The 264,453-nt window shown below is 40.4% G+C and overlaps 3 protein-coding genes across 8 annotated transcripts; all 3 read left to right on the forward strand.

Moving 5' to 3' along the window:
• The first annotated feature begins 6,696 nt into the window (after window positions 1-6,696).
• On the forward strand, window positions 6,697-175,662 carry TSPAN9 (tetraspanin 9). 5 transcript variants are annotated; one of them, XM_066341060.1, is made up of 9 exons: window positions 6,697-6,791; window positions 16,559-16,602; window positions 83,730-83,809; window positions 166,333-166,524; window positions 168,122-168,196; window positions 169,636-169,737; window positions 170,308-170,439; window positions 170,560-170,643; window positions 171,610-175,662. In XM_066341060.1, the coding sequence occupies exons 3-9, from the start codon at window positions 83,747-83,749 to the stop codon at window positions 171,679-171,681; spliced, it is 720 nt and encodes a 239-aa protein (XP_066197157.1). In that variant the 5' UTR covers window positions 6,697-6,791; window positions 16,559-16,602; window positions 83,730-83,746; the 3' UTR covers window positions 171,682-175,662. The 5 variants fall into 5 exon arrangements, with proteins under 5 accessions (XP_066197157.1, XP_066197155.1, XP_066197156.1 ...); XM_066341058.1 differs by lacking the exons at window positions 6,697-6,791; window positions 16,559-16,602 and adding exons at window positions 59,502-59,550; window positions 60,232-60,309; XM_066341059.1 differs by lacking the exons at window positions 6,697-6,791; window positions 16,559-16,602 and adding an exon at window positions 60,094-60,379.
• Window positions 175,663-184,192: 8,530 nt separating this feature from the next.
• PARP11 (poly(ADP-ribose) polymerase family member 11) lies at window positions 184,193-195,659 on the forward strand. The gene is made up of 8 exons (XM_066341048.1): window positions 184,193-184,288; window positions 186,315-186,443; window positions 186,542-186,662; window positions 187,912-187,987; window positions 188,949-189,021; window positions 189,109-189,239; window positions 192,880-193,031; window positions 193,464-195,659. The coding sequence occupies exons 1-8, from the start codon at window positions 184,220-184,222 to the stop codon at window positions 193,775-193,777; spliced, it is 1,065 nt and encodes a 354-aa protein (XP_066197145.1). The 5' UTR covers window positions 184,193-184,219; the 3' UTR covers window positions 193,778-195,659.
• Window positions 195,660-207,051: 11,392 nt separating this feature from the next.
• On the forward strand, window positions 207,052-262,617 carry CRACR2A (calcium release activated channel regulator 2A). Of its 2 annotated transcripts, XR_010746083.1 has the most exons (19): window positions 207,052-207,156; window positions 216,543-216,781; window positions 221,055-221,166; window positions 223,391-223,559; window positions 225,112-225,258; window positions 230,783-230,873; window positions 233,418-233,513; window positions 238,357-238,544; window positions 240,458-240,529; window positions 243,022-243,067; window positions 243,869-243,960; window positions 244,705-245,029; window positions 248,843-248,975; window positions 250,934-251,015; window positions 251,966-252,080; window positions 253,707-253,808; window positions 258,460-258,536; window positions 259,469-260,509; window positions 261,997-262,617. XR_010746083.1 is itself a non-coding variant. In XM_066341049.1 (18 exons), exons 2-18 carry the CDS (start codon window positions 216,614-216,616, stop codon window positions 259,557-259,559), a joined length of 2,106 nt encoding a protein of 701 aa, XP_066197146.1. In that variant the 5' UTR covers window positions 207,052-207,156; window positions 216,543-216,613; the 3' UTR covers window positions 259,560-260,714. The 2 variants fall into 2 exon arrangements, 1 of the variants encoding a protein (XP_066197146.1); XM_066341049.1 differs by lacking the exon at window positions 261,997-262,617 and having other exon boundaries at window positions 259,469-260,714.
• Window positions 262,618-264,453: the final 1,836 nt, after the last annotated feature.

The raw sequence follows: 264,453 nt of genomic DNA on the forward strand, positions 1-264,453 counted from the left end.
GTTGCACATATATCCTGCACAGCTGCCTCTCTGCATCAGCAGTTGTGCAAGTCACAGACTCATTCAGCTTTGCTCTGTTAGAGGCTTGTTTGTTTTTCCCTCTCTTCCACACATGATAGTGAGAGACCAATCTTTCTTTTGCTTTTTAAATGAAGTTATGCTTAGAAAACTGGGTACATTTAATCGTGTTGTCTTGCCCAGCAGATTTCCTCTATGTATCAAATCTGATGACTTGACAGACTAAAATAATTCTTGCTGCTTTTGGTTCTGTTCTCCCTGCAAAAGCTCAGCAAGCCAGTCTGTGCTCTTGTGCACCAGCAAAATAATTGTTTACAGAGGTCAAATTATTCCACCTGTTAGCTGCTGACAGTGTGGAGCACAAGTATTGCACAGGATGTCATTTGGCAAGCAAACTGGAGGAAAAGGAATAGAGAGAAGAGTGAAAACAGCTTTGCTCTCTGTGTTTCCAAGGCAATCAAACACAGCCTCTCTGCCTTACTTGTAAACTGAGGTTGTCTATTCAGGAGTCACCAAGAGGCAATAATCTTGGTTCCCACAATGCTGTTGATGTGGGGGAAAGATGCAGCCATTCATGTTGCTCTGAGGGAAGAAGTAGTTTGCATGATGCTCTGGCAGCTGTTGAACAGGAAATTTATTGGGTGGCCAGGCAGAGCTGTGGGCCTGGACAATCAATTTAATGTGAAAGCAGGACTAATTGACTTCCTCATTAAGCAACTGCATGGCAGTTATCTGTTGTAACTGTAAAAGTGTGCATTTCCATTTGCACTTGGGAGGTCCCTGACAGGGATGAGTCTTCACCAGGCATACCCTGTGCTTTGAAGCATCGGAAGGAAAGGACAGGGGTAAGGAGGATAGCAAAGATGATGCCATGAAGCCAGAGTTGGAGAAGGATGGTTTGTTTCTTGTCATGGGAAAAGTGCTCCATATATATTCCCTCTGGTCTTGCAGAAACTCATTCTCAGAGGCTACTTTTAACAACCTTGCAGAGCTAGTGCTGTTCATGTTCTCTGTGCAGGAGCCAAAAGTGGATGGTCAAGAACAGAAAATTAGCTTGCACCTATCAAGCAAAATCTACACCAAGTTCCTGCTCTGCCTGCACTCTCCAAGACAAAGAAATACCTTCAAGAACGGACTTCCAAACAGTAATACAGACACACAAGATGCCAACAGCTTTCCTTAAGATCTCTGTGGCTGGTAACCAGAATCAGTCAAGCTTGGACAAAGATGAGTCAAGTACTTTAAACACCTAGATAACAAAGCATCTTGAAATACCTGCTGTTGTGTGCTACACATGAAAAGTCCATGCAAGCACAGGCTGCCCTTGCTCATCCATTGGGTGTTGTTGCTAGTCCCAGCCAGGTGACCAAGCCACTCAGGACTGCATTAACTACATCTCTGCAAACCAGGCAGCCCATCCAGCTGGCCACATAGGTGTGAATGGCACCAACTGTTTACAGTCCATTGCTCATGCATGAACCTGCCTGTTTCAGCCCTGTGGAATTTCCATCCTGATCTCTGAACCATGCATGGAGCAGGCAACAAATCAAATAAAACCTTGCTAGTAAAAAAAAAAAGACTGACCCTTGGGAAAAGTATGTTTGGCTAACGCAGACAACAATTTTTGAAATGAAGCTTTAACATAGAAGGGGCATAAAAAGTCTCCAGCAATGGGAAATTCCTTATGATGTGTATTAATACTCTCCTGCAAATATGAGCTTGGTGCCTTGCATATGTTTACTGCAGGGTTACACCACAACAACAGTCCCTATGGAAGTCAGTCCTGAAGAAGATGAGCCCTAGAAGTCCACTTAGTCCATTAGCTGATCGTGAATAAAACCACATAAAGCAAAGATTTAAGATGTTATCAAGGCAGTAAACACAAACCAACAGACTGAGGAACAGATGAAATCTTTGCACAGTTTGTTTTTGGATACTAACGCAGGAGGTTTTTTTTCCAGCTTAACAGCAGTGGAAGATTCTTCTCTGGCACTACTCCTTTCTGTGCCTGGAGTTCACAGCTCCCTGGTCTCAATAACCGGGGTCAGCAAGAGACATCTACCTGCCTTTGAAACTCAGTGGAGAAAGGAAAAGAAAATTCATGTGTCTGGGAGAGCTCACTTTCACATAGGCCAAGAGATGAAGAAGATTTAGTAAAGCAAAGAGGCAAAAGAAGTACTGTAAATTTTGAGCTGGACTAAAAGGCTTCTGTCTCCTTGCAGAATGGGTGAGATCCATGCAAAAATACTTCAAAGACTGGAAGGACTGTAGCTCTCTGTTCCCAAGGCTTCCTTTCTTGGAATTACACCAGAAGAAACCAGACAGTGCATCAAACTAAGAGCCAGCTGCAATTTTGCTAAAAATAAAGCAAAGCAAACACAAAATAGCAGCATATGTAAAAAAAGAGATAGCCTAGTTTCAAGAGGAAAGGCTAAATTGAACTCTAAAGAATCAACGACAAATGAGGATATCAGAGTGTCTTACAAGTTTAATTTCTGTTGGGGCAGAAATACCAGAAGTATTAACCTAACCTGTAAGAACTTGCTGTAAAATCAAAGGACAAAACATTAAAAGCTGATTCCTCTGGTCACTTTACAGCTACAACACTGAGAGCTTAGAAGGTAAAATGACAAAGCAGAGATCTAGATATCCATGTTTTCTTTATAACAAAGTACTTAAAAAGTTTCCATTTAACTGAATCACTTTTTTTCTAATGTATATGCTTCAGTTCATCAACGCTAATTTGTGCAGCTATGCCTGCTTGTGGAATCATGTCAAACTGAATTACTAAAATGATTCCACTTACTGATAGTCTTCTGAGATAAGACAGACCATGGGTCTGAGCAACACTGAACTAGGCAAGACAGGAGCCCTCCCTTCATCTTCTCTTCAAAGCACAAAGGAACATTTCAGGTAAGACAAGTTCATTTGAATTCATTCATGTTTCTGTGGTGAGGGGGTGGGATCTTCTTAAGCTGACATTGCCAACAAAGAAAACATGTAGGTAGGTCTAGAGGCAAAGGTAGGGATTGAATTTAAATCTCTTTCTACTTCAGTATCTAGACCCAAGGATCATTATTTCCTTGAGTATTACACACATGCTTTGGCCTTTGGTGCAATGGTTTCCCAGTGACCTTTTCTTCACCATTACCCAGCTCATTTTTGTCTTGCTTCTTTAACATCTTGGAGCAGATGAAGGAGTTGAAGATATTTGTGTGGTTACAGCAAAGAATAAGAACTAATTCAGACAGGTAAGAACACCCTCAAACTCGCTCTAGAGCTTAGAAGGGGCAGAAAGAACATATCCTGAGTCTTCAAGAAGTTGCCAGGGGCTCATGCTGTTTCACCAATCCTGCAAGCAGAGTCTACATCAAAACCAAGCAGGAAGGCAACAGACAACTTGCGTGTTTGTTATGAAACAGCAAGATCAGGGCTACTCTCTATGAGGGAAGGCTAGCCAGGAGCTTAGGTTGACCACAGCTCTGTCCATAACCTCACAGATCGTCGTGCAGTCCCAATCCTCTGAGACACCAAATCCAGATCTACTACACTGGAAGCCATGTGTGCCTGCATTTAACATGCTGGTTCAGCAATTAGTCAAGACTCTAAATCTGTGATTCATACAATCTTGGCCTTTTAAATGAGACACAAAAGTACTGGTGCTCATTCTGAGGAAAAATAAAAGTGCATCTTTAGAGAAAAGCATCCCCCTCCTTCAGGTGCAAAATACAGCAATAATGATGGAAAGAACCTGAGTATAAGGAAAGTTAGAAAGTCTAGATGGATGACCTCTTTCTGTGAAAAAGAGAAGCAAAGACTTTAAAGTTCAACTTCCTTAATTTTCCCACAGCACTCAGCTCTGTTGCCATGTTATGATTTTATCTGAAATTGGCATCTGGGACCAAAGCCACAGACTTGCTATTACAGCAGAGGGGTACATCCTGTGAATTGCACTGTAAAGAGTGCTTTTCTAGATGCCTCAAATGCAGCTACTCAAAGCTGTTCTCAGAAGCTGCATGTAGCCTTCAGGTTTACTGGTCAGATGCCATGGATTCAGGTGCACAGAATCACAGAACTAACGAGGTTGGAAAAGACCTTCAAGATTATCAACCTATGACCTAACACCACCTTATCAACAAAACCATGGCAATAAGTGCCACATAAAAAAAAAAAAAAAAAAAAAAAAAAAAAAAAAAAAAAAAAAAAAAAAAAAAGTCACCCCCAGGGATGGTGACTCCACCACCTCCGTGGGCAGGACCATTCCAATGATGAACCACTCTTTCTGTGAAAAAACATTTTTCTAATGCCTAGCCTAAACTTTCCCTGGTGCAGCTTAAGACTGTGGCCTCTCATCCTGTCGCTGGTTGCCTGGGAGAAGATGCTGATGAGGTGCAACTCCTTCTGCTCCTCAATGTATGGAGAACTTCAGAGTGCCCCCACGTTAGATTCAGTTGCATGTGGAAGATAGCTAGCTGAAGCTGAAAGACAGGTCTAACAGATTACTTTCCTAAACTTACTGGCATGATTAAGAAGAGACCTACAGATAAATGCAGTTTCCTTGATACAAAGTGTGTCTATAGTATCAGCCACTCTAGTCCTCAGTTTCACAGTGATCCTCAAGCCCTTTCCTAAACGATCAGGTTCACAAGCTCCCACATATGTTTTATTTTGTTCCTGTGCACATTTTACCTTTTTTCCAAGGTAGACACCAAATGATGACTTGATTTCACATATTGATTTTTCACTTTTCCTTGAACTATAGAAATCCCATATACCTGGGTATAAAGCTGCTTTGCTTATTCAACAGGTAAAGAACACAACGTCATGCTGTTTCTTTTAGCGTCAACAACTGACCAACAATAATACCACCAGCAAGTGTGTCAAATGTGTTCTGCCTGCTGACTTCCCGTGATGCTTCTCTTTCAGGAAGTGGTTATTTATTTCCAAAGTTTAAGTTATTTAAAGATTGGCATCAATTCTGGAATGAAGATCTAGATTGAATCTGAAGATCTGAAGTCCTCATATATAACGGGATTTGCTGCATTAGAGCTACAGCATCCAGGAGGTGGATCTTTCTCGGAATCTGGAACCAAAGAACCAAGAGAAGTTCTCTCCGCAGGTCTCTATCTCTTGCTGAGAGATTATGTCTTGTGATACAAGACATATTTCCTTCATTGCTTGCTTTAAGGTAATCACACAGCAATATTTGTATACTTCTGCATGTAAATAAATGACTAACAGAGCTGCTGCACATGCTTCTCTTCTGGGAGGGAGAGGAACAAACATGCAGCAAATGACAGTTGTGTTGCTGGCAGCACTGCCACCAGGATGCTTCAAGTCTGTTGAACCAAGCAGTTTGTAAAAATCCACTTAGGACATGATGGAATGTACAAGAGAATATATTTGATGTAGACATGGCCTTGAATTGAGAAGTGTGACAGCAGAAGCTGTACCAGATAAGGAAATGAGAATACACAGGGAACCTAAGAATGTGGAACAGATATTCCTCCTGCAAAAACGTTTATGGTAAATCCTTTAGTTGATCTTCATACACTGTAAAATACAGTTCCTCTCAGGAGGCCCATGTCCATAACTGCACTGCTCTAGTTCCTGTAGGCATCTCTGCTCCAGTTCTAAGTTGTTTCCCCAGCACATAACACTTCACTTAGTGGTCCATGCCAGAACCATCCCCAGCTCTATTAAGACAACTCGAGAGAGTGTTCTGCTGGAGACAGTGTTTTAAGTTGACTTCATTAAGTTTTTGTTGCACTTCCACTGACACCCAGAGGAAGGCAGGTGGGGACTTTCTATATGATGTCAGAAGATCTTCGTTATGGCCCTGCCTTTCATAGCTCCACAGGTAAGAATCGTCAGGACTGGAAAAGACGTCCAACAGTCCTGCCAAAAACTCAGGATTGCTGTGTCCAGTGCTAAAAGAAGCCTCTAAGCACCATATTTACTAATTTTTCGAATACTTCGATGAATGATTACTCCACCACTTCCCTGAGCAATCTGTTCCAATGTTTGAACACCCTTTCAGTGAAGAAATATTTCCTATTATCCTATATAAACCTTACCCGGCACAGTGTGATGCTGTGCTGTGTCCTCTTGTCCTATCACTTGTTACCTGGGAGAAGAGACCGACCCTCACCTGTCTACAACTCCTGCTCAGAGGAGCACTCAGACACGCTTTCCCCCTGTGTAGAAGCCAAAGCAACACGCTGGCGGTCGTGGTGGGCTTCGGACCGCCGAGCATCTCAGGCGGGGTGTGCGGTAGGCAGCCGCGGTCAGGGCTGCACGCCGGGCCGCCCGCGGGCACGGGCACCACCCCGCCTACCTGAGCCCCGAGGGGACGGCCGGCCGCGGGCCTCGGGCCGGGGGCAGCCGAGGGGTGCTGCAGTTCCGCCTGCTTTATCTCAGCCTGCAGGGCTCCGACACAGGGAGCGCGCCGGGCGTTCATCCCGGGGCATTCCCGGAGGGTCCCACGGGCGGCAGAGGGAGCGGGGCGGGCTTCAGGCAGCGCTCTGCCAGAGGGGCTCCGGATGGAGCGGGTGAGGTGAGGAACGGGCGAGCAGCCCTCCCTCCCTCCATCCCTCCCTTCCCTCCTCCGCGGGGCTGGAGCCTCCCCTGGGCAGCGCCCCCAGCTCCTCCCCGCTCGGTAACGCCGAGCCCCTCCTCCCGTTTCCGCTGGCAGGAGCTGGGGCCGTGTCCTGCCCTAGCTCCGCCGCTGCCCCGGCTCTCGGCCCCATCCGGCCCGGCCCAGGGACGCGCGGGTGAGCCGCGGGGGGCGAGGGGCGGCGGGGCCCGGGGCCGTTCCCGGCGCTGGCTCAGGGAGGCGGCAGGAGCGGCCCGGGGCGGGGTGCCGGGGGCTGCGCGGGGCGGGGGGCGCGGGATGCCGGCCGGCCGCTGGAGATGCTGGGGAGCGGCGGGCTCCCGGCGGGCTCCCGGCGGAACGGGGGTGCGGGTGGCTCGCAGGGGTGAGGAGTGTCGCTGGAAACAATAATCCCCCGCCCCCCCCCGGTGCCTGTGTGATTTTTGCGGAAACAGGAAAGTTAGTTCAGAGGGATGATGCGAGCCCAGCGGCGTCTGCGTGCGCGGTCTTGCTCGCGGCCGGGGAGCCCGCGGTGCCCGTGCCGGGATGGGCATCCAACGGGAGCGGATGGCTTCGGCTGGGGATGGGTTTGTCCCCGCCGCCGGGGGACAAACGTCGCTGGGACAGCGCTGCTGGCAGGGGGCTGTCCGTGCTGTGGCACCCCCGAGGGCGGCGGGTGTGAGGGGCAGGCAGCGCCCGGCGTGTGGGAGCGAGCCCGTCCCGCCCCGGGCTGACCGCAGCGCTCGGTGCCGCCCGCGGACGGGGTGCCAGCGGCTCCTGCCTTCCCCCTTCTTATGTAAAACTTGATTCCAGCGGGGCCTTTTCCTGTTCGAGCTTTTGGAAACTTTTCTTGCCGAGTCTTGGATATCCGCCTGCCACCGTGCTCCTGGTGGGAGCTCTGTGAGGTCTGCCCCTCGGGCGTGCTTCAGCTCCAGGGATTTGTCATGGGCACATCGGAGGACCTGTGCTATGGGGATGATGTGTTAAGGAAAAGATTAGTCTGCAAGGGTGAACTGCATTTCTCTGCTTAAACCTTTTATCAACTCTTTTGTTCTGTGCTTTTACTCTGTATAGTTCTGTGGTTTGAACCACAGGAGTGGGGCACCTGATTTTCCGACCTGATTGCATTGAACCTACTTTCAGATACAGGCATAAGTCACCTGGGATATGTCTGGGTGAAAGTTAAATATTCTCTAGAACAGCCATGGGAATCAAATCACACAGTTTGTTTGGGCTCTTGGCCCATTCCTAGATGGGCCTAAACGTTGCCTGTGGAAGCCAAACCATAACGTGTTCCTGTAGCAAAGTTGTTAGTAACAGGTGCCACAAATTGTTTTAATGGTTTGTTTGTTAAGCTGGTAGTGGAGTCCTTTGTAGCCAGGGTGTATAACTGCAAAGGAGAGCAGCCACTGAAGTGTGCATTCATATGAGTTGTGTTGGCATGGAATGTGGGGCCAAAGTTGGCACTGAATAACGTTTAGAATGTCGAAAGATAAATTATCAATGTGATGTTGAGAACAGCAAGGGAAGAAAATCAGTCCTTGCAGTTTTATGTCCTTTGCTTCCATTTTGCATTTTTCCCGAGCTCCAAGTATGAAAACTGATGGAGCTAATATAGCTTCTTCCTCCAGATCTTTCCGTTTTATATTTTTGGACCTGTCATGATCAAATTGCAAATCCTACAGAAAAAGCCTTTTCTATAATGGGGCTGTAAGACTTGTGGCAAATTTGGTTTTGGGTACCCACACTTTCTTTAAACCTAATTCTCATTAATAAATCTGCATAAGAAGACCTTGGGGTCACGACATAACAAATGCAATGTCATTTGCATTATTCAGGCAAAGCTCTGAGGTTAGAATGGCCCTCTTCATCTCTGTTGAGCAGGATACAGGGTTTATGGTGAATATCAGGGTTATCTTAGCTATTTTGGTAATTTTAGCAGAAAGTAGCTATCAGAGATGCATATCCCACAGTCTTTGCTTTCTGTGCTATTTTAAGTTATTTTCTTCCAAAGCATGCCAAACCTCAGCCTGTCCATGAGGGTATTTCTGTCACAACTGTGTATTTTTATAGTGTTTAACCCCTGTCTTCCCAAGCACACAAACTAAAAGACTGCAATAGAAAAGTGAAACACAGGAAGAGCACACGTTAAAATAGCAAACCAACACTGAGGCAGCAGCACTGAATGGAGGAGTTACTTTCACATTTGTGTCTCAAGTGAAACTAGCAAGTTTGCATTAGAGAGTCCAAGACTTTGTTTTGGTATTACTCTGAGAGAGCTGGAAGGAGTGACTGCTACTTTAGAAGTAGTATGTTAATATTCCCGAGGTATTTGGGTTTTACAATTGAAAACCCATCTCAGTTTTTCCCTTTTGTCATATTTCAGAGTTGTGCTGTTTGCAAATGGCTGGTGCCCTGTTAGTTTTCTACTTTGAATGTCACTGCATTTATTGAGGCATGACAAAAAGAGGTGAGAATGCCTTAAAGAAGCTGAGCATTGAGCCAGTGTTGTGCCCTGGAAGGGAAGGCAGCTGACAACACTCAGGAGTATTTTAATAAGACTGCAGCCAGAAGACAAGGAAGCGATTATCTCAGGTCAGGGTCTGCATCAGTGAGGTCCAGGATTCACACATGTGGCTGGAGGCAGGGCAGAGCCATGACACAGGTTGGGCAGGCTCTGAAGGTCACAGAGAGAGCTAAAATGGGGTCCCTGGTGCCATGAGCAGAGGGCGGGGGGGATGTGAGGCTAAGAGAGCATTTAAAGGCCTTTCAGTGCCCTCAGAGCCCTGGTACAGCATGAGGATCGTATGCTGAGGCAACTAGGCTTGTTCAGCCTGTTGGAGAGAAAACTTTGATGGGACCTGTAGAGACCTGGTATTTTAGAGGAGGTTCTCAAGAAGACAGAGCTTCGCTTTGGTACATGGTGACTGCGTGAGGAACAACAAAGGAAAGTTGAAATGAGGTTCAAGATAGATGTCATTTCCAGCAATGAGGACAGTCAGATGCTGGAACAAGTTGCCCAGAGGGGTTGTGCAATGTCTGTCCTCACAGGTTTTCAAGGCCAAAGTGGATAAAGTCCTATTGGGCCCTCATAGGTGGCCCTGTGTACGGTAGAGTGTGGTGGAGCCCCCACAGACCTGCTCCAACATGAATTCTCTGACCCTGAGATCAAGCAACCATTTGGTCTCAGAAGGAAGGAGGTTTGTAAAACAATGGCAATACTTGTAAACACCCCAGATGAAGAAATGAAGGAAGGTTTTAGGATGCTGATGTGTTGCTAAGATGCTAAAAGAAATTAAATTAAAATTTCCACACTATGCTTGCAGCTTATGCTGGGAAGGTGCGTGGGTGGGGGAACGGTTTGTGTTTGTAAACTTTCTTTCCTTCAGTGATTCTCAAAGTACAAAAGTGCCTTTTTGGTGTGACATCATTTCAAGATGTGTTCTGGAATAGATCAAACCACAGTCTTTCAAATTTCATGTGAGAAGTGTGATGACAATAAAGCATGGTGCTGAACTTGGGGAAAGACAGTGTATGACCAGGGAACAGCTCTTATCTAAGGGTTGTCTTCTTTGACTCTCTAGAAAATAGAATAAACATGCTGGGACCAGCAGATCATTTCCCTATTTGTGCTGTGGTTGTTAGCAGACCTTAGGATTGAGTCAATCCTGGTGAGACCATCTTAGCAATACCCAGAAAACGTGAGCGGATCAGAAACAGGTATTTCTTTTCCTCTCTACATGGCAGTGAAATTGTGGAAAAGTAGGGATGTTCTCAGGAAGGTCCATCTCTTTGCTCAGTGGAATGCATGTTGGAATTTAATTTTGAGGAGAAGTACTTATTGGGAAGATACAAACTTCAATATATTTTACTCAGGGGTTAACAATTTAATACTTTATTGGAGACTACAGGTATCACTAGTGCACTCTGCACTTCCTCTTCCTCTCTCCTGATCGCCTAAAACTGACTTCCAGAGGCTGTTTCTGCTGCTCCTTGTAGCCTCCCTCAATGAAACATGCATTGCTGAATGTCAGTGCTGTGTTTCCTGGGAAAAAAACCGCACCAAATCTGTCCTGTGGGTCACTTTCTGTGGACCAGTGACATGTTTTCTGTGGTGTGTTTGTTATGAGGCTGGACTCTGTTCTCCAGTGAGAGATGCTGGATCCTTTGCTCATTGCCCAGGTGTTTCTGGGAGGGTGATGCCTCTCTGAGTTAAGTGTTAATACAGCTGGACAGCACTGTTGCTTAAATGTCTTTCAAGCCCTATCTCACCTTTCCCTCTGTTTTCCGATGGTATTCCAAACACTTGCATTTATTGCTGTCAAAAAATAAACCTTGAAGGCTAGAGTTTGTAGAATGAGGCATGATCTTTGGGCAAAGCCCAGCTGCTGCAAGGTGTTACTGTCTGCAAGCCCAGTAAAAAAGGAGGTATCTGACTGTGCTCCACATGGAAGAAAGAACAGATAGGAAATGTGGGATCCTGAGTAGGTAATGAGCTGTATTTTGATGCCAGTGAGATGTATTTGCCTGCTGAGGAGGGGTGAAAAAATTATGTTGTTGAAAAGCTTTGAAAATCAAAAATATAAAACAGACAGGCATGTTGTTGGGATACCTCCAGGCGGATGGGGCAGACTATATCATAAACATATGCTCCAGTAAGTCTTTAAGTGGACAAAGGTATTAATTAAGCTTAGCATTTCTTTACAGTGATGTGAATATGATGTTGTAATATTATGATAACACTGGAGTAGTACCATACATTTAAAAGATTTGAAGTTTGCATTAATCTTTGTTTCAAAAGATATAACAGGAAAACTTATTAAAGTTTTTTTGAAAGCGCTTTTCCCTTTTGTTGTCGGAGTTCTCCTTTCTAATGCAGACGCTGTCATGCTGTTCTAATGCCTGATATTTCTGAAGGTGGAAGTGACTAATAGCTGGGTGCTTATTCCCATGATCCCTGTTGCAAGTGCAAAAGGGGAAACAAACTGCATTAACTCGTGAAAAGCTGATGATATTTTGAGGCCGAGTCACTGTATGTCTCTAGAATCAGCTGAAGTGTGTTAACTGGGCTTCAGTTTCTACCCTGATACTGCCCAAGTAGAGCTGCCTTCACCCTGGGCCATCCTCACTGATTTACAAGTGCTTGGATTGGTCTGTGTAAGCTCACAGGGAGGGTGTGATGGAATATATCAACCTCATGCAGGCACAGGACCACAGGAGCTGCATTATCCACGTGTGGTGTGTCTGGGCAGGAGGCAGGGCTAGACTGGAGAAGGAGATCAGGGGGGACTGTGTGGGAAGGCAGAAGCCTTGAGAAGGCACTAGGCTAAGGGAGAGGAAATCTGCAGTCCTCCCCTGGGAGGAAGGGCTGAAAAGGAAGGATGAGGTGGTACGCTGAACAAAGAGCTCAAATGTCACACCCTGTCAGCAGGTTTGAAGGAGACTTAGCTCAAAATTTTGAGACTGTGCTAGGGAACAGGGATTAGTGCAAGAGAGCAGAGGGCTCTGTGAACTCTCCTATATTTGGTGTCCCTTAATTTCACTCTTAATTAGATTCATTTGACCTGAAGGATTGAGTGAGGCAAAGCTTGAAGTTGAAGGAATCCTGGGTTTAGGACGTTGGTGAGAAGAACCCAGTGACTTGTCCTGTGCAATTGGGTAGTCAGTGCTGTCTCCTCAAGTGCCTTCTGGCGTATGCTGACAATCACATTTATGGTGATGGCAGCTGTACTCCAAACTCAACGTTGAGCACAGGCAAGGAGACTTTCTGTTTTCATTTGCACATTTCTAAAGGTTAAATAATTCAAGAATGCTTTTGAAAGCATACTTCCCTTTCTGTTTCTCTACTGCTGTGTTTTAGCCACAACTCTGCATACAGTTCAGTGTAGGGTGGCTCTGCCCAGTGTGTTCATCCAGCTTTATTTTAAACATTTCCTTGATTTTGTAAATATATACTTATCCACAAATCAGCTTTGCATTCCATTTTATTTTAAGACTGTAACCATATGTGAATGAAGGTTGTTACCTGACTTTGTTTGAAGAAAGTGCAGCTGAAGTTGTGAAGGATTGAAAGCAGTGTTCTGGGAATGCCTAGTATGTTGTTTCTGCTGGAGGACAGTCTGCACAGTATTGTTTATATGTATTTATATACATGTGGACAAAATGCCATTAGGGAAATGGGATAATGGTTCTGGCTGTAGAGGAGACCCATACTGACATGCAGATGGGAGCATGTCTCCTTGTAAAATGAAAGCCTAAATGGCTTGCCTAAAAGCCTGTAAAGGAAATCTTCCAAGTATAAATTAAGTGATTTTTCTTTCATACTTGAGAGCTTTTGGATCTCTCCAGTGCTGCTGTGCTGTCTTACAAAGTTTTGCCAAGTAACAGTGGCTCTGAGTATCAGAAAAGCTCTTGCTGATCTGTTTCCCAGCAGTGGAGAAAGCAGCAGGACTGGCAAGACTTTGCATTCATAGAACCTGGCTCACTGTGGACAGTAGCAGAGGGATCTATAGGGAAGATATAAATAGCACAGACACCTAGTGCTGAGCTCTTGGGTGTCATCAAAGATGAAGAGCAAGGGGGAAGAACTGCAACTCTGGGAAAATTCCCAATATATTCCCCTCACACCTACTCAGGTTGGAAGATCAGCTAAATACACACTGAAATTTCTTCTGTCTCATGTGGGAAGACTTGGGGCAGTATTTCAGGTGAATATGGTCAGAGATTAGGATGTGAAGGCTGTGGTAAAAGTAATTGCCGGGACCAGTGATCCATAGAGTGATTTGATTATCTGTAGAGGAAGAGACTTCATTGAGAACAGGAGCTTTTTGGATCTGTGCTCTATTCTAGTTATATGGAAGGCAAAGTAGAAAGGACCATGAAGTAGAGAAGGAATTTTCTAGGGAGAACCAGGAGGAGGAAATGAGAACAGTCATAAGTTCCCACACCAGTGTAAATTCATCTGGACAGCTTTCAATTTTCTAAGTTCCATGTTGATGGACCATTTCCTGGTGAGTGGTCACCACAAAGTACCTTCCAAGACTTAAGCAAGAAACTCTCTCCTTTTCATTCTGTTTTTCTTAAAATAATTTCTTAAGTTATCTTTCTTAAAGCAGTCAGTTGCCCTGAAGAATCCATCTTCAGTTGCCTCCTCTCCAGGGACACCCAAGCAACCTCTATTGCCTCTTGTTTTCTTTTATGAAGACAAAAAGTCCTGCTTGTGTTTCATCATAGCTTGGTTTACACAGCTCTGTCTTCAGTTTTTCCTTCTTACTCTGTTCTCTGTCAGTTCCTCTTTGAAGAGCTGAGGAAGTTCATTCTATGGTAAGAGCAGAACAATTTTGCTGTCTTTAGTCCATTTCTTCCTTGGTGTTTCTACATTAAACCACAAAAAGGAAACAAAATTGGTCCAAGTCATTTAGATATGCTGGTGTTTTTTTCTGAAGATTTTAAAGGGCTTTTTAAAGAGAAATGTTGCTTCATTTAGGAATCTTCATCTTTCTCCCTGCTTTAGCAAGTATTCTTTAGTTTCTCTGCTTTAAAAATTTGAAAGTAATTTATCAAAATCTTTTTGAGGCCCTTACTTGTTTTGAAGGTGCCGAGTCATCCACCTCCTTTACTTTTAAGAGGTACTGAGAAGTGATGTTTATTGCTCCATGTTCTTCTTAAGTCTTTAGTAGAAGATCATTACCAGACTATTTCTGCTTGTATCACTGGACAGTCCAGTTTCTGTTTCAAAGATCTGTAAGTGGGTAGAGCTGAAGGTTTTAATTTTATTCATAAAATGCACTCATACTTCAGGTACAAAATATCTCCATGGCAAGCTTGAAACTGCCAAGGGCAACCAAAGTAGGTGCTTAGCTGTGAAGATGACATTGGTCCAGAGCACCTATTTACAAAAGCAGACTTTGCTTGCCCTTGGGCCATGGTTTGAGAAACTGAGTGACAAGAACGCTTTAGTTTAAGGGAGAGGTGTGGTGATGTACCTAGCAAGATATAAGTGCTTACCCATCACTGAGCTTTCTAGAAGAGAAAAGATCAGCAGTGTCTTCTTCGAGGTTTTGTTAGGCCTCATGTTATAAGACTTCTGCTTTGGAAGGCAGACTTGTCTCCTTACTTTCTTCTGCTGTGAACTGTGGGTTGAACAGGTTGTCTGGCTGCTGAGTACAGTTCCCTGCCCTTGTAGAAAACACATTGAAAGATTCAAGTTTTTGAAGGATTTGCAGAGTGGCTGTTCCTTGCATCCCAGTTTTTGCAACAATCTTGTACCTACCCAAGCCACGTAGTGAATCTGTGGGGAGCATGAAGTGAGCTCTTCAGTTCTGGTTCATGAATTTTCATCTTATCAGTTCTGGTCTGTCAGAAGAGTCTTGTTTCTTTGATTTTATTATTAATGTTTGCCTCGGCCAACAACAAGACCTCTTTTAAGAGTTTTCTTGCAGACATTTAATTTTCCTTTCTTAATTTTACTATGTAAAACTGGCTTTTGTCAAGCCAGTCAGTGCACCTCTGACATGGTTAGGACTGCTACCTGTTTTACAGGATAATATGACTTGAAGTCCTCCTCTCAGACCATTTCTGCCTTTGCTACAGATTGTGCTGTGTTCATAAATGGCTTAGATCAGTGGTGAAGAAAGTTCATCTATAAGTGTAGCTGACAGCATATTGTGTGTTACAGCAGTTTGACTAACTAGCCCACGTGCACACAATGGAACTGTGGGAATCTTGGCTAATTTAACTTTTGATTTTTTTTAAAAAAGATAATTTTAAATTTTATTATTTGTTTGTTATTGTTTAGCTACCCTTGACTTCAGCGTGAGGACTTCAGTGGCTGAAGTTGTCACGTGTGTCACTGAGGAGCTGGGTTAGGTTGGGTGGATGCCTGCAAGTGCTTGCTGTGGAGACTGATATTGGAAATGAATTCTTACAGCATTAGTTCACTTTAACAAAGATGTATAGGAGTGATGTGTATGATCTCTTGAAGTGTCCCTGTGCTGAAGCACCTAAGTAAACAGACTGTGAAATCAACAGCAATGTTTCATTTTCTTAGTGAAGAGGACAAAGACTTGATACAGTGAAGAAGGCAAAGGGAAAACATTAATTTCACAATCAACAGCAGTGGAATGATGGAAACATTTCCATTGACCAAGTTTGGTGAATAATCACAATTTAAAAAATAGTTAGTCTGTACTTCTCTTTTTCTTTGCAGCTGCAAAATTGATGGGCTTTTAAACAGTGGAGATGGCACTATTCCATGTCTTTCCTCCATGTGGTTGAAGGAAATACTAATCTCACTTTGCTCACTGTAGCACCCTTCTGACGTTGGGGTGGTGCTGTTACAGGCTTGAAAGCTCCAGTATGATTTGGAGAAGGTGGGGTGCTTTCTGGTTGTGTGGTTTTCTATGGTTTTGATTTCAGCAGTTGTCCTAGAAGTAAAGGACTCTTTGTTGTACTGGAAGCAAAGGGGACACTGTTCAGAAAGCAAGGCCACTGGAGGAGAGTTTGTGAGGAAGGGTCCTGCTTAATTTCTTAACAGTTTGGCTGCTGTAAGCAGGTCATCAGGAGTCATGGTGATAATGGGGGACCTAAATGCCAAGGGATAGAAGCACTGGATTTTTCTGACTAGTATTCTGATTTAATAGACACACAGCTTTTGCTTTTCTCCATGATCTCTGTTTTCCCTTTAGTTTCCTTAAGTCTGTTTTAATATTTTGCCTATTGCTGTAATTTTAACTTGAGTCCAGATCAAATCAGTGTATTATGCCCTGGAGACCAGTGTTGAGACTTACTCCTTTTGTTCAGAAGCAGGTGGAATTTGATATACCTTTTCCTGTTTGTTTTTTTTAATCTCCCTAAATCTCTTCTTTCTGTCCTCCTAGGCTGATTATGTTTGTGCTGGGAAGTGGGTCCAAGGAACAAAACAATTCATTTTGTTCTTCTTCTTTCCAGGTTTGGTCTGCAACTTTTTCCTTGGTGTACATCCAGTTACCTCAGTAAGTAAGATCTCTGTGAAGGATTCTTGGAGTCGTTAAGTCTTATCTTTAATACTGCTCACATTGACATTAAGGGAAGATGAGTTGGTCCAACTTTTGAACTGAGTCCTTATAAAACCTTTTTGTAATCTGTTATTTTCTTGCCACAAATGCTGAGAGTCCAGAGTAACATGGTGGTTGTTGGGATTGTCTCCAAGTGCTGTCATAAGTATTAAAGGAAATGTAACGGAGGAGGACAATAATCCCCTTCATTATATGCAAATATTCCTCTTCGTCTGTTTTCTTACCTGTCTGTGACTTTTGTGGGGAAAGGAGGCAGGGAAAAATGAAGCAAGGTTCCTACTGAGGGCACTTTTGTTAGTCCATGTAAGTTTTACCCTTTTGTGCAAGGGCAGTTCTATAAACAGGCTTACAAAAATAGACTCATCTTGGAGGAAACCAGGGCTACCCTGGGGTTAGGTGTGTTAGTACAGGCCCATTGCTTTGTATTTTTACATTCTCTGTGTTTAGGGTTTTAACCTTGCCTCGGAGCCAGTGGAAGATGTGGCACTGCTTACTTTTCATTCAGTTTCTGACACAGTAGAAGAAGCAACTTTTGCTCCTTTAGGGAGAGCAAGGTGATCCACCTTTCTGCTGAATGCATGTGTTTTATCACACATGATAAATAAATCCAGGCAGTGAGAGCAACAGAGAGCTAATAGTCCACTCTTGTACTTGGCTTGCCAAGAACTGTTTCATACTTCTGTGCTGCTGTGTAAAACTTGTCATGACAGCTGCAGGCAAAGAACATCTACTGTTGTATGTTTTGGGATGAGTGATGAGAGATTATGGTCTGTGAAGGGAAAGAATCTCCCTGCCACTGGGAAAAGCTAAGAACGTTAGGTGAGACTACGAGAAAGGAATGCTGAAGCTTTCCTTTACCGTTGTGTAAATCATCATTAGAGTGATGCTACTCAATAGCTCAGTCTTGGGGATACTGCAGAGATGCATTGACTTAGAGAAGCTGTTTATTTAAGAGAGAACTGGGAAATATCCTTAGAGGGTTTTCAATGTCAAGGCAATAGTTCTGTTGTCTTGACTGCTGTGGAAAATTTCAGTTGTAGGACTTGTGTGTTTCCAAGAGAAAAATCAGTAATTGGAGGTGTAGAACTATCTGTACATTAAAATCTGTGCATTTGATATTGGACATGGTTGTGGTTTAACTCCAGCCAACATCCAAGCCCCACATAGGTGCTCACTCACTCCCCCACCAACGGGATTGGGGAGAGAACTGAAAGGGTAAAAGCTGGTAAACTCATGGGTTAAGCCACAAGCAAAGCAAGGAATTAAATCACTGCTTCCAGTGAGCAGGCAGCTGTTCAGCCATCTCCAGGAGCACAGGGCCCATCACACATAATGGTGACTTGGGAAGACAAAAGCCGTCTCTCCAATCTTCCTCCCTTTCTCCTTCTTCCTTCACATGCTATGCTGAGCATGATGTTACATGGTATGAAATATCCCTTTGGTCACTTGGGGTCAGCTGTCCCTGCTGTGTCTCTTCCCAGTTTCCCACACCAAATTTCCTCACTATGGCAATACAAGGAGCAGAAAAGGCCTTGGCTCTGTGTAAGCCCTGCTCACCACCACCAAAACCATCTCTATATTATCAACCCTCTGTTCAGCACAAATCCAAAACACAGTGCCATACCAGCCACCGTGAAGAAAACTGACCCCAAAACCAGTACAGATATGAATAGCTTCCTGATATTTCTGTTGTAAGAATGAAAAGATAGGTGGGGGGTGTTAGGGATTGACACAGGTAACATCTGTATTTGTAGTAGATGAAACACAATGTAACAGTAATGTAAGATAAAGAACCTATGAAATTTCATGCTGTAGAATTTAAGATTGTTATAAAGAGTGTTGGCTTGGTCATAAAATGTCTCTCCATAAGGCTGCTGGGTGTTTATCTCTTGCAATGATTTTTCTGATTACCTTTTGCATGTGTGCCATGCTCTGAATCACACAGAGTGGTGGTTTGTTGATTACTGTGTCCTAGGAGAGCTGGGTGATGGAGTACACTAGGGAAAAGATAGTTGGGGAAGATGGAAATAGTTGTTATTTGTTCCAGGACTTTTCTTTCTATTCATTCTTGTGGCACTTGAAATGATTGCTGCATTGTGAGCTCTTTCATCTTGTTTCCACACCTTTAAAATTTGATACTGCAGAAATTAATGTAACATCATCTATAATGTTTAAGCTGCCTCATGCTATGAAAGTGAGAATTCCCACAGCAGCCTTAACTCTGCTCCCAGAAGAGACAGCAAATCAAGTGAGTGTCTTAAGTTACACCATTGTGTAGCACTGGGCACTAGGATGTGCAGTTTGGCAAATATTTACATTTCAGATATGGTCCAAGTCCGTGGCAGTAACGAAATATCATGTGTTAATTATGCTAAATGATCATATTACACTGGTAAATGGGAATAGGCTTGATTCCCAGAATGCTGATCTGTGATTCGCATCATCAAGGAGTACAAAAGAATTCACATCCCTTAGAGAGGGAAGATAAATAGGATATTTCAAACATTTTTCTTGCATGCCTGGTAATATGAAATTTCCCCCCTTTCCATTAGGTTTCTGAAATCAGTTTCACAGCAAATTGAAAAATTAGTATCCTATCTCTAATGGAGGTTTAGAAATTACCCCCGTTTCTTTACCTTGCTTATCAGTGCTAGCTACTGGATTTCAGATACCCTTTTGTATTTATTCAAGGATTTTCCTTTCCAAGTGGTCCATTTCTGCAAAGAAGATGGGACTTGAACATGCTGAGCAGAATGGGAAACGTGCTTTTTGCTTTCTATGAAACCTACTCATGCATATTAAAAAGCTTGCCAGACTTGAATTTCTAGAATCTGAACAACAAATTGTTGTTAAAATAAAGTGATTGAATGCCTTGCTGATGCGTGGTATTGAAGTTGAGTGAAATGCTGCTACTCATCCCTCAAAATTAAATACAGTTTATTACAAAAGCTATTGTAGGGAACTGCTCAGTAGAGAGCTCAGACCCAGACTGAATAGTGAAGACAATCTTCAGCTATATCCTAAAACCAGCACATACTGTGGGGATTTTTAAATGTCTGGAAAATACTGATGTGTAATGAAATCAAAGAGGGCGTGTGAGATGCTTTGTGATGGTTTGTTTTTGGCTGGCAGCCATTCTAGATAAGATGGACATTTTAACATGTATATATTGAATAATGGTTTTTAGATGTTTAAGGTGCTGTTGTATGGGAACAAGTTGTCACTGTGCCTTACCAGTGTGGTGGACTGAGAGGTCTTCTGGGGTGATCCTGGGTACCTCATTGGGGCAGGGCTGTTCTCCATTTGTGTGGTTTGTTTTGGACTGTGAGCAGGGTCATTGCTCTCAAGGTCTTCATACTGTGCCCAGCAGAGTGAGGCACAGAGGGGAGGACCTGGGACCTACTGAACAAACACAGGCTGTAAAATTTAATCCACAATGAGATCAGGCATGCAAGGTGAGAAAGAGAAGTATGAGAAGAGGTCTTGTTAACTTACATTGACTGACTTACAGTCATGGAAATAACTTGATGACCCTGTTTGCCAAAGGCATGTATTTGTAAAATGTTTGAAACATGCTCAGGTGTTCCGTAGTTGGGCCAATAGGTTGATGTCTGATTTGAATGACTACTTGGCATCAGTCTCTGCTCTTTGTTGTAAGAAGAGCTTATCCAATTAATTGGATAATGTTAGGCCGCATCTTCAGGAACATTATTAGAAGTTCTGCTAAGGTAGCCTGAGGAAAAGAAAGTTGCTGTGGGCAGTGGCCTTGAGCTTGGCGTTTGGCCAGGTCAGGGTAATTTCATTTTCAGAGTCTGTTTTAAGCTGGATTCTGAAGCCTTGAGGCAAAATTGTAAATGATCCTCTCCTGTAAGTTGCTAAGTAATATGATACAGCTAAACTGTAATGTGCCATAAAGTTAAATCTCCATGTATGAGAGCACCCCACTGGCAAAAGATAAATTAGTTATGGGGAAAGGAAAATTATTTGTCCCAGAGATACTGTTGAGTTAATCACTGGTTCTTCTCAGGTTACTTGAACCTGGAATATTTGTCCCTATCATTAATTAACATGTTTTATTGTTACTTCTGCTCCCTTGGAATATCAGATTTGTGGTAGTTTCCCATGGATAGATTTTTATATAAGTTTTTTAATATGGAGAAAGATTTTCACTTGAGTATTCAGTCACACATATAACCAATTCACCTTATGAATGATAGGGTGAGGCTGTCTCTGACTTGTTTGTCATGAGAGAGAAGGCATGGAGAGATGTGTTGGAGCACAATTTTTTGCTCTTACTTAGCTTGTGGTCCCTATTGCCTGTCACCAGGCTTCTGCCGAGCTGCCATCCATCCACAGCTGCCTACCACAGAGCAGTTCTTGGGCATGGCAGCCCCTGAAAGGAACTGCAGAGTCCATCTCTCTGGGCTGAGTGGGTTCATGGTACCTGTTTTGTTGTGTGCAGTGTATTGTCTCTTCTCTGGGACAGAATAAAAAAGCCTCATTTTAAATCGTGCCATGTACGTGTTCCTGTGGTAGCCCATTGGACAACTGTGAACTAAACTAAATTTCTTAAAGCAGTAGTTTTCATTTTTACTGTTATCAGACCTTAAACATTTTTTGGAGAGTCTCTATATGCTCAGTTCAAACCCACTTTGATTTCTGATTTATTGGCTGCTGTGTTTAAATTGTTGACCCAAGTGTTCATGTCTACTTGGTGGATATCACACTTGTGCAGCTGAGCTCCGGAGAGACTGTGAATGGTTAGGTGTATTTGTCTTAAGGAGCCAAGGAACTGATCTTACCAGAGTACCAAACCTTGGATTATCTGTAGATTTTTTTTTGCTTTTTCTTTTTTTTTTGCATGAAATTGTTCAGGGATTACGAGAGGAATAGTTTCTTCCAGTGTAGGAGAAAAATCTGTGGCTTCATGTGGGGAGGCATAGGTGGGAATTTCAGGAGCTGCATTATTTTCCTTGCTAGTAGCCCTGGAATCTGCCCCATCATTTACAAAGGGATACTGCTGTCACTCAGCAGAAGCATCTGTAGTATCACAGAGGTTAGAGATGCCACTGAGGAAAAAAAACATTGCACTTTTCAGCCAGCCCTCTCCAGAGCCAATATCAAATTTCTCTCTACTAATGTGTTTCTTGGCACTTTGGTTCAGTTGCTGCGGATTTTCCAGCAGCTGAGTGCCTCTCAGGCAGGTAGGTTTCCCCCAGCAGAGGAATAGAAGTGTATTCCTAATACACTTGCTACTTTTTTTGCAGTGTATCATTATTGATTGTAGAAGTCATCGCCAAGGTTTTTTCCAAGCCCATTTTCCAAGCCAAGTTCAGTGTTTTTGGAAAAAAAAAAAAAAAAAAAAAGTTGGGGATCCATGTAGGTATCAACAATAGCGGTTAATCCTGTCTTTTTCCCTTTTTGTCAAGCCGATTAATCACTCTCCTGCTTTGTGCTCCTGCCATGGCAGTACTGGGAGGCTGTCAGCCCGTGCTCAGCCCTGTGCTGTTCCTGACTGAACTGTGCTACTCAGCTGCTTTATCTTTGCCATCCTGCCAGTTGCTCCTCTGCCTGCCTCTGTACCGCCCTCAGGCTGACACGGAGATTAATTGACCTAGTATTGTAGGATGTTTCCTCTTTTGAAGTCCTTTCTCCAGCAATGTTTGAGAAGGAAAAAGCGGGACTTTGGGAACAAATAGTCGGCTAGCTAGAATTTGGTGTGCAGCATGTGAGGACAGCTAACACAAAGCAGCATTATTAATGGGAAAACTATGGCATAAATGCTCTGCTGCTATACAGAGCACAAGATGTGAGAGATGGAAAGCCTATTGTATTTCCTCAGTTTGCCCTCAGTAGTGGATTTCAGAGGCTCATGCACAGATCTCCTGAAGTAACTCATTCAGGAAACTTCTTTTTCTAAATGGTCTGCATCAAGCAAATTCCAGAACCTTACCTGATTTAATTACTTGATTGGATTGAGACTTGATAAAACCTATTTGGGGCTTGATAAAGTATTCAGTAGCAAAGCCAGGCAGTAAGGTCAGATGGAAGTTGAAACACACACGAACTGACAAGAGCCTGTCACATGGACCCTGCAGGAGGCGGTGAAGCTGCAAACATTTCTATTTGATGCTATGCAGGATGAGTAAAATTTGAACCCAGGGTTGCTAGCATTTGGTCCATCTTTGTGTGTTTATTTTTGCCTTCTCTTCCAGGGGAGCACATTAGGTCAGGCTTGACTGTACATTGCTAGCAGTGCTGAGAGTGACGGGAGATGCTGTGGGCATGGAGAGTGAGCCAAGCATGACTAAGAACAGAAATGGAATTCAGTGCCTGTGACTCTAAGCAGGACAGATAATACAGATTTGTGTGGAGCAGTTGCAAAAGCACAGACTCTTCCTTACTGAGAAATTATTAGAAAAATTAGTTTGAAATTGGGAAGAAAGTAAGCTTAAAGCACAATCAGGCTTTGCAAAGGACTCTGTCTCTGAAATGAATGTTCACACACAGAGCGTTGACACTGTAGTTATTTTGGATTGTTCTCAGCCTAAACAAGCTGAAGGATGATGGATTTGTCACATAAAACTGCTGAAAATAGGTATGTTAATACAAATTGCTCAGCGGAACTTGCATCATGATGAGTATCTTTTTGTCAAAATAATTTTTTAAATCTTTCGAAAGTGTTCATGCAGTTTAATGTGGAAACAGAAAACTAGGTAATTTTAGATGTCATGGTTTGATTTTAAAATGTTTTCTTTTTTAAAAGCATATTTTAAAAAAATGTAACGTCTACAATTAGTTTATCTTTTCTCCAGGGATTTATTTTTAACCTAAATAGTGTTTATGGGTCCAATTTATGTTTAAGTGTTGTATGCTTTGACAGCAGACTGCTTGTTTCTTACATGCTTTGTGTGTATCAAAAAGAATATAGAAACAATCAGGAAGAAGTTAGTGAAGGCTTCGTGTTGTGATGTGTATGTTTTGCTCACTGTATCAGGAAAATCCATAAATACCAGAGATTTATGTCCAGAAAGGAGAGAGGAGAGTCCTTCAGCTTTATTCAAATAAGGGAAGAAAGTCCTCTGGGGCACACACCCGCGGGGTTTTCTCTCTTGAGGTTCCAGAGGGCTCAGCCTCCTTTTATCCTCTAATCCCGGCCACATGTTTCCCTCTTCCTTTCCCCATTGCTGAGGTACAGGGAAGGTACAGCCTTCCTGAACTGCCCAGCACATCCTCCTCCCGTTAAACCTACTGTTTTACCCCAAAGCTCAGAAGCTGAGGCTTGTGCAGACCCCTCTCTCTGTTTCAGGAGCCAAGCTCTCTGGGCTGCCCACAGTCAGTAGAGACATGAAGACCCATTCCAAAGGCTTAACACCCATACCTTCACTCATCAAACTGTGTCTAAAGACATTAGCTTTCCTCTCAACTGTTCTGATCTTAAAATTTTTAATGGTCACTATGCAATTTCAACTTACAGCCTTATAAACAGTGTTGCTTGAAACATGCATCTTCAAGCCTGTTTGTTTTGCTCTTAAATTGATTTTAAGTTCTGTTCACCTACTGGAAATTAAAGATTTGCCAAGAGCTGATTTTTGTCTGGGAGCCTCACACAGAAGAAATGTCAGGTGTGCTCTTTGTCTGACCACACCTTGGTGCTCTTTGGGCCATTCCAGAGACATGCAAGATGGGAGGAGGACTCTAGAAGTGAACTGAAAATTAATGTTTGCAGTTTTGTATAAGTAAATCAGCATGCTATTAAAAATGGTATTCTTCCTTGTGATTTGCTATTATAACCTTGGTATATAATTAAAAAAAAATAGAATTTCTGGAAATTCTATATATTACAAAATTCTACAAATTACAAAATACAGTGAGTATATCTGTGTAAGAGTACTAATTTTTTACCTTTTGCATTTACTGGCATTTGTATATATCTGGCTTTCAAAGCTGACAGCTGAAATAAAAATGTTGTCTCGGGGACAGCATTGACCTTTGTTAAGATTTTTTTTCTTGTCACAATTGTTTAGTGCTTTAGTCTTCAGTCTGCTTGGGTTTGGTTTTTGTGTGGTGGTGTTTTTTTTTGGAGCAGAGGGGTGGCTGTTTGTTTGGTTTGGGTTTTGGTTTGGTTTTTTGTCATTTGTTTTTGCTTTAAAGCTGCTCACAGTGCACCTTTTATTTATTGGTGTGATACAGTACGCAATGAAGACTGAAGCTGGCAAAGAGCTGGTACCACAAAGTGTACTTCTTTACTGTTTCCTGCTTTTGTATTTTCATGCGAGTGCTTCCTTTGATAGTAGCCCAGAACAATACATAGCCTAAACTCTAATTTTTTTATTTTAACAATTGTTACTTGTTCAGGAACAGTGCTGTACAGTTGGCTAGTACCAGTCATCCACAACTGGTGGATGAGGGTGCAGCTGAGGGAATCCAGCCAAGCTTAGACAAATTCCTGTTTGTTAAAGCATCCTAAGCTACCCAACTTGAAATATATTAAATGAGGCTGATGAACCTTTGATGAATGAGACGATGTAGCAGGATGTGGAAAGACATAAAGTAGTTTGGGCATGGAAATTTTCTCTTCTAAGGGAGGGTGTGTAAAGAGAGAGAGAAAAAGACTAATCTTCAGCATTCATATACGTTAAAATACTGTAGTGCCTTTGTCCACTTTTTGTTCTCTGCGCTCAGTTTAAGTGAGGCTGCAGATCTGTTTGTGTACTCTTGTTTCAAAATAACATCTGCTAATTCACCTCAGGCTCTTCTATTTCCTTTATAATAATTCTGTGGATACCTAACTGGAACAAATATGTGAAATACTTAAGATTGAAAATATACAGTATTATTATGCATGCTATCCTATCTTTTAATTTAGTAGTCTCCCAAGATTCTTAAAAGAAAGAAGGAGAGGTTCACCTAAACACAAAGATGGGAATCCCAAGAAAATTGCATGGTTCTTTTCATATATCATGTCCTTATTATAGATTGTAGAAGTCATCATCAGGGTTGATGGTGAGGCTGTGAGTTTAGTGCATTTAAAACAGTTTGGGGTTACAGTTAGGTAGTGAATACCAAATATAATACACAAGAATTCTTAATTGGCATGGGATATTAAAACTTGGTTTCAGCTCTTAAGGCTATTATCCACCTATTAAGTTCAATCAGGGCTTTTCAAGTATGAATGATTTTTCTTTTTACCGACTGCTCTGAGGTTCTTGTCCTGTTTGAGGACAGCACTCCTGTTCAAGGCTGCACATGATGTAACCTTTTCTTCAGTGCAGCACCCGCAGACTGTGTGTTGTGGTGCCTCTGCTCTGGTCTGACCATGGCGCCCACAAACAGGAAATCTGTGGGCACCAGTGAACTTCTGGTACTGCAGGAGCACAGCTCATGCCTCCGTCACCGTGTCATGGGAAGGTCATCACATCTGATCAGAGGCATTCTTATTAGTCAGCAAAAATGGAGGCATTTTCCTCCAGTTTCAGTACCTTTGTCGTGAAACCAGAGTGTATTTTATGGGAGTGTCAGGAAAGAGAGAGAAAAGAAACAGACTGCAATCCCCTGGGGAATTTTTCTGCCCACAGCTGTGGGACAGTTAACAAAGATGATGGGAAATTGGGTTAGATGAGTTGTTTTGTGAAAGTGGATGGATGCCAGACTAGATGCTGTATTAACTCAGAGATTCCCAAAGGATGGCACATGTGGTAGTTGTGGTATCTGAGCATGCCCATGCTGCAGAATTGCATTACCGTGCTGAGAATGTGTGTAGAGCAGCAGCACTGCCAAAAGTATGTAGCTGACCATAGTGATTTTGAAACTTCTGTCCTTGATGAGCTCTGGTGAACTTTAGAGACTTTGACATGCCTATCAAATACTTAAAACATCATTCTGTGTTTTAAAACTGTATTTGTCTTCCCGAAGATAAAACTGGGCTTCAGAGATCCAATGTGCTTACTATGATGTAATGCCTTCTGCTGATACTGGTGTGAACAGCATTGAATTTTTTGACAGATTTCACAAAACTGCTCAACAAAAGTAGCTGTGTAATGTGGGTGACTGTATCTGTATGTGTAACTGAGAGTCATGGGAGCAATGTGAAGCCAAGTATTACATCAGACTGCATTCCAGGCAGTGATTTGGTTTGGCCCTGCTGGATTATTGCTGCTCTCAGAGTTTGTGTCAGCAAGTTTACTCATGATTGACGTGAATTTTTAGTCCAGATTATATAATGGTATTAAGTCTAGGCCCCATCATTGACTGCTGTGATCAGATACTTGACACTACTCTACAACTGGCAGCCTTCGTGCCAGTGGTGGCTCTTATGGAGCAGACATGGTAAGGACAATGGCACTACAGATGTGATATACAGGCCAGGGGTCACCATCTGTGCCGTGGAAACTTTCCAAGGGCTTGCTTCCAGCCTGATTAAAAGCCTGTGTCTATATGACCGTGTGCATCTTGGTACCCATATCAATATGTTTGTTCTGAGGGAGGCATATGGAGGGAGTGGGGACACTGTTTTAAATTTTCTTGAAACAAATGCTGCTAATTAGGCAGATAAACTGTGGGTGAAGCAGCTCAAACATTCCTCAGTGCTGCCAACATAGGCCAGCACTCCTTGTGCATTGTATGGTGCAGGAAGCCCTGGGATAGGCATATGTCAAATGTTAAAGCCATTTCAAATACCATTTTATAACACTGCATTTATAGATTTAGTAGCTTCAGAGTAGTGAGCACCCAACAATAAACAAAAAAATACATACTGGAGTTTGTGATGTTACTGTCAGAAAGGGCATTGAATCCATGATACCTCAGACTCCTGTGTACTTAGGTTTATAAGGTGATGTCGCTTGCAGACCCGTTCAACTTGGAAGGGACCTCCAGGGCCATCTAGCCCAGCTCCTACTTAAAATAAGATCAGTGCTGACTTCAGAGTAGGTTGCTCAGATATTGTCCAGATAGTTCTTGAATATCAATGTGGATGTAGATACCACAGTCTCTCAGATACCTGTTCCAGTACTTCAGACCAGTGATTCTTTAATGTTCTGTGGCAACTTCAGTTGTCTCTTGTCCTACCTCATACTTTCATTAAAAGCTTGGCTTGTGTTCTTGGTAATCCTCTCTTGGGAATTGAAAGTCTGCCATTGTGTTCCTCCAAAGCCTTCATAAATGAAGACAGCCCATTTTAATCACCCTTTCCTCACAGACTCAGAGCTCTAATTCACTGAGAAACTTGGTGACGTTTGGCAGGACTTGCTCAGGTTTCTCATGGAATAGTTTGGGTTGGAAGGCCATCTAATCCAGCCCCCTGCAATGAGCAGGGACATCTTCAACCAGACCAGATTGCTCAGAACCCTGTCCAATCTGGCTTGAATGTTTCCACAGATGGGACATCTATTCCTTTCCTGGGCAACCTGTCCCAGTGTTTTATCACTGTCATTGTAAAAAACTTCTTCTATCTAATCTTAGTTGATTGTTCATCAGTTTGAAAGCTTCCCTCTTTGTCCTGTTGGTGCACCCCCTTGTAAAATGTCTCTCTCCGACTTTCACGCCCCCTTTTGGTATTGGAACATCTTATAAAGTCTCCCTGGAACCTTCTCCAGGCAGAAGAACCCAAACATTTAGCATGTCCTCATCAGAGAGGTGCTCCAGCCCTCTGATCATCTTCATGTGCCTCCTCTGGCCTCACTCCAACAGTTCCACAGCCTTGATCAACACTTTCTTTTACTGGAGGCTCAGAACTGGGTTTAGTACAGTGTTGAGTAAAAGAAAACAATCACTTCTATTATCTACTGTGTATTGTTTTGTGGATACAGTACAGTAAGGTTTTAACCTTCATTGCAGTTCTGAGTCCCTTTTAGCCCCGTCTCCACTGGTACCCACAAATCCTTTTCAGCAGAGGTCCTTTCCTGGCAGCTTGTTTCTCTGGCCTGTCTAGGTTCCTCAAAATGGTAGCTCTGCCCTGGAGCTTGTTGTCTGCATCCACTAGTTTGCTGTCATCTGCAGCCCTGATGAAAAGGACTGTGTCACCTTCTCCAGGTCACTGACAAAGGTGTTGCACAGGACCAGCCTCCAGACAGACCCATCCAATACTCTCCTCATTGCTGGCCCCCAGCATAGATTATGACACTTCAACCACTGTTCTTCAAGCCCAACCTTCCAAGCAGTTTTTCACCTAACTGCCCACCAATCCAGGCTGTTAAAAAGGCTTGCTGAGGTAAATCACATCCGCTGCTTTGCCATTGTCCACACAACCAGTTGGTCAGGCATTATTTGTCACTGGCTAACTTGTATTGACTGGTTCCATTCATCCACGGCATGTGCATACGCACAGGAATGTGTTCCAAGAATACCTGGTTCGTGCTCCAGTTCATGCTGATCCTCTGGAAAACAGCTCTGTCTGATTGATGACAAGCTGACCATGAGCCAGCAGTAAATACAATTTGAAACTTAGCTTATCTGTTAGAACATTCCTCCCTTCTTCTATCAGGACCTAACATTTTTAGGACTTCACTTTTTTTGTCATATGAACTTTATTTTGTTATTGGTGCTCGAGATTGCATTGAATTTGCTGGTAAAGAACCCTCCAGAGATTTCCCTCTGAGCTTTCCTTTTTCTGCATGCTAATTAAACTCAAGTTAAAATTTATGTGTGGAGCCTGAGGAAGAAAAGGAGATTTTTTTCAGCCATGCTTATATATAAACAGTTTGTTTTAAATAGAATGAATTATAAAAGGCAGTATTTCTTTTATTTTAATATTTGCTTATCTTACAACTTGGGTTATGGAAATAGATGATCGATTGTTTTCTCTTTTAAAATTCTAATAATTTCATTTTTTTAGCATCAAGCAGAACTTTTCCTTAGGCTGAAATATAGGACTGAAGTGAAGATCTCCCATAATTTCATGCAGCTGGTTGCTGTGGGGCAGAATTGCACGTTGCAGGAAAGGTTTGAATATCTTAGTTTTAAAGACAAAATTGGCCCAGTGATATTTTAAAATTTACTTTCAATTTTTAGTTTTACAGTGGTTAAAAATAAATCATAATAACTAATTTCTTAATTCAAGCATCTTTTCAGCCTCACTCTTGGCTTACCTCTGCATTAATTTTGACACTAGAGGGCAGCTGAAACACTTCAGTTCTTTCAGAAAACCAGCTTTAGGAGAAAAGCTCTCATTCTTCCATATCTGAAGAAAGGAGTTTTGTTAGCTGCCTATTATGTGGTGTTTATTTTAGAAATTCATTTGCTTTAATTCTTTCAGTTTTTTAAAAACTTTAAAATCTACCTTTTAACTTCCTAGCTTTCTTTGTGCCTCTATAGCTGTATCACACTACTAAACTGACCAGCAGTTGAAGAGGGAGAATAGTTTCACATTTTATTAGCTGTGAAGATGTACTGCTTGTGCTTCCTGTGTAATGGGTGTTTTGAACCATCTTGTTTCAGAAACAAGGAGAGAGATGCCAGAGATGGGAGAGTGTTAAAGATCTCTTATCTCTTAAATTTGCTCAAGAAAGTAGAAGTTTGTTTTATAGCACTTCCAATTTGTTTCATAGTTTTTGTTGTTATGTATTTTTAAATTAGTTTCCAAATCACTTGAGTTAATATTTTCGTATTCTCAATTTACTTTAAAGCCCTCTTTTTTTTTTTTTTTTTTTTTTTGGTGGCAGAGCTTCAAAATGGCAACTTTTGTCCCTCCAGATGTTATTCTATCCTCTCAGCAATCAGGAAACAATCCATTATGAAGACTTTAGAAAGGAAAGGTCAAACCAGCTAAAAATTATATTTTCACAGCTCATGTGAAAATTGCCAAAGAAGTTCTTGAATTAAACCTGATACTGGAAACATAACTTATTTTTATTAAAAAAGTGTGGTGAAATACATGGTGAAACATGTAAGTTGTTTTAAGGGTGTATTTTCAGAGATATTAATCTCTTTTGCCTCTAAAGTAAGAATATATTCTGTCTTGTGAGTTGGTTGCTTTTGTATCTTTTTGGGTTTAATTTCCTCTCTTCCTGTTTTGAGCCATTACACTTACTGCAAGTGTTGAACAATATTTTTCAGCAGCTGAGCTATCGAATGTTCATTTGCACTAAAACTTTGAATTGTGTCTGGAACAGTAATAAAATAGTGTCATTAAGCTTTTAAGAAAGGAACTCTGTCTCTTGAAAGTTCAACCTCTTACACTTAAGAGTATTAGAGATTAAAGCTAGTTTTTGGACTTGGGATCAGATTTTTTTCCCCCATATTTACAGATTATGTGATCTGAAAATTGACCTGTACCTCTCTTAAGGAAATTTTGCACCTTTGCAACTTTGCAGTGACTATAAGGACACAGTGTTTTCTCTTTCAAGCTAAGCTTCTGGGACTATGTAGTTACAAGGGAAATCTTGTCTGTTTATGTCAAAAGCTTTTCTTTAGCTTCAGAGGTGGAGAGAAGAATTAAAAAACTAAAGCAGTAGGCTCAAGCAATAAGATTTAAAAAAGGGTATAACTTATTTTGGAAAAAAAAAAAAAAAAAGAGATTGATTTCTAACAGTGGACTGTGTGGTTTGGCTTGTGATGCTGACTCTGATGCCAGACTATGGATTGCATCTTCTCCAAGGCTTGAGGAGAAAAAGGCCTGAGCTGGGATCAGAATGGCTTTATCTGTTTTTGTTGTGATATCCTGGAAGTGCTGCAGGTTTTGGAACTTTGCTTGGTTTCTGCCATGATTTCTTTCTTATGTTGCAGAGTATATTTGTTATCTCTGACGCTTCTTTGGCAATTTTGGACCTAACACAAACGTTGTCACCAGCCTGTACTGACTGATAGGGCAGATTTTGAAAGTGATTGATGCTTGCTTAGTTTTTTCATACAGAGTTCTGCAAAGTGCAGAACTGCTTGGCTTTTGGACAGTGTCAGACAACTGCTGTAGTAAACTGCTGGATTTCCATAGAAGGGGTTAAAACAAATGCAATAGTAAACCATTCTTCTTTCTGTTATTGGTTCTGGATCACAAGAAGGAGCAAAACCATAGCATTTTTATTCTGTTCCCAGCTGCCAGTTCTGCAAATTGAGATTATAAGTAGGCTGCACTTATAAAAAAAAAACCAAACCGAAGAGAAGTTGCTGAGGGCCAAATTTTCTCTGTGTGAGGCTTAGTTATGGGGTTGTGTGTGGTTATGCCCCAATCTGTCACTGTGCAATCTCATTGTTTGGAGGTGTGCAGAAATTAAGCCAGATGTGAATTGCTTTGGTGATTTACAGTCAAGGGGAAATGTCTGCTCCCTCTCTCTGCCTTCACAGGACAAAAAGGACCAATAAACCTTCATTGGCTATTTTTATCATTATGTTTAATAGATGACGCTGTGGCTGCATGTTAGGGAATATGTCTTTCCTGATGGAAAGACACTGCTCTTCTGATGACATTTGAGAACAGATTCTGTTTGAGCTTGGCTGCTTAATAGGCCATCCTTCTTTGGATGTGGCTCTTGTAAAAGAAATTGCTTTGTAGTAGGCACTCTCTATATTTTAATATTAAGGTTTCATATTTAAAGGTCTTAGTAGATAACTAAGCTTTGCTTTGGTATTTTCCCCTTTCTGCTTTCCTATTTTAGATATGAATGATTGGAAGACTAGCCTTTTTCAGTAGCTTGCTTCATTTTATGCCTGGTTATGCAATGTCCTGGCAGCAGTTACTTTAGGCTCTCAGGAGAAAATTTCTTACACAAGTTTAGATTTTGCTAGTCCATTACAGCCTCCTCTAGTGTGTGAGAATTTAAAGGAAACACTCCTTTTGATATTTTTGACATAAAATTATTCACTACCATTTACCTTTCCTGCACCATCAGCCTTCATTTTGATCCTGTTTGAGCTGTGCTGACCAGCATAGTGCAGACAGAGTGAAATAAATCAAGGTGGTGAAAAAATCATGTGGTAGGACATAAGTCTTGTTCTCTTCCACCTGAAATCTCTTATCCGTGCAGTGTGAGGAAGATGTTGGGTATCTTTCTGTTCTCCACTGCAGTATGTCTGGGTGGAATGAGGACAGTGGAGTGAGTTTTCCACTTTTATGCAGTGTGGTGTTGCTGTGTATGAGGAAGTCACAGGAGGAAAATAGAAGAGCTTTCCTGCATAATCCCACTGCCTCTGGAAGATCAGTTGAGAAATACTCTCTAGTGGAAGGGCTGCAGCAGCCAGTAGGTACTGTTTATTTTCCTGTGCTTTCAGGACGAAATTAATTAGACTGCTCTCTGCAGCAGCATCACTGCATTGGTTTGGCTGGTGGTCCAAACAGCTTAAATTCTCCTCGTGAGTTAGTTAAGTCTGTGAGGCACTAATGTAATGGTCTCTTCCTCCCTGAGGGTGGAAAACTCCTGAGAACAAGCGTGGAAGCATTAGCAATAACAAAAGCCTCTTCTGTCTTGCTCCAGTTTCTCTTTAGTTTTCTGATGAAGAAGCATCTGGTACGGCCTTTAGCTCTCCCTTTATAGGCCAGAAGTCCTGATACATTGCCAAGTGGCATAACATGTTTTATTTTTATAGAGGATTTTGCAGGGCAGAGGGAACAGTGCACAAAAAGTTTATTTGTTACATGATAAGGTCATTCTTTAAGAATGAGGCAAAACTGCAAGTGTTTTATTTTTGATCAGCTTTGACTTGTGATTAGTTACAGCTTCCCACAGCCAATGCTGTCATAGCAGTTTTTATTCTGGGTCATAAACTGTGATTGTAAACTGTATTAAAATAAAAACAACAACAAAAAAGAAGGAATGTGTTTGCAAGAAGATCTATTTCTCACATGAGTCATACAGTTCATGAACTTCTCACAGATGAGTTCATCATAATCATAGGGGAAATCTTTAGTAGGAATGCTAGTATCTAAGTCACTGAGATATTATGTACTTCTCAGTGACATAGGGTGCTGTGGATCAGCACATCTGCACTATGCAACTGTGTTCCTAAAGTAATCCTGTAGCTTCTTCCTTCAGTTTGAAGCTAAACCTGCTTGAAATATATTTATTCAGTTGCTTTTAAGTCTGATTTGCATGTCTTCTGAGTTTTAGGAGGTACCTCAGACTTCAAAAATATCTGGGATAGTTTTTAATTCAGTTTTTTTAATAATAGAAGTTTTTTTCAGTGGTTCCTAAAAAAATGGCACTAGAAGCTTTGAGTGTAGAAACATTTGAAGATTTATCAGGAGGTAGGTTATTGCATTTTGGCAGTACACATAAATTGCATGTTTTTAGAGGAGCAGAACAGGATTGGTAGTGGCACCTCTGTTTTTTTTTGGATATGTAAATTATATTTTGTGTTGAAAGAAGCCACTATATTCTTATATATAAACCAAGAGATGCTTATGTGACAGAGATGGGCAGCGTGTGATTTATGTCCTTATGATTCCTTTAGTGATTTCTTGAATTTCTGGCGAGCACATTGGTTCAAAATGGATTTGAACATTCTTATCTGGAAGTAACTAAAGCAAAATTGGCAAGGCTTTGCAAAACACATTTCCAAGAAAGCGGAACTACAAATGATGATTGTCAGAGAGAAACTCCTAAGAGAAACTACTAAGTGCTCTCAGTTACTTCAGTGGTCAAGTGAGATGTCCAGAATTTCTGCACAGTAAAGGGATTTGTTAAAAAAGTTTTGCTTCATAGGCATTTTTTATTTATTGGGTTTTGGGTTTTTGAGGGTTTTTTTGCTCGGTTGGCTGATTTTGTTATTAACAGCAATGTGTTTATTGAAAGCCTTTAAGAGCTTATTTTATGGTATAGTTTCTTTATCTGCAAATGAAATGCAGATAAAAGGACTGTTTATAAGTCAGTCACCCCTTATCTCCAACTCCTTTTTTTGCTCGAGTTTGGTAAAGGTTGGGCTGAATAAGAAAACATGCCAAAATGAATTTAAACTGTGCTGAACTCCCAGTGGACATGAACAAACCAAATCTAGAACCTGTCTTTAAGACTCCTCTCTTTGGTAGCTTAGTTTATCTACCATACCAAGTTGTCACAGAAGCCGTTGTCAGCAGGGCTCAGTTTCCTGGATAATTCTCTCTCATGTAGTTTGGCTGTAATTATTAAAGTCAGAACCTTGAATTTTTAAACTTACAAGTACAGACCATTGAAACATGATCCCAATCTGCTGAAGTGGCACCGTGTTTTCTCATAAATGAGCCTCAGCATTTGGTGCCAGCTGCACAGCCTGCACGGCATCTCTCCATGTAGGTCGCAGCAGTCCAATTTTGAGGTGACAAGTTCATGCATCACTGTGGCAAGATGTGAGTGAGGCCAGCAATGACAGGCAGTGGAGTACAATGAGATGAAAATGAAAAATAGCTCTGTTTGCTATAGCCTCTAGTTGACACATGTTCCTGACAAATCCTTACTTTGGTTTTGCTTAAGTACCCAATATATTGTTCTAATAGCATTCTTACAGAACTGGTTGATCTGAAAATTACTCTGGAGCTAACAGCTTATAAGGAGTTCTAGCTAATGGTGTGGCAAGGATCTAAAATGAGGATAGTTCAGCTTTATGCTGTATTAATTGTAACTGGGCAGGGATGTAGGATTTCAGGCGTTTTGGGAGAAACTTAGACGATGAAAGTTGAAAAAGAAACAGAATAGAATAGAATATTTCAGTTGGAAGGGACATAAACCTAGCCCAACTGTCTAACAGCTTCAGGGCTGACCAAAAGTTAAAGCATGTTAATAAGGGCATTTCCCAAATGCTTCTTAAACAGACAGGAATGGGGTGTCTATCACTTACATAGGAAGTCTGGGGGGTTCCAGTGTCTGACCACCCTCTCAGAATAGATGCCCTTCCCATGGTCAAGTCTGAGCCTTCTCTTGTGCAGTTTTGAACCATTCCCAGTTTCGTTGCCCTCCTCTGGAAGCATTCCTCCTCCTTCCCATCCCACTTACATTGTGGTGCCCAGCGCTGTCCCGGCACTCCGGGTGAGCCGCATCAGCGCCGGGCACAGTGGATGATCCCTGCTCTGCTCTGCCCGGCTGTGCTGCCGTGCTGGATCCCCCAGGACACGGTCTGTGCCCTCTGGGCTGCCCGGGCACACCCTGCTGACTGTCACTGAGCTGCTGCCACCAGCACCCCCAGGGCCCTCCCTGCAGGGCGCTCCCCAGACACTCCTGTCACGGTTTGTACTTGTGCCTGCAGTTACTCCATCCCAGGGCAGCATCTGGCACTTGTTCCTGAGAAATTTCATGCCAGGGAGGATTGCCTAATGCTCTATGCAGATTCGTCTTCAAGGCTTCTGGTCCCTCCAGAGAATCAACAGCACCTCCTGGTTTAGCATCAGCAGCAAACTTGTTGATGGTGCATTCAGCTCCTGCACCCAGATCAGTGATAAACACATTGCACAGAACTGTTCCTAGAGTTGAGTCCTGTAAAACACCACTGGTGACCAGTCACCAGATGTGGCCCCCAATTCACTACACCCCTTTGAGCCCTGCCCTTCATGCAGTTCTTCACCCAGCACAGTGTGAACTGCTCAGATCCCAGCTGGGACAACTTGTCCAGGAGGATGCTGTGAGGGACAATATCCAAAGCCTTACTAAAATCCTTCACACACCAAAGATTGGATTAACACCCTACAGCGTTCATGTAGAAGCTATTAAAACTAAAGTGTGCTGGGATCTAGACAGAGTCTCACAAGCTGTACATACTTTTCTTTCTTTCTGTTTTTGCATACAGATCATAGATTCTTTGAGCCTCTCAGCACTGTGGTCATTGCATAGGATGGGGAAAAATTAGAGTGGAAAAAAAAGGAAGGACACAAAAGAAAGAAATAGCTTTTTGTAAGTATAGTTAGCTTTTATAAATACAATAGATGCTGTTTTGTGTGGGTTTTCCCCCTCCCTTTCTGTAAAATTGACCACCTACTTTAAAATTAAGATGTGGGACATGCCAGATTAATGGGCATTTAATCAAATCTATGTAATCTCTTATTAGTCTGTATCTCTTAGGCTGTCAAAAAGAAAACAACTTAATTTCCACATATTTAAAAATTCTGTTTTTAAAAATTTATTTTAACCAGAAATTAGGCTGAATGAATGACTCAACAATCAGTAAATACATATATCAAACTGTCCTCAGGTTCAAGGATAACTCAGCCATAGCTAGGAAAACTCAGAGTATTTGTAAAATTTTAAGTCTGGTCCTTTTTTTTTTTTTCTTCTCTTGTTTAATTTTTCAGTCCCATTCATTTATCCCTGCAGTGCTCTATGCCTGCTGCCTTTCTGTAAACATCCATAGGTCAGAGGTACTCAATTTGGCTTAAGCAGCATTCTCATGGGCAGTTTGCCAGGAACTCATAGACTTCACCTAAATTGCACATTGCTGGGAATAATCTCACTCTCAGCTGTTCTTATCTTTTGTTTGTTTCTTGCTTAGACCTCCATATGGCTTTTTACTGGGTTAAGACAAGTAGCAGTAATTGGTGGTATCTATAATTCCAATAGTTTGCAACTTCACAGCATATTTGGAGGCAGGTACAGAGCACAGATACTGGAGCTAATAGAAGAAATTTCCACCCAGTTCTAACATTTTTTTATAGTCTCTACTGAGAGAGACTGTGTACTGGCTGTCAGAGCATAACAGAGCATCCACAGCTTCTGCCATAATTTGTAAACAGTCTGATTTCAGCTCATTAAGAAATTCAGTGCAGCTTCCAGCCACAGTAATTCTAATGCCCTGGGACATACAGTCTCATCAGTGTGTTTCCTGACCATCCTGTGAGGCTGCATGCATTTGAAATACAGGTTGGAAGGGTTGGTCAGGAAATAGGTTTTGTCTGGGCAACAGTTCAGACCCACTTTATATTACTCTTCAACTTCTCATCTAGAGAATAGATTTTCTCACTTAAAACATGTCTTTGCTTGGAAGATGGAAATGGTTTTTTAATACTCTTTGCTACCTATTTTTTAAAGCATTGTCATCACTCCCTGATGTGATGGAACAACTTAAAATTAGTGTTTCTTTTTGTTTCTGTGGTGAGATCACTGGGGGTTATTTTCTGTTGAAGTTTGAGCTCACAGAGAGGGCTTTGAAACAATGTCTTGATTCTGAAACACTTGGAAAAACATGTCTGAACCTATGCCACTGCAGGACTGCATGAGCTGAGCCTTGAGGAGAAATAATGTTATTTCAGTGCAGTCATGAAGACTGACAGTATAGAAATACCTCAAATTCAAATAGTTACTCTCTATTCATAGATAAATTCATAGAAAACTAAACTTGTGTCTTAACAAAAAGGCATGTTCTTGGCAGCAGGATGATTTTGACTTTTGATGAGATTATCTACGTGGGATTTTACAAAAATTTTTTTGTGCCTGATTATCAAGAGTAAAAAAGCATGCAGAGGAATAGTGGATTCAGTGTAGACACTTTTCCCTCTGCTTTCCAGTGATCTCTGCATTATTCACCTTGAGCAGATGTAAACTGAACTCAAAGCATACCTTGCTTTGTCCCTCTTCCTTCCTCTCCCCTGACTGCTGGGAATATTTCTCTTAAACTGTGTACATATGCAGAACTGTGGCACCCTGATTTGTACAGCTTTAAACCCTTCAACAGTCCAAAATCAGGAGAGAATCCAGAGTTCTTGTGCTTCAAATCAGATAGGTAGCTCATTGACAATTCTTGTACCCACCTAGGCAAGCCCTAAGAGCTTGAGAACAATTATAGGGAGAAGGTAAACATTAGGGTAAAGTGCAACAGCTTTGTGGAAGTCTTGACTTTCTGGATGAAAAGCTGGGGAAAGCAGATTAGGGAAAATTCTGGCATTTGTTTTCCTTTATTAGAGATTTAAGGTGGATGTATCCTTATTTTAAAGCCTTGCATTTAGTGACTGTGGCTAAGTAACACACACATCCGCATGACAAATATTGAACCTGCGGCCATTGTGTTTGTTGAGCTTCCCAAAAGATAAGAAGATGCCTACCTTTACTACTGATATTTGATCAATGTCTTGACATCTTCTGGAGCAAGCCCATAAATTAATTTTTGTCCTTTTATTTCCTGCCTGTTGGTGTATCAGGACCCTTTCTAATTGCATCGTAACACGGTGTGCAAGAAAAGGGTTTATTTGTCGGTAGTTAGGGCTGTAGTAGCTTGTCTAAATAGGAAGGCTGTGAAAGCTTGCAGTCTTTTAGGTGTAACAGAAGAGTGAAGGAAGTGCTCAGCAGATAAAAGTACCTCTGAGTCACAGAGTACAAGCTCAGCTGGATTTGAGAACCAACACAAGAACCAGGACCAGTTTGTGGGAAGAAGAGACCTCAGGAAAAATTAATTTGAGCAGCCAGCAGGTAGTGTAGGAGTTGCTGCTTTACTTCTGCCTATACTGTCTTAATGACAATTACTGTTATTAATATAAAACAAATAAAGTTGCCCAGTGAACAACCAGCTGGATTTGAAGGTGGGGCCAGTGAGCTGCAGCTGATACTTCTGCACTCCATCAGATACATGGGAAAAGCAGAATGCCTGGGGACATGTTTAACCCTTTTAACAGGGAGGTTGAAAAGTCCTCACTTCTACTGGAAGGGTTCGATTTTTGCCCACTGGCCCTGCTGATGGCCAGCTGTCGTACCCAGTGCTGGTTTATTTTGCCAGTGGTTTTATTTAGAGTGGCTCTGCACTGACTGAACATTAGCTCTTTTAGTATCAAATTGAAAACCATTAACTAAGCTTCTTAATGCTGCCATGTGTGGGTTGGGGAAAAGGAGAGGCTGAGTGTTAGCAAGATTTTCTGTGGATGGCCCAGATCTTATCACAGATGTTACATGTCAGTAATAGCAGTGTCCTTGTATTTTCTTCAAAATTAGATTGCAGTCTTGCCATTTTTCACCGTTTGCTTTCTTGAATGTTCAAAGTTCACGTTTTTAAAGTTCATGGGGTAGATAAAGTAACTTTAAAGCAGATAAGTAACGCTGAAGGTTGTGTAGATGATAAAAGAAGATGGGAGATGCTAATGGTTCAACTGTATAAGGCAGCCTGGGAGAAAATTCAAAGTTGGAACTTCTAAGGAGAGATGAGGTTGTAAGAAAAAGAATTTCTTTGTGGTAGAACAACTTGATATCTCCACAGGTAAACATGAAATACAGGAGGCTTGCGCAGACTGTCAAATTAGTAATTTGTTGGAATGTCAGTAAGCTGCTTCAGTGTAACTGTGTCAACCAAGTGAATTACATTTCAGGAGCCGCTTTGCAAAAACCAAACTCGGGAATAGGAGCCATTCAGTATCATGGAAAACAAATTGGAAACTGTAAGAGTTGGGGGAAAAAAAAGCATAATGCTGTAAGTGCACTGTGGATATGCAGTAACAGCCATACAAGAGCTCAGTATTGCAGCTTATTTATTATACTGTAAGCCTTTTTATTTGCAGAGATATATCAGCAAGTTTCCTGTTGGAGCTGTAGTTTAAATCAGTTCTTTAAGTGGAAAGATATACAGTGGCAAGCTGAATTTTGCTGATGTGATGATACAGTATAAATTTCCAATCTGTGCCAATTTAAGTGTGGGATTGAGGCAGACAGCGTGTCTGCACTGGTAAAACCGAGGTGTAGACAAATGACCACGTGCCTTCATTGGCCTATTGATGGCAGTACTTGCCTGAGTAGTGCTTTGTGGTCGGTGTGCTCTGCCCGTGCAGTCACTAGTGCTCGTTAGAGCTCCAACCTTGCTTTCAGCTTCTTGGATTTCTTTCTGTAAGCATTGTTGAAGGGCATTGCAGGCAAAGGCTGTGGCTTGGAAACTGTTGGTATGTGTGAGGCTGGATCTGTGCTGCAGAATATAGCTCTAAGTGGAGATCCTTGAGGAAGTAATAGAAACTGCAGTTTGAGACTGTGTGACATGGTGTGGCTTGGTGCAGTCAGTTGCTTTGATGTGTGTCAGCTACAGTCCAGCATTCCAATCCTGTGTCAAAATGCAAATATTCAGGAGATACCCTTACATCCTTGAGAGACTTTCATCATATGAAAAAGGCAAAACAAAAAAGAATTAAATTGTTGATGTTAAGGTCTTCAAGATACACATCATAAATGAATTTTATTTTGAACTGTAACCAGAACTGAACTCAGGCTCAGTTGAGATGAAATAACTTAAGGGTTAGCTGCAGAAATGGAAAAGGTCTTTACTTAGAATAGTCTCCAGCATTCAACTGGAGAAACAGTTGAGCTTTTGATTAAAACTGTAGTGTTTCTCTTCCTTATGTAAATCCTTCCTCTGGCCAAAGGGATCATTTCCACAGTCACTGTGTGGTTTGTTCTCCAACATGTAGTGTACATGTACATTGCTGTTTTCATTGGCTCAAAACTTCCCGATGTTTGTCTGCAACAAAGATGCTGCGTCAGCTTCTTGCTCACTACACCTGAGCAGGGAACTGCCAAAACATTATTGAAAATAAAAACCAAAAGGCCAGTGCAAATGTGGTGGTCAAACAGCTAAGAATGAAAAAAACCATCTAAACCTTTCTTTCCTTTTCACATCCCATTTTCTTCTTTTCTCGCTTTTTCCTGTAGACTGCCTGAGCTTTAATTCATAGGTGCAGCAAGGACAGAAGCTTTGCTGGTGTGTAGAACTGAAGTGTGTCATAAAGAAGGGTGTTTATTACCATTCCCTGTCTAGATGTGGGATCACAAAGTATTGGTAGCACTGAGTGACCTGATGTAGGTGTCTGTGAAGTCCCTGTTGCAATGGAGATGCCAAAAATTTCCTACAGCCAATATGCCGTGGTTTTTTGACTTGACCTGTGAAACCACAAACCTTCATTTGAAGGTATAACTTCTAGTTAGAAAACTTAGTTGCTATTCACCCTGCTACTCTTGTCTTCCTGGAGTGTTTTGTAGTCTTGTTTTTGAAAACCTGGATTATTGCAGCTTCTCCCAAGACTTTTACTAAAGCGTAAGTGCTAAACATCTCCTTGATTTGAAAGATGAGGCAGCAAGGAATTATAGTTTAGGGGTGTTTCTTTATAGTGAACGTGCTGCACTGCATTTATATGCCTGCTGTGGAATGTCATCACATATTCCATAACTCAGTATCGCTTGCATCAGAGAGCTACAGTGCTGGCTGGGCTGTGTTTTATCTGTTGGCTACATCTCTGTAAGACTACAGACTAATGTTCCATCTCCATTTGAGGTAGGAGGGCAGTGGGAGCAAGATGAAGTGTCGCAGCAGTCCTCTTGCTTAATCCAGTTCCCAGAAATGACAAAAGGCAATGTGCCATCTGATACATTTCATGCACAGTGGTCCCAACCACCAAGGCCTGGCTGCTTGCCAGTGAGGACCTGAGCAGGGCAGAGTTTCAGAATGTGCTTGGGGTGGTCATGAATGTCAATTTTCTGATGCCTCTCTGAAATGAGATGTAGTAACAGCTGTGCATTCCTGTCCTGCTGCAGAACAGGGGTGGGATTCATGTTCTGATTCATATTCATTTGCTAGAGGGAGCTTCTGATTGCCTTCCAGATGGTGGTCAACTGAATCTTGCTTGGGTGTCTTGAGAAGTGTCTGTTACATAAGGAAGCTTCAGGAACTGGGAGTGAAGAAGAGGGAGATAAATAGTCAGCAGTCTTGGAAGAGCATTTTACCAGGAGGAGTGTGTTGGCTGTGTAAGGCAGCAGTTAATACAAAAGGTTATATTCAGGGGTGGGGAAGTCTGTTCCTAGTTGTTGGAACTGCTTGGTGATGGTGGTACCGTAGTTATGTCAGCCTCTGCTTCAGTATTTCCATCTGCTCGATGGGATGCTGCTTGTGAGACATATTCAACTTGACAAAATTAAGTTCCTCTCATGCAGACAGTTACCAGGGATTGTATTTTTCTACTATAACTTTGTGTAGCCTGTATGCAGAAAAAGGGTGTTGGCATGAAAAAAGGAGTGAAAGACGGTAAAGTCTACATTTTGTGCTTTTGTTTCACGTAATACATTATCACCACTACTTGTTTAAAAGCTTTTGAACAAGTTTTTTTCTCTACAATAAGATGCTTTCTTTCTTGTGGAAATTACTCTATTTCCCCCACCTTTAAAACTTGTAACAACCTACTGATTCAGAAATGAGTGTGTCCCTTGGCATCATGTTCCTTCATGGCTCTATCCTTTCCCTTCCTCAGGTCCTCAATCTAATTACTGTCAGTGCAACAGCTGCTGCCTCTGCACTGCTGAAATCTGTGTCTGTTCATTTCAGTGAGCTTTCCTCTCATTTCCAGGCTCAGCTGAGAGGAACCCTCTGCCTGTGCCTCCTGCTTTTGTCTCCTCCTAACTAATGACAATAAAGCATTTTTGGTGTACAATTTGCATGAATAAGATGAAAACAAAAATTGCCCCACAAAAACGCAAACAAGCACTGAAAAAAACCTGTTATATGAGACAGTGGCTCCTTTGGAGCCTTGTTTTGATAACCTTAGATTGGGGAAAAAATCCTACTGTGCATCTTCATGTCTCACTGAGCTCTTTCTTCAGTGAGTTAAGATCAGCTCTCTTTCCCGCCAGCTCATTGTTTGATCAGGAGCGTGCAAGTGCCCAAGATGTAGGGCAACACAAAGAGGTGTTGTGTCTGTTCATGTAGCATAAGTATATATATAGGACAGGGCATCATTGTCTGAAAATGTAATTAAATGTAATAAAAAAAAAGGAGTGGCTGTGAAAAACGTGCATGGATTATTCTAATCCTGCTCCCTTCAGAACAAAGAACAAATGTGGCTGCTGCTGCTCTAGTTGCAGCCTGTTCTTCTTAACCTATAAGCATGTATGAGGAGAATCAACTCAATAGAAAGTAAATGTAAAATCACAAAATAATTACCAGTAATGCATTTAAGGATGGCCTCCTCTAAGGTTGCTTTTTTTGCTCTTTCTTTGTCTGCTCCAAAGCTAACATAAAAAGTATAATGTGAAAATAAGAGACAGAAGAAAAAATCCAGGCTAGTCTCTTTTTTGCTTTTGAGCCATGTGAAGAATGCCTTCAAAGCTTTTCTTAAAAAAATATAGATAGTGTTTACTTATATTATTTGTTTCTCTGCACTAGGAATTTAGATGCACCAGCAGCGTCGTGGAAGAAAGATTGGTGTTTGTATGAAATAAGGGAAACAGAGATAGGAAATAAGGGGATAGGGGCACAGTAAAGCTTTGTCCTTTTTCTCTGCCACTCATACTTTTGATTTTAAAGCTCTTTTGCCTTTGTTTTATTTCCCATTAAAGCTCAGTCTTTCAAGCCTATTTTTCACAGCCCTGGAGACCAGAGTCAGAATCTCCACTCCCTTCCTACCTCTCTGACTTTACTAGTACAAACTGGAATTAAAATAAAAACCAACCAACTTCAGAATGTACAGCCAAACTGAAGTTGCCAACACGGGGTTCGTGTACTGGTGCATCTAAGGAACTGAGGTCATTTCACTGATGCTACTCAGTATTGAACACTTGATTGTATGGAAGTAGCCATGGAGTTAACTCCTCCATCTTCTACCTGTTCCTACCCTTCCATCAGTAGATGATGGTTTCCTCCATTCATACATAAATAAGTTGTCAAACTGACATAATAGGAACGTGCTGGAATTTGCAGGTGACATGAGCGTTTAAATTGTCTCCTTGTCAAGGTAAGAGCTGCTTTTGTTTTCATTTTCCTGAGGCAGAAAAAGAGAAAATTGCCATTCGCCTGGGGTTTCTCAATGACATACAAGTCCCCAGGGCTGCAGTCCCACTCCTGTTTCTGGTAGAGACCCTGTCATTCGTGGACAAGCATGGACAGCCCCCCACTCCTGCATCCCCTGCATTGTGGATTCTCCGTTTCTTAGCCTTGCATGTAGAGTCAATCCACTAGCGGGTCTTCCAGGTGACTTCCAGATTTGAGTCTCTCCAAGAGGTGACCAGGACCACCCTGGTCTGTCCAGAATCCAGTTCTATTGGTTGCCTGACTCCCAGGGACCATGCATACCTGTCTACCAAGCCACCTAGCTTAGCTACCTGTTTAGCCAGCAAGTAGCTGCTGGCTTTATAGTTCCTAGCAATTACACATCCACTGCAGTTGCTAACACCACGCAAACATGGACTTCAAGACCTGTAGTCCCACTTCAAAATCATCACCATCTACAGAAAAGTGAATAAGTAGGCTGACTGACCTTTGGATACCAATCATTCCCACACAGAGTGGAAAAATTTATTTTTTTATAATTTATATATTTTTAATGACTCTTATTCAAGAGTTTTAAACTATTAGGTAGCTGCAAAACCTCTTGGTGAGGTTATGACAGTGATGGATGCCTGACTTTCTGGTCATCTTTGCATTTATTTTTCTGTTAAGGTGTTTTCTGTAGCGCTTATCATCAGCGTATTTGTGTGCTTATATAAAGAAGATTCATGATATGATGAATGATGACCTGACAGGGTTGATGATAACAATTCTGGTTAGTTTATTTATGAGCTACTACTTTTTTTGCTGTAACTGGCAAAATATAAGAGGGATGAAAAGGATGTGGGAACTCCAAAAATACCTCTCTTTTTACCCAGCTGTTAGTTTGGCTCCAGTCCTTCAGTTTCCCCCATCTCTATCCACTTTTCTCCCCCCACCTCCTTTTTTTTTTTCCCCTCCACCCTTCAGTCTGCTGCAGCTGTTAGAATTTCATCATTGTCTCCAAATACCACGTTTCCCATTAGCAGCACAGCCCCCTCTGTGCTAAGGAGAATGTCATTTGTGTGCTTTGCATGTGTATTATTGTTAGATGGGCTGCAGCCAAAGCAGTACTTACACCTCTGATTGCAGCAAGGGTCAATTCCTCGGTAAGAGGCACACATAAGATGCATAAATATTGAAGGATGAGGTTTGCAGACTTGCTGGTGAAAGTGGTTAAGCCTTTTTGTTCTCATGCTCTGCTTTTCAGATGTTTGCACTGTAGTTAGCCTTATCAGCATTTGATTTAACACTGGATGCCAGGGTATTCATTTCTTGTGGCAGTTTTAGTGCCCTGTCACTCACTGACTGTCACAGTTGCATCATATATTAGATGGCTTATCCTAAAAAACCATTTCAGGTATGAAACCACTGCTCATTCTAATATACTTTATCTATGTATCTGGCATGTGTTGGGCGGGGAGGGGGAGGTGTTTCAGCTCATGTTTAGGTTTGTGTGTCTTTTGAATCAAAGGCTTTTGTGAATTTCTTCCTGCTCACTATCTTAATTTCTGCCTGATACCCATTTTGCATTTATTTTGGTTTTGCACAAAAACTCTGGTAGTGCCCTTTCTCTTTCCTTACAGTCCTCCATGATTAGAGTCTCTGATGGATTCCTGCACGGCATCGCAGGGCACCTTAATTTGGACATAGGGGTCAGCTTGGAGTTTTAAGTTACTCATAGAATGGTTCTATCTTGCTCACACAAAATGGCCTAAAATAGATGTTAATTACAGTGTTTCTTTGCTACCCTCTGGTTTTCTTCAAGAGAGGTCTTAAGTCTCCTCAGGCTACAATGCCTGTACATTTAGCTTACTGGACCACTGGGAGGAGAAACTTATTCCAGGGAATAGAATAGGCCTTCAGGTCCAAGTTGATTTGTACCTGCACATGTAGTCCACATGTATGTGTCTATGTGCCAAAATAAACCATGTGACCTGGGATGTACAGGATGAAGTCATGGGTCATCTGTGCTCACTGGTGCAAAGCTTCTATTTGCACACCTGAGCACTGAAAGCATCATGCCACTGTATATTGCCTAGTTTCTACACTGGATGCATATTGTGAATTCTGTTGTGCAAGTACAACCTTATTTTGTGCAGTCTAAGACAGTTTAAAGTAAAGAATACTTCTGACTGGGCTTGTCATCTTCTATTCTTCCCTCTCAAAAAATGTCAAAGGCATTTGCACAACACTTTGACAATTCTAGATATTCTTTTTTTCTGTCATGTTTGTTTCATTAAATCCTATGTAAAGAGATAGTAGATGCAACTCCTTTTGCAGTATTCTCTGTATAATGTGGGGGCATAGGACACTTTCTAGTCCGTCTGCCCCCAGCATATCCAGGGTTATTCCTCTTCAGGTGCGAGACTTTGCATTTCCTGTTGTCACGTCTCATGGGGTTCCCATGAGCCCATATTTCCAGCCTGTCAAGGTTCCTGTGAATGGTGACATAACCATCTGGTGTATCAGCCAATCTTTTTGATTCTGTATCATCTGCAAATTTGTCAAAGGGAAACAGTTGCAGTGGCAAATACAGCATAAAAAAAATCCAATTTTGTGCTCAGAGTGAAAGCAGGATCTAGACAGGTGGCCTAGGAAGAAAGAACTGGATGCAGTTTAACTCCATTGTGTAAAGCTTAAAAAAGTTTTCCTCCACCTCAGGGCTCTTGGATTTCTCTGCTGATGAGGACTGTATGTGACCTTTCTATGTTTTAATTATTCAGGAAGGATGTCCTACGCTAGGGAGTGCCTGCTAATAAAATGTCTGAAATAAATGCTTCAAATGACTACTTTTGATGCATTCTTTAGATCCTGTAAGTCAAGGAGATCCTAGTTGGAAATCCTTATGAGACTCTAGGAAGCCCTGAGGGGCTGCAGGTGTTACCTCCCAGTACATAAGTAATGCTCAGCACACTTTGAATTAAAGGAAATGTGGGGGTTTTTTGTAAATAAATACAGATTCATGACTATCTTGGATGGACCTTTCTGTTTCTTACTTTTACTAGTCAGGAGGGACCTGCTCTCCTCAGCAGTCTGCGACTTGTTGGCCCCGTGGCTTTGATATGCTCCATGCAGGACAGAATGCCCAGCTCTCCTCTACCTGGTGTTGAATGCTGCTGCTTGAAAATCACATCTGCTATGGCTAATGTGCACAGTAAGCAGTCCTGAAAGTGCATTTTTACTTTGTGTTTATTGACCTGGAGGTTCTGGGGAGATCACTTGAAACAACACGTTTAAAGTCTGCAAACCCTGGTCTGAAAACAGGTGTTGAAAACTGATTGCCAACTTGCTTTGAGGATGTGGACTTAATTGGTTCATTCTGCTAACAATGTTTTTAATAGACTTATCTCTTACAAATCTCATCAAGTCTGCTTTGCTTTCTCCTGCCAAATAAATATTCCCTAATAATCCCCAAATCTCTTCCTTCATCTTCATTATTTATTTGCTTGTTTAATAATTTTTTTTTTCCTCCCAGAAGCCCAAACTGACTTACATGTGAGCTGCTCCTTGGCTGAACCACACAGCAGTTGCTGTATTTGTACTGTATTTGTCAGTGTCCTCTGAAAAACTCCTGGTACTCCAGAAAATCAGGGCTACATAGTGATGTTCCTGAGGCATGTGGAGGTGCCTTGGGGGAATAATAATGAAACAGGTCTTGCATGTCTCTGCTATGCTAAAGCAACAGGGAAGCAGTTAGTTCTGGGCTTCCAGTGTCGTACTGAGCTCCTCTTCTTCCATCCTTAACAATTCTCAGTGAATTCAGAAAATTCTTGAATTACATTAAAAAAACCTCCCAAAGACAGGGATCTTCTTGGGCATTTGCAGGATTATGGGCTGGATCTCCTGTAGGACCAACCCCACAGAGCAAGTGCCTTCCTGCTGGAGAGTAGGACATAAGCAACTAGTAACTGATTCATTTAAACTGTTACCTAAGCATTCTGCATAATTGCAGCATAAACAATCTGAATAAACATTTTAAATGATGTTATTTTAAAATTCAGTTGATCTAATTTATTTTCCACGAGTGTATCTTTAGAATAGAATAGACTATTTCAGTTGGAAATTTATTTCAGATAAACTTCTGCTCTGTCAGCATGCTAATGGAGAAATTGCACACATGATCTGCAGCATCTTTCCCAAGGAAAGAAAAGGAAGGAAATGCAGATTTACAGATTTTGTCCATGTCACTCACTTACAAATAGGTCCCTGCAGAATAATAAAGAGCTTCAGTGTCATTGACTTTTTTTTTTTTTTTTTTTTTTTTTTTTTTTTTTTTTTTTTTTTTGTTAGCTAAATAGTCACAGACTTCACATAGTATAAGGTCCCTCTAACTGGGTACCGTTTTAGGAGAGCTCTATATTATATTACATGTTTCTAGCTTCTGGTTCAAATTTCTAAAGTAGGATTTTTCTGATTACAAGCTAAAGTTTGAATTTCCAGCCCCACTGAATCCCCCTCCAAATCTGCTGACTCCGCCAGGCAGACTGATGTTTTAGTGGATTTGTTAATGTTCAGGCTACATTCTTACCATTCTTTTCTCACAGGAAAATATCTGTAAATAACTCTGTCTAAAATTTCTTACTCTGCTGGGTTTCCTGTCACTCTCAGGAACTTTAGTGGCTTCTTTATTTTGAGTGTTAGTATATCTCCAGGAATAACCAACTGAGGGTATGATGATGGATCAGTGCCATTTGGGTAAAGAGGCATAAGTTGAAATATGCTTTCCTACCTAGTTTTAAAGGTACGTAGTATCACTTTATCCTTGCATGTATTAAAGGAGATTTTTTTTTCTAGGTTTTAATCTTAAAGTAGGATTATTGTAACACTAGTTTCTTACTTTGTTTCCTGCATGACTCATTGGTTGTATTAAGGTTTAGTGATTGAATCTCACCCAAAAGCCTTTCTCTCCCCCACTCCCCAATTCTAAAGTTTTCAACCGCAAATGACAGTATAAAAAATTACATTTATTGTATCAAGAACAAGGAGTCCAGTTTAACTAGGAAAAGAAATTGCAGAGCTGTTACTGAGTATGAAAGCTAGTTTTAGCCTTGAAATTGAATTTAAAGTTTTCTTCCCCTTCAAGACAATTGCACAAATTTATTTAGTCTCATTTCAAGTCTTTTGTCTCATCCCCAAAACCACTCTGTAGTTTTTTTTGATTCAAAATAGATGCACTAATGAACTCTTTCAACAGAGCTCTGTTGAGGCCAAGATTTTTGAACTTTTGCACTTACACAATAAAGACTTGAGTATATTTCCCCTTTTTTATATTAAAAGGTTTTGTAAGAAGATTGTGGATAATTGGCATTTTTACAAATTAACCTGAAGTGTGAATTTCAGAACTTTAAAGCAGTAAAATTTCAGAAGTTAGTCAGAATTCTCTGTTCGGACCACAGCCCATCCTTGTTGCACTTGGGAGATGAGGTTTCTGTGTTTCTCTGAATAGTTCTTTCGACACTTTCTTTTAAAAAGCCCCAAATCATTTATTTGCTGTCCAGTTTCAAAAACTTGACAGAACATCTGAGAACTGCTAAGGTAGTTCACATTCATCAGGGTCCTTATCCTGAATACCTGCTGTCTTTTTGTGACATTTCAGTCCTTCCAAGGATTGCTGTGGGAGTCAGTCAGCAGCCTTGTGAGGACCCTCTACAGCACTGTGCTGGGGCAAAGACAGAATGGGTTAAACAGGGTTAAACAGTGCCCTGGTTTGAGAGAGTTCTGTTGCTCCAGGTTTTTGCTGCAGTGTGGCAGTGTTCTGGCTTGTGTCAGGAGTGTGGTTGGAGCACGAGTGTAGGAAGCTGTGCATTATCTGTGCTCTGAGCATGTGAGGAGTCTCCTCTTTCCCCACAGCTGAGTGCCCAAGCTGGATGAAAGCGTTACCACATTCCTCAGCTCTTGAGAGTGGAACTTTCTGCATTGAAAGGGTGGGACACCTGTAGCTGATGGAAGCCCCAAACATGGAAAGCCGTGGTCTTCTTACAAACACCACCTTGGGAATTTCAGGATCTTTAGGTTTTCTGCTCTCACTAGACAAGCCTGAAGGTTAGTCAGCTCTGTGTAGAGGGAATGTGTTGTAATTGTACCCTCTCCTGTAGCAGGTAGGCAATTATATGCAAGAATGACACAGTAGTAAGAGCTACAAGCACGAGCTGTTTTAAGGTAAGATCTTGTTGCTGTGGTTGGCTGGCAGTTTGGACTTTATTGGAACTTATTTTATTATTCTGATAATTTATGTTGAATTTAAATGCATCGTGCTGGCTGATAGGAGTATATTAAATGTAGCAAATCTTCTGCTGGGTAGTCTATAACACAAGGCATTTTCAAGAGCTGGCAGGCTTTGTACAGGCCAAATTATTATGCAAAACGTCTGAGAGCATATGATTTATGCCAAAGGTGCTGTAAGATTGCATAAATTTAAGACTTTTATTCTCAACTATTGCATTCATACACTAAAATAATTATAGGGTGCTGACGATCCAGCACCATTTAAGAAAATGAATGACTTAATTTTACTTAAGTCTATTGTTAAAGATAAAACTATGCTACTGTATTAAAAAAAAAAAGAAAAGAAAAACCCTGCACAAGATGATGAAGTGCTGTCAAGTCACAGATCATAACACTGCAACTGGGAGTTGCTCTCTCTGGAAGAATTGTATTGGTTTTACATCCTTTATTTTAAAGAGTCCTTACATGATCAAACAGTTCATACAAATGTTAAAATTTGGTGAGACCTCCATTGCTGTTAACCTTTCATATTGACTGTCTAAGAGCATGGCCAGCAGTTGGATCTGAACTGACTCACTGCTAAACCTGCTGTAATTATTTATAATCGTTGTCTGTGAGTGGGGGTGGGGATATCATTGTTTCTGGCACAAAGATACTCAGAAGTAGAAAATTACTAGGTTTTGTGTGTACACATGGTAGCACAGTGGTACCACCTGATGGTTGACACTTGGGTGTGAGCACTTACAGCATCAAGCTGAACCCAAGACTGTCTGCTTGCCCACGTCCTGTTTGGAAACCAGCTTCCTCTGTATGTGTGGGCATTATTTGTGCTGTAGGAATCCAGACTATCTTCTGGTTGACTGTAAGAGAGCTTGTTTGTCCACTGAGGCATGGGGTTTGTGAGGCCTGCAGGGAAGGGAGGAACTTGACAGGCTGTTGGCACAGAAACAGTCACTTCTCTTGTCCTCACTCTTACAAACAGGTTGGCTTTTCCAGCAAAGTACTTGGCTTTCCTTATGTGACAGACTAGATGAAAAATATAAGTAAACTATGAAAAAGACTTAAGGAAAAAAAAAGATAAAAAATTCCCCACCAAGTTACATCTGCTGTTAAGAACAGGCTGATGAGGTAACTGAACCACAGACGGTGACAGGACAAAGAAATGATGCTGAGAGATGGCCCATGTCAAGCCCAAATGTGACAAACTGAGAAGCAGCAGCCGTCACTCAGCAGTTCTTCTTTGTGCAGTGCTGTGGCTCGTCAGGTCCTAATCCTCATTAATTACCTATTAGTAACCTACAGCTGTGTGGCAGTTTGATATAAGGCTGGGTTTGGTGTCCCAAGTGGAAACAGTGGAGCTGGAGAGGAGGAAGGGATGGATGGATGGATGGATGCCTTGCTGTACCATTTCTTGACCCCCTGTGTAATCCCCTTACACAAGGACCCTGAGAGCAAATTCAGTGTTAACAAGACAAGTCTGCAGTGCATCACAAGCAGTTGCCGCTTCTCACTCACCATCAACATTGAAATGGGAAAAAGTGCAGTGGGAGAGGAATAATAGATAAATAGCGGATGCTATTTGTGAGCAGCTCTTTCCAGGTCAGTGTGACACTGAAAATCCAAGTCCTAGTTGTGCTTGAAATTTTTGATGAGAGCTCAGACATTGAATATTTGAGGTGACCTTCCTAGTTGAAGTCGCGATAGGTGTATCTTAACAATTTTTTTTTTACTTCACATTAATTTTCTCACTTTTTCTTTGAGTGAACCTAGAGTATTTATCTGTAGCAGTATTCATCTGCCAGAACAGGATGGTGTTGATATAAACTGATACACTGGTGCTCTGTTTTCCCAGCCTTCCAAAAAATTGCTGGTCGGCAAGTCCTACTGTGAAATACATACTCTTCAGGTGATATAAGTGAGGTGTGTGGACTTAAAGGCTTTTGTGGAATTGTGCTAGATTTTTCTAAGATAAATTTAATTCCAACTCTGATAAAACAAGTGAAAGAACTGCAAAAAGCTTGACAGTTAAAAGAGAGTGACCTATAGTAGAGTGACCTCTAAAGAAGGAGGAATGAGCCCTTTTTCTCTCTGTGCTGCTTAAAGAAAGTTTGGAAGATTATTTCCATGTTTTGCCACTTTTAACAATAGAAACTCAGATCTGGCTAAACATCAAAAGATGTTTCAGTAATTGGAGAATAGTGGCATTACAGTTCTTTCAAATGAATTTTGAAATAAATTATTACTTGAAAGTCACTATATATATTTTTAAATGTTATTCAAACACTTTCTGAATTCGTCAAGAATTCAGAAGAACCACAAGTCTACAGCAGAATTGCTTATTTTCAGAATACAGTGAAAAGCAAACTTTATCGTTCTGCTATGTTAAACACGTCCAAAAGTCCAAAACACGTTGAGAAAAATGCCTTTTTTTTTATAGTGTGGTTTTAAATTCCCAATTTTATGATAAGTTAAATAAAATGGGACTTATGTGGATTAATTTTTTTTCCCCCATCATTAATTTAGTTGTTATTCTCTGGAGGAGAATAGATTTGGTGTTAGCTTAGATGTTAGTTTTGGCTGGAAGAGTGGGAAATAGGAAAGTGGTTTTACTGCTTCTCATCATATAATGAATGGTCCACTGATCAAGAATTTCAATTTCCATGCATTTTGCATTATGTTAAAATCTCAAAACTACTTATTAGCTGGTGTAATATTTAATTTAGGATTATGTAAAATCGGCTGTGGTTTGAAATCTGGAAATGAGTTAAAACTGTAAAAAATTTGTTATATGGTTATATAAGGCCACATTAATTGTGCTGGAGGCTTAAAGAATAATGTTTCTAAAAACATGCTTTGCATTTAAAATTAGCATTCGGGCAAATAATCTGTTATATGTCGAAGTTTATTTGTTAGTCACTGTATTGAAGTAAAAAAATGGAACTTTTCACTGTGTTTCAAGGTTTGGGGTGTTTCTAGTTAGGAAGAAACCTTTTTTTCCCCGTTTGTTGGACTACAGCTTCATGTGAGGTCGTGTTGGCGTTTAGCTCCAACCATCAACTAAGTCCCATGCAGCAGCTTCCTCCCCATGGGATGATGAAGAGGATGGGAAGTGTAAAAGACAGAAAACTCATGGGTCGAGATAAAGACAGCTTAATAGGGAAAGCAAAATCTAAGCACTCAAACAAAGCAAAACAAGGAGTCACTTCCCATGGGCAGGTAGGTCTTCAGCCATTCCCAGGACAGTGAGGCTTTATCACAAGTAACGGTGACCTGGGAAGTCAAATGCCATCACTCTGAATATTCCCCTCTTCATTCTTCTTCCCTGAGCTCTACATACTAAGCCGGACACCATATGGCCTGGGAGATTCCTTAGGTCAGTTGGGGTCAGCTGTCCTGGCTGTGTCCCCTTCCAACTTCTTGTGCACCCACAGCCTCCTCAGATTTGGGGTCAGTGAGGAGCAGAAAGAGCCTTAATTCTGTGCCAGCACTACTTAGCAGTTAAACAAAAACAACAGAAAACTCTGTTATCAGCAGTACTTCCAGCAGAAATCCCATACCAGCCCCACACCAGCTACTGTGAAGAAAATTAACTGTACCCCAGCCAAAACCAGCACAGGTGGTGATGAAACAGAACTAGTTGTTTAAGCTGCAGTGAGAACAGTAGCTTCTCAGAAAATACTGCTGCTGTCAAAGGTGATATCACCCACTAGTTCTATTCTACACTTTATTTAACAGCAAACTTGGAATACTTGAACATGTCTGTCTAATAAAAAATATTCTAATAGCGTGGCAATTTTTTGATCTTAGAAATTGTCATAACTTGGAATTTTTAGTAATTTCATTTGAGGTGAAAATATACCTTAAACTTGCAGATATATCTGGTTATCTGATTTACTTAAAACATTGAGAAACAAGGCAATCATTGTTCATAACCAGCATGGCTTCACATGGGGAAAGTCCTGGTTTACCAACTTAACTTCCTTTTATGACAAGGTCACTCACCTAGTTGACCAAAGGAAGCCCCTTTTTTGTAATTTTATCAAAGCTTTAGGTACTTTAGGTACTGTTTCTCACAGTGTCTTTCTGGATAAACTGTTCATCACACATCTAGACAAGTTCATAGGACATATAGTGAGCAAAGAGCTGTTGGCTGGGGCTCAAGGGGTTATGGTAAATGGGGTTTCATCAGCCTGGCAGTCAGTCACCAGTAGAGTTCCCTATGACTTGGTTTTAGGGCCAGTGCTCTTTCATGTCTTCATAAATTATCTGGACACTGAAATCAAATGTAGCTTAAGAAAGTTTGCTGACAAGGAGGAGCTGTGGGCACCCTCAAGAGCAGAGAAACCTTACGGAGAGATCTGGATAGCCTGGAGAGCTGGACAGTCATCAGCAAACATATGAAATTTAGCAAGGGAAGGTGCCACATTCTCCAGCTGGGATGGGGCAATCCTGATTGTCTTTCTGGTCTCCAGTGACAGGACACAAATGAAATGAAATGAAACAAAATGAAATGAAATAAAACCACATCCGGGGAGTTCAGCTTGGATGTTAGGAACAGGTCCTTCACTAAGAAAGGTGGTAAGTCACAGGAACAGGCTCCCCAGGGAAGTGTCACAGCAGCAGACTTGTCAGAGTTAAGGAGCATCTGGACAAAGCTCTTAGTCATAGGGTCTAGTTTTAGGCAGTCCTGTGAGGAGCAGGGTGTTGAACTTGCTGATCCTTATACATCCCTTCCAACTTGAGATATGCTGTGATTCTGTGGCTCATTCTTTTACCTACTATGTGGAAAATTACAAGGCTCTTGTTTAAAATGCAGCAACCACCTGCCAAATTGTTCAAAGAATTTTATTCATTTGCCTTTTGTTACTGTGCACACCTTTGCTTTTGGGTTTTGATTTTAAAATGTGACTGTCTGCATTCAGCCTTCTGCAGTTGAAAGATGAACAAAAATTCGGGATAATGCTAACTCCTGCAAGGTCTGGTGTAAAAGTGCTGAAATGTGCTTTTTAGCTGCTCTGTGAGGCTTTTGGAGAGGCTGGTTTCCCATTAGGGTTTCAGTTTCAGAATGGAAAAGACACGTGAAGCAAGCAGTCTCTGCATTACCGTGCTGCAGCAGAATCCCATAACGTGAGGTATCTGCCTGTAATTCAAAACTTCAGGAGGGATCCAGCTGAAGCAACAAAGGTCCCACTTTTGGCATTTGTGCAGCAGCTGCCTGGGCATTGTGCCATTCATCAGAGGCAATACACATTCCCTCTCAATCCTGCTGTGATTCCCTTCCTCCCTCCTGTTTCAAATGCTTTCATAGAGCTGAGCAGTGTGAAGTTTCATCAGAGGAGGTGAAAGTGGTGTTGCTCATTCTGAACATGCTGGGATTGTTTTCCCAAGTTCAAGTCCCACTGAAGGTTTATTCCTGTGTTTCTTCTCACATTTGCTCCCTCTGAGCCCTAGAGTTTACTTGTTCTTCGGTGTAATTGCATGAAAAATGCTAAGAGCCTTTTCCAGGCAAAGAAAATTAATGTCCTTCTACACTGAGCTGTACTGCGTTCCCAGTAATCTGGTTATGTTCAGTCCTTTGCAAATGGAGACCGTAAAGGACAAGCAGCTTTGATCCATCTCAGTTACAATTGCTGTGATATCCCATCCTTGGAGTCAATGTGGGGTTTTTTCAGCAACAGTCAGTATAGTTTCTGAATGTGGAACTTAATTTTCATTGTTACATGATCTAAATGATGGTTGGGGAGATTTTTGTTACATCATTTTGTAAGAAGCTGTAGCTAAAAGCATAAATATCATCTATATGTCTTCTGGGAAAAAAAAGTGAAGTAAACCCAAAACTTTGTCATCATGAAATAAACCTAAGGAACCTCTGCACAAGAGCAGCTGTGAAAGGGAATACTGGATGGGTGGTCTCTCCATCAGGGAATGTCTCTCTCAGTCTCTCCCACCTCTCCCCACCCCTTGCTCATGCAAGCAGTCTGGTGAGCATTTAGATGAGGCCCTATGGGATAAACCAACTTTCTATTTTAATGTATTTTGTGGTAAGATTGTTGTGTTTAAACCTTGCTTCAGCTGTATCCCATGTGATCTTGTTGGCCGTGTACTGAAGTAAGAGACTGCTGTGATAAAATAGATGTGGAAGTAATGCTGATTATGAGCAATGCTGAATCATGGTGGTTGAAAGAGCCTCTTTGAGTCATCCCTGCCCAAGAGAAGATTCCACACACAGAACCTTAAAGATGCTCTGAGTTGCTCTTAAACCCTTCAAGTTGTAGAGCAGATCAGCTTGCCTTTTGACCTTCCCCTTAAACCCATCCTTCCACAGTGTTCAAGGGAAAAAATTCCAGGAGGACAGATGACATGTATGTAATAATAATCTGTAACAGTTTGCCCCCAAACATCACTATTTGCACTCAGCCCAGGTGATAAGGTCTGAAAGCTGTTGCCAGCTGATAACTTTCTGGTGGGCTGTGAGAAATGAGCTCCCTCCCAACCAGGACTTAGAGAGTAGAGACTCACTGTAGAGGAGAAATGCAGTTTTGCTGCCTGGTACCTATTTGCAGTGTCAGCAGAGGTGCTGATGCAGAAAGAGACCCAGGAGACTAAATTCCTTTGGACTTACTTGGCCCAAAAATAACTGTGTGTGTTTCAGAGAGGACTGTAATGGATTACAAATAGACTTTGTATAAACACTACAATTTTGTTTTCATATAACAAGGTGTTAAAAGCAAATATAGTAATAACAATAAACTATACTGGGTTTACTTACTAAGTAGAAAAGAAAAAGTAATGCTGAGTCTGCCAAATTTTAGCGCTGATAAGAAGCTAAAAGCAAAGGGAGCTTGCAGTAGCTGCTGTGACACCAGGGAAAAGACAGCCTCGGCACAGGCTGCCTGAGATAGGTGCACAGCCTCCAGCCATGGAGGCCTTTGGGAACATGTATTGTGCAAACTGCTTAGATGGAGAGCACAGCCCTGGACAGTGAATAGGTGTTGCTGCAGTTATTGTGAGGTCTGACAGACATGAAATGTTTCCCACAGAACTGTGAGAGGTTTTTTTTTTTTTTCCTCTGCTGGTCTCTTGGGTAGCAGTTACAGGCCATCTCTTCTGTTTCCCAGCTGTGGCTGTGGCATGAAGCATCTGGCAGAGCTGGAACTGGGGTACAGCTTCCTGCTGAGCAGATGTCTGTATGTGTTGATACTGCTTTTGGAGGGATGGGTGTACTAAGTGAGTGATTGAGCTTTGCTTGGCTGTGAGTCTGATGCCCTGAAAGTTAAGGGAACAGTGGGATTAAGGTGCATGACTGGTCGATTGCCTTATGTGGATTCAGTGTGAAGCCACTTTTCCAGTTCCTTAACTTGCCATTCCATTGTCTTCAAGGGGAGTGTGCTGCACTGTACAGCCAAGGAGCACCTATTTTGCTTTCTCCTCATTGTTCAGCTGCAATTAATGCATGCTGCTCAAACACTGCTCTGAAGACAGCCTGCAGTGACATTACTCTGATGATATTGGAGTGCTTCATAAAATTTTAGGACTTAATTTTTCAGAGCACCTGGTTGAGGGAAAGTGAAGGGTTGCCATTTCTCCATTATAATGCATGGGAGTTGGACACAGTGAAGTGCAGAAAGCTTTTCGTTTCTGGCTGCCCAGTTTTAGACCCTGTATTTTTTCAGGACACTTTGTGTTAAATAACAGCCTGTGCTCATGGTGCAGGTCTCACTGTAATTTTAAGTGCATGGCCATTCTGCTGGCAGAGCAACCTTGGTCTGAAGAAAAACAACTAAGATCCAAGGAATGTGATTAGTAGGAACATGGCTATGTGAGGAATTTTGCTATTCATTGCAAAAAAACCCCTCTGTGGTAAATGCAAGGATCATGCTGGATTTCAAGGACAGGAATTGACTGGCTTGACATTCAGAGCACTGTTCCTGGCCTCCTGTCTTGCAGCACCTGTATTGTCAAGTGTTAAATGATTAGGGCCTTCCATAAAGGAAGCAACCTCTAACTGTGACTTATTTCCTTAAATACTTTCCATTTTTCATGGTAGTGTTCACCTGGACTTGTGTTCTTGCACGCACATGAGCAAGAGTATATGGAGAAAGTGAAAGTTATTAATTAACGTTATAACGTCCTGTTCTGGTCACAACTGAGTTCTCTAGGCTTCAAATGTGAAAGATCATATCAAATGATGAGAACAACAGGTCCTTACATGGGCAGCATGATTCACATTTTCTGCAAGTGGAAATGGAAAGCTGCAATTCTGTTGTCAATAGAGTGGGAGAACTGGGATGAGGATATATCAGTCAGTGTTCCTATGATGCATGTACAGCCTGAATGTTCATAACTCATTCAAGGATGTGACCTTCAAAACTTGACTACTCAAGGTTTGTTCTGCTTCAGTTTAGTTTTTGTCCTGGTTTAGGGCAAGTTTGAGAGGAAGCCTCTGAATGGGCTCCCTCCAAAAAGCAAACCCAAACAGCCCCTCCCCAAACTCATCCGAGAAAAAAGTTTCCTTAGACAAAAGTGGGAAAAACTCTTTATTCAACAAGCGAAGTGTCCACAAGCACAAAAAAAATGAAAAATATTAAGCAACAAAACCTCTCCCCATTCTGAAGAGATATAGCAACATTGAGAAAGTCCTTGCTGTGGGTGTAGCTCATCTCTCCCAGTCTCTTATCAGTCCCTCTGGTGCTGGAAAATGCTGTCCTGGGACCCAGTGGGCTGCAGGTGTGAGCTCTGGGTGTTTTTCTGGGTTTTCAGTCCAAACCAGGTTTAAACAGCTCCAAGGAAAAGGAAGAAGCCACTCCAGGGAACTTCTCTGCCTCAGCTAGTTAAAAACCATCTAACTAAAAACTAAAAACTCATCTAGCTAAAAGCAAAGGGGCTCTCTGTCCTGCTGTCTGTCCTTACTGCGGGCAGCACCGTCCAGGAGCAGAATGCGGAGGAGTGCAGTTTCTGAAAACAAACTCGGCACTTCTCTTTGTCCCTGCTTCGCTCTTGGAACCAGTCTTAAAGGTACAGAACATAATATTCCACATAAACAGAACAGATAATTGGGGATACTAGTATCATAAAGTCACCCTAGGACAGTTTTGCAGGAGGGCTACATGTAGGAATAGGTTTTTTAAAATGTGATCACCTCAGAATCTGTAACTCCTGTCAATGTATATTGAGATAAGTTCTCTTTGTGAAAGAGCTGTAGAGTGCTGACTGCCTTTGCATACTGGAAGTAAGGCTGTTCAGCTCTGAGATCTCTTTAGAATCTGAGGCTAAACCAGGAGCCTTACTGGTATTTGCTCTTCTATCTTGAAAAATTAATGGGCATTCTCCACTGTAGCTATTTTTTAAAAATTAGGTTTCTCTATGACCTTTTTTTCTGATATTTTATATGCTGTGCCTTTCAGTCTAAGGCTGTGAGGTGCCTACCAGACTCCCTTATAAAATTTCAGGACCTGCCTTAGTGTTTCCTTTCCTCTTTTAGACGAAAGTGCTTGTTCATTCTGTCCCCTTCCTCCCCACCCCCACTGCCCCGGTTTCCCACTGCTATCTCAGGATGCAGTGCTCCTGGTGCTTTGATATTGCTTGGGCTTACACTTTCTATTTGAGCTGAGCTCCCTGTCATGGGATAGTTACAGGCCGCATTCCTGTGCTGGAAATAGATACTTTTTGCATAACCTGCTTCCTTATACCCTTTAGCATCTAAGGCCTCTGGTGAAGCGCTGTCTCCACTACCATAGATGGGAGCAGCACGGGAATCATCAGAAGCTGAGAAAGGTGACGGGGAGAATGGAAAAGCTGCTAGGGTTCTAAGGGGTGGAAGTTCAGAGAGTCTGTTGGTTGTGAGGTAACTTCACTGTATTATTATTTTTATTTAAACTAAATAACATAAACCATCTTTTTCTTATTAGATACAGATATAGAAAAACCCCAAGTACCTTATGCGAGTGACTTAATGCACAAGCACTTATAATCACTTTATTCTCTATGCCCTTAAGAGGAAATTACTCAGCAAGTTCTGCTTATGATTTTGCCAAAAGATGTCTTCTCAAGGCCTGAGCAGCAAAACTGAAATATTGTTCAGAATGTGTTCTAATAATCATCACTTGTCTGTTGAGCTGCTGCTTTCTTCCTCATCAGAAAAATAAAGAAACTTAAAGTGTTAATATTTTTGATAAAAGGTTGCTCTCTATTTCAGGATTCTATATATTAGGCAAGGACTGCCTTGTAAACACAAATTTCTGTAGTTTTGAGTTCATTTTTGCCTGTGGTTCTGTCAACAGCTACAAATGACTTCGGGAAAGTCACTTTTCTCATATGGGTATCTGCTTCCAGTCTTTAAAATAGCACTTCCTTTGTCTCTTAGCATTCCATCTCTTTGCTGCAGGGACAGCTTCAAGTGACAGGGTCCAGTTGTTGGATGAGGCTCTACATGAATCTTTACAAACCTAAATTCAGCTTCCTGCTCCTGCCAGTTTCCTGTGAGAGCTCCGGCAATTTACTTGATATCTCTTTGCTACCCGTGAAATGGGAGGGGTAATAGGCAGTGTCATGCTGCACAAAAATATCCAGGAGGTGCATCTCCCAGAATGGACACATTTAGGTTGTGGTTGCACAGCTTTTGAAACTGACCTCAAATTGGGATTGCTGTGATCCAGCCCTTTTTCCCCCGAGTGTGCTTTCCTTTGTGGGAAAGTACCGTCTGGAGCTGCCCTGGTGTGTTTTTTCACAGGGAATAATTTGTGGTCAACTCAGTTTCTTGAAGGGTCTCATTGAAAAGATACAAATACCAACACCTGGGAAGGGTAGGATGCTGCAGGGAGTGAGGAGACCAGAGGAGATCAGGACTTTAGATTTACAATAGCTTTAAGTTGCCAAAACACTGCAACCTAGAAAGAGACTGCGGGTATAAGATGTGGAATAAATAGCTATGTACAGGACAGGACAGAGACACCTTGTTCTCCACAGGCTTGGTATGTGGGTCCTCTTTGCTTGAAAGCTGGTACAGAGTGGTATCTTCATTTTAAGATTCTAGAATTTTCTCCAGTCTACCCTGATTATGTTGAGAAATGGTCAATCCTCCACCCACAATCTCTAATTCACTCAGTCTTAGTGTTTCTTGTTCTTGAAGGTGCCACCCTGAGCTAAGTCTCCTCCAGTTGCTCTGCTCTTCAGTTCACTGTGTTTGTCACTGATCTCCAAAGTGGTTCTTCCTTTGCCTTAGGCCTTTTCTCTTGCAGGGCAAACCCAATTCTCTTTCATGTTGCTCTTAATGTGTAGGAGGTCACTTCCCCCTCTCTCTTTCTTTTCCAAGGTAATACAGGAAGGTAGGTTTAGATTAGATATAAAGAAGATATTCTTTACTGTGAGGATGATTAGGCACTGGCATAAGTTGCCCAGAGAAGCTGTGGAAGCCCCATCCCTAGAATTGTTCAAGGCCAGGTTGGATGGGGCTTTGAGCAGCCTGGTCTAGTGCAAGGTGTCCCTGCCCGTGACAGGGGGTGAAACTAGATGATCTTTAATGTCTCTTCCAACCCAAACCATTTTGTCATTGTGTGAAGTGCAATCCCCACCGCCAAAGAAAAAATCTCACCAGGAAGGGAGGAATTGAAAATACTCGATTTGACTTGGTTTTTGAAACTTTGTAGCAAGTCTTTCTAAAAGCATGGGAAAGTGTGTTGATAAAGCAGTGCCTCACTGAAGAATACATAGCTCCAAAATATATCTCATAAGGAACAAATCACTGGAAAAAATAACTCTGGGGTTGTACATTTATTTCTTTAGTGTCCCTGCTGGCAGCAGACAGCAAAATACTTTCATTCATATCTAACAGTATTAATTTATATGTAATGTATATGTGTATATATATACACACACCGTAACTTCTGTGTAGGACACAATATGAATTTTTATGAGCAAGTTCTAAATTTTAAAGTCTGTGTTTAACAAAAGACTTAGATTGGTTTTATGAAGTTGCAGGATGTACATAGTAACATGTAAGCCCTGCCCCTGTTTCCCTTGATTGATTCTGTGGGAGAAGTGCACTGGTTAACCATAGTGCAGCCTTGGATTCATGCCCAATTTCAGAGGGTACTGTTAGGTTATGTGATAAAAGGGTCATAAACATAAAGGTGCAGAAGGTGAGAGAACCCAACCAACCCAAAGCAGTGCAAAGACCCAAAGACCTGACTTCTCCCAGACTGTGACAGGAGAAGGGTCAGCCTATGGTGTGGGTGTAAAAAAAACTGTCAAGATGAGTCAACATGAGAGGCCGTTCAGTTCATTTGCAATCCTCCCCGGCATGAAATTTCTCAGGAACAAGTGCCAGATGCTGCCCTGGGATGGAGTAACTGCAGGCACAAGTACAAACCGTGACAGGAGTGTCTGGGGAGCGCCCTGCAGGGAGGGCCCTGGGGGTGCTGGTGGCAGCAGCTCAGTGACAGTCAGCAGGGTGTGCCCGGGCAGCCCAGAGGGCACAGACCGTGTCCCGGGGGATCCAGCACGGCAGCACAGCCGGGCAGAGCAGAGCAGGGATCATCCGCTGTGCCCGGCGCTGCTGCGGCTCACCCGGAGTGCCGGGACAGCGCTGGGCACCACCACTTCAGAGGGGTGGGAAGGTCTTTGGATGTGTGCAGAGGAGGGAAACAAAGCTGGTGGAAGGGCTGGAAGGTGTGTCCTGGGAGGAGTGGCTGGGGGCTCTGGGTTTGTCCAGTTTGGAGAAAGGAGAGGCAGAGAGGTTGCTCAGCCTTGCTCTTCGCAGCTCCCTGAGGAAGGGAAATGGAGAGGGAGGTGCTGATCCCAGACTCCCTGGCATCCTGTGATAGTACTAGGGGGAATGTTTCAAAGCTGCATTAGAGGAGGTTTAGACTTGACATCAGGAAGCATTTCTTCCCCAAGAGGGTGGTCAGACACTGGAACAGGCTTCCTCAAGAGGGGGTTGATATCCTAAGCCTCTCAGTGTTTAAGGGGCATTTGGACCATGACCTTAATAGCATGCTTTAACTTTTGGTCTGCCCTGAAGAGGTCAGGCAGTTGGATTAGGTGATTGCCAAAGGTTCCTTCTGACTGAAATCCACTCCATTCCCTGGCCATGCTCTGTGTCTAATCACTGGAGTTCATCTTATATTCTTATTCTGTTTCTGACTGTTTCTGTGGGTGAGGTCCTCCCTTTTCCCTGTGGGTGCATTGAGTCTAAGTGCCAGCAAGTCGAGCCATGGCTAGGGATCATGGCACAAACCACAGGAAGGGTTTTGCAGGCCTCATGGGTTATCACCCATGTCAGCAACAGTGGAAACCAGGGCGCTGATACTGGACAGACCAAGCATTCTGAGGGATCCATGTTGTGTATGTGTGCAAATAGCACAAATTTCACTCTGATGAGCTTTCTTCCTGATCAGCCAGCGAGCAGCACAGGATCAAGCCTAGTGTCTATATCTATGTGAAGTTGCACCTGGTGGGGTTTTAGATTGGATTTTAGGAAAAATTTCTTCATTGGAAAGGTTGTCAAGCATGGGAACAGACTGCCCAGGAAAGTGGTTGAGTCACCATCCCTGAAGGTAACTAAAAGATATGTAGATGTGGCACTTAGGGACATAGTTTAGTGGTGAACTTGGCAGTGGCAGGTTAATGGTTAGACTCGATGATCTTCAGGGTCTTTTTCAACCTCAACAATTCTGCGATTCTGTGATATTCTGTTTAAGTATTTGTATGCCTTTGGAATATGTGCATGGCCTTGCTACTGCCTGGGTGTGGGAGACATGAACCTGTATTCCTTTGCCTTCATGGGGCTATCAGATTTGGCAGCTCTTAGCAAGTTCTAGTTATTCTTTCTAGCTGAATAGCTGGAAATCTGAGATTTAAATATTGTTGATGGGAGGAGGGGTGAAAATGGGGTTGATTTGGCATCTGTGGGTTTGTTTTTTTTTTGGTGTTAGACATTTGCCAACAAAGAACTTCCAAAATAATTTGGTATCTTTTACAGGGATGAGTATTAGTAAAATATTCTTAGAGGTCTGCCACTGCTAGCAACTGGGACTAGGCTGCTAGCTGCATCTTGGTCTTCTTTTGGCACTTCTCATTTGCCTTTCTCCATCTCTGACATCCTGCTGTTGAATAAGAGCTTTGGTGTGTCCCCACTAAACTTTTCCAGGACACAGGATGCCTGAACTCTAGGATGGAAGCCTGAACTCCATCCTAATGGAATGGCTTGGCTAATCTAATTATGAATGCAGGCTGCAGGGAAGTACACAGCTGGTTCTGGTGAGCATGCAGAATGCTGTTACAAATGCTGAGAAGTAATAAAAGTGTATTCATCTGAAAATAGGATTTTGTGTCATCCACTTACATTGTGACTCACCTGGTGATCCTGAACTGTGAAGCTGGAATATAAAACAATGGATCACACACCATGTGAAGTTTGGCACAGAAACGTTCTTTGCACAGTTCTTCCAAAATAAAAACTCAGTGTGTTGCTGGCCACAGAAATGCACTTCTTGTATTGTGTAACCGTGCTGGAAATGTTTTTGAAGTATTTGCAGATGTTCCTTAGTGCCTGAGCCCTTTTCCAAGAAAGTATCCCAAGGGAAGAAAATCAAAACTACATTAGGGTATACTTTTTTTTTATGAGATAGTCACAGGACTAGATACCACTTTCTTTGCTCCTTGGTCTCAAAGAACTCCCCTCTCAGCTATCAGACTCTGTATTTCTGTTTCTCCTGGAGCCAGAACCGGCATTCTGCCCAGCTTCCCAAGACACTGTGCTCCAACCACCTGGCCTATGGCAAGAGAAAAACTTCTTTAACTTCTAATATGTGTAGCAAATAGACCTTTGTTTTGTAATAGCCCTCAGATGTTTGCAAAGAGACATTGTTTTAAGCTATCCTATTTTCTTACTGTTTGTTTTTTCAGCTTCTCTATTCAGCCACTAGATGAATGCAATAAATATCCTGGGAGTAAAATTAGTCCATGTTACTCCTAAACTATAACAGAACTATTCTGTGTTCACCAGGACATCACTATTAAAGCAGAATGGAAAGCAGAGACTAATAGATACATCTTAAGACAAATCCCTGAACTAAAATTGAAAAGCAAAAAATCTGTACAATGCACATCCCTTTATGGTCTCCTGGCCAGCACTGGCCCTTTATTTATTATTTTTTGTTGCCACTGGAGCCGTTGGTCTGTGCTGTGTATCAGGAGAGCATTAACCTTGTTTTTTCTTGGTTTGTGAAAGAGCGTAAAGAAACCAGAAAAAACCAGACCATCTTCACTCATTTGTCTTCTGCCTTCCACAGTTCTTGTGATATGGCCAGTATGGAGAAATCTCTTTCCCAATCTAATATGAACAGCAGCACAGAAAATGTTTAAGAGGTCAACCAAGGTAAAGCTTTATCTTGCTGGGCTTTAAGGACACGTATGAGAAGATGTTCCAGTTCTTTGTATTTTTACTACTTCCTGGCTTAGTAAAATATGAACCTTCTGAACTGACTGGACTGCTACAGCTGCATGCTGCTGTCTGCCCTGTTCTTTTCACCTTCTTGTGCTGCTTTTCCTCAGGCATAACAACGCTGTTTGCACCTTATACTATTGGTTTTTGTCCCATTGCTGGTACTTGCATTTCTAGGAAATTCCAGGTCTGAACTCCTATCTGTCTTCTCTTACCTGGCCTGTTTGGTTGATGGCAGAGAACTGGTTAAAAGCATACACAGGCTTGTAGAGATCAAGTGCAAATTCTGTAATTTGGTTTATTAAACACCAGCTTCAGTGAATGCATCAATGGAAAGGCTGGATTTTCAGTGCAATTAGAAATCCTCTGCATGGAGTACAAGGACAGTCAAAAGTTACCATTGTGAGAAAACCTGGAAAACTGAAATTGTGCAAATGCAGTCAGATGCCTTACAATAGCAATGAGGAAGGGATTATCTCTGTTTCCTGATGCTCAGTGCTCATGAGGCCACACCAGGTTGTACCCAGGGCTGGTCTTCTCAGTACCAGGTTGATGCTGGCAAGCAAATGCAGTGAAGGGCTACAAGATTCCGAAGGATCTGGAGCACATACTGTTTACAAGATGTAGGTAGCTGGACTGATGTAGCCTGAAGAACAGGCTGATTTTCATAGCCTTACTTTACTTAGGGAGTGTGGTGGAGAAGACAGTCAGGTTCTTCTCAGAAATCCTTAGGGAGGACAGGAGGACTGCAGTGGTCATGACTGGTGCCTCTGTAAGTCCCAAATGGAGGTGAGGAAAAAAGTTTTTCCTGGGGGTGCTGCTGTGAGAAGAGGTTGCTCTAGGAAGCTGTGGAATCACCAACCTTGGAAGTTCTCCAAATTCTGCTGGACAAGGTCTTAAGTAATATGATACAGCTTTGAAGCTTGCTCTGCTTTGACCATGGGGTTGGACTGGGTGATCTCAAGGGGTCCCCTTTACCCTGCATCATTCTGCAAGTCCAAACAGAATCCCTGAATGTTTTATTGTAGCAGAAGGCTGTCTGTTAAAATTTCGTTTAATGTTAATGAATGATGAAGGGAGTATGTAAAAAAAAAAAAAAAAAAGGTTGATTTTTTTTCCCCTCTTTCTTACCCCTCAGTTTAAGTAGTTTGTGTTTGGTGAGCCTTCTTGCTGCTGCCACTATTGTGTGATTATTGTTTTTGTGAGATGGTAGCTAAAATGAAATGTTAGTAGGAGTGAGGACTGGAAACTATAATGTTGACCTTCAAAAGAAAGCCAAGGTTTTTCATAGCAATTACTGTCCTGAAAGTATAACCACTGGTAAAATAATGGGCCTGATATTAAAAGAGGATGCAAACTCAGAGTCTGCAGGGTGACAGAATTGTAAGCAATAACAACATGAGTTCATAAAGGATAAATCTTGCCAGACAATGTAATTGCTTTTTTTGATAGAACTGTGAAATTAATGATTTTAGGGAATCAAGAGGGAAGTAGGTATATGTTTACTTTCTAACATGAAGATTAATTGAAATTCACTTGGGTAGGAAGAAAAAGTTGGGTGAAAGATAAACAGGAGCTGATTATCAGCAGTAGTGCAATGGTTATGTAGGTTGGGAGTTGGACTGGAGTTGTGTAACATTTCTGTTAATGATATGACAGAGGGAGAGAGAAAATTCTCTTAATGAGCTTTGAAAACAAACTGGGAATTGTTAGCCTCAGAGCAGAAAAATAAGGGGGCGATGAGTTTAGACACATAAAGAGAAAATAAAATGAGATTAAAGTTGGAAAACTGTTAAATCAGGAGGGTGTCTGCTGTGTGGAGCCTAAATCCTAAACCAAAGTGGGGAGAGAAGTATTGAGAAGAGAGGCCAGTCTGTGGTGCTGAAACTGGCAGCTGTGGTCCTAGAACCCCTTTCAGACAGGGCACTCAGCCTTGCTCCTGCCTCTGTGCAGGGCCACTTTAAAGCCCCCGCCCAGGTCATGGGGCTTGAAGGGCAGAGTCCACAGCAGAATTCACTTTGTGCTGCTGTTGCGATGAGTGCTTGAGGCTACTCCACACACTGTCGGAGCTGAAGGTGTGACTGCCCAGCTCCAGTTCTGTCTGTCGCTGTTTAAAATTCTGCCCAGAGCGGAATGAATGAGTTCTGATTTTCTTTCGGATGGTTGAGCTCATTGCAGACCTCTCCTTTCCTCACCTTCCACCCTGCCCAGGCTGCAAGATGTCCCCTCTGCCCTGGTGGCAGGGCTGTGCAGGGTGAGGGCACAGTGCACAGAATGTGAACCCTGCCGTGTGTGTGCCCACTCTTCGTGCAGGCTCCGGGTCAGCCTCGCACACTGCTCTGCCTTGCTGCTATTGATACTCCAAACACATGCTGCTGAGCCTTGGCTTGGGTTTCCAGGGCTCGTACAGCACCCTGCCTGCTCGCTTCCCTCGGGTTTCACTGAAGACAGTCTGGATGCATAAATCTTACTTCCTTAGAAATCCAGAGTGAGAGTAAGTTACATGATTTGGATAATGGAGAGTTGCCAGGATCTGTTACTGTTGCCATGTTGCAACTTCATTTATAGGGAAGAGGGGGAATTTTTTTTTAAGGTGTGGTGACAGAGAGGCCACCTGGATAAACTAGAATTGACCCCTAAATGACTCAAGTTTGTCAGTGTCCCTATTTCTTTTGGAGCTTAAAAAGAAGATTCATCAAATGTTCTGTCTGTTCATCCACTTACTCTTGTAGCAGCCTTATGTGTCTGCTTAGCTGTAGAGACACGCTGAAATAACACTTCTAAAAATCTCAAGGACATCTGATCCTGTTAGGAGCAGTAGAATTGCTTATTACTTTTTAAATCCATGGGAATGATATCCTGGGTATTTCGGACTGTAGCAAGATTTTTTCCTTGGAGTTAAAGCAGACAGTGCTACTTTAACATAGAATATGGTCACTTGCTGGGGGAAGAAACCCTGTTGTCAACCTGCGTGGCTACCCAGATGAGTCTCAAAAAGATAAATCATTTCAGGGTATATAAATCCTTCAGATTCTGTAAGAATGAAAGGAATGTACAACACTTTGGAAGCATGTGCCTAGGACTCTTCATCATCAAAATTAATTGTGTTTTATAGTCACATGAGTACTGGAAGTAGGGAAGTTAAAAATATTTTAGCTCTTTCAGCAGTTCCATCAAAATTACTCTTTAGCATTATTAGCACCCAAGAATCCAAACCATATTTGTTTGGCTTTTTCATATATTATGCTCCTTGTGATATAGCACAGCAAAGGAAGCAAAACACTGCAAGGAAATGTTTCCATATGCTAATGTTTGCCATTACAGCAGTTCATTTCAAAAAGGTTACAAACAATATGACTAATACTCCTTCAAAAAATCCTGAGGAAAATAATGCACCATGTATGTCTGATGCAGAATGAAACATCTAGGGGGGCACAGCCCCATGGCGAGACTGTCCACAACTGTTAAAAGCTCTAACAATAAAGCAATTATTGGGTTATATGGCCAGATGTAGCACCATTTTGCCTTTTTTTTTTTTTTTTTTTTTTTTCTTTTTGAGTTTAGATAGATGTATCCAAAACTGCACCAGCTTGTCAGGTCACTGTCTTTAAATAGCTTTCTGCTGTCAGTGACATAGTGGCAACAGCAAAAGAAACTCCACCATCTCTGTGCTCAAGGATCAAGCTTGCTTCTCCCATGTAAATAATTTAATTTGGGATCTTTCAGAAATTTACTCTTGAAGAGATTAAACTAGCCCTTCGTCTGTGCAGCCTGTACATCTCTAAAGGCAGATGGATTGCTTTTAAATGATTACTAATCCCTGCTTTTTGCAAATGAATTGCATTCCTTTCATTGGGGAAGTTCCTTCATTCTGACAAATGCACTCTTGTATGGAATTCACACTCCAGTAGGGGAAAAAAAAAAAAAAAAAAAAAAAAAAGGCAGGGCATGATGAAAGGAAAGACTGGAAGTTGTTGTGTTGTTTCTTTTGTTAAAGAAGATAGTAGTTAACAGATTAGAAGGGCTAACTATCAAATTAAGTCAAACAGATCAGACAGGCTTTATAATCTGCAGATACTCAATTGATAGGATGAGGATGTTCCTGATTTGTCAAATCTAGCTACTGAGAAGAGGCATCTCTTTTTTCCCCTCCTCATCAGTCGGATAGAAATTTCAGTTTGCCAGTTTTTCAGGGCATGCAACTGTAGTTCAAGTCAATGCTACTCCAAAAAGTTCAGTGTCAGTCTTTCACAGCCTGAGTTTCAGATCTTAGAACAAACTGTTAGAATCTCAGCAAAGTTAGGATGAAAGGAGATGCTGGAGAGCACATGGTCCAACTTTCTAATGAAAGCAGGACCCCAGTTCAAGCTAAGTTAGGCAGGCCCCTGTCAAGTTAAGTCTTGAATATTTCCAGTAAGGGAAATCTCTAAGCAGTCTGTTTCAGTGTTTAATTGTTCTCCCACTGATTTTTTTTCCACTTATATCCAGGTCAAATTCTCCCCTGAGCAACTTCTTTCTATTGCTTGACTTGCCAACATTCACACTTGTGAACAAACTACCACCATCTTCTGTAACTGCTTTTTAGTTACTGAAAGGCATTTATTGGCCTTCTGGAAAGTGAGAGTCTTTTACGTGTTAGGCAGCACATCTGTCCTGACCTTAAATGTCTGCCTAAAGCCCTAATATTAACATTTTATGAGGTGGAAGTTTTATTTCAAAACAGCGTATAGCATCACTTGAGGGTATCTTAATTTGGAATTCTGTCCCTAAGCACGTATCTTTTCCCTTCTATAAAAGAAGTCAGTGCCTTACGTTTTCCCAGTATTGAGAGATGTGTGTCAAAAATGTGTATCTGTTTTTTCATTTCGAAGGGTCCCTGGTTGCTTTAAAAATGTGTTTTACAGATTACGCATAAGAGCTACTGGTGACCGGCCTGTGAAATCTGAGAGGGAATCTGGTTGACAGAACTTTGTAGCATTCTACCGTGTCAGGCCTTCAGTAGTCTGAGGGTTTTCTTTTCAGTGCTTGAGAATTCAGGACAATGTAGAAATCCGTTTCGGATTATTTGGATTCTGAGCATTTGTTCTTTATATTAAAATGAAAATAACTGGATCCTTAGTATGAAGGATGCTTAAAATGCATGAAGATAGTTCTGTGATAGACATTTTGAAGGCTCTAGTGACTGGGAACAATTTGTTAGGGAACAATTTTTATGGAAGAATTAATTATTCCCCACTCCTCGCTTCCAGCCTACGGCTTGGTATTGATGTAGTCTTTTAGACTCAGATACCATCGATATTTGATAGAGACAAACACAGCAGATGGAGTAGGTAAGGACAAAAGTGAGATACCTGTGTAAAAGGTGCTAAAAGTGCTGTAGAATAGCTCTTTGGGAGGCACTGAACTTTGAAATGATCAAGACACTTTCTTAGTCTTTTTTTTTATTTTATTTTCAGCATAATACATAAGCCTGGCATTTAATTGCAGGACAGGTGCAAACTGTCATTCTGTTTGGAAAAATATAACCTGTAAAGAGAAACTGCACCTTGCAACTAATCAGCTTTGTTCCCTTTGTATGTTCAGAGATCCCTAAGTCCTAATTCTGTTGATTAAGGTTTTGTTGCTTTTTGTTTCCTTTCAACCTCATTTCCAGTGGTACACTTCTCAGGGAGTGAGAAGAGTTTTTTTATTCTCTTTTTTTTTTTTTTAATTTACTGTATTACAGTTTCAAAACTTAGTTTTCAGTGTATGAGACAGAAAGCATTCAAGTTGACTTAAAAGAAGCACAGGGAACTTAATTTAGCAATCCTTGGAATACAAGAAACATAAGATTTCCGAGTGCAGTTCGTGCAGTCAGGTTTGGTTGGAATCTTGTGTATTTTAGGTACTATGTTTCTTCTGGAAGTGATAAACCTTCAGAATCTTCTCATGATTGTATCTGCCAAATTACTTCGCTTCAGCTTGTAGGAGGGAGTAACCCCATTACTGATAAACGTTTAATATAACAGCTTCCATGCTGTTGGAATAGAAACACTAAGTATTAGACAAGACAGGCCTGTAATAAAACCATTGGCACAGAAGTGGGGGAGGAGAGGAGTGAGGTATGGTCAGTTTAGAGAAGTTGTATTTCAGATATGGGATAGGATGATGAGTTTATAAAACTCTTCTGAAAAGTGTTTGGCTTGAGAGAATTTCTGTTACATCTGAGGAAATGTTTGGCTCGAAAGGGACAAGTGAAAGATAAGAAATGAAATATGAGAAAAATAACACAGAAGGAGAACCCATCAGCTGGATAAAATCCAGGAATTTTTCATTTTGGGGACGTTGATGTCCACACCTGCATGTGTCTGTTTTACAGACATGGGCACTGTAGAGTTAAAACAAAACGAAACAAAACATTATCAATGGATTTTATTATTGTAGATTTACTATTAAGTTGCTCTCCTGAAGAGAAGTCTGGAAAGCCTTTTTTAGCACATTAGTTTAGATTTAAAATTACTCTGGACTTGGACATTTAGGAGAGAAGAGAGAAAGATCGTATACATATTCTTGCTATGGGCATCAAATGTGACTCCTACAAGGCATATTTGGACCCAAACTATCACGCTTACATGATACTGCATTTTGCAAGTCTTTAGTTTCATTCATGTTGTTTAAAACTCCATCTGGATGCACACCATTTGCTAAACGTTTATGGCCATGTATTTTTGATAGGTTCCCCTGAACCAGTTTGCAGAGCAGAGAGTGAAACATCACGTTGGTTCCTTCTGAAATAAAATGCCAGCATCCCAATTAATTTGTAAATGGAAAATATCTGCCTGTGATGAATTTATGAAGTGCAGCTTCTAAAGGCCAATTGATATTTCATACAATAGCTACTGCATACTTGTGACACACCTAAGTAGATCAGAGCAGATTGAATGACACAAATAGTTTTCCCCTACAAAAGATGCCTTTTTTTCCCCCTGCCTTTCAGATGCCTCTATTAGGAATTTTTGGAACGCTCTTCGTTTCTGACTGCTGATCAAGGGTATCTATCTTGGTTTTCTCATCTCTGAGAGACACTGATGGTACAATTAAACTTTTTCAAAATGATGTGAATGTGGGCTTGGCTTTTGGGAAAGAGTCAAACATGCTTGCACCATTCTTTATACCCCATATTAGGCTCTGAATGCCTGGTATTGCAGCTAGCACACAGCATTCCCTCCAAGTGTAAATGAGTCCTCCGTAATACAGATAAGGTCATTAAAAAGTATATTTTCCCATTTTACTTCTGCCTTTACAAAAGCTTGTTAATGAATATACTGTAAAAAGTTTAGTCGCTCCTACTGTAAGTCAGGGAATTGAACTGCTGGATAGCTTTTTATGACTTGACAGGCAGGGTCATGTCAAACTGCTTTTTCCCCCCCTTTTCTTTGCTCCTTTGTCATTTAAAATCTCTCACTGCCTCGTAACAAGAGCTGACAGCGATCACAAAGCTCATGAACAGCAGCACCGTTACATAAACCTGCCGGATTATAGTAAGAGGGTTACCTTGTTTTCATTATTACACCCTTTCTTGTATCTCATGCAGAATAGATGAGAACCATTTAGCCTCGTTCTTGTGAGATGAGTAGGGTGGCTAAAATATCTGCCTCCTCTTGGGATTTAAATCTGACTCTGTTGTTGGCAAAGCAAAAAGCATGAATTGCATGACTGCTACGTTACAGGCACATCCTATTTTAAATGTTGAAGTTGACCACATCCTACAGTGTTACCACACAACATGCTGGAAACTTTATTGTAAAGATAAATAAGCTTTATTGGCAGGGCAGATGCAGATGGTCAAATATGATTATTTTTGTAAATTTAAAGAGCTTCGAGACAAGGAAGGAGTCTGTGGACTTTGCTCAGGCTAGATGTTGTGGAAGCTGGTTGAAAGCCATAGAAATGAATCCAGCCCAAATCAGCAGGCTGGAATGTGGCTGTTCTGCAGTGCTTTGATCAGAACGTGAGAAGTGCTGTTAATGGCAGTGAAAGCACATTCCAGTTACCTTGAATTACTAGAAAACTGTTTCTTATGAATTCAGAAACATCTGCCTTCAAAGATAAAAGGATGTATGCACTGAGAATTGTTAGGCAATGTGGCTTGGTGTCACAGTTAAGAGACTGTGGTCAGGGAGGGCCAGGAGTAGACTGAGGTCTGAATGGCTGTAGGGACTAGACCTCACCCTTGTTTCCAGACATTTCTGCCCAGGGTCACACTGGGGGCCCAGCAGAGGGGAACCTGGTACTGTGACTTGAGGCCAGCCCTCTCTGATGCCAGCTTCATCTGTGGAGGCCATTGGCTCTGGGCAAGTACTTCATTCATTTGGTGGTGTGACTCCTCTCTGAGAGCTGTGCCTCTTTGACCTGAAGGTGGGACCTGGGGTTACGTTTTGCTTAGAAATGCTGCTGGAAAACAGCCTTTTGATAACTCACAGATGTCTGAGGTGATGACGCTCCAGTAAGGCATTCAGTCTGCCACTTCCAGTGAGTCTTAGGTAGGAGGCTGGGGCTGGTGATGAGTAGCTGCCCATTGAAGACATCTGGGTCTCTGCCAGCCCTGACACAGTGGTTTTAAATGTCTCCATTCATGGAATGACACCTGTTCGTGTTTAAGTGCCAAAAAATGAATATTTTAGCAATGAAAGAATTCATTCAATTGTGAAAGGAATGTGCTAAGAAATGTTCCTTCGTAGCATAACTGAGCAGGTTTCAGAGATGTGTGCTGCCTTTCAAAAATGAATGCTTACATCATTCTCTTGGTTCTTTCTTCACATGGAGCCATTTGTATGAGGGGTTTTTCAATTTGTTGGTTTTTAAGTTTAATAGTTCTGCTAATACATAGACACCAGCTGTCAGTTAATTCAAAACAGCAGACTGCTGGTGAAAGACAGCCTCTTTGGAACAGATGTTAGAGAAAATCCACCTGATTTTGTTCAAGAGACTTGTACACGTTGGACGCAGTTAGAAGAGTTATTGTATTAATGAAATCCTGCTGCACCATCCAAGAAGAAGAAAGGATATCATCATTTATGATAGGCAAAAACCTTTGGCTGTTTGCTGGCTTTCTTTAATCTGTAGTCAATATAGGAGATGTAAAAACCTAAACTGTCATCTAAAGTGGGAGTGGAAGAGAAGTGCTCGGATCATGTACTTTACCTCCGCAAAAAATAGGTGTGAAATAAGAAGAACCCTTCTCACTTCCTCGCCCCTGCTTTCTTTTTTTGGTCTTCAATTTTTAAAGCGTGGTTTTGGATATCTGATTTGTGATGTTTCCTCACACAGCGGTGTTAGGGATGTGATGCTGCTGCCTTCCTGCCTCTGGCTGGCAGCTTTCTGGTCCCTTGATCTTATTGTCTCTGTATGTGAAGTAAAAACATTTTCCTGCATACACCTTCTTTTTTTTGTGTGTACTGGATGGAGACAGCAGTTTGTGCCACACATTAATGGATGACCAAGAGTTGATTTTGTTTATGTCTGGTGACTTTACAAGGAATCAGTGTTAGACTCATGTCACGGTAGTAAGAAAACTCCCTTCCCTCCTAAGATACAAATTTAAACTACAAGGGTCTTCCTGTTAAGCTTTAAAAAGTTAAACCTTTTCAGAGCCAACTTTTGAATCTGAAATAGAAAAGCAGAATGTGGATGATGGAAAAATGTCTGTTGAATCTGAGTAACTTCACTTTTACAAAGATAAGGTGTTGGTAGAAACAGAATTGATTAAATTTATTTTGAATCTGAACATTAACTCTTGTTCTTTCAAAAGAAGATCTTCTCATCAGCAGATTGGGAAAGATTGTGGTAGAAACATAGCTCAAAGAAAGAGGCCCTAAGATGGTTAACTGAAATTGTTAGGGAGTCAGAGAGTTTTCAATAACAGGACATGCTGAGAAGTGCTTAGTTTAATGAAGGACAATAGCATAGGATGTAATAGAGGATTACAAACGAATGAATTATGGGATGAGGATGAATATCCAGACAGAGGATAGAGCTGGAAAGCTTAATAATGATAATGAATAAGAGGAAGATGCTAGGGTTTTTTTTTTTAACATAATGCATATCTGTGGAACTCACTGCCCTAAAATATTGAGGCTAAGTTCTCAGCAGAATTTAAGGATTAGCTGTTGATGAAGATGAAAAAATGTATTCACTGTTATGGAAGATGAGATAAACACCCTATAATTAAAAGGCATACACATTCTTAAGCTAAAAGTCATAAACAGACTGTTCCAAAGCATCTGTTAAGCTCTGCTGCCTGGTAGGATAGGCCTATCTGCTTGGGCACATGCTGTTCTCTTTGCCCTCATCTATCTTGTTTTCTTTCACCTGCTCGAGGGAGAATTGGAAAGGTAGTTCTGGGACTTCAGAAAAAAACACCTTTTTTTTTTTTTTTTTTTTTTTTTTTTTTTTTTTTTTTTAGCCAGTCTCTGTTAGTCTCTGTTTTTCTGTTTGGATATTAGACTGACTGTGGTATGGGTTAACTTGCTCTACATATGTACACTGCTGAGCCCAAGAAGACACTGATTTCGAGCATTCTTAGAAACAAACAATAAACAGACTCTCTGAATTTTAGTTCTTAAAGGTAAAACTAACAGTGGTGAATTGTCTTCTTACATAGTATTTACAGTGCTTCTTTCAGATCTAGTATATTTCATGATGTTTGTGAAGTGAAAACCAAACCCCAAAAGATCCCTGTATATAGTGTGAATGTTTTGATTTAAAAGCTTAAATGTTGGTAGCAGGATTTCCATTTTGTGTTGTGTTTTTCTGTCACTTAGGAAACTTAGACGATTTTTGTGCTCAGTCTGAGGGCCCCTGAGGGACAACTGGTGTGAAGGTGTGACATAATCAAAATTTCTTAGCTTTTGGACCTCACGCTGCACTTTAATCTGCATGCCCCAAATCTCCTGTGCATTAGCATATCACCTCATCATCTGCAATTGACCACAGTGGGTTAAGGTTCCTGACATGATTTACAACTAATTCCTCTATACAATTTGGAGACAGAATCTCATTCTCTCTCTGGTGTTAAATAAGAAGTCTTAGCTACATGCACATTGTTAGCAGGAAATGATTTTTAGTGGAAATCCCAGGGGCCAAATGACACAGAATGTTTGGCGCAGTGGAAAGTCTTACAACAGGATCTTGTTTTCTTGGTCATCCACCCAGTGAGGACCCCGTATTGGACAGATAAACTCGTCTCACTGGTATATGTTAGTATAAACTAGTAAGTATTAATTTAGGCCATTCGAAGAGATTTTACCTTTTTTTTTTTATCTCTTTACCCTGTGGAGGCAAGGAGTGTTAATCATCAGAGGCAACCATGAGCTGCTATTCTCTTTTTTTTGTCATAGAAACAGATTAATTAGTTTCCTTTCCAGTAACAATGTCAAGAAGTACAATTTCTCTTGGTGAATTCAGAACTAATGGAGGTGGGTGTTGGATTGACAAGTGAGTGTCTAGGCACTCAGTTCCTGTATCTGTAAGAATAGATTCTTTACACACAGATCTCAAACTCAGTGCCTCCTCAGGGGTGCTCCTTCACACCGTCCTGCATCCTGGAGTGCTGTCCCACTCCTGTCTCTCCACAGGGCCTCCTTTTATTTCAGCCATACCAATGTTAGGTGGAGTCCCAGAATATGGAATTCAGCCTCCAAAAATCCATCTGAGCATCCTGATTTTCCTTCCAGCTTATGCTGTATGCATATTTACCTATCCCAGATCCTTTTACCTGTCATCTGGAGCTGGCTTTCTTCTGCAGGAGGAATTGAGGATCAGGTGATGTGTTTTGGATGCTTTTGGTTGTGCTAGCAGGTGAAGAGAGAAGGGCGTGAGGTTGTTGTCTCTCAGAAAGCGTTGGGATTGTTTGCTGGTCAGTCACAGGCACCAGCTGTGAGTAAGCCTGTTTTTAATGAATCCAATCTCTCTTCCATCAGCTGTCTGTCCCCTGTGTGCCAAAGGAAATAGTGGTTTTCTGACTGTAAGAGAAATGGCTGCTCCTCATGCTCATAGGGAAACTAAGTGTGCATTCCATTCTTCTCTGAACACTTGGCAGTGATTCTTTTTTTAAACATTTATATCAAACTAGCTGTTCATGTAGGCTCTAAATAATGTGTGAAGCTATGATCAGTGATTGGAGACTCCAAAACTGAAGTTACAGTAGTTCTGTCTGGTTCTAATGGAATACTGAGTGGAAAATGAAAGTGTGTCAAAGGTTAAATATGGCTTGGGCTATTTGGTTCTGAAAAACACAGGCAGATTTCAAAACTTGTCTACAACACAAAGTTGTCCTTGAAATCTACTTCGTTTTTGTCCAATCCCATGATCAGCAGAATACTTTGGATTTACAGCATCCAAGCTGGAGCTTGGGAGGCCCCAGGATGTGCATTACAACTGGCAGAGCATCCAGGTTTTTGGTTATAAATTCTGCAGCCTTGGAAGACTTGAGAACTTCAGGTGTTTTACCTTGCTGGAGCCTGTAAATTTTTTGGCACGGAACCAAGAGCACGGAAGACCTGAGAACCCCATGGTTTTGTCTCTCATGTGATCCTAATTTCAGTTCTATTCTTCAGACATACTTTTCCCTTTAAGCTTATTCCAAAATCAGTGTTGGTTTGGTTTCTTTTTTAATCTGAGCTTTCATCTGTGTGCAGCTGTATGCAGTTGTAAGCTATTATTTTCAACTCTTGTTCCTTACCTCCTTCTCATGGACTTCCAGGATTCACAGCAGTGGCTGGAAAGATGTAGTCACTGTGTTTATACTCAGCAATCTCTGTTCTTTGCCTGTCTAATGTACCCTGAAGAAGGCTTGTAAAATTGAGTTCCTGGTCAATATAATTCGAAAGAAAAGACTGAATTTAAGAACCATATCCTTTGAACACTTGATAGCATATGCATTTGTACATCTCTCTGCGGGGCTCAGTATTGTTCTGAAGTCATGCGGCAGGGTTACTAAAACTCGTGATTCCAAAAATAATTAATTTGAGAATGGTGCAGTGATTAGTGGACTAGCTGAGGATGTGTGAGGCAGATTTGGTTTGCTCCTCTGCCAGCAGTTTCCTATTCATCCTCAGCAAACATCTTGGTCCTTGAGTTCTCCATATTTAAAATAGTGGCAGTAGCATTATCCTACCTAATAGAAATTGCAAGAAAAAATATAAGGTGTAAAATGGCTTGTGTACCATGGTGACTGGAGTTTTTATTTTTCCTTTTTAAAAGAACCCTGGAGTTTCATATTTCATCTTCAGGAATCATGGGAGACATAAAAAAAGCTTAAGATATTTTTGCTCAGCCTTCAGTATTTTTTTACTGCTCTTGCCTGTTGTAGTCCCTCTCCCTCTCGCTGGATCAGCAAGCTAACTGAAGGAGAATGTCAAGTAAAATTGATTTGAAATTTCCAAAAGGGGGAAAAGATGTTTATTTTTTTTCTATATTGCTGATATATCTTACATATTTTAAAATCTGTGTTTATAAATATGTTTATAAACTTGGTCAGCTTTTGCTGTTTTGCAGCATGATTCCGTGAGCCAGTTGTGCAAAAAACAGCTGAGGAGGACAGAAACAAACAGGGGTTCAGGAGCACTGTAGCTGGGTGTAACTGGCACTGAAGTTCTGGTGAGATTTAACTACAGGATGGGAAAAAAGATTAAATAATTTGTGAAATTTACTAAGAAATGAAGATGCTGGGATGTGTGCTTTGGGACTACAGTGGACTGTTCCCAGGAGGGAACCGAATAAGTCAGATTTAGTAGCAGAGCCAGCCTGTGCTTTTTGACCATATTACTAATACCCTTCCTTTCTCTTTTTTGGCTACACCCGTTGTGACATTGATTTTCATACCTGCTATCTGAAAGTGGCCTAAATTTTTACCCTTAATATTTGGAAGAGCCATTTAAATGAATTGGATTGATGTTTATTGCCTTGTCCCAGGCATATACACGTGGGACTGAAATTATTTTCTTGATGTGAAGGCATCACTCAGCAACAAAATTCTGTGATTCAGTAATCAAACATTGATGAAGTACAGAGTGAGCTTTTGAATGTTTTTCATGCCCTGATTACTAAACAGAGGTAAGATCTGTAGTGCAGCAAAATGTGTTTGTCCTCAGGCTGAGGTTACACTGCTGAGTGGGACCCTGAAAGGTGCTGTTGCCACGCAGCAACACCTTCTGCTGAAGTCTCAGTCAGAGGCAGAGTTGAGTGCAGTGGCTGGTCAAAACACAGCTGGACAGACTGCTTACAGATTTTTCACCATTTATTTATTTAGCAAGTAAGCAGCCCTGTGTGGTTTATTAACTGAGCTACCTGAGCACTGAGTTAGAGTTTCAGCAGCAGGAAGTGGCTTCTAATCTGTAAAGATGCTCCATGGCTGCAAATTGAAGTGGCTGAAGGTTACTGAGGCTTGTAAAGTCTCCCTGGTGGCTACAGCATAACCATGAGAGAGTCATATGTTTTCTTGCTACACAGCAGGAGGAGAGGCTGATCTGGAACCTTGTTTTCTCCACTGCTCATGGCTCAGGTCTGGATTTTTAAACTGTTGAGTTTACGTGTGTCTTTGGTTGGGACTCTTCTGAAATACAAACTGTGTTGTAGACTAGTCATGGAGATCTCTTCATGGAGGGTACAGTAGAGGTAATGGTGCAGAAAACCAGTACTTGTAGTATTTGGAGGTAAAAATAGAAAACTGGAAAACTTCAATAAGGTCTAATAATGAAAACTTGAAATAAAAGAGGTATAGTTGTTTTACCTTTTTTTTTTTTTTTTAAGCACCAGTAGAAAGTTTCCACTATTTACAAACGCTTAGCGTATCTGTGAAAATTTTTTGCTTTTTACAGAATATTCTTATAGTTTTTTGACCTTGAGGAGGGCAGATTAATTATTTTTGTCATGTACTTTCAATGGGAAGGCAAATATTTATATTACATTAATTTTAACAAGTGCAGAGCAATTTTTTTTCTGTAGCTAGTCTAAATCGGTGTAAATTTTATGGCAAACCAAAGGATGCAAAACCTAAAAACTAAAAATGCCTTAAAGTACTTGTGTGTTCTCACAATTTTTTGGCTGAGAGCTCAGTTTTGTATGACAAGTGAAAACCACTGAAAATGTCTAGCTGCAGCATTGCTTTGGAGTGGTACAACTTCACACTTCCAGTAAGTGAATTTCAAACAGAAGAGTTTTTTCAGTCTTCTAAATCCATACTCAGACGTTTGCCTTGTGTTTCAATGTGAGTTATCCTACAGGCTCCTACAGTATATGAGGCAGGTACCTGGCTGTGACCTGCAAGTTGCTTCCATGTTTTTTTCTGAAAACGTTCCTTCTTGGTAACTGCTTATGGTGAAGTTTGTATGTGCGCCGTAGACACATATAGAAATGACCATTCTACTTTGGTCAATGCTAATTTATCTTCTTTTACTTGGGTGTTTAGTGTGTAACTTTTTCTGCTGTCACACACAGTGCTGAGCAGTCATCCTGCAGTCATTTTTCTGATGGACACATTTGATGCAGGGAGCTGTGAAATTACTTTTGAAAAGCAAAGTGAACAAACATTGTTGATATGGGTTTGGACCTGCCTGTTGTTCAAATCTTATTTTAGAGCAGAAAAAGTGAGAGAGTGATATTACACATTCAGATACTGGGTGTTTCATGTACTTTATTGGTGGAGAGAACTTATAGCAGAAAAAGCCTGTCAAGAAAGGTACAACACTGCTTTCAGGTGTTGATTCTGATGTTGTTACATAAAAACTACAGAATCTTTAGGTGATTTTGGCCATAGATATATAAGATTGAATAAATGTTATATTTTCTTTTTTCAAAGTTACTTGATATAACCATTAATAGTGCATTCAGTGAGCATGTGGAGGGGGTCAGTTGAAAATTGCATAGAATTTTGCTTTTCCCGGTAGCTGTATTTCCTTCACAGTGGCCTCCTAGTGTGGTTTCTTTCTTTACAGAAAGAAAAGAATAACCTGCATTTTAAATCTGCTGTAGCACTTCACACCGCTGGTGCTCTGCTTTTGCGCTTATGACAAATTTGACGGATTTGGAAATAGGGGCAGTAGTGACCTGAAGTGTTTCTCTCCCCCAGCTCCAGGCACTAGCATGCATATGTGCAGGCACACATGCACGGTGCCCACCCTGTTTCGGAGTCCTAGCAGGCATGTTGCACTCCTCTGTGGAAAAGCAATGTGGCATTTGGGTCAGTGTTTCTAGTTCACAGACGACCTGTGATGTAAGATGGCTTATTGCTGTACACAACAAGAATCTCTGATGTGCTTGTTAAATAGCATGTAAATAGCTGCAGGCTCAGATCCCCTTACATTTCAGGAGTTTTGAGAATTGAATGGTGACCTCGTAAGAGGCAGCAGCTCTGCTTTTCCGGTTCTGGGTAATTATGTCACAGGTGACGGTGTCGCATTTTGTGCATGTACAACTGAGCCGTGTGCCTAAGCAGCGGATGCTGGGTGCTAGTCTATTCCCGTTGCTTGTCCCGTGAGACTTGTTCAAGCCAGAAGAAAATGTAAGTCAGTCTTAATGAGCAGAGAGAGGTTAGCACCTGTCTGTCTAATCCATACTTTTTCCGTATTTCATTGCATTGAAGGAATATCACTGCCTAACAGTTCCAGCGCATCAACAGCTAAACAGTACTTGACATTTAAAGAGATTTTCTGTTGTGCACTTGTATAGTCAAGAGTAATTCTAATCCTATTAAAGATATTATGTCATGGGGGTGTGTCCTGGAGGAGAAGGCTTCTGCTAACTGGCCCGATGGAAAGCAGAGGGGAGGGGCGAGCAGGAGGGCGGATTTATTACTCGATAGTTAGGTCAGGGATTTCTGTGGGAAATGCCCAGTGGTTGCAGTTGCTGATGATTTCACGGCAACAGCAGTGAAACACAGAGTGCGCTCCGGTAGCTGGTTACTGAATGAGACACTGCAAATGGGTGGAAAGAAAAAAGACAGCGTGTGAGAGAGAGAGTCAGAGAGACACAGAGAGGGAAGCTGAGAGCAAGGAAAGTGCTCCGGCTCGGAGAGTCTCCCAGGTGTACTGCAGAAGCTTTTTGGAAATGGATGCAAGGACCATCTGCTGCCTATAGATTAGAGGACTGTAGACTAGGAGTGCAGAGAAAGAGCTTATGGCTCTTTTTAATAAAAATCAAAGTTCTGCATAACTGATTCATCAAGATAAATCATGAGTGTGCTCTTGCATGGGATATTGATGTATAAATCCATGCTTCAGACAGGCAGAATACAGCCTACATTGCTATAAAAAATAAACCCAGCAACAATGCAGTGAATAAATTCTGCAGTGATTATCTGATTTATGTACGAAGAAAAAGAGAAGCAAAACACAGACAGCTCTTAGCGCACTGTGGCATTTGCAAGGCACTGCATTTAATGCTGAGAGATGCTATACATTAAATCTGACAACTGTGAAAAGAGAGATCATGGAGAAGTCAAGTAGTGAGGATTCTTCAATTCACCGGAGTCCATCTTTGGATAGCAAAGACTCAGATTTTGCTAAACCTTCTACCTCAGGGAGGCAATTTGGTCGAGGTTTTACTGCAGGAGCTTTCTATGGTACAACTGGATCACGCACACAGAGCCACACTGGGGTCGGAACCGGGACCGGCGCTGGGACTGGAACTGGCGTAAAAAGTGAAAAATACAGTGCACCCAAAGGCAGCAAATACGTGGTCTTTTACCTGGATCTATCCTTTGTTTTCCTTTTAGAATTTAAGAAGTGCAACATGGCAAGAGGCTGCCTGTGTTGTTTGAAATACATGATGTTCCTTTTCAATTTAATATTTTGGGTGAGTACTGCCTTTTCAGTTGCCTTCATCTGTTAGTGTATCCTGTACTGCTGCATTATGTGTGTAGTGCATCTTTGAAGCAGTACAGTAAGTTCTCTCCTCCCCTCCCTCTCTCTCTCATACCTGCTTGGAATATTTTCAGTGTTAAACTTGTGTCTCTCGGGAAATGCACATGCTTTCTATATCTTTATTGCTACGTGGTTACTGTAGTTTGGCTTCTAATTGCTCAGAATTGCTATTCTATTGTGCTTTGAACTGGGTTATCTAAGAAAGGGCAGAATTGATGCCCTTTAAGGAAGACCAGAATTATTGTAGCATTAAAATCCTGCAGTAGCTGGATTGTTGAATTCTGTCGTAATACTTGTTTTGCAAAAAGCTGAAGGTTAATTTTTAAAGTATATTTTCATTGTCAGCATAAATCTCATTTGCTTTGTGTAAGCTGCATTTCACAAACTGCTTTTTCATCTGAAGGAAGTTCTTTCCCGTTTCTCCAATTAAAAACAGTAAATCATGTATGTTCTAACCTCTTAAAGTCTCAGCATAAATGTGAAATGCCTGGAATGGTGAATTAATCTGAATTCAGTCTCAGCTGCAATTGTACACATTGGTGTGTGAAGTTGGAGACTTGCACTTGGTTCTCAGGGATCAAAATTGATTTTCCTCCATCAGCCAAGAGGCGTGAGGAGTTGTAACAATGAATGTTTCAGCCAGCAACTTAAAAGCATAATGGCTACTTTGAGCAAAGTATGGTCACGTACAAGGGAGGGAGGAAAAGTTAAGTCATCTGCCAGCTAGGCATCCTTCAGTACAGTATTTTTAAGGAAATCACAGGCTACTTGAAATACTGAATATTCATGAATATAACCCGAGATGAAACAGTTTGCTTTGTTTGAAATCAAAGGTCACTGCTTTCCTGGTGGTTACAAAGCTTGGGCACGTGAACAAAACCATTCATGGTTGTGATCCAGGAACATACAGTAAGCTTCGTAAATAAAAGAAAACACCACCCCAGGATTTATTTTGGAAAAAGGGGCATTAGCAGTCTAGTTCATAGCTACCTCTGGTGTACAGATATCATTGTTCAAATTAGGAGCCTTACTAGCAGGTTCTCTGTTTATCTTGACCCACTTACTGAAATAACCTCTAAGAGCAAGAGTTAATGGGAGATTTGGTACAGTGTTGAACCGCTCACGCAACAATGAGCTTTTATCAGTAATAGACTGAAATCCTACAGTTACTGAACTCGTGGGCACCTTACTGAAATAGAAAGATAGAACTGATCACTGAAGAACATCTTATCAAAGTTCACTTAGGATTTTAATTTTATTTTTTTCTGTACACATACCCTACTAGAAAGTTGCCATAAGTATTTTTGGAATAAATCATGTTAAACACACCATATTTATATTAAACTGGCTATTTGACACAATGCTGCATTACTTTGACACCTTGAACTATTTTTTTTTTCATATCTGTATGTGGTGACTAGTTTTAGAAAAGCTTTTATCTAGTCTCAATACTTATGTCCTCTGTGATCTGTTATGTAGGTGTTTTTACTCCTCACCTCCTTAGATGCAACATCTTTCTTTGATTGTTTTTCTTCTTCCCAAGCAGCAGTTTTCTTGACTCTGCATCAGACCTTCAGAGTCCATTTTTTCCATCCCTTGAACTTGCAAGAACCTTTCATACTTCATCTGTGTGCTCATCTCTGTCTGCTCAGCTCCCACTGGACTTCTGTACAAACACATTGCTGCTTAGGTTAAAACTAGCCTACCATCTGGAACAGTTCTCTAGTGTCCTGTGCTTCTTCAGTTCTTACTCTTAACTCTTAATCCCCTTCACATTCTCCTCACCATGTCTTTTGTTGTGATGCTTATATCACTTTTCTTTATGTTACTAAATTTTATCACCACATCTCTATCTGATATTCTAAAAAAATTATTTTTAAAATAAAAATATTCTAAAAATGCCCTGTTTTGGGTGTGTGAACTGTACTATTTGGAAGGAAAATTATGCTCTGGCCGGGTGAATCTGAGAGATTATTGAAAATTGTTAAATGCAAGATGTCAGGTACTTTTCAGAGTAGTTTACAACAGACATGTGATCTTTCAGCCTGGCTTAAATTGCTCAGAAGTTCTCCCTTCTTTACTGTAGCTATCTTATACTCAATTTTGCAGGCTAGAATGATGTTCTTGTGCATTCTTCCAGTTTTCCTGGTGTGGGGTGTGTTTTTGGTTTTTGGTTTTTTTTTACTGGGCTATTTTATTGTTTGAGACATTCAGATGAATAACATTATTCTTGGACTCATGGAAATGCAACTGAATGAAGCATACTGCGCTACGCGTGTTCTGTAGTTTGCCGCATCTGGCTTCATAGCTGGAACCTGCACTAGTTCCACCATGACTGTCTGAGAGGTTGTGAATGTTTGGCTCTCTATGTGCTCCTTGCTGCTGCTGTGCACCTGTAGCATCTCTCACTCCTGCCCTGAACTCTCCTGCTAGCCCAGCACTGGATTCCCCCCACAGCTCTGCCAGTGTCCTCTGCTCCTGCCCTGCCCTGAAGCACTCCCTGCTATTTCAGTCCTATCTTTCTTCTTAACCTGCTTTTTCCATTCCCAGGTTTGCCTGTTCTCATTGCTCCCTTCTGAATTTCTGTTAAGAAACCCAAGTCCAAAAACATGAAGCTGTGGCCTGCTCTTGAGCAGTGACTGTCATCTTTCATAACGCAAGGTGATTCATTTTTAAAAAAGGAAGCTTCATTTTTAAACATGAAATTTCCTCAACTGTAATTTTAAGCAGAATGAGGCTCCTGGTCTTCAGAGATGAGGAGACCACTGCCACACTGTTATCACATAAAATGGTGCTTGTGAGATGCTTCCTCTGAAAATGAGCACAGGAGGTGCCCTTTGGCATCCCAGCATGCTGGGCATGATGGTCTGGAATATTTCTTAGTGTTGGCTCAGAGGAGAACGTTCTTCTGTAGGAAAAGAGGAATCTTTTCCCATTATTTCTTCTTGAGGTAGAGAAATGGGGCCTTATCTGTGCCTCATGGGCCAATGGGCTCTACTACTCTATCAGTCTTGCAGCTAACTCACACAGTAACTCACAGATTTGACAACTAATTATATGTGAATATTTTATATTACACACATTATTTTTACATACATCGTATTTTACTTATTTTAATGTGTATCCACAGATACTTAGACACAATTGTATGTTTTAAACTGATGGAGAAGTGCAGTAGTCAGTGGATCCTCTTTACACTTTGTGGCCAACATGCTGTTGCTGTGATAACTACAACCAAGAATTGTAGCAAAAATTCAGTGTCTGTGAATTCATTTCATGACAAAATATGGCTTTTGAAAACTACCAGCATGTGTATCAGTTAACCTGAAGGGATCACCTATCAGTTGTACAAAGCAAATTTGTCTAAGTGGGGCCTAGCAGTAAGTTGGAACAGAAGGTGTTTCTCCACTGAATTACTGAGAGCTTCAGGTATTTCTCTGTGTCCCTCTGATTCTTAACAGTTGTTCATGGCCATCTGGCATTGCTTTCTTTCAGAGATTAGGAAAGTCTGAGCTGAGGGTTAAGGAAGCTTATAGTATTTAATTGTGTGACTAGGATGATGATTTACACTGAATTCATCCTAAGTGCATAATAAGTTTTGCAAAGGGACTGGATGGACAACTACAAATGTTAATTGATTTAGTTTGCCTTCAAGAATATTTATGTGCAGACATGCAGAGATTGCAAAGTAGGTGATATTGCTCTGCGGAAGAAATAAAGTATTGATTTTTGCTTCTACAGATAGCAGCTAAATTGTCAAGGAAGGTAATCGCTAAATATAAAAACATTAGATTATATGTCTTTCTGTGGGAGATTTCACTTTATTGTTATTAAAGAAAGGGATTACAATAATTATTTTCAAAAAATACATCAGAAAATATTACAGGTTATAAAAAGAAGTTTTATGAAACATGATTTTTTAAAAAAAGTTCACTCATGAAATAAGCATTTCATATGGTCTTAAAAGGGAAATTTTGAAATGACTGGCATAAGTTACCAAGAATTCACTAGGGAACTTTGCTAGCAGTCAATGGTCATAGTTACATTTTGTCTTGTTCTATTAATTTAACTTAGGTTAATGAGTCTGCATACAGTGAAGCATTCATAATAGACATCTTGATAGTTTTTACTATTGCTTGATTTTAATATAAAGTGCATTTTACTAGGAGCTATATGGCAAGATTATTAAGTCTGATCTTCTGTGTTTCCAGAAGCGCTAAGGAAAAGCTAAGCATAGTCAAGAAAATCCTTAATGGGGTTTATTTGTTAAATGTGTTTAATTTTAAATGACTAAAAAAACCTGATAAGCATAATACCTGTGCATTAATGTTATAGTTAAAAGCAAAAGTTATAAACTTAAGTTATAATTTATCTAATTTAGGTGGAACCAACTATACAAATTCAATTATTTAATATTTACTTTCAAAGGAAATTTTGTACTAGCATTTTCCTTTTACTGAAATATAAGTTTAGAAGAGAAAAACATGGTCTGGAAACTTGCTGGTCCAGCTGGAGCAGCAGAAGGTCAAATACAGCAAATTTTTCCCTGATGGTCTGTAATTATAATAATGGATAAAGACCATTGCTCCTGGAAAATATTTTTCCTGCACTAATTATTTGTACAATTTAATCTTATAGCAGGAGTAATTAATATTTTTTCCTGTAAATTAAAACCAATTTTGTGCATTTATCAATGAGCATAAAGACAGTAGTACTGCAGCAATGCAGGTAATTTTTACTAAAGTCTCAGATCATACTAAAAGAGAGAGAGCATGCCTATTCTCTGGGTCTGGCTGCTGTCAAAGCTCTTGGTACTGTAAATCAGCTAACAACTTTAGAATTATTTGCATAAGGTAATCCATACTTATTTATGCCAAACTGGAATAAGTAATATAGTGCACTGTTTAGTTTGAAGTACAAAGTTTTAATGCCTAACTGAACCTGTTGGTCAGACAGCTAAATCATGTAAAGAGACTTTGTCCCTACAAATAACTGAAAATTAATCTCTGAGGTTTAAAAGGGGTGGACAGTTTGTCCCTTAAATCAGAACAAAATTGCTAATGACAAACAGCTTTGGAAAGGACACACATTAAATTTCTCTCTCTTTTGTTGCCCTCCCGCTGGCTGCATTATCTGATGTTCCCCCTTTTCTTACACAGAGGATAATGACAAGGAGAGACAGTGAGTGACCCTGGGATGCTTGTCTCTTGACATAATAGTGATATTTACTTCTGTTGTATTTTCACTCTAATGACGTAAGCGTGGTGACAGTTGCGGCACAATCCTGTGAAAATACGGCTATCCAAAACCAACTAACCAACCAAAAGCAAACAGAAAAATCCCAAACAAACAACCCTTCCCCCAACAACAAAAAAACCCAACACATCAAAAACCCAAGAGAAGCCAGCAAGACAGTGAAATCTGGAAAAGCTAATGTTTTCAGTGACATTAGCAGGAGAATTCTTCTTTTTTTTCTGATAGGGATTTGAGAAGCTGTGAAAAGATCCCTGCTATTAGTCTTAGTTTCCTCTCCAAATGGTATAGCACTCTTGGTGTCCCGATGGAAACATGCACCTTAGTGGGGGAGAACTATTAGATAAATGTTTTAGCATGACAATGTTTTGGCAGGGAGGAAAAGGAAGGGTAATACTGAGTTCAAACAGTGTGGTGTCCTGATGAATGTGTGGTAAATGAAGTCCATTTGTAACCAGCATGATGACATTACAGAATAATAATAAAACATTATTGGAGACCTGAGACTAGTTTTAATTTAAAATATTGAGATTTGCTTGAGAGCTGAGTTACACTGGTTAATCTGCGTGGTGAGGGCCTCATACCTCATTTTAGAGTCTAAGCTGTTTGAACTTGATAGGCAAGACATGAGATACAGCATTTTTTGCAGTGTTCCTCTCACTAACTACTCTTTGCTAACACTATATTTGATTTAGGTTGTTTTGGGGGGTTTTTTTAGGTGTGGGGGATTTTTAAATTATTTTGGTCGTCTTCAGTGTAGAAGCATTTTTATTCTAGCTGTAGGTAGGTGTGAGAGCCATTTGTATCTGTTATTTTGGATAAACAATGGGTTGATTCATCACTCAAGCAGACTTGTTGTACACAACTGTTGTAATGTGGCCTGTTGGACAGTTTGTTCATTTGTACATGAGGAGGCTTATGGTCATTGAAGGTGAGAAGTACAGTAAGAATTTCCAGTTGGAAAACAAATTCCTCCCCTTCAGTTCTCCCTGCATCCTGGTACTCCCAAAGTTAAATCTTTCTTTAAAATATATGACTCAGGTTCTATTCCTTACATCCTTTGAGGACATGAGGATGACATTAAATGAATCTATGTGTGACATTAAGCTAATTTCTTCAGCCTTCTTCTCAACTCCCCTAACTTTAAAAACAAGAACGTATCAAATTTCCATAAAGTGATGACTTATTGTCAGTTTTGAATAAGGGTAATAACTGTAATATTTCCTACTTATTCTGCATTCCTAGACTTATTTCAGTATGCACTTGGTAGGGCCTTGGTTAGCAGGGTCCCTTTTTGTCTGCTCCTGCCATCCCCCAGGTAAGTAGGTCTGCAAGGGGCCCATCCAAAGGGGTATAATCTTTCTCATGTGAGTGGAGGATGAGCTTGTAACTCCATTATCTGGCTGTCCAAGGAGGCATCTAATTTGTTTATTTAAACTCTGCTGACACAGAATGAGACCTGGATAGAAAAGATGGGAGGATGCATTCTGGTTTCTGGAAAGTAAGTGTGGTTTATTAGGGTTTTGCTGTACACATATTTGAGATGTTCCTAATGGGTAGCCAAGTCACCACAGATATTACAGAATACTCTTGGTCCTCTCTGTTTATAGTATGTAAAGTTACCCAGCCTTTCAGCAGCTTATGAACACTGTGAACAAAAGGAAGAATCCTGCTGTTTGTGTTGGACTTTGCTTTAAATGTCTTGCAGAAATAAATAAACCACATTTCCTAAACAAATGGAGGGGACCTCATATGGTTGAAGGTGTGTTATTAGACAGTGAATGGTTGCTGAACCTGTTGGGGACTTTGCACATAAAACTTAGTAGTTTTAATACCTCTTTGTAGAAATGGCTGCAGACACTGAACTGAAAGCCATTTCAGAACTTTCTGACACAAATTAGCTTTAAATCAACTCAGATCTCCATTTAGCTCGGTCCCTTGCTGGTTAGGAGCAACTGAAATTGCTGAATTTATTCAGCAGAGATAATTGAACTTCCTTCCAGTTGTTTGGAAATTTGACTGGAATAGTTGTTCTTTCCTGCTGCCTTTATTGAGCTGGGCCAAAGTTCACATAGCTATCCAAACCTTCTTCATTTAACTACTGCATCCAGTATAGCAAGGACTGTGGATATTTGTGGGATTTGCTGCCGGTTTGAATTTTAGAAGTCATTTACATCTCATCTTCAATACTGTTTCTTGAAACTTGGCACCCTGACCAGTATCTTTATCACTGCTTAGGTAATGCAGCTAGGGCTGGGGCTCCACAGGGTTACAAAACATCCAGTCACTGTTTGTTGTTTTCCTTAATCAAGTCACAGACATGGCCCTACAGTCTTAATAAGCAACCCAAAGCCATCTTTAAGTGTTTGGTTATACAGAACCTCTGTGCGGTCTGGGAACAGAGCTGATGGCCACTCCTTGGAAAGGTGCGGAAGCTGAAGCACAGGAAGACTAGTTTGCCATTTCTTTTATTTCTTTCTTTTCTTCCTTATGTTTGCTACGTTTTTGTTGTTAAATGTAGGAGATGAGAATTGACTTTTCAGAAGCAAAATAATTAGTAATGTTTAAAAATGTTGCTTGTTTTAGTAGGGAAAGAACTCTCTACTCATGGATTCTGTTGAATCTGCTTGGTCCTCATTTCAAGCTCCTTTTGCTAGTCCCATTTTCTGACTCATGAATGAAAACCCCATGTTACTGTTTCTAATCAATGCAGCAGGGGTAGTTTTGAAAATACATTAAACTAGTCTCTACATGTCTTTCTTCCCATATAACACTGGCAAGTCATAAAGCATCAGCGACTGAATTTGTATCTTTTTTATCTCTTTTGTGGATTTCCCCATACTTCTGTTTTATGTGCATTCTGGTACAGTTTGTACTGCTGTAGGTACAAATTATAGATCTGAAGTAGAAAATTATTACATTATTGTTCATTCGTCAAAGTGTGACGTATTGAGAGTTGCTGCAAGGAATAAAACCCAGCAGAAATGGGTATGCTAATCATGTGTTACAGAATTATTAATTTCTAATGCTGTATTGAGTTGTGACTGGTAGGTACTTTCTTTTTACTAAAATAAGCAAGATTTAATGTTTTTAAACTTTTTTTTATGATAAAGAAGACTGAGGCAAGACAATAATGGGCTATGGATGAAGATAAGATTGCGAACAGATGACTATAGGCTGTAGGGTTCATCAGCTTAACAAATTACCAGTCATTAAGAGAGATGCATTAGTTGCTTGTGTGCACATTTTTACCATGTTGTGGATGTGCTGCAAAGCACGTTAACTTAAACCATGCAGTTTACTCTGCAAACAGTGTATGGAATGGTTAACAGTGGAAGCAGTTAACTGGGAGTAATTCCATCATATGTAGTCATGTCTCTGTAACACAACGTACAGTCACTGAGGCTAAAATGATGCAAAAATGAAACAGAGGGAAAAGAATTTGCATCATACTATTCAATTAAATTTCCTCATTTTGCTATCCTAAAGAATTGGAATTTACTAGAAGGGCTGCTTCTGAATCAGAGGTTGTTCTTTTAGTCTTCTTTAATTGATGTATTATGCACACTTTGTTTTAAATGGTGCTGCTGAATACTTACATTTTGCTAGTAGCTGTGTCACTGCTGAGAAGCGTGGATTTTTCACAAGACTCCTTTCTTCTTCTGTATTGTCTTGGAGAGTTTCCAATTAGTTATGCTCTTAAGCAGGTAAAAGAGGTGTCTATGAATAGGTTGTAATTCAGAAATGTAAACATCTCTTTTTGTCTCATTTCATAGTAGTTTTAAACTGAAATGATGGTTAAGAATCTTATTATCCTTTACTTCTGTGCCCATCCCCCACTTTTTACCTTTCATCAAGCTATTGCTGCGTTCCAAAGTTTCCCTTTTTCTTTTGCAGTGTCCTCTGGATGCAGAGACACAGTTAAATTAGAAAAAAAAAATAAACTTCATGTTCTCAATTGCTCTTTCCTTAGAGTTTCATTTGCCCTGTCTTCTCCATTTTCACTGCTTTAAGGAATTGATATTACATCTGTTGCCATAATCCCAAAGTGCCTTAGGACCACTTAATGTATTTATCCTCTTGACACCCTGTAAGTATGGGCCGTGCTTTTATCCTCCTGGTACAGATGGAAAGCTAAGACACCAAAACAAAGAGAATGTCTGCAGTAGAGCACAGGATAGAGGGCTGAGAGCCATTAGAGACCAGAACTAGAATGTTGTCATGGTTTAACCCCAGCCAGCAACTCAGCACCACACAGCCGCTTGCTCATTTCCCCACCCCTTCTACCCCAGTGGGATGGGGAGGAGAATCACAAGAAAGGTAAGTGGGTTGAGGTAAAAGCAGTTTAATAATAGAAATAAAATAATAATAATTGTAATAAAAAGGGAAATAACAAAGAGAGGGATATAAATTATATCCCCAACCCCTCATGTACAATACATGCACTGAATAATGTCCAGCCCTAATGTCCCCCTTGAGCAGCGATTGATGGGTCTCCCTGCAGTTTATGTACTGGGCATGACATTCTATGGTATGGAATATACCTTTGGCCAGTCTTTCCCACGCTCCCTCCCAGCTTCTTCTGCACCTCCTCGCTGGCAGAGCATGAGACCCTGAAGAGTCCTTGACTCAAGTAAGCACTGCTCAGCAGCAGGTGAGAGGCACTGGCACAGATTGCCCAGGGAAGCTGTGGATTCCCCATCCCTCGAGATTTTCAAAGCCAGGTTGGATGGGGCTTTGAGCAGCCTGGTCTAGTGGAAGGTTCCCTGCCCATGGCAGTGTGATTGGAATGAGATGATCTTTACAGTCCCTTCCAACCCAAGGCATTCTGTGATTCTGTGTTGTCAATGTTATTCTTACACCAAATCCAAAACACAACACTGTACCAGCTACTAGGAAGAAAACTAACTCTATCCCAGCCAAAACCAGGACAGAAGTCCACATGCACTAGACTTCAGCATGGAGAGGCTTGTGTTGAGATCTGCATGGCAGTGCCCATGAGCTCAGAAATCCTGCTGATCACTTCCCTCAAGCTTGGGTGTCTGCAGCAGTCCTCCTGCACTTTCATTGCCAGATTAGCTTAAATCTGTCTGTATCCATGGTGTAGATGTGTCCTTCTGAGAGACTTGTACAAAGTTAAACTGAAATTGAATCTGGATCCCTGAAGTCCCTGGTAAGTGTCTTAAGCAACCGACCATCTGTTATGGGCCATGTGCCTTGGGAGAGACTTCGGAGCCAAGGACCTCAGAACTCCACGTGCTTGTGCAGCAAAAACTCCTTACAGTTTTGTCTGCAGGCACAAAACTCCTAACAGGTTTAAGACTGGTACAGCGTCCTTTTATGTGCCTGTGTACTCCAGAGGTCTGGCATCATGCCACTGACATCCAGAAGTACCTAGAGGAGTGGAAGTTTTCTCATGACACGGCATAAACCCTAAACCTCCCCACCACCTGCAAAGTGTGCAGAAGTAAACTGGAGGATTCTTCTTGAGATTGTCGTCCAAGGGATAACAGTCAAGGTGAAGACTTGGCTGTGTGATATCTCTAGTGATTTCATAGTAATACTTTTTTATGACTCCAAACCAGCAAATAAAGTATATTCCATAACAAATAAATAACACAACCTTGGATTTAACACTTACAGAAGGTAGACTTGTTGCATGGCTGGCCGTAGGATTTCTTCCTACTTTCCATAGCCCCTCAAGCCACGTGTTAGTCTTTCACTGCCTAAGCGATGTTTGTACTAGCAGCTTTTTCAGCACGTGGAATGTAGAGAGGACTCTCAGGTGGGATCTTTCTTTGCACTCTCAGCATCTGGGAGGATGTTGGGATGCCTTTCAGTGCAACACTGGTTTTGTGTCTTACAGGATGCAGTCGAAAATGCAGATTGCTGGAGTTAGAGTTGCTCCTGGTTTGTTCTTTTTGTGTTTGTTGAGGCATTTTTTAGGTGTTATCTTTTCTCTTAGTAGAATATGCCTGTGGAGGTGGCTGTGATGTACGATCTTGATGTGATAGAGCTATCTGTTACTTTGGCAGGTTGAAATCCCCTTTACTCTGGAAATTTGTGTTTGTCTTTCTTCTTTTAGGTAGAAATGGAACCTGATTGCTGGATTTTGTTCCTGTTTTATCTCTTAGTCTGTTCATCCATTTACAGCTTAATTAAAATAAATAATTGTTGTGCTTCATGATTTAGTAGGTATTAGTGGTAAGGTTCACCTTATTTGTGGCAGCATTTCCATGGTTCTGTTTTGAGTATTTAAATTCATGATCCAAATAAACTGTAGTGGAGTTACAATTTAATACTACCGTGTTTGACTTCTGGTGTGTTGATTTATATCCCATTCATTAGGCTCAAATGCAAAATTGGATATATTGGATCTGACCAAAAGTTTGTGGATCTTACCTTTTAAAGTATATGGTAAAAAATGCTTAATAGAGACTAAAGGAATTGAATGGAACTCCTTTCAGCCATTTATCCAAAATTCTCTGTCAGAAAGTCTACTTGTTTAATTAAATATTCTGTGAAGGGGCATTTCCTTTAATGTCTTGTGCTTGCTGATTTCAACAGATGCTGGCAGTTATTCTGAAAAACAGTGAACCACTCTCCATTTGTCTTATCATTACTATTTTTTTTATTTTTACTTTATTACTGGAAGGGAAAGAAAAATCAGAAAAAATCTAATTTAAAATGAGTTTACAGCAAAAGTAGTATTTAGCAGGGCATATAGCATAACATATGTTCGGATCATGGAATCACAGAAAAAACTCTAGGTTGGTAGGAACCTCTAGAGAACATCTGGTCCAGCCTTCTGTTGAAGGGAAATCCTTAGTTTGTGTTACCCAGGGCCCTGTCAAGCTCAGCACTGAATATTTATAGCAACAGAAATGTCACCATTTCTCTTGGTAATCTATTCCAATGTTTGTTTTCAATTAGTTCAGTTTGTTTTCAGTTTTTCTTATAGCCATGCCAAAATTTTCTGTGAAGCAACCTGCATTCAATATTTGTCTTGGTGGAACAGTGCAGGATGGTGTTCGATTTCTTGAGCTGGGATGACCAAGCCTGGATACAGTAGTCCAAGTGTGGTCTGACAAGTGCTGGATAGAGTGGAATAATCAGATCTCATTATCTGCAGGATACAGCCTTGCCAATGCTGCCTGAGGCTGTATTTAAATGCTTACACTAATATTTCTGTAGTTCTGTGGCGTAGCTTTTAACATCAAGTTTAGAGTGGCAGCATGCACAGCGCTCTGGATAGAGTTCCATGAGATGGAGAAGCTCTGTTGTGAGGACAGAAAGATTTTCTTCCTCACTTCTGAGCATTTGCACTCATATTACATCTCTGCAATTAGATACTCATCCTTTTATTGTTTTTCCCTCCAGACTGCCTTCCCTGGCAGCCTCCCCTGAAGTACACTTCAGCTAAACCACTTCTCCTTCCCTGAGCTATTCAGCAGTTTTTGTAGCCCATCATACAGCTCTGTCCCTGTGGGTCATGCTCGTTATAAACTCCATCCAGCTTGAAGGTGCAGTTGGCACAAGTGCTGACAAGAGGAGAAACATTGATCTTATCACTCCTCCATCCGAGTGGCCACAGTGTGTGATTGTGTTCTCTGGTGCAGAGTATTGATTTTATGCGTTGCTGTATGTGTTACATGGCTTCACTGTATTATCAGAACTGCTGACTGCTTTTTTCTTGTTCCACGTTTCTAGTCTGTTTAGGGCTCCTGCAGCCCAGCTAGTGCTTGTGTTCTCTGTTATGTTCATTCTCATTAACAGAGCGTGTATCTCAGAATAATGAGATTTTAGGAGTTCATGATCTTTACCAGTAGGGTAGGGAATGGGGCAGGTTAATGATTGTGGGGTTTTGTTTTGTTTGGGTTTTTTAAAAAAACCAAACAGCTATTTTTTTTTTTTGTGCATTCTCATGAGTGACATTTTTTAAAATGATACTTTATATTTTAGGCTTATATTGAGGGAGTCTGAGCAACAGCTCAACCTTGAAAGCAATATGCTTGTATGAAAAATAGTCTGTAAAAATAGTGTTGTTTTTTTAAAAACGTTTTATTGAAGTGCAGACTGCATGACAGCTCTGAGTGTTTCCCAACAGTGTATCTGTTCTGACATGTGTCCTAGTTTTAGACCTTTTCCAAGTTCATGAATGCCTTTTCTTCAGAGGGCTGTATTAAAACCCAGCAGTATTTCTTTCAGGATACTTCATCTTGCTTGTCCTCCCAGAACTAGCTGGGATCAAGCATGTTTCCACACAGTTCTGGAACGTCCGAGAATGCAGGTTTCTCACTTAAAAGCTTCTGCAGCTGTGTGTGAGCAGTAATAAATGGTTGACACAAGCCTCTGGGGACAGCTTTAAATGGGTGAACTGTTCCCTGTTCCAGCCGTCTCAGGGATTTTTTTCCCCACTGGTTGGATGCTGTGCTATGAGCCTGACCCAATCCTTAGTGACAGCTTGTCGGGCTGATTAATGCAGACTCCAGAGAATAGCTCTTTGCTCTCTGATTGATTCATTTTACCAATAGAACTCACATTCCTGTAGTGTGAATAATAAACAAGTGATTTAATGAGTACTCCCCAACCTATTCCAATGACATATCCTGATTGAAGCAGCACAGGCTTTTGGAAAGCTGAAATACTCCCTGTATGTTACATGCTGAAGATCCACTGAATTATATACTTGTCCCATAAATCCAAATTAGAAAGTTAAGGATTAATTTTCTTCTGTGCTGTGCCATTAGACACATTATCAGAAATGTCACTGATGTTTAAATTGTTACTTCCTTCTAATTTTTCTGGTTCTTAACCAGTGATTTTTTTTTTGCTCTGTGCTTCCCACCATGAAATGTGTTTCTCATGAAACTATTATTTCTTTGCAGCATTCCATCCCTCCTTTTTTTTTTTTTTTTTTTTTTAATCTAAGAAGGTGACATGCAAAAAAGTAGGATAAAATTTGTTCTTCCTCAAGGCTGTCCTTATTCCCTGCTTCCCTGATGGTGGTGTCCCACCTCATTCTATGGTTCTGTATATAAATCTTTGTAGGAATTGGCTCTCCCAGTTCCTGTATCTTGGGAAACTCTCAGGAACATAGAAACAGATAGCATTACAGCACTCCAGGAGGATAGGGGAGTGGAGCCAGAGCACTGGAAAGAAGGAAGAATTTCTTGTTCGTGTCTGGATGGTTTCTGTTTCCTTATTATTCGAGAACCTTTACTACTGTAATTAGGAGATCCTGACTCTGGATCCACAGAGTTCTCCAACAAACATATTCAAGAGAGATGTGCACAAAATGAATGTGAAAGAAGGAAAACATCACTACTGCTTACTTGTGGGAATATAGACATGGAAGTATTTTTGCCTTCTTAAAGCTTTGCTGTGTGCTTCATGAGGAAGTATGAGGGGAAAATGAGAGGATAAAAGCATCCTTAATCTCTTCCTCTGTATTCCCATAGTCTCTTTCCTCTTTTCTTTCTTTTGCTAGGATCCACAGCGCACAATTTGTTTCTGCCCAGTGTTCAGCTGTACACCTACTGATCTGTTCTCCATGCCCGGCCTTGCTGGTACTGATATCATACCTGCTCTTTTGTGGTTCAGAACTTGAGTAACTGAGTGGGGAAGCAAAGATCCTGATGAGGTTGTGATCAGGTTTCTGAGGAATAACAGCTGCTGGCTTACTTGCTTTCTTTCCCAGCCTCCACTGAAGAAAGCTGAGAGGGTTCATTTGCACTTGCGTGAGGCACCGCTTTTATAAATCTGATAGCACTGTGCCTGCATGCACACAGTTCTCTGACATGACTTCACATTTGTGAGTGGATGATTGAGAGATGTTTTTCTGTTTTCTGTTGAAAGAGGCTCAGCACCTTCTAAAGAAACTTCTTTCTGTCCGCAACTTACTGCTATAAAAGGTTCTAGGAGCTGTAATTACAATACTGCTTTAATGACAGTCTCTGGCCTGATTTTTTGCTTCATGGCAGCTTGGGGAAGAGAGGGAGGCTTCTTTCTTTATTGTTTCTGCCCTGTAGTGTCTCCTGCTTCTGTCTGTTCTTCCGAGACTGCAACCTGATGTGACATTCGTTTCAGCAGTGGTTCTTTTTGCTGCAGCATCAGTGCAGATTTATGTCTGGCCATTGACGCAGTATATTTTATGGGTAGTCAGCTCAAGGTTTTTTGTGTTATAGGATGTGTTGTGGGCAGGTTTAGCAAAGAAAATGTTCAAACCCAATAGCATGAAAAGGAAAAACAGGCTTATTGAATTATGTCTGCCTAAGATTATATAGACTGTATAGATTTAAGATCTGTCTTAGGGCTGAAATGAGCACTGCCATGCTGAAACAAAAGGCAGTGTAAAGATTCAGGAGCATATGCTTGTAAGGAAAAACCTTGGGAGTGCAAGAATTTGCCACAGAGACATGAAAGTGTCTTCACTGTGCTGGATAGACCCCAAATTATTTTTTCTCTAAAGGATTATTAATCTAGAAGTGGTTAAGAAACCCTGATAGAGAACATGACATTACATGTGGTTGAGCTTGAAATTGTTCTAATAATAAGTCACAGCTCAGCTCCTTGAGATGGAGCAGAGGCAGCCTTTTGCCTGGACTCCAGGAAGGAGGAGGAAGAAGAGGTTACAAATACTTTTGGTTTTCCAGGGTGAAACAGTGGGCACTGGAGAAAGGCTGAGTAGTCTTGGTCATGATTTGGAATTGGTTTTGAGTTCTTGACAATAGTTGAGCCCATTAAAAATACCTTTTTAATAGACTATTGTTTTCAGTAAAGTTTTCATTTCGTAACACTTCTGCAAGCCCTTGGAAAAATCAAGCCTTGATCTACAGTCCTATCTGAAATCAATTTTTAGAAAATTACACCTGAGCCATCAGTTGTAAAAAAATGCAACAAAATGGGCGACCAAAAAACCCAACAATTTCAAGTGAAGTCCTGAACTTGAACATCATAATCAAAAGTAGGATTTTTGAAAGGTTTCATCACCAACTGGGCTTTGCTACTGATGAAGTAAGCTTTCTGAAAGAAGAATGTTGATGGCCAGTTTTCAAACTCAAGTGCCTGGTACTTTGTTGAGTGACTGGCCAGATGCTATTGTTTGAGGGTTTGTTGAGCTTGCTCTCAACAGCTTGTGACAGAATCTTTTGTGTCAGGAAAACTCCATTGTCTTTCCAGTCCCATGGACAGGAGTTATCTTGCTTAATTATCTATCTATCCATGCTTAGACGAATTCTGTGGAGGTGTGTGCTATGGATGCTGTACCTGAGAGATTCCCTGAAAGCTCCCTTTGGAGGTAATAGATTATGGCTAAACTCATGAGGGAGATGCTGCAGATCAGACAGGTAAATGTGATTATAAGAGCTTCTACATTGCTACTTTGTAGATGGCTTAAGCAAACTGTGATGGATCTCAGCTGGAATATTCACTTTAGCATTGCTGTGCCTGATTTAGGACAATGATCTTTCCATTTGCAGACTCATAGGGCACATGGAATTGTTTTAGCATTTTTTTACTGTTTTAGGTTTTTTTCTTTCTGTTGTTTCTTGTTTCCATGAATAGAGTTGTCTGTCATGCAGTGGGAGACTTAATTTAAAATGTCCTTGGCATTGAGCAAAAGCCGTTACCTTGATGTAGTTGCTGTTAAGTCACCTGACTCCATGTTATCTCTGTTTAAGGTATTAATTAGGAAGAGAGTTTTAAAAGCTGTTTTCAAGTTGCTCAAGTATGGCAATGGAGATAGAAAATACATTTCAGCTGACAAATGACACGAGCTTTTATTTAACAGTTTTTATTCAAAGGTACTGAATTGGGAAGACCTGCTTAAATGGGCCCATTCTTCTACCTTCAGAATAGCGGGGTTCTGTAAAAGAGATTCCTGCTCATTTTGGACTGATATGCCCATGTGATCCCATGGCAAAAGCATAAAGAGCTCCGTTTATTCATGACTTCATGGGGACTTTCCACAGTGAGTGCAAGCCAACAGCACAGGAACACTGCCATAGCTACCACTGAACTGGAGCCTTGAGGCAATTTCTTTACAGAGCTTTCTTTTAATAGATTTGCTCACAAAAAGATGCCTGGTGATGCTGCCTTCCAAATAGGTTTGGCATACACTGGCAGAGCACGAAAGCGTCCTATCTCTGCTGCAGATGAAAAACCTTGTAATTTTTTGTTTTCCTAAGAAAAAGCTGGGGGGCAAAAGTGAGAGGAACCCAAGGGTCTGGCAGATACCGTGTTTACTTTTTGGCTATGTGCAATTCACTTTTTACTGCTTCCTTTTGTGATCATAACTCAATAAATACATCAAATCGAGACTCATGAGTGTTGCAGGCAGAATGGGAGCTTCAGACAAAATGTATTAAAGAAGCCCTCCTGTTGAGTCACGAGGTGCAGAAAGGATCCTCCTGTTTTCTAAACTCCTTCTCAAAGACGAGTTTCAGTGCAGCTGGAATCAATCCTGGCCCCAGACTTTGCCAACAGTTTATCTCTGAAGGATTATATAGGTATACCTGAAGGTTTATAGAACTTTGTCGTGTGGGATTAAGAATGGCAACCCAAATCTCTCTCTCTCTCTCTCTAGATATAAAATAAATTATTTATTTAAAGTTACTATGATAATTATAATGATAAGACTAAAAGACCTTAATTAGGATAGGTAGCTATAAGTACTAGTATAATGTACTATTTTTGGAGCAGTATTCAAGCAGCTGTATTAAAGCTAGCAAAATCAATTATGAAGTAGAGATTGATGTTACTCACCTGTGCTGATGACTGTGGGGAAATCTCTTGTTCAGCCTTGAGGAGTAACCTTGAGGAGCGTCCCCAGTCAAGGGAGGAATTTCCACACACACTTGGAGAAGGAGCATGTTAAAACACTCCACAGTTAAAAAGTGGGAATGGATTTTTATAGTAGATTTTTTATAGACAGACTGATTGACTGTCAGTCCTATGTCTCCAGGCCAGCTGTGCTAGCTCAGTATCTTTATTTAATAAAGTTTTAATAAGTAGTATCACTTCTTGGATTCTTTACCAGGTACTTCATCAGGTATTTTTTTTTCTTCCTCAGAATGTTTAACTTTGGGGGCTGACGGGTCCAGCTGATTTCAGCATCCTTCAGCACCAAAACCAGCATGGCATCCCTTTCTCCATTCACCATTGATAGCTTTGCAACAATAAAAATGTTCAAGCTGGGTTTCCCCCACTCTAAGCAAAGAATCTTGCTACAATGAGAAGCTTAATACTTCCCTATGCTCCTAACATGGAAACTAACAAAAATCCAAGACAAAGATAGGGACAAGGGGTGTTAAGACACCTTCTTCAAATTTCAAAGCCCTTTATTAAGGATTACAAAGCACCTGAGGCACCTGAGGGTTTGACTGTCTTAACAGGGCCATGCAAGAGGACGTGTCAGATCTGAGATCAGCACTTCTCTGCCAGTCAGGCCCCCTGTCTGCTCTAGATCATCTCTCTGCATTTTTGCCCTTGTTTGTTTTTTTCATGTAGCTGTAATGACCTCTGAAGTGGCAAGCCGATGAGATGACATTTTACTAGCTATGCTGTATGTGGTCCAGGAGCTGTATAAAAGTGATACTTAATGAAGCCATTTGTATCTTGTAGGTGTCCAGCCCTCCTAACCCTGTGAGACATGCATTAAATTTCTCAGCAGTGGAATGCCACAGGCTACATACCTCATATTTAGGAGAGCTCTGGGGAAGGGGATTTCTATGAATAATTTGGGAGAGTGAGGTGACACAGCTCCTTACAGCTTCCTGTACTTAGTGCCTGCATGAGGCTGACCTGGGAGTGTGGTCAGATAGGGCTGACCCGTGAGTGTTACCTGCAGTCCCTGTGTGGCTCAAATGTTCTAAGTTGGCCACCTGTGATGCACATAGTCACATCTATTGATTTTATTGACTGAGGTAACTTGGAGAGCTTTTGACTTTTTGTTGTTTTAGTGCTTCTCCAGCCCAGAAACAGATCTGCAGGTTTCACAGAAAGAGTTGCTTTGTTAAGTCAATGAGACCCTGCACAGTAGAGCAGAACTTGCCTGCGAAAATACTGCTGTTAGTGAAAGTGTGACAGAAGAAAATAGCTCAGTTTGTCTCTAAAACCCAGGACTGATACCTCAGGATTCAGAGTCAGCAGAAAAAACACCACATAAAACTGTGTTTGAAAACTGCAAACCAAACATGACTGATGCAGAAAAAATTGAGATGTAATGTAACACTGGACCTCCCTACTGCTTTTTGACATTGACTTTTGGAAACGAGCCATGCTCAATGCAAAACACTGGGGAGTATGAGTGGTTTAAATTTTTGATGCTCAGGACAGAAAATCTATTTGCTTGAAATGGAAAATAGAGCTCCCTGTAAGAGGGATTGTGTGTCATCATTGGCATGAGAAATAATTTTGTCTTGATAATTATAATTTTCTATCTCGTAGTCAGATCTGGCACTAGAAAATACCTGCTTTTTACTGACTTGTAGTTGGGTTTTTGTTAGGCTCGTGGGAAGTTTGAAGTAAGTGAAAAATTGATAGAGGAGCTGCAGAGACTAAAAAAAACCTATCTTAAACCCTGGTACATAGTATGTACCTGCCAGCCAAGAAATTTGTCCTGGGAGGATGCTTTAACTTGTATTATTCTATCTGTCTCTGTGACTCTGCTGTTCCTCCTGGGACCCTGCAGGTAACCCAGCGTGGAGCCTGGTGGGGCTCTGCCTGTGCTGTTATGTGCAGAAGTACCATCTCAGGGACACCACTCAGTTACTGAGGTTCTGCTTCATGAGATTCTGAATTAAAAAACAGTAAATGGTGTTCCCAGCAGCTGAGCGTTTGTGATCTGAAGTGGGAAATGCTTCTTCATATATATTTACAGATGGTGTTAGAGAGTGATTTATGGAAGAACTAAGAATTGAACCCGTATCTGCAGAGGTTTGATTAAAGGTCCTGTCTGCAAGGCTGTTCTTTCTCCCCTTAGGACCTCTGGATGATGATGGTCTTTCTCATGTATTACAGATTTTTTGTGTCAGTAATTCTACAGACACAGTCAGTAGTCCACAAGGTCTCCTTTCTGGGTGACACTGAATTCAAAATGATCTGTAGCATCGGTGGGAAGGTAATGACTCTTGAAAAACATATGTCTGTGTTGGCCCTCCGGCTTTTCCAACTGGAGAGGAGGAGAGGAATTGCTGAAAGGGGAAGCAGTAAATCTATGTCTTTACAGAAAACAGAGTTTGTGATTATTGTGTTCTGTAATTATGGTAGAACACTTGATTGTAAATGTTGATTTCACTTGAAATGAGAAAAACATTTGAAAGGTGAAGGGAATACAAATTACACTTAGTGAATCCTTCCAGAAGAGAGCTGAACTTCATGTGCTGATTACTAGGGTCTGTCCTGACCCTCAAACTTGGTGTTCTCAACCTTGGTGAATGGTGTCTTTGACTGTCTTTTAGGAATCTGTAATCCAACCCCTCCATTCAGCCCCAGTGTAGTAATTTACTGTATATTTTATTCTCCTGGCTGCTGTTTATCATTAAACAAAACACATACTCATCAGAAAAAGTGAGCCAGAGCTGTCGTATTCTTGGAGGATTGCTAATGAGAATAGAGTTTTTAATTACAGTGGATCATTACCACATGTAAACTGACCATCTGTTAGAGGAGAGTACTTGTGAAGGAGAGAAAAAGGACATAGCGTGTACCTTTCAGTGAGGATGCTGCTCACTGATCAAATATTGATAGATGTTAGCCAGGAGGGCTTCGGAAGTTTCATCCTGTTGCTCTTAATAACTGAATTGTCCTTATGAAAGGAAGTTACCTTCTGCATTCTTCCCAATAGTGGGTGCTGTCCAAGCTGACCCAAGTCCTCATGCTGAGGCCTGGTTTAGTTCATGCAGGTTTTTTCACTTCAATGATCATTTCGTTAGAGGATCTTAGGCCGGGGTGGAGGACTTACCTTTCTGCTTTTATGCTCCATGGGCGTTTATGCAATTGGTGTCATTGGAAGGAAGTCTTGGGAAACCACAAATTCTCAAAGCAAATGCACTGAGTTTTGTGCAGCGAATTTCACAGATGATATAACATGAGGCTGTCATGCACACATGTGGCCTTCAAAAGAGATGAAGACTGCAGAAGTGAAGAGTGAATGCTCAGCAAGCATTTCATCTGGAAAGCAATCCAAAAAGGCAGATTGCTATAATTTTAATGCAATATTTGTTAGCATTATCATTAGTGTTTTTCAGAAATAAAATTAAATTATTGGGTTAATTTAGTGATGTGTGCAAATAGCAACAAGGTTGTGTGTCTATGGGAAGATTCTGTCTGCAGTGGTGCTCTCATTATAAGATGTTGCTCTAAGAGAAGTTAGACCTTTCTTTCTTGTACTGATAGTAATGCAGGAGTGATGGAAGGTAAACCTTTGCTTCATCATTTGAGCATTTCCTCACTGAAGTAAAGGCATTCCTCTGAGAACACTGATTCTCCATGCCTGGCATGATGCTTCAGTGAATAGCTTCTCTGCTTCACTAACTTTTGTTAACGGCCCCATTCAGTTAACCTGTACCCTGAAAAGTCCATAATCATTCCCTGTCTTATTCTCCTCCACTTTTTTGTGCCATGCATTAGGGGTAAGTCGTGCTGAGTGATCTGTATCCTGGTTGATTTGTCTGTTTTTTGCTTTTCAGTGCAGTTTTCTGTTGAATTGGGAGCTAAGGTATTTTAAATTGATTATGTAAACTATTTTTGATGAGATTAATAATACGGTAGGAATCTGTCATATTGCTGTTTCCTGAATTTCTTTGGCCAGAGTCTTTCACTTTGGAAAGTGAAACTGTTGTACCAATAGTTGTAACTGGAACTGTTGTACCACCACCTTTCTTGATCTGCTTAGTGCCCATACCTGTTAATGCTTGAGAAAATGGAAGGGAACTTTTATGCACCAAAGCAATAGTGTTGTACTGTGGGGGAAAACAACTTTCTTCCATGACCCCTGATCTCAGTACTCACTGAAACAAGAGATTTGATTGCCCATATGTTAGGATGCAGAGCACCACATCAATAAAATTCACACTCTTTCTTTGTGTTTGTGCACGTCATCCTATCTGATCTAAAGGAAGGGCAAGGCTTTTTAGTTTCCAGTTTGCATATTCTGTTCAGTCCTCTAATTGCCAAAAGCAATATTAAATACTCTTGGGAGAAGGTCATTTATCAGGAAGAGGAGTTTTGGGACTACTGAAGAATTAGGTTATCTTTACATTATGAAACCACAGTGTCAGAATTAGGTCACTATTTTCTTTAATGTCTCGGTGTAACTGGCTGAAAAATCTACAGAAAATCTAAGATAGCTAAGGGTGTGTTATTTATGAGACAAGGAAGAGCACTTGGTTTTCTGGTTGATACCTGGTCCAATGCACTGCTAAGGGATGCACTGATGCTGCAAATCACTCAGTTATATCAGTAAAGACACTTTTCTCAGATCTGTGTAAAAATGATGCCTCAAACAGTGTTTGGGGGCCATCTAGCAGATGATGGTTTTATTTCCTGTGGATGAGAGGTGAAACAGCCTTCCTGGCCACTTTTCAGAAGTGTTGGAGTGCTAATCCTGGCCTCCTAGCCAAGACCAGCTCGGGTAATTATGTTGTGCCTTCTTAAATTCCACATCGTGTCCGAGTGGGCAGACTCTTCTTCAACCCATGTCTCAAACATGGTGTCACAGTTAGGTATTTTCCCTGCTGTAACTCGTGCTGGTAACATGGATCTCAAATGGTGTGTGCCTCTTGCTTTTGCCACCATTATTACTGCCCTCTTTTTATTGTGTGAGGTTTGTAGGAAGAGATGATACCTTTATCTGACCAAGTAATACAGCTAGAGAAAAAAAGCCTTAATGTAAGTATCAGTAGAATGTCTAGAGACTCTTAGAGATCTGGGCCTGGTTGTTCATGGTTTCGAGTAGATGCAGAGTTAAAGGCAGGGTCTGTTACGGGAGTTTACACACATGGAAGATGAGGCAGGTAAAGGGATAAAAATATGCAAGCAGAGTGATTGATGGGGTGACATTTGCTGGTGAAACAGAAATGGAATTCATTCTGGAGGTGGTGAATTAATTCGCAAGGTGTAGGAAGGGAAACGAAATCTACAAGAGGTGGGACCTTCTAAGCCAAAGAAGAAGGGGAAGCTGGTAGAGCAAAGCTGAGATTCGCAGGTTGGCCAAGCTGGTGTTTGAGTGAGTGACTGACTGAAACAGCAGAAACAGACAAAACTCTCTGTGATCATCACTACCATTTTGCCTTCTGTGGAACAGGCTGGGATTGAGTATGACTCTTTCCTTGGTCTCTGGGTCAGAGCTCCTGGTGCCCGGTTCTGCATGGCTTGGGGTGAGTGTGGGACAGTTTCTGTGATTACAGAACGGGGAATAGAACTTTGTTCGAGAGTTTTAAGATGCTTTGAGGAATACAGGTAGTCCCTGATCTTGACCTCTTCGTTCATTTCCCTCTGGACACTGTGTGACCCATGGGGCAGAATGGTGTTTATGTCACTGGTGATTACGGTGGTCAGTTCAGCCACCCTGCTTTACTGAGAGTGGTACAGAGCTTTTTAGGCAGCTTAGGTGGGACAGCTTTTCCTCTGTATCTGAAAGAAAAGAGGGTTGCCAGCTTCGGATTAGTGTTTGGAAGAATATAATCTGATTGAAAAAGTCCCAAGAAGAGAACTCTGGACTGTTCTTTAAACCTTCTGGCTCTCAAATGGCTCTCTTCCAGCTACTGTGGAGATCTCTCTATTTGTGATATTGGGGAACACTTGCCATAAACACATCTGCTGTTTATGTTAGTGTCCTAGGGTATAGTTACTTTTTTCTAGGCTAGTTTATGTAAACTATCCCCGCAAAAGTGGACTTTTCAGTCATTCCCTACATAACTTGATGGTTGCTTTTCTTTGAGCAACAAAGTATAAAAAGCAAAATGTTTTGTCATTTTGTGCAAACTGCAGAAACTGGCCTGCACAGGGCCCAGCAGTGCGGGAGGTGTAAGATCTCTTCCCCACTGGCTTCTCATGGCCCCCATTTCTAATGTGAGTACAAGTGGCATTTCAAATAGCCTAGCCTCAGGAACAGAATAATTCTTTACTCATTGCAGTACTTGTTCTGAATTAGGAGAGCTCAGCAGAATTTTCTTTGTGTTCTTTTTTTCTTGTCAAAACCCAGTCCGCTGACAAAATGCACAGGTCTACATTTGCTTTTTGACTGCTGAGTGGAAGTAAGTTTTATGTTTTATTTAACTATGTTCTTGCAGAGAGGAAGCATCCTAGCAGATGATGGGTTTATTTCCTTTGGATAAGAGGCAAACCAGCATATTTTCACTGCTTCAGCTACCCTGGCTCTGATTTTGTTTTTGTAGTGTTTTTAATTTTCTTTTATGATTCTTGTCCTCAGTTCTGAATCCTTAGTTACCCCATTACTGAGCAGCTGAACATGACCACCCAAGAGAACATCTCTCCACTTTTTTGTGTTCTGGAAACACTAAGTTTTAAACTTTTAGAAGAATGTCTTGTGTTGTAATGCTTACAATGTTCAGTGAGCAGAGATGTGGAGGAAGGAAAAAGAGGAGAGATGAGTCCTTATAAGCAAAGGAGTTTGGTTGGTTGGTGTTTGAGCCTGCTCATAGTCTTCTGAATAAATTAAACAATGGAGAGTCATTCAAAGTTATGAAAGAAATCAATTTCTATTGAACCCTTAAAACAATGAATTGTCTTTTTGTGCTGTTTGTTTCAACAGCATTAGTGGTTTGGTGTTCTGCTTTCTCAGTCTGAAATAAATTCCTTCTCTTTGTGCCGTATCTCTTTTTTTAAAGTGTGTGCTAGCAGTGTATGGGTAGATAAGAGGCATCTTTTGATGTTACCTGCCTTGACTAGAATTTAAGCTGCATTTGAAACCACTAGCGAGGTGATTTTACTAGCAAACAATAAGACATCATTGTAGGAGTTAGAAAGGGAAAGATTTCTATAGTGCCAAATATCATGACCTTAATTCTCCAGTTACCTAAAGGTCTTGATCCCAGAGTAATGTGATTATTAAAATACTACCTGAAAAGAAAGCAAACAAAAAAGTTAGGCAGAGCATTAGCCCTGGCAGAAAAGCTTGAAAACAGGAGTAAAAAATGTAAGGGTGGAACTGAAGACAGGAAAATGATCCAGAATATATTAATTAATAAAAAATATCATTGTGAGTTTTTTGCTTGTGGGATTGTTTGTTTGGGGGTGGTGTTTTAGTGTGTTTGGCTGGTTTTTTACGTTCTTAAATACGAGTTTCAGAGGCACCTGACTGTTAATCTTTCCTGTAAACAAAGGTGTGAAGAGTAAAAGGCTAAGTGTCCATTTGGAAAGCAAATAGTTGGGCCATTTTAATAACAGGTTGGAAGTGAAAGAAACTTCTCTTGTAGTAACAACTGGAAGACTTCTAAGAAAAAGTCCCTCCATTGACTGATGATGCTCAGCGCCTTGTATTCCCAGTGGGAGATGACTGATGACTCAGCACTTTGCTGTCTTCTGTTCCAATCGATCCATTTATCGAGAGAGCTGAAAGGGGCGTTCAGAGTGAGAGAGTTAACACAAAAAAGAGAATTAAGAACCCTAGGGGTCAATAGCATTGTTCCTGCTTCTAATGGCAAAGAGCAAGTTTTGGCTGTGGAGGAGAGAGCGAGGCAATGTACTTCAAAGCAGATTTTTATCGAGTAACTGCAGCACTCTCTTGAAATGCTTCCTAAATCTTATCAGTTTTTCTGTGAAATGAGATCCTGTTTCATGTGGAGGTTTTGGGAGCAAGAGTTCTGCTTCCTCGTGAGTTAGAGGAGTGCCATCATGGGTGCCATTGCACGCAAACAAACAGTAATGCCAGTAAAGTCGAATTTGTTTTTTCCTTTTCCCCACACAGCAAAATTTCTTACACAAGCCTACAAGAGCCTGGGTTTGATTTTTAAACAGACCATCACCTGTGCTGTGTTACTTTTGAAAGCTGTTTCACAAAAGGAGCAAATGCTTAGTCAGCACCTTTCATGCTGACTAGAAGGATGCCAGGGAATGGAGATGTACAGAGAATACCAGAGATGTATGGAGTAGATAATGTGTAAAGATGGGTGTATAGAGATTAGAGATGTATAAAATGGAGAATGCCAGGTGTAGTGCTTGTCTGTTGTACATGTTAGCAGCATCTCGAAGTGAAAACACAGAGATTTAATCTAAACAGAGATTAAATTTTAAATGCATTCCTGAATATGTTCAGCTGTATCATAAGCTCCTTTGACTGCTGTCTCCAATTGTGTGCACGTTTGACTATATCTGAATTAACAGGGAGATAAAATTTATTGCCAGCCAGAGCTGTTCACTGTATACTTTGCTAAATAAGATGTGCCTGTTACTGCTCTCTCTGGAAGACTTTCTATTATTAGGAAAGCACTCAGTTGCCCAGTATCTAAAGCATATGCTTTAGGACAGCTACTCTGTAGCTCTGAAATACTTTGAGATCAGCCACTGCCTGGATTTAATAATGCAGCTAGAAGCTGGCTGATCTAGTCCTTGCCTGCAGAAGGGAGTAAGGAAGCATTTTTGGGGTGCTGCTGAATTTGACATATGGAAGTTAGGAGGTCCATAAACGGGCAAAGCCAAGCTGGCTGTGTGCTAGAGGAGTGGGCTCTGGAATGCTGGTTTTGTTATCTTGTTTTCTGCTCAGTCTGTAATGCTCTGATAAAATCAGAAACCACAATTTTGCTGCTTGTAGGGATGTGACACGTGACTGGCAATTCTGTAGCAAGGGGTGTTTCAAAGCTGGTGGTGAAGCAGGTAAGGAATGAACTTTTCCCCTAGGTGTTGTAGAAATGGATTCTTATGGAATTTGCTCTCATTCATACTCATTTAGGCTGCTGTGATGCATGCCCAGAGAAGGGGTTTCTAATCAAAGGTTTGTAATAACCGTTGTGTAACTCCTCCTGTACATGATGTGCAAAGAGGAATCAAAGCCATGGAAGTTGGAAGCATGGTGGTCCCTCAGCCAGCATTTCACAGAGCTAAAGTAATGTTTCCTGGTATTTAAACAACTTGAGAGGAGGATGAGCTTTTATACAGCTTCAGAAAGAGCTGAAGTAAGAACTGACTTGAATCAGCCTTTCATCTGTCTCGAGTGCTGTGTGTTAAGAGTTCGGAAAACATTTGACTAAGACAGTATTGCCAGGGGAATGGGCTGAGCTAATTTTTTTGCCTTGTTGAAATGGAAATTCCTTTCTGTTCCTCTGTGCTGAAGCTTTCATAATCGGTGAAAAGTTAACTGCTATCCTTAGTGTAAGCACATATCCTTTAGCTGCAGAACAGAGGAGTTTGGATTCTATTAAGGAAGCTTTCTACACCTGTGCATCTTATCCTGGTGGTATTCCAGAGGGAACTGATTGAGGTAATCTCTGTCCTTGTTCATCCTCTAATATTGCTGATTAGATGTTAGAAAAGCTGCCAGTTGCTATGAGCAACATGAGGACTGGGATGGGCCAACAGGTCCTTCCCTGTCAACGGGGAATTTTTTCAGTGTGTTTCAAACTCTTGACCTAGATAAGGTGAAAGATGGGATATCCCTTGACCAGCCTGCCATCCCTGGAGCCATCTGGCTCTTTCCCATTCCTGCACTCTAGCATTTAGAGTTCAGATGCTGAAAGGCTGGATGATGCCTTGCTTTATTGCAATTATTATTGCAATTTATTGCCTTATTTCAGCACACACTAAATGGAAAAAGCAAAAAAGCATTTATTAATTGACTTTCATAAACCCCTCATTTAAACTTAGAGGAAACTTGCCTCCCCAAGTTATTACTGAATTTCTGGTATCCTGTTAATACATTTTTCTTTCAAAGGGAGATTAGTAGTGATATATGAGCAAGGTAGTGGAATGGTAGGAACTCAGGTATTCTGAACCGAAGCATTGTACAGCATATTGACAGTGACCTGTAACAGCTGCATGGCTTAGTGAAGGGTTTGGGAGTATTTTTGTTTTTAATGCCTCGGTTGCCAGTGAGTTTGCAACTTTCCATCAAGCATTTTAGAAGCTAGTCAAAAGCTTCCTACCTGGAGCCATTAATTTAGTTAGATTAAAACAAAAAACACCAAAACAAACAAACAAAAAAAAAAGAGACTAGCATTACAAAAAGGCTTACAACAATTCTTGATACTGCTTGCTAACTCTGTGTTTGTGTGTGCACACATGTGGGTGTGTGTTTACAGAACAAAAAAATAAAAAGATGGGGAGGAATTGCTCTGATGTTATGTAAGCTTCCCAGCTAACTCCTGCGTTGGCTTTCCTGTGCCTATTTCTGCTGGCTTTATTACTTAAGTAAGGTTGTGTAGAACCCAATAAAACCCCCCCGTTTTAGTGGTCATTATAGATGAAGGCAAAGAAAACATCCCTTATCCCAAAAAGACTGTAGTTAAGAAATTTGATTAAAGAGCCGTGGATGATGCCCTGGCAAAAGGGAAATTAAGAGAAAGTAGCAGGTTCAGTGGTGTGTGTTCTTAGTGCTTTACATTTTGGTTGGTGACAGTCAGGCTAACTGGGGGCAATTGGCTGCTATTTTTCAGAGAACTTTTAAAAGAAGATTTCTTTGCAAAAATTCCTTTGGAATTTTATGTGTTGAATTGATGTCACACAACCTGTTTGACAAAAGAAAGCAAATAGTGTTTGGAAGATAATGGTGTCAGTGAATGCTTAGGTGAACCATATGTTGAAAACATGATAAAGGAATTTTTACAGTTGCAGAAAAGATGTGGTAAGTTTTGTAGGGATGTGTTGCCTGCTAAAAGCATGGACTGATGTGAAGGCACCTTATGTAATAAATATGCCACTACATGGCTGCTGAGCTGCAGTGGCATTGCCTCTCACTGACACAATTCTTTACAAAAATCATAGAATCCATCATCCAGTACTGAGGAGTAGAGCAACGTCCTTGCTTTTATGTTGAGAGTTGTTTCATTTGTCTGTGTTGACACATCAATTACTTCTACATTTAGAGTTAGGATCTAATTAATTGGAAAATTAAGTGCCTTGCAGTCATTGCCTGGTTAGAGTGCAGCAACAACAGCTTCTTTCTCGGGTACTGACACTCAGAAGAAATGCGTTTTCCCCCCCTCCCTTCTTTCCTTTTTTTCTTTTTTTTCTTTCTTCCCTGTGAGCAGGGGTTTGTCTAAGTGGCTGCATTTGCCCCCACTCATGGCTGTGTGTTGGCCACACATTTGAGAGCACCAGAGACACCTTTGAGATGTTCCCAATGTCTATGGAGCGTCCAGGCAGATCCAGTGCAGTGCTGGGGTTCTCTTTAGCTGTGTACATCACAGATGAGAATTTTCGACACCTCTGTTATGGATAAGACAAAAATCAGCAAGCTAGCACATCTCTTGGAACCATAGTGTCATTTTGGAAGCTGGCAGATTTAAAAATAAGCCTTTCATTTTGTGCTGGACACATTTGCTTAGGTGTGGATGACAAGGTGTCAGAACCTAATTTTAATTGGAATCTTTTTCTGACTTCATTGCCTGTTTCTAAGGTGTTGCTATTGTATGCATCACAAGTTTAACCTTAAAATATCTCTAGTCTTCTGAGCAAGAAAATTCTATATATAATGAATTTCTCTAGTTTCATTGCCCTGACAGTACACTGGAGGCTTCGTCTGTGCTGTTATGAAGTGTTTTGTTACATTACACAGAGATATTGATCTAATCAAATCTTATATCGAGTAATTAGCACTTGCTCATTCAACATTCTGCTCTTCTGGCATTCTTTCATGGCACAGTGTTTAGAGATTCTGACACTATTTCCACTGTAAGGCTGTATGTGCAAGGCTTGTAATGTCAAGCAAATGGCTTTCCTGTGACTGCACTTCTTAACCTTGCAGAAGGAAGAATCTGCAAGTCATCTTCAGCTCTGTGTGTATGGACCAACAGTGAGGGACACAGTGAGAAAGCTACTGTCATTCAGCAGTTCTCTTTCTCTGCCATGTGGATGGCATAAACCACAAAGCAGTGGGTGCCAGAGTCCACAGATTTAACGTATAGAAACCCAAAGACAGATCTCTGTACTTGTTCTCTATTAATTTCCTCATGTTTGGCTCAAAGAGTGACTTTAACAGTTTGATTTATAGTGCTGATGTTTTGCTTACAAATTGGAGATGTTACTGTGCTAAGTCTGTGTTTAAAATCAATGCAGAGTAATTGCAGCATTCTCATAGTTTAAAGACGTTAACAAGAGAAATGTGCTATAGCAGCAATACTTGGCACAAACACAAGCTATTACAGCTAAATTCCATGTCCATTTCCAAGCTAATTTCAACAAAATTTTACAGTATAGTTCTTGGTTCCTGTGGAAAAAGGGATGAAAACATCAGGCTGAGCTATCTTGATTAACAGTATTGCAACAGCATTCTGCTTATGACCCATATGCTGTTTATCTGTCCTCCAGATGCAGTTCTTCAGATGTCTGTCTCCAAGGATCTGCTGCCTCTTTTGTTTTAAAGAATAAAATATTTGGTCGTGTTCAGAATCCTTAGGATGCAATGTTTTGTATTCTGTGATAACTTTAACATTTGGTCCCATTTTCCTTGAATTTGCTGTCATAGCAAATGTGTACTGTGGAGAAATATGATCAGTTGTATTTGGTCTATATACCTCAAGATATTCCCAAGCTCTCCCTACAACTGGCACATTGCCTGCTAGCAAAGCAAGTTACTCAGTCTGATGGAGAGTTTTTGACTAAAGGGTTTTTTATTTGCCTAGTTTGCAAATTGGAGAAGGTTAACAAAAAAAGGATAATTGCAAATCCACAGAAGCAGTGGAAGGCCTCTGGAGAGTGGCTACTGAGGGTCTGGGGATTGCTTCTGAGTTGTACTGTTGCATTTTACCTGGCAAGGCTTAAAGTTGGCTGAGTCCCTATGAGTATTTATACTCCTCATAGGAAAGAAGCAAGTGGAATTTCATGTGTAATGTCCTCCTGGATATTAATTAAAAATATAAGAAATGTGCACAAGAGTTGTCATGAGAGCACTGAAGTAGTCAGTAGTTTAGACAAAAGGATGTATGTTCTTCAGCTGAAGTCATAGTATGGCCTGATGTTCTCTGATGCATGGCAGACAAATACTGGCAGCTGTCACAAAGCATTTAATTTCAGGTTTGCCCTGATTACAAAATCGATTTGCCCAGCTATGTTTCTACACACCTCCACTTTGCAAAAATGTAAAAGATGGAAGTTACTTTATAGCTGCAAGAGGTGATTGCTCAGTTTGGCTGTACAGATGTGCAGGCATGTATGTGTGTTATGACTTCAATGTTAGATTCAAGTTCTGCTGCTGCACAGAACTTAAATTATTTTGTTATAAAGGAATTTTCTTTCTACATGAATAGAAAGTTAATAATATGAATGTCAAACATAAACTTAGAGCTAAGTGAGTATGTCAGTATTTTGCTATCTTTTTTCAATGCGAGAATTTATTTCTCTCTTTGGTCTCATTCAGTTGGAGGGAAAACACTTTGATTACTACTCCTAGTACTGATGAATGCTAAGAACTGTAAAAATGCCAGTAATGTTTTGCATTACCACTTGAGGAAAAAAATACAAGGTTTCAGTCTTGATCTTAGAAAAAAAATTATTATTATTATTATTGTACCCTTCATTTTACCAAATGTCTACTTCATTTTACCCAAACTACCCTTGCTAGTTTTCTTGCAGCACTGTTTCTTGGTTCTGATGTCCTCTCCAGGGCTGAAAATGTGATTGGAAGTTCAGGTGATGATATCTTCATGCACACATTAATAACATTTTACTATCACTTTACACTTCCATAGTACCTTTCATCATGGTACTGTGACATGTTTACTGTAAGAATATTTGGAATGAATGGCTTCCCCTACCAGAGAATTACAAGCACTGTACAAGTAAGAAAGATGGGAAACATAATTGAAATGGTGTGGCCAGGGTCAAGTTGCTAGCCATTGACTATCAGCCCCAGAGTGGGGTACAAGTGTTGACATTTAGTGGTAGACTTGAAATTAAAGCCAGAAGCTGAGGACAGAAGTATTGACTTGAAGCTAACTTAGTTTAGATCTTATTATCCTGCTGAAGTTTTACATTTAATGTATTTTACACTTGGGAAAACTGAAGGGCTTTAATAAAGAAATGCAATGAGCCTGTCGTTGTGGAAGAGAAAGATAAAGGATATAAACAAGTTCATGGGAGTATGTAGTGTGTGCAGGCAGCCACCTTTGTGCAGGAAGGGACTGTAACATTCAATTTCTACATCAAAAGTATGGCATCATTCTGTTTTGCAGCCTTTTAAGGCTTGCTGGGGAGTACTAATAAAATGGTAGTAGTGATCCACTAGTGCATCAAAAGGATGTGTGGGGTACTATAAGAAATTAAAGGAACATTCCTTAATTAAAGGGTGCACTTAGGGGAAAGAAAGCACTTTTATCTTTTATGTGAGTTCATGTATGTGAGAAAGGAGGCAAAAAAAGGAATTCAAAGACAGGGTCTCTTCCTGCTGCCATCTCTTGTAGTAAATTCTGGAACATTAAAAAAAACCTGAAGTGTTTACTGCTCGTGAATGTTTCTCCACAGCTGATGATGGAAAGAAAGGAATGGGTCCAGGGTGCTCAGTTCTCCAGATGGATGCAGTAAATGGTTCTTCTGTTGGAGGGATGAGGCTGAAGGTCACATTGAATTAAGTAAGGGTGAAAACGCTCATCCTAACCATGTAGAAAAGTGTCAGAGGATGAGAAAAGAAGATCCTTCATGTCTGGCATCTGTTCTAGATGCTTACCAGAGTGAAGAGTTGCTAGAGGAAGTGGGAAAATACATACTGAAGCAAAAGTATAGAATTTTAATGAAAACCAGCTTCTTGTCACACCAGATTGGGGAATCTCATATCACACCACGGTGGGCTGAGCTAGTCTGGCCATCTATGTGTGGTGGAGGCTCAGCTGGGTGATCCTAAAGGAAGGCTGTTTGCTGCAGGATTTGATGCTGGGAATCAGCACATTCTGCTCTGTATTCCCATTCAGAAATAGTTAAATGTGCTGCACTTCAGTAAGGCACAATATCCTGATGGGAGGATTGCTGGGATGATGTGTTGGTTTTCCTTACAGCTGCCATATTTTCAAGCTGTATTATTTTTGTCATCTCTGTAAGATAAAGTCCTTTTTTGACATGTCTAGTTTTCATTCAGGAGGTTTATATATGTCCTTTTAAGCCTTCTCTGGCACAGGAAAGACCCAGAGAAGTAGCAGGTTCTAATCTCAGTGCTCCCATTAGTTTCATGTGCTGTCTCAACGACAGATGTTGGAATTGTGGTGCTGATTTATGAGCTATTAGGAAGAGTTGGCTGGGTGGCTTAATGGCTGGTTACAGTACTGTCAAGGGTGTGAAAGGATCAGACACTGACTGTGCTATGGTGAAGCTTCTGCATTAGCTGATTTCTCTTTGGTGTGAAATGGAGGTGTCCTGATGATTTCTTGCCATTATGAATTAGAATTTTTTTCAAGATGTTCTGTCTGATGGGGAAAGAGGGAGACTAAATGCTACTGCTTGAACCTGTGTCTTAGCCAGGACAACAGTGTCATCCTCAACTTGTGCTGCTTCAAACTCATTAAGTCTGCCTCTGATCATTAATGAGCTCCTTCAAGGGAAGCAGTACACCTGAGAAGTGCTGCTTGCAGCTGTCATGTGTGTTGCTGGGAGCTCACAGATCACTGACATTCTTATTTCTTCATCCTCCAAGTTGTATGGATATCTGCACTGTTTCTACAGTCCTTCTGATGACAGATTTGGTAAGGACAGGGTGAGCCCACTCTTTTCTCAGGCTTGATGAGGGGTAAGAACTCAGGACAGAAAAAGTCCATTAGATTTGTTCAGGCAGGCTACATATGATGTGTTATGGTGCAGGAAGGCTTGTTCAGCACATGTTCATAGACTTGCCCTCCATGTGTGCAAGCCATAAAACACTCTGGTAGATTGGAGCAAACTAAATGCCTTTTGTACCAAGTGTGAAAAATATAAAAAACCACTCCTTCTCTCCAGGAAAATGCCAGGCATCTAGGTCTGTACAGAAGTATGGACGTTGTTATTGAGAAATGACCATGTGCTCCTTGTGAGTGGACAGTATTACAGAGAAAGCAAATTACTCCCATAGGTCCTAGAATTCCTGCTTTGAGGAAGCTCTTTTCTGAGCCTAAATCTGTGCCTCTGCCTGCTTTGCTTTTATAGTCAATTCACACCTCTAAGCTTCCTGGTAATTTTGCAGTGCTGTGAGCACTACAAACACATGAAGTCTGTGTTTTATGCTCCCAAAGAGACACCCATCAAAACCAAGCTATAAATACCCTTGTTTACCAATGTCATTCCTAGAGTTACCAGGCTGTTCAATGGTGGGGGAATTTCTAATAAGAGAATTGGGTTTTTTCCTAGTGGTCTAGGATGAAAATCAGGAAGGATTAGCATTATGCTACTGTGAAGGTCAGAGGCTAAAAGCAAGTAATGCTTTGTAGGAAAATATACCCCTTTTATTATAATTGATTCTCCACCCTCTCAAAAAAAAAAAAAAAAAAAAAAAAGAGAGAGAAAGAAAGGAATTATTTTAGGTGTACAACTGTTTTGTTAGCTTTGAATTCCTCTCATCCCTATGTTTCTTCAAACCATCTGCATAGATTTTGCTAGGAAGCAGCTAGGTTTGACATACACCCAGCCTGGATTTAAAACTGATGAAAATTGATCATTTGGGGCAAGGACTCTTAACAAACTCCTGAATTGTAGACTGATGTCGTCTTTGCTCCTAAATGCTATAAACCCAGTATGAGCTGCTGCAGAATTATTTCTGCATGATGAAAATAGCCTCTGTTACTCATCTCTCACGGCTACCACTAGCAGCAGTGGGGATTGGTAGGATAATTATCATATAAGCATTTTGTTGTGAATATTGGGGATAAATGCACACTAAGGTATTTGCAGTTGCATGCCACAGAAAATCTCAGGGTCCGTAACTTTTTGTGTTTGTTTCATTCAGGGGAGAATAATTTTATCCCAAGCTTGAGACACAAAAGGCCATATTACTGTTTCTTTTTGACTTTTTCTTAGCCAAAACACCATGAGAGGAAGGACAAGCATGAGAGGAGTCACAGCCAATCTGTGATTTTGGGAGACTTCTGGCCTGATTTTTGTTTTATAGACTTTCAATGGTTGTTTCAGACTTTGAGAGTGACCTTCAGCAGTGCACTCTGTTCCTTGGTATATCTGTTCTTCATCTTCCACCTGGAGATAATTGTGCTTTTTTGCAAGGCTGTTTCATGGGGAAATTCATTGCTACCTGTGAAATGTCTTAGTAACACAGTGAGGGAGCCATATAAGTATCTAGATGGATAAATAAATGCAAATCACACTACCTACAGATAAGGTTCCCTGGGTACTCAGCACAGATGTCTCATTGTAACATCTTTTTCAAGTCTCAGCATGCACTCATGTCAATAGTAAGTCAGCTGTAAGGTACAGTGTGTTGTGTGCTCTTCTAATATTTTTCTAAGTATTGAGTATTTTAATTTCTGTGATGGTAGGAATTTATGCCATAGGAAGTGAAAGCAAAGTGATTGGACAACAGTCAAAAATTTCTTACAGGGGTTATTACTGTCCACTCAAACTGTCTCACTGACTCTTGGACAATAAACAGAGTTGCAGAATGGAGAATTCAATTCACTTGAATTCCAGCTGCTTTGAATATGTACAGCATCAAAATGGCCCACACTTGTCTGAGGTTCATAGACTACTCCTGACATTATTTAAAAATGAGCAAAGTAGAACCTGTCCAAAATTTGTCCTGAAAGCCTCTGGAAGTGACGCCCTTGCATAACTCTAATGCTCCATCAGGCAGAACCAGTGAGCTCAATTGTGTTCCAGTAGCTGCCGAAGTTTGCAAGACGACCCAGTGCTCATTTTAAGGGTATTTTTTGTGCTTATTGCCAACTTTTTAGAAACAACAGAAGAATAAATATTGCTAAACAGAAAAGAAAGAGAATCTTGGGTAATGGTAAAGCTGTGGCATGCCTCAGATCCTTCAACTCTTACTTCAAATTAAACAGATACCTTTATCGAATCACTTAATCACCTGATAAGTGGCCTGTTTCTCCTGCAAAGGTACTGTGATTGGAAACTGATTGTACAACACTGATTGTAAAAGATGTGCTGAGTGTTTAATACCTAACTTGTTTTCATTGTCTTGTGCAAAGGAGAAAATTGGACTGTTCTAAAGTTGAGGTTATAAGTTAATTGAGTCTGTTTAGCTTTCATGGTTCGAAACAGCTTTGTGTCATTTTCTGGATTACTACCCAAGTGCACAACTGAAGCAGACAAACTAGAGGTCCTTCGATGGAGAAAGCCCTCTGAATTATAGGCAAAAGATGCAGCTGTGCCTCCTGCATTTGTCATCTCAAAATTTGTTCCTATAAGTATTTCCTTACTGCCTGGGAAGAGAAAGTTTCTGTCACATTTAGATGCACTCCGTTTCCTCTGGGAATAAAAGTAGCACAACTGTACACAAAATCTACTATTTTACTGGTAGCTTTCCTGGTATTCCTCCTTTTCACAGCTTCTTTTTGTGCTTGTAGGAAGTGAGATGGACTCCTTGATGAGTCTCAGGCAAAGGAGTCTCCAGTTGCTTCACAGTCCAGGATGTAATAACAATACTACCCAGGCTTTTCCTTGTTCAACACTCATATAGAAATCTGTTTCTCTTCTTTATGAAGAAGACATTTGCAGTTTAATATTAAAAGTTCAAAGAAATTAGACCAGATTTTAAATCTAAGAGCCCTTGTTAACATTGAATATCATTGCAAATACAACAACAAAATATTCTTGGAGAAGAAAAACTACTGTTGTGAGGGAGGCTTGAGTTTCATGTATAATGAAAATGTACTGCAAAGAGCTGTTAGTTACATAGCTGAGACTTCTAAATGCAACCTTAATTATGCAAGCTCTTATCAGTTATATATAGAAGACAGTCCATGGATAGAGCAATCTTGTAAGTCTTGTGACAGCAATGACTGTATTAAATTGCATACTCTGGTGGCATTCTGCCAGGCAAATGGGACTGTAAAATTGAAAGAATAAGATTATTTTAAAGTGCTAAATCTGTCCTCCACCCATTGCTATTTTATCTCTCTAAGGATGGAGCTGGATACAATGGTACTGAAGGTTATAGGAAGCAGGCTTTGCATTCCAGATAAGCAGTAGCAATATTGCTCTTATGCTATAAATTACGACATTCTCTTTTTATGTTTTACATGCTTGTTAATGATATTATTGCAGTGACAGCCTGCTCAGTGACTCTCAGTGAGGATACCTGTTTCCTGGGAAAATTTTGGAAAACATCCTGCTTAGAGAAAATGCTACCCATTAACTGGTTATATATTCTCAATATCGATGCAGTTTTGCCCCTTCTGACTCTGTAAACAATATCCATGAAAATACATTTATTACTTTGCTGTTCCATCTGCTTTTGCTTCTAGAACATCATCTGATACATCTGTCCTTTCCCCAGGACATCAGGTTTTATAGAAGCTGTGAAGTTTGGAAGGTTTTGAATAGTGTCCCAAATGTAGAGATAAAAAATAATATTAAATTACTTGCTAAGTGTGCAACTTCTGCTGTGAAATGAGCTGTCTCTCATTCCCCAAATAAACTGGAAATTCAAACATGATCTTCACAGTTGGTGTGCAATCTCTTTATCTAGTGTCCAGTTTTATTTCAGCTTTCAGGGTTGGATCTCGCCTAGAGAACCATTCCACTTGGCCTGCCAGCTTCCCATCTCTAATGATGTCCAGGGAAAACACAGAGCAGAATGCAAAGCGTGGCAGTCAATAATGATTGCTTTTCCTTTCAAAGATGCAATCCCCATTTTGTGCCCCTGTGTTAGTTCAAAGGAGGGAGAGGAAGGTAAGGAGGGATTTTATTGGTTAATAGAATTAACATGTTTAGAGACAAGTCAGTACACTTTTGATGGGTATGAGAGGAAGGGGAGGTTGATTTGCCATGGAAAATTACAATCTTTTTGAGGGGAATGTGCATCTTTCTGTGTAAATAGTGGCATGCTGTTGGCCCAGGGATTTTGTTTCAGTGCATAATTATCAACTGAAACATTGCCCCAGCAAAAATTTTGAACTGAAAATAAAAAGTGACGAACAGTAAACGCACTTAAAATTGGCAGGTTGTGCAGGGACATTAAAAAAAACCCTGAAAGCAAGATAAGAATTGTGTGAAAACATTCTCTGTGAATGCAAGTGTTCTGAATGGAATGTGGCTTCATTCCTTGCTGCTATAACTTCAGACAGCTGTGAAGGAAGATTGAAAGAACAGTAAATCAATAAAAGGATTCCTGGTTTTTAATTATAGTTTTTATTATTAAAAAAGTAAAAAAATAAAAAATCGAGAGAAGTCCAAGTCTGAAACCAATCAGATACTTTTAAATTTACTCTGAAAGATGCCATCAGGCCTCTCTGATGTTCTTGGTTACTTTCATCTGTCACTAGTGGCTTGAAAGACCCATCTGTTCCTCAGGTGTGTCTTTTGCCAGTGCTCACACCATCTACATGCTTTACAAGTCCATCATTTGCTCTTCATTTCTTCTATCTTGCTTCTATCCTGCTCTGCACTGCAGAGGATGACAAAGTAGTTTGGTTTTAGAAAATGCAACCTTATTGAAAAGAAAATATTTTTTTGGCGATGGAGAGGAGGAAAGGATCTTGGTCAAAAGCAAGTGAATTTACTCACCCTGTTTAAGATGTACTTATTTGTGGAGTTCAGAAATATTGTCTGTATTCCAATTTATGATTAAACTAGGTACCATCTGAAATTGATTATTGATGTCGATCTGTTACGTTCTGCTCAGTCTGTTTCATCTCCAACATTTTGCTGCTTTTTGTTTTGTCAGACCTATAAATGCCACATCTGAATAATCAACTTCCTCAACACAGATTCACAAAATGAAGTGAACCTCAACTGCTTGCTTCTGCAGCAATATTCTTCCTAAGATACAGTGATTGTAATGACACGCAAATATTCTTTGAGTAGTTTATTAACTACCCTTTTATTAACTAGTCTTTCAGTGAGCCATAGCAAGCATCTGTGCAATTCAAGACCTGCTTGTTACTTCTGCACATACAATCAGTTTCAGTATTTCTGTTCATCAAACCTGCGCATGATTAGTATTTTTGTGTGTAATGTACACTGAGGTATAGGTACATCTTCAGCTAAGTGTAATCCTTTTATCTGGGCATTGATCTCCTCTGAGTTTCTGTTTTTTCTTTCGTGTATAGACTGTAGATTATGGGGGTTTTTATTCCTCTGAATCACGAGAAAACTTTCATTGATTGCATAATCAATGTAAAATAGTCACTTGTAAAATGATGAACATGCCCATATCAGTTAAATTCAAGTTAATGGGCTGACAATAAATGGTTTAAATTGTAATGCTTCCGATTTGGATAAGAACAGCATGGCATTAATTGTGCTCAGTCAGACTTGTTACTCAGTATGCAGGTTATCTTACATGTTGTACTTGAAATGATCTATTTGGAATGGCAAATTCATTTCTCAGCTTTCATACCATACATTACCTCTAAATTACGTATTTGGTATGTAGCCTGGCTTTACTGTTCAGAAGGATCATCTGGAGAAAGGAAGTTTTAATCCCATTCTGGAGAAATCTGTAAAGTGTGCAGTTAAAGTCTGTGTTACGAAACACAAAGTGACATTGTAAAGGTGTGGGTCTTAGGTCTGAACTGAATCGTTTTGGAGTTATTAGTCCTCTAAGTGCTGTTCTGTGTTTGGAGACTTGTCATGTTTCAGGTTATTGCAGACTTCAAGCGTGCCCCGCAAACAGGGAGCTGCGTGGATCTGAGGCAGTGTGCACAGTGGCCTGGAGCAGGGATAACAGCCCTGTTGGCACCCATTTGGAGGTGCACTACGTCTTCTACTACACCTCTTTCAAGTTTATTGCTGCTTCTGCTTGTCAGGGGTAACTCCAGAATGAGAAATGGGGCACAGCTGGTTGGTGTAAGTGGGAAGAAAGCAGGCATAGAGCTCCAGCCCATGTTTGAGTTGGAAAGGAGCTACAGCAACCTTGTCCAAGTGCCTGATTACTTCAGGACTGACCTGAAGTTAGAGCAGGTTGTTGAGGGCATTTCCCAAATTGCCTCTTTAACTCTGAGGCATTGGCCGCCTTCTGCAGAAAGGCTCTTCAGTGTCTGACCACCCTCTCACTAAAGAAATGCTTCCTAATGTCAATTCTGAGCCTCCCTTGAGGCAGCTTTGAACTATTCCCACACATCCTATCACTGTAAATATCCCTTGTCACTGTTGAGTAGGAAGCACCAAGCATTTTTTTAGTTACAATGCAGGCTATTCTACAGTGATTCAGTGTATGGGGATTAGGCTTGTACCCTAGAAATCCTTTTTGGATAAAGAATTCTGGGGTTCTGACTGGGGTTGTGAAAGCAGTCTGCACTGGAAGGGAGACAAAGTAAAATACTGTCTCTTTTTTACAGGAAGCAGGCATTCACTTAACAGTTGGCATTGCAGTAATCCTGTCCTGAGTTAATAGCTGGTCTGGCCCCTGGCATTCTGGAAGTTCAGCTATCTGTAGAGTTACTGAGGATTTTTTTATGACCTTCTTGTGAAGTTCACCAGTATGAGTTATGTAAGAAAACACTTGACTTCGGAGAGTGGGACTTACTCCTGCATTTTGCCTGAGGAGTCTTTATTTCCAGAGGTGGTCCCATAGAACCCAAAGGCTTCATTATCCTAATTAAGGATGTACAGGATAAGATTCCTTCTTTTGTGCTGAAATGTCATATACTATCTTTCTTTGATAAGAGAAATCTTCTGGAATTTATTAACGATCATCCTTCAAAGATAAAGAATCGTGGCGTTTTCTTGTCAAATGCATGTTTTCTAACTACTCGACTTTTCAGCTGGGGATAATTTTTGCACAGTAAGGGATATGCTCGTATTCAACTAGATATGATTGGCCATTGCCATGGGCAGTCAAATTTGCTGGCTGAATAATTATATGATAACTTAGACAAATCCTGCTTATAATGGAAGCAGAGGAGTGTAAGAAATGCACCCTTACTACAGTGTATGAAAGTCCAGTGTGCATTCCATTTTCAGTGGTTATTTATTTATTTTTTAATTTAAATGCAATGTTTAGGAAATAATGAAGAATGGATGAGTGTCAGAGATGGTACTTAGAACCACAGAGTTCTAAGTGAGTTGGAAGGAACCCACAAGGATCATCAAGTCCAGCTCCTGGCCCTGCACAGGACCACCCCAAGAGTCACACCCTGTGCCCAAGAGTGTGGTTCAAATGCTTTTTCAACTCTGTCAGGCTTGGTGCTGTGAGCACTGCCCTGGGGAGCCTGTTCCAGTGCCCAAACACCCTCTGGCTGAAGAACCTTTTCTAATATCCAACCCAAACCTCCCTTGACACAGCTTCAGGCCATTCCCTCAAGTCCTGTCACTGGTCACCACAGAGAAGAGCTCAGTGCCTGTCTCTCCTCTTCCTCTCTGGAGGAAGTTGCAGACTGCAGTGAGCTCTCCCCTCAGTCTCCTTTTCTCCAGGCAGAACAGACCAAGTGACCTCAACCATTCCTCATACGGCTTCACCTCCAGACCCTTCTCCATCTGAGGAGGGCTTTCTTTTGGACATTTTGTATCTTTCATATATTGAGGCACCCAAAACTGCACCAGCATAAAGTAGAGCACTTCATGAATTTCATTTCATCTCATCTCTCTTCTTACCTTGTGATTATAGTACTTAACTTACATAGGATGTGGTCATATGAGATTTATGACAAATTGATTTTTTAATAACCTGATGAGCATATTTCTGTTGTCTGGTATAATGAGTTATTATCTCTAATGACTAAAGAAATATTAGTACTCAATTTATCTTGAAATCTAATTTGCTGATGTTAGGACAGAAGTGAAATACATTAAAATAACATTATTAATTATAGCAAATATACCTTCTTATAATAAGATTAAATCTTGTAGAGGTCTATAACTCTTGCTTGGTGTGATGGACCTAGATGCAGTTTACTCTGAGTGATCTTCATCCTGGATACATAACTGAATGCACTAGTGCTGTATGTCCTGCACAAGTGTGTTTCTATCTACTGTAGAAATACTATTTTATGGCAGCTTTTTGAGATGATGAAGCTCTTCAGAAGGTAGATTTTGAAATAGTTCAGTTATGCTTTGTTCTGATTTATGTTTTCCTCCACATTCTTTTTGATTGTCAGAAACCAGTAGAATGGTCGCCCATAGTTTTTACTGCTTGCCTTGAAAGTGTATTCCATCCAGCTGTTTGTAGTTCACACAGCCAGCTGTTGCAGTCCAGCTGAAAGGTACAACTGTTGCCATCTGTGACATCTATGAATTTTGAGAAAATCTCTTTAATCATGTTTATGAACTGTAAATGTGTTCTATGCATGTTGGAATTTGAAAACTGAGAAAATAATTAGCTATTAAAATTACATGTTCCATATGAACCTCTTACGTCTTTTTTAATAGCTCTCTCTAGGTTGTTGTATTGGGCTTTTTTTCCAGTTTCTTTTTTTTTTTTTTTCAGCTTTTGGTGCTATAGAGTGCTGATAGAAAAGACTGAGGATAGGGATACATATAAAATGTATTAGCATTATAAAATAAGTATTTTTTTTTTTATATTTCTGGTAGATATTTTTTAAGTGATTCATGACAGTATGCAGCAGTTTTCCAGGTGTTTTGCCCCTTTCCTGTTACCAGTATGAGAAGTTCTCATTTAACATCATCTGCATGTAAAAGACTGTTCTTAGAGATAAGGTTTCAGACTATTTCTTTGTGGGTGAAGAGAAAATAATCCCTCTGTGGTATGTCACACTTCAGAATTAAATAGTTCTCATGATTCAGTGTGCGTGTAGAACACTGCTTCAGCTCTGTTAGTCCGAGGTGGTTTCATTTCAGCCTTGCTAAACACTGACAGTATTTATGTTCTGGTTATTCTACCAGTGCAGCTGTTGTGACACATTTTCCTAACTCCAGTGAATAAAAGCAGCTAAAGAACACTCACTGTTAACTATGGGAAAGGCACAGATGCGTTCAGTAGCTCTCAGAAGGAACTCCAGCTCTGTGATGAGGGACACAAGGGAACCTTTCTGGCCAGGGTAGAGTTGTCAACTCTCTAGTGGCAATTCCCTCCCTTTTCTTGACCTGGCACTTGGGATCTCCTCTGCCCTGTCTGAGAATCGTTATCCACTCATGTACCTGTGTACTTGCTAGTTATCTCAGTAATAAGACAGGCAATTTCATTCCCTCTTGTGCAAAGCAGTCACACAATGTGTGTGGAGGGGACACAGCAGTGAGGAAACATGCTTCAAGTGAAGTACTCAGAAAGGGAAATGGAAAAAGTTGAGTGCCACAGAGTGGTAAAAAAATATCATAAAATACTAGGAGGACTGCAGTAGCAGGTTTGGGTGGTTTAAAAGAAAAGAGGAGGGAAAATAAGAGGAAGAAGAAGAGGCTGAGAATATGGAAGGAGAAGTGAAGCAGTCAAGTCAGTCCTTTTCCCATGGTTTTCTTGAGGTTGCTGGCATTCCTTTAGGTTACGTTTTCTTACTGGAAACATCAAACACATCTCTTTTTTTCTGTCCTCATTAAGCTTAATAAGAAGGAAACTCCTGCCATGGACTGTAGGTGCATGCAGCATCCTCAGTACTTGATCATTGCTTTGATGTTTTGAATATGACTTTTCATTTCAGCCCGTCATTGGCTTTTGAACTGCAGAGCTGGGAAGGAGTGGATGAGCGATTGCTGGGTTGTGACTCATGTTAGCTTCACAGTTTGGGTGTCTCACAGCTCTGCTTCAAGCCCCCAGACTCCTTCACAATTTTGTCAGTTGGCTCAGGTGCTTTTACAGGCTGTGTGTTTTTAGTGATCTGTTGCTCTGTACCCGTATCTGTGTGCTGTCATCTGTAGCTGACTGATCTGTTCACAGCTCAGGGTGCTTACTGGCATGAATGGGGCCAGACTTGGTTGCTCTTTCCCTGTGTCAAGCCCACTGCAGCCTGAGGGAGCTTAGCCTATTTCCAGCGTTTCCTTTAGCTCTTCCCTCTTTCCTTCTTCAGTTTGTAACCATCTGCACATGTTTCCTTTCACAGTCCTATCAGCAGTGTTCAGTGGTAGGATTTGATATAAAAGATGTGGTATTTTGGTATAATTGCTGAACTCTATACCTGCTGTGCCAGTGCTGTTGATGTATATCTAGAGAAGGCAGCACTTCGGCCTTAGTCCAAGTGAGAATGCACAGAGAGAAATATAGTATAAGACAGTATACCTAGAATTACTTCTCTTTCAAAGGGCACATAAATTTATTGCTTAGCATCTCATTAGTACCTCCTTATTCAAGGTGAATGGAAAAATGACCAGGTAGAAAATCAAATGTAGGACTCCTTATGTTTTTATAGGAAAGCAAGGTCATTTATGTGAAAGAGAGGGCTTTGTGCCCAGAGAGCCTGTGCTCATATGTCTAGTATGACTTTAGGTGTAGAATTATGATGACAATTGTGTGAATAAATTCAGGTTTATGGACAAGCTGTATTTTGTATTGCAGGCAAATTCCAAATATGAACACTCCATGGGGAGAGAACAGTAGTTGTCTGGCTCTACATTTTCTTCATGACTAGACTCTGCTATAATTCCATTTCCCTACAGGAATGATTCTCCATTTCTTGCTGATAATGCACATGTTGTAATCTAAGGGCAGGGTGTCTACCTAAACATCTGAGACGAGCATAAATAATTCACAGGAATTTAACTGGGAAAGCTCTCTTTATTAAAGCATGTTTCTTTGACTCTCTTAATGGCAGAAAAAGAGTCTGCAAGGGACTTGTAATCGCTGCTCATTGGGAATAATTCATATGTAATTTAAACCCTATAGTAAAGAAATTCTGAAGCTTCTATCTGAAAGGCAACTGTTTGCTGGTCTGCAAAGAGAGGAATTGGACTGAGGTTTTACAAAGTGCATGATAAGGTTGTGTCCCCTACAGCTGCTGAAAAGGTTTAACTGCAGTCATTGTTGTATGTACCTACACTGCTTGGGGGTGAACAGAGGCCCAGCAAAACATGGAGTATGGTGTCTGTCTGATTATAACTCTGGAAAGACAGAAAACTTAGGTGGAGTGCTTCAGTAGAGTCTTTTCCACTGTCACTGTAAAGTGGGGCAACTGTGCGGGTGACCTTGTTCCAGTAGTGAAGAGAGAGGAGAAGCTGAAATGTTAGAGTCAGCTGGTGGCTTTTCACATGTGACAGTGCAGCCACAAGTTGAGTGAACCATCAGCAGTAACCTGAAGACCATCAGAAATGGGCTTTGGGAAGTGAAAGACAATCCTGGGCAAAACCTGAAATGAATGGCCTTGTACAGGCAGCTGACAGAAAGGCTGAAAGATGCTTTTTTCTTTTGCCCTGCTCCTCTCCTTTAGTGAACAGTCTGTACTGTGCTGAGATAAGGGTGAGACATCCATGGGGTGAGGAGATAGGAGACAGTCTGGTACAGAGTCCTCTGCCATTGTGTCTTCCTTCCTCATTCTCCTCCCTGGTGACCAGAGCAGGCAGTGGAATTAGTTAAAAGCTTGGCCGCTTGCTTGGGAAAATGTTTTGGATGAACACTTGAATTTTGGCTATAAGTTATCTGTGAACTGTAAAGAACAGGATATCTAAGGATATGAGCAAAAAACCACACACTCCCAGTTCTTTCAACACTTTGGAGTTTTTTGCATCCTGGATTCCTAGCTTAGGGTTTGGTTGGTTGGGATTTTTTTGTCTGTCAAAAAATACCGCTAAGGAAAAACAAATGTCTCAGAATGTGCCCAACATTTGAACTCAATTATTAACTACTGATACTCAATTCCCCCCTACATTTTGCAGAATGACAGAATTCTTTCACTCTCAGATCACCAAGGTCATCATGGCTCAGAAATTTTCTGCCACTCATTGTCTACCACTTACTTGGCTAGAAATTGCTATTATTTCCTTTTTCTTCACCTCCACAGGACAAAATAAAGCTTAAATTTAACTTCTCTGCTGCAGCCTGATCAAACTGGATTCCTAATTCTGTTTCCATTGACTAATGGATAAATGAGATTTTCCTTTCTCTTTTTTAGTAAGCCTTCCATGTTCTGAATAGACCTCTCAGCTGTGCATATATCATCTCTCCTTTCTAATTTTGTTGTGTTATTGTAGCCCCACATTCACTGGCATTACTCAGCGTAGACTTAATTTAAAGAAAGACTTGCTTAAGGAAAAAGAAATGAAAATATGATTTTCTAAATGCAGGTCTTTTGCCACATTTCATTAAGAAAGGCAAAACATGAAGACTAAAAAGCGAAGAATGCATAAATTAGTTATGAAAGGTCAGGGCAAAAGCAATATACAGAGACTCGTACAATAAATAAGTGTAAGCTTAGTTGCACTGCTGAATTGATTTTCACGTCTATGGATTTTTAAATAAAATATTTACTGAGATTTCCAGGCACAAATGCCTAGGGAGGCACTTCGGCTCCAGGATTTGGGAAGCTGAGATATCTGCCTGCAGCCACAGCTTATGTTGGCTAGTGCACAGGCTGTCAGAACAAGAAGCCCTCTACCCTTGGTTGCTAAAGAGGAAATGAAAAACAATTGGTCACACATTTCCCTTAAACTTTAAAAAATAGTCTGATACATTGATTTATGTTTGAATAAATGTATAAACTCTGTACATGTGTCATCAGCTGAGATTGCTGTGCCACACTGCCATTTTCCATTTTGGGAAGATTATCATCTCAGCATTCAAATTCAGTATTCAATATTTAGTCCTAGTCTGGCCAATGAGATCTGTCTGTGTGGAACATCTGCCAAGCCAGTTAACCCTCCTTCTGTTTTTGTGCATTAAAAAGGCAAAATCACAGTGAATTACTTCCCATTTGTCTTTATTGTAGTTCACTTTAATTCATTTCTGTCTCCTCCTTCAATCTGTCAGTTTTATTACTAGATTGAATGTTAATCCTAAGCTCCTAGGCAATATCCCATTTTTAAAGGTACATATTTATGAGATAGGTGTAATTTTTAAAATAAATTATGAGAAAAGCCAAACCCTCTTAAAAAAGAAAAATCTGATTTTTTTCTTTATGACTCGTGACAGTTCAGAATTCAGAAATAAATTTGTTTTAATCCTTTTAAAAGTTTGTAGCTCAGATAGAATCATTAAAGAGTAACATACGGTGTGTTAGCACAGAGTAGTATTTTTGAGTGTGGCATTTTGAAACATATATTGCTAGAGGATTATTTCTCAATTTGTTCAGCTTAACCTCTCCATAATTTCTATGAAGATAATTTATGGATATCTAGTTTGAATTATTAATGAAGCTGAGCCCAGCCTTTCCTTATTGGAGTAAAGGACCAAGAAGGACTGAGAGAATGCTTGTTCAGCATACAGTTCCCTGGCACAGGGCAGGTTTCGTTTTGCTGGTATTTCACCTCTGAGCGCAGTGCAGAGGAGAGAGAGAGAGAGATTCAGCTTCCAGGGTTCATTGCTGTGGGTTTATGTCACCCCCTGAATATAGAACAGAATTCTGCCAAGCGACACAGTAATTCCTATGTGAAAATAGATGCTGTGCTGGGCTTTCAGGCTAGCAGCTGCCTGCTTTGATATATGGGCTTCAGCAGGGAGGCAGTCACATGACCTTGATATAAAACTGTCCAATTCCTTGAAAAAGTTCTCAGTATTTCAGTGGCTGTCAGCAAAGGAAGCCAAGCAGCTTTACTTCATGAAAAGAGCAGAATACAGTCTGTGATACCATTTTGGTGTGGATTAGCCTCATAATTGTTAGGGGTTTTTTTTTAAGCTGCTGGACTTTTGAAACTGCTAGAGATCACTTGACTGTGCTCAAAGCAAATGTGTTGTCTCTCTCTGAGTCTTTTGGAGTGGTGAATTGCAGAGGTTATTTGCAATTGCAGTTGTAACTGCTCATGGTTGACTGAGGATGTGTCATAGTGGAGTGATGTGCTGGGCTTTGTGCTGTGCTGTCTCATGCTCAAGCTTCATCTGTTCTGGGGACAGGATGGGCAAAAGACTCTCACTTCCTGTACTTCTGGCATTGAAGGGAAAAACTTGTTTTGCTGTTTTTTGCTTCAAAGAGGTACAAGAAGTATGAGGAGCCAGAGAAGACCGCTTAGAAGACTAAGTTTATCATAAAAATAAGTTGAATAACAAAATTATATGTGTTGAATAAGTAACACTGTAACAGAAAGCAAAATAATGAAACTTGGTAAAGGGAATCTGTAGTTTCTCTTCATCTTGTTCTGTGAAATGCAGAGAATCAATATGCAAGCCATTTGAAACCCAAAAAATTCCCAAATGCTGAAAATTCCCATGATACTTTGTGGAGTTAACTGCTATAGGATGATATCAACAACAAAGGATGCAAAGATATTTTGGGTTTCTCTGTGAAAAGACTACCCACTAGTCAAGTATCAAAGCCATAAAAAAATCTCACTTGCTGTGATTTAATCTGACCTTTGTCTCTAGGGTATCAGCTGACATTCTTAAATTGACTTTCATGGGTGTGTTTCGCTTATTTGGCTTCCTTTGAATGTGTCTGGTATTCACAGGTTGTCAAAGGCGAGCTACTGACGTGGTGGGCACTTAACATTCGATCTGGATTGGCAGTTCTCTTGTAAGAGAGAGAATCCTAGAAATTATGGTGCTGAACTTGGAATAAGAAATATGGTTGGCAGTTTACCCCATGCTTTCACACTGCCATATGGCCTCACTTCCATGGCCTGGTAGCTTCTGATGCTGTTTGGATTTGCCCATCCTCTGCAGGGTAATGTCAGACTACCTCAGTCACTGATCTTGGCTAAGTCCTGTGCTGCTGAGAGTAATAAGAGAAAGCCTCTTGCTTTCTTAGGCACCAGTAACTGCAAACTAGACCAAGTTTGAACCTTGTTACGAGCAGTGGTGGTGCAGCTTCTGTGACACAGAGTTACCTAACACAGGAAGATGCCGTGGCTGACCGAGGTACTGTCAGCCTATAGCACCACTGTTCTTTAACCAGGGATAAATGAAGGTGACATTCCTAGCAGAATTCTCATGCTGGCTACGAAACAATGCTTTCACTGTATCATGCACTTGCCTCGTGATGTCCTCTTGAATTTATAAAAATGGTCCTGGGTGTGTATTTTAAAATAACACTAATTAAGAGAGATCTTAATGGAACAAGGGAGAATACATATCCTTTGAATACCTCTGTGAGAAAGCATAGCCCAGAGGTTTTACTAGTGAAGTTTAGTGGAAAAGAATACTGAACAAAGTGTAGTCATTTTGAGGGTCTCTCTTGCTCTTCTCTCTATTGAAATGCTAACAGTACAGGCTTAATGAATCTTTGTTGTTCTTGCTCTTCATTGCTTTTGGGTTTTCTCTATATAATACAGTAACAATGGGTTGCTCCACAAGTGGAGGTGAGCAAGGAGCTTTAATTTTAGAGGCAGGATTAGTGTAAACTAGATGTTTGAGAGACAGAACTAAGGATGTACTAGCAAGGTGTCAAGTGAGCTGTACATGCAAATACTGAAACCATGGTGAACTCATATGGGATTGCAAGAATTTTATCTTCACAGAAGAGCCAGCAATTCATCATTTCAGAAAAGAAAGAATGACATAAAAGTGACTAGGAAAAAATATCCTAGTATTCTTGTACTGGAGCCTTCAGTTTTGTAGGTTCTTCAAAAGCTGGGGTGCATCACTTCCATCACATAACTTACTGTTCTATCAGTTAGTGTAAAAAGGGACTACTGTAAAAGCAGCTTTAGCTGCAAGAATTCAGGGAGACTGGCAAAGTTAATAAAAATATTTTTTGCTCTTGTCTCCCATTCTTTATTATATAGGCAGAGTGTGAAAATTTGAGATTACTTTTCCTTCTTAAAACCAAATGCCATGACATAACTTTTGACAAGACATGAACTTTTTACAAACTAAGACTCTAATGACTCTGATGTTTCTTGCTATTGTTGATTGCTTTTGAAGACGCTGGAATCTTCTGACTTTCTCCTTGGCTGAGGAGAAAATATGGAGCTGTTAGAAAAGGGCACATCCGCAGTACATTTGCAATGAATTAGTTAAGCAGATGTTAACAAAGGGAGTTAATGGTTAGACATTGAAATGTTCTTAGCCCTATGGTTAAGAATTTCGTTGACCTTTGAAATGGCAATCTCCTGTCATCCGTGTGAATCTACTGAAATGGAAAGTGTAATCTCAGTTTTTAATTATGTGCACACACATTGCTTGTGCGTGTATGAAACAGATGCAGGGATAGATTAATTTTTGTTGTTTTTCTTTCTTGACAGAGCATATGGCTTACTCATTACATATATATAAGCCAGTGTGGACAGAGGGTGAAAGAGGAGGCAAAGAAAGGGCACCAGCTGGTTGGGTTTCCTTAACCTGTGTTTGGGCTATCCTATTGTAATAATGTTTCAGTTTTAATCTGGAGGCATTTTTGCAGTGTCTTAAATTTTATGGAAAAGATTGCAGGTGTACACTTCAACCATCATAAGGGCTTTTCATCCAGTAATGCAAAATGATGACCAGTTATAAGACAACTGAGTGGTTTGTTGGTCCTCTACTAGGCCTTGGAGACTTAAAAATATCCACATACTACTTAGAGGTGGGCAGGCTTTTTTTTCCTTTAACACAATCTGATTATGCACACACAAATTGTTCATTATCAATATATATCTTGGCTAGATGCTGCTTCCAGAGCATTTTTATAGGGACGGCCATCTGGCTGAGAGTACGGTAGTAAAGGGCAATACATGTCTAGGTAATGACATACAATTGAAGAAAATAATATTATGGTGAAGAAATACTACTATTGTACTTTCTTTTACACTTGAGACACAGGAAAAAGGGAACTGCTCATCTGAGATGCAAAGCATCTCAGCAGGTCATAGTGCAGCAGGTCATAGTTTTAAATCTAACTCAGGTTGTTAGCAACAAATCTGTTGCCATCTAATTTATTTCTTCCTCTGTGTATAAAGACCTGGTGAGGGTCAGCCCAATTCCCAATGAAAAACAGGATATAGAAAATTTCACTTTCACTGTAAGGAGCTACTAAGCAAGTATGGACCTAGTGCCTGTGTGGATGACAGATCATCTTGAAGAACTTTGCTGCTGATTAGAAGTGAATGGATTGATTCTGTTTCATTTTTAATACTGCAACGTAAGGTAAACCTATGCAGGGACTCCTAGATTTCAGGTGGCTGGGGTTTGGTTTTTGACAATCAAGTAGCAATGACTGTCCTGAGTAAATCTTTTGCTAGTGATTACTATCATCACACTTACTTTTATTTTCATTGGTGTAGAACCATTGAGTTCCAGGTAGGTCCTTACTGTACAAAAATAGAATCAGGAAATTAGAAAGGCTGATTTTTGTAGTGGTTTTCATCAGCAGATCAAAAAAGTGTTTTCAAAAAAAGCGAAATGCTCTTACATCAATTTTATTAATGGAGAAACCAAGTTGCAGGCAATGAAATCACTTCTTGCAGCCCCTCCAGGAGACCAGCATCACACTGAGGAGAGCATCTAGGTCTTGAAGGTCACACTGTTCTATTGTTTCTGCATCCACTCACACATCAGGACTGATTTGCCAAGGACTTGATTGCCTTCAGTTTGTTTTGATTTCATACAAAGTTCTGAATGCTCAAAGCTACCAGTACTTTGAGATGGAAGGCTGTGTTCCCTTTAAAAGCTGTTGTGTTTTTTTTTTTTTTTCTGTAAATGATTGAATATGGAAAGTGTTCATACCCAGAGATGGATGGGATTTATATGCATGTGCTGTAATTCCTATTGTAAGGGGTAGAAAGGCATTGTGTGAAGCGGTGAAGATTCCTGATCCCTTGTCCAGAAGCGAGGTGATGGTTCTCATCAAATCTATACTGTGAAATTGAATATTTTAATAGATATGGTACTAGCATTTGTGCATAACTTGAGATTTATAGGTGCTAATAACATGAAAAGCTCAGCTGGTATACTCTCTCTGTCTTTTTGTTGTACATTTAAGTCATTCACTAAGTGAGAAAAAAGTTAATGTAATTTGTCTCAAAGCGATCTCTAATGCTCGTAAGGGAACAAGAGACTTGCTCTTTCTGGTTTTTCTTCATTGATTGATTCTTCATCAGATGTCAGGTTGTTACTAGAAATGCATTTGGGACTAGAAAAAATTTGGGAGGATTTTGTGAATAGCTATGTAGAACATCTTCATTCTTCTATCTTGATGGCAGAAAAAAATATGCCAGAGAATGTGTTTTTAAGATTTTTCTGGGGCTGTTTTGCACATCTTTGCCTATAGAATGAGCCATAGGTTTGGGCATGGTCACCTAGGGCATGGTCAAAGACCTTCTGCTTCTGTCTTGGCTGCTTGTATAGTCCACAGGGAAGATCTAAAATTAGGAAACTGCAAATAAGGTCCTCTCAAATCTTGTACCAATCTTAGCGCCTCTAGGCAGGGGCTAGCATTTAGGGCCAGAAAATCCAGACTATTGATGTGAGTATCTATTTTAATTTGATTCCCTGAATATTCTAAACAGCTACATTGAGAATGGAAGGGTATCAGCTGCCCTAAGAGGGAGAAGTTACACAAGTGAAAATAACGAGCTGGGGTGAAGATATAAACTAAGATAGGCTAAGCAGTTTAGAGAATTGTCCTTGTGTGTAGCAGAATATGTTTCTACATTACTTACAGTAGCTTTCAATGCTATTACAGGGCCTAAAGGGATCAGGTATTAGGTTCTGTTCTTCCAGTTACACTTTCTAAGTGGAACAGTTGGTGTCCTTCTCTGTCAGTTGCATAGTGTAAAGTTCATTCATTCTGCATTCTTGCTGCAAAGCTCCAAACTGTAGGAAACGTGTGGTCACTTTCTATTATATTTAACCAGAGTATAGCCACCTGACAATGTATTTAACACGTCTGAGCTAATACTTGGCAGTGCTTCATACTTCAAAAGTGCTTGAAATTCTCCAAGTACAGCTAAGCACCCATATCACAGCAAACCCAGGCTATGCAGATCAACAGTTCCGTACTTGTTTTGCTGTCTCTGTGTTTGAGAAGTCTGGGTTTAGCTGCTTTTGCTTTTGTCTTGCTGTTAATTATTGCACTAAAAAGGTAATGGTGTGACTTTTCCCTTTTGATAGGTGTCAGAAATGTGCTAAGTAGAGATTAGGTCAAGATCTTGGAGCACATTATTGCATTTCTATCTTGGGCTTTCTTGCCAGAAATCTGCCAATGGGCAAGGTCATTCCATTCTCTACGACCTGAAGAAAATAGATAACTATATTTGATGAAGCTGTGTGCATAAAAGTGATTTTCTTTTCTTTTTTTTTGGCTCCTCAAAAATGTTTTCCTAAAAGTGGTGAGCAGGAGTTAATCTATTTCTTGAAAAACAGCTGTTCAGCTAATGGTGGGAACCAACTGCGTGTTTCAGAAGTGGGGCAGTGGCATGGTTGGATCCTGCTGCCAGTGGTAGGGTGGGGTCCTTGTGTCTCTTAACATCTCTTCCATCTACTCTAAATTTTGTGTTATCTATCTTTATTATAAAACATTTATAATGAAGAGAATAGGGACGCCTGACTTTCATCCCTCCTTTTTATGATTCTATTAAGTCAGCAGAAGCTATAACTTTGATGTCCCTGTAGCCAGAGTTGTATCTTTCCTATTTAAGAAAACCATATATGCTTAGACTCTTTTTACCACTTAATTTTCCCATTATAGTCACGTCTAATTGTTCTACCTGTCGTTTGTTGCTGTTCAGGAAACAATATGCCAGTTTATTTTTCTTTTTGAGGAAATTGAGATAAATATGAATGAAATGTTTTGAAGTCTTTGTCATGTGTGTAGATCATTATCTAGGCCTAGACATTTCAGATACATATGACAGACTTTCACGCACATGCATGTATATGTATGACAATGAGATCAAAAAGACTAGTTCAGAAATAAGTCTAGTAAAAGTGGATTAGAATGTACTTCCTTCCTAAAATTAACTTCTGCCATCTTTCCGCTGCACAAAGCACATCTGATTTCTGGTGTCAGACAAGCTTTAATTTAATCTGAAAGTTGAACCTAACACTGTTTGCAAAGTGATTTAAAAACTATTTAGTAAGGACACTAGTCTTTTTCTAACAAAATTGTTCCTTAAGACTTTCTGCCAACAGAATCAGTGAAATGACTGCAATAATGTTAAATGGGAGACATTGCTACTTTTATTAAAGAAATATTTTAGCTGCTTGAAAGATTTTTAGTGTGGGTGTTGGACTAGATAATCTTAAAAGGTCCCTTCCAACACAACCCATTCTGTGATTTTATGATATCACTGTCTGACAAAGACTGTTAAAAAATTAACTGAAAGACCATCCTCTCCTAGAAACTTTTCCAGAATCCATGAAGGAAGTATTTGAAAAATTTTGCTGTGGCATAGAAATCACAACATACCTTGTCACCAAGAAAGGATTCATTTAGCCAGAAATTATTCTTGAGCTGCCTCCTTATAAATGTACTTGGACAGATCTAATTCTTGTGAAGCAGAAAGCAAGTGATGCATAAACAAAGAATCTCAGCACATTTAATTTATGATTGCTAACCTTGTTTCATTTCTGACCTCTGTGTTCCTTCAGTGTTTTATATGGTGTCAGCTGTTCAATTTGAAGTCTTAGTGGCCATTTTCAGTTTCTACCATTTTGCAGAAGTTACAGAAAAGTGGGAGAGCTGCTTTTGGTGGTTCAGTTTAGCCTTGGCTCTACACCCACTGGCATGTGCATGGTTTAGCACATACACAAAAAAAAAATCTGCATGGGCAATGAATGAATGGAGGAATCTTTACAATGACTTTGGAATACAGCATAGAAAATGTTTCATTCAGAGGGGAGAGGCAGAAGAAATGTTATTACTGCACAAAAATGTGACTTTTTGTTCAGCAGGTTGTCTTTCTTAAGGATTTTCCAACTGCAGGCAAGCCATGCTGGTCAATAAAGTTGAATGAACGACCTTTCAGGTTAGTGTTGGTTGGTGCCACTAAGTCCACTTACAAAGCCCTCGTAGCCCATGCCTAGAGCCAGTTTAGCTTTACAACTACCTCCTTTGAGCCTCATGTACCCAGTTCCAGAGGCAACTTGCCTAGACTGTACTATCATTGTACTAACAGTGCACTGAAAAGTGTCTTGGGTTTTCTTCTTTCTTCTGCATTGAGTGAGTGGAGGGGAACGAGGAATAAACAGAAGGTGCCAGTACCTGACAGAATGGTCAGCCACATATGTGCCTATCCAAATCTGTAATTTAGTTTTGTACAGCTTTGAGGGAGTAGATTAAATGTTTGAAACAGTCAACATGCTTACAGAGTGATCAGGAAGATGCTTTGCTAGTTCAAAGATCATCTAGTTTTACAGGTCAGAGAAGGCAATACATCTATCTCAGGTTGAGAACTGACTATCCGAGGTCATATGACATGTCAGGAGACAAATGACAAGTTGAGGGTAAGAGTGCCGCGTGCCTGACGTAATTGCTATATAGCCTCTGCCATGACATTTGGGTTGCATTTCTTCACAGCAGTTACGCTGCTCTTTTTGTGTTGCTTAGAACTGGGCAGAGCGAGAATGGCAACATGACTAAGAAGGACCTCGGGCCTGAGTGGATGGCAAGTGGAACATGAGTCAGCAGTGTCCTTGGCAGCCAGGAGAGCCAGGCATGTCCTGGGGCGCATCAGGCACAGTGTGGCTAGCCTGGCAAGAGAGAGGATTGTCCTGCTGTGCACTGGGGTGGCCTCATCTCAAGTACTGGGGCCTTTTAGATGCCTTTATATAAGGAGGACTTCAGATTATTTAGAGTGTGTCCAGAGGAGGACAGCCAAGACGGTGAAATGTCTCAAGGGCAAGACTTAGGAGAAGCAGCTGATGTCAGTTGGTTTGTTCACTTTGGAGCAGAGAAGGATATGGGGTGACCTCATCACAATCTACAGCTTCTTCAGGAGGCAACAGAAGGAAAAATATTTCAGAAAAAAAAAGTAAAGTTTTTTTTATCCGTGGTTTTGAAAACCAGCAGGCTGTGCTAACAGATCTTTTTTTGGTTTTCCACAAGAGACCACACAGTCTTGTCATTTTCAGTTCTTGTATCAGCAAGGAAAGGAGCTGTGGCATGGGGAATGCTGTTCTTATTTGTGACTCTTAAATTTTCATTTGAGTGATGAAGTAAGTCTGCCAAAATGGTCATTGAGATGTGTTCAAGGCCTTGCTTAGTAACCATTTTTTTCCTTGAAATTTGAAAGCAGGGACTTCTATATTATACTCGAATCATTAATACCAATTAAGTATTAATGCTTCCTCCCCTGCCACCTCCCCACCTCATAAGAGTTGTGTGAGTCTAGTTCAGCTTTCCTATTTTAGGACTATTTTGTGTTGTATAAAAATGCTACAACATTTTTTTTTCTCAGGATTAAATATTGTCTGCCTCTGTTTCTTTGTTTCTTCCTTATCCAGCTGGAATCAGAGTTCTTTTTTAGTTTTTAGGTTTGGTTTCTAAAATAATCCCAGACTAAGACAAAGCAGGGAACTGCTTTAGCTGAGACTAAATAGCTGCTTCTTTGCAACTGGGGAGGAGGTTTTAACAGCAACATAGTGCATTCATTCATTCCATCAGATTACTCTGTTCCACCTTTCTAAACTTAAACTGTGGCTTAGTAGTTCAAGAACTGAAGTCACACATTTGCAAGAACCCAAGCAATAAGAACTCTTGTTTAGAGCTGTACTGCTGGTTTGTTTTTTTTTTTTCCCTAGCTTTTTTTCCAAAGGACAACAGCAGGTGAATGTAATTTTAAAATAGCAAATTAAACATGTAATTATAACACAGCAGAGCCATTATCTGAGACTGGTCTAATTCTTGTCAGCCCCATTCCCAAAGAGGAGTCTTGATTATAAAGTTTAATCATGATAATAAAGTATACAATTCCTATGGCTAGGGCCATGTAACTAACTTTCCCAGGCAAATGCTTTGAACATAGAAGTTCAAGATCCCTCTTAACTTGGAGTGGTGTGACGGGACATAATTAGCCATTATTGTATTGTCTTAATTCATGTTCTATCAGTTCAGCTCCTTAAAGAGTGTTGTCCATTCAACAGAGATGCTTTCCTAGACATGAACAGTTTAACAGCTTCCATATGGTCTGTTATTCATGCCTTTGATGTATCCGAAGGAAAATTTCAGACCTGAGGGTCTGTTGGAGAAACTGTCTAAGGCAAGTGCTCCTTTATCACTCCTGCCCATTCCCTTGGTCAGGATTGTCACTTTGTGGTATTGCGGAATTTCCAGTTGTCCGCCTCTGACATAAAAAAACCCAACAGGTAAGAAGTCACTGATGTCATGGTGCATTCTTTCCACCTTTTTTTCTGGTGCTTTCTGCTCTGTGGAAGGTCTAGAGCCAGTTTAGCTTTTTGTTCAGGGGGTGCATGTAAACCTCATCTGTGTGGGGTGGCTCTGGAACCCCGTTCACAACATGCAATGGATGTCGTCTCTTGCAGTTTTGGTCAATGCCAATGTTTGGACAAACAACTGGCATTGTCTGCTTCCTGCCATGGTATTTCTGCTTCTCCATGTTTCATCTTCTCCTTATATTCTGGAAATATTAGGTAAGCTCTTCTTTATGGTTCTGTTTGTGAAGATACAAGAGCAGTAACAACTGGCTTATGAGTGGCAGAAGTTGCTGTATCCTCTGCCCTCCTGTTATGCAAGATGCTGCTCTAATTTTCTATTTTATGTTGGTACCTATTACAACTTGAATTCTTTATATTATGATCACAGAGCTAAAGCTACCATGCAGTGCTGGAAATGACCCATGAAATACATGGAACAGAGAGCTTCTGAACTCACACACGCTGTCATATACTTGAATATAATTGTAAACAAATAAAGAAACCCACTGATAAAGCAGAATAAATTTTCAGAGCAAGAGGAAAATGAGTACCCCACGGTGGCAGTCAACACTTTGCTGCATATTCAGAAGAGGCTCCATCTGTAGCTTTGGAAAGTGAGAACAATACTGCACATTTTCCATGTTTAAGTATAGAAATGATAGTGACAATGATGATGACAATGGTGGTTTGGGGCATTTTTTGCCTGTACATTTATCATTCATCCAAATATGCATGCTTATGGTCTGCTCAAAAGCAACTGAACTTACCAGTGACTTTTTGATTACTTCAGGATTCTGTAAAGATTGCATTATTCCAATTTAGTAATTTGCCTGTTTCAGTAAGCTGCTGTCAGAATTAATCAAGTTTATGAAGTTGTGGAGCTGTTCACAAAGTTTGAAATATAATTGAATGTGCGGGGTCTTGTCATTGTGGGACAACAGACACCACACCATGGTTATGTATGATCCACAGGATCTCAAGGCAAATGTCTGGCCAGGAACTTATTCTGCCTGAGAAGGAATCAAATATGTGCTGCTTCTCACCTGTTTTTTTGACTGCTTATGAGGGAACTAGTGTAGAAGTGAAGGGAGATCATATGATTCAAGATGAAATTCCCCCAGGAATTTCTGTGTGAAGCAGTGTCAAACACCAGGAACCAGTTTCTAGGAGTCAGCAGAACTGCTGAGAGCTTGGATGTGTGAAACAGGGAAGTCAAAGGGATAGATTTATGTGGTTGCTGTGTGTGAGTGGCTGTTGGGATTTGGGACAGAGAATATGTGAGTATTTTGTTTGAATTATAAGTGTTTCAGACACTTATGCATCTATCTAATACATCTATCCAATGTTTCTTATGTTGACTTGAAGTGAGAAGGATCATCGTTTTTGCACAAAATTGAGGCTTAAGGCAGTTAGGATTAGAGACATGATGGCTTCTGTCAGCTCTTCTGTTTCCTGAAACAAGAGCTGGCTTTTCATTGAGTTAGTTTTGCACTCTGCAAATCTGTGCTCAGTTAATATATGCCTGCAGGCATACACAGGCTTTTGAGATGCTTCTGCAGATTCCATTTAAAAACAAAAAACCAAAAAAACAACAACAACAAAAAAAAAAAAAAAAACCAACAACAAAAAACAACCCTTGAATGGAAAATGTCCAAAATGAAGATATTTCAGCCTGCAAGCAAATTTTATGCAAATTAGTCAGTAGGCATGAATGACTGTCTTGCACTGCTGGTGGTCTTGGCAAGCCAGGAATAATGTTGGGAATGGCTGTTGTCCCATGTCTGACGACACAGGCGGAACATACCCCCTTCTGCTTGCTGCGCTGTCTTTGGCCCATATATAGTAGCTCTTGCAATCAGATGGGAGCTTGGCTGATGTTTTTAGTAGGTCTGGGACAGGGCAGCTCCCTCTCTTACCGTATGAGCAGCTCAGCAGACATGCATGAGCTGCCTAATGACACACTGCTGCAAAGGCTCAGTTACGGTGCTTGTTTGGCAAGGAAGATATAATTAATAATGTCATTGCATAAAAGTCAGCTGTTCAGTACTCATGCTAGCTGCCAAATGTTACACGATGCAGATTCAGAAATATTTTATCCATCTGCCAGTGCTTTCAAATCATGCTGGCAAGGTTTGTATTTCTATTTTAAACTGTGTAAAGGGAAATTGCTCTCATTCTCCCAGTGCTAAGGATGGTGCAAGCTTTACCCTACCTACTTTTAGAGAAATAGACCAGGGGAAGAAAAGTGTTAGAGGTCATCACAGAGGTATCATTTAGTGTCCAAAATGTACTGGACATACGCCAGAGTGATTCTGATAGCATTTTTTTGGGAGGGGGAAAGAAGTGGTGCATCTCAGGTTCGAATAATGTCTGCCTTCAGGAAACATTTCACAAAAAAATGTGACGTAAATTTATCTCTTCATATTGATAATCTGTAGGATTTTTTGTTTTACACCTTCCATTAATACTGTGAAACAAGTAAAACAAGTAATGGTGTCATTTCCTTTTAAGTACAAGTCATTTCCTTTTAAGTACTGCTACTTCACTATGCTAGGTATGGAAATTTTATTTATGCAACTTTGATTATTTTTCTTCATTTGGAAAAACCCACAGAGTCTTTCATCTATGTGTTCTCTTTTTCTTCTCACACATGCTGAGTGATTACAGCCTACAGCATTCTCTTGGTTAATAATGGCATAATGGAGCAATCAGTTGGAGTTTTCCCTCTTCTCCTGTTCCTGACCATACCTGTAATCCCAGTTTTTAAACTGTTCCTTATGGCACAGCCAGTCCTTTAATGTCAGACATGTAAGTTAAGCAAGTGAGATCCCTCAACTAGTAAAACTATATATAAAACAATGATTAAAGAGCTCATTTTTTAGGCAAAAAGTTATTTACTTCATTACTTTTGTTCTCACTAGGTGGTACAAGCTTTGCTGTCCCACACGTAACCTCCCCTCAGCAGTCCCTATTACTAAGGGCAGACAGGAACTTGTGAGGTAGGACTGCAAAATCATCACAGTTACGCCTGGGACAAAAATATCTGAGCAAACTGAAACTGTGCTGTTCTGGCAGTGAGAGAGGAGCCTAACAGACCACAGTGTCTGAAGAACCAGCCTAGACTAATGTCTTTACTATTACTCCCAGGTTTTTGTGCTGCTTTTTATGGAAATACTTTTCCTTGTTTGTTGTAGCAGGGTGAATTTGCATGCGATACTCATTTCATGCTGCTATTTTGACCACGGCATGAAGAGATATTGTTCCATTGCTGCTACAGTGTGAATCCTTATAGCATCTGCTCTGTTACCTTTGTGCCCTTCCAGCACAACTCCTACTGTAGATGGGCTTTTCTTAAAATAAAGAGGAAAGTGAAAATAGTTTTTATTTTTGAAAAGGCAAAGGACTTGAATAAGTGCAACATCAAGAATTACTAGAATTCCTTCATGCTCTGCCAAGAGAGTCCTCTCTGATTCTTGCTACTTGTTAATTAGCATTCTAAGCTAGAGGAGGAAAAAAAAGATACCCTTTAATTCAACTCTGTTTAACTTCTTTGGAAAAACTAACCCCATTCCAAATATCTGTGACACATTTCATGACTATAGTCTCTGAAAATGCAAGTTAAATAAAAACATACAAGGAGTGGATACCGTCAATTTCTGCAAAGAAGGCGCGGGAAAAACTTGTGGAAGCCTTAGCAGCTGGAAGCAAAGCTTGATGGAAAGACTAAACCAGTTTTTGAAAGCCTAAACCAGCGGTAGCTTTCATTTCAGATGATTCCTTTGGTTCTTCTCAACACCTATTTTATTTAGTATTGAAAAACTGGCAGCTGAAAAAGCAGGCAAACTTGCCTTCTATTTTTGAGCATATAGAAAATGAGGTATTAGCATATAAGAGCTACAGTTTCTACATTTTTAAAGAGTTTGGTCATGAGAAATATTCAGTTCTTTAACTACAGGTAACACTGCCCCTGTTAAATGAATCAATTTAAATGATGATTCTATGATGATTTCTTAATAAAAAACCATCCCCTTTTCTTTATTCATACAGCACACTAAACATAGTGCCGTGTAACTAATCGTGTATAGTTTTGAAATGTTTTGTGGCTTTTGATTGAATGCCAATTTCTACCAAAATTCAGTTAGCAACAAAAGAGGACTTAGTGTATAGAAACAGATTATCTTCCAGCCTGACAAGAAGATGCATTAAATATCTATAGAAAGAAGCTGAATTAAAGGTACAAAAGCAATGCAGGTTAAAATACATGATTTATTCAAAGTTTCTTTCAGTTTAAATGATGCTGAATGTTTTAAATACCTGTAACTTAAATCAATCTGCATTTACCCTGACCCGTTAGAAAAGCATTTTTGAGAACAGAGGTCATTTCCAAAGGTTCCTGATAGGAGTAGCAAAATGTTTGTTTTTCCACATCTGGGGAGAATGGTGAGATCCTTCTCCAGCTGTCATTGCTGCATTGCATGCCAGTTCATAGTCTTATGGTCAGAATAGACAAAGCTGGATTTCGTGTCTGGAGTGCAGATCTGTGAGTATTTTTGACATATATAGTCCTGTGCTCTTCTTTTCATCGGTACTCAGTTTACAGGCTCTTTCAAACTGTTGAGCAGTTGCTCATTCACCTCTCCCCTAAAGCAGATGGACAGACAAGAGTTGTGCCTCTTGCAGGTGGCTGAACTGCATTGGAAATGCAAGGTAGATGTGAAGCCAAGGTGCTAATAAGCCATACAAGAGCATGCTAATCCATGGGAGATGATGTTAGTTGCTGCTACTAACAGGAACTTTCTAATCGCTTCTTTTTCTTGAACCCTGCAAATGCAAACAGTAAACTTAAATAACGCGTGGTTTGAGAAAAAATGCTCTGACTCTACATAGGAGTAGAGGGCTATTCACAATCTAGCACCATTTTCCTTCCTTTCCATTTTGTAGCTAAGAGGTGTGTTCAAGTGTAGTCTGATTTCTATCGAAAAGCATGAGCTAGGAGCACATGGGGGCAAGGCACAGGGCTCAATCCTCACTCAGGCGTGCACTGGGAACAGCAAAGCAATTGCTGCACAGAGTTCTGTATTCCTATAGTGTGTCTGATGTCAGAGGATAATTGGAGAAACATACCAGCACATACAAAGACAGATTGGGAGTTACATTTGGTCTTTCCTGACTTGAAGGTCTTTCTGGATGGATTTCACAATGGCAACAGTAGCAAAGGCCACTTTAGCTTCTCTTTGATGTATGTGGTAAAAGAGATGGAAGCATATAGGAAGGTAGGTGAGCAAGGACTGTGGTTTTGAGTATTCCCGCTGAAGCAAAAGTTATTTCATCTTGTGGAATGGGAAGTATTTTTTGAAAGCTGTTTTGATAGAGACTGGAAAGGTCAAAATCCCATGGCTGTCTCTCTGCTGGGAGATTATTTTAGTCAATGTGTTCATGTAAGCCATGTTTGTATTGAAATCTATAGTACAGCCTGCAGTTTAGGATTAGTTGTATTTGCCAGTCAGATACCTTGTGTGAGGCAAGTCAGCACTGAGATATCATATAAGAAAATTACCCCAGAATGATTTTATCACGACAAGCATCACAATGCAGGCAGATTACACTGCACAGATTTGCAGTCAGCAACTGGAGCTTAATTATGGATTCTATAGACCTGGTAAAGGAAACTCAAGATTCACATGTGATAATAGGATATCTTGACTCTGTAAGAAGGTAGCCAGTTACAGCAAATGTGTTTAATGACACATCCCTCTGATATAAGTAGAACTGCTTTTGTCTGTTTGTTTAAATGCTGCCACTCTTACAGATTTGGAGATTTTGTTTATTTGTTGCTTAAGCCTTCAAATGTGGCTCCTGGCAACTCTGTTTTTCATCATCTACCTTCCTATGCTTTTCAGATTGAACTCTTCATGGGCTGCATAATCTATTAAAGTAGTAGCATGTGAGTGACAGACTTATCTCAGTGTGCCCTTGCAGGAAGAACAAGTTGCTTAGGGTCTTTTTGGTAGTTCTTACAGTTTAGCTCAAAATACAGCATCTCATGGTTTTTGGCTACAGAGGGGCTCAGTTTAGTTTCAGGTGAGTTCCTTCTGCTTTAACCAAAATATAAACATGATGTGGAGATGGTTTTCATGGGCTGACAGGAAACTCAGGAGAGTTCAACAAGGGAGGATGCAAAGTGGTGAGGAACAACGTCATGCACCACTATGTGCTCAGGCTATCTGGCTGGAAAGCAGCTTGGCAAAAGAGGATCTGGGAATTCTGGTGTATAGCAGGTTGAACTGGAGCCAGCAATGTGTCCTTGATGCAAAGAAGGCCAGCAGTATCCTGGGCTGCATTAGGAGTCTTCCAAGCAGGTCAAGAAAAGGTGACCCTTCTCCTTTATTCAGTGCTGGTGAGGCCACGCCTGGAGTTCTGGGCTTCCCAGTAGCAGACAGATGTGGACATAATGAAATGAGTCTAAGGGCCACTAAGATGATGAAGTATCTCCCCTGTGAGGGAAGGTTGACTGAGCCAAGACTGTCTAGCCTGGAGAAAACAGGGAAATAACTAATGTATGCAAATACTTGAGAGGAGGGTGTAAAGAAAACCAAGCCAAGGTTTTTTCAGTGGTGACCTGTGACAGTACAAGAGGCAATGGACAAAAACTGAGCATCAGGAAACACTGATTTTACTGTGAAGGCAAACAAGTTGCCCAAAGGAGTGGATTCTCTGTCACTGAAGGTATTCAATAACCACCCAGACATGGTCCTGGGCAACTGATTCTAGGTGGCCCTGTTTGAGCAGTAGGGTTGGTCCAGATGACCTTCAGAGGTCCCTTCCAACCTCAACTGATCTGTGATTCTGTGATTCATCTTTGTGCCATTTTGAGTATGTTGTGTGCGCATAATCGCAGCTAATTCTCAGGTCTAAATATAGTAAATGAGCAGTCTCAGCACAACTCAAGGTCCCTCCAGATGGGCTTTAATGCATAAAGACTGATGACTTGGCAAACCCATGTGGGAAAGGACATTCCAGGTATACCAGGCTTGAAAGGAAGACCAGAGACAAAATTGTGAGAAGCTGAAGATAACAGACCTCTGACTTTAGAAGTTGCCATTTCTGGACAGCTGAATTGGTGCTATGCAAGTCAATCACTAAAAGCATAGAAAGTTATCTACCATAAGACATCAAGTATTCAAACTGATGTTGACAGCTCCATCATCTGTTGTCATGCAGAGCTGTATAAACAAACACATTTCCACATAGTGGGTGTTATGAATTGTCACCTTCCAGAGAATCCACTAGTCCTCTTACATGCACACTGAGGTATCTCGTGGCAGCCAGTAAAGACAAGTAAGCGTACTTCCTTCACAGCAGTAAACTCAGCTGGTTTTGGTAAAAGCCTGGCTGGTTTTGGAGACTGTACAGCTATGCATTCCCACTGGCTTCGTAAAGAGGAAACATCATTCTGAGAAAAAATATACATCAGAGGGAAAATGGTGGTGGTGGGTTCAGGCTTAGAATGAGTTTAGCCTGAAATGGTTTGGGGTTTTCTCAAGAAGTTTGAAAAACATCATTTTGATGAAGAGTCTTCTGTTCTTTGTGCTTTGAACTCAAAAAGATTTTGGAGCTTGTGGTTATATTTTAGTCTATTTTAGACTTTTTAGATGGGCCTCAGCTATCCATATGGCTTGCATGTGTCTGTCCTTATAAAGCCAGAAAAACTATCGTTAGTATGCTGAAGAATAAACTTGCTAGAATGGCTTCCAATAGCTACGGTTAAACATTAGTTTAGCCATGGTAACCGTGGGCCAAAATACAGAAACCCAAAATGTCACTGAGAAGAGCAGCATCAAGCAAATCCAGGGAGTGAAAGACTGCGAGGAGTGGTCCTTTGATTCTCAAGCTTATGAAAGCAACTGGCATAACTAAAACTATGTATGGCTTACCTCTTGAGGGATTCTGTGCTCAAAGTTTGTAGACACTACAAAAGTACCATACAAATATGGAAAAAAAGCACAAAAACGTGCAATATGTGGGGTAATAAGATGGAAATGTTGTTTTCCCCGTTATATTCTGGTGCTTCAATTGTTTGCTATTCCTCATAAGGATGTTTTAATTAGAGAAAGAAGATACCTCTGTAGGGTCTAGAAGTGTTATTTTCTAATCTTCCAGATGGGGAATGTTGTATTTCAGAAGCAACAGAAGGCTTTTGACTCACATCACGTTACTTACATGCAATAATGTCTTTGTTCTCATTAATGGCTAATTTATATATAGTATCCAGAATGATGGAAAAAATGAAAATATGGGTATGAGACTCCAAATGAAATTTATATTTTTTTATGTAAAGTCTCATCCCATTAGAACAGTACTATGTTTTATCTCTATCTGCATGGGTTGTGTTACTTGTAAAGGTGGAATACAGATACTTTCAGTGCTCCAAATCACCCTGCATTCTGAAGTGGGGTATATTCCAATTCTAGTTCTACCTGATCCATGTTTGGCAATACAGCCACACAGTTTTGTGCCATAAGTTTAAAGACAACAAAACTTGCGTGTGTGAATGACCTGTCTCTGCTTGTGGGCTGAATAGGATGCTGTTACCCACGTGGTGCATATCCAAAATGAACACCGCTTCTAGCTGGCATCAGTCTTTTTCTGAAAGTGTGCATATTTACACAGGCAGCCCAGGATGATGAGACTTTAAAATGACTTAGGAAATACATAAAATTATAGGATGGAGAAATTTTAACTGTTCTGCCAACAGTAGAGACTTGAATTGAGGTCTCCGGTGTAAGATGCTGAAGCTTTCTATGCAGCGGAGTGAGACTTCTTACAGAAGTTTGTTTATACCTTTGAGTTTGGTCCTTGACACAGCTCACACTTGAAGGCAATACTACTCTAAATGTAGAAATTAATCTTCAGGGAAATTAGGCTTTTGCTGAGGAATAACCTGAAAACATGTGTATTCCTTCATCATGGATAAAATTTTTGTAACCAGATAGTTTCATTTGAGTTTCATTATTAGAGTTTGAAAACATTAAAACACATTTGTCAATAGCAGGTGTGAATCTAGACAATCCCATAGCTACAGAATATATCCACAGATTGCCAACTAAGGCAGTTGACTTGGGTGAAAACTGAAGTAATGTAACATGGCAGTTGTGCTTGTAGATGTAAAGAGTAGCAATATGTAGTCTTGTGTTAGGTTCTTACCAGTTAATATTTTTTTTTCATTAGAAAGTTGGATGGCAAAAAGGGCAATGAATCCTTTGTTTGGAATAAATATATTTAAAATAAGGGAGTTCATAAGTCATCGTCTGTGACTGTATTTTCTTGGTTTTCTTCTCAGTGGTTAACCATTAAGTATTTCTGATACCAGAATAAGTGTGTCCGGTAGTTTGGCCTTAGAAGTCAGAGATTACTGGAGAGTATGACCTGGGCTTACTAAAAGAACAGCCTATTCTAACTGATTTTTTTTTTTCTTGATAAATTACTTACAGGTGATCTGCAGAGGGGAAAGGAAAAAGTGCTTAGGGGCTGTTAACTTGTGAGTAAAGAATAAGAGGTAGGGAAACGGGAGGTATTTTTAGGCCATATTTGAAGGATGTCATTCCTTCCATCTGTTAAGTTTTTTAGTCAAGCATGTGTACAAACCACAAACAAATACCACCTTGAATAAGAAAAAATCAAACCTAGTGCATTTACATCTAGAGATAACCTTTGGGGATAACTTTCACTGTATATCATGACTAGCTCAAAGTGGTTGTCTATTTTGGATATCTGCATAATGCAATGGATGAAATTCCATTAACGGTCTTATGTTTTTTTCAGTAGAACGTAATTTACATTATAATGAATTCTGCAGGGACAGAAATAAAACTGAAGATGTGATTGGGTAGGGGATACAGATCCTTAGAGGAAGTCTGCAGAGTAAACTCCAGCTTTACTAGATGCCAGAGAATCCACACATGAACAAATTGTTCCACATGCCCTCTAAGAGGGCAAGCATTAATGGAGGTTAGTTCACAATGGATCAGAAAGCTGAGATTCCAATCACAAGCCACAAATCTGAGGGAATCCACATTTCATTATGTCTTCTTTGGCAAAGTCATTTGCTTTTTATAGGCCACCGTCAAGTGAGTATGAGTTGTTGAGGACATATTTCTCTCCTGTAAACTAAAACGGATAAATCAGTCTGAGGAACTGCTGGAGTTTTCTTCTGCGTGTGGAAAGAATCACACATAGGAAATATTACATTGATTTGGTGTTGGCATGAAATACTTGAGCCCATAAGAGTAATCTTACTTCATCATACCCAGATGAAGCTCGTGGGCACAGATTTTTGTTCCTTGCAGAATTTGAATACTGCTTTTCTTTTTCTGTGTGCATATGATGCAGTTAGATAATGATTTTCTCAAATAGTGATGCTGCTGCTAGTATCTGTGTGTTGTTAGTGGTACTTGAGTAAAATGTGATCATGAAATTGTGCTGCTACCTTTTGTGTCTGCTGTTTGGTATATTTATTTTGGCTTTCCCATATTTGAAAGTGGCAGAGCAGAGATAAGAGCCTGGGAGATGTCCTACGCGATGTTGTGGATTAAAAGCTTTTTTAATCTTATCCTGAAACATTTTGTAATGAAATGTGCCTTTTGTTATCTTATTGATTGCTAAAAGGGTGTTTTAAACTGCAGTCAGCTATGTTTTTAGGTAAAAGCACAAAGTAAAACAAAAAAATTTTGAGTGCAAAGCTATAGTCAACTGAGCCTGAGTTATTGAGGATCTATTTCCCTCAACATAGTTAACACTCGTTAATGTACTTGCTGCTGTTTCTGGTAGCAAGAAAGTATTCGGTACACTTTGTAACTCTTGCCAACACAAAAGTTAGGGTCAAGGGTTATATGCTACTGCCACTGATCTGGCAATCACCTGCTCTGTTGATTGCTGAATTTTTATTTGACTTGCAAAATAAAATGCATTTAGTCCTCTCTGGTTGGTGTAAAAACTCTGTACCTGTTCTGATCTGTGCAGAAGTGGATACGAACAGATCTGTCAGAGCATGAACAGTGGGATGGAACTGTCTTCTGTAGTTCCAGTTCCTCCCAGCTGTGACCACTGCAGTCTTGTCAGCATGTTCACATGGAATGCTGTCAGAAAATCAGTGTTGGCTCACTGAAAGATAGAGAAGGGTGAGCCAGCGCCACTCTCACTTAGTCTTCCTTACTTCTGGGAGAATTTTTTGTGAACCTTATCCAGCCCCAAAAATGAGAACATATGGTCTGTAGAGAAACTACAGAAACCGAATGATTTTATGTGTTACAATAGAAATCAAGACCTGTAACTTTACAGATCATACAGCAAGTTAATTTTATTTAAGATACTTTTAAGGTATTTTTGAAAATGTAATTTTCTGCTAGGGTCCAGCATTTTCCTGTACATTTATATCGATTGCTTTTGTCTTTAGGAAGACAAAAGTTCAAAGTGCAACTGGACTCCAGTGGGAAGAAATTTTCTCTGCTTCACATCAGGTTCAGTTAGATTGTTAAAGGCACAGAAAATACAGAATGTCTGCCACCTGAAATATTTCATCCACTGGTCACATTAGTAGGCTGAATGTGTGGTAGGGAAAACACAGCCTAAACTGCAGATAAGCCTGCCACTCCCTGCACTCTTCCCTAGGCACCAGGGACATCAGGTGTCCTTGTCATATGTACTGCTTGCAGAACCTCCTCATGGTAGTGTATGAAGTTATTTTGCTAGTTGTGAATCCTTAGGGCCTTGGATTTTTCTTTGCTACCCTTCATTCCTCCTCAGTCTGGCTTCCTTCTCAGTGGAAAGAGGAGATACAGCTTATCTTCCACTTTGCATATGGCCTTGTTTGTCCTCCTTGTTTGTTCTAGTTACTTTCACTCACCTTTTCTAGGATGTTTACATTTACCTCCTTCTAATTCTTTTGAAATCGCTGCATCACAAACTCTGCTGTCTGTTTTATTAGCAGTGCCTGTCAGAAGGCTAAATAAATAAACATCACGACTACTCATTTGTTTGGTACAGTGATTGCCAGAACTGTTTACAGAGGTATTTACAGATGGTTGCTAGACATCATTTTGTCCCAGTTTAATTTTCCAGCGTTTCAGATACTAAGATAACATCACAGCTCCTATCTGGCAATGGTGACTTCTTTCCTAACTCTTCTGGTACAAAGATTGTTTCATCATGGTGTATGAAAAAAACCCCACCCTAATAGTGATGAAAAGCCCCATGTCTTTCTCACCCTGATGGCAGCCAGACCATGGAGGTTAATCAACACAGAGAACCTCACCTCAATAGTCCTTTTGCTAAACCATTCTGGCATCTGTTTCTCTGCAGGTTCCTTCTTCTTGTGGTGAGTTGGGCATGAACATATTGTTAAAATATTCTAGATATGAACTGGAACATTTCCTTTTTTTCCTTGCTTCCACAATAAGTATTCCTCATTCTTTTTTCTGACAAGTCAGTGAAAGCTTTTAGAATGTTTTCTTGGAAGTGATACACGACTCAAAGAGTTCGCAGCATGCATCTTTATTTGTTAAGTGGTCTAATGCCACTGTCCCGTGTTTGTTTTGTGATAGCAAAGGCATTTGGTAAATCTGTAGCTGGCTGAATTTTCTTACTGAATATTCATGTTTCTCCTTGAGCCAGTGTGATTGCCTGTTCTTCATTTCCCTGAGACAGCTCTCTGGATGGGAGGGAAAAGTGAGATTCAGTTAACTGACGAGTCATCTGCCTACTGTGATGCTTCTAACTCTTCTCACTGTAGCACATGGCTGCTCTCCTACCCCTTTTTATTTGTCTGATCTGGCCCCATTATTGTGTCAACCCTTGTTAGTCTCTCTGAAGAGAATTAGGCTCAGCCTTGTAACATTTCCAGCAAACCTGCAGGTGAAAAGTTTCACTTGCCTGAGGATTTTTACATCTTGGAAAGTAACTAGATAGAGATGGTTCAGGCAATGGATGGATAACACGTAAAATACTTTTAATTGAAGACCTCTTGACAGAGTATTTAACAATAAGTTGGAAGTGTTCCCAGTCCACTGGGAGTTGTTATTTTCTAGGTAGTAGCTTCAAAATAGAGCCTATTAATAGATAGAGATAGGACAACTTTAAATATTACCAAAGAAATAGTAAATCTGCACTGAATTAGTCTGAATACAGCTTTTCTCTGGTTATCTAATAGACTTACTGATTTTTTTTTCCTAATGAGTGCTGAGCATCCTTTATTATCATTGCTTTTAACCTATTTATTGATTATTGCTATTATGAAATTGCGCTTCACTTCCAAGAAGAGCAGACAGTGCAGAGGGCAAAGAACTTGTTTGCCTGGCTTCACTCTTGTTGTCTGTTTTATTGAGTATTGCAGAGCTTGTTCTACTGACAGCTTAAACAACACAAGGTTATTAGGAACTGGAAGCCATGCTACAGTCTGATGTGAAACAAGTAAAATTGAAAGTCAGTTTTACTCCTTTGTCAGTTGTCAGTGGTGCCAGATGTTGTGAATTAAAGAGGGGAGTAAATCCCCCAGAGTTTTATGCTGTTTTAACATGCAAATTGACCAAGAGTAAAATGCTGATAGTCCAACAAGTAGCAGGCTTACTTCACATACACGCAGTGAACTGGTTTACAAATAACTTTTGAAGATAGTTTCTTCACACTGATTCCTTGCATCTTTTCTCAGAAGTGCCTCCTACAACTGAAAGAGAAGGATACAAGTGGATTTGCAGAATGTAGCATAAGCCGTTTTTGAGCAGATGGAGAATGAAGTGTTTGAGATCCACAGTGTTCTTGGTTGTGGCCTGTAGTACATCTTCAAGAGAGTATCTTTAAAAGTAACAGTAACTTCATTGGGGCTGGATAGGTCCTCAGTCCTTTTACACAAACTTGGATGAGGATTGCTGACTGTTGCCTCACCACAAGTCCTTCAAACATCTCATTTGTTTTGTTTTGGTTTTTTTTTTTTTTCCTGCTGCTTTTATTTGGTATTAAGAGCTATAGTAGAATTAAGCAGCTGTGGTTAAAATAAACAAAGCGGATAAAGCGGCTTCAGGAGAATTGGCTCAGGAAAAAGGAGACAGATTAACAACATGTGACCAGCAGAGGTGCCTAGATTCCACAGAGTTACACCAGTGGGTGCTAAGCATTGCAGATGTATATTTGATGGGTTGACCAGAATCTGACTGTGCTCCTTGCTGGGGAGAAAGTGTCCAGGATTAAGTAGTAGAGGCTTCCATCTCAGAAGAAAATACTGCAGGTGCATGCCCCTGCATTTGTGCAAATACAGAACAAATGAATTTAGCATATAGTTTTAAACAGCATATAGTTTTAAACAGTTTTGTTTTAAGAAGGCTTTTAAAGCAGTTGCTCAAAAACTAGAGCACTGAGGGAACTCAACTGATCGTGATTACATTTGTTTTTCTCTCTACTCTCAGTGGAATAAAATATGATTTCCTGTCTTCTCTGATACATTTCCCTTGGGGCTTTTCTATACTGGATTTTGGACTGTTTGTTGCTCTGAAAAGTTATCTTGATAAAACTGCCTCTTCCTGTTGACATCGATGAAAATTGTTGAAAAGTTTCCTTCTAGTTTTCAAAGCCCTGAGTGCTGGTGAATCAAATGGTTTTGGAAAGAGGTTTTAATAACAAGGCAAAGCAAATTTACTAGCCAAATCATGGTTGCTAACATGTACAAGTCATGTACTTTGTTATGCTTATTGACGAATTAGTACTTGCAGTTAAATGTTCTTTAAATTTTTCTAAGAACTGGGAGAGCAAAATTCAGCTCTCTTTCTGTTTTGTAGGTCTGATGGGATGAAATAGCAACACACATTTGTTTTTGTGCTCAAACTCAGATCTGACTGTTTCTGTGGAGCAATAAATTCAGGAGATCTCTCTGTCCAGCTTGTTTTCAGATTGGATTTTTATTTCAAGTGAAATTAACTGTATGGAAATAAATAGGAAAACAAAATTAATAGAGTAATTTTAAAATCACTGCAGATTTTCATTTTGTGATTAATGTTATTACATAGGGAGGAGCCCTAAACTTACATCTCCTGACAAGCTGCTTCAAAAAGTGGTGCATTAAGAGACAGCATTGTAATTTGCTGCCCGTTTTCAGTTTGAAGTCTGTAGATAGGGTCATTTGCAGGAATTAAACAGAGACTGCATTTAATCCCCCAACTTTGCATTTCAGAAAGATATCTTTTCAGTTATGTGTGTTTAGGAAATAGGGCTTAATGCTCAGAAGTGCTTTGTTAGGCTGATGGATTCTCATTCATTATGATGAATTGCTTAGAGAATTTTTCAGCTCTTATCCCCATGCTTACTAATGAGAAAACGGTTTAATGTGAAGATTATGTATAATGCTTTGTTACTCTATTTTAAATGAGCTATTATTGTCAGTCTGTTATCAGGGACAGCATAACTGTGCATTCTAATATATGCATAAGGTTAGTGTTTCTGTAGGAACCACAAGTTCTTTATGGGCTTTATGAATTAAATAGCCTTTAAAAATTATACAGCCTTTATGAATTTTATGTTAAATATCCTTCCAATCAGGTCTCCTCTGTGGACTGACTGCATAATTCCTTCTTCTATATTAGTTCTCTGGATTTTATATATTTTGTCTTTGACTTTTTGAACTCTCTTTTGTCTTTGATGTTTTTCCATCCAGCATATGAGTGGTTAGGGCCCTGCTAGTCCTTCTGATTTCAGGAGTTTTCGTATTTGATGTATAATGTTTAATTTGTTTTTCTAATACTAATTTTGAAGTTCTGCCTCCATTCTCTTTCCTACCCTCTGAGTTTAACTATCACTTAACTGTGTTAGTTAATCCTTCTTCATAAATCATCTCTGAATCCTCTTCAAATGTTTGGTCTTTTTTGCCTGCTACACTTTGGGTGTTGTGTAGTTGTCTTATACACAAAAAGATGATAATGCTGATAATGACACAACTAAATCTGACCTTTCACAGCTGCAGGTAGAGACAATTTTGTTGCTTTTTGCTTTGTTGCCTTTGTGCATGCCATTCAAAACAGCCATGAAGTTTTGGGAGAAGAACTACTGCAGCCCAAAGTAATGCCTTATCTGTTTTGGCACTTTGCTTTTTTGCATCCACTTTTCCCAAATAATTTTGCAGGAAGTCTGTGTTTGGGAATCTCATTCTACAGGTTATGTTCCTTTAAAATTAATCTTTGTTTCCTTTCTACTTCTACATTTCTCCAGACTTAGTTTTAAACACTCACAATTTATCACCTAGAAATTTCATGAATGAGGTGTTTATCCCCAAATTATTAATGAAAATCATTAGAAAATCAGGGCTGTGCTTGTCTTGGACACAAGCTGTGACTAATTGAGTGAGTTTATTTCTTAACTATTCAGGCAGACACTGGATACTTGGGGCAGGGAGGGAAGGGTGGGTATGTGTGCATAGTGGAAAATACACCTGGAATATAGCTATTAATTGATATCTGAGAGCTTGTCTCCTAAAAGAACAGTGGAAGAGGTAGGAAGGGACATGTTGAGATCATATCATCTGCTGTCCCTTGCATGAGCAGAGTCAGCTAGAACAGAGAGTGTAGAGATTCTAGTCTACAGACAGACTGTAGAGTGTCTAGTCAAGTTAGGAATATCTCCACAGATGAAAGATCCTCAGCCTCTCTGGAAGCATTACTTCAGTGTTTGGTCCCCCTCACAGGTCTCATATCAAATTTTGTGTCTTAATTTGTGATCATCTTGTCCTGTCACTGAGCACTCCTAAGAGGAGAGCAGCTCCCTGTTCTTCGTTGCCTTTTATCAGGTATTTATACGCATCAGTAAGAACCCCCTGAGCCTCTTCTTCTTGAGACCAAACAGTCCCAGGCCTCTCAGCCTCTTAAGAGGCTCCTTTCCCTTACTGGTATTCACCAATGTCTGTCTCGTATTGGGGAGGCCAGACCTGGACACAGCATTCCAGTTGTGTTGGGTTCACTGATGTTGAGTAAGGGGAAAGGATAGCACTCAAAACTGCCAGACACATTCTTCCTAGTGCAGCCCTGGGTGCTATTGGCCTTCTTTGCTTTGAGGTTGCATTGCTGGCTTCTGATCAGCATGTTGTCCACCAGGACACCCGGACCCATGCTGCAGAGCTGCTTCCCAGCTTCTCAGCCCATGGTGTGTCCTGGTGCACAAGGTCATTCCTCTCCAGGTGTAGGACGCTGCATTCCACCTTACTGAACTTCTTAAAAGTTCTCTCTGTCTGATTCTTCATCCCGTCTGGGTCTCTATGAGGGGCAGCTCTGCCATCTGCTGTGTCAGCTATGCGAGCTTACCTACAGACTTGCTGAGGGAATATTCTGTCCCATCATCCAGATCATTAATGAAGAGGTTAAACAGCATTGGCCCAGTAGGTGGAGTCTGTAACCTTTGAACTCATCTCAGCATGTCTGTGTCCATCATCCTTTTGCTTCCCTTCTTGAAGTCTTCCCCCACTTCAGACATATCAGGGCTTGTTCTGCAGTCCAGTAAAGTGGGGGACAACAAAACAGCCTTTTACTGTTGTTTATGTTTACACTTGAATTATTTGTTTCATTAGCTCTTACTGAAGAATGTTTTGTCCATTTTATAACTGTTGAGTTATATAACTGTTGAGTGGCAGCATTTGTTAAATGTAGACAAATGGCAACTCCCTGCTATAAAATGTAAAGGCACTGGAAACACACTCAAGTGTGCTGATTCCCCAGCATAGCAAGAGAGCTCTCCCCATAGGGCTTCCACAGGAAAGAGATTTCATGTGTTCATTAGAAATGACATGGTTGCTGTATTTTTCACAAATTAGGAAGAACATGGTAGCTGAGGAAATTACAAAATCATAGAAATGTTGCTTGACAGGAATCTCTGCAAGTCATACCAAGTGGTGCTGCTGCTAGTGCTAGCTCAGGTCAACCATGACTGCCTGTAGCAAAGCATTGAAAACCTCCGTGACTGGAGATTTTGACACTTTCTTGGTAACTTCTTCCAGTGCTGTACTAATTTCTCAGTGAAAGTTTCTCCTAAAGTGCAACCTGAAGTACCCGAGCTGCCCTTCAACTAAAGAGAAGTTTAAGCTGTCCTTAACAAACAGAGCAAACCCAGGTCTTACAACTTCCTTTTACAGAACCACATCCTTTATTGAAGACTCCAGAGTGACCAGGGAAGAGCATCCAAGCCAAAGCTTAAGACTTCTGGGTGCATATCTACACATTTCAACTGATAAAAGTGTCAGAATGTAATGCTCCTCAGGATAGCTGTCCCTCTGCTTGCTCCACAGAAGATCACAGTCACTGATGCATCACTTGAGTTGGTCAGGACCATCCCAGGAGTACATCTTGGGGGAATGACTCTAGGAAGATGATAAATGTTTTTTCTGGCAGATGGATTAAGAAAACTCAGCTTTTGTACAAATTCCAGTTCTGTACCTTCTATTACATGCAGGCTGTCAGTACAGCTGTTACAGAACTATACTCTAAGAAGACATCAAAATGATTTCCTTGTCTTCCATCAGTGCTTTGTTCATAGGTATGTTGTAGAGGAGTTTAAATCTGCCACATTGTTATGGCAGTAGCACTAAGTAGGTTTTATTTGAGTATGTTCACTTATTTCCATACTCTGTTCTCATTTTCTAGTAGATGGCTGAAGAACTTTTCAGGTTTTGGAGTCTTTGCTGTATTGTAGATCATATTTAGAAGATGATCTTGCTTTGCAAGAGACCTCTGAGATTGTCAGCTGTTAAGTCCCAGTTTTGATTAATCCTCTGGATAATCTAGACAGTGGAGCAAAATGTATCTAATCTTACCTGAAAATCTCCTTTAAGCACCAGCCCTTTCCAGAGATGGATTAACCACCCAAATCCAGAGTTAGTGATCGGCATTCAAAAGCTTAATTTGCAGAAAGCCTATCTCTGTTCTGGAGTGTGTTTTGGAGTGGTGGAAACCATGTAGTTCTCATCCCTGCTTCCTTCCAGAACAGTTATTCTGATCGGTAATACATTAAGATACCATAAATGAAGGAAAGGGGGAAAATACTAAAAAAAACCCCCAAAACACACAAAAACCCCCAAAACACACAAAAACCCCCAAAACACACAAAATCTCCCAAACTCTAGGATCAAAGTGAGAACACTTTGCTGCTTCATAAGGCCCATTGTCTTCCTTATCTCATCTGCACACTGACTAGTATGAGAGTCAGTTAGAGAAATGGTGGAAAACCTCTCTGTCTTGGAAAGAAGGCCTAAGAAAGGTCACCTTTTATCTTGTGGAACTTACCAAACAGAAGGATAGTTTTATTGGCAGCTTTTCCAAAGTGTTTTGGACCCCAGCAAAGGGGAAGGTTTTAAGAGCCACCTAGACACTGAAAAAGATTTGTGCTAGGCTTTGGTGGTGCATTCTGCTTGTCCTTGTGGCTTCTTCATGCTTGTCCTTTTGGTGCAGGTCATCTTCCTGCTGACTTTCTGTTTCAACAGAAGTCTGTCAAAACCTAATTCAGTGTCTTTTTGTCACTGCAGTTGTCCTGAAATCAGTCCCCAGCACTGACACCTTTTTTTGTAGTCATTCTGTCAGTATTTTCTTGTAACAAACCTCCTGTGCTTTTTGCCATTTTATGAGGCCATATTTAAGCTGTACCGTGTATTTTTCATTGTATCATTTTTGCTTCAGGCAAGATCTCCTGTTCTAACAGCACAGAGGAAGGTGGGGAGGTCTCTGTTCTCTGTAACTGGGCCACAGATGGCCCAGGGCATGTTATTCGAGGTGGAGTACAAACCGAGATGCTTCCTTTTGTCCCTTGTGGTTGTCTCTCATTATTTGGTTTCTAAATGTCTCTGTTTTATTCCAAGTGTGTTAAGAGCTCTCCTGGTGTCTAAGCAGCACTAGAAAGTCTGATGTCAAGAGCAAACTCTTTCTCTCACACACACCTATTGGTGCTGTTCCTCCATCACACATTCCCTGCATGGGATGGAATAACTGCAGAAGTCAACAAGAATATGACCTCATCCTTTTTTCTCTTGGTAGTGTCTGTCTTATCAGATTACTTTTTCTGATGCTGTTCAATGACTTTAAGGGCAAGTCTATCAATATTATTCAGTTAATAAACATTACCAGAATGGTGTTTCCTACCCCTTCTTTGTCCCAGCTTGTTGCCACTTGGTAGTTCTGCTGGGTTCTGCACACATTATCTTACTCTGAGAAGCACAAAATGTTACTATTTGTGTAAATGCTAAGAAACCACAAATGCTGTTACCAATATCAAAAATTATCTAGCCCTTACTGGTAATAGTGGGCACAATGCTTGATTCTTGTAACCAGCTGTGGCACAATTCATCGATTTACTTCTCAGTTGTGTGAAGTAAAATGTACTACAAATGCTTGCTATTATTACCCTTGTTCCTATTATTGGAAAGGACTGAGACATGGGCTGTTTAGTTTTCTTACTGACCTCGAGAGTTGTGAATATTACATTCACATCCTGTCTAATAATTCCTCCCAGGCTAGATAATCCTGTGCATAATCTCCTTCTGTACAATATGTCAGTCTTGGCATACCTCTGACCATCTGTGTTGTACTTTCCTGGGTCTTGTAGACTCTTCCTGTATCTCTTTAAGGTAAAGGCAGCTAAACCTGGGTTAAATGCTCGATTATGAAAGTTTATATTGTTGTATTAGTTCACACAATGCTCAGAAATGCAGAATAGAATAAATGAGCCCCATTCCTATTCTGGTGATAGTAAAAGGCTTGTTTTGAGGTTTCTTTCTGTCTGACTTTATCTGGAGTTCTAATTTCCCTCAAAGCATTTGAGACTCAATGTTTCCTAGAATGCTTTATGCTTTCTGGACACAGTGATGAAGACAGATAGACACTGAGGTACTGAAGAGAATTCAAAGTGTGGGAGAACCTGTGAGGAACATTGGTGTTCCTTTTGCTTTTAAGCTCAAAATATGTGTACCATAGCTTGAATAAATTGCCCTATAAGTAAAAGTGACTGACTTTATGATAGTATTCTGCAGTGACATAAACACCAGGGGAAGGAGAAATTTGATGGTTGCCTAGAGGATGATGATTTCTAATCATGAGAGGGAAATGAGCCAACGTTTTTTGAGAAGTAAAATCCAGTGAAATTTATTACTCTGTTGAACCATTTCTCTGGGGAAGGAATATCAGTGCCATCACTCTCACACAATTAAATACCAAGCAGCATAAATTATTTAATTATATGGTGAAAAAGGAATTAATAAGATGACTTGATATATTCCTGCTTCTTTCACACTCCAGGATTCAGTTGTTCCTAACAGAAAGATCCTGTGAAAAGAAATAGATGTCAGAGCATTTTTTTAGTGTTTATGTTGTATAAAAAATGAGACTGGTATAGACTAAAGTGTCAGTGAAAGGTATTTTATTGCTAGAATCCTGGCCAGCTTTCGTTGGTATGGTTGTATGCAATTAAGTCCCATGTCAGTAGAATTATTTGGGATTTTTAAAAGAAGCACGAGTGAAAAAAGCATTTGTCATGGCACCTTGAAGCTTAAAGCATAAATTTTAGCATCATCAGTACTGCTATGCAGTAGAATGGCAGAGAAAAAAAAAAAAAAAAAAAAAAAAAAAAAGAGAAGAAAGCACAAAAATCGAGGAGCCGTGGAGAGAAGAAATACAAAATTTGCTTTAAACTTTTAGTGCTATTTGGTATGGGATGCCACCTTGTGGAAATTTTTAGGTCGTCATGTCTTTTAGCAAATCTCTTTCTGACCTTTTACTCTCCAGGCACTAGAAAATCCCAATTGCATTGATCAGTCTTTAACAGCCACTCCATCACCTGATGTTTCACGTAATCTGAACTTTCGTTGTAATTTAGGGGTGGAGAAATCTTACTTTGGGAGTAGAAGGTATGTGAAAAGAAGTTTCCTTAGCTTCAGAGTGAGTTGTTTTGAGAGTGTGACCGGTGCAGACGCTGTGGTATGATTGTGGTACCACTCTCTTGCATGTTGTCAGAAAGCTCTGAAATGGAATTGTAATCACATTGTGCACTTCTGGTGTGCCAGCTCCATCATTACAACAGTTGGAAAGAAGTTACTCCATTACTGTCTTCAGCAGGACTTCAGAATTGCAGGAAGAAATGGCAAATGTGGGTTTGTCTGTAGCCTCAGTCAGCTGACATTCCACTTCATTTCACCCTGTAAAGGACCCTTCTCCTGGTGTGCTCATATGTCTGGCATTCTTCTCCATAATGGTCTGCCTTGGGACAGCACAGGTGTGTTGCAAATCCACCAGACTTTTTTTTGCAAACATTTCACGTCAAATGTCACTGGTTCTTCCCTGCTCAAGGCATTGTGGAAACAGGAAGGTACAGGTGAATGGTCTTCTGCCAAAAAGCAAAGTGACTTTCCCCTGAGTTTACCAAAATACTAATATGGCTACCACAAGCAAGTGAAGAAATTATATTCCCTGTATGGAAGTGTATGTAGAGGGTCTCTTGAACTGAGTCCCTGCCAAAGGGACACAGGTCATTTGTCTTGTTCTGCTTTCTAGCTTTGATTCTCCTTCTGCTCTTGGGGTTTTTTTATCTTCACATCCATCTCATGGAGCACGTGTTCATTTCCTGATTTCCTATAACTTGAAGGCAACTCTGTGTTTCCTCTCTTAAGCAATTAAGTGCTTCTAACTTTTTCTAAGTAAACATAAACATGAACCTTCTCGAGTAATTTCCTAGGCAGCTTTCTCTTCTAGACCAAATCTCTTTCAAGGATTCTGCTGCAGGGTTTTTTCAAATGGTAAAGAGATGCTGGTTAGGGCTTCTTTCTTCTGTCTCTTTTGCTACAATCTCATAATTGGTGTTGGATTCTGAGGTGTGATTCTTTATGGGCTGAGTTTTTTATTAATCATATGTACTCCTTCTTGTCTTTTACCTGTCCTTCCTCTGTAAGCCTTTTTCCCTGACATTGCTCTTGCCACCACCTTGTTTATCTGCAATGATCTATTGCTTTTGACCTAATGATTCCAGAATTCATTGCCGTCTTTCAAAACACTTGAACTAGGGCTGTGATTTCTGAACTTAACAGAGTATGAAGGAACACATTTGTCAATGATCTTTAAAGTGTGAATTCAGGATCTGATGGAAAGTTACACTGAACAGTTTTGGTCTTTGGTAGAAACTTCTCTGGAAACATTCAGAGTCTCATCCATGGAGTGTCAAGAAGTCACTGATTAAAGTGCCATCAGCTAATGGCAATGGCAGCCCTGGCAGCTTAGAAATGCCATTTAATACCTTAAATGAATGTTGTGTGGTGAGAGCTGTTTCTGACCTCCTGAACTGTTAAGCTCTTGGCCCTGGCAACTGCCTGCAGCTCTCATCTAACGGTGGAAACAGCTGAACCACAGGGTGGATTCCTGAGAGAGCTTGAGACACCAAAACTGCAGCAATTCAATGACAGAGCAGATGAAATTTAAAGCAGGAGCAATAGGGTGACTGATTCCATGAGCTGCAGACAGTTTAAACCTATGGCCATGTCCACTGGGTTCTGCAGCAGAATATCAGGAGGCTTCCATTTTGCATTCCCCCACAGCTCTTTACTACTCCAAGTTCACACTGACCTTGCTGACATACCGTGAAAGGCAATGAGAAATCAATTCAAGATTATTCAGTGCAGAGGAAAAATTTGAGGGAAGAAGCTAAAGTCCTCTCCTGCCACATGAGTGTATGTTTTGTACCAGTCCTTCCATATGGATAGCAGTTGTTTGACTTTTTCCTGTTACACACTCCTGTTGCAGCTGCATCCAGCTCTTTTATAGGACACAGACATTGTGACATTTATCCATACCTAGTGATGCAAAGCTTCCCAACTCACTCTGTGGAGTTACTATGTGTTGAGTTTTGGAAGCAGAGGTGCTTCCCAGTCTCCTTACAAGAATCGTGAATGTTCTGTTCCCTGTTACCCAAATGCATGTGTTACTCTGCTTTCCCTTGGGAATGCCTGTGAGCATCTTGCATAAGGCTTGATCTTCCTGTACATAATGTACCTAGAAATCTGATTTTGGTAACATTTTGTGAACACTGGCTATTAACACTAAAGCTATGAGAACTAAAACGCAATCTGTCTACTGTGACTGAGCATTTTTTGGGAAATATTTACCGAAATGATGCTTTTGGTTGTAAATGTCTTCAGGACTTCCCTGTCTCACCTAGGATAAGGCAATGTAGGGCTGAATACTCTGAGACATTGCAGTTGACTGCACAAATAAGTGAAGTGGAGCATTGTTTCAAATAATATTTTTTTCACAGAGAAAAATTGCATTTGGGAGATTTGGGTTGCTGTTGGGAGATCAGTGGGTAGCCCTGGTTTCATGTGCTAAGTCTCTCAGAAGAGAATTCTGCCATCCAGTGGCTTTTAAGCAGAATTATAAGTACAGGTGACATGACCAAGTCTAAGTAAGAACATATAATTTCACTTTGTTTCCGCATCAAGCCACAGAGGGCGTTACTGTCGAACACTTACCTGAGAACTTGCTTGTGAAAGTCTTTTCTTTTCGAGTTTTAGGGGGAGGAGACAGTGACATTTGTATTAACGGTGAAACCTTTCTTTGTTTGTCTCTCTGCAGTTATGTGGCTGTGGTCTGCTGGGCGTGGGCATCTGGCTCTCAGTGTCACAAGGGAACTTCGCCACATTTTCTCCCAGCTTTCCATCACTTTCAGCTGCCAACCTCGTCATTGCCATTGGCACAGTGATCATGGTGACCGGCTTCCTGGGCTGCCTAGGTGCTATCAAGGAAAACAAGTGCCTCCTGTTGAGCGTAAGACATCAATACTCCTTTTCACTAAGAACACTGGCTGTTACCTTGTTATTTTATTTGAATGACCAGTGCAAAATAATCTTCTGGCTCACTATGACATTGCTCTTGGCTTTCAGTCTTCTGTAGGCTTGCAGTATGACATCCCACAGCTTTGGTCACACTGATATCAATGGTGTATTAGCGAATGTGTCCTTGCTACTATGTGCCCTAATGTATTAGGTAGCAAAGGTAGCAAATTGCTGTATCAGTTACCTTGAATGGTTAAGCATGAACTGTAGGATCAACCTGGATAGCCCTTCCAGAAATGTCTGTTGGAAGGAAAAAATCTTAGGCACAGAGCTGCTCAGAGCCTCTCATGGTTATTTTTACATTGCCCTTATATAAGGCCTTTGTCAGAGGATGGTGGAAACCATTTGAGCCAAAGTTAAGAAGTCAAGGTCTCTGCCAGGCCTTATCAATAAAAAATAAATAGTCTCACCCTTGAAATTCTGTGACCATCACTGAAGCACAAAAGGCTGGGAACCTCTCTCAGAAAACACAGTGTGGATCTTCTTGCATAAACCTGGGAGGTTTCATCATTAGCTTCCCTGACTAATGATGAGAGGTTATATGGGGAATATATAATACCCCCCATATAAATATCCCCCTCCAAAAAAAAATTCTGGGGGAAGGAGAACCCTCCCTATGAGGAAAGAGGTATGGTGGCAGAAGGTGGGAGGAGGGCTTTCAAGGCAGACAGGTCCCAATTCAGTCACAGCTTACAAACCCAGATGCTGTGACATTAAGGAGCGTATTTTCCTTGTGCAAAACTCTGTTATATGATGTTGGGGAACAGCTGGGCAGAATTCCTTAAACGACCTTAGAGAATTAAACTGGAGGCAAAACGTGCACCTAGCTTTTTGCTGATTGCTTTTTTGTGTGGTTTTGTGTGCTGCACAGCTAGGAAAGCAAACAGAGATTAGTGTTGAAGTCCATGTGATTCATTCACACTAACTGCAACACCAGTTTAATTTTTTAAAAAAGGTTTTATATTCCTACAAGGCTCTGCAAAAGTCATTTTATACTATCATGACTGTCATGAATCTCCAATTCAAGGGCTAGCTGTGCTCCTTACTGCTTCTTCCTGAGCGTCTGGGGATCAGGTGTTGTGCCTGTCTGGAGTCTGCTAGGGCACAAAGGCATGGAAAAAAATGCCCACTGGGCATGAAAAGTAGGGAGAAACTACTAGAACTCACACTTGGGATGCCTCTGCAGAGGGAGAGGTTTCAGATACAGAGCTGGGAATAGAAGTGCTGAGTAATAGGATGACTATTCCAACAGTCACATGTGGTTCAAGCCTGTCTGCTAGGGAATCATTTCTGAGGCACGTCACATTGATCTTTGCGCTAAGGGATTTAGCATCTGTCCTGTAGCCTGTGTGAAGGAAAGAGACTCCCAGGACTGTGTGCTGTGACAACAGTCAAAAGGAGCAAGACAAATGCATGGCTGAAACCTGAAAACTGGTAGTAAGCCTATTGTCTTCTCGTTTTTAGCAGCTCCAGGTTTACTCTCTAGTTGACAAGTGTGTATACACCATCTCTTTTTTTCTTTGTTCTAGTTTTTCATCGTTTTGCTGATAATTCTCCTGGCAGAGCTGATACTAGTCATTTTATTCTTTGTTTATATGGACAAGGTAAGGAAGTATGCCATATAGATCAATTATCTTTACTAGCATGTAAACCAGGTTAAGTTTTTTGTTTGTATGTGTGTTCTCCTGGATCTTCACTTCAGTGAAGCTTTAACCTTGAGATTTTGGGTCTCTATTGTAAGCTGCTTCTCAAGGGGGAGGAGGAAGGGATGAGGAGATCAAGCAGGAGACACATCCCTGGAATAAAACCATGGTCCCAAGCCTCTGCAAGAAGCTGATCATCTTCTAGTCCTGGGTTGTGTCCTGCTTAAAGCCTTATAGCTTCTTAGGGCCAACCTTTGGAACAGGACAGGAGGAGAGAGGCATGAGATATTCACAGGTTATTCAAAATAACCAGTTGTCTCCCATGACTGGGCAGTTCCAGAGTTTGGCATGAGTGCAGAATGGATCAAGAGGCAGTTCCTCATACAAGCCCATCTGTAGGAATCTGCTATCTCATAGTGACTAAGTGAAGTAGGTACAACTGGCTGGCCCATCAGATACATAACACTGCAAAAGTGACTGGGGAACTGGAGACCTCTGCTAAACACAGGGCAGAACCTTGCAGTATGAATACGTCCAGACTTAGTTTAAAACAGCTCCTCCCAGACTTTTATCTCTTCTCAGGCTGTCATTATGATGTCTGTTACTTTCAGGGAGCTGAGGTGAACTGCTGATTTTGACTGGGTTGTAAAAGAGGGATGAAACGTATCTTGTAATATTATTGACCTTTATGCCAGGACCATAATCCTTTCTTTTCTACCAGCTCACTACTGTCAGAGGCAAGGTACATTCCTACCTGCACCCAGGACTCTGGGCTCAGACTGAAATTAATACAAGAAATGGGGACATCTCAGATCTCCTGTTAAGCATTCCAACTTTGTCTTCTAAAGAAAGAAGAGCCCATTTGAAAGTCATAAATCCTACAAGCTTACTCCCACAAGGATAAAAACAATGCCTTTTTTCAACTAATTTTGTACTGGCTATTCACTATAGCCTGCCTGAACTCATGCAAGGATAACTCCACTAAGGTTGGGAAGCTGGGACTCTGGTTTCATGATTTTAGCAAATTAAAGCAGGCCACAGGCAGGAGAGGCTGCTGTGGGGTATTGCCAACAGCTGTCTCTGGCAAGGTTACATCAAGCTCAGCAGATTGATGCTGTCCATGTTCAGCTGGTTTGAATCAGCGGATGACTTTAGGATGGACTTTTAGCAGAGGTCTCCTATGTCAGGTGAATTGACCCACTGTTTTGCAGTCTGAGGGAGGGACTAGGCTTTGGCAGCTGCTTAAAGATCCCAATGATTTATGAGTGTCCTGAAGCTTTTTACCCATGTTAAGTTTGTGGTGAGAGAAGGTAAATGACGGACATCCTGTATGTGTGTCTGTAGCATTTGGTCCTTTCCTCTGTAGTGCATTGACTTTCTCTACCTTCTACATGGTGCAGGTCAATGAGAGTGCAAAGAAGGATTTGAAAGAAGGTATGAAGCTATACAATTCAGAAAATAATATTGGACTGAAAAATGCATGGAATATCATTCAAGCAGAGGTAACATATTTTCTCAATAGTAAAAAAGTAACAATTTGGTCATTAAGGCTGCTGCAGTCTGTTAAGTGTGGCAACCCTGCCTAGTCTAAAAGATGTCTAATGCAGGTTTTGATTTCTGATTTTGCACTCTGGAATATCCAGGGAATACTATGAAACCCAGGATCAAAGTGTACTCTGTAAGGTGAAAGATGCTTGCCTCTCTGGGATTCTCTGTGGCTTTCAGAGGCATAGAGGTGATCTGTAAGAGCAGAGAGGCAGCAAAACCTGCATAAGTGGCACTGCAGCTTTGGCAGGATTTTGCTTTTAGCAGTTGCGGGCTTATTACCTTATGTTTTGGTGTTTGGGCTTATGTCTCTGTGACAAGAAGATTTGGGTGTGGAGCCATTTATTTTCTTTGTGTTTTTAAGTATTTGCTTTAGGTGATCAGCAACCACAGAACACTTTAAAACTACAAAAGTGTTGTGGTGGCCTTTTTGAAAATACAGTGGTTTTAGTGGAAATAAAAGTTTGCAGTTATGTGTGATTTACAAATTGTGCTAGTTAATTTATTAATCCTTTACTTCTGCACAGATGAAATGCTGTGGTGTGAATGACTATACAGATTGGTACCCAGTGCTGGGAGAAAACATTGTTCCAGACCGATGTTGTATGGAAAACTCCCAGGACTGTGGACGGAACTCTACTGAATCACTGTGGAAAACGGTAAGGCTCACTTTGCCCAGGTCAAGTCTTAGGTAGGGGTGAGGAGGAGTAAAACAGTGGGAATGCATGTGAAAGAAAATGTGACCTTGGAGTTTCAATTTTCATTTTTCATCATTTCAGGGATGTTATGAGAAAGTTATGAGCTGGTTTGATGACAATAAGCATGTCCTTGGTTCGATTGGGATGTGTGTCCTCATAATGCAGGTAATACCGGTCTGATGTTTTTCAACATGGCTTTGATTTGCTGTCAGCATTCTTGACTCTGTTGTGTGAAAAGTGATGCTCAACTGCTTTGAGTTGGAATATTATTTCAAAAATGTCAGATTTGTTTTACGAGTTCATTTAAGGCCATGTGCTCAGAAAAGGAAGCAGGTCAGTAGTCAGTCCTGCAAAGAAGAGATGCTGCACTGGGGTTTTGCTTGCCCATGTTTTGACTTCAAGGTACCTCTTTGGAATTCCCATATTAAGCCATCTGTTAATGCTGTCCTTTCAGGAACTGGTTGGTTTTTAATTTTGGAAACAAGTTCTAGAAATTACCCAAATTAGTCAAATCATGGCCACTCAACTGAGGAGGTTGATGTATTTTAAAAAACAAGTGCAGAAGTGTCATAATATTCTTTTATGGTTTTGGGGTTCTTGCTCCAGGGAAGTCGTCACTGCACTAAGCTTTCCAGAGTTCAAGCATTTAGACAATGCTCTCAGGCACATGGTGTGATATTTTTTATCCTGTGCAGGGCCAGAAGTTGGACTCGATGATCCTTGTGGGTCCCTTCCAACTCAGGATATTCTATGATTCTATCACTGTCATACTTTTGGGGGAGAATATCTGAACCTGATCTTTTTAATCACAGTTACCTGACTAAACAAGCACAAGTTGTTGGGTGAAAGGGAAGAGTGGCTTGTATGTATTGATTCCAAAAAATTGTCGAATGTATGACAAAGAACCCTGAGAGCTTTTTGTCCTCCATCTGTGCTCTGACAGATAAAACCGTGGATATCACTACGTGCCTGAACAACATACATTCAGGTTTACTGCTCAGTGTTGAAGCTTGAGAAATATGGCTAGTGTAGAATGACTGTTCAAACTACAGCTGGGTCATGAGCACAGGTCAGCAATGCAGTTTTGGCAGCCTTCCTGTACTAAACCCCTTATTGTTTGTTTTCCTTCAGATTCTTGGCATGGCCTTCTCCATGACACTATTCCAGCAGATTCACAGGACTGGCAAAAAATATGATGCCTAAAGCCTCTGACACATTATCACATCAACCTTTCTGTCTCATCATAAAATGAACACAAAGAATGACTGCAAGGAGCATCACGCCTAGCCCTGCTGAGGAAATCCGTCCCATTGACAGATCCACTTTGTTGTTACTTGTCCCGTTATTATCACAACTTATTTGACTCTTTCTTTTTTTCTGTTTCACATTTGCCATTTATTTGCCAAAGAGGGGGGAAACTCCCCAAACAAATGGATTTTCTACACGAAATCATAGATCTGCTCTAAGAATGTTCCTTAACTTAAGAAAATGTTTTGCTCTACTAATCCATGCTATACGTGCGAAAATTATGTGTGTTTGACTTCAAGGGAGAATTCTTTAAAGTCTTCCATTAGGTTTTCAACCCTTATATCTGATTTACTGGAAGACTCAGAAAAGCCACTCTAACTGAGAGTCCTTGGAATTGGAGCTGCTTTGCTCTGCAGCTTCTTGTACCTTACGGTGTATACTTTTTTATTATGATGATGATTATTATTATGATGGATATAGCTTAGAATTTAGTTGCCTGACTTATAACTTCTTACTGTTTTTGGTTTTACACATTTATTGTACATTAATTTGGGAACCACTATGCGATCTCCAGAGGACATGTTTTGCAAAGTTGACAGTAGGTGCAGGCAAAGACATAACTTTTCTCAAGTCTATGGGGAGGCAGCACTTACCTTTATCAGGGCCTTGATGCCCTCACTGTAACAAAGGTATTTCCTTTAAAACCAGAGACTCTTCTGTCACATGGAATGCAAAGCCTTCCCATTGGACCAGATGTTGAGCTTCCTACTCCTGCAAGGCAAAGTTCCAATGCCTTTACTCACCCAAAGCAGTGCCTGGCTGCTTTATGTCATGCTACTTTGAAAGCTAAAAGTACTGACTAAGCAAGTTACTGCTGGCACAAAGGAGAGAGATTGCAGTCTGACCTACTGGCAGCAGACTTTACTGACTGTGTTGTCTGCTTCAAAAAGTTTGCCCAAGGCACAGCAAGCTGCTGGATGTGAGGGAAGGGGATGGCAACTTGATAGCACCATTATCATGCCATGGCCTTTGTTGTAGGGATTTCCTCGGGCCAAAGACAGCTGTCTCCCTGAGCTAGAAAAGACAGTTTTGATTATGAGTAACCAGATGATGCAGGAAAGGGACAGTTTCCAGAACAGCACTCAGAGATGCTCTGTATTGGCACACCTTCAGTACAGAATTGGTTTTTGCTGACAGATTGCCAAGTTCATCCACTGGGATAGTTTACTAAATGCATATTTTTACCAACATTCCTGTTAGAAAACTTGAACGTGTATTTCTCTACTTTGAATGCTTCTTCATTCAGGAGCCTCCACTTACCCATTGTTACAGGTTTTTGCTGTTTTGTGAAGAAAGAAGGAAAGGCTCGGACAATGGAGGATTCTCTGATTAAACTTCAATCAGGGCTTGACTCAGCTCTGAAAGAAACACTGCTTTTTGCATGGACAGCTGTCAGAAGTGACCTTCAAAGGTTACCTCATCCAATGTCAAAGAGGTATTCACACATATGTGAGATGGGGTTCACTATGACATTATTGGGCTGAGTTTTAGAAACTGCTGAGGATGGAGATTTTGTGCCTTTCAGAGCCATGCCATCTCAAACTACTCCTCTGGTAAACAAATTAATGTCCAGTCTGAATTTCGTACTTCAAGCTCTAAAAAGATGTAATTTTCATTGTATCATTCAGCCTATCTTTTCCTTGAGGGCTGGAATAGCTGTTGAGCCACTTTGTATCTGGGAGGTTTTAGTTCCCTATTTATCTTCCTAATAAGTCCTGCATGCATCTGTACATCTGGCAGCAATAGTGTTTTGTGTGACCTATGTGTCACTTTTATGGGTTCCTATGAAACCAGTGTGACAGGAAGGGGTGTGAATGTGTGGGAGATAGAGATGAATTTGGGTGTTGCAGTGAAGAAGAAAGTTACTATTCTTAGAGCACAGCCCTTGCCCATATGAGCACAATGCCCAAGTTTCACAGGGCTCTGGTTTCCCACTGAAGCAGACAAAGCCATATGGGTTCAGCTATTTCACTTGGATAGCCTTTGAAGGAGTCAGGGAAGAAGCAGAGGGAAAGCACAGAAACTGAATCCAGTTTTACTTCCATTTCTAACAAAAATTGGGACCAGGAGCATCTGAGCCTCACTGGAGATGGTTGTTCCATATTGAAGAAGGGGCTCTGATGCCCAGTGTATCTGCTGCTACATGTAAGACTGTATCCAAAGTTGCTAAGATGTGTTCCCATTTTTGCAAGCAAAGACAGGATGGTTTTTGTCTGGTGGCTCCACTGCATTCTCCCTTTGGGCTGAGGTGCTTAGCTTTCTCTAGATTTTCTGGTGCTCAAAAAGAGCCAGCTGCAGGGCTGAGTAGGAGCATCATCTCTGTCCTTTTGGGTCGCACAGTGGTACCTGCCGCATCTTAAATTTTAATCTGCAGTCAGTTTTTGTACAAAAATGGTAAAATATATTAGTGAAAGTAATAAGGAAATAAAAGATGTTTATGAGTAACTCAGAGATGAAATGTGTAGTTGCAAACTCAGCTACTTTGCCTTCCATCCAAACCTATTTTTCTAGAATGCTTCATTCCATTTCACGATCTAGAAGCATAGATCCTGAAATCTTTTTTTTAATGACTACTTTAGGCATTTTAAGCACAGTATTAAGTGAGATAGTTACATGAGCTTCATGTATTCATCTCTATGAAGCCACCTACGGGAGAGGAGTCAAAAGCAGGACTGATTTGTGTCTCTGGCTGACTCTCTGATGTGGGAGGTGATGACAGACATCTTCAAAGATGCAGAAAGGTAATACCACTTTCCTGGCAGCAAAAAACAGCTCTGGAAAGTGTGAGGTTGCAGCAGTCAGTTTGTCAGAGAAGACACTAATTGTCCTGTAAACTGGTCAAAGGGAGCTTTGGCTCATGTATGTATGCACTTTTTTTTGCTTATGCTGGTGGGTGGCTGCCTGTGTGTTTTCCCCAAATGTCACTGATTATTTAACTATAAGTTTTTAGCATGTTTTTAAATAAAAACTGATACTGAGTAAAAGTATCTTTAATATACACAAATACTGATTTGTATAAATGCATACCTCCCTGTATCTCTAATTCATGAAAGCACAGTTCAAGTCTGTGAAAGTGCTGTTTCTCTGAGTGTTCCTTCAGACTGTAGCATACCTGCTGTCTTACTGTCCTTCATGCTCAGGAGCTGCCACAGAACTTAACAGAGACAAAACAGGAGAACTGCCTGAAGAAGCTCTGTTTGAAAGCTGATGAAGTGTGAATTAGCAGTGAATTCTGCTCGCTCCTGGTTGTACCAAGGCTGTTTGTTACAGGAAGCCCAGGTGGAAGGCGCTCAAAAAAAGTGCCCATAGCTAAGCAGCATGTGAAATGCTGAAAGACAATGACATAAATGTCTCCAAGATGAAGAAGATGCCTTGGATATGTCATGCTTTGAGTTCCTGGACTATGGCTACATTAGGCCAACTCTCCTATCCTGTGTCCACCCACTCCATTTCTGTGCATGAAATACAAACTCACACACAGGGAGGGTGCAAGCACAGAAGGCAGCCAGACTGATCCTCGTGCTCTTTCCTGCATGACGTTCGGTCAGGTATAGAAAAGGCAAGGAGGAAAAGGATGCTTTCCCAGCAGATGGTTCTTGGGAGGGGAGCAGCATGGAATGGGCCACACACAATTCTGATGTAACTTCTTTCCATAAGTTGAGCAGCTTCATCCTGTAGCTGGCATGGGGAAACCTGGAGATGTTTGCCTCTGGGCTAGCCATCTGTTGTGCAGTAGAGAGTAGACACTAAGAAACAACACGCCATTCCCACCGGGTGATGTTTGCACCAGTGTTTCTTCTATGCAATACCTACTTTCGCCTTTATATAAAATATTTTTACTAGGATGATATAAAAATAAAGGATTTTTAAAAAGGTGCCTCTTTCAGCTCATTTGTCTCTTTAATTCCACCACCAAAACCAGAAAGGGACAAAAAAAATTTACAGAAGGTGACTCACAGAGATCTATTCCAGCTCCACTGCAGTTGAAATCCAGAGCTCTTGAAGCTGTTTCATTTGTGAAAAAATTCCTCTCCCCTGCCTCCACCCCACCTTCCCCAGTCTTCTCTCATCCTTCAAAACCATATTAAAACAGAGAAAGGTGTGAAAAATCCCCAAATAATGGAAAAATGGTTTTGAGAGCCTGATACAGGAAAGAGATTGCAAGGGTCCCTGAGAACACAAAATAGCTGAAGTGAGGACAAAATAGTAGAGAGCTTGAAAGACATCCAGAGGACACAGAGAAGTCTCAGACAAAATGTGAACATTGATTAACACTCAGATAGAGAATGATTACAGAATAGCCCTCCAAATGCCAGGAAAGTAGAAGATGGGCTGAAAGATCCCCAGATGAAACAGGAGCCAAGCAGAAGTGAACAAAGTAACAGAGTCTGAAAGAGATTCTGAATGCATCAACTAGCCTCGGGGAAGGAAAGAAAGCCTGTGAGTCCTCAAGAAAACAACATGCAGCAGTGTCAGAGGCAAAGAAAGAAAGAGCTAAGGCAAAGGACTCCCCCAGAGAATACAGAAGAGGCTCAGTGATAAGAAGAAAGTATCAGAGTTATTAAAGGAGCCCCAGACTACTCAGTAGTACCAAGGGTGGCCTCAAGAGAAGATTAAAAAAAAGAAAAAAGGGAGGGAAGAAAGATTGATAGTGCCCCAAAGAGCAGCATCAAAGAAGGGGAAAAGAGCCGAAAATCTGTAGAAGACTCAGAGAACACAAGGTAGCCTCAAATAGGCAAAGGAACTAGTAGAAAGCCTAAAAGAACGATGATGAACACACAAGAGACTTTGACAATAACAAGAAAGTATCAGGTATTCTGAAAGTGCCCTACAAATGTATGCCTGCAGCTGCTGAGAGAGGAGAGAGGCTAAAAGAGCAACAGAAAATAGCCTTGGAGAAGGGAAGAAACAAGCATGAAGGCTGAATAAGTCCCAGGAGAAAGAAGGGAAACCACAGATGCCATGAATCTTGAAGGAAGACTAAAACAGCTGCAGAAAATCCAGTCAAACTTCAGAAGAAGGGGCTGAAGGATGAGTGGGATATGAAACAAGCAGAAAGACTGAAAGTGCTCCAAAGTCGCCTCAGTGAGAGGAAGAAACTGAAAGACAGCCAAAGCAGCTTTGGAGAGGTTAGGCAGGAAGTGAAGAGGTTGGGAGAATCCCAGAGAACAGAGTAGCCTTGCAAATACTGAGAGATTAGAAGAAAGCCTGAAAGAACCTCAGAGAAGAAAGTAGCATGTCTGCAAATGTGAAGGATTAGCCTCAGAAAGGTGGGAAAAGGTAGGCAAAAAAGAGACTCTGAGATCATAGAGTAGAAAGGAGAGGTGAGACAATGTGGCAGAAAGACTGAAAGAACCTTGAGAGAGCAGAGAGTAGCTTCACAGAGACCAAGAAAGAAGGGGATGTTAAAAGAGTCGAAGGAGGGCATACTACCACTGGAGGGCCACAAAAGGAGGACAGACACTAGAAGAACCCCACTGCATGCAGACCATGCATAGGGCAAGCTTTCCCAGTTAGGCTGGGAAGCCCGTAGGAAAACATGTGCTCTCATCCTTGTTCCTCAAAGCAGGGGTCCACTGCCATAATGCTGGCTGTGCAGTCAGGTCTTAACCCACGGACTGGGGGCTTTCCTGCCTAAGCCATGCCTTTCCACTGGCAGGACCAAGGAGAACAGCACCTGGGCCACAGTGCCCTGTAGCCACTCTTGGTTTGCCTGAGGTCTCCCTTGACAGTAACACTGGTACACACATGGAGGAGCAGGCCAAAGTCCAGACATGTTTTGGTGATCTCTGCAACAGCCCCAAGTCCAACCTCCCTGCAATCAGGAGGTCACGTGAGGTATAAGCCAGATCGGGAGATGGGTGCCTCTGTACCCTATAGAAGGAATCTCCAAGCAGTATCCCAGCACTGGTTCAGGCATGGTGCAGATGCAGCTGGTTGTGGTGCATCCCTTGGCAGTTCACACATCCTGAAGTAAACAGTGGGGTGGTGAGTACATGGATCACAGCTTGGATACACGTGTGTGCACATTTGAGTATGGAAATGTGCTGTAGCTCTGTGGAAGCCTGACTGTGTGTACACCAGAGAGACTCTGGAGATTTTTTTCCTCACTTTGTGGCAGGTTGACCCTCACACACTGCTAAACACCACACAATATCTCACTCACTTCCCCCTGAAAACCACAGCAGGATGGGGAGAGCAAAAGTGAGAAAACTCACAGGCTAAGATAGAGTTTATTAACTGAAGGAAAGAAGAAGGGGGCAAAACCAGTGATGCAAAAGCAGAGTGATGTTCAGTCAGTCTCTGAGCAATGGCTGCCTTCCCAAAATCTCTCTCTCAATTTCTCTTACTGTGTATGATATTGTAGAGCATACAATATCATATGGGTCAGTTTAGGTCAGCTGTCCTGCTTGTGTCCCCTCCAGATTCCCAAATACCCCTGAGGGGGGTGAGTGGGAGTAAGAGAAAGCCTTGATGCTGTGCAAGCAGTGCTCAGCAATAGCCAGAACACAGGTATGTTATCAGGTTTAGTCCCAAATGCAACACCATACAGTCTGCTACAAAGAAAATTACCCTAGCCAGACCCCAGTACACTCTTAAACATCACTTGAGTGCTGGTGGATGGAGACATCATGAGAATCCAGAGAGATATGGAATGTATTTTGCCTCTTCTTCTTATGAATGCCTATCCTCTCCAGACTTCCCAGACACACACAGTTTCCTAAACCCACACTCGGCAGTGTGGTGTTGTCTCTGATCATCCCAATCTTGCTCACCACACTCCCCAGACACAGAAGAAACTATGGATACTCACTTGTGCTGCCTAATGTGACTGGGCTCAAAAGTAAGCAAATGCTCCTCTCTCCTCAGAGATAGTCCAGCCCAGCACAAGCAGCAAAGACAGACAAGCCTTTCCCTACATAAGTGTTATTCACTAGGAGGTGAGGAGGACGGGGATGCCATATCCAGTCTTGAACAAGATTGCAATTAATCCCTGTATCCTTTCATAGGTTGTAATGAATGGTGGGAGAGGAATGCATCAGGCTATATATAAGTCTTTTTTCTCTCTATAGAGAACTAATGTGTATATTCAGATCTCAGGCTGATGGAGTCCATTGCAGGCATGTACATAGGAACAAACACTATGCATACTCCACACAGGAAGGTGTTAGGCTGCTTCTTTCTTTTTTTTTCCTTCTCTCAGGTAATTTTCTCTCTGTTTGCTGCTCTGGAGATGATGAATGGATGATACTTATGAGACAAAAAACCTAGCTGGACATCTTGAAATTCCATTGAAATGGTCCTGGGGTAGGAGGGGAGAAGGGGTGCAGTTAAAGAAGAAGGGGTGCTAGTAGTTGGAGAGTGAGCTCTCTGGCTGGGGGTTTCTCTTCGGAAATGCAGAGATACCATGAGAGGTCAGGGGGCTAACTGAGACTTGGCAACCAAGTGAAGTATTGGATATGACAGCACGACAACCAGGGGAAAAAAAAAATCTAGGAATGTGAAAGAAAAGTGAAAGGAGACAAGGAAGTCTCTTGGATGTTTTATTATCCATTGATAAAGGGTAGAACATGTACTGCTTAGGACAATGGCTTTCAGTCAGTATCACCAAAAAAAAAAGGGGAAAAAAAGGCATCAAATAATTGAGATGTTCCCAGAACTTTTCCATCTCTCACAGAGTGTAGAATAGGCATAGCTGGGGAAAGCACAGTAGAAATAGTGCTAGAAAAGGATCTTCTACAAAACAGAAGGATGCAGGAGATTCAGGTTAAGAAAAATCACCTGACACATCTAACAGCTCCTTGAACAACAAATAAAGAGGACGTAGACTTTTAAGGAAAGAATGTAAAATAATATTCTTCTACAGTTTCCTCCACATCTCAAGACCAATGACATATTTGAGGTGGACAGCCATGACCTCTAGATGTGATGCTCTGCAAATAAGCAGAGAAATTCCTCAATCTCTTCTCTTGCCTCTGGGCAACTGTATTTTTGAGTGTACAAGTTTGTGGATACCACAGGCATCACATGGATCCTGTGATTTCCTTTATGCTGCAATACACATGTCCATCATAAAATCTTGAAGTTTTCTGAAAAGTTGCAAAACACTGTAAGTATTTTCTTTTCATGGTACAGTCACTGTACTGTTATGGGGGTCTTGGGAGGCAAGTAGTGTTTATATTTTATTCCTTCTTTGGTTGTTCTGTTTGGTTTCTGCTTACTTTCAGTTAATGCTGGCAGAATTATATGTCATTATCATTTACATTATCATTCAGTTACATATATGTGACATTACACTGATTATTAAAAATAAATCTGCTATGAAATAGCAGACACCAAAGAATAACCCACTTTCCCCTCTTGGAAAATATATAATGGCAGTTTATGTTCCTTGTCTTTTCTTAGTTGATACACTCAAGGGCAGAGAGCAGCTTTTCAGAGGGACACAGACAAGCTGGAGGAGTGGGCTCAGAGGCACCATATGAAACTGAAAATGGACAAAGGCAAAATTCTGCACCTGGGAAGAGACAAGCCCTGGCAACAATATGGGTTAGGGAATGGTGAGCAGCTATTCTGAAAAAGCAATGTGGTCCTCCTGGTAGATGGAAAGCTGGATGTAATCCCACAGTGTGCCCTGGAGGCAGTGGGGGACAACTGCACCCTTGGCTATAAAATAGCAGAACCATATTCAGGATCTCAAAAGAAAGGAATACTAGGACTTTTTTAACCCCATCTAAAATACTGCATCCAGTTTGAGGCTCATCAATATACAAAAGGCTGATAAAATTGATCAACTGAAACAATTTCAGCAGAGGAGTACCAAGACAGTCAGGAGGTGGGAGCACCTGTCCTGTGAGGAGAAACGGATGGACCTGGACTTGGTAAGCCTGGAGAAGGCTTGGGTGGGAGCAACTAACTGCAATCTTCCAAGAGAAAATTCTTTCTGAAGAGGTTAAGAAGACCAGGCCAGGCTGCTCACAGTAGTGCATGGTGGTGGGAGAAGAGGCAGAAGGCTTAATCTGTCATGAGAAAATACGGTGAAAACTTTTTCATGCCAATGAGAGTCAAATACCAAGCACTGGAGAGGTTGGCTAGAGAGGTAGTGCAGTCTGTATCCTTGTAGGTTTCATGACCTGACTAGGTACAGTCCTGAGCAAAATTACTTGATCTCATGGTTGACCCTGACTTAAGCAGGAGGTTGTGCTAGATCATATAATTGTAGAGTGGTTTGGGTTGGAAGAGACCTGAAAGATCATCTAGTTCCAACCCCCCTGCCATGGGCAGGGACACATTCTACTGGACCAGGTTGCTCAGAGCCCCACCCAACCTGTTCTTGAACACTTCCAAGGATAGAAGGTCACAATGAGGTCTCCCTGGAACCACCTCTTCTCCAAGCTAACAGCTCCAGCTCTCTCCGTTTGTCTATGGAAAAGGGGTGCTCCACCTTTGTGGTTCTCCTCAAAGACAACCAAGGTGCGTTCCAACTTGCAGCCTCTTTTAATCCCATGTCTGATACAATTAAAGAAGCGCTGTCCTAGGGTAATTGACTGTAATTTCCCTCTGCTTCAAGTAGCTTTTACTGGCTTGGAGACACTGCGTTTGCTATTTTCCTACCCAGGAAAAGACGGGAAGGCTGAGGGAGCTCACCTCACAGGGTTACACTGAAAAGAAAGAGTCCATGTGCACAAGCTGCAACACATGAAATTCTGGAATGGACAGAAGGACAAAAGCTTCTTGCCCTTGAAAACAGTTCAGTAGACATGCCTGGAGAGGGAAAAAAAGGTTTAATGAGGAATTGAGCAACCTAATCTAGATTTTAAATAAGGCCTGCGTTGGTAAGGAGACTGGATTAAAGAACTTCATCAGGCCTTTCAAACCCAAATTCTTCCATGATGCTACAATTTATGCACCAGGCATTGCTAGGGAATTCTCTCTTTCACTTCCATTTGACCATTCCCTACAAGAATGGGTTTGTAACTCAAATCGTGGGGCCAAACCTCTTCACTTTCTACCTTTTTGCTGCTTGAAGTCGAGGCTGATGAGAATCAATTAATGCACTTACATCTTCTTCAGACAGACTGTTAGTCTGCACACATATCACATCACATATCCATAGAAACCTTTGGATTTGAAAGGTTTTTATGCTTTGTTGACACAAGGAGTCTGGTATTAGCTTGTAGCTTCCTAAGAATAACCATGTTTTCCCTGCAATGAAGATATTATCTCAAGAGAGGTTTACGCTCCATTATTAATTATCAGTCTAAACATACAAAGAAAGGGAAGAAACACACAGCAAAAATCTCAACTCTATCCCACACTTCAAAGCATAGAAACATTTCAGAGTTTTAAACAAAACCTTTTTAAAACTTTTTAGAAAGCTGTGCATTGTGCTACTGTAATTTCAAATACACAAATTCTGCAAAAAGCCTGACCCTTATTTAAAAAATACACAACAGACACCAATAACAACAGAAATAGATGACTCAAAGAGGACCACATTGGACTTTAAGCATTGTCAGCATCTTTTCAATTAAAAAAAAGATGTCCAACAGACATTCAGCAGTTAAGGTGGTAACAGAATCCTTCTAGCCTCTGTACAGATCCATAAAGCAAGGCAGGATATGTCCCAACAAACTTCACCTGCTTTCCAACAATGTCAGTACAATTAACATTAAAAAAGATTGCTCTGCTCCCAGAAAGTTCCTTTATTCCAGAGGCATTATATTCATGCCAGTGAAATACCTCCAGTGATTCACCATGGGCTGCTTGACTTTTTAACTCAAATAAATAACCTTTTCTAACTGTACTGAGGCAAGGTCAGCACAGCCAGGATCTGGATAAACATCCTGTTTGACTCCCTCAGAATTGGAGAAATTAATCATTTTCACTCCACCTGTGTTGTTCTTGGCATGCTGCTCAATGAAAATCCTTCACTGCAGGATGTGTTGCAATGGCTGCACATATGTATGAGGACTGCCTGTGTTTTGGAAGTTACCAGGCCACTGGCTGACTGCAGAGTGCTGTTAGCTGGTGTCACTGCCAGCTTCTCCACCCAGCAGCTCCCCTCCTAGACCGTCTGCACCAAAGGGCTGGGGTGATTTACACTCAGCATTGTGGCTTCTCTTACTGACTGGTCCTAGAGCTGCTGCTGCTGCTCCACACCTCATCGTGGCATAAAGCTGCCCACGGGCCCCGAGCGCCTGCGGCAGCCTCTTATTGCTGCCCTCTTTGCTCCGTGTGACCTGTGCTGTGCATGGTGTGATGGCCACATCTGCTGCTGTGCCTGGCACCAGCACGGGGTCACGGCTCTGGTACCACAAGGGGCTGGTACTGGTACTGTACTGGAACTGGGGCTGGGACTGATCCTGGGGCTGGAACTGGAACTGATCCTGGGGCTGGAACTGGGCCTGGTATTCATACAGCTGCAGGGACAGGTACCTGAACAGCTATTGGTGCCAGAACTGGAACCGAGATTGGTACCTGTACTAGTACTGCTAGTGAGACTGGAACTGGGATTTCTACTGGTAGTGCTGGTACTGGTGCTTGGACTGGGACTGGAACTGGGCCTGGTACTGGTTTTAGTACTGGTACAGGTACTTGGACTGCTTTTGGAATTGGGACTGATGCTGGAAATGGGACTGGGCCTGGCAAAGGTACTGGCACTGGCACTGAATTGCTACTGATACTGGCACTGGGCCTAGTATTTGTACTGGTACAGGTACTTGGGACTGGTTTTGGAACTGGGACAGGTGCTGGAACTTGGACTGGTGCTCGGTGCTGCTACTGGCACAGGCAGTGACATTGCTACTAGAACTAGGCCCGGCACTGGTCTTGGTAATAGAACAGGTATTTGGACTGTTTCTGGCACTGGACTGGTGCTGGAAGGGGTGCTGGGTTGGGCCTGTGCCGGTATCGGCGCTGATACTCCGGCACAGGTAGGAGCGCAGCCTCGGCCCTCGACCCTGAGCCCTCAGCGCCGTCCCCTCAGCGCCTCACGACAGCGCCTCCAGCCCCGCCCCGCCCCGCCCCCCCGCGGTCATTTGCATGCCCGCCCCCGACGGGCCAATGGGGCGCGCCCACCGCGGCGCCGGCCCCGCCCACCGCGGCCGCCGGTAACGGAAGCGCCGGCAGCGGAGCGGGCCCCGTGCGCGCGGCCCGCGCGGCGCGGGCGGCCTGCGGGAGCGCGCCGGGCGCGCGCGGCCGCTGCGGTGAGTGCGGGCGGGGCGGAACGGCCGCCGCTGCCGCCCCTCCCCCCGCGCCGCGCCCCGGCCCCGCGCGCCCCGGCCCCGCGCGCCCCGCCCCCACACAGCGCGCCGCCGGCTCGGGCACGGGGAGGGGAGGCGGCGGCCCCGCGTCCAGGGAGCGGCCTGCGCGCCCGCCGAGGGGAAGTGGCTCCGTGCTCGGCCCGGCGCCTCATTGGCCTTGAGCGCCAATGGATCCGGCTCTGGAGGGGGCGGTTACGGGCGCGATTGCGACGGTGGTCCCCGGCAGCACGGAGCGGGTGCGTGGGGGCGCAGGTGGGAAGGGCATTGTCATTCCACCGTGTGTCCCGTCCTGGTGCTAATGCTGGTCCTTCTCCTCGCCTCCCGTCCCAGGCCCTGCGGGCTCGCCTCAGGCAAGTCTCCTAGTCAGGTGTCGTGTTCTCTGAGGAAGAGCCAGAGGTTCCCTTAGCACTGCCTCTGTTCCCAGCTGGGTACTGTACCAAGTCGATTTTTGTGTGTAGAAGAGCCTTTGGCAATAAAGCACGATGTGCCAAGTGAAGCGGGCAGCACAGGAATCCAGAGTAGTCCATTGAGACGCTGCTGTGTTTGTTATCATCCGAGTGCTGAGACCCTGGCATAGGTTACTCAGAGAAGCTGTGGATGTCCCATCCCTGGGAGTGTTCAAGGCCGGGTTGGATGGGATTTGGAGCAGCCCGGTCCAGTGGAAGGTGTCCCTGCCCGTGCAGGAGGATTGAAACCAGTTCTCTTCTAATCCAAAGCATTTTGTGAGTCTACACACTGTAAAACATGTATATCAGTCCAACATGAAGTACTTCTGGGAAAAAAGAGGAAGTGCGTTGCCAGTAGTAGTACAGCCATTCAGTCACAGAAATACAGCTAGCTTGGGAAAAATGGGGGATGAAGGGTGGTGCTAGAAGCGCCTCCTGCTCTGAACTGCTGCCCCAGGGGATGCCTACTTTTAGTCTCCAGTATTTGTCTTCTTTAGGTCTTTTTTTTTTTTCTGGGTTGAAGTGACCAGGAAACAACTGAAACATCCAGGATACTGACTGCACATTGTTTGACTTGTGCTGAGGGGTGTTCTTTCACTTCTTGGAAGAAAAAGCGAACTTGAGGACCTATTTGGGAAGAGCGCCAAAATGTTTTGCTTAAACAGTTAAGAGTGGATGAATTGCTGACCTTTTCTGGGAGTGTGGCAAGTTTTTTCTCTGAATGATTCCCTGAAACTTAGAGTTTTTGCTTGGGGAGGTTTTTGCAGAGAGTTGACACATTAGGAAATCCATGCAAATAGAGGTGAGCACTTTCAGAGTTTCAGAATTTTATTGACAAACAAAAAATTAGCTGAATTTTGGCAGGGACTGTTCTTCTAAAGGTATTCTGGCATAGCTCTTGGTAGGCTTAAACTTGTCTAGCTGCTTTTTGAACTTCCATAAATTTGCAGCATCCACACCATACCATGAAAAGAAATTCTATAGGTTGCCATCTGGTTCATGAAGTTTTTCTTTCACTTACTTTGAACTTGACATGTGCGACCTTTGATAGGTGTATCCTCCGTATGTCAGAAGAAAATGTGATTCTTTATTCCCTATTTGGTTTTGTCATGATATTGTAGACCTCTGCTCTATTCTTTCCCCAGTTCTTTTTCTTCCATCCTTCAGAAACCCAACTGTGGTTGTTATTGCTTGTGTGGGAGCCACTCCTGCTTTTGGTGTGAACCTTCTCTGTAAATACAAGTACCAGGAATTTTACTGTGTCATTTTTAAGTGGGTGCATTAGGGAGAAAATTCTTAATGCAATGTGAAGAAATGATCTACTGGGGTCTTGCAGAGTTAAATAATGGTATTATTTGTCTTAGCTTTAATTTTTTTTCTTACAACTTTTGATTTCCAGCCTGGTTTGTTCACTGCTGGTGAGTACCTAGTAGATGTTTCTATCAAGCTGTTAGATCAACACATTCTTGAGGAGTATGAATAAAGAGCCTGTTGTATATTTCTGAGTGGCCTTGATCCTATAACCATCAATATGAAACTTATCACCTCTCTGATCACGTAAAGCCTATAACTCTTGCCTTTACTGTCACACTTTACAGACAATTAAGATAATTTTAAAAGTGTTTAACTAAGTTAAATGATAATACTGGACAAGTAGCACATTGATAATTTTTCTCTGGAAAAGAAGGAACAGATCGATCCTCAGCCTGAAAGATTTTTTTTTTTTATTTTGGTAGTTAATACAAATGCATTTTGTTTTGCTTTTAATATATATTTATCTAAGCTTTTCTTGTGTGTTTGTGTGTGGATGTTTCAGGAAATGTTTCAAGGACCATCAGAAGATGTGTTTGCAAAGATGGAAAGTTCAGTTGAAGACATGGATACCTCCGATACCCAGTGGGGCTGGTTTTATTTGGCTGAGTGTGGTAAATGGCATATGTTTCAGGTAAATACCTGTGAAGGTATATTGCCTCTGATGGATTCCATACATCAAATTGCCTATGGCAGAGTTTGTCGTAATGTTCTTTTTCTTTTATTTTGAAGACTGACTCAAACAGTCACTGCTCTATTAGCAGTGAAGACATTGAAAGGAGTTTCCGGGCAGACCCTCATGGATCTCTGTCTTTTACCACTGCAAAGTTTAACTACACACTGGACTTTTCAGGTATGTGTCCTTCCAAAGAGTAAATTTAAACAGTAGAAGGTCTCAGATACACCAGCACATTTGTTCATTCTTCAGGGTATTGTCCTCATATCTGGTGAAAAATAACCCCATGGAAAACATGATTAAAAATGTCTTCTTTACTGGAAAGTAGATAGGATATTTTAGAAACAGCTGCCGTGTTACATTTTTTGTGTAGATTATTAATGAAGTAGCATGTTGTGTTTAATAGCACTCCATTGTGTTCCCACTGCTCGCTTCAGCTGCAGGTGGCATGTAGGATACATCTCTTGAACTGGGAAGGTTGAACCTTTTTTCTTTAATGTGCAACTGCCTGTAAGTTTGGAAAACCTCTTCCATTCAGTCTGTATAAGAAAAATTGCTATGAAGGAGGCTTCCTGCAAAATACTGGCATCAAAGTGATTTAATAATTCAGCAGGTCGTTGAAGCCAGTTCTGTTCTCAGAATGACAAGGAGATAGTCAAAAGGATTAACTAGTAGACTGTAAAGATCTTGCTTATGCTGTTCCTGTAAATTACAGAGTATTACAGGTTTCTAATGTATGTAACTAATAAGAAATGTAATTGTTCTTTGTTCAAAGGTGTGTTCTAGTAACTTTTTTATAGTTTTTCTATCCACAGATGGTTTATTTTCTGATTAAATTACAAAACCGCTGCATGCTTAAATATAGGAAATGAAGGAAATAAATACATATTCCAGTATATGTATTCAAATTTCAAATATTTCAAATACAGAAAGTAGGGACTGAGTAAAACAGCAAAATACTGGCAGTAAAGTGGTATCTAACAACACAAGAAGTTTTATGCTTATTAGTGTTGAAATCTCTTTTTATGAAAAACTATGTTTTGCATCCAGAATAAAAACACTATAAGCAAATGTTAAAGAACAATTTTTATGTTACTGTCTTTAGGTCATGATGTCTTACAATAAGGAGAGTGTATTCTTTGTCATCCCATTCAGTGGAAGTTTTGACTGTGATTTAGTGGGTCTGAATGTTAGATGGATATTTAAAAAATAAATGTTTTGTGTGTAATATTTGGACATTCTGCCAACTCATATAAAGGGCAATGCATTTAGAAACATTTATTGAAAATGCTGATTTGTTACTTGTTGAAATTTCTGTCAAGTAACTTAGGGTGTAGTAGCATTCTTTTAAAAGTGGCACTAAAATGTTTCAAATGCTGTAGATGAATTCCCAAAAATTTCATCCTAATTCTTGTTTTATGCTCAGTGATGAAACAAATCAACCTAACTACCCTTAAACAACGTCCAATAAAGCGAGCTCCCTTTGCAATCAATTCATTCAGGTAAGGAAATAAGGGGAAGACTCCTTATTTTTCTTTTCTTCCTGATTCTTCTAAGTAAAATGAAACAAAAGCGTATTATCTGTATTGTTTATATTTATTTACTTTGGGAGTCACTTGCTCTGAATACCTGTTGAATCAGAATTGCTGCAGGCAGGCAGCACCAAAAAATGAAATCCACTGACTCCATAAATTATTTAGAAGTGCTGTTGTAATAGCAAAAAAAGATTGAGTTATATGTCATGCCTATATTTTACTCATATACTGTAAAATGACTTAGAGTTTAAAAAAATTGTGTTGTAACAATTCTTTTGTGAGTCTGATTGCTTTAGATTGTCAGTTTCTTACCATTTGCTCAGTCATTAGATGTAGAGCTGAGCTGATGTAACTCTGGAACTCACTAAACAATAAACTGAGCTATGCAGTGTTACTACCACAGATGAAATTGAGTACAAGGGATATGTGGAGTTTTTTTTCCCCAAATAGTTTCTGAGAAAACATTTAGTTCTGAATTGTAGTGTGGTTATATATTCAAAAAGCAAATTTTCATTTGCCATAAGAAATGTAGTAGAATCTGTTTATTTATTTATTATCTGACTTTCAAGAAGACCTGTGTTTTTGAAGTGTCAACATTTCTTCAGTAGATACTTGCTAAACAGTGCAGACAATGATGTGGCCATTTACTTTGTTTTTTGAATAATTGCATTCAGTAGTCTTACATCCATGTGGTGACATTCTTTACTTTCAGGAGATTGCTTCTTTAGTCTCAGTATAAAGGCTTAAGAGCTTCTATGTATGTAATGCATATGCTTAAACCACTCTTTTTTAGTAGCTCTGTATAAACTTCATGGGGGTTTGCTTTTTTTTTTTTTTTTGCATAATGTGTTGTTTGGAGCAGGAGTTTGACAGGAAGAAAATGCCTCATGTCTTTGAAGTGATGTGCTTTTACCTTTTTTGTTTGAAGTTTCATCTGTGAAAATGAGGCTATCCCTATGCCTTCACACTGGGAGAATGTAAATACTGAGGAGCCATACCAGGTAAGAGTTGGTATGCAACTTGGTCAAAAACCTGTGACAATGAAATAATGCATTGAATTGAAATCGCACTAACCTCTTTTTTTCCAGCTTATTCCATTGCAAAAGAAAACAAATGAATATAATGAAGTTTCTAGTCTCTTTGGAAAAACAATGGATAGCCACCGAATTAAAAGAATTAAGAGAATACAAAATCTAGACTTGTGGGAGTTTTTTTGCAGGTGAGATTATTTCTAAACCCAACAGTTTTAGGATTGTTAATGGAGAAAAGTTTTAAGTGATGCAGTAGAAATATGTTTACTGTTTTTACTATTAATGAAATTTTTTGTTACTTTCTAACTTTCAAAAAAGTCTTATTTGTCATTTTTCTTTATTAAAAATATAATTTTCAAGACTGTGTAGTTTCTACAGGTGCAGAAATGTAATACTTTCAGAAATGCATCAGATAAAGCTGTAGCACAGATGATGTATTTAAGATCTTTAGAATATCTGTGTGGTTGATGCCCATGATCCTTACAGTGAAGTAAGAACAAAAATAAGTTTTTTGTAAAATGAATCCTTGAGAAGCCTGTGTCATTTTAATTTTTACTGAACAAAGCACATTAATATTTCAGTCTTGTTGAATTTCTCAATTTTATGAAGCATAGGACAATTAAATGTCTAATTAACACATATTCATGCAATTTCTTTTAAATTTAATGTGCTACAAAACCTTGTTCTAAGTTCTTGGCTTTTCCCTCTTCATATTGTGCTTTCCTGGAAGAAGTAGAAAGTGTCCAGTTTAGTGTCCACTTATTTTTTAGTGTCAGTCTTAAGCAATTGTACTTGACAAGAGTTATTTGTGTATCTTGTAGGAAGAAGTACATATCAGAAGGTTTAAAAATGTTTTGCACTAACAAAATAATCTAGACTAAGTTAAAGAGTGAGGAAATACCTAACCAGATGTACACTAAAATCTTGGATAAGTTACATGATTTTTTAAAAGATATCTCATTTATTCTTAATTTAAAGCTATATCATTAACATGTGTGAGGAAGTGAAATTCCTTATATATGTTAATGGTTAAGAGAGTTATCCTACTTTTAGTTGTTTCCTTTTTTACTTGGTGGAGTAAGGAAGGGGGTCAGCAGAATTGCTGCCCTTGGACTTGCAGAGGTCAAACTTTGGCTTGTTCAGGAGACTGTTTGACAGAGTCCCTCCTGATGCAGTCCTGGAGGGCAAAGGAGTCCAGGAAGGCTGGACACTCTCCAAGAGGGAAATCCTAAAGGCTCTGGAGCAGGCTGTTCCCATGTGCTGAAAGACAAGTATTTGAGGAATGAGATCATCCTGGCTGAACAGAGAACTTTGGCTGGAATTCAGACAAAAAAGAAACTTTGTGCCTTGGGAAGAAGGGGCAGGCAACTCAGGAGGAGTAAAAGATGTTGAGATGTTTGGCAAGGAGAATGATTAGAAGGACCAAAGCCCAACTAGAACCTAATTTGGCCACTGCTGTAAAAAGCAATAAAATGGTTTTTTTAAAATAAATCATCAGCACAAGGAGGGCTATAGAGAATCTCCATCACTTGCTAGATGTGGGGGAAACATAGTGACAAAGGATGAGAGAAAGACTGAGGCAACAAAAGCATTAACCAGTTGTTATCTGGGCACACAGACCCTGAGCTGGTAGACAGAAGCAGGGAGCAAAATGCAGCCCTCATAATTCAAGAGAAAATGGAACCTGCTACCCCACACAAGTCTATGGGGAAGGATGGAATCCACTGGAGGGTACCAAGGGAGCTGGGGAGGTGCTCACTGAGAGCCATTTATCAGCTGTCCTGGCACACTGGGGAGGTCCCGATTGGCTAGGGGTGAGCAAATGTGATTCCCAGGCTCAAGAAGGGTTGGAAGGAGGATCCAGGGAACTACAGACCTGTCAGGCTGAGCTCAGTGCCAGGGAAGGTCAAGGAACTGCTCATCCTGAGTGCCATCACACAGCATGTGCAGGGCAACTAGGGGTCAGGCCCGGCCAGGGTAAGTCTAGGAAAGGCAGGTCCTGCTTGATGAGCAACCTCACCTCCTTCTATGACAGGGTGACCCACTAAGTGGATGAGGGAAAGGCTGCAGTTATTTTTTACCTGGACTTCAGTAGAGCCTTCAACACTGTTTTGCCACAACATTCTCCTGGAGAATCTGGCTGCTCCTGGCTCGGACAGGTGCACTGTTTGCTGGGTAAGAAAACTGGATAGGTGCACTGTTTGCTGGGTAAGAAAACTGGATAAGCCAGACCCAGGGGGAGATGGTGAATGGAGTTACATCCAGCAGGTGACCACTGGGGTCCCCCAGGGCTCAGTGTTGGGGCTGGTCCTGTTTAATATCTTTATCTGTGGTCTAGACAAGGGGATCAAGGTCAGTTTGCAAATGACACCAGGATGGGTGGGAGTGTTGATCTGCTGGAGAGCAGGAGGGCTCTGCAGAGGGATCTGGACAGGCTGGATCCATGGGCTGAGCCCAGTTGAGTGAGGTACAATTAGGTAAAAAGCCAGGTCCTGCCCTTGGGTCATAAGACGGTGCTATAGACTTGCACTTACTGGTGAAGAAATTATTGCCTGGTAGTATATTGCAAAGAAATAGGTATTCCAGCATTTCAAATTCACTTCTTTTGGTGTCCGAGGGAGGAAAGTTGAAAAGAGGAGATGATGCTTAGTCTAGCATCTCAGTTTGGAGTTGTCAAGAAGTACAAGAAGTTAAAAAAGGTGTTGGTCTGGGAGATTGCTGACCAGTTTTAGAAAAAGCTTATGTGCTTACATAGGTACAAAGACCATGTCTCCGGGTATTTAGTTTTGCTGTAGGTTTTGCCTTTTATTGGCTGAGAATTTTCACAGTGCCAGATCAGCTTAATTTCATTGAACTGCTTTATCTTGCCACTGCTTGTGGAAGGTGCTAAGATGAGGCTTTTTAGAACAGTTGGACTCTGTGATTTCTGTTCCAAACTACCAAAGTGTCCTGTTGTGGTATTTCTGCTTTCTGCACAACCAGCTTGCCAGTGTGCCCCGTGTATTCTGCTGCTTCGGAGGAACAATTACTAGTTAAACTTCTATGGTTTTGGAAAACTGTTTTGTTTAATTGATAAGGGATTACATTTGATCATTGCTTGAATCATTATTTGCGTCACTGTAGTGGTCAAAACACATTTGCCTCTTAAAATAGTTCCCATCTTAATGAAAATTCTAAATTGGCTTTATGAAATGAACTGGTCAGAGATAGTAAAGGACTGTTACAGAACATCTTTTGACAATTGATTATTCACTTCTTCTGTAAATTTGTTTCATTTGCCTGTTTCAAGAAAACTTACTTGAGGCTAGTTTTGTATGTTGTCAGAAATCAACAGCCAACAACAGAGGGTTGCTGATTGAAGAAATTTCAGATGTTCAGCATAACTAACCCTTAGATGAGTTTTTGCTGGTTTGCCTAGGTAATCGTGCTTTATAATCTACCAATTTTTTTATCCCTTCCACCATGACATTAAAGTAGGTGGAGGAAACAAAATGTACAAAATTACCTTTCTTTTAAAGATGTATCTGCAGAAAATGACCACACTGAGACTAGTAACACATGTTGATAAAATTGGTGTAGGAAGACCTTTTTTCCATATCTTAGACTATATCAGTAAATAGTCCTACGGCATTCAGAAATGTGTGATTTCTAAATATGTACCTTAAGAATTCTGACCTGTTTAAAAACTAGAGTCATCTAGGTGCTTGTAAAGTGGAATGTGTTAGGTCTGTACCCTCAGCAGTGTTTTCACAGTAATAATTTAGTGTGTTTGTACACCTATTTATTTATGATGTGCTTATTTATGTATTTATTGTGTGTTTTCTGTAGGAAAAAAGCTCAACTGAAGAAGAAAAGAGGTGTCCCAACGATTAATGAGCAGATGCTGTTTCACGGAACCAGTAATGAATTTGTAGAAGCAATATGTATTCATAACTTTGACTGGAGAATAAATGGGATGCATGCTGCTGTGTATGGAAAAGGTAAATATTGCTGTCACATACAACAGTGGTAGTGTTAACAGCTCAGCATTAACTGTTCCCTGTAGTGTGTACTTTGTGATGCATGCCTTGTGTTTACCCAGGAGTTGTTTAATACAGCTCTGCTTTTCTGGCAAGTGTAATTAAGGTTGCAGTTAGGAATGTAATTGTCACAACTGGCTGGTAGGGCCAGGGAGCATGGGGAAGGGATGCCCAGCAGTGCAGTGTTGATCACAAGACAATCTCCCTGCTAAAATGTTCACACTAAAAATATTTGGTCGTGTTGTCCTAATATAACAATTAACAACAAAAAAAGGATTGCTAATGAGCATAAAAGAACTGACATTTTTCATCATCTTGATAGCTATGGTCTGGTAGTCAAGCTGTCATGCTAAGAGCGTCATCAAATTTTCTACTTTTTTTTTTATTTCAAAGGGACCTATTTTGCAAGAGATGCATCATATTCCAGCCATTTCTGCAAAGAGAGCATGAAGCATGGAGACACTTTCCAGATTCATGGTGTGAACCTGCAGCCTCATCTGCATAGACCAGATAAAGTCATGTTTCTTGCTCGTGTATTAACTGGTGACTATATCGGCGGTGATTCAAAATACATGAGGCCTCCTTCAAAAGATGGAAGCTTTGTGAACTTGTATGACAGCTGTGTGGATAATACCTGGAACCCAAAGATCTTCGTCATCTTCGATGCCAACCAAATCTACCCTGAGTACTTAATAGAATTTTGTTAAGTTTGAACTAAGTATTGCTTGTGGTTTTTTGATATTTTTCTTCCTTTTGTAAAGACAACAACATAGAAACATGATGCATGAAAGAGGTGAAAGAAAAGCTGGCATACATTTACGGAGGATGGAAGCTATTAAATATTTAAGAGAGACTGGTAAACTGTTTTTAAAAATCTGTAAACTTTACAGCTTTTTTCAAACATAGAGACTATTATAAATCTGAGGTTGCTTAGTGAGCCTTAAATACATTGAGCATTGGTAAGTTTTCAAAGGCAAGATTTATGTTTTGATTTTTAACGTATATTAAAAGTGGTAGAAATATGCCTCTAATATAGTATGCATATGATGAAACTAATCTTTTATAAAGATTGCCTATAAAACATAAAGTAATAACAACAACAGCAAAACCCCAGGGGACATGGCTACGTGTGTGTGTGTGTGTGTGTGTGTATCTGTGTTCCATACATGTTACTTTGTTTGGAGGTCTCTTAGTTTGGATTCTAAACCAAAAGAAAAAAAAAATTCTACAGCTCCTTCATCAGTTTCCTCCAGATAAAGTTCAACAAAGCTGTCAGGTTTAACTTTATGTACATTTTACTGTAAGCTTCAATTATATACTGGGAAAATAACAAAGCCCTTGCAGTAGGATTTCACTGTTGGTTTTGTTGGAAATGATGCCCATAAACTTGTGGTTGTTAGTTGTTTGGTAAGTAACTGTTGGGCTCACTGTTGGGATATCAGCAGTGCCGTACACCTTTCTCAGTTCTTACCCTATGGAATTTTTGCCATGTCATTACAGTATTCATGTGCTGCTGTGATTCCTGTCTGATCAGGGTTTAAGACACACTCAGTGCTCATATACTTGGTGTTACTGAAGACAAATGTTTAGATTAACTTAACTGGAAACAATACAGTTAAACAAATGAGGAAAATTTCAAAAGATGCCATCCTTTAGTTTTTAAACACTATAATAGAAAGCTTTCAGTAACAGTTCTGTAGACCAGGTTTTCAGAATTGGTATGGTTGTAAAGTTAGAGAGTATTTTTCACATGTAGAAAGAGCCAAAATGTCAGTATTTGGGTAAAGAACAAACCTGAGTACCTAAACATGAGAGGAGACTGAGGAAGGGGCTGCTACAGTGAAATGCACTGTCATGTGAAATTATTTGCTATGGAATTGTCTCCCTAGTGTCCTTTGTTAAAGGACCTAAGTAGCACTAATGGACAAAGTCAATGTTGAAACCTTTCCAGGCTTTTTCTTTGGCTATGGCCAATAACAAGTCGCTGAAGAATCGGTATATAATTGTGGCAGATGTAGAATGATGTGTGTTGGTTTGTTATAGAATTGTTAATGGACTTTTTGGATCAAAGGCTGTGTTTAAAATGTATTGCATTTAAAGGCACTGTAGCTGCTGGCATGACCAAGTCTGCTCAGAGTCATACTAAACCGGTGGAACTGGAAGTAGAAGATGACGACATCTCTGGCATCCTAACTGAGGACACAAGTATCTCGTCCTTCTCCAGAGTGCTGTTACTGTTGTCTGTCAGTGGATCTTGCACAAGTTGTGTATCTGTTTCTATTTGTAATTTCATGGCAATTTTCCTGTCCCTAAACCATTTAGGGCTAAAATGCATTTTCCTTTATTTTAGGAAGTATGATTTCTGATCCCAGTTGGGAACTCTAGGTTCTACTCTTGTAGGTATGATTTGTGTTTGATTTACTACTATGCTAGCTCTGCAAAAGGCACTTTGTTCCCCACATTGTGTTAAATAATAGCGAAATCACGCAGGGAATTGGTGTATTACTGAATCCTTTTTACTATTACACAGTATTCTACTGTGCATACGTTTTGTGAAACTAACAAATACATGTGCTGTTGTTCCTTTGATTTGGTCTTTTATTTCTTCTGAAACTGATGTTTTTAGTTTAAAAAAACAGAAGGGTTTTTGTAGCACCTCATGGACACAGAGTACCACAATCTTTACTGATCTCAGAGACTTTTCTGATTGTTTGTGTGGTGCTATGTTTGCTGCTTAATTTGAATGGGATGACACAATCTTATTCTTACTGCACAATTGAAGTTTTACCTCTTCTTTCAATGTTCAATGTGTTCTGCTCTTTGTGCTGATGAATCTTGTTGTTGAAGATGTCTGTAAAATAACTGTCCCTTCTCCGGCAAGCAGAGAGCGATTATTATTGCGAGCAAAGTCCAGAACTGTACAAGTAGCCAATACAGGAAATAGTTGGACTTAATAAAAGGAATGGTGAGAAAGAAAGGGAGGAAAATAATTTCTTGGCCTTTAGAGTGTTAAAGAAAAGAGAAGGGATCTTGGTGTGATTCTGGGGAAGAACGCCTGCTATTTTCTGTTATTGTTGCATGTAGTGAAACTTTGTTCTCCATTTCGGTTTTACACCTGTGCAAGAGAGCATGTTATTCTCTTACCTGTCTTGATCTGAGGTAGAGCTTTCTTACTAAAATTATTCTTGTGGCAGAGTGTTTTCACATGAGCACAGCACTTCAGGATGACATAGGCTCATACTGGCTTTCTGGACCAGCTTTGTTTTTTACAACTGGTGTGTACTCAATTATTGCTCATTTCATCCAGAGCAGTTTGGGAGAGTGTCTCTGCATTCCAGTTCTTTGACAAGGTCAGTTTGCACAAACTCTTGCTTTTAAGTTAGAATCCACAGGGAGAAAAAAAAAAGATGCTGCTCTGTTTTTTAATAGATGTCCTAGTACACTCTCATCCATGCTATATGTGAGATACATAATGTGCTGGTAGGGTTGGTGACTTAAACTCAGGACTGCATTAGATGCCAGTTCAGCTGGTGGCTTGAGAGACAACTCTCACCATTTTTAAACCTTTATCAGCACTGAAGATCACAGCAAGAAGGCTCAAGTGAGTCTGAGCAGTCTACATAGTGAAAATTACCCTCAGGAAGATGAGCACATGTCAGTCTTAAAATTCCTGTGACCTAAATGTCCATCAGTGTTGTAACTATTTTTAGGCATTGTCCAAAACAGCAGACCTGCAGAACAGCATGGGCCTACTCCAGTATGGCCATCTACTCTTCACAAGTCACAAAAAATACTATGGGGCTGAGAGATGGAATCCTTTGCCCCATTTTAAAGTCAACTTGCCTCTCTTACACCCCTCTCTATTAAGCCCCTTTGTTTTCCTTGACTCTGCCTTCCCCATTGTGTGTACAGCTCCATTGATTCCTGCACTGCTCATAGTCCCCCAAACACCATTTCCAAAGTCCGGGATGAAATGAAGTTTTACACACTTTTACACACTCTCATCAGTTAATATGACTGACCAGATTTGGTTCTCATCACTGCCACCCTTATCATGTCAGCCAGGTTTATCCCCATACATTCTTGTTCTTGGCTTCCTCCTTATAGTCCCTGTTGTGTCAGAAAGAAGTAGAGGAGTGGTCACCCTCCTTCCACATATTCATACAGATACATAACACATCCAGCAATTTTAGTGCCATGTTTGTCCTAACTCGGGGCTTTAGTTGGAGAGGTCATGCTTTATTCCTATGGTAATGAATAGACAAGAGACAGCCAAGGTGAACAGCACCATGACAGGAGAGTTGCATGTTCAAGTGGATTTTTAACTGGAAAGGGCCCACGTGAATGTATAGAAATAGGAGAGTGTTTGGTGTATATTGCAATAAGCAAAAAAAGAAATAATAATAATAAAAAAATCAGTGTAGTAGATATAAGGAAATATATAAGTTATATAAGGAAAGGAGCTGTTCAGACAGTCATCAGTTCCATGGAATACCATAAAATTAGTTTCTCTTCCTTGTGTGCTTTGAGCTGTTAAGAGTTTGATACTGCTATCATGTTAAGGATTGCAAACCAGCTGGTCTGGCTGTTTGCACAGTTACTTGCAGACATTTGAAGATTAATTTACTGCTACTACTTTTAGAGTCTTTTGCAAAAGAGACTGTGACTCCACTGCTAGAAACAACTCTGAAGCTATGCTCTTCTCAGCTACTGACTTTATTAACTAGAAATGTCATTCATTTCTGTGTTTATATTTTGTCTATTATCTTTGAACATCTTTGAGGTGCTTTTTGTTGCAGTATTTTCCTTTTTAGAAAAACATTTTTGCAATTAGAGAGGGATGAAAGAAGAATAGAAAGCATAAATGTATCAGCATTTGCAAGCTGCTGGGTCCATGTCCGGAGACTGTGCCAATCAGGAAGGCAGGTACTGGAAATGACATTATGCTTCCAAGCTGAAGCCAAGATCAGTTACATCCATTTCCTGTTTGTCTTCTAGCCAGTAAATGCCAAATTTAATTTAAAGGGAATGAAATCATAACACCAAAAGGAACAATCTCAAATATTTCTTATCTTTACTCAGCTTCTTCACTGATACAGTTTTCTTCCCTTGAACTCATAAAGTAATGTAATATATAAACCAATGCAGGCAGCGAGTATCTGACTTGTATCCAGGTTTCAGGAACAACATAAGGCCACGGCCTGCTCACCTCCCTTTTCCTGTTCCCATGCTTTGGTTGCATTCATGTTGCCATTAAGTGAAACAGATTAAGTATCTGGAGCATTGTTAAAAACTAACTTGGAGTAGGAATATGCTAACGCAATTTTTTGTATTAAGTGATAAGTTTGGTTACAGACCTGGAGGTGACCAAGCAGCTCATATCTGCGATCTTTTTTTCATTTTTGAGCTGGTGAAAGTTGTCCAAGAAAGTAATCCCAACTGAGAACAGCTGGGGCAAATAAGCCTTTCAAAGGATGATTGGATATTGGATACACTGTGTTATTGTCTGTGTATTAACTAGGGGGATTATTTTTAAAAGACTTATTTCTATAAAGGGACTCGTTGACACAAATACTATCATCACAGATTTTGTTTTAGCACAGCTGTTGAAAATAACTGTAGCCTGACAATGCTCTATCAGCTAATTACTGGATGTTTATGAGAGTGACTTAAATAGCAGCTCCAGACTGATATTTTTTAATTGTTTTGATTTTTATTTTTAGTATGAGAAATATGACCCTAAACAATGGGATAAGACAAGGACAAGAGATGGAAAAGCTGGGGGCAGGGGGGAAATCAATGGAAGAAAAATGGTTACATAAGTGAAAGGGTGCCTGAGTGTGCACGTACACTGGGGCTGGGGAGTGATGCAAGAAGGGGAGAGAACATAAGAATATTACTGCTTTAAATCTGTCCTTTAAAATTTTTATACTCAGTTTTCATGCTGATGTTCTTCCTGGATGTTTAGCAATATTTATGTATTCCCAGTGGGATGGAGTGTTGAATGGAGGGTCAGGGGACTTGTAGTCAAATTCCCATGTCTTTTGACACGTTGTGATGAGAGCAGACTTACAGAAATGGTGCACAAATGATACAGAGCTGTCAGAAGCGAGAGGTGTAGCTACAGTCCCTCTTCTGAGCTCTGTTCCAAGGAGCATGGGGAAAGCAAAGGGTTGCTGTCTGCTGTAAACGTAACTTGTTGGCTTCTGGCCTCTCATGGGGCCAGCATGCTTCCTGAAATATCCCTGCTCCAGTGACATGGCAAACAACTTGTCTTTGCATCTCTTCCATGCCAAGTGTGTATCAGTTTACTGTATTGAATCAATCACTGCAGTGTGACAAAAGGAGCAAAAATGTTATGGTTTGCATTAACAAATCTGAGAAAATTGCTATTGCTCTAAATTGTCTGCTCCATGAAGCAATTGATTTCTGGAAAGAAACTGTCTTCTGCTGTGTATTACATTAGGCATTGCAATACATCTACAATTTTTATTTTTTTTTTTTTGTCTTTAGCTGCTATGGTGGTAAATATGACAGATTTTCAAATTTCAGAGTACAAACCTGAGGTGTCTCTTTGTAAAAAAACAGGTTTCTAACAAGCATGCTCATAACGGTGGTGAATTTCTGAAGGTTTTTCTGTGATTCACAAAATCCCTCACTGAGCAGAATTTAATAGTCTATCTATGAGAATTGCGTTCAATAAGACAATATAGTTGTCTTTATAGTACCTATTCATTTCAACTGAAAATCCCTGAGTGGAAGGTATGTGTCTAACAGAGCCTTGAGCTATCAGTGCACTTCAGGGCTGGAATCTCTGTAATGCTTCATCACAGATGGACAGCTTGTGGACAAAAATACAGTTTACCACCTCAGCATAAACGTGGGGGGAATTGGTAAGGCAGTATATAATTAATGCTGGATTTGATCCAGGATACCTTTCCCTTTGGAGAGAAGATCAAGATTTTTAGTGACAGTATTTTAAAGACTGGTTTATGGTTCAGCAAACTCTGGAATATTGAGTAAAATTAGAACTGTATCATGGCACAGACTGAGAGAGAAGTCCTTCTACTGTACTGCTGGTTCCATATCCTCACAGGGAAACATTCTAAAATGGTGTTTTTCTTTTAAAATAAAAATTAAATGCTAATTCTTTTCAGTTTGAGAAATATGAAAAGCGTGGCTGTAAAATGTGATAGGGGAAAAAATACCAACATGAAGAACTGGTTTTAATGTTCCCCTGGGAATGTTGTGGTTTTTAATATTTCAGAAATGGGTTTGCTTAGCCCTGAGGGAAAGGGATTGGAAGAACATGATAGACACGAGCACGCACGAAGACTGTACGTTCAGTATTAAGGGGGAAGAAATAGGTCACTGTGTATTAGATAGCTCACTTGGTTGCCTTTAAAGCCACAAGAGATAGTAACTGCTGAGCTGCAGTTAGGATATTGCCCTGTTTTCTGAGGGACAGGGCAGATAAGCAATGTGGATGTCCTTGCTTTGGTACACAAAAATACACCTGTTAATTGATGCTTTCTTGTGGAGCTGATGGTGACTTAGTGGAAAAAGTGCCTACTTATGCAACAGCTCTAATTATCCATGTGCCAATGCTGAGCTGCACGTGGCTGAAGGAAAACATTTTTAATGTGGGTTGTATGGAAGGAAATACTTTTCTTGTTATTTTTTGGTAGTTTATTATACACTGTGCCTGAGAATGTTCCATCCCAACACCCCGAAAGTCAAACGAAAGTGTCAAGCTGCCTTCATGGATGAAGAAGGAGCTCCTGACTGAACTCAAACATTCAAAGGAAGCACACAAGTGGTGGCAGCACGGAAAGGTGGCTGAGGGGGAAAACAGCAATGCTGTCCTGAGGTTGCATGAGCAGGGTGAGGAAAGCCAAAGCAGCCAGGAGAGACAACAACAGTGATGAATTATTCAAAGAGGAATTGAAGGATATCTCTAGTTCATCTGCCCTTGTCCGTATGGAAGATTTTAACTTCTCAGGCATCAGCTGATTAGTTTCACACAGAAGAAACAAACAAGTCTGGGAAATTGCTGAAGCACATGGAAGATAACTTCTTGGTGCAGGGACTAAGGGAGCGACCTAGGACAGGTGCCCCACCTTTGCTGTTTGTAAATACAGAGAGTCTCAGGGGTGAAGTGGTGACTGGTGGCTGTCTTGATCACAGTGACCACGAAGTAGGTGTGTTTCAAATCGTTGGTGCTTGGAGATAAAAACACTGGGAAAACTTTGTCCCTGGATATGGGAAATCAGATTTTGGGCTGCTGGAGGAGCTAGCTAGTATGGACCTCCGAGGATCTGCTTCTGAAGGTATTCAGAATTCATGAATGCTGACCATGATTCATGAATGCTGGTCACTTTCTAAGAGCCATCTCTTAAGAGCACAGGAGCAGGCAATTCCAAAAGAAGGGAAGTCAAGCAAGCAGTGCAAAGGGCTGCCTTGGCTGAACAGGGATCTTAGAGAATTTAGGCAAAAAGAAACTGTACAGGCACCGAAAGCAAGAACAGGCAACACAGGAGGACTAGAGAGATCCTGTTTGGTACTGCATGGACAAAATTCATGCAGCCAAAGCTTGATTAGAGTTCAAGCTGGCCAGCACTGTGAAGGACAAAAATGGCTTTTTAAAATATATTAACAGCAAATAGAGAATCAGAGAGAACACTGGTCTGTTGATTGATGGGATCAGACACCTCACAAATAGGGATACAGACAATGCAGAGGTATTTAATGCCTTCTTTGCCTCTGTCTTTAACACCTATTAATGATAGGCCTTGGGATCCCAGGAGACCTGTGTTGGAAGACCAGGACTGAGGGGATGATGAACTCCCAGCTGCCCCTGAACTTGTTCAAGAGTAGCTGTTCAAGCTGGATGCACATAAATCTGTGGAGCCTGACAGGATTCATCTCAGGATACAGATGGGACTGGCCAAAGTTATCACAGGACCTCTCTACATTATTTTCTTCAGTGGTCTTGGGAGTCTGGAGAGGTCCCAGTCAACTGGAAACTGGCTATGTTTCAAAAAAGGTAAGAAGGAAGACCCTGGTAATGATAGACCTGGCAGTCTTACTTTTCAGTGCCTGGTAAAGTTACAGAGAAGGTTTTTTTGAGAGACAATCCAGTCATTGATTATAGTGAGCACAGGTTCACAAGGGGAATGTTCAACTTAATGAACTTAATTTCATTCTTATAAGGTCATGCATCTAACTGACCAAGGGAAGCCAGTAAATGTGGAGTTTTTGAATATTAACAAGCTTTTGATACTACTCTGAATCAACTGCCCAGCACAAAGATAGACAAATCCATAATATGTTGGGTAAATGGGATTCCATCAGGCTGGCAGGCAGTCACCACCAGCATTCCCAAGGGCTCAGTTTTACAGCCAGTGCTCTTCAGTGTTTCCACAAATGATCTGGACACAGGAATCAAATGTACAATGAGTAAGTTTGTCAATGACACTAAATTAGGAAGAGCAGTGGACTCCCTCAAGGGTAAGAGGTCCTGCAGAGACATCTGGAGAGCTGAGCCACCACTAACTGTATGAAATATAACTACACCAAGTGCTGGGTTCTCCTTGTGGTACACAGTAATCCTGGTTATTCATACAAATTGGAGGATGAGAGACTGGAGAACAGCACTGTGGAAAGGGACCTGGAGGACTCTGGCAAGTGGAACATGAGTCAGCAGTGCCCTGGCAGCCAGGAGGGCCAACCCTGTCCTGGGGTGCATCAGGCACAGCATCACAGCCAGGCAAGGGAGGGGACTTTTCCACTCTGCTCTGCTTTGGGACAGCCTCACCTCGAGTGCCGGGGGCAGTTTTGGATGCCACCATAGATGAAGGATATAAAGCTATTGGAGTGTGTCCAGAGGAGGACGGCAAAAGTGTTGACAGGTCTCAAAAGCAAGACTTAGGAGGAAGTGGCTGAGGTTGGTTTGTTTAGCTTAGAGAAGAGAAGGCTGGGGGATGACCTCATCACAGTCTACAGCTTCCTGAAGGCAAGCAGTGGAGGGGAGGGGCTGATCTCACTCTGGTGACCAGCAACAGGACACAAGGAAATGCAGTGAAGCTGCACCAAGTAAGTTCCGATTTAACATTAGGAAAAGGTTCTTCACTGAAAAGGTGGTTGATCACTGGAATAGGCTCTCAAGGAAACTAATAATGGTACTAAACCTGTCAGAGTTCAAGGAGCATCTGGATGATGCTCTTAGTTGTATGATTTAGTTTTAGGTAGCCCTAAACTAAAAGTTTTAGGGGAGCTGGGATTTGGAGTTATTGATCATAATGTGTCCCTTCCAACTTGAGATATTCTGTGATTCTAAGTCTATGGAACGTGGTGGGATGCATCCCTGAGGGAGGGAGCTGGCCGATATGATGGCAAGTTCTCTTGGAGTGGAGGAGTGTCTCTGGCAGGATTGAGGAAGATGATCCTTCCCTTCCACTGAGCACTCAGCCACATCCAGAGTGCTGTAGGCAGTCCTGGGTTTCCCAGTATGAGACATGCATGTACTGCAGTGAATCCAGAGAACAGTGCCTAAAATGATTAAAGGATTGAAACATTTGAGAGGATACTGAGAGAGAGTTTAGCCTCAAGGAAAGAAGGACTGGGAGGGAGTTTTATCAATGTGTAAAAATAGTTGGTTGGAGGGTATAAAGAAGACAAAGCTAGTCTCTTCGGAATACTGCAAAGTGTAAGGCCAAGAGGCAACGGACAAAAATTGAAATACAGGAAACTATACCTAAATATAAAAACCCCATTGTTTTTACTGTGTGCAAAGCCAAGCACTAGAACAGATTGCCCATGGAGGTTGTGGAGTCTCCATCTTTGGAAATACTCAAATTCCAATTGGACAAGGCTCTGAATAACCTGACTTTGCTATGAGCAAGGGGTTGGTTGGAATAGATGACAGCCAGGTTAATTCTGCAATTAAACCCTGAATTTTAGAAAAGTCTTGCATTTACTTTTTCAGTGTAGCCCAATCAAACTCATACTGCACTGCAGGTGATGAGAGCATGAAGTCTAACGTGTATGTCCTTTACTCTGTAAGGAAAGATGACTCTAGAGCTGATCAAGCTGGAATACCTCCAGTTTTCTACCTGTCACTTAATGCAATTTCCATTTTGCTGTAAATTTCTGGTAAAGTTTACTGTAAATCTGCAAATTTCTTGCAGTATGGCTCCAGTTCTGTACCTTTCCCTCTGATCCTTGAGCATAAAGAAGGAAAACACGATTTTGAATGTTCGTATGAAATTCCCTCAGGGTGGTGCAATTTCATAGGCAATTAAAAGCCGCATTAGAGTGGAAAGACAAAATAGGCCTGTTACTGACAGCCTAAATACAGAAGAAAATGACCCCTTGCATCCCAGCAGTATGATGGCTTTGCAGACTGGAATAAACACACATCACCCTAAATAAACTGTGAAATACAGCCTATTTTATTTAAAGGGTGGTGGTTTTATTTTTATATTGCACTTGGCATTTCCTGATTTAAGAGCTGCAAGCTGTCTTCTACTTACCACATGTTTCTGTTTGTAGTTCTGGCATTTGTAAAACCCAGTGGTAGAAACTGTCATCCAGTTTCTAACTCACTGTACATTAAACATAGCAGTCAGAAGGATCCTAGCTCCAGACAATATGTTTTGCAAACCAGTATTTTTCAAAATCTCCTGCTTTTAGTCCTTGAAGAAAATCTAGTGAGTTCATGTCTACATTTCATAGAGGACAATTTTAGACCCATATAAAAGGTTTTAATTCTTTCAAGTATTCCATTTAGCACTGTAATTTGTGTTGCAGTGCAATCTGTGTTAAGAAGTAGATTCATGCCAGTGCACATTTATTCTTGGGCTATTTTTTCTCTTTGCAGTTAGTGTCACAGTCTCTGACAACACAGTATATGAGTTTACTGCTTTTCAATCCACTTACTTCAGGGAGAGAGATACGGCAATGAATTTGATTCTGGCTGTTCATGAAGAACCAATTGTGGCTGCTCAAGTCCATTAGGGCCTTTGTCTCCACCATCACCAGCCAGGGAAAGGAAAGCATATGAAGGTATATGATCAGAAACTGCTGAAAGAAATCACAGCATTACATGAGTGCAACACAATCCATAACTTTTTGCTACGAGAGAAAATAAAACCAGAGAGCAATAGACCATTTCTAGCTGGCTCTCTAAGGTTATACTCCAAAGTATTCACAGATATATGTAAGAACAGCAGTAGCTGTCCAGACAAGATCTAGAAAATTTAATTGACAAGCTCTTCTACTATTGCTTAGTAGGTCCCACAATTTTCTTCCCTACAGAAACTGGAAAGTCTGAACTGCCTCATACTGAATGGTAAGGAAGAAAATGGAATGACTGGTTGCAACAAGATACCTAAGCACTGTTCAATTTTAAGATATATTCCCTGGAGTCTTAATACACAAAAGTTACCACTAAGTCTGCAAATGCTATTTTTCAGTGAGCTTTTTTCTCTGTGCATGTCACAAATTTTCTGCTGTTCTGAAACTTTCTACATGCTGTCTTCAGTTTCTTCACAAGCTTTTGAATTATGTCTAGTACCTTGTGGCTGATAGCATGCCTGTCTTTCTCTGAAAGAATGTTGTGAGATTATCCACACCTTTAAAAGAAAGGCAGTTCTGTCTTTTAACCAATATTTTACTCACTTAGCAAAAGATTAAATAGAAAATTTAGGCTGAGTCAAGTCAGCATGTGAAAAGTATTATAGCTATTCAGCATGCTGATGATTTCATGATAAGTACCTGTGTGCCTTTTTTCACCCACAGTACATACAAAGCAGCTGCTGTAGTAATCAAATTTCAAATATTTGCCTTTTTTACAGAGCATGGATATGAGCAGTAACTATCAAGTAGCACTTTACCGCATGGTAAATCCGCACTCAAGCTTGCCTTGTTTGAGCCTACAGTCAATCATTGTAATGAGTGAAGTAATATTTCCCTTTGCAGAAGCCATCCTAGTTAAAAGCACATAATCAACTCGATGTTCAATAACTGCTTAAAATGATTACTTGTAGTGCTTTTTAAGTAGTTTTATCAGGCTTATGTGTGTGCCTGTATCTGGCAGACTTCCTGCTGGTCTTCCTCATATTCCCCCTTGTAGCTGCAACATTTGCTATTTACCACAGCTCTGGGATTGTAGCTTACTTTGGGAGATAAGCCTGAAGGGTTACAGGCTGTTCAGGAAAGATGGATTGGGAAGGCAAGTAGGAGGGCTTGTATGTTGTGAAAAGGAGTGCCTTGGGTATGTGGAGCTTTACCTTGGGACAGTTGTTGAGCCCGTGGAGAGCAAGGACACAAGGACAGATCAGTGTGGTCGATGTTACAGATGTGTCTGCAACCAAATCACCTGATCAGGAAGAGGAAGGTAAAGCCTTCTTTGGGCACTGTGCCCCTAGAAGCTCTCCTGCAGTTGGGAGACCTTACTCCCAGGTGATGGAATTACGTCAAAGTTTTTTCTCTTATTCTAGAACTACTTGGAAAACCTGATCCCAGAAGCGGGTATTTTTCAAAATTTACTTTGGGCTAAGTGAGATATTTGAATCGAATGTGAACCAATTCTGTCTCCTGCTGCCACCTTCTGCAAACAGAGCTTGGAGAGTTCGGGATGACAAGGTGGGGAGATCCTAGCAGGTCCATTTGGACTGGTCACCGCTTAGGACCTTGCTGTGAATGGGCGTTCCGGTGCTTTTCCAAACCTTCCTGCCCTGACCCTTTTAGGTTTCCCGTACCCTTACCCTGGAAAAGCATCGCGCACACCGTCCTGGCTGCAAGAGGGACCAGGGAAGGCTCCCCCTCCTCGCCTCCGCCTGGCTCTCTGATCTCGCCGAGGGCGAGTCGCTCTTGCCCGAGGTGAGGTGAGACCGGGCGGGGCAACCGGGCTCCGGCTGCAGGTAGGGAGGGAGGGAGAGGCCGGGCCGGCCGTCCCGCCCCTGGGGCACAGCCCGCCTCACCCGGTTATGTCACCCGTGCTCAAAACAAAGTTAGGAAAGTGTTTTCAGCCTTTCCGCGGTCTCGCTTCCAGCCCGGGGAGCGCCGGCCGGGCCGGCGGGAGGTGAGTCGGGGCCGGGGGAGGCGGGCCAGGGGACGGCGAGGTCCGTGCCCGGCCGGACCGTGCTCCCGGGGGGAGACACCCGCGGCCGCCGCTCCTGCGGGGAGAGCCCCGGTGTCCCGAGCGAGCCCCGCCGTGCGCAAGCCGCGCTTCCTGCGCGGGGTCCGCGGGCCCGGCAGGCGGCACGGAACGCGCTCCCTCCCCGAGGGCAGGGTGGCGGCGGCGGGGGGCACTGCCCTTGCCCTTCCCTGGGCTCGCTGCCAGGCGGGGAGGTGGCGGGAGGAGGTGGGAAGCGGCCCCCAGCCAGGCTGGAGCAGCCCCGCGGTGCCGCAGTGCCGTCGGCGGCGAACGCCGCACCGATGGGGCCGCTCCCGCCGCGGGGCCACAGCTCGGGGCCGGGGCTGCGGCTGCCGGGACTCCTCCCACAGGCGGAATGTTTCCCAAAGGTGGTGCCCGAAAGGGCCGGGGAGTCGTCGTGCCTCGTGTAGCAGCTCCGTGCCGAGGCTGACAGACGCTGTCGGGGAGAAATCCCTGCGTGGCCCCGCCACCTCAGGGGCTGCCCCGCTGGTTTTCGCTTCCCTGCAGACACAGAAGACAATTGAGTTTGTCGCTGCCTTGAGGCCAGCCAGGTGCTTGTTGAGGAAGGCAGTGCTGTTCTTGGTGGTTGTCGAAAGGATTCCTGTGTCCCCCTGCAATAGTTTGGTGTCACTCTTACTCTGCTGTAGCACTTATGTGATCTCTGATTTAGTTTTCTGTCTTTCGTGATCCTGAAGGCTTATGATGACTGTAAATGACAGTTATAAAAGAACTGTACTGCTACCAGGATGATAGATTTCTTAATACATACCAGTAGAATGACTGCATGTAGTGAAACGTGGGTAGTGTCACAATTGGGAGAATGGTGAAATCCCCCTGGAACACTTTGGCTAATTTAATGCACTCTTCTATTTTCTTAGTTGCAACTTTGTGGTTTTCAACAGTAGTTTTCAGCTTAGTTTCACTTTTCTTTTTAGAATATGTGAATTATTCTGATGCATGGGTAAAAATTTATTGGTTTTCTGTGGGTTGTTCTTCTAAGAACTCTTAGGTCCCCATATTTGAGCTTCAGTAATTGTGCAGATCAAAAGGGAACCATTACACCCAAAAGTACAAGAGTGAAAATTAAATGTTGGTCTTCTCTAAACTAGATTCTCATCTTTCATGAAATCAAGAAAAGAAATCAAGAGTCAGAGTCTGAGGTACAGAAAGGCAGATTCATTTCTATAAATGGATTAAGTAGCAAACAAGATTTGGGCAGTTAATAGTTTACAGTCTCATGGTCTGCCAGCTCTCAGAGACTCAAGTTCTCTGCTGCTGAAATGAATGAGATATGTTTGGCTCCTTGTGAACTATCTCTGCCCCCTCCTTTCCTCTTATCTAGTGGTGGACTAGAACAAGTAGCAGAAATAAATGCACTTAAGAGCATCACTCTACAAGCTTTGTTTGTGGTTTCTTCAGACCACAGGATGAATGTGCTGTTTCTAACAAGTCTCTCTTTTCCTCCCATTTCTGTTCACTGACAAATGATATCACATCATAATTTTTTTAGGTGGGTAAATGGTGGATAAATGGAGGAGTAAAGAATATAGTAGTATGCCCTGATTTCCTCTCCACTGCTTGCTAATTTGCAGTCTAAATATATATGAACATATAATCCCAACGTGTAAATTGGTAGTGACACATCTATAGGGTTTTATTTCTCCTGTTGAAAAGTGCAGATTTAGTCAGTTCAAGTTAAACTTGATGTAAAAACATTATTGATTCCACTGTTCATGACCTAATCCGTGCAGAAGTACCAGGATGTCTGTGTCTGAAGCTGGGTTTAAAGATTTTTGGATCTGTCTTATTCCTCAGTTTCACAGAGGGGGTGTCAAGGAAAGTGAAGGATCTTGCTGGGAACTTCCATTAATTGAAGAGCAGCATAAATGAAGTCAAGGATCCTCACAGTTGTAAAGAAAACTTTCTGAGTAATTGGCTCACAGAGAAAGTGGAAGTTGTATCTCTATTCAAAAACAATAGTGAATTAAAATCCAGTTAAGAATTTGTGGTGATGCATTTTCAGTTGTTTGCATAGCAAGACGTTTTTTGTAGAACTGAACAGGATGAAGTACACCAAGCCTTCTAATCAAACATAGATAAGTAGATTTGTTTATATGTGTTTCCAAGGCCTTGGGAGTGAGCTTTGCAGAGCAGATAGGATGAAGGTTATCTTGTTCTGCATATAGGAAAATATGACTCTTTTAGTATCGTGTTTTACCATTACTTTTTGCAGTGGAAAAACAATGGACTAGCAAATTAAATATTCCTGTGCTCCACTGACATGCTCTTGCCCCGTAGAGCTTGTCCTGCTGACTCAGGTGAAGGTGTTTTCCCAGGGTAAGTTCGTAGTTTTAGAAATTCTGAAGGTTTTGAAGACAAAAATTCGTGCCAACCGGCTTCAAACCAAGGGCCAAATGACTAAGGAAACACTTAGAATATGTCTCTCTCTCTTCTAGTGGAATCTGCCTTAACTTGGTCCTCCAAGGTCCATGGTGGAGTAGACTGAAATTTTCGACTAATGTTTTTTCCATGAAAAATTAATTCCTGTTTGAAGAGAATATTTAATTTGCATGTCAAAATCCTTTAACTCAGGTTAAAGATGTAACATTTGTTGAAAAACTAGAAATAGAGAGTGTATTTTAGACTTCAAGCCAAGTTGTTGTTAGTTTTCAGGCAGATAAAAGGTCTTGGTTTTTTTTCAGACGCTACATTTTTAGCAAGGACTTTTGGAGGAGGCAGAATATTTCAAGGTTTTTTTTTTTTTTTTTGTGAAAATGGTGTACTTTAAAGATGTTCTTGTCAACCTGATTTCACCAGCTGAAAGTAGCTCCATTTAGCAGTGAGTCATTAGGAAAACTTGAAAGATAAGACAATTAAAAGGAGTATATACACTATTTAACATTTTTTTCCAGATCTTTACTTCAGGGGAAGGGGATTTCCATTGCAAGTAATTTGTCTACAAATGGAACAGCCCATGTGAATTGGCAATATCTCCTGCCAGAACGTCATGTTACACCACTTACTAATATAATGCTGTTATCAATATAGTTAATCACATTTAATTTCAGTACTTGGAACAATGCAGCACAATAAATTGTGCTTAGAGGCATTTTCCAACATAAATGCCTGTGATTCTTTGCAGTCAGATGGACTCAGCTCAGTTTTGACTTCACTACATTTAGAATGTGTTGCATATGTTGTAAGATGGTCCTTCCTAACAACAGTTTTTACATCCCCGAATAAAAAAAAAAAATATGTTTTAGAAATCAGTCAAAATAACAGTAGAATAGTTCTAGGTAGATCTGATACAAGTTCTGTAAGTGCCAGTGTCTGTCCAGTTTACATGCTGACATCTATAAAACCTCATGCTGCAGCCATAAATGTTAGCCAGAGTTTTAGCCCAAAATAATAACTGGCCAAGATGCATTTGTATACAGTAAAGATTTATTGGCAATTTAGAGACGTAAAGACAGACTTAGTGAGGAGAGCACCCACTCAGATTCTCATGCATATTTGTACCACCATCCTGCTCAGGTATTGTGTAGGTCAAGGGTTTCTGAAGATACAAGGTTCTTGGAACCAGCAGGCAGGCCAGGAACAAGGGGCAGGGGGAAGAGTTCTTCTTGTAATCAATTTTCTTGAATAATGCAAAAAAGAGCAGAAGGAGAGACAGGAGACAACAGGTCTTAACCCTGCAGAGACTACAGGCGGGGTGCTCTCAGTTCTGACGATATCTTGTGATTATTCTGCAACTGTGATTTCCATGATGATTACTGCCCATAAGTTCAGTGGCCCTCTATAAGAAGTTTGCATTTCCAGGCAGCTCTTAGCTTTTGACTTCTTAAATACATTAAAAAGGAAGCATCCAAAGCAACGAAGCAAGAGGAAAAGATGTATTTCTGCTAAAATCATTACCTAGAGTAGCTTTACTTCTCAAGGCAGAACTTAGCAGGCCCATTTTAACTTCATCCTGCCTTTTTAGTATGCACCCCTAAGAGCTGCTTAGATTTAGGCAATAAATATCCTGTTAGTTGTTTTTCATTAGTGTTTTCACATTTAAGAGCAGGATGGGGACTAAATGAATATGCCTGCTTACTTTGGGCATCTGAATTTTAATACATAATAAGTTTTATTTACTACTTCCATAGAGGCCAGCAAGAAGCCATCCAGGAGATCTTTTGTCTTCCTCTTCCTCTGGGGTAGCTGGCCTTCAGGAGAAGAAAATTTTTTGACAAGCCCAGTGAAAACTAGTTGCTTGGATGCAAATGTTAAAAATAAAAGTCTAATGAAGACATGTTCACCAGTCAGAGTCGCAAAATTCTTCACCACAGTGCGCAGAACTGACATTGTTTTTTTCCCAGCATATGTATTTGTGGATTCATGTAGGGACAAATGCCCAGTGGGGAGTAAGTAAGTGGTCTGTGTCCAAAGTCTTTGGCTATCTGTTTTGGAATCCTCAGTGCTTAATCACTTCAAGCATATTTTCTGTTTTTCTTCTGTTTCACAGTTAATATCGTTGAGACACTGCTTCAAATATATAATCTGGATTTTTATCCTTCTTCTTTAGCTTTAAGGTTTGTTTTGGTTTTTTTTTTCCTTAACCAGTAATCTTCCAAAAAGGAGAAATTTCATTTATATGACATTGATGTATGTATTACACGCAATATCTTCTCCCACGTCTTTTTCCTCCTTGACTTCTTCTGAGCTCCCTTACTTTGAAATAAATTTGAAGTAATTTTATAGACTCTTAAAACCTTGTTGTGGTATAAATGAAGCTTTAAGCTTGCAGAGAGCAAAGCAGGTGATTCTAATGGTTCCCTTAATCTTTGAAAGTTAATCAGGTCTGGCTGGAGAGTATCTGTTAAGACTGAATCTGAACAGTCTGTTGAGACAGATTCTAAATGGAATTTGGTTCTCTCACACAAATCTACTTACACGAAAGGAATTTCTATATGACTTAGTTTTTCGTTTTACAGGCCAGTGGATGTAGGATTCCTCTGTTGTCTTTGCTACTTCTCTGAAATGATTTGCATGACCCATTTGTTCCAGACTATCTTCTTGTGGTCCCCCCTCATAGGAACTCTAGCCTGCCTTAGATCTCTCCCTCCAGAGTTACACTCCCCATGCCCACTCCATGGTGTACAATCTCCTAAGAGGAAGAGTCTTGAGAGATCGTGGACATCATGAGAGAAATTAATTCAGGCTGTGTGGAAGAGGCTTTGATGATACCTTTCATCACAAGATTTTCTTACTTGCTCGTTTTCACTTGAAAAGCGGAAACTGGAGGAATGAATGTCCCCTTCTTTTCATCCGGTCGTGTCTAGGTGTCCATATGGTTAGGCCAAGCTTTGTAATGTTTTCATGAGAGCTTAAAGGTTAATTGTCTAAGTGATAGTTGAGAAAAACAGGTGTTTTCTTGAGCACACAACCTTGTATCTCTGTTAGTTGTTTTAAGAGCGGGACCTGAATTTTTACATTGGATGGTCACGGAATCTTTTTTTAAATGGGTAGAGCTAACACTGGATCTAGTAATCTTTCTCAGGAGCGATCTCCTCTGCCATTATTTGCAGATTTGTATTTGGTCTGCTCTTCCATGATGGCAGAACTGCACTGCCCTTGCAGCCGGGGGTTCAGTGCTCCACCTTCTTTATCCTTGGGTGGGTTTTCCAGCTTGTCTGGCATGTTTGCGTCTTGTGGATTGTATTATGTGCACAGGGACTGTTTTTCTCCAGTCCTGTACCTAGAAAATTTCATATACTTGAGCTTGGTTATTGTGCTCTCTTTGGTCTTAGCAGTCGTTCCTGTAATTCTCTGTAGGTCCTGCTTTTATTGAGTCTTCCTTGATGGACCACTTGGCCTTAATTGAATTAAATAAACTATAACTTTCCAGTTTAAATTGGAAGGATTCTACAAGAGAGTTCACTGTCTAACTGGACAAATACTTGTTCAAAAGCAGGGAAGAGCAATGGCAAACAGAATGACTTCCTTGTGGTGAAGCATCTTAGTTTTAGGAGCTTTTCAGCACAGTGCTGAAAGATAACCAACATTGACATTCAGTTATTTCTGAAGAGGTGCCTGTTCATGCGTCAGACATGCTACACTGCAGCTGTGGGTTATTTTAAAAAAGATTATTTGGTTGTAGGAAATAAATATTTCTTGTAGAAAAAGCATGCAATCTATTTTTTGTTTTGTAGTGTAAGACGTAAGTGCTCTCTCATAACAGTGTTTTGGATAAATCTAAGGTGACCTTGGTATTAAGTAAGCTTACTATATTTTTCAGCTGATGATATGTTTTGGAGTGTGCTGCAGAAAATTTGTACCTGTAGAGACACATGCCAAGACAAATATTTCACTGAAACCTAAAAACTGAAGGGATATGAGGGCAGGCAAAACAGCTCTTTAGGTTTTTAACTATCACAGTTAGGGAGAATGAGGTTGTCACACATCATGACTTGTGAAATCTGTGGCTCAGCATTGCTCTGTACTTCTGAAGTTTGGTGATTTGCAATAGACCTGACTGGAAATTATGAAAATGCCTTTTGGAATATTAACAGTGACCTGCCTTTTGCAGGCCCGTCAAAAATTTACCTCATGATTAATGAACAGAAACCTCCTAAATCACCCATCCTTGTTTAGTATTTGGAACTATGCTTGTTTGCATGAGGTCATGATATGACCTATTTTGCATTGTGAAGTGTGTTTGTAACTAAAAGAATGGAAATCAAAGGTCGTAATAGAATTGATTTTGTAAGCCATTCATTTTCTAAAGGAGATAGATGAGTGAATGGAACTGGCTATGTTATTTGAAACTGGCCTTGAGGTAATTACTGAGTGCTGATTCAACCATGTGGGACAAATTGTAGTTTTAATCTGTCGTGTTATTACCAGCATTTGCAAAGTATCAGGACACTGTAGGAATTATGATGAACTTTATCAGCTTTAGAAGCTGCCATAAGGATTAAGAGTTTTTGCAGGTGCTCTAATTTAATTTTCTGCTGTACTGAAGACACTTGCTGTGTAGCAAGTTTTTATGATATCTGCAAAAGGTGGGGCAACTTATAAAAAGGCAAGCCTCTCATGATGCATGTGATTTCATTTTGTGGTATGGAAGTATTTAGAAAGCATGGTGATGTTTGCTGTCTGCAAACAGCTTTATCAAAGTGCCTTTTCGTTCCTCCATTTTTAATCGGTTTCTGTTTTTCTGTTCTTTCACTTTCAATGGGCTATCTATTCCTTGCATAGTTTTTCTGTTTTTCCTAAGGAAGTCTAATGGACTGTGCAGAGGCAGGCACTAGCAGCACTTACTATTTTGACTAGCTTGCCCTGTTCCTGAAGTCGTGGCCTTCTGAGAAGTTGCTGGAAAAAACCCAACAAAACAACCCAAAAAACCTCCCCAAAAACCCCAACAAAACACAAAAAACCCCAAACCAACCCAACCAACCAAACAAAAACCCCTCAAACAAAACAAACCAATGCATTTTAAATCTGGGCCAGATCTTGTCAAGACTGTCTTTAAACTGTGCTTGTCCCGTTGGTTTTTTGGTGTTTTAAAACCTGTTTTTAAGTTAGTGTCATTGCTAAGTTGAAACTGAGGGCTGGTTTGTTGCCTCATAGATGGGTGTCAGCCAGGAGCGAGCTGCATTGGAGTAATGGAGGTTCAGGTGTGTAAAGGCAGTATGAAAGGACAATTTTATCCAGACTATTACACCAGTGTGGTTTGATTGTGGCTTTCCATCTGATCCACTTGTGGGTGGCTATATATAGCGAGAGCAAAGATTCATCTGGGTCATATACTGTTTTTAAGACTGTTGTTGGAAATGCTGTGGAAGGGATTAAGAAACAGGGCAATTATGGAGTGACTTTTCCTTTGTGTATCTTCCCAATTGCTGAATGTTGGTCAGACTTTCTGGGCTAGAAATTTTCCTGATAAGAGAAAGAGATTACAGCTGTTCAGGCAGCTGTAATAGGCAAAAGCCCCCTGTTATGTGTGACCAGAATTCCCCATGACAGCATTTTCTAGCCTTGTTAGTTGTCCAGGGCTGCTGGCACAGGTACTCTGGCAGGCTTTGGTGCCTCTAGGGTGTGGAGTGTGGCTTGCCCCAGCAGAGAGGTCCTGGGGTTTATTAGGCATCCCTGGCAGCTGTGCATTAAAATTCAAGCAAGACCCATTCTGAGGGAGGAGTGTCTTAAGGTGACATGATTCTGGGTTTAGACATCCCTTGGGTTCTCTCAGAATGTTTTTTCTTCTCCTGCTTGTAATGCTGCTTAGGAAGATTCTGACAGGTTCTTTGGCCATGTAGCCAAAGTTATTTCAGTTTTGGAAAGTATTAGAACAGTCCTGGGATGATTAGAGTTGTGAAAGAGAGGAAAATTACATATGTTTGCAAATTTTTGTCACATGGTTTGAGGGGCTGGGTTATTTTCTCACAAAAATCTTAGTTTGATTTGAAGTCAGTGGCCTGTTTGCAGTATAAATTTATACTTACATGCAATGTGGGAAGTCCACCTGCCTGGCACATGGCTATTAGAGAAATCACTTTGTCATGGGAAGCTGTGTGAGTTCTGTGAAGTTCTTAGAAGATGCTGAGTTCCAAGAGTTCCAGATTTGAGCTTAAGCAGAGAGTAAAATAGTCTGAGTTGCTCTGTCTGTGTGATCAGAGCCTTTAAGAGGCTGCACAGACAAGCCTAAGGTCTTACTTTCTCATATTCTACCTTCACATCCTTGCAGTGCTGAGGTCTTTGCTCTGAAGACAACATAAGTTCCACATTTAATCAATTTTCATTGATCTCTGTGGAGTTGTTCCAGGTTGTGCCAGTCATACTGGATCAAAATTAGGCTATATTCTCTTATATTAGTCAAACGCCTTACAAAATCCTTTGTTCTGTTAAAAATTTTCAGACAAATTTGTGCCCACTTTAGGTAGACCTACTTAGGTAAGAACTACACATTGAAGACAAATGTATGAAGTCAAGTTGTAGTGACTTTAAATTACTCTTGCTGTTACTTGTATTTCTTGTGTTCTCTTGTTTGTGTTGATTGATTGTCTGTATTTCTTGTCAAACTGGCTGACTTTGGTTTGAGATTCCCTTTCAGAGCTAGTTTTGTCTTCTCCTTCCCTCAGACTCCACTTCCTTGCTCATCATCCCGTTTGCAATGTCTTTAGTGCAGCCCATCAAGGGTAGGAATTTTCAAAAAGTTTTTCTTCTTCTAAACTTTGGTGCCTAATGAAAGAGATGGTTGCTAAGAGATTGTGACAAGCATCATTAAGAGGGTCTGATTTGCTTTTTTCCTTAATTTTTTCCATGTGCAGGCTTCAGATCAGAATTTATGGATAAATGGAACAGCAGCATCCCAGGATATTCCTGAGCTGAGATTGTAACCATGGACAGAATAAAAGGAGACTGTGCCAGTCCTGTGCAGCCAGGAGATGCGGAGAGGAGCAGGACTGGAGAACAAGACCCAGAACTAACTGTGTTGGGAAAAGCACAAGAGTTCTTTCAGATCTGTGATCTGGAAGGCAAAGGCTTCGTCACTCGCCAAGACATGCAGGTAAAACAAAATTGGTTATGTGAAATACACAATGAGAGAAGCTTCTAAAGCCCTTAATGAGTTGGGACTGATTAATTGAGAGTAAAAAATGTTAACACCCTCCTCATGACTTTAAAGAGATAAGTGGGATTAAAAATAATATTTTTGAAGTCTTACATAACACTTGCACATTTTCTCACAGAGAAAGCAACAAAAAAGTGAAAAATCAAAGTAAATTAAATTTAAAAAGATGCCCCAGGAATTCAATTCTATTCTTGTTGAAAAACATTGCAACACCATTAAATTAATTATTTTGCAATTTGCCACAGTGTCAGGAGTGTATTCAGTTGGACAATTTATCCTTTTTTTTTTCAGCAAAATTGTGTAAATAAAGTCTATTACTGTGGCTTCCCTGTCAGACAATGGTGAACCCTTAGCTGGATCATATATGTGTAGGAAGTATAGAGGAACAGTATTTTTAGCATTATTCAGTGTTGGCAGCGATCTTAGGAAATTGTGCTTAATTTGTTTTACGGCCCAAAATCAGATTTGCTGAATATGCTGATGAGGAAAAGCAGCTATATATAACAAAAGCTTTTGAAAATGTGACTGTGGCAGATTGCAAAAGTAGTAAGATGATTTGAACCAGTATGTGGCAGAAAACAGGAATGTACTCATGCTTGACGTGCAAATCATAATTTGTGTTAATCCATTTCTACTTCAGTACTTATGGATCAAACAGAATTGGGGAACAGGATCAAAACAAATTCATCATGATCTACTACTAAAGAAAGCATCCAACAGAAAATTTAGAAACTTTCCCTATCATCAGAAACAAAGATGTCTGTATGTATGAAAACACAGTTGAAACAACTTTAACTACCTATTCTGGAAAAGCAAAAACCTCCTAAGTAAACTTCTTGGTTTGGTGGCTCTCAAGAGCTTTCTTTGCAGTTGTGTTGCTGAGTTTTCTGATGATTTTGTTAATTATACAAAGTTGAATAAAGAGAGGAATGTGGATGCTTGTTCTGCTGTAGGCTTTGCCAATCTACATTATCTCACTGAAGTAACTGAATGCAAAAAACCAAATATATTGTCAGTGGTAGTTTTTGGTAAATCCGAAGCCACAGAGAGTTTAATAGATTACAGTTTGACAGTCTTTCTAAAAACTGAATGGCATATATTTTTTCCTGATGGAAAACCCATATAATTATATGTGTGTCTGCATATATAAAAAGTTTAATACCTGTTTCTGCAAGGAATGTAAAATTATTTGTTTCTGTTTGATTCTAGGTTTAGTGCTGCTACATTAATACTTCAGGTTCTAGAACAGATGTTGCAAAAGATGCAGTAGAAACAGGGTTGCAAATAACTAATAAAGTTCTATTTCATTCTTCTATTTCATCAAGAGTGTTTACTATATCTGAAAACTTTGTCTTTGTATGTAAGTTCTTTAATAATGTGCTCATGACATTTGAGATGGTGTTTCTTTATACTTGATTTTATTTTCTGCATTTTTCATGATCTCTCCCTATAAGAAAAGCATAAATCAATAAAATAAATAATTTTTTCCTTAAAATGTACTAAGTGTTGATCACTTTTGCATTGTGCTGTTTGGTAGGTTTGTAGTGCTTATCATTCCTGAAGCTTTGCTTCAAATGTAGGATGTTAATGCTAAGCTTTTTAATCTTTAGTCATACAGGCATGATTTAGGGATACAAGGCATGATTTCAGCAGAGAGTGCTAAGTATCTGAAATTCAATTAATCTTGAGGGAACAAATCTCACAGTGTTTTCTCTTGTGTCTGTAACAGTAACTAAACTAAAGGTTTGCTCCTCCTTGATTATATAATGATGTTTATTGTGAGAAGATGTTAATAGCTGGGTTTTAAGAAAAAAATTAATTCCGTTTCTAAATACTGAATGTTCCCAGCTTTCAAACCAACAAGAGTTTTTCTGAAATGGCAACAAAGCAAATTTTACCTCAGACTTGAAACCACAGTTTCATCTGTTGGTCCTTGAGGTTATAATGAATAATGAGAATTAGTGCTGTAAAATGTTTTGTTCTAATGTGCACAGGAGGATTGGGTTCAGATCTTGCTCTTAGCTATTTGACCTCTGTCCCTTTATTTAGCTGAGTAAAAGCTTGGTATTTTGAGAGACTTAAGCACAGATATCATGCAACCACAGAGCACATTTGGTGGCAATGCAGATAGCTTCTTTTGAAGCTCCAGTGTGATCTCTGAATATATTTTATTTTGTTTTCTTTTCTTTTATAAAAGGTGAAAGGGCCTATGTATTTTTACGGTAAGCTTGAAATGAGAAAATAAACAAAATCACAACTATGAGACCAATAACATTTTGCTTTTCTAGGCACAAACCGCCCTATTTTTTTTAATTAAGAAAAAACCTTAAGAGACTGGGAAAACATTGGCTTAGTTTTAGTAAGTGTGTCCCAGTTCATAAAAGTCTGTAAATTATCCAGAGGGAATTTAATGGAGCAAAATGTTGGTACATTCCTTAGAACCTTCTATTTTCATAGGGTTTCCGCCCCCCCCCCCCCCCCCCAAGAAAATGCAAACAATTGTGGTGTTTTCTACTGTAAATTTAGTGTAATTCTCATCAAAATTTGGACACTGCACTAGGGCTCTGCAGCTGTGGTTGGAGAAGCCCATATTTGTCAGCCAGGTTTGCAGTCAGGCCTGCAGGCCATTGCACTGGAAGAGCAGCTGGGTCTGTGTTTTTGGCGTGGCCAAATGGGTGCTCCTTCATTCAGCAGGTCCCAAAGATCTGGTAGTAAGAGTCAAGTTTCTGTTTTTTCTGAGTGTAAAAGGAGTAATTTGTTTGAGGCTCCTTCTCCCTCATCAGTACGGTGTTGGCTGTAAGAATTTTACAGGAGAATCTGATTTTAAAGTTTCGCTTTAGATCTTAGAGATTGAAATCCAAACTTGGGAAGATGGATGTGTTTAAGTATGAAACTGAAGACATGTGTGTCATTCATATATAAATCATTTAAACTGAGTATACATCAAGTTTTCCTAAGTTAGGAAGCAGGCAGCAATACACATCTAATCCTGCTCAGAAATCCCTCTGTGACTCTTCCAGATAGTTCTGTGCTTTAGGAGCTCTGTTACTTTGACTTTCCAGGACCAGCTTGGAATTCCTTCTACCACTCTTCCATTTAATCCATACAGTTCATAAAGCATACCCTAAACCCTCTGTGGCATCAGGGAACTCCTGGTTAATGCACTCAGCCAATTCTTACCTTGTCTATATGGCTTAGCATATTGAATAGTGGTTTCTGCTGTTTTGGATTGCAGGAGAAACATTTTTTGGTCCTAAATCTCTCCCCCATAGTGGAACAGATCAGCACTTTTAATCTAATGAACTTTATCTGGTTTGCAATTTTAATATGTTGAATATACAGCAGGAGTTCAGGGGGAGAAGTTTGAACCAGTGTGCATTTAAATTGCTTCTCAAGCTGAGAGAAGGTTTTCATTTTCCTAGTGTCCTCCCAGTGGAAATGCTGGTTATTGGGGCTGTTTGCCACTCCAGTTTCTTCCTGTTTCTGGGAATCTGTCTACACTGTTAAAAGATTTAGAGTAAAACCATTAGGATCAGTTTTGCAGAATTCGTTTCTTTTATGCCTCTCTTTAGATTATCAGGAAAAAATATGTGGTTTTGTGAAGCTGGTTTTATGAAGCTGAGTCTTGTTTTGGTGTGAGCATGCTACATTTCAGAAGTTAAATGTAAACTCCATTTAACTCATTGTGGGAGCAACAGCTTTGGTCCTTAGACCATGCATCTTTCTTAGCTTAGTTTTATTTTCTTAATTATTTATGTGTACTTTTTGAATCAGCTTGAATTAGGACAGTATATCCTCTGCAATGTAGTTGTTTAGCGATTCTCTTGCTTGACTTATGACGTGGAAGGAACTAGTTGTACAATTCTGCTGCCAAGTTTGTCCAGTAGCCTGATAACCAAGGCATTTCACCAAGACAATCAAGCCATTTCACCAGGATGCTGACACTCCACCTCAAGTTCTTCCTCTTCCCTGTGCAATTGCAATTTGTAGCATCCAGTGGTTGTTCTCCTTGTGTCATCATAATGGATTCATAAAGGCAAATAAGTCATTAAACAAATGTCCCTCAGTTGGTGTGGTTTTGCTCTGTAATTGGGTTTTCACTCGGGGAAGCAAAGGACCTATCCTGCTGTACTATGGATGGTTTATAGAACCCAGTCTTCCTCTTAACCTGCAGCAATGGATAAAGTTGCTGCATATTTTGTCTTTACAGAGACTGCATCCTGAGCTACCTCTTAGCCTGGAAGAACTTGAGAAAGTTTTTGTTACATTGGATGCTGATGGCAATGGTTCACTTACCCCCAAGGAGTTCATCACAGGATTCAGTGAGTCTTGGGAAGCTTGTCTCCTCTTCTGAGCTTTATTCATGTTCTGTACTCTCCACATCAGTCAAGAAGAATTTTGTCTTAACAGCACATTTAATAATGCACACAGGGAGCCAGACTATTCCCTAAATATAGCAGATATATGTGGCAGAGGAAGAAGTGGTCAAATTATGTGAATAAATAGACAAAGGGCTCCAGGGTCTTTCTCTCCTGTGTGAAATGGTAAGCCGTGACACAATATGAGAAAATGATGTAATCATCTGAATAGTCTTGTGTGTTTTTTCATATCAGGTAATAAGACATGAAAGATAATTAAAATTATCTCTAATCTTAATGTAAGACAATGCTTGGAATCCGTTAACACCACTGTCCTTAGAGCTGTGGGAATGCTTTCTACAATGAATTAATTCTTCAAGTGCTGTTAATTTATTTCAAAATAAAGCAGGATGAGGCAATTATTACTGCTGTAAGATGTGATCTGGTAAGTTCTTTGTAACTGCCTGTTTTGCAACAGCACTCTTACTGTCATGTTCCCTGTGTTTGTCACAGAGTGGTTTTCTCCCCAGCTGTGACATTGCAGATAAGATGATGATGATATTTAGTTAGACTGTGGTTATTTACTCAGAATCAGTTTTGTACTGAATTTTAGCTCTGCTGGCTAAGGTTTAAGCATTTTCTCTAGAAAACTGAATCTCATCTATGCATGAATTGTAGCAATAAATCTCAATTTAGTTACTATCTACAGGTCCAGCAAACAAGACCTTCATTTTTGTTTGCAAGTCATTGGTAGTTTGAAATCTGTCTTCTCTCATGTCCCACCTCTCCCATTGTAGAGGTAGATCAAGTATCTTCACAGAGTGTGCTCTAATCTGAAAATTGACATAATTAAAAAATGAAATAGTAGATGCTTTGCTTTTAGTAAGTTAAATTAAGATTACTTTCATAAGTGGCCCCTGCATAACCAAAACCCTTTATTAAGGGAGGTTGTAAGTGGCTGCCATCTCAAGCAGCTCCATATCCTGGGGATTCTTCCTGTTCAGGTGCTGGAGCCCAGTCCAGAGGCCCAGGTGGATGTGGCCACTGTTTTCCCTGTTTGCAGGTTCAGTTGGTTCAGTGAAGTTAAATTTGTACCCCAATGACACCCACACAGGCACACGAAGGACATGAGCCACACCACGTAAAAGATAAGGATAGACAGTGTAAAACACGGTACATTTTAACCTGCCACACAGCCCTGGCAGGTGTTTTCCAGGCCAGGTAGTCCTGCATTTGGCTAGGTGATAATGTTGGCATTCCTGGTAGAAGCAGAAGCTGCAATAGATAAAAGCTGCTTGAAAAGGCAGGGTAGTGTCTGGATAAATGCTGCACCAAATACTATGGAAGAGTACTGTTTCTATTTCTAAATGGCAGCATATCTGAATTTTACTGTAACCTCTCTTTACAACATTCTCCATTCTGTTGCCAGCATGCTCTGTTGGGTGCTATGAGAAAAAATGCAAAATGGAGTTAATAACAACATAAAACCACACCAGTATTTATCTTTCCTTGGATCTATAGTAATTTCTGTACTGGAACTTAGAATATAACAAAAAACCCTCTGCATAAAATCACAATATCCACCCCCCTCCCAATTTTTTATTAATTTATTTATGGATGTTCCAATAAAATAGATGGCACATTTAGAATTTGATGGAATATATCTGGTCTGTGGCAATTGAGCACAAATGTATTGATTATTCATGTGGCAATTTCACTTTTGCATCCTCACCATACAACTGCTGTTAACAAAATGTAGCTTTTTTAAATGCAATTTATATAGGAATTGAATGTGTGTCTTTGGTCATGCACTAAAAAGAATGTTAAATTTTATTTAATATACATTTTATCAGTACTGAGATTTTAGATTCCTAATCTATTTAAACCTCTCAAGAAAGAAGACCACAACATTTATGAAGGGTTATTACTGCAATTTATATCCTTTTATGTTTTTGCATGGAGATAGGAATCTTTTTATCATGTTTGTGAATTTTGAGGTGGATGATTTACTGAAGGTTAGGCATTGGACTGGGCACAAAGCCAACCATAAAACTCAGGGATCCTCTTGGCATGTCCCATCTTTCTGTTGTTTATTTACCATAAAATCTGAGCTTTAGTATGTTTAGTATGACATTGCTTCTTACTGTAATTTCTGAAAATGCTAATGTATGTAATTTCTAATTCTTAGGCCAATTTCTTTTGGAGCAGATTGCCTTGAAATATGACATGGTGCAATCATCAGAAGGTGAAACAGCCAGCCCAGTTAGATATGAAGAGACCATGATTGGTGATGAGGATGAGGAATTCCAGTTCTCAAATCTGATGGATCGGCTTGGAGCTACAAAGGTTTTGGATGAGTGAGTTCTCACAGCAATAGTAATCAGTTGTATGACCTTCTGAGATTCACCTCTGGGTTTGATTTTAATGAAATCCAAGATGAATGGTGAGAACAAAAGCTGCTCAAAACCACAGAGATTCTTAAAAAACTAATTTTCTTGCTGTCAGGATAAAATGCCATTTGTCCAAAAATTTTCAGCACCAAAACTATTGTACTCCAGGCATGTGAAACATGTTTTTCTGTCATGTGAAATCTGTACCATTTGATGTGCCATGGGATCTGAACATGGATAATTGCAAGCATGTAATCCACAGATGTCACTGATTTTCAATCAGTGCACGATGACTGCTATTTTTGGCAAGGGCTGTGTTTAAAGTGCACCATAAGTAGGGAAGTTTTCTCCATTTTTGTGCTTTTGCTCCTCTTCATGCATAATTGGATGTTGTAAGTGCTCTGGTAAAGCTGCTTCTTCCAAGGCCAGGATGGCTCACTCTGAAACATGGAGCATAAAACCTGCTCAAAGAGCTTTTTGTGTGCTGGCTTCACATTCATTGATCAGTCACAAGGAATACTGTAGAACAAAAACAACAAAAAAAAGCATTGGGCAAAAATGGGAGAGAATCTGGACAAGTGGTACAAATATTTAAGAAATACATTGGTGATTTTTACTATGGAGTAAAAGTGCTCATCAGTCTTTCTCTTCCCCTGACTGCCTGTTCCAGGAGACAGTTCATTGTCAGTCATCCTGGAAGGCTTTCATTATGAAGAGATATTTGTCACTCACTTTTTCTTTCCTTATCCTCATTTTGTCCTTTAAATGCAGCACCCTTTCCTGGCTAGGTTCAGACTTGCAATGCTCATGGAAAAGAGTGAGTCAGGAAGAAACAAACTGGTTCAGGAGAATATTGGCAAAGTATTAGAAACCCATTGTCATTCACAATAGAGCTGTCAGTGTCTGCTGAACAGATTTGGAAACAGAACATTATCTTGGTAAATCTTTAAATCAAAATTTCAAGACGTTTTGTTCTGCTTTTTGTAGCAGACTCACCATGGAATAAAAATGTATTAAAAGTGAAAGAATGAGGTACAAATGCAATTTATTAACACATCTACATTACTTAGGAGTCTGAATCTCATTCATTTCTTATAAGGAAGGGATTTTTATTAGCTTTTCCACTGCCTCCTCTCCTCTAGATTTGTGGGAATTTCTTTTCTTCTAATAGAAGTGATGGCAGGGCATACTGTATCTCATCTGTCTCCTTTCTGACCCATCCCTGTTTAGGTGGAGTGCCTGGCAAGGCACCCACCAAACAAGCAGTTCCTGTGCTATTCTGCAGTCAGGAATGGCCAGATGTTACAATGCTTTTTTTTTTTCTAAATAAATTCAATATCCATCATTTCTCACTGCCTCATCCTTTTTGAATCTGGCACAGTTTAAGCTGTTTTTAATAAGTTTTTCTGTTCTGACCAGTGATGCCCTAGAGCCTCCATCTACTAAGGGTGCTAAGGACATTTTCTGCAGCCTGGGAAATGTTCTGTCTTAATGAATCCTTTATGATCTTTTCTTTCAGTGAGACTGATGTGAAGCAACTTTGGTTGCAGCTAAGAAAAGAAGAACCTCATTTACTTTCCAATTTTGAAGAGTTCCTGGTCAGAATTTTTTCCCAGCTCCAAGAAGCAGATAATGAGAAGAATGAGTTGGAATGTGCTCTAAAAAAGTTAGTATTTCTCTTTGTTAGACTGCTTGTGTAGTTTTGCAACTATTTTACCTGCTATTTGAACTTCTTAAATAAACAAGGTATTTCAGTGGAGAGCTGAGGACAAGACTTCACATAATGTAAAATTTCCCATTATGTAAAATTTTATCAGGTATTACAACTACTGGTAAAACTATTAATGTGGCAGAACTGAATTAAATTAGCTTTTCTCTTCTGATTAAGATTTTATTGACTGAAATTCTTTTGCAGATATCTGTTATTGCATTGAAATTTTAGGACAATATTGAGTGATTCCAATCTAGTTAATCAGTTTGATTCCAGAGGGAATTCGTATTTAACAGTAAATCTGGTAAATTGTCTGTGTGCTTTGTGAGCATTGCATGCAGAAATGCTCTAAACCTGGATTAACTGGCCAGAGACATAAGAGGTTTAAGATATTAGAGCAGCACAAGACACTGATACTAGTAAAAATGTAAGTTAACAACTATATATAAAGCAAACCTATGAAATATAGTAAATAACATATATGTTTTATATATAAAACATATAAAATATAAAGAAGTGCATAAAATGCACATACAAAAATATGTATAAGAACTAAAAATTTATAGATTTTTTTATATGTAGTTATCTAGAGGGAGAAAAGTTATGATGCTAAATCTTAACAAAATGCAAAATTATGGGCATTGTTGAAGTTCCACTGTATTTTTATTTTTAAAGTGTCACTTCTGAATTTCAGATTCTTACAGGCTGAGTAATAAAGGCAAATATATTTTAGAAAATTTACTTCATTTGTTCAGAACTCTCCTGACTCTTCTGAGACTGTGACAAGGCTTATGAAGAAGGAAAAAACCTAAAAATGTATGATCGTTAAAGACAATTGGTTTATATTGGTAGTAGCATTTTCAGCTAAGTCTCTGTGTGTGATATTAGCCTTCAGACAGGTGGAAACAGCATACAGAGAATTTTGCTGTCTGTTTTAGACTAGAGATTGTTAAGTACCACGTGTGGTGAGAGGTTTGTTCTATGGGTTTTTTGGGGATCTTTTTGTGAGTGTTTTTTTGGGAACTGAATGAATGTGTGTGTCTGTTTAATAGCTCTGATCAATGCAAAGGTGTACATAGAATGCATTAGCATTATCTTTTCTGGCTGACGTGAAATCTCCACCTTGAAAGTGCGTTGGATTTTTATGCCTTTGTAGTAAAAACATGTTTTAGCTAATTCCTTCTTTTTGTTGCTCCTGATAACACCACTGATTTCAGCATGTTGATTGTTGTTTTCTTCGTAGTCAATTGCTGGAAGGAGTCAGAGTAGTAATGTTGTCTTTGGTAGTCACAGTGGGGATGAATAATCTGTTTCTTTTAAACTATGTACAAATAACAGCAAAGCTCAAGCCAGCACCATATAGGAGAGAAGATTAATTTTTTTTAATATCCACATACTTACTAGCCCTAAGATGCATATATCTGCAGAGACTGGCCGGGATTTACTATGGGGTCACAGAAGAGAAGTGATGCTGGGATTTGAGGTCTTACAGCACCTTCTGGGTTGTTCTTGATTGGTGACGATAATACTCTTTGGAAATTGAATATGAATTTGATCTTTCATCTTTCCTTCCTGACTCACCTCTGTGAGTCATTAGGCAATAAGGCAGTCTACTCTCAGCCTTTTGTCTCCTTTCATAGGTGTAGGCTGTGGTTTTGTCTTCAATTATTCCTTTCTCTTCTATCCTGGGTGCCCTGAGAAGCTTCATGTGTGTGCTGGGATCTTTATGCCATAAAAATCTATGCTCTTCTCCTGTGATGTTCTTCTCTACCTTTTTTTTTTTTTTTTTTTTTTTTTTTTCCTTTCTTCTGGACCTTTCACATATGCATATTTTCATTCTTGAACCTGAGTCCCGTGGTCTAAGAGAACCAGGAGCTTCCTCCTGTTCTGTTTCAATATATCCAGTAGGTTGCTGCTGTTCCTGTTTGTAGGTCCAGGCAGCAGCGAGGCTGAACATATATTCTCAATACACAAGCATGCAAATACAGCACATATGGGGGACTATGCACATTAATACAGATGTAACTAGAGAGAGGGGAAAAAATGTATTTTAAATCTAAACAAAACACAATTTTGTGGGTGTAATATTTATTTGCCAGGGTAGGTTAATTTGTCTTGATTTTTGGTATTCGTGTTTCATTCTGAGTACTAGTTTAAAATTAGATGGCTTCTTAAACATAACAGAAGTGTTTTTTAAAATAATAAGGTCATGTACTGAGCACCCCAAAAAAACATAGGTGAATATGAAGAGGAAAAAATAAAATCATGCTTATGTGATGGGCAATTACAATTCCAGAGAAAGCCCATAGGGGAGTTGCAGGGAGCTTCCCAAAATCAGCCAAAAGAGCCCAGTAAAATGCAGGGCACTACCAGGGTGGGTACTGAGCATGTGGCAAAGCATGTTTTTGCCACTACATGGACTCTTAGTGCACCCATGTCCTGAGTGCACTGTGGGAAGTTCTGGTCTCTGCAGCACAGGAAGAAGGTAGTGGGGCGAGGAAAAGTGCAGGGAATGGCAACTCAGTAGTTAAAGGAATAGAACAGCTATTCTGGGAGAGCTATATTTAAAAGGTCATGTCTCATGAATGAGGAGGCAAAGGCTGGAGTGGAATATGACAGACCTTGTTATTCTTCAAAACCCTGGCAGTAGAACCAAGGGGCTTTTAATAAGACTGATAGGAAGTAAGCCTAAAAGAGATGAGAAAGGCCTTTTTCTTCTAATAGCAGATAAAATCTCCAACTGCCATTAGCTCTGTCTGCTGCTGTGCTTTGCATTTGAAGGACAAACCTAATAAAAATGTAGACTGTGTTTCAAACAAGAATTCTAAACAGGCAAGATAAACAAAAGGGTAAAGGGGAAGGGAAGGAAGAACTGATTTCTCACTGAGCTTAGCATGGGATAGTGTCAGAGTCCATCTTTGTGGAAGAGGAAGAGAATCAGCATCTCAGGAGATTAGTTAGTTCATACTGTGCACAAAACACTGTAATTTTTTTAAGGAGAAAGAACCATTATGACAAACTGCAGGACAGCAGTTGTGAAATCAGCAATTCACATTGCAGCTACATGAATGGGCAGAAATTAAACCCTTCTAAGTGTGTTGATCCTAAATTTGCCATCTGAACTTAATGAACTCATGTTACATTTCTTCTGCTTTCATCTTCATCTGTTTATTTCACAGTGTTACTAAACCCAAGAGACTACATTATCAAATATGGCTGAAATTATAAAATTATGTATTAAAGAAAATATGAAGGGGTAATCTAAAGGAATAAAAAATCATGTTGCATTTTTCACATAACAATGATATATATCCTTGTCTGTTTGGGTTTTTTCTCCTGAATATACATGGGGAATATTTGCCAGCTAATGTATTTGATTATTTTTTCTTCTGCTTGTTAGTTATTTTACTTATATTTGTTAGACTTTTGATTATGAGGGGTTATTATTTTCCCCCTCTGTTTAATTTCATCAGAGATAAGAATGGAAATCCATGAATGAAATGCTTGGAGAGTATTCAGCCTGCAGAAATGGCATGTGCTTGTGTGCCAGACCAACTGAAAAGATTCTTACATTCAGTAGTGCCTTCAGGATGTAGTCTTCATGGTGCTACCATATCCTTTGCTTCCAGAGAGAAGAGGATAAAAATATAAAAAACACAAATTTTTTCCACATAAGAGAAAAGAAATACCTAAATCAGCAAGCTAAAACACAGGACTGAAGTTATTTTCCCTGTCACAAAGAAGCCCAGAAAAATCTTTATGATTCCCATGGAAACACTGACTGCTGTGCAATGTGTTCTGCCTCTGCAAAGTTACAGGGCTTTTCAGTACTCAGTCTAGCACTGGTCAAAGTGACATTGCACTCACTGCGTGAATACAGTAGGTGTATGATTTTAGCATCTCTGCCATCCCTTTCTAAGTAGTTGTTATTTCTCTATGAATTAGTGTAATTTGATTCCATTGATGAGTGCTAATTTAAGAAATTAGCATTTTCTTAGTTTCAAAAAAATAATTTGAGATCAGAACATGACCCATCTTTACAGTAGTAAGGCAGCAAAAAGGGCTTCTGGATTTTCTGGCACCCTCTATTTGAAAGGTTGCAGTCACATGGCAGAGGCCCTTTTGGGGTTTGATTTTCTCACCTAGCAGAGTTTATAAAAGTCTAAGTGACAGCCATTGTTTTCCTCCAATTCTTGTAGCTTGGCAGTTGTTTATTGCTTCTGTAAATCCTGGGAAAATGTCTCACATTTTTTTACCTGTGACCAAAAAAGCAAGCTGGCAGTGTCTGTAAAATGGGGGAAAGACAGACTTGCTTCTGGTTTTACTCACTCTTCTTAGATTAGGTAAAGTTTTTGAACCTTCTTTAAAATTGGCTTTGTTTTAAATGAGACGAGAACCAGGCCTTCAGTAAGGGAAAACATAGAATATGTATAGGATTAGTTAAAAAAAAAAAAAAGGTAGATACAAAATAAACATTGGATTTTTTCCTACTGAATGTTCCTTGTTTTACTCCTGCTGGGGTGAATGCCCCTGAAGATTCTGTATTTTATTTGTAACATGCATTATGCAGACTGCCCAAGGAGCAGCTATGGCAGGAAAAATATGGGGGAATGTAAAATTCTGTCTGATAAAGGTCCTACTGATCTCTATCAAAAATTTTTCAAGGATGTCCCCTTAGTTTGATACAAAGAGATTTTTGCTTTTCAGTGTCTGGATTAATGAGCTCAGAATAGAATAGTAGCAGAACAAAGCAGATATCTTCTTCCCTCTCAACAGTTTAATTTTTCCTGTCCAAGCTAAAGCATTTGCTCCATATAATCCTTCATGGCTCAAACTGCAGTGATATTAATTGCAATATTTTACTGGAAAAAAGTGAAGTTTGTAGGTTCTTTTTCTTCCTACAGTCACATACATTTGTGCAAAGCATATTTATTTCTGTTCCTCTTCTGGGTTTTTCAAATTTGTTTCAGCAGAGCAGTTAGAGAGGCAGTAAGGCTGCTTTCAAGAAGGTCTTTCAAGAATTCTGTTCTAGCTAATGTGTCTTAGAAGCATCTCATTCAGTAAGTATCCTTGAATGAGCAACAGTGCAGTACAAGAGTAAGAAAAGGAAGTTGCCGTGAAAATAGTTTTAACTGCCAAATTTAGGCTCTGATATCTTGGTACTGTCATTAGGAAACTCTCTTCCTTACACCTAAGCTCTAGTAGTCATTAAAATTGCATAATAAACAGCTGCTTTATATGGAAACATCAGTTTTATATTAGCTTTTGAGCTATTAAAGCTTTACTTCCACAGGAAAAAATAATGATAAAAAAAAATTATATGTGAGCCTTGCTGTACAAAAAATTCTATTTCCTTGACACCAGAACATTCTTTGGAGTCTTGTGTTAAGGCAGAGATGTGGGGCTTAGTTGGTAATGTGGACCATGACTTGAAGTGGTGCTACAAAGACCTACTCAGTGTATTTTTCTCTCTTATTAGGAAAATTGCTGCTTATGATGAAGAAATTCAACATCTCTATGAGGAAATGGAACAGCAAATCAAAAAGGAGAAAGAGCAGTTTCTCTTGAAAGTGAGTGACTCTATTACAATGGCCATGGGTTCTGCTCCCCCTTTTAGTGTTTTAAACTTGTTCTGGATGTAAAATTAAAGTGCACAAAATGTGTTTCACAGCAGAGGAAGTTAAAAAAAATCATTTACCTTGCAGCTACTTTTGTGCTGCAGCCTCAAACTTTTAGTGTCTGCAGCTTCAAGCTAAATGACTGGTTGGATGAAGTAGCTGTGATGTCCTGTGCTCAGTGGCTGGCATACAGCACAGCTGGCATTGCTTTGAAAGTCAGTTAAACTACAAACATTGGATTATTGGTGCTACTCTAGGTCCAGCTTCTGGCCACAATCAGGAAAAGTGCTCTGTGAGGTTGTTCAAAGCAGCAGCAATCCTTTTGAGTTCTGCAGTCTCTGCTTTTTGGGAGGGGATAACAACAAGAGATGGATTGAATGATGGTAGTTTGTGGAACAACCACAGGTTATTTGCAAAATAAACACGGGGCAGAATCTTTTGTCACTGCCAAAGTACTTCCAGAGCTGCTGAAGATGAAAACTGCTGCTGTTTTCTTGGGAAGTTGTATTTAAATCTCCTCTACTGTGTCTGTAGCCTTTTCTTTGGATTTTTCTGTCCTGCTTTTTCTTGCGAAACCAGGAAACTAACAAGAACTTCCAGCACGTTCCAGGAAAGAGTCATCTTAGAATCATGGAAGTGGGAAGGTGACCCCTTACTTCCTAACTAGATCAGGATGCTCAGGAACTTGGCCAATTAAGTTTTGAGTATTAAAATATTGGAGTTTCCACAGCTGCTCTGGGTGGCCTGGGGCAGTCATGAGCTACTGGCTCATCCCTTTTTGTTGTCTTGGCATCAGTGAGGTAAATGAAACAAATACAGGGTTTCAGTAACACATGATAGAAATAGTTACCAAAATAGAGGTTTTTGCCTCCATTCCCAGTCAAGTATATATAAATATATCTAGACGATATAATAAAATAGATCTAAAATGTCCTTTTGTGATGCAAATATATTAAGTATTTTTTGTTTCCTGCCAACCAAAATAAAAAAAGAAGAAGAAGAAAAAAGCCTTTATCAGCTGTCTAAGGAATCATTCTTTTCACTTGCCTTACAGGGTAGTGAACTTGACTCAAATTTTCAAGTTTTTTTCCATTCCAAGCTGAGAGCAGTTTTTAGTGGTGGATGAGATGAAACCTTTAAATAAAGTTTGTATGTCAGCTGAAGGATAAAAAGTATTTGCAACTTTGCCTGACAGCAGTTTTGTGGTAAAAATAGTTTATGTGCTCTTAATAGCCAACAACTGAAGTAGTAGTACTGAAAACCCCCAAACAACAAAGACTTTTCCATAAGCAGTGATTGTTGGATCTCCTAATTAGTTGTATGTTTGAGGTTAAGCCATTTCTTTCAAGCTTTTTCATGAAAGCTTCCCACTCAAACTATTTACAGTTTAGTCAGCAGTCACACTAAGGGCTGCCAGACGCTCATGAAGTATTGTTTCTTTGCATGACTAATTTGAGATCTGGGGAGATCTGACTGTTAAATTCTTTCTCTAATGCAAAGTCTTACAAAGACTTTACAGCCTGGAGAGATGCATTGATGCCATATAAAGGGGAAATTATTGTGGCTTGAATGAAGAACGGCTCTTGAAGAATACATTTAAAGAAGTTGGTAAGATGCAAATAAGTACAAATTGTAGCTATTTACAATACGTAATAGCCTGCTGACTGACTGTTACACAAAAGGGGCAGTTTGTCTGTTTTTTCACTTGCATATATATTCTTCTCCAGAAAGAGCCACTTATCATGCATTTGATTACCCCATTACATGTACTGCTTAAAGGAAAACACTTGTAAGAACCACTGCTGTCTTGAGAGAATTTTTTTTTTCTTGTTTAGAGGCATTTTCCTGGGGATCTTAGAGAGTAGAAGCCCGTTTTTTGAGAAACAGGATAGATTCTCAGCAGATACAAACTGCTGGAGCCTGATTTTATTCAGGAGAGGGCTGACAATTTTTCTCAGCTGAGGAGTGTCAGGAGGAGTAATCCCAAATGTGTCTGGGAGATCCCAGTTACTGCAGGACACTTAGATAGTGGACAAGTTGATATAATTGCTAAGTGAAAGAGCTTGAAGCCCCAGTTGCTTGTTTATACCAGTGGAACATCTGTGAAGAATTGTTGTTAGTGACAGATATGAAACATGGCAGTTGTTGTTCCTTTCACATCGACCTGAGTTGCTGTGGCTGGAAAGGAGAGGATACATTCTGCCTGCATTGATTTAGACTGGCTGAGCTCCTCAGCCTCCTGCCTGAGATGTCTGCCTCCACTTGCTAGGCTCCATACCTACTCATGTGCAATCAGCACATTCTGTAGCAGTCACACTCCTGGAAGCTGCTGGACTACAGCAGTTTGGAGGTTCATGAGTGATACCATCCCTAAACTGAGTGCTACCCATGTCTTGTTGTATTCACTGTGGAAAGCTTCACCCCTGATTTGTTATTTCTCCTCTTGTGATGCAATTGTGCTGTTCTGTTAATCCATTTCCTCTTGGAATTTTGCAGGACACAGAGAGGTTTCAGTCCCAGAGTCAAGAGCTGGAGCGCAAGCTGCTGTCAAAAGAACAAGAACTGGAACAGTTGGTTCAAAAACAGAAAAGGGTACTGAATGATATCTTTTGGAGTTAAAAAATAGATAGCTGTTATTTGCTCCTATGATTTTCTTTAGGTACTACTATTTTAGGTCCCAGAACTGCAGGTTGGTGTGGTGTGGTTCTGCCAAATTGTGACCTTCTGTTGTTTTTCTGTCGTGTACTTAGGAAAACCGTTAACCTCTATTTCTAAAGTAATTTTCCTTTTATGTGGTAAAATGGAAAATAAAATAATGCTTTGAACATTCTCCCCAGGCACTAGGTTAATTTTTTTGAAAATGTAGCATAATTCCACTGCCTTCAGTGTTCTGGGAACTGGCTTAACACACAGACAGCTTAAGAGCAGAGAACAATGAATTTGCCTCTTCTGGTGCACACTTCTGCTCAAAGCCTGTACCAGCCACTCATGTACTTGTTTTGGACTGATTCAGCACTGTGAACTTGAAATGTTCCCTCCTGAACAACTTGCTCCTGATATATCTCTGTGATAACAGTTTTATAGCAGTGCACGTTTCCCTTGCATTGGTAACAGCTTGTCAAGTTCCCATATTAAAACCTGATGTGTTTTACTTCTAAAATGCATGGCCTGCTTGGGAGAGCAGAGAATTTGCTGTAAAGTGGCTCCGAGGTCATTGCAGGAAAGACTAGCAACAGGGAAAGGAGGTAGCACTGGAATTTAAAGGGCTGAAATGGAATCCTGTAAATGCAGCTCTCTCTGTAGAATATGAATATGTGGACAAAAAGAAGAAAGTTTTTCACAACGAGAACCATCAACGGTTGCAATAAACTTCCTGGGGAAGTGGTGGATTCCCCAACACTGTACACTAAATATTTATCTGGGAAGGATGCTGGATCATCTTGGCTAAACTGTGTTTGTGCCAAAAAAGGTTGGAACAGATGAACCTCGAGTTCCCCTTCCAGCCTGGTGCTCTGTGATTCTGTGAAAGTTTAGCTGATAAGGATATAGGACTGAATTAAAAGTCTATTCCACAGTTGAAATCAAGTGCCTGATGTTAATTACCCTTGTGGTTTTATGCAGGCTCTTTACCACATTGCAGCACTATAGTGGAATAATCTGTGCTTTGAAGATATCTGTGGGGGCACACAGTTCAGGCATTTTTCATCTGGAACTAACTGCAAAAGTATAAGAAATTATTTATTCTAATTTTTTAATGATTATATCTAATATTTTCCTTTCTTTCTTTGTTTTTGCTTTAAAGCTCCATTTAAAACTTGTTTGTCAACCAGTAATTCTGTAAAAAACTCTTCTTGTGTTTTTTTCAATTATGTGCTTCATAAATTTGGTATAAAACCCACAGAAGCTAATCAAAGGCTTTCACTCAATTTTAAGCCTGGTATTATCAATCAATATAGGGAACAATACCAGGAAGTCTTATCTTGTGATTGTTGTCTACATTGCCATTGTTTGCTATTACCTATCTTGGAGAACATAAAACAATGTCTGTGCTATTTTATGGGTATTATTTTTTATCTGATTTTATGTTTTTTCATTTCTATTCACTACATTGTTTATTATTAATAGTATTAGTTTTATTTTTTCATTTGTAATTTACAGTATTTATCATTTCCCCTCTCCATTATGAATTTGCTTAATTTTCATAATCACAACAAAGGTGCTTTTGAAAGGCAGGATCTTCATACATTACAAAGGTTAAACTCCTTATGGTGTATGAAGAGTCTGTTTTGGTCTTATGGAAAGGAAGCTGTGTTGGATGAATGGAATTCACTGTTCCTAATGATGAGATGAGTGACATAATTTCATTCAGATGATTGATGACAACTGAAACTTTTGTCATTCAACCAGCTGATTGGCCCATTGTTAATCTGATATGCAGTATTTTATGGGGTTTTTTTCAGGTATGCCAACCTAGCCTATTTATTTGAGTGCTTTACTCTGTGTAGTTAGAGGCACTGTTTTCTACATATATTTTTCTGATTTCGAATTATCTTCTCTGAAAGTGACTCTTTACTCAGATCTGTTTTTATAATACTATATCACTACTGATTTTCTGGTATTGCTTTTCATCCACTGAGGTACCTATGTGTGGTGTCTAATGTTTTCCTTATCCAGAGAGCTCTTTCACTTTTGTCTCCTCCTCTGGAACAGAAATACACTTTGGTAATTAAATATCTTCTTGCAGACAGCAAAGGTAGCTTAATTTAGCTACGATTTCTATGCTTGGTTGTATGAGAGAACCTCTTGGGAGCAACACAAATGCTTTTTCCAAGACTTCATTAATAAGGGAGGGGGAGTTATTTGCTTGTTTGTTTGTTTGTTTTTAATTTAGTTTAAAACACAATGTCATTATTTCTGTGCTGGAAATCATTAACAAAAATGTGAAAGGGAGCTTTCAAACCAGATGAGCTCAGAGCTGTTTCCTCTGACATAGCCAGAGGAGTTCTCCCTTATGAGGATTGTCTGACTGGCATTGTTCCTCAAGGGATGTGAGTTGAAGTATCTCAGGAGGAGGCACTGGGGACAGAGGATATCCAGCATAACTTCTAGGGCAAAGACTATCGTGTGAGAGGAAGAAAGTAGGTGTGGACCAGGTGAAATGTAGGGGAGTTACTGGACTTCTCACGTAAAATGCTGGATTCTGTGCTGATGACAGCTGCTAAAGAACATGATCTTGGAATTGGGAATGAGATGCATGAAAACATGGATCAGTAGGACTCGAGTGCTTATAACTGCCTTATGGCACTATATAAATGTTTCATCTTTCACATGCTACTGAATTAAATAAGAAGAAAAAATACAAAACTACAGAAAGGATGCAGAGCTAAGAACAAGAGATTGCATGGAGAGTGCTCAATGTGTGTTTGTTTCGGGGGCACCAATAAATCTCTTCAGCAACAGCTCATTTGCATTGGATAATCCCAGTTCTTTATTCAACTTAAACTTGGTTTTCCTCTCATCTCTGTCCAAAAAAGAGAATATGCACCATCAAGTACTGTGTCTGTGCTTGACCTGTAGAAATGGGTTAATTCTCTCTGCTACTTAGATTCTCTTAAGCGTGTCTATGGGCCATGAGTCTTTTCCCCATCAGTTTCCATCTACCAGATGAACATAGGAGCCAATTTGCAGCTCCAATAAGCAGCTCCAGAAGCTACAGGATCTATGCCATGCTATTAGCAGTGGAGCATTCACCTAATGAGTTATTTCTCTGTATTTGGAGCTGTTTAGATGAATTCTTTAAAGGTAGTGTTTTGCATTTCTCAAAGGATTGTATGGGTACAGTGGAAGAAGGGAGCTTTGTATTTCTGTGAAACAATCCTTTCTCCTCTTGTTGTGTTCTGGGTTTCAGACATGATATTATCATTTTTCTGACGAGAGTGAGCACCAGGATTTATAGCAAGTATTTCTAACACCAGTATAGGTGATTCTGGGAGCTGATGTTGGCCCCTATTATAGTTACATTTCCAGAACAGTCTCTGTGTAGGTTTTAAGATGGCCATAGTATTCTCTAAGTGGGGTTTCTGTCTGCAGTTTGTTGCTTCTAAGGTTTTTGAAAGTTCATCTTTGCGTGATCACTTTTTGCTTCTCCCAGAGCCACTCCTCTGGATGAGAAGTCTTGTCTTAAGTACCTGAAGCAGCTTTTAAATATTTTACTTAGAATTTTAAGTCTTTTACTTAGAATTTACTTTGAATTCTAAGTCTTTTACTTAGAATGGATAACTTAATTTTGTCAAAGAGTGGAAGCAATATTCAGGAACTGACGTAATCTATCCATGTAAACCAACCTTGTTCAGCAATAATCTGATGCCCAGCCAGTGTTCCATGTGAAATGTGAGCCTGCTGAGGATACAGTTCAGCAAATACATTAAGCTGCTGCTGCTAAGTGCTCCCACTCTACATTTGTTCCTGACTTCTCACAGTCCAGGCTGGAAAGTATTTTCTGCTTTTATTTTTAACCTGGGCCTCATTCAACACCAAGACTACAACAACAGCAGTGTTCTATGGTGGGAACTGATGGGAAGAGCTGGGTGAGAACAGATTTTGGTTGGATGAACTCTGCTTGTTGGGATGGGCAAAATGAGAGTTCTAACATTGTTATGTCTCAGATCCAGAAGACTGAAATGGTATCATTGTAATGCTCCTACTATATTTTACATCTCTTAAAATGAATACAGGAAAAAAAACCCAAAATAAAAAACTTTTATATTTTAAGGTGAGTAATGCCTTCCCTAATATGAAGTTTTGCATTGTTTGAACTTGCTCAGTTAGCCAGGGAGAAACAGGTAGGACTTCTTTATATACCAGAAACCACTATCATCTGCTGTTACTTATTTTATAGGGAAGTTGCATCTTTCCTTTGATGTACATTGGAGAGGGAATATAAAACTGAATAAAAAGGCTCTAATTCACACTTCTTGGCAGATCTGTTTGAGGTGGCAAAAAGGTCATTGCTTGTTCATATTGCTGGGGATGGGAAGGTTTATCAGCTGTCAGATTTAAATCTCACAGTTTTTAGGTAGGACTCTGAATTGCTCTGTGTAGGCCTGGTCTTTGTGCAAAATGGTCTAAAATAGCAGTTGTGAATATCAGCTTAGTGCTGCTAATCTGCTCTGTAGCACCTTTTTTATGGTTTGCAGTGGTGTGTTTTTGAACTGGGTAAAATTCAGTCATAGAATGAAATGGCTTTGTTCTTGTGTAACATAATTATGTCTGTACAAAGAGCAGTGGAAGAGCACTGTATGTGTTTTATTCAGTTTTTGGCTTTGATAGAAATAGCTCCCTGCTCAGCTAACCTCTGAGACCCAAATTGAAAGCCTCAAAGCCAAGATACCTCAGTCAGTTGTAATGCTTTCTGTTCTCTTTTTTTCCACCCCAGTTAGAGCATCAGTGCACACAACTCCTCAGTGGGAAAGAAGAAACCAAAGTAGAGAACACAAAGCTGAAGCAGACTAACCAGGAGCTGCTGAGAGACCTGGAGAGAACATCCCATGAACTAAGCCTGGCTCAACAACAGCTACAGGTGCTTCAGGAGGAGGCATCAAGGCTCCATGAGGAGAAGGAAATGTAAGTGTCCAGCTGCAGCAGTTCTAGTGCACTTGCCAGGTGTGCCAGTGAGCCTCCTCAGGGTGCCCAGTGCTGTGATTTTGTGTCATAAGCAGAAACCACCTGCAAAGCTGTGTGCAATTCTAGATGCTTCCCCCAGGTAATTCAGCATTCAAACTATATCTGGCTTCTACAGAACCTTTTACTATGTGTTCAAAATGTCAGTGTTCTCCCCACTGCCATTGGTTGAGGGTGTTTGCAATTAATAATCCATGTAGTGTCTTAGTTTTGAAACAATGGAATTCCTTATGGAAGTGCCATGCAGTTGTGGCACATGATGCTTCATCCTCCTCAAAGTTGAGTCTATCTGAAACTTGCTCCTCAGAATGCACTCTGTGAGATACCTGGGATCTTCTTTTTTTCCTTCATCAAAACTGAGCCTAGTAAGGCCAACAAGATAAAACTTAGCTTATCTCAATTCCCACAAGGCCTTATGATAATTTAGAACTATAATTTTGGAGTTTCTAGTTCAAATGTTGAAGATTTCAGAGTCTGACTTTGAATTACCAAAAAAAAAAAAATGTAAAAAAAAAAAAAATCAAGAAGAAATATTTACGGTGCATATTTTGAGGGATAAAAATGACCCGTGACAGATCAAGCTATTCATCTCGCTCCAGCCTTCTGCACAGAGCAGAAGAATCACTGCCCTGAAGCTGTAATCTGCAGCTTCTGTAATCTGCAGCAATGTTCACTGAAGTCCATTTTAAAGAAATGCTCAGGGATCTGTAGAAGCCTCTCATTGCCAGTGGAGAGTACATGAATGACAGATGGACCTAGCCATTGCAGCAATGAACTGTATAATTCAGAGCTGTTGCTGTTTGACATATTTCAGGACAGAGCAGAGCATTAGTTCAAATGTCGCATTCTTTTTCTCTTAAGCTTTGTGCCAAGCTCTACTTAGTTATTACTTCTTTAATTTTTCTTGAGAGTATAATGAACCTTGTTGATAAATTAATGTTATAGAATGACCACAGTGATTAGAATTTTTAGGTTTGCATGTTTGATGTGTGTTTTGGAAGTAGACAGTAGAAATACTCCTCCTCAAGGTGGTTTGTTTCCTCTTTGAGGCCTCTCTTTTCAGATCCAGAGCAAAGACTATGGAATGATCTGATTTAAAAGCTACAAAGGAAAGCTGCCCAATGGTCAGACTGCTGAATAATACTACTGCACTTACAAAGCACTGTGGATTCAATAGTGGTTTATGGAATTAGAGCTCAGCCCTGCTCAACTGCACCTGCAGTGTTGCTTTAAACATCTATATCAGTCTGGTAAGACCTAGCTGTTGAAGCAGGTGTAATGTTCAGACAGTGCACAGGAAGAACTTGAGGCTTCACTGAAAGGCAAAGGAAAAATAAAAAATTAAGGCCAGACACCAAATCGTGGTAAATCAAAGTAAATGGTGTTAAAATGGCTGCATAAGTGTCAGGAATTGGAAAGAAATTGTAGGGATTGTAGACGTGTGAGCCTGACATATGGTTCCTGCAGCAGGATAAGCTCTAATTTTGGATAAAATGTCACCTGTTTTTTAGTGGCCATGAGTGAGAAGTATTTCAGCAGTGTATCTTTTCTGAATGCTCCAAGTGCCAGTATCAACATATATTAAGCTCTCTGGGTGCAAAAATGAAAAAGCAATATTTTTTTGAAAAAAAGAACCTCTACTCCTTCCTCTGCTAACTTGTACTGCTGTGCTACTGTGGGCCTTATACTGAATAAACTTCTTTAAAATATTAACCATTCATGCAGAATAGAATCTACAGGTTTGAAGAAGCCGAGGTCTCAAATGTAGATACCCTCAGGGGAAAGCATTTTAGCAGTGTTCTTACTATGGTTAGAACAATTTTTATATATATATGTATTTTTTTTCATTTTTTTAGGGAGGTGTACCGAGTGACAGAAACCTTACAGAGAGAGAAGTCAGGACTTTTGAAGCAGCTGGATTTTTTAAGGTAATGTAGATCTTCCATTCAAAAACTTCTTATATAGTTCTAAAGAGGTCCATTAAGGGATGAAATTATGTTGGGATATGTAGTGAGTGTAGGTGTCAAGGTGTTGGCAGTGGGGTGCCACAGGGACAGTCTCTGCCCCGGAGAGAAGCCAGGGCTGCCCTGTGACAAAGGACACAGCACAGGGCACAGTGGAGCCCCACAGCCCCATTGTGCTTCTAGGAAAACCTGGTAAAAAATGGTGGAAAACAGCATAGCAGTTGGGAGAGAAGATAAGAGAGAAAAAGTTGTATGAGAAAGCCCTTCAGACACCAAGGTCAGTGAAGAAGGAGGGGTAGAAAGTGCTCCAGGCACAGCTGGAGCAGAGTCCCTTGTAGCCTGTGCAGAGTACACACAAGAGCAGGCTCCTGGGAGGAGCTTGGTCCATGAGGAGAAGCCCATGCAGGGGCAGGTTTTCTGGCAGGAATTGTGGCCCATGGGGGACTCAGGTTGGAGCAGTCCATTCCTGAAGGACTATTCCCCGTGGAAAGGACCTGTGCTGGAGTTGTGAAGGACTGTAACCTGTGTGAGGGAACTCACACTGGAGCAAGAAAACAGTGTGAGGAGGAAGGAGCTGCAGAGAGAAGCTGTTGTGGACTGACCACCAACTCCACTATTCCCCATCTCCTTCTGCCATTCAGGATTCGCAAGGAGGTAGAAGAGTGTGAGAAATGGATTTGCAGAGGATTCTTAAAGCCTGACTGAAAGCTCTTTATGTTTGTATGTGAGTTTTGAGATAAGGTGTGCTGACTTAGAAACGCTATGGAATAGAGAAGACATTGTTGAGAGAGAAACTGAACATTTATAAGGTATTGTAAACAAGAAATAGCTTGGCTTCTGATAGAATGGCCTTGAGTTTTACATCTCTTGTGTCTCACCCTTCTACAAGATTAATAATAGAAGAAAATCTTTTGAAAACGCCTCTCAGTTGCCCTGTCTCTGTAGAGCTGGATTTTCCAACAAAAGAGCTGAGGGTGTAGGAGTGAAGTTGAGCCTGAGAAGAAAAGGGATTGTGGAGAATGTGATTTTAGTTTTGTCTCTATTTCTGATCATCCTACAGTTGAGTCTGTTTCATCTGTAATGGGTGGCTGGTAAGTAACCTTGTCTTTATCTTGGCCCACAAGCTTTTCCATGTTATTATCTTCCCTTGTTGTGTTGAGGAAGGAGAGTGAGAGACTGGTTGGGTGTACTTCTGGCAGCCAGTCAAGGTCAATGGCCACGGAAAAATGACACAAAAATAGTAAAAATGTTTACAAAATACTTTTGTATGCTCGGTTCTTGCATAGAGTAGAGGGCAGCACACCTGAAAGATGTGCTTTGTTTGGACAATTCAGTATTGTAGGACAATCTCCCTTACAAAAGTCAAATGTAAAACAGAACAGCACTGAGCAGTTCGAAGCTGATTCTGAGGTAGAAGCCTGGCTGCAGGAGCTTGCTGAAAGGCTCTGTTGCTTCTCAAGTGCTGGGAGTTGAGCCAAAATGAAGATTATTTCCCTAAAATATTTGTGAAATGATACCAAAATGTTCTTAGCTAACATTCCTTTACTGATAGACTTCAAAGTTTGGAGCTGTGTTCAGACAACCATAATTTCTGTTTCTAATTTTTTAGTGTTGGGTCTTGTTTGCTCAGCGGTCAGTCAGTGTGTGCACCTGCCTCTATGCCTTCATTGGCTGCATTTCCTTCAGGAGGCCTCCTTTTAAAGTTGCCTGAAAATTTTACAGGCTTGAGGAAAGGCTCTTATTTTGCAGTGTGTATTTTCCGTAGGCCACTCTGTGATCGTGCCTGCTGCAAATTTTGGGGACTTAGATCAAAACATCTGGCAACAGAGGTTTTTTCCATTTTTCCTGGCTGCTCGGTCTCTCCTGTGGCCAGGCCAGCAACAGATGGACACAATAGATGATGTGCTAAGCAGGTGTGCTGTCAGATCTGATCAGAGCTTGCTGATTGCCTGTAGTATCTGTTTCTTGACACTTCCATTGTTTCTGCACAAAGGGTGGAAGATGGATGTTTTCCTAGGGTTACTTTTCCATGGCAGCCACAACTGCAACCCTCAGAGGGGCATAATTGGCCTTCACAGCTGTCACCAGATGAACAAGAGATGGTGTTCACTGCACCCTCTCCACATTAAGAGGTCATCTTTACTGTAAAAAAATCATTAAATATTCTAATTTTCAGTATGTGAAGGCATATTGACCACAACTGATTTCTATGTGTTAAGGCATTAGTTTAGATAAAATACAGAAAGACATCCAGATCCCATCTGGCTTTAATCAGCGTGGCCCTGCTGGAGAATCAATAGCCCAGACAAGGAACTGGCTGAGGTGAGAATATAAATCAAGGATGATGAAAGGTGTGCGCTGCCAACTGTCCAGTCTGTCTGCTAGTGTGGAGTAGAAAAGTCAGCAGTTCTAAATACTTGGCTTCAGTGTTTCTTTTGTTTGTGTTCTCTTTGCAGAGAGAGGAACAAACATCTCAAGGATGAACGTGACATATTTTTGCAGGTAACCAACAATTATTTTCAAACCCAATGTTGAGCTGACACATATGAGATCAGCTTCAAAAGAAGGGGAGCAGAAGGCTGTGCAGGAGATGGATTTTCATGCCACTTAAATCTTGCCCTGTTCTTAATTTGTATTGTCTTTTTTTCTCACTTGAAAATAAGATTTTTTTTTAATTGGCTGAACAATTGTAAGAGCTACATGTTTAGAATGATAAAGTGGGAGCTATCTGAAGAGAGTTGAGTGTGCTTTAGAAGAAACTAAGGATGAAATCATGGAAGGATGAAATAACCTAAAAATCAAACCATTAAATTGTGCTAATTTACTCAGTCAAGAGTAGGTAATATCCTGAAACATTTATACAACAGTGCAATAACTGAGTACCTGAATACCTCTTCAAACTAGGGTAAGAGCAGATCCTATTAACTTTTTAAGCAGCAGCAAAGAATGGACCCTTAAGGTGTTCTAGAAGTACCTGGTGTAAGGAGACTAGGGCCACTTAGTTTGTATTTTCTTGTGTTCTTAGTCCTACAAGAGGCTGCTCATGTAAAGAGAAATACCAGTTTACTTTTTCTTCATGACATTGTGCTGTTTCACTTACAAAACAGATGCATTTTTGCAGGATCTGGAGTTCCCTGTTCTGGTTGTTTATCAACTGGAATTCTGAAGCATTTATAGCTCTAAAAGTTTCTTCTACGTTTTTGCTTTCATTTGCATTGCATTATTTAAGTATTGGGAGTGCAGGTAGTTAACCATAGTGAACACCAGAAGTAAATCAGTAAGAAGTATTTTGTATTTCTGCAGAAATGCAAAACAACTGTTCCAAAAGCCAGCTGGAAGCAAAGATCAGGGTCTATCATTGGGAAATACATAGAGGGCAAGATGCTGCCTAACAGGTAAGAACTCTTTTTCATGTGTTCCTTGTTTGAGTATGATGACACTTATAGAAAGAAGATGTGGAATGCTTCCTTTCTGATACTTTTGAACTTTTCAAAGAGTGTATTTCTAAAGGGTCTGTCACTATAAGATTACTGTGCTCATTAAGAAGTTTGAAAATGCAGAGCCAAATGTTAACATAAATAAAGTGTGCTGCATGCAAAGGCAAAAGGTTCCCCACTGTGGATGGGTCTATGCTGGGAGACACACAAACTTGCCCATGACCCTATGTTAATGTGGCACAATGTTGAGTCTCCACTTGGACTTTTTAAATCCATATTAAGCAAACCCATGTCCCTCCTATCTACTGAAGAGAGAATTAGATTGCACATAGAAAGGACCTTGCTTGGGCAGCTCTTTTATTCCCCAGAATGGGAATGGAAGGTGGGAAAGGAGAAAATCATAGCAGGGAAGTATACTTTAGCTCTTCTACGAGGTTAGAATCAATGTTAATCTAATGTTTTCCATTCTGGTTCAGGTTTCTCCTGTAATTTATTAGCTTTCCCCATGATGCTTATAGTTATCAATATATATACATGTGGTATGATGAGCTGACTTTTCAGCAGACACTGGAATGACTCTCCTCTGCCTTCTGGGACTAGTCAGAAACATGGGAGATTAAATTCAGTTATCCAGATTAAATTCAGAATGAAATAACAGGTCCAATATATTTTTGTGATGTACTTTCTTTTTTCTCTGTCTAGCCATTCATTTGAAGAAGATGATATTTTCAGTAACTCAAAGAGAAGGAATTCTGCTGGACTGAATGGAGTTCTCTCTGAAGAGCCTGATGCTGGAGTCACTGGAGGAATGCCTAAAACATCACATCTCCAAAGAATAATATCAATTGAAGAAGATCACCTACCCCAGCTTCTTGACAGGGGGGTTGATAAGCAGCTGAGCAGATGGACTGGAGAAGATGAAAGTACTTTTGAGACGGAAATTAATAACAAAGCTGGAGAGCAATCAATGGAACACTCATCATCATCTTCTAGAGAGCAGCCTGTAGGGAAGGAAACACTGCCAAATGTAAGAGGACAAAGGAGACCTCACCTTGAGTAGAGTGGGAAGTTTGGGACCGTGTGGTTTAAGGAGAATGTGAAGGTCCTAGAATGCATCCAGAGGGCCACAGAGCTGGTGGGAGGGCTGCAAAATGTGTCCTCTGAGGAGTGGCTGAGGGCTCTGGGTTTGTACAGTTTGGAAGAACAGGCTAAGGGGCAACTCCCTTACTGTCCACAGCTTCCTAAAGAGGGGAAGGGGAAGAGGGAGGTGCTGATCCTTCTCCCTGGCATGCAGCGATAGGATGTGTGGAAATAGTTCAAAGCTGCCTCAGAGGAGGTGCAGACTTGACATTAGGAAGCATTTCTTTAGTGAGAAGGTGGTCAGACACAGGAGTAGACTTCCTTTCTGTAGGTCCCATCCAACTGGAACTCTTCCTCTTCCTCAGACCTTGGATGCCATGAGGAAGTGGTGTCAAAGGTTAATGTGTTATTCCTAGAATCTAAAATTACTTCATTTTCTGTCTTTAAGTTGAAGCATGACAAATTAAGCCATTGCATGACATGGGGGATGAAAATGTACTGCAGAAAAGTGCCGAAGGTGCAAAAAAGGGAAACTCAACCTAAAGGAGTGGTAACTACAGAGGATGTGTGCATAGATTTACATTTGGAGGACTGTTTAGGGAAAGTGAAGCCTTGTAATAGGTGATACGAAAAGATCCAGTGGAAGGTAGAAATGGTCTTAAAAAAGAAGCAAGTCTTTTCTTAAAAAAAAATTTTTTTGTTTTTTTTCCACAAGGTGATATTTCTCATATTCTGATAGTTTTGAGTCAGCTTTGGTAGCTATTACATTATCTGAGAAATAATGAGAGGAATATCATTACTTTTTAATTATTTTTGAAAATACTTTTATTTAGCTAATTGAAATCCTACATTTTTTCAGTTCCAACTTGTATATGCATGTTAGCAATGAATTCACCATTCAGTAATAATCCTTAAAACAGTGTGCTGGAAGGTACATTTCTTTGTAGTCTAAAGTTCTTTCTGCACTGCTATTGCTTCAGAGCTAGCTGTGCTTGTTTTCTAATTTTAGAATCATTGTTAAGGATTACTCATTTTTAGATTCTTGAAGCACATATTAAAAAGATTAAAGTATAGGAAAAATTGGTTTGCTTGGTCATAATTATATGGTTCTTTTAGAAGAAGCAAGCATATCTTAAAAATTATGATAGAATTATGCCATGGTTACATAATAATTTCTAAGTGGTACCTTTTAGTAAGACATGGAGGGTACAGAAAAGACCTTCATATTTTGAAATTATTTAATTCAGTGCATGCTTTCTGCTTGCTGTAAGACTTATGTCATATCACATTTTCAAAGCATGGCATCACTGGGCTTTAGGATGACAAAAGCCAGGTAGCTCATCGTATCCAGCTAGGACAAGCCTGTCCTGCCAGCCCTGTTCCAGCAGTCATGCCCCTTGAAAGCTCATCCTCTCAGCTGGGTGGGAACTAGATCTTGTTTTTTATTAAAGCTAGTCTACAATGGCTTTTGTATGACATGGCATGTGTGCTTTCTGTGATCTTATTGCTTACTGCATGGAACTCAGGCTCTAGCTGATGGCATTATGCCTTCCTAATCAGCATATATTCACAGTGGTTCAGCTGCTAATTCTGTCTGACCTGCTGCTCATAGGTGAGTAGAACCAACCTTGGCAGCAGTGCATGAGGCCAAGCAACTGCGGTTTTATCTGGTAGTTGACAATCAGGTAGAGCATTTTTCTGAGTGGCTGTGAAGATGAAGCTGCATTAACATTACCAAGAATGTCACTGGGAAAGCAGCTGAAGGAACCCTAATGGAAATTAAAGCAAGATTTTCTGTCCAAAACTTCTGCATGAGATTCACTTCCTCTCCCCTCTGATCTTTCAATATGGAATATGAACACTATGTTTATACCTGTAATCTCCTACATTTGTGTTAAATTGTACAAAAGCTAGGTGTGTTACTTCACCTAGCTACTGTTTATATAAATATCACTAAAAAAAAAAACCACCTAAGGAAGACTTCTTCAGACTGCATCATAAACTAAGATAAATTTTCATCCTACTGCTATTCCATTTTCCCATCAGCACTTTGTTGAAGCAGACAGTGGAGTAGCTTATGCCATAGCATAGTGTTCAGATGCAGATTTAAAATCAAGTTTGGTTATTAAGGTTATTTTCATGACTGGACTTGATACATCTCAGTGAAAAATAGAGCTTCTTATTGCATTGGGAGTTGAGCTGAAGGCCTCTGGGGTCTTTGAGTCTTAGTGCTACTGGAGTGTGTATGGCCACCAGGGACAAAGTAATTCAGGTCATGTAGTCCATATATTTAGCTATGATTCTCAGAAGCACTGTGATAATACTGCCAAGCTGACGATTGTATGTTATCTTGTTTTATTTCCCAGAGCACACAGACTAATAAGCTGGGAATGGTTTTTAGCAGGACTGAGAATGTGCTTTGTATAAATTCATGTGTGCTACTAGTTGCCTATAGTTGCCATGGGGTTTAGAATTTTAATGGAAAAGGAAAATAAGAAACCTCTCTATAATTGTGGTGGGCCATAAAGCCAGCTCATGAAAGAGTCATGTATTTTTTGTCCCCAAAATTTACAGCAGTGATTTTTTTTTTTTCACACAAAGACAGCATCTCAAGCCTTTGTTGTTTGGTTTTTTTTCCTCATCAAGAGCAACTCTCTATTTCTTCTTCTTTCTCTAAGACTTCTGTATATATGTAGAAAACACTTCCAAGTGTAGACTTCAATGTCTCATTTAAATGACTGTTGGGCAGTGAATTCAGTTCTGATGTCTTTGTGAAAGCAGCAGTCTCCTGGATCCTGCACATCAAGTGACTGGCAGACGGCCCTTCCTTCCCTCCTCTCTCTTTCCCTCCTCTCCCTTTCCTTCCTCTCCCTCCTTGCAACCCACACTGCAACAAGCTATTGTCAGGACCAATCTTGCTCCCCTTCTGCAGCATTGAAAGCAAACTTTCTATCTCCCTCTTCCTTCACCTTTACACAAAACAGAAGAGACCAGCAAGGGCACCCCCTGCAAACCAGCTGGTGCTACAGAGTGCTTCCCTAAGCAACTCCTGATCTGCATGCAAAAGAATGATGACCTACTGGGTAGAGGATATGGATATTCTCTCCAGCATCCACTTGCTTAGCCTGCAGTAAACAGGACCTGGATAAGCAGAACAAATTGCGGTTCCTTCTCCTTAACAAGTGAAATGACAGAAACATAGCTGAGTGTTTACAGCCTGATTAACTGGTCTCATTTTCTGTCTGTGTCTTTTCTCCATTCTTCTGCCTGTAATGCTAAACAGATATCAAAATGCAGTAGTTGGATGGAAGTTCTTGGCTCTCTGGTAGCAGCAGAGAGAAGAATCTGGTGCCATAAGCCAAAAGTTATGACTTTGCTTCTGTTATCTAGATGAAGATGTGCTGCTTCCTCTGTATGTCACTGGTATAGGATGAAGCTACTAAGCAGAACTGTGTGTAGATTTATAAATTTTGATTTGTGGCCATGAGCATAAACTGTTTTATTTTGGCAGTTTCATGCAAAGGTTCATATTCAGTATACTTCCAGGGCTCAGTGCAAATCACTGCAATTCAGATGATCTGGAATGATGCATGGCAAACATCTGAAATGCTGAGTTATTTTAAGAAACAGAATATTGCTTCATGAGTAATGGAAGAATATGATAGGATAAAATCTATTCTTTTGCCCATATCAGCCTTAAACTGGGGAGGCAACAGGATTTATAGAACAGTTGGAGGCTAATTTTTACTCTTACTTGAAGGAGGAGAGAATAAGCTCAGTCCCAGACCGTTTATTCAAGATCATTTTTGTGGGCAATTCGAGTGTTGGAAAGACTTCATTCTTAAGAAGATTTTGTGAGGATCGTTTTTTCCCAGGCACAGCTGCTACTGTAGGTAAGTTTAACAAAATAACTATTATTATTTTTGTTCTGACAGTACTTAACAGTTTCTACTGAGATCAGGCCCTGTATTATAAAACAGAAGCATACAGTTGTAAAAGTAGGACATGCAAAGTGATTTCTCCTAAACTGGAAAGCACATAATTGATGGAGGGGTTTCAGAGTAGAATCTGTACTGAAATCCTGACTGTCACTGAGGTAAATCAGAAAAATTCTACTGATCTCTGTGTAGCTAGAATTTCCTTGTAGACCTCACATTTCTGAAACAGGTATCCAGTCCTCTGGACTGCACTGTAACAACAATTATCTCATTTCTATCCCTCTAAGTAATCTGATTTTGTTTTAGAGAGAAAGTAGAAAATCTGAATCACCTGTTTGAAGATTTAGCATTATACTAACAACAAAAAAATTTCAGACTAGTGTTTCCAAAGCCAAAGTTTTCAAAGCCTACGTTATTCTTACCTTGCCTGAAGTGAAGACCAAGCTTTCAAAAGCCAGATGCAAAATCAAGGTAAAAAACTCTAGTATAGGTTATTGCAATGCAGCTGGGTTAAATGACCAGATTCTTTATGCTTTGCCTGTGTTCAAATCTTACTTATTCAGCAGCATATATGAAATAAAACTTACCTTCTTCAAGGTGAGCTTAGTAATGTCCTAGTTTTTCACTGACTGTATCTTCATTAACCAGACTGGGAGCTTAGACACCTGTCTGCAGTTGTCTGTTCATATATCCTATAGACCTAAAGGCTGTGTCCTGTCCATGTTGTCCTGTATTTGGCTGATACACTTCTCTACACTCTGAGCTCTTTGTGTGTGCAGTTTTCCAGAGGATATACACATGAATGAGTCTCAACATTTTCCTCTTTTGGCTGGTCATCCAGGGTTCTTGCAAAGAAAATGGCAGGAAAGCATTTGTCCTAGCTTTGATTTAGTGTTCACATCAATGAGTTTTACAGGTGTGGGCTGTGGCTGGCAAGGTACAGACAATGCAAAAGTCAAGTGAACAATTTGGAAAGGAGTGTTCTCAATGAATTTCTACAGAATAGTTCAAAATTCTTCCTTTGAGATACAAGCAATAGATATATCCTTCATACAGTTTTTTTAATTGCCTGTTGAAGGAATGCAGGTATAGATGCTTCTCCATTAATGCCACTGGTAAAAATCCTATTTTTGTAGAAAATAGCCCCAAAGATACTGTTGCTGACCTACAGGGATCCCTTCTAACCTTAACTATTCAACAATTCTGTGATTTCATGATACAGTTCAATGTGATTCAAAAAATGTAGCTTGTCATTAGGAGGAGGTAGTGACTGATTAACATTTAAGACTCTAATTATTGTTATATATATCCAGAAAATACTTACATCTTCACAGGTTAGAGGAATCGGGAGAGGATTAATTTAAAAGTTTAAATAAATGAATTTTCATCTCCACTCACCTAAATGAAGCGAGCTTATCTTCTGTGTAATAAATACAGGAAGAGATTCTCCACGTGTTCAGTCCATCTATCATCAGCATTTATCTTAGGATCCACTGTTCCCTGTGCCATGCCTTGTGTTTTACTGCTAACTGTAGAAGGATGCCATTTGGTAACTATGGCTAAACTAACACATTTCCCACAGCTGATGTTAGGCAGTGAGTTCCAGGCTAAATGGCTTAGACTGCTGTGGACAGTCAAATGGACCATTGACTTATGTTCTGTGGTTTGGAAAGTGACTTATCCTGCATATTTTACAAAACTGAATTATTCTACTACCATTCAGTATTTTATTGCTGGAGAACTTCAAGCAAACAAAAACTCTTGTCCTCTGATAGCTGGAGGCTCTGGACATAATTTATAATGCAGTGCCTATCTTCCTACTTTTCTGGAATTGTTGCTGTTTGCTGGATCCAGTTTTCAAAGATCAAACAGCTTGTAAATAATCAGCTTGTAAATATGCATTTATGTTGCAGGTGTGGATTACAACGTGAGGACTGTCACAGTAGATCACACCCGGGTAGCGCTGCAGCTCTGGGACACGGCTGGCCAGGAACGGTGAGAAGAGTCCTCTTACGGTTCAGCCCTGGCAGTCAGCCCAGCTGTGTGGCTGCTCCCCCATCTGCTGCCATGGAAGAGGGAATTGGAGGGATGAAAGTGGCAAAACTCCTTTTTTTGAAGTAAAGACAGTATGATGAAATTTAACTCCACGCCAGTCAAAAACCCGTACACATTTTAAGGTCTCGCTTCCTTGAATCATCTGTTTGAAGATTAAGTGTGGACCTACTCCTGCTTTTTAGGAGAGGATCAAATATAGGAGCATTCCTAATAGAGCCAGTGGATTCACAATTGAGCTCATTCCCTTGCAGCACCAGTGTGCTGATTTGCTGCTGTCTCCACTGCCAGTCTGCAAAAAAGATTCTTAATTAAGCTCTGAAAAGTGTAGCACCACACTATTTCTTTTGGAGGAAGACTGATCTTAAAATGCACCTAGAATTATTTCTGTAGCAGAATATACTTTAATAGATAAAAAAGAGGTGTTTATTTTTTTACTAAAGCAATACCATTGTAGTAGAACTCCATGTTTTTGTAAGATTTCAGCAGTAATTTCCTTCCCCATCTCCTCCATTACCTGTTGTGTAATTTTCTATTATTAAAAGCAAGGATGATAATGACAAACTATGTTTTCTATATGAAGTTTGAGAAAAAGGTCTCAAAAAATGTAGCTTGCTTTAGAAGAGCACTTAGTGAGGGGAAATTTCTGCTCCAAGCTTAAAATGAAAGAGGTGAGAGAATGTGAGATATGCAGCTAATTATCCAGCCTAACCAGAATCAGTTAAAGAAGGCAGGGGAGCTTTTCCAAACACTTTCTTTTAAAAAATCCTTTTATTTTAATCTTTTTTTTCCAAACAATTTATTTGCCTTTGCATGGAGGAATTACTATAAATTTTAACTTGTCAGATTGTTGCTTCTGTTGAAGAGAGCTGTAACCAGATTCTCACTTGCAGGTACCGAAGCATTACCAAACAGTTTTTCAGAAAAGCTGATGGTGTCATTGTGATGTATGACATAACAGCAAAAGACACATTCACAGCTGTCAAGCAGTGGCTGATAAGCATTGAGGTAACTTGATATAACTTTAATCTAAACCCTGGTGTCATTCTCTACCTTCTTCTGAACAACTACTGTTACCAGGGTAAAACAGAGAGCACCATGTTTCTTGTGTTGTCACAATTATGTTTTTGCATATGAGTATGGTCTGCACTGTTGCCAGTGAAGTTGTTTTTCATCTCTATTTGTATGAAAAAAGTCATAGTTCCAGGGTTTTAAGGGCTTTGAGTGAGCGGTGGGAAAATCCTAGCATGGAGTCATCTGATTTCTCATGCAGGGAGCTGAGCTGATAACCCCAACTGGATCACTGCTGGCACTGAGAGGTGTTTTGGATCAGTGATGGTGATCTGGTCATCACTGACGATCACTAGCATTTGGATAACCAAGTGTGTAGCTCGTGGAAAATAGACCATATTGTGAACATAAGCCATAAACTTCAAACTATGTAATCTACGTTAGTGCTGTGAAACTGCCTCATGAAAGACAGTTCAGTTTCCTGGGGATTGTCCTTTCAATCACTTGAAAAGAAAATCATAGTCCATGCTGCTGAGTGACATCAGTTAATTTAAAAATAAAACCTATTAAGAGTGCAAGCAACGGAATTTGCTTGTGGCCAGAACAAAGAGTAAAATAAAACTGAGGCAGCTACCACAAAGGGCTGACTTGTAGCAAGAATGAATTGTGACTTCCTGTTTGCACACTGAAAAGTAAGGGACAAATCGATATGCAAAGATCATTTAGTCTGATTTTATTGGGCATGTGCTCTAGTATAACGCACTGTTTCCAAAATAACCAGGAAGTGGCTTTGGGAGTTTGGATTAGGACTCAGTCATTTAAATGCCTCCAAACAGTCATATTCCAGATATGAATAGCCTTACTGAAGTACTATTACCATGCATTTGGGAAGAACAGGCCCTTGCTAATTATATGATCTTAATAAATCAGCGCCATTTTTTAATTCAGTAAGGTAAAAGCTAGAGGAGCATTGTTGATTTTGATTCAGAAAGATGGAATATTGTGGTCAAAACTTTTTTCCAAGCTGTAATAATTCACTCCTCTTTACTAACTAATTTTTGTTTGCTGCAAACTGTTGCTAAGTTGGACATACTGCCAAGTCCATTTACTGCTGTAGCATTCAGCCCACCTAATGAAAGTACTCACTGTGATAATTATAAGCCTTTTCAGAATGAATTTTGATTTCTGTCTATTCTATGTATTTTTTGGGCCTATTCTATGTATTTCTTCACCATTTTGTGCAATTAATTTGGCATAATAGTACCCAGGTGTTGCCATTTTTTTTCCTGGCCGTGTAATTAGAAAAGCAGTGGCTGTAAACACATAATGTCTGAGCCTGTGTAGCATGGTGGTTTTCTTTCTCCCATTTTAATATAGAGTCTAATGAGCTTCTATGCTGTTATTTTAAAAAGTCCCTAGTCAGTGTAATCTTAGCATTATGTCTTTTTCATGCCTTTTATCCAGCTTCCATTCCTGACATGTTTGTACGCAAAGTGGCACATACCTGGTTTGTGTGAAGTCTTAAATGTCTTGTTATAGTGTGACATTTGTTAGCTTTAGTCCTCTTCATCTGCGATCTTTTGAATTCATCACTTCAGCTGATATTTGCTATTTATTCTGCAGGAGGCAACTGGGGAGAATGTGCCTGTTCTTTTGTTGGGTAACAAAACCGACAATGAAAAGGAGCGCGAGGTGCCGATGGGAATGGGAGACCATCTTGCAAAGGTACTGTACTTAGAGAACTCCTTATAAGGCTTGAAGGTGAAGCTTTTAAAATGGAGTCTCAATGTGTCTAAATTCATAGAAACACAGGTTAATGTTTGTCAGACAGGAATCTTTAAGGATTAGGAACCCCATCACACTCTTCAATTCACCTTTCAGCGATGTAAGTGCTGATAATTATAGTACTTACAACACTGCCTAGATAAAGAGAACACCCTGAAACCAAATCAATATAATAAAAAACCCTAAACCAAACCAAAAAGTGACTGGAGAAGAAAAATGTTTAGGAATTCACTGTTATCGTGTCTCCTCTGTCTCTGTTCTGTCCTTTTCTCTATTTTTTTTCCTTGCTGCTTCTTTTCTCTCTCTTTTCTTCCTCCCTTTTTTTCTGAGAAAGGATTCTTAGCATAGAGATAATTTGGGGACCTTTTCTCCCTCCTACCTCCTGTAAAACCACAGAAGACCATCTGTTACTCCTGTGGTAGGAGTAGAAAACATGTTTACTTTTAGTAACTTTCCATCATGGAGATAAAATAAGTAAGAGTTAACAGTCTGCATCTACCAGAGCACTGGTGATCCATGGGCATAATTTAAGCATTCAAGGGACTGCAAATACCAGATACTTGTTTATATTCTTGTGTACCGTGTCCATCATTTTTTCCATTGAATCTCTTTAATACAGTGCCTATAGTTTGAACGTGATTGCCTGCAGAATATTCATTTATTTAGAAATAAGTCATCAAAATATTGCTGAAATATTCAGTGAATTGGTGGGAATATACCTAAATTAAACAGTGTCCTGGATGTCACATATTTACCTGTATCACCTTTGAAAATAGATTTATTGCCACTAATAAAAAGGGTATTTTCAAAATTTGAGTTGGAGCTGAATTTTTCTTCCAGGAAAGGTTGCTGCTAGGCACCTCTCTGTAACTGAAAGAATAAGGGCCAGATCCCTTTTTATCTTATTTTGATTATTCACATAGCCTTTTGAAATGATACCTCCCTATTCAGTTTTGTGTCCACTATTTGGTTTTTGTCAGAGAGGATTATCAGCCTTGAACTTTATCCCCCAAAGGCTGTCCCTTTAGGAAATCAACTTTATTTTCTTTTGTGCATGGGAATATAGGTAACTTTGAGGCCCTGGAAGCTAGGAGGGACTCTTGAGTGTAACACTGAATCCTTCTGTGAAAAAACAAGTGACACATAAATGCTAAATGGACAGAGAGTAGGTGTCTTGCATGTCATCTTGCTCTAAAAAAACTGTACTAGTAAAACAAAGATGAATCATTCTAGTATATAGAGCTCACAGCCCACAAGGCTATTAATTCTAACATGTCATGCAAGAAAATAAAATGTTTTGCATAAGTAAAACAAAAAGTTGTCAAATAAGATGGTTATAATCAAATGAATGGATCTGAATGACTCATTTGAATGTGCTGCCTGAGGTGGTTAGGAGAAGGAATGATTAATGGCAATGGATTAGTTGAAAAGCAGCATAGATATAATTAAATTATAATAATTTGCTTGCTGAGCTAATAATAACCATGAATTTTAATGAAATATTAATTCTTGTTAAATGGCCGTGTAATTCCTATGAAACCACATACCACTGTCTGGGTTAGTGTATGCACTTGAGTTACTTATTTTGTGAATAATCCTATGAATTACTCACAAATGATCCCAAATGCACAGGGCTAGATGCTGACCTGATACTAATTTGTACACCCATATTTGGTGAAAAAAAGCTCTTCTTGTGGAGGCAAAGAATCAGTTTAGGCTGCTGGCTCTGAAGTCTGCGAGTTTTAAGGATTGTTTCAGTGTCCTATAGGATGGGATTGGTTTTACCCAGATTTTTCTATAGTCAGAAAGGAACATGAATTTTCAGGGGGCATTTCAGCCCAGTTGTAGTAACCCTTGCTTTGCTTTAGTCCCACATCTTACTAGCACTGTACTGTATCACAGCTTTGTTTAGAAACCCAAGGGTTTCCAGGATAATGCACTTGTCACATAACTTCTCTGCAAGGCGGGCAGTGCAATCAGTTTTTGAAAGGAATAAAGGCAGCCTGAAGGGAGTTGTCATTTGAGAAGACTGGTAGTTCCAGTTTGTCATACCCTGTGAAAGGGAGAATGGAATGAACACAGGGATTGTGGAAGTCCATTTGACTTTTTTTAGCGGAGGATCCAGAAGGAAAACTCCATATAACAAACTTCTCTTTAGCTTAGCTTGATCCAATGATCTAAGAGTTCATATGAGCACAACGAGAGAGAGTGTTCAGATCATCTTGTGAGCATCCAGGAACAGCCAGTGTTCTGTTTGAGTGGATAAGTGTAAGCACTGCCAATTATTTAAATGGAATACCTTATGATAAAGGTGCTGCTCAGGCATGCTTATATCTGCATGATCTTATTTTGGCCCTGCACATACTTCTTGAGTGATCTTAAATGGCTCAATAAATCCTTCCCTATCACTGTTCCTCAACTATAAAATAAGATAATAATGCCTTGTCTGCCTTGGCTTTGCAGAGTAGATGTGGTTCATGGAATGAGCACTGTTTCTGTGTATTCATACAGTGTCTCCTTTGTCAACCTGTCAGTGCCATTCTTACACAAATACTGCTAATGACGGAGCTATTCTCAGAGTGGTGCTACTTTACAGGACACAAAATTGCCCAGCTCTCTCTGGTAATAATTAATTTTCCTCCCTATTCTTTAGCTGTCTGCTGATTTGTAGGTAAATTTTTAATATTAAGTAATTGCCAGTAATCTCCAAGGTTCAATAGCTAATTCCTAGATAGAGACGGTTGGCATTTCCTAACTTAATAATTATATGTGTCCTGCCTGGTCCTAGTTTGTGCTCCTTGTGTATTCTATCAATTAAAGTTTCCTCTTTGAATCAAGGAAATGGCATTTTGTATTTCCAGACTATCTCCCCATTCATACAAGAACCTTTTGCTAGACTGAGAGAATTAAGCACTCATTATCAATTGAGTTTAAATTGTTATCTTTCCATCCAAGCAGTTGTTGAAAAATCCATTCACATTCATGCCAGCATAAATGAAGTTACCACTGAGAGTTCTCCTCCAGTGACACTCTGTTGTATGTGGGGAAGATGTTGGAGTAGTATCACTCTCAGCTTGACTGACATGAAATACCTATAAACTGACCATGGTAGCTTTTCTATTAGAGTTCTGATCAGTTGAGCAGAAAAGGGGAGTGTAATTTTTATTTCAAGCTTCTGTTTGCATAGCTAGCAAGAAATTTGACCCGATTAAATTTTTATCTTAAAACTTTTTTAAGAAAAGCAAGAGAGCCATAGGGTTCATCATTGTAAATGTTATAGGTGTTTAAAAAAAATCCATAAAATGTCTATTCCATGCTAACATTGCCTGTTTGCTTCCTTCGTTGCTTTTCTGTGCTTAACTGGTTATCAAGAAATTATAGCATGTTGTTCTATCCTTTTTTTCTTTAGAACAACAAACAATATAACCATTGACAACGTTTCAAAACTGGCATTGGATAACTCTTAAGGACTTTTTTTAGAGCTGCTAAAACAAACTACTTTATTTTTGAAATTATTTTCCCCACTTTTTGTCTCTGAAATTCCATGAAGATGACAAAAATTTCCAAAAGTTGTGTAATTCTGGAATCATGGTATGTAGGAAAAAAAAAAAAATCAGACCAAAACTGAAATGCCTGATCGTCTTAATAGCAAGTTTTGAAAACTGAATTAAAAGTGTCTTCTGAAGAGTGGTTAAATAAGTGTAAGTGCAGTAAATACAGTTAATAACAAACAAATTAAAATATGCAGATGTGATTGTAATTTTCTAAGGCACTGACTTACTTGAATTTTAAGCCACTGCTATAAATAGCAGTAAGACACAGAGAAAAGTACAAAGTGAATAGAAGTTCGGGATCTAGATGGGTAAATGGACATGTAGTAATACTACAGAGGCAATGTAGGTGGCCTTCATTGTAGTAGGTTGTGAAAGTATACAGGTTTCTATTTTGGGCAATAATAGTCTGTCAAAGGATAATCTGTCATTCCCTTTCAACCTTCTCTGCCAGCAGAACTGCCAGGTCAGGCTCTTGTGCAGATGATCTCTTGCAGTTGCATTTATAAGCCTTCAGCTGAAGTGCTGAGAATCTCTTCCAAGACTTGATCATTTACCCACTGTTCCTAATTACAAAGCTCCCAGGGGAGTGCAAAACTGAAAGATGCAGGCTGACCTCGAAAGAAGGTGCAGAAAAATTTCACAAGTACAAAAAGATGAAAGAAGAGTTACTGGAATTCTTTTCACTTGTTTTGTCTGGCACTTAGTGATGTGGGAATTGCCTGATCATCACAAGGGAATTTGACAAGACTTAGTACCTTGTAAGATCGGTTTTCATTTAAGCTGTTACATCAAAAGCCACTCTATAGAACAAATATCAGCTAAGAGAAGCATATATTTTTATTTGTGAGGCACACTTGGACTTCTTTGGTTACTCTTTACTGTTTTGTTACTCTTTACTGTTAGCTCTTGAATTAAAATTCTAAAACGATCTATTTCTCCTTTATTTTCATATTTCAGTATATCTGCATTGCTCTTTTTGCAGCTGAAGTGAGACATTGTGCAAAAGTAATTGAAATGGTCTTTCTCTTTGATTGTAGGATTACAATTTAATTTTCTATGAATGCAGTGCATATTCTGGGTACAATGTGGAAAAGTCTGTGCTTCACTTAGCTAGGTAAGAAGAAAACAAACGAGTTTTTTATGTGCTTGACTGCCCTGTAACTGATGACATTGTGAATTCTCTTTGCTTTATTAGTATTATATCATATCATAATATATTAGTTTTATATTTATTAGTTATAGGCGCTCAGGATGGTGAAATATTAATTGCTTTTAAAATGCTCTGTAGCCTAACCCTGTTGCTCTGACTGAGAGTTCCTCAGGTTCATAGTTATGCTGGTGAAGCTCTGTATAGATCCAGAAACACCTGGATTGCTTCTAGGAGAGCTGAGAGCCTTGGCTGATGTGATAATTCTTGCAAGAATTTCCTGAAGTTTTGGAGAAATATACTTGCAAATGGATGCTGCTGACTCCTTGCAGCAGGACATTGGATATGCTTCCTTCTTCCCTCGGCTCATTACAGCTCAAATTCTTCTGTCTGCCTGGGGGCTGGGAGATAGGAAGAAGTGGAATTTTTAAGTGATATAGAGGCTAGAGGTAAAGATACAGGAAAATATGGCCCCTCTGAGCTACTTGCAGAGGTGAAGACACTGGTAATGAGTTGGACAATCTCTAATATCATTGCTGAAATCAGTGAAATTTTGTGGAAACGTCAGTAATTGACAAAGGACTGGCAGCCAGATTTCTTTCAGTTTTGTTCCAGCCTTAAAAGTAAGAAGTGAAAGTCATTGTTTTGAGTCTCTGTAATATGCAATAAATGTTAACAGTCAGCACTAACTACATTTTTCTAACTAAATGAACAAAGGCAGTTCTGTGATGGGGCCATCATAATTGTACATTTTTGTTTGTTTGTCAGTTCACAAAATTTTGTCATCTTCTGTTAAACCTCTGGACAATTTTATCCTCTTGGGAAAATGTTTTTTTGTTCGATCTCTTGTGGGTTTTATTGACTTTTTTTTTCTCACAATGATTCTTTCTTTGCCCCAGGATTTTAAAAGAACATGAAGATAAAGTGAAAGAGAAAACCATCGAACTTCAATCAGATACAAAAAAAAAGTCATGCTGTATGAGGCAATAAAATGCTGGGGCATGTTTAGACAAGACATACATTTATACAACACTACATGGCACAATCAGATTTGCTTTTGTCTTCCGAATATTTCTTCTGCTGTGTTCTGGGTGTAGATATAAGTGGAAGTTAAAATCCTTTTATGATCTGATCTTGATGTTATAAATATTGTCTTTAGTAAATTGACAGTGTATTTGGGGCAGTAACAGTCTTTTATTTTGTTTGATGCCTTACACCACTGAATCCTGCTTTGTCATCAGGCTTGTAGAATCTGCCACATTATTAAGAAGAAGAAGTAATTTTATGGGAAGAAAACTATTTGGAATATGAAGTAAATTCTTAGTGGTATGAACAACCCATCCTCGGAATACTGCTTATTTCATTTCTGTTCTGACCTTTAGATCCTGAGTTTGTACTAAGCTCTCTTTACAGTTTTTCAAAAATTGCCATAGGTGTAGTTGTTTGTAAATCAAAATATGTTAAGGCTGACTGAACACCTCTTTGTCTCCCAAAGTCTGTCGCAGAAGGTGTCATAGAAATTTTTGGAGGTAGAATTTTCAGAAACAGCAGGTCTTATTTTGAGGAATATTTTGAAAAACTTACCAGCATTTAATGAGTGAAAAATCTCACCAAAATCCAGTGAGATGTTGCTCTTTTAGCAATGCTAAGAAAAAATTCCTTCTTATGTAGCTAAACACATGACTGATTTTTCAAAAGCAGCTGCCACACAACATTCCTCCAGGGCCTGATAGCACTGAGACACAATTTCCCCATGGGGATGCATTTTAGAAAATCATGGCCCACCCTGGATCATAAGAAATGCAAATGTCAATTATCTTTTGAAGCTTTTGTTGAATATAAATGGAAATAAGAAACTTGAGAGTGCATCACCCAGCCATCACCACATGATCAACAATTATTCCTGGTGGGATATGTCTTCACTGCATCCAGCTACTGTGGTAAGCATTCAAGAACAAGTATTCACAATGGTGAGCTTGCTGGGAAGGTGTAACCCATGACATAATTTATTTCATTAAAATATCACACAAGATGGTGAAGTTCATTATATAAAACTGTTGAAGACATTATGTTTTTAATCCATTTTCTAAACATTTTTAAAAGTTATTTTACATTTAACTAATGAATCAATTTGAAACTAAAGATGACTGTTAAGCACTAGCTCAATAAGTAACTATTTTTGGATAAAAACTTTGTCAGTAATTAATTGTGCTCTTGGGATTTCAGTCTGATCAAAGGTGTTTAGTTCCAAGAACTACACAATACACCCCTACAGCAATTTCTATATCCATACCAGCACTCAAATTCCCTTTCCTGTGAATTGGGATCCAAATGTGACCCCTTCCCTATCAGGTAGAATAAACAGGGTTTTACTTCTATCAGGAATGATGGATAAGCCAAGCTGCCCAGGATAAGCTAATTATTAAGAGTTTTTCTCTTTTTGATTCCTGAAAATCTGCTAATTTGAATGAAAAAACTCTCCCTGCATTCAGTGAGGTGCCTAAGAAGCTCTAAAAAACACAAAGAAGCAGAATGAGCATCCATTACTGAAAATCAATAGGCTTTCTGTTCACTTCCCTGGGTTGTTTCTTGAAGTCCATTACTGATTGTGGAGAGTTGAGTCACCTTATTGACTGTGGCATGTTATCCATCATGGAAATCCTAGAACTGAACCATCTGTGTTCAGTCCTAGCTGGAGCTGGACTAATGCAAACCATTTATTTAGACAGCAACAAAACAAACACTTTTTTCCAATTTCAGCTAGGAAAGAAGTGTCATCAGTTTAAATATTCGCTCTGCTAATTGACTTGGAGTGATCTGTTCCCCCATCGATATTGGAACCAGCAGCATTTCCTCCAGCCTCTGTCAGCCTCAAGAAGACAGTTTGAACCCTGAATTTCAGTTTTACTCCCTGTGATTCTAGCCCCACAAATGCTCAGATTCAGATCCTTAATTTCTTTTTCCCTGAAGTTCTTCTTGATTTTGAAGGACAGTGACTGGTGAAATGGATTTTCTTTCTGTGACTCCCATGGGATCACTTTTTTTTGGGTATCTTTTAGGGTGCACTTAGACCCTGCCAGCAGGATGTACACAATTTGAGAACAGGCCAGTGTTAAGAAACAGCTGAATCTTGGTATGAGGGGGATTTCTTCTTATACAGACAAATCTGGTGCAGTCTAGGACCCAGGCAATGTCTTCCATCTCAGATTGATTGCTGTGGCTGCTGCTGATCCTTTTTGGAAGTCCAGCCAAATCCCAAGCTGAGTACACATTGCAGAGGTGCAGATACACACACAGCACCAGCATCATCAGCCACACAGACAACACAGAGATTGGTGTCTTCACTGCTTGTCACCCACATATACACAAGCAGCATTCCTATAAATATGAACACAGATAACCTAATCCTCCTCTTCCTTTCCAACAGATCAAGACTGAAGTTTGCTGACGAAAACGTGCGTGTACACAACTCCTATGACCTGAAGTGCTCTCTTTCTCCCACTCTGCTCTACACCTCTCCCCAGGATCAAGCAGAAAAAAAAGTTTAATGAAAAGACTGGATGCCCTGCAGCTGTGGGGCACAAGGCTTAATCAGATAAATTCTGACCAGCAGCTTGCCTGCATACCACTGGTCCCTTTTATTCTACCTTTCCTTGTTTTTTTCTGTACTTCTTCCATCTGCCCTGACCCCTCCCTGTCCTTCATATCTCAAAGAAACAACTTGCTCCTAGTTGCCTTTTCCCTGTAAGTCCCAGGTTTTCTACATCGGTACTTCCATACCTATTTCTTATACCATTTCCGAAGTCACCTTGACTTTACATGCTGCTGTTGATATAGTTACTGAGGTGCTGCTGGCCTTGCAGGTTTCCACTCCCCATAGAGTCCCAACTATTCCCCTCCAATTATTTGTGAAGTTACTGTGTAACTCCCCCTTATTCACCTGGGAAGTCCAGGTGTTTCTCACCGTGCTGTCTGTAACAACTTTCAGCTTCATTCTCTGTTATTTGCAGTGTTCAGGGTTGCTTGTGTCATGTCCAGGGTTTCTCATGGTCTGTTTGGTTGTCTAAACCTCAGGGCAGGGCTTACTTACCTGTGGCACACCTGAACAAACAGCAGTTACTGGTGGATTTGTGCTCACTGAAGACAGATGTGAATAACATGCTGTGAGGCTCTACTGCTGGACAGATTCTGCTGTCCAGCTGGCCATCACACTGGTGTGGGAATTGTCTTGTCCCACGTTCCTTGATGCTAACTGTGTTGCAGGGTTGCTGTCTTCTGACTCCCCACCAGGGTTTCATACCTCTTGGCAGTATATTTTTCTCAGCTCTTCCAAAAGTTAATGCTGGCTTAACAGCACTTCTGGGACTTCTGGGTTGGTTTTTTTTTTTTTTTTTTTTTTTTTTTTTTTTTTTTTTTTTTTTTTCCTCCCCATTTTTTTGTTTCAATTCTCCATTGGGAGAAATTTATCTCTGCCTGGTCAGGTACCCAATACTGACAGATCTTTGGATCTGCACAACAAAAAGTCCAATTGCATAGATATAACAGAGTGCTCCTAACCCTTTGGAACTGGATGTCCATGAGTTACTGTGTGCCAGTCAAAATAGGTTCCAACCTGCCCAGATATAATGGAGCAACAGTGGAAAAAATCATTGCATAGTATAACCTTCCTGAGAGAAGTGTACAGCACCTCCTCACATACCAGATTTAAGGAGTAATCTGCAGCTGTTAAAATGGGAACACTCCACACACAAGGGATATGTGAAGAACAGACCACACTGAAGCAAATTTGCCTCTGAAAGAACTGCAGTCAGTGGTTACACCCCATGCTGGAGGAGGGACAAATGAGGAAAGGACAACTGGCATCCCTAAGCCCAGGACAACTGGGGGTGTTGGGATTGAATGGCTGAAACCATATTACTTGGGGTGGCAGAAAGCATTACACACAGCACCACAACTTCCTGTGCTGCCTGTTGGCACCCTGGACAAATTCTGACAGAGAGAGTTGACCCCGTGGTGAAAAAAAAAGGAAGCTGAAACTCAGGAACAGAGAAGAGAAAAAATGTACATAAATACATTTGTCTAATGGTTTACACTCTTTTTCTTTCCCCAGAGCTTCAATCATTGATAAAAGATTTGTGTACTTTGGTAGTAAATTAACTCAAGTAAAATTTTCCATCTTGGGACCGTTTTTGTTTTCAGCATCTGTACATTGGCAGAATTTTCCACCATGTGAGATCATTTTGGAATAAATCCACTTTATCATCTGCTCAAGTGGAAGCTTGTTTTAGAAAGCAGAAACATGCTCATAAAGCTCATCAGTGGCAACTTCCTGAATTCATCCACAGCTGTTGAAATAATGGGTCTTTTTGATTATTGAAATTACAGGAATTGCAATAGCACTCACACTTCTGAGAAAAGGAGAGAGTTGGGCACTTCGGCCTGTTTACACATCAAACAACTAAAATTCTTTTAATATGAAGCTGATACAAGGCACCTGTAAAGTAAAAGTTATTGTCTGATAAAAATAGGCTTCTCAAGGAGAAAAAACCTGCAGTAGGTTAAGTTTACAGGGCAGGTATAAAAGTTCATTTCTCTTACTAATCTGAAATATTGTATGCAGTGGCACTGAATCCTTCCAAATGTACTAGAAGTTGAAGGACATCGGATTAGTCAGACGAGCATTGCTTATTTCCTTTCAAACACTGAAGAGGGAAGTGTTTCAAACAAGTCCAGTTATAATGGACAGCTGTGCTTAGCTTCTGCAGTTGTCAATGCCTTTTCTACCACATGCTTCTCCTGAGCACAACAATCATTACAAGAAAAACCCAGATTCAGAGGAACTTTCTCACTCAAAATGTCTAGTTTTCATGAGTTGGACAGGAAC

This window comes from Sylvia atricapilla, chromosome 2 (assembly GCF_009819655.1).
Source record: "Sylvia atricapilla isolate bSylAtr1 chromosome 2, bSylAtr1.pri, whole genome shotgun sequence".
Classification (NCBI taxonomy): domain Eukaryota; kingdom Metazoa; phylum Chordata; class Aves; order Passeriformes; family Sylviidae; genus Sylvia; species Sylvia atricapilla.

Coding starts and splice junctions, on each gene's coding strand:
- PARP11 (XM_066341048.1), top strand. CDS start 184,220: ATGGATCCGGCTCTGGAGGGGGCGGTTACGGGCGCGATTGCGACGGTG. Junction 187,988..188,948: donor TTTGCAATCAATTCATTCAG/GTAAGGAAATAA, acceptor TTTTGTTTGAAG/TTTCATCTGTGAAAATGAGG. Junction 193,032..193,463: donor TGCTGCTGTGTATGGAAAAG/GTAAATATTGCT, acceptor TTTATTTCAAAG/GGACCTATTTTGCAAGAGAT.
- TSPAN9 (XM_066341056.1), top strand. CDS start 83,444: ATGGAGAAGTCAAGTAGTGAGGATTCTTCAATTCACCGGAGTCCATCT. Junction 166,525..168,121: donor ACAAGTGCCTCCTGTTGAGC/GTAAGACATCAA, acceptor TCTTTGTTCTAG/TTTTTCATCGTTTTGCTGAT. Junction 170,440..170,559: donor CTGAATCACTGTGGAAAACG/GTAAGGCTCACT, acceptor TCATCATTTCAG/GGATGTTATGAGAAAGTTAT.
- CRACR2A (XM_066341049.1), top strand. CDS start 216,614: ATGGACAGAATAAAAGGAGACTGTGCCAGTCCTGTGCAGCCAGGAGAT. Junction 240,530..243,021: donor AAGCAGCTGGATTTTTTAAG/GTAATGTAGATC, acceptor TTCTCTTTGCAG/AGAGAGGAACAAACATCTCA. Junction 253,809..258,459: donor TGGGAGACCATCTTGCAAAG/GTACTGTACTTA, acceptor CTTTGATTGTAG/GATTACAATTTAATTTTCTA.